The sequence below is a fragment of the Hesperophylax consimilis genome, chromosome 1 (assembly GCF_061612785.1).
Source record: "Hesperophylax consimilis isolate HC1 chromosome 1, BYU_Hcon_1.0, whole genome shotgun sequence".
NCBI classification, from domain to species: domain Eukaryota; kingdom Metazoa; phylum Arthropoda; class Insecta; order Trichoptera; family Limnephilidae; genus Hesperophylax; species Hesperophylax consimilis.
The window spans coordinates 1,226,999-1,515,356 of NC_142836.1; the positions used below are offsets into that span (position 1 = coordinate 1,226,999).

Sequence of the window (288,358 nt, forward strand, 5' to 3'; positions counted from 1 at the left end):
CTCTTTTCTTAATTTCAACCGACTTGTCTAATTCCAAAAGTTCTTGGAAAGTGGTCGTATCGTCATCAAGGGATGACATGTCCAAATTATCCTCATTCTTTTTAGGCTCGTCCAATACGACATCAGTCGCCACCTCATAGAATTTCGACAAGCGTGATATGGTGTGTCTGTGCATTATTGGGATTTGAGTTGTAATTTTCACTATCCAAATGCAAAATGTTATCAAATATGCAAGAAAATATTTAGTTTGAGATTGTGCTGTCAAGCAAATAACAAAAAAATTCGGATTTGGATTGAATAATAGATTTATGTAACAAGTAGGTACTTACATAATGACAAGGGAGTACCTACCTTCCAATTCATCTATTTCATATAATTTGCTTTTACTCGATAGCGGTGCTTTCTTAGCCATTGACTTTGTTGATGGAAATACAAATGATTTATATTTGAAGACTGTCCAAGTTTATAATGTTTAAAGGAGGACAATTTGGGAGGCGGGTATTGGTACCGCCGCCCCGGGAACCATTTATTGGATAACCAACACCCCTGCCATAGGTCACCCCAAGTGGTTCGCTACGTTTGGTGACTTAGCAGGGGTTCCTAGGTTTATGGGGGTGAGGTTTGACTAGGTCTTGTCGGCGGATACGTTTGCCCACCTACTGCGTGGCGGTAGGTGGGCAAGACCGATCTCGATCCAGATCCGGCAGACCTTTTCACCCCTCCAGCCAAACTCTCTCGACCCATCGCCTTGCACTGCAGTGGGAGGGATGGATTCATAAGTCCGTTATTCCTGGATACACTGACCCCCAGATTCCTACACACCCCTAATACCCCTTTCCTTGGCAGAACTTCCTTTACATCAAAAGATACTCCACACAGCATCCCCAAAGGTGACATAGGCCTTGAGGAATTTTTTCCTCAGGGCCTTCTGTGTGGAGCTAATGAAAAAAAGGTTGAAATAATTACATGTGCTGTTGGAAATAAAAGAAGGTATTTTACAAAATATTATTGCTTTATTAATATCAATAAATTCTAGATTGAAACAATTAACAAGATAAACATCAACAAATAAAACAGAATGATAACTTACTTTTCAAATAAATAAACTCTCTGATAAATCGTAGATACGATTGGAATCTTTGGTTATAATATCTTGTTTTCACATTTAATTAATATGTTATGTTTATGATATATTACTTTATTTTAATTAATTGTTATTAAATTACACATCAAGTTATTTATTGTAAAGGGGAAAAATATAAAACTTTATATTTACATCTACTTACAGGATTCAATTAACATTGTTTTTATTAGGAACAAATTGATTCAATATAACATTTTAAAGAAAATAGAGACATCGACACATAAAATATATGTACATATTTACACGAATTTACATATTATTATAATATGTACAAATGTACATATTTCTAAGCTGACACATCAAGATATCACAGTGCATCATGATAGTACGACATATTATATCAAACACAAAACAGAAGAATTGTTTTAACCGACTACTGTAAATTGATTTAAACGTATTCGAATTAATAAATATTTTATATCTTATATTTTAAATTTATTTTCGTGATTAATATTATTTATTTAATAAGTAATACATATTTTTCTTCCTGGGAAATTCTAAGGTTACTACGAGTTATGTATGTACAAGAAATCTAACACTGAACAAAGTTTTGGCACGTTAAACAAACACGTTTTACACCTAATTGAACAAAACATTGGTAGCTAATTATGTTTAGAAGGTAGGTTTCATAAATATTAATAATTGTGATCATTTTAAAGTAGTATCTTTAGTTTATTTAATTTTTTATGGTCCCATAGGACTAGTTAGCATATTGAATTTAATTATATTTATTTTAATTGACAATATTCTAGAATAAAATCTACTAAATGTAAATAATAAGTAAACAGCACACATCAACAGCAGAAAACATTTATCAATTCCTGATTCATTTTTCTAATTCAGTTCACAATCAAAATGGTAAATACATATATAACTTATTAAGATTAATGGTACAATTTAAAAAATCCTCTTCAAAATGTTAAATCGGTTCAAATATTATGCATGTTGTGATGGACCAAGGTCGTTCCCAATGAAGATGGCATAAACCGGCATGGCAGAGACCTCTATCGGAAAAGGCGCGTATGAATTGAAGGGAAATGCATACTTGGTTAATAATTTTCTATCAGGGATTATCAGAGGAATTGAATTGTCCAATCGGAGAAAGATTAAAACATACAAGTGACGACTACTGTATTAGAGTTAGGCGTACTGTAGGGGACGAGAGTAGGCTAGGCGCACGGTTTTATAAGAAAAGTTTTAACAATTCCAATGGTAAAGAGATCACTCACTCTAATTTAAACGAAACTGGATTACCACAAACATATTTATTTATTTATTTATCGTTTCTTTACATTGTATCTTTTTTTTTAAAGTTATAATTTTTAACCTCACTAGGACAAGCCTGTGTTGAGGTTAATAATTTTACAAAATATTAAAAAAATAGTACAAAGATTATAAGAGATTTAAAATAGTACAAATATTAAAAAAAAATAATTCAAATATTAAGATAACAATATTGTTACATTGACGTTTCTGCGAATTGGATACCTACATGGTACCTATCAGCCTATTCATTACAATATAATGCTGTAAACATGTAGGGTGACCATGATATTTAATTGCAATAAAAATGTAACAAACTATTATTTTTTTTAAACAGAGAAGAAAGAAAGAGAGAAAAAAACATTTACATTAAAAAAAGAAAAGGATGAAAAAATTAACTTATTCAAAATATTATGCCACAATTTAAAAGGACAAAGATGAAAGAATATGTTGGAAATCCTCGGATGGCAGAAATAATTTAACATTCTTTTTAAATGTACACAAGGAATTTGACGATTTAATGTGATCTGATATGCATTATATGCATTAATGGCTCGTTCATATAGGGGAAGTCCCCTTCATATGAATTTCAAAACCAAAAAATATAACACAACGCTGAAAAAGAGCATTATTGCGAAAATAACCCTTAAGATCTTGTTACTGTATACTCCATACAGGGATCGAGAGGCTTAGCTAGGGTTTCCTTTTTAAGGTATGCCTCCTAAAGGGCACCACCACTACTAGCTTAGGAAAATCGAAGGACAATGACCAGGGTGCTACAACATTTTACAAATCAGACAGAAGAAATCATCATTAATTTTACATAGGAAGAAAGATAGGATCATCACAATGTAATAATGTGAGAAAAGTAATGCGGCGGAAATATTTTAAATAATTAGAATGGGTTCTTTTTGTAAATTTGAACAATTTTTCAAATTTCAATGTTAATTTTCAAGTTCTGTTATTATTTCAGTTCTGTCAAGCGACTAACCTATAATAATATAATAACAGAACTTGAATAGTACTTTCACAGAACCCGAAAATGAACATGATGAATTGTTAAAATTTTGCGAAACAACCCATCCCTAGAGTCACGTTTAAAATAACTAAAATTAAAATTATGGTAAAGTTTGAAATAATTACAATATTGGCTGTGTGTAAAATAACTGCCAAGTTGGGGATGTAAAAGAACTGCGCTGTTGGCTATGTTTAAAATAACTGCTACATTGGCGACGTTTAAAAAGAACCGCGTTGTTGGCCATGTAAAAGAACTGCCATATTGCTGATGTTTAAAAAAAGAACCCGCATTGTTGGCTATGTGTTAACATAACTACCATATTGGCGACGTTGAAAATAACTATCAAATTGACGACGTTTAAAAAAACCCGCATTGTTGGCCATGTTTAAAATAACTACAATGACGGCGATCTTACAACGGTTGGTATTTCAGTTGATTTTTAAGCTCATCTTAAAGGTATTAATATTGGCTAAGTAGCTATCGGATATGAATCCTGACAACTCAATCCGACACAACATCCCTATGTATACGGAAAAATTATGCGTCATTGCAATGATGGCGATGCTAAATATAACTGCACTGTTGATGTTCAATGGTGGCATTTTGGTGGCAGCTTCAAGATAAGCATTTAATTAATATTGTGTCCAAGCACCACGCCATGCCTATCTTAAATAGGCACCTTTGGAAATCAGTCGATTTATTAAATGCAGTAAGATCATAGTTAGTAGTAAGATGATAGTTTTACTGTTTCCTGTTTAAGCAGTTTTAAGCTAAAGCCCAATCAGCGTAACCTAATATGTACATATATATATTATTTTAAAGGAAAACGATAGAACCATTTGACTACCGCAATAATTATGTTTGTCAGATTACGAGAAATCAATTTAAAAGAATACGTTAGCCGGTTTGTAATGAATTTTCAGAGGGTAAAATATTATGACTGTTATTTCAGGTTCTCGTTTTCTAATCTCTTTATTTCTATTTCGTATTTTGTCTGTTAGGGTGGTATGGAAAAGATTATCACAACATTTGTTTTTTCCTCCTTTTCAGTTCATGTCTGCCAAGTCGTAAAGTGTACAATGCATGGATTTCAATAATTGTATTTGTAGTTGTAATGGTAAATAAAAAAACGTGTAATAAAGTTATCGCTTTTCATATATGTTTTTGACTACTTAACTGACAACCGCAGCGTGTTTGTGACTGTGACCTTCATAAAAAAAGTGGGTGTGTCAAGCCTACGCAAGACAGAAGTGAAACTTCTAGTTTCAGCTGATGCTTGGCGTGGCGCAGTTCGCTGGTGTCTGAGAGAGAGGAAAGAAGAGAAGAGAGAGAACGTTCGTGAGCGGCTCCCCCACCTCAACAAGGTTTCACTTCAAAAATGCCACAGCCGAGAATCGAACCTCGCTTAACTGATTGAAAGCCAACCACGCTGAGCACCAACTGTAAGCAAAGCCGCATAAATTGATTATATTATGTAGGTTCTGAAAATATGAGAGCTTGTTATGTTTTATAATGTTACCTACATCACACCCAAAATATAATATATTTTTAAAAATAATGTACAATGTACAGAAATAGAATCCCACACAAGATCGCGTAGTGCGCTCTAGCGAACGGATATTTTATCAGAGGGAGATAGTTTTAATTTTTTTTTCTGTAAATTATTACATATTATCAAAATAAATAAATTAATTAAATAAATGTAATACAATTATCATAATATACGGATTAGATAATAATTTTAATCCAACACAATAACGCAAAGCGCGCTCTAGCGGAGTAATGTTTTATCACAGTGAGATAAGTGTTTTTATTATTTTGCAATATTATTTTCTTTTAAAAAATGTTCTGACCTACTAAAAAATAAGATATTGAATGAAAAAGGCGTTAAAAACAAAAAAATAATGTGCGATGGCCGAGAATCGAACTCGGATCAACTGCTTGGAAGGCAACTATGCTGACCATTACACCACCAACGCCAGTTGTCGGGATGAGCTAAGAAGCATTTATATGTTACTTCAAAACTTTGACTAGATCAAATGAACTTTAATCGGTGGTGGGGGTACCCGCATTTTCGTTTCGGTCATGAGTCGGTTTTACTCCGGTCCTCGAAATTGCATGACGCGCGTAAAGAAGTTTCACTTCAAAAATGACACAAAGTTTATTTTTATTTTTAATATTTAGCGCAAGCGATTCGGAACTTAATATTCATACAGTTTCTTTGTACATAAATCGTTTTAAAAAAATCATCAAGTTTTCCATGGAGGACAAGTATCACATCCATATAAAAGTCGATTGGTTCGAAAGCAAAATGAAATACACCAATTTTGATTCCAACTAAATATTTTAGAATAGAACAGTGATTACAAACGTTTGGTAAATAATGGACATCAAAATGATATTTTTATAAATCATCGACTGAGCAGCAAAGGAATGTGAATTCTGGTGAACATGTGTCCCGCAACACGAGGGCGCTATCGTCGATGATTGGCCTAAACACGTATCTTAGTGTAGAGCCACTTTTCATAGCAGCAATAATATTTTCATTTTAAAATTGAATTCTCCCTGAAAATGAAATAATCCCATTTTATCGTAGTGCATTGTTTTTACGTGAAAGATTTATTTTTGTGCCTAATGACGAAATAATCTTAATTGGTTATTTAGTTACAGCGCAAATCTCTTAACACGTAGAACTTAGTTAGGACACAGATAAAAATGAGTATTGCTAATTTATTAAGAATCTCGAAACGAAATACCTCCCTTGAGGAATGAATTGACAGGTTTCCTGGTAAACTTTTTGTAAAATACGAATGCACATGTCGGCACACGTCTTCATAAAAACACTAATAATTTTGCATTTTGTAACTATATATTTAAAAAAATGCAGGTGCATGAACACGTGTTCCGATATATTAGGAATTTACTAAAAGTTTATTAGGAAATTCTTACTAAATAAGCAATACTCATTAGCACAGAAAAGTGGATGGTGCCAACCAGTAAATAAAGCTTAAACAAAATTAATTTTCATTTACAACGTACAACCAAGGAAATTGATTTTTAAAAAGCTTCTAGTTTTTTGTAGCTAAAGCGATTTATGTGTGGATTTGATTCCATGGGATTAAATTATTACAATTTATTTCGTTAATGCTGAGAGTTTAAATACTTGCGGCCATTGTGCTTTCTGAATCGGAGTCTCCTTGACACTAACTTGACACTAACTTGACACCAACTTGATTGATGTCAGCCGCACGTAATGACACGAAAAACTTGCTTTAGTTCAAATTCATTCTTTTTTGGTCTCTGAAGGAGCGGCATGATTTTTCAAGAGGATAATATGAAAATTTTATTTCTAAGTTACGAGATAAATTTATTTGTTAGTACCGAGAGATTGGAAAAAGAATTACATACAATTAAAATATGTTGCGTGTACAAAACATTATTAACGTAAATGCATATTTGGTTCGTTTTCTGCATTTATATGAATATCTTGTAATCTTTACTAAGGTAATTACATGTTTTAGAATACTATTTACAGTGCTCATTATTGGAGCTCTTTCGAATTGAATAGATACAAATTTACAGTCTACGTGTACATAAATGTTTCAGAATTGCACGCTTCTCTCAATAAATAATTACAATTGATTTATTTGATAAAATACTATCTACTGAACACTTTGTAATGAAATAACATCGAGACTACTACACAGAGGTGGTGATTTGTTCAATGACTTGAACGTTTCTAATGATGGGTCGCCGGCACGAACTCCTGCAGGAACCACCGCGCGACCACGTGGGCTCGTAGCGAGCCAGACCCTCGGGGACACTCTTGGATGGCCTCAGTCTTCCGTTGTAGTTATTGTGGTGTCTGTAGGGGTACGGCGACCTCCTGCAGTTATAACCTATGCAGTTCTGTTCCTCGTTTAAACAGGTTCCGTAGTGCCCCTCGCGGCAGTCCAAAGGAGCGGCGAACGACAGAGATTTAGGCAGCCCGTTTTGCAGGTGGCCATACGGGTGGATGTGCTGCGGGTGATGGTGATTGTAGAAGTGGTGCGAGTACATGGGAGCGGGCTGATGAGCAAAGTGTCCGTAGTTAGCTCCGCAGTGGCTGAAGTTGTTCGGCGTGAACCTCGGCATCTGAGGCGACACTCCCACTCCCACTCCCGGGCAGATGCAGTCCCCGTTGGTGAGGGTGGCCGCCGTCATGGTGGAGTTGATGGAGTTGTTGGGTTCGGGCCTCTTGGAGAAGCCCACGAAGAAGAGCAAGATGGCGCCGATCATGGTGGTCGCGAAGGAGAAGTAGTAGCCAGCGCGGGGACTCTGCTGGTTGATATAACCGGTCATGGGAACACCGATTATCACAGGGAGGGCTTTGGCACCTTGGACAAATCCTGCGAACAACAAATACCATAAAGAAAACTATTTCGATGTGTTGACCAAGAAATCCCTGGAATGAAAAAGACATAGAACAAGGTTGACAAAAACCTTGCAAAAATTGGTTACCAAAGTTCCCTCACTTTAAAATCCGCTCAGATTCCATTAAAAAAATTCAGCATAAATTTCTAAGATATATTGACTACCAGTGGGCCCGGGCAGACGTTGTCCTGCTACAGACCGCCTTCTATGTAGGAAAGATGAAATTTGTAATTGTGCAATGTGTAATGTGACAATGCACCCGTGTTTTAAAATTAATTATGAAACACGTATGTTATTTGTAAGTCTATACATATTTATTTATTTATTTATTAAACGCCATAAAAGGCTTTTACAGTAATGTGAAACATGGGATTATAAGTACACAGTTCAGGGCTGTCAGAGACTTGACAATTAGAAATAGCATTTTTGATTAAAATAATACATCCACAAGCAGTTTTTATTGATGCTATACATATACATTTCACATATATGTATATATGTGGAATGTATATGTATAGAACACCATATATATGTTACACATAAAGAAGAACACAACAGTCAGTATGATGCAGTACAAACAGACATTTAACATTTCACAAACATATCAATTACATTCATAACCAAGTATTTTTGCCTTGATGCAAGACGGTGAGGTTTTGAAAATATCAAAAAGGTCTGTATACGTGTTGGCAGTGCGGTGAAAATGTAAATATATATGTAAATATATATGTCATTAAGATAGTAGTTATAGGCTTTAGTCGTAAGTCACTAGATATCTCTTAAATGTAAGTCAGTAGTTTTGAGCCTTAGTTGTAAGTAACTAGACATATGTCTTAAATTAAGTCACTAGTTATTATGAATCCTAGACGCAAGCCAACTGTAGTTATTATTTAATAAATACATTTGTACAGCGCCCTTGAGATTATTAAGAACATTTTACTATATAAATTAGCCAAATATTATTGTTACTATTACAATATAAATTAAAAACACTTGACGAAGGAATTATTGAATCTCTCAGATAGAAGACCTGTTTCCGACTTGAATTTTATTTTTAAAATCGTAAATGGAATTATAGACAGCCCTTATTTACTGAGCCTAATCACCTTCAAAACACCGATAAGAATTACTATCGAAAATTCTTTGTAATTGCAACAACAATATCATGACTGAGTAATTTAGATACTAGACTAGATTGTATGCAGTTGGCTATACTTTCGCAGAAATTGTAGATGTGTTCAGCTGCACGGAATATAGTTACAAGGAGGCTATAATAACACACCTCAATAATAATAATAATTAAAGTACGCATAATACTATTCTTCTGCACTATTTACCAGGAAATATGGGTTTCATTAAAATTATAATAGGAAAGCAGTGTTAAAGAAACTTATTTACTTTGTCTATGCGGCATGCACATTTATTTATTTATTTATCTATCAATATAATTGCACATAGCACGCCCCGTGTCACTCCGGATGCAATTAACGGTAAGTATATTTGGTCAGTTAAAACGGCTTTAGTTTCAATCGATCAATTTAGACTGATGTTGTTGACCAGGAACCGTTTCGCCAACTAGTTTCTAGACCGTACATTGAAATTATCTCAACTGCTGTTACTTCGGTTTTACGCAAACCTTAGTCTCTCTGTAAAGCGGAACCTTTCGTGCTATTAACGATTCTACAAATCCGCCACTGATGATATCACCGACCTTTGAAAATAACATGACTGTGGTTAAATACTTCGGTGACATTGGTTGAAGGGTTGCTGCTTGATGGGCATTTAATACTCACCCCAGGCGCGGGTGAAGTGCTTAGCGCGCACCCTCTCCATGGTCAGCATCTTGACGGAGTAGAGGAAGCCCCCGAGACACAGCCCGTACAGCCACACGAACAGCACATAGCCGTGATAGCCTTGCACGCTGCTCAAGGCCAGCAGGGATATTCCTGGAAATGCCCAAAATACCATAATTACAAACAGAACGGAAGAAGAGTCTTTGCTGACAACAATCATGTTGTTGCCTTATTATAGCTCATATATTTTTTGTGAAAAGCAAGAGTTTCTAGGTGGACCTAGTATGCAATGTTTGCAAGATTTGGTGTTCGAAATGCTCGTTGTTTGCTCCCCCTCTTTTGGAAGGACCGTCGAGTACCACTTTAGAATATCAGAAGAAGAAGCAAAAGTTTTGCCCAGCATTTTCACGACGCAAGAGAAGAGGGTGTAGTAGTTTGTTCACCTATTCCCAGCATTTTCACAACGCGAGAGAAGAAGTTGTAATGGTTTGTTTGATCACAAATCACTAGCATTTCCATAACAAAAGGGAAGAAGGTGCAATGGTTTTTGTTTACCTATCCGCAGTATTTTCACAACGGGAGAGAAGAAGATCCAATGGTTTCTTTGCCTATCCTAAGCAGTGGAGGCTTGTGACTTTTGGATGTACTAAGTAGCTGTAGTTGAAAACGATTTTTAATTTTTTTTCGAATATTCGTTTTGTTTTGTATGAAAATTTTAGTCCGCCCTTGCGCCGCACGGATTTTCTGAAAATGTTAATACAAAAAATCGATTTTTCCAAAAAAATAAATCGTTTTCAGCTACAACAACATCGATAATGGCATTTTTTGTAATATTAGCACTCTAGTAACCCAACAGTCACGAGCCGCCACTGATCCTATGCATTTCTACCACACGCGAGAGGGTGTTAAGGTTTGTTTGTTTGCGTATATGGTTATTTGATTAATGTATGTTTGTTTGCTGCATGCTTCCTTATTTGTATGTTTATTTACTTGTGTGTATGTTTGTTTTCTTTGGTTTGTTGTGTGTTTGCATGCTTATATGATTGTTGTCTTTATTTTTGTTTGCTTGTATGTTTGTTTGCTTGTATGTGTGTTTGCTTGTATGTTTGTTTGCTTGTACGTTTGTTTGCTTACCTATCCCGAGCATGGCCGCCTGCGCCAGATACTGCCGAGAGATGAGGCACTGGCTGCTGGGCCGCACGATGACGAGGCCGAATCCCACGCAACCGAGCGCGGTTGCAAAGCCGAGGAAGGTCTGCAGTAGCACCAGCGCGCTGTCCTCTAGCCCCTCCTTGTAGCCCTGCAGTGCCTGCAAATCACAATACACGCAACTTTAAAAAAATGGTCATAATATTGAAAGGTACAAAATATAGATCGCAAGAATTTTTCTTTTACATTTACGATATATGTGTTGTAATTGAATGAGCGTAGCGATGTCCTGTTTAAAAACGACTATTTGGTGTTTCGCCTGTCTCTAAGAATATTATGATTTCTTCGTAAATCGTATTTTGATCATAATTTCTTTAAAATTAGTAATTAACTCTTATATTAGTAAAATTCAATATATATTTGTGATATTTTACATCTTATTTGTGATATTTTTCGTCAGTTTTAGAAAAATAATGTCATGTTGTAAACTTAGTTTTATTTTACAGAGAGGTTATTCCTGACATCTGACATAGAATTTTTTTGAATTAGATTCCATGAAAGTGGTATTTTTTATAACATAAATGCCCTATGCACGTGTGAGTGTATGCAAGAGATTTATGTTTATGATATTAAAACATTGAGTCAAGGTATTTTTGTTGATGAAAACTTGATAAAAGTGACGTGATAGTTTTCTTGCAGATTTCCTAAAATAAAGGAATGTGTGTCTAAATTTCCTATTCTGTAAAATTATTCGACGTTTATAGTAAAAATGTATACATGGAAAGCTTTTTTTTTAATTTATCATATTTGAAATTAAAAAATAACAATGTATATTTCAAATTAAAAATCTGAAAGGCATATTTATTTATTTTATAAAGTGATATTTATTTTTATGACAACTTCAAAAAAAAGAATTGTATATAAGAGCACTTTATAAATATCTTCGAAATTCGATTAGAAGTTTCAACTGCTGAAAATTCAATAGCTGTGTTTATACAATGAATAAATTACCCTCTTTGACTTTATATACAATGTATATCTTTTCATGAATTTTTCATGGTTGTTAAATATCAGTACGTTTATTTTACGTTTATTAGTAAGGTTTTTAAATACACGGTTGCTTAAAAATCGTATAGAATTTAAACCACATTTATAAGTACGACTATTAGTGGTAAAAAAACAAACAATTCTATATAGTGCTTGAGTTTAGTTGATTAAAAGTTAGTACAAAGCTCGGAAATGTGAACTGTTTTATTGCCGACTGAAAGAGCGAACAAAAAAAATCCGTTCGGAAAAGTTCAAATTAGCCGCCGGGAACTTTTTAAAATAAAAGTTCAAGCACGCTGTTAATCTGCCCACTGGGAATCGGGAGTTAATCTATCGAAAAAAAAACGATCGGTCAGCCTGATTCTCCGCATTGAATAATGAATATCTTTCTTGTTTTCTGTTTATAAAAAATACCAAAGTTCAGGATATATGTGTTAAACAACTCATAAAAAGGTGTCCGTACTGTTGGAGCTAAATTGGTTTCACTATCGAAGAAAAACGGAGTAAAACTGTGTATAATTAACCGTTTGTTACGATAGGAGAATCTATCCAACTGATCGCCGTTTCTGCACAGAGGCAAGGTTTTTTCAGGTGTTTTGGGGCTCCATACCAGAGGTGGCTGCCAAATTCAATAGTGGGGCGCACTTGCGATTTGTACAGGATCAGCGGTTGTGTACTATCTGCAGTATCTGCGGGCCCTGTACAGTACCCTCAGCTTCTGAGAGGCTAACTTGACTCTGGCTTCGAAGGAGCCTCCGTGCCTGAGCTGGTCACATAGAGTTACACCAAGCGTACCAATGGAAGGCATGTTGGCAAGATTGTTTGGTTCATTTTTGTCTAATTAATAATTTGAATGTACCACAACCTTTAAAAAAATAAAGGGAGCAATCACTTTGTAGTAAGACAAAAAAAAACATGGACACAGTTTAACTTTTAACGATTTATTTTTAGGTAAATTTTGCAAATGGAACTGACAAATTGAAGGGAATCGTCATTTTCATTTGAATCACTTGAAAATTTAAAAATTTGCCACGTGTTTGTACTGTATGTTTGTACTATCTTCTTAGTATGAAATAAACTTCAAGGCGGGAGTATTCAATAAAAGATTTAGTTCGTCAAATATTACGAGTACTTTATTATCGTAAGATAATTACAATGAATCCCTAGCAGGACATATATCCGTTCTATCAGAGCCAGAGCTACTCTAAAGAGGGACGCAACTGGAACTGAGCTAATTCTGGTGCAATCGACATGCTATCTCTGTCAGATGGTGTAAGTACCGCCATCTATGGAGAACCATTAAAACTACATTCCCTGGATAATAATAACTTAGATCTACACAATCTACCCACATCCGGTAGACGATATCGAAACTACAAACATGTAGAATTTGTATGCAAATTAATACGATATTTGAAGAAAAAAACATCCATGCAACATGTGTAACAATATATTTGTATGTAACTGAAAAATGAAACTGATATTTTAATAAATACATACTTATTGTATTTTCTTTGAATTACGAAATCATATTAATATATACTTACCTAACCCTTTGTTTTTCAACTTGAATAATTTATGTGATTATTTTCAAGAAAACCCAAGTGTTTGTTCAGGCAAATTTTGAAAGAAAACAGATACATTTCACGTTAAGTTTTAATTAATTTTAATTATATCGTTTTGGTTCTGACATTAGTTTAACCCCTAGTTTAATATAACCGCCTGATTCAAATTGAACGCGTAACTCAAAATTGTCACCAGAATAAAATGATATTTGCATTATTTCACTTTTTGTGACCTTTGTTTGTGGAATTTAATTTATTTCAACCCGGCCTCGAAATAAGGCCGTTGTGATCTCATTTGTAAATGTCAGCTTCTGAATAGAACATTCCAATATTAATTATAAAAATAAATTGGATGAAGCTTGGATTAATAATTCTCGCTGAGAAATATCGCATTAAATTAATTGGGGCGCATTAAATAATTATGATTTTTTATGCTTTGCATTATTAATCAAGACGCCCTTTGACAAAACTTTAAGAGAGCAGCTTTAGTGTGGCTTCTGGGAGAATATAGTATGATTATGAATGGCTTTTACATACTTTTTAATGTTACGCTTGAGATGTTATACATAGGTAAAAAGGGCGAACCAATGGTTGATATAACAAGATTAATAAAGTAGTTTTGTTTTGGCCAAACAATTTTTTCGTAAAATCTACTTGTCTGAAAGTAGTTATCAAGGGCTTTAGTAGCAATAACAAAATACGTTTACGTTGTGAAAAAAATTGGGAAACGTTGGCTGAATAAGGAAGAAGTGAAACACGGCGCAATAACCCAAAAATTAATCAGGATCACACCATAAAGAATTACAAAAAATCAATTTGAAGCTAAATTGAACAAATTTATCTCAGTTAATGTAATTTCGTGCTAACTTATGATTTCTTCCAGTCTTTACATCGATCCCTCCAGCAGATTAAAAATATAGAGTTATGTAATATGTCAACTAATCACATATTTATAATTGCCACAGATCAAACTCGAATGAAAATGACGCAAAAAGGGTCGCATATTTTACTGTGACAGATGTATCTTATTATTTACTTACCTAACCCGTCTGAAATATAAATAATAATAGTTACCAATTATTTAAACAATGCTAATACAATTCAAACAAAATGATGATATGTCAAAATGGAAGCGTCATGCTTTGAAAAGATTAAAAAAGATTAAAAAAGATTAAAAATTAAAATAGCCTTGGTTTATTTGATAATTATATGTATACATATTTTTTAATTATGCCTAATAAGAAATTAAAATTTAGATACTACCATCAATTTATGTATCAATTTTAATTTCCCTTTTGTTTTCGATAATGAAGGATTGCAGAATTTGAAGTGGAAATGAGTGAGTGCACTTCCACTTCTGTGAAAATTAACTCACTTGCCGACATCCGATCGAGCTGAAACTCGACAGATATACTCGTTGTCTATGACAGTGCATTCTATTAAATTTTGGTGGATTCTGTTATTTAGGACGATATAAATACATGAAATAAATGTCGGTCCTACACGATCGGCATCTGGCAAGGTCGGTAGCGCTGTTGGCTCCGGCCCCTCAGTGAAATGTATATATTTTTTAATTTTAAAGACGTTTTAAAATAGACGTATAACTTGTGAAGCTCACATGGGTTGTAAAGTAAAATTTGCAGAAGTTACGAATGGAAGAATATAATTCAATAATAATTGTTTTAATTTGTTCCATAAACAATATTAGTTCCGTAAAAGATATAGGTTCAATTTAATACAAAATTTACGGTATAATACGACCCTCTTCGATAACAAACATCAATTGATTAATTTAAACCACCTAAAACATCCCATCCATAAAGTTGGAAGGACAGAACAGTTAGCTAATTTCATGATATCATTATCTATAATATAATGAATGAGAGGAGTTGTTCCGCTCCCTGCTGGAATCCTGGACTTGAATATATCCCTCGTCGCGGGAATATCCCTCGCAGATAATAATATAAGAGAAGTTGGCCATTGATTGGCGCAGGTCTACAGGACGGCTTGGCAGGATGGCAGGATGTCAGGATGGCATGATAGCAGGTAGGTAGGAATGTGAGGCCACCCTCGTCAATCTGAATAATGAAATATTGAAGCGGGCTGACACATGATGACCTAGACAAGAAACTAACTCTGATCGATCAATTTTTTCAAACACAGTTAAATAAAACATATTTTTATTTTTGGAATAACTTAATGAATAATATCTTAAGTTGTAATATTTAATCATTGAAGACAATATTAGCGATTCTCAAACGAAAACTTGAAATAGAAAAATCAGAAAAAGATCGCTTACAGGAATTGAGCCTAGGACCTTACCCTTGCCGGGACGCTGCTCCACCACTGAGCTAATCCGATATTTATTCGTATCCTAACTTCGACTAAGAATTTGAGGTTTTACTCATTAAGTTATTTCAAAAATAAAAATATCATCCTAGACTTGCAGAAAAGTCAACAGATGTCGCACATTAAAAAAAACGAATATATTTATCGGAGCCACTATCTACAATGTTTGTAGTTCAGGAAGAATCTTGCGACTATTTTTTATTTTTATTTTTTATGTGAAGCAAGAGTGAGACTGGCATCCCCAATTGGGGTATGTTGTGAGGCTGAAGGTAAAGGGGAGGGAAAGGAGACAGGGAAGAGGAAGGTGGGGAAGTACCTTTCTATTAAGATCTGGTCACGAAATACGACCAAAGCCATTTAAAGCAACGCTTCAATTTTGGACGATTTTTTTTCTTCTGAATGGTGGTCTTACACCAGGGCAATATTGAGAGTATCTCCCACTCTGGATAATAACATTCTGGAATACATAAAGATTGCAGCAAATAAAAATTTTCGTTGAGAAAATGAAGATAATGTTAGTAGTTCATAGTAGAAGTATTATACGGTTAAATGTAACCGACAAAGTAGGGTCGGATTAGCTCAGTGGTAAAGCAGCACCCCGGCAAGGCTAAGGTCCTGGGTTCAATTCCTAGATTCTACCGTATCTTTTACTGTTTAAATGAATCGCTAATATTGTATTCAATACCTATATTTTATACATAGCTACTACATTAATTATATAAAAAAATGACGCAAATCACCTTTAAAAAATTTTTTTTTTCTTAAAATGACGAAAGCGGTAATTATACCCACAATTTAATCAACAAAACTTGATCCATTCGTTATCAATAACTACCGAACAATTTCACTCTCGACCGCCCTGGCAAGAATATTTGAAAATTTTTTATCGACGGTCGTAACAGACTATCTAAAAACAGAGAATAACCAGTTCGGATTTAAATTTGCACTGTCAATATCTATGGAAATATATTCATTAAAAGAAACCATCAGCTATTATAAACAAAGGAAAACGCCAATCTATTCCTGCTTTCTAGATCTAAGCAAAGCGTTTGATCGTGTTTGTCACAATAAACTCTGGGAAAAACTCAGGAAAAGAGCAGTTTCGGAAGATATAATAGCGATTCTTTCAATTTGGCACACGCAGTAAGAAAATGTGGTGAAATGGTCCGGCGAGTTTTCCAACCCATTTTATTTGAAAAGTGGCGTAAGGCAAGGAGGAAGCATGTCTCCAGCACTTTTCAATATATATACTGATGAACTAATTTAAAGACTTAATAACAGTAAGATAGGTTGCCATGTTCAAGGAGTATGTGTAAACAATATTAACTACGCATATGATATGATTCTTCTAGCACCTTCTATCCAGCCTTCATATATTTTTCCTTCTCAGAACTTTTTGACGACCTCCGTGGTCGAGGGGTAAGAGGCTCTCGGATAGCAATCCGAAGGTTGTGGTTTGTAATCCCGACGTGCGCAAGTAAATTTTATTTGATGAATTTGTGTTTTCGCATTTATTAATTAAAAATATTATAATGTATACTTGTGGCACGTTCCAGAGTAGAAAATAGTATTCCCCTGGTGTAGGACCGATATTCAGAATTGTAATGTTGCTTGAAATGGCTTTAGCTGTGTTTGGTGACCAGATCTGAATAGCCAGGTACTCCCTATGCTCTTCACTACCTTCAGTATCATAACACACCCAATTGGGGTTGCCATAGTCTCACTGGAGTACTTAATTTTATCTCTATTTATCTGACTGTCATGACATGTCAGGGGCGATCGATTCCCTCAATACACTTATACTTTTATTGGTATCACAATAGATATTTCTTGTATTTGGTGAAATAAAATAAAAACACTTATATATACAATAGAGCATTATTATGCCATTTCTTATTATAACAAAATAAGAGCAAATCAGAAAATAACAGAAGAGGAGAATTCCTTTATATGTTCTAACAAAGGAAGTATTTTATTTCACTTTCACAAAGCGTACATTGAAAAGCCGGCCTTCTTGTTAGGAAGACGGGCAAGTGGGAGGTATTGTCGATGGGTGGTGGGTGGTGCCATTGGACCCAACCCGCTTAGCCTCCGAAGCCTGATTTTAATCATCGTTAACCCGCTGTTTTACGACAGTATGCCGAATATTATTTAATAATACGGAAGAAGTAAAACTTGGTGTATTATGTACTTGTTCGATATGCGAAAGCTCGAAGGGGATAACTATAGATCGGTTGGTATAGCTCTTAAATAATCATATCCGGTTTTTAGGGGTCGTAAAGTTATACTGACAAAACTCCGTGAACTTGTTTACCCCTTGGAACCTTGTTTGCTCATTTTTTTTAAAACTATTATTGACTATCTGTAAATTTGTTTTGTGTGTTCCGGGTTCGGTCAGCCCTATCAATATGGTAGCTGTGTGTGATAGCACTTTTTTATTCCGGAATCATATAGGAATAATCAACTTCGCAACAAGTCTACTGTTATTATTGCTTTTCATTTTAAATGTGACCTAGAATCAGTTCCTGTCCAAAAAATTATAACGGCTTATGACTTCTGTCTTGCCGGGACAACGTCTCTAATCACTTGGAAATTGGAACCTTATTATACGTCATTTTTTTGTCGACATCATATTTGAAATTCAAAATTAACAACATTATCTTACAACTAATTTTCCCATATTTGGCAACTATCATTTGATTGCAAAGTTGTAAAGAATTGGTTTGTAATCTAGATATTATTATGTTATGTCTAATAAATACATCCGATTTTTATCAATATACTATTTACCAATCACATTGATATAATAACGGGTAAAGCAATGAAAATTCTGGGCTTCATTGTAAGAATTTGTAAAGATTTTAAAAATATCCAAACATTTAAAATACTATATACAACTCTGGTTAGGAGTCATTTAGAATACAATTCCCCCATATGGAACCCTTTCTACAAAAGCCATGCAAACTCCATTGAAAGAATCCAACGCAAATTTCTCAGATCAATTAATTTCAAATTAGGTATTCCCGCGGTTGACATAAACTATGAATCTTTATTACAAAAAATGAGACTCTTATCGTTAAAAGATAGAAGAATACTCAATGATCTTATTTTTTTATTTAAAATAAACAATAACTGGTTTGACTCCCCTGAATTGGTCTCATTAATAAATTACCATGTACCTAGTAGACCGACTCGACTCAAAACACCTTTCCACTGTGACAATACTATGACGAACGCAGAACAAAACTCAACCATAAATTGCTTGCATATTTTAGGCAATGAATATGCTAATATTGATCACGCTGCCGGTAATCTGTCTTCATACAAAAGATGCGTTAAACTAAATTTGTTTACTAGTACCACGTAAATACATCATGTAAACATAATATGCCTACCAGTACTTCTAAAACTATTAATGCACTTGAAATCATAAGTACTTGTAAAATTTATCATATCGGTTAACATAATCCAGGATTTATTACTTTTTATATTTAAATCATTGTCGGTACCTTGAGATAGGTATCTTATTGGTACATTTTATTGTTTTATTTCAATCTTTAAATTTTTATTTTTATTTTTACTTTTTCCTAATAAATTATGGTTTGTACTTTAATACTTTATATTTTAAACTATTCACTTTACAATTTACTTTTATACATTATAGTTTTTATACACTACTTATTACCTTACTTTTTACCTATTTTCTTAAATTTTACTAACATTTATACTGTTATTCTTCATGTTGTTGTACTATTATAAGTATGTCAATTATGTTAATGGCACGTGTTGTGCCGTATATGTGTAAATAAATAAATAAATAAATAAATATGGTATTGCAATTTAATTTTACTAAAAGCATAAATGAATATTCAATTTTTATTGGGATAACTTTATTTTTTAATAACTTTTCGATGTATATCATTGAAGAAATATTTTAATATTTACCATATGATTTTTTTACAATAAATATACAAATTATTTTTACATGTCACACAGTGTAATAAATAATAATGGCTTTATCTCACGATAAAGAGACGCAGCCGATTTTACTTTTACGATTCTAATGATGAACACTGTGTTTACATGATCTTTTTATTTTGATTGGTACCATGTCTCCTGTAAATTTACCCACTCATAATGATGTTGTGTTTACTATCTGAAATATCAACAGGAAGCGCTTTTACTTGTAAATGCACAACATAAAGCTCGCATACTTAAACTGAGCCGGGTAAAACAGGTTGCTTTGTTGTGTGTACTTAGTTAGTTGGATGGGTATTTTGTTTGGTAAAAGATGCGAGACTGTACTCGTAGTACGGCGGCGATAGAATGAGGTCGGGGTCTGTCTGTTCTCTCTGTTCTGCGGCAAATAGAGACGCAAACTAGCTACCAACGAGCCTATTCTCTACTGTGACCTAGCTAAAACGTTTTTTACCACAACCATGGCTCTACATAATTAAATATTCATTATATCTATTCTTCAGCTAAAAATGGAAAATTACGTTTGTTCAATTCTGAATTATGAATGGATTCATTTTATTAAAACGGGGTATATGGTAATAATTCGTTAAGCCTATTTTAAAAACTCTTGAAACCAAATAAAAAAGTAACGTTATTAAAATACGTCAATTAATTGACTGTCACTAAAAGACAAGCATCGTCGTGTTGATGACTCACCGCAGGAATTATTACTTATTGTCACTGGAAGACACTCATCTTCGTGTTGGTGACTCACCGCAGGAATTATTACTTATTGTCACTGGAAGACACTCATCTTCGTGTTGGTGACTCACCGCAGGAATTATTACTTATTGTCACTGGAAGGCACTCATCTTCGTGTTGGTGACTCACCGCAGGAATTATTACTTATTGTAACTGGAAGACACTCATCTTCGTGTTGGTGACTCACCGCAGGAATTATTACTTATTGTCACTGGAAGACACTCATCTTCGTGTTGGTGACTCACTGCAGGAATTATTACTTATTGTCACTGGAAGACACTCATCTTCGTGTTGGTGACTCACCGCAGGAATTATTACTTATTGTCACTGGAAGACACTCATCTTCGTGTTGGTGACTCACCGCAGGAATTATTACTTATTGTCACTGGAAGACATTCATCGTCGTGTTAATGACTCACCGCAGGGATTCTTACGAAGCATAATTCGGTTTATTTTGATTTTTAAAGGATAGTATTCTACTCTCACAGAAAATGTTTAAAAAATCAACTAGTCCTTCTATTTTAAAAAGTTTAAATTAAAGTTTGACTGAGGAATGACCCTTCCAACCCAGGATCTGGAGTTGAAAATTCTACCAACCTCGCCAAATGCCTATCGGATAGGACCGACATTTACATCGTATATTAACTGCTGCAATGTCATTGGATTTCAGAGAAATGCGTATATGTCAAAATATGTGTGTGCAAAAATGAAAAGTTGATAGAATGCAGAAAACAAAAAAGATATTGAAATAGATGTATATAATACTTATAAATCATTTAATTATAATGTTGCTGTAGACATTTAATTATACTGTTGTTGTATACTTTTAGTGTGATTTCCGTTCCATTTCGACATATGTCGACAAAACAATACTCAATCAAAAACAATAAATTATTGAATTGGAATTTAACATTCATGTTATTAGTTCTTATCAGACGTCACAATGGTTCACGGAAGAGAATAAGCCCTCAAAAGCAACAAAGTAGGCAACAGGGGGTACCTACCCCTTGAAACTGGTTGGTACCTGGCTAGCCACACTTGAACACTCTGTGTAATTGAGAAAGAAACACATTCTCTTTTTACAAAGAGGAAAACAAACCAATATTTTGTGTAGAAATTCAGCGTTTCTAGAACTAATAATTCAACCTTCTTATCTGTGTTGGTATGGGAGTTTCATTTATATATCAACTCCCAACTGCTCCTAACCGTCAGGAGCCAGTGAATCTATGGCATCCCCGATTGTGATATGTTGTCAGTTGTATAGCCGGAAGGTCGAGGGGAGGGAAAGGAGATGGGAAGAGGAAGGAGGGGAAGTACCTGGCTATTCAGATCTGGTCACCAAACACGGCTAAAGCAATTTCAAGCTATGTTTGAATTCTTGATGGTGGTATTTCACCAGGGCGATACTGAGAGTATCTTCGACTCTGGAACGTGCCGCAAATATACTACATATATATTATTTTAAATGAGTATTTTGTGAAAGAACACAAATTAATCAAATAGAATAGAGCAAGACATAGAAAATAAAAATATAACGGTCTCAACTGGAAATGGAACCCAGGATCTCTGTCTCAACTGGAAATGGAACCCAGGATCTCTGTCTCAACTGGAAATGGAACCCAGGATCTCTGTCTCAACTGGAAATTGAACCCAGGATCTCTGTCTCAACTGGAAATGGAACCCAAGATCTCTGTCTCAACTGGAAATGGAACCCAGGATCTCTGTCTCAAGTGGAAATGGAACCCAGGATCTCTGTTACTCTGTTATTACGTTACCTGGGAAACGTCTCGTACCATTCGGTCATTGGGACTTATTATTTTACGTCGATCTAATATTTCAAATTCAGAATTAACAATATTATCTTCAAGTAATTTTTCCATTTTTTTAGGTTCTATATTTTTTGAATGTTACAAAGTTTTCAAGAATTTAATTGTAACCTAGATAGTGTCTCGGATAAATATAACCGATTTTTATTTATATTAGATATATATTAAATTGATGAGTACAATTTTCATAAGTTGTTAAAAATAAATTATTCCAATAAAATTGAATATAATGTATTACTGTTTTATGAAAATAACCTCGTCTACAATGATTGATGAGGAAAGTACGTAAGAAAATAATATTATCAAACTATGATTGCTTAAGTTCTGTAGTTTTGTGAGATGTGTGGAGCGGAGAGGGGTGACAGGCAGAAACAAAATAAGAAATGGTTCTGGAGTTGCAGGTCATTGCGGCGATAATTATTATAATTATAGCATTATCAATCATCAAGCATTATAATTTCGGTTGTCAGACTTATAGGACGCACAGTCCTGCGTAATTCTGGTTCAATGAATTGAAATTTTCTTTGAATAAAAGTTTAATTTTCAAAATTGAAACTGATTGCGTCAAGAATCCGAACAATGTAATATTGTATTTTAACAGAAAATTATTTTTACTGTTGTTTTCAAAATTGGAACTGATTTTTCAAAAATATCTAGTGATTTTTCACGTTTACACATTTGTAGATAAACTACATTCCTACATGGAATCTGAAGTATTAAGCGCCCGCATACTCAATTTCTACCGATTTATAACAAGTTTCTCGTTAAATCCTTAAGATTTCAATTCCAATAAAAAAAGTGTTCTTTTGAAGATAATATCCATCCGTTTGTTATGCCAAAATGTTAATTATATGAAATTCCCTATTTTAAAGGAATGCTGAAAACTTTTACCAGTTAAAATAAATTAGAACCGCTGGTATTCTGCAGTTCTTGAATATTGCATTGAATAGTCAGATGAAAGTGTGACTCTGGATCAATTCAATTTCTGCAATGGCGTCGCTTGATCCTCTCTCAGCTCCTCTTCTTAGTAAAAGCTGGGAGATTTTCTATTTCTCGAACGCGGCCAAGCACCGTCTTTTATCAAAGTTTTCTTTTATCTCCTCTCTTTGGCTGCATCTTAAAGTAAAATACTTTATTCATTTCGCACGAGAGGTCGTGTTCAAATCTATGTTACGTCCTTGACTATGTTTTGGATATGCCGGTTCAAGGGCAGGTCAAAATGTCATCGCCCCATGCGCATATCTGAAGCGACCCAAATAAACGACAAAACGGCAGTAAATAAATTGAACAAATAGAAAAGCAATAAAAATGTTTATGAGATCAAGATTGATCTGCAAGAAATCGAATAAATCAGCCATTGAACTTTATAAATGTAATTCAGTATCAGATTTAATATTATTATATACGAGACGAACCACTGCTGGTTTCGAAATTACGGTTCCGTTTGCGAAATTCAAGATGTTAATATTTTGCCGGGTTTTGACTTGTTTTGGAACATTGGCAATTTTATCAGTGAACCCACAGAGTTACAAGAATGCGAGTCTAAAAGCATCGCAAGATTCCTGCAGATATGGAAGTATTTCCAGACCATAAGACAACAAATATTGTATAATTTTCTTCTTGAGATAAGATATACGCAACATTGTTGATAAAAAAACCGTAAAAATTGTGTCCTAAGCTTTGTGCCATTGTATTATCAGGTATGGCATACTAAGCTGGGGCGGGGCAGCCAAAAATATACTAGATCCGGTAGCCAAGGCACAAAAAGCTGTAATAAGAGTGATGGATAAAAAACCTTATATGTATCCGTTGACACCCTTATTTAAGGTAACAACATGATTAGACGTAAGATAGATTTATATACATGCAATCATAATGTACTATACGAATAGTCCCAAGCTTCATAGTCTGGTAGATCACAATTACACGACAAGACTAAGATCAGAACAAAGAATGATAGTACCAACAATGAACACTTCGTTTGGACAACGTTTCCATGTATTCCTCTCTCCTAAGGTGAAAATGGGTTCAAGCAGCAATGCAGTAAGGTTAAAACAGGCCCTCTTCAAAAGGAAATTACCGTATGGCTAATAGAAAGTGGCAGAACGAAATCGGAAAGCTTCCTGAAAGAAATTATTGCCTGACTGAAGACTATTAAGTTAATTGATTCCGACTTTATCCCTATATTTATTATTTTTGTTTTCGTATTAGCATTTGTATAGCGATACGTATTATTGTTTTAAAATTTTCTTTTATATGTTTTTTATATTTTTTTATTCATGCTACCACCATAATAATGCCTAGTTTGGGGTATGAATAAAAAAAAATCAAGTGGGTACACAGTAAAATAAATCTATAGGCATATCGAAGAATGGGTTGACGGGAAAAAGATTGGCGCAGGAAAGGCTTAAGGACTGTATAAGAAATGCATGTTTTCGTAACAGTACATGTAAAGTTTGGCCATTCTTGTAAATTATGTAATTTATTACATTGCCTTGGTTAAAACTATTTCAGGTTTTTAAAATTCTAAGAATCCATTACAATTCATTCATGTTTTTATTAATGCTTCTAATATTTAATTACTTACGAGTTTGTGAAATTTTTACACACACGGTTGCCTTGATTCATATTCATTAATCTCTATTATAATTTATCGTAAGTCTTATGTAAAGTAAACAAAAGAATTCATTACATACTTGTAATATCTTATAATAATAATATTGTATGTAATAATATGAACATTTCCAATCTCAGTTAATATTGATGATGATGGAGAACAGAAATCAAAAGGTAGTTACCAAGTAGAAGACGGGCGTGTAGAGGCCGAAGGCAGCGGTGCCCGAGGCCAACAGCAGCATCTGCACGGTGCGGCTCTTCAGGGGCGTGAAGTCGAAGAACGGCGGCTTGGGCACGCGGATGTGCGTCTTCTTCTCCTTCACCTGCAGTAAACAAGCAATGTCGCAACGGAGGAGATTAACTCTTCATGTATTCAGTTAAGTATGATATGGGTCTGTTATGTTGTGGTCTGTTAGGACAACCTCTGTCCTAATCTTCTATTATTGATTATTATTGATCTCTGTAATTTTAGTTAGAATGAAATCTCCACTACAGTAACTAATGAGTTACTTTATGTTTTGTTGATGTTATAATAAGAACGGTTCATTATGTTTAAACCAATCTTCGAAAAGTTCGTCATCGATCAACTCGATCCGCAAATATCTGGAAATGTAATGAACCCCGAATAAACTCCGATTACAAGTGCGAAAATAAGGGGTGTGTGGGGAGACGATGTACGATATATTATTGCATGAAGGGATTTACCTTTTTCCGTTGATTTTTGAGATGAAGAATGGCCCGCCTCTGTGGGTGGTACAGCGAGGCACTGCGATACACCATGCCCAGGAAGAAGCTCAGCACCAGCAGGCAGGTCACCGCCTGCAGACCCAGTCGCCACCCTAGTTTGCTGAGAACAAAATCAATCAATTAATAAATCAATAAATTAATAAATCAATTAATGAATAAATCAAATGAATAAATCAATATTTCAATAAATCAATCAATCAATTAATCAATCAATCAATCAATCAATCAATCAATTAATCAATCGATCGATCGATCGATCGATCAATCAATCAATAAATCAAACAATTAATTGATCAAACAATCGTTTAAAAAATCGATCAATCAATGAAACAAACAATTAATCACACACTTGTTATTTTGTAATATACATTCAACGTACTCAAGTAATATAAACAAAAAATAATACCCAATATTCCATTTTAACTTAAAAGAATGTCATCTCACTCCACTGACATCAATTCATTACTCTGTGCTTCACTCCAACTTCAGTTTTCAAAAATTACTTACAGAGAGAGGGTTTGTACAAAAACTCGTTCGCTCAAAAGTATTTCGAAATCAACCGATGACCAGAGACCGGACGGTGGCTGAGTTGACATCGTGTTTGAGGCTCACCCAGGCGTAGTGTGTTTCTCGGCTGGCTAAGACCTCCATCACAACACAAGCATTTTCCGCTTTCTGTGGTGGTAATAGGAGTTTTTTAAATATTGTCAGATTATTCGTAACCCGGAGATGTTTGTGTTTCATTAAAAAAAATAATACGGTGCTATTCAATTTTCCTTCAAACTTTTTAACATTAAAAATAACATTGCGGTTAACACATAACGAGCTTTAAGGTACCTATAATTTTCCACGGGAACGAATTTACAATTTCATATTATTTAAATTTTGAAATATGCAAATTAAAAAAGTAAAGCGTTCTCTAACGGTGATTATACAAATTAGTTATTTAAATAACAATCACGGTTTTCATTTATTTAAAAACAATGATAACTGTGCCGCTTGCGCGTTACGGACGTTAAATAATTCACGGCTTACATTATTTGAAATATGTATCAGCTATTAATATTGTCCTGTTACTGCTAAAATAGACAGCGGGTGATTTGGAGGTATCGTAAATGATGGAAGTGAATAATCTGGTCGACTAATCACCTCTCCCCGAGTCTAATTGAAGACCGAACCAGTCAAAACTTTGATGGGAACTAGTTAGAGAATGCTAAGTAATCAGGAACCAAGTTATTAGGGAAGTAAGAGAAAAAGAAATAGTGATATTATTGATTACAGCGCGGACACGTGAATATGATGATTCTAGTTTGTGCATTTGAAAGTATTGATAAAGAAAAATATTTGACTTAGGACTGAAGAAATTTACCTGTTTACCTATCTACTTTAAATTTATACGATGAGAATGCCAACATTTTTATAAATCCCAACTAGGAATTATTAGATTCCTTGTCAAATAAAATTTTACACGCAAAACACTTCAATTATCTCAACCAAACGTACGTCGACAATTTTTCGTCAAACAAATGGTTGAGTATTGGAGAGTTGAGCGCAGAAATAGAAGGAATTATGCTTGCCATTCAGGATAGAGACATTAATACTAAAAATTATAGGAAGCATATAATCAAAGATACAAATCAAATTGATGATTTGTGTAGAAAATGTTTGGCTTTTCCGGAAACTATAGTACATATTATATCGGAATGTTCTATATTAGCACCGTCCGAGTATACATTTAGGCACAATCGAGTTTTAAAAATAATTCACCAAAGTTTGGTAATTAAACATAACTTGATTGACTGCCGTAATATAGTACCATATTATGAATACGAACCAAATTCATTTTTAGAAAACGAATTTAATAAAATATATTATGATTAAACTATACTAACAGACCGAACGATTAGTCATAATAGACCCGATATAGTTTTACATGACAAAATTAAAAAAAATAACTTTTATCATCGATGTCACTATTCTAAATTCCCGTAAAATTAAAAAATCTGCTGATGAAAAAATAAGAAAATACACAGATTTAGGAAATGAAATAAAAAGGATTTGGCATTCTCAGACTATAAAAATATTACCATTCGTTATTTCGGCTACTGGCATTATACCTAGCTCTCTCATTAATAATTTTATATAATGCACTTGCATAGTGTTGACTGACTAGATGATCATTTGTGGAAAAGTGAGTGGAAGGGTTTAGTTTTTCCTATGGGGAAGATTTAACCCGGACATAAAATCGGAAGTAGAAAAAAAAGATAGAAACTAGAACAATTATACATATGAGACAAATCACTAAAACCACATTACCAACGCTACTATAATTTATAGGATTCAACAAAGTGCTGTGTCTAATAATTGGTTGTGTATGTATTGGAAAATAATGTTACATTTAGTCTCGTGTTCCCACTCGGCATATGGAATTTAATAGTGGCAATGTTGGCAGGGCTGTCAATTAAATTGTTAACGACCCTGTTAGTAAATAAAAAGAAAAATTGAATGTTAGTAAACTTGATAAATTGCGACGTCTATCCAATGACATTATAAAAATACGAGACATGTATTCATACTAATCGAACTAAAAATTTGCACTGCTTATAAAAAGGTTAACCATTTAAATAATATGTACATGAAAGGGCCGCTAAAGTATGTCCGCTGGACGAAACCACGCGCGTTGTCTCATTTACGCATTTTAGTTCTATTAATGCAGGTAAGCATCTGCCAAGCATTTAAATAAAACAAATGTAAATTTTGAATAAAGTATTATATATTACAAAAAAAAAATTTGGTATCTACTTTATTGCTTGTCTGATATGGTGAGATGTTACAATTTGGATGTAAATGTTCATTGAACTTGAATAGTGTTTCGCATTACGCAGGAATATTTCACAATATTTACTTTACCATGCACCAAAAAACGAAATTAGTATGTTTGATAAGTAAGATTGTAACGTCGCAAGTAGATGGAAGTAGTCAAAAACGCCCCAATAGGATATGACGTGAGCAAGTCATACTAATAAGAGTAGTGTTATATCAAGAGTCGCAATTGCAGAAGAGTATGTATGACTATGTATGAAGCAGGCTATATGTGCACGAAAACCGAATTATGAGACGCTCTAACACGTTCACTCTGCCTCCCCCTGCGGTGATATGGCTTGATGGTCAGTTAGATCGTAGTGAGAGTTAGTCCTCGGCGATTAGGGCTCCGAATTAGTCCCTGGGGGTATTAATAGATTATCAGGTCTAAGATACATAAGACAAGAATAATAAATTTAGGTCGGTATTATGGGTCAGTATTTTGAAGACACCGATTAAGGACCTTGGTGGAATAACGATATAATTGCCAACGTCAAGTTCTAAGATAAACCGTCTTACTAATTAGATTTTTACACGCCCGTTCAACGTTATTGTGGTAAAGCCGGCCTTGAGCCTGGACGACCTTCGCGGCTGATACGGTGTTTAAATTTACGAACTTCTTAATTCTGTGATTGATTCATATTTTATTTACAGATGGTAAAAATATTTTATTTTTTGTAACAGAACAAAGACGGTTAAAGATGTCAAATAAACAAAAAATTTCAACCAATCCAAATGAACAGTATTCAATTTTTTTCTCTTAGGACGGGTTGTTTCGGAGAATTTGAATAATTCATCAAATTTCAAAGCTCATTTTTGGGTTCTGTGAAAGTCTTATTCAAGTCTGTTATTATATCATTATGGGCCAGTTGCTTGACAGAACTGAAATAATAACAGAACTTGAAAACATCTTTCACAGAACTTGAAAATTAACTTTGAAATTTGAAGAATTATTCAAATTTTCCGAAACAACCCGTCCTTAGATGTCAAACTTACTAACTTCAGTTGTATGTGCGTTAGTCTGGTTCAATGAACTCAAATTTGCTTTGAATTTGATTGATTGATGAAAATTGGAACTGATTGTGTGAAGAATTCAGACAAGGGATAAAGTAGTAGACCGATTATATAATATTTTAGCAGAAAATTGTTTTAATTGTCTTTTTCAAAATATTGGTAATAATAAAAAAAATCGATGAAAGACTTAAAATAACCATAAAATTAATATTATTTCCGGACATAATGAATAATAGTGATGATTTTTTTGAGAAGTGTTAACGATATGCATCTGGGTAACAGAATACAAATTATATTAATTTAAAAAAAGTCGTATTAACGACACCTCTCGATTTGAGAGGTAGATATGGGTACCGCCGCCCCGGGAACCATATATTGGATAACCAACACCTCTACCATAAGTCACCCCGAGTGATTCGCTACGGTTGGAGAGTTAGCAGGGCTGTCCGAGATCATGGGGTGAGGTTTGTCTGGGTCTTGGCGGCGGATGTGTCTGCCCAGCTACTGCTTGGCGGGCCAGATCGGAGACAATGGTTATTGGTCCCTATCGACCCATCGCCCTGATGGAGGGATGGATTCATACGTCCATCATTCCTGAACACATTGACCCCATATTCCCCCCCACCCCTCAAACATTTTTCCTTCCCAGAACTTCCTCTCCTTACTTTCCCTAAAAGGACCCCCACACAGCATTCCCAAAGATGAAAGGAGGCCCTGAGGGAAAACATCCCTCAGGGCCTCCTTTGCGGAGCAAATGTAAAAATAAAACGCTTTTCCGGAACTTTTTGTAAATTCCTAACATATCGGAACACGTGTTCATGCACCTGCATTTAGCTTGAAAATAAACAATGACGAAATGCGGAAATATTAGCATTTATATGAACACGTGTTCCGACATCGTGATAATAATTTCGTATTTTACTTATTAGAAACGAATTAATTCGTGAATAAATTAGCAATATTCAATATTAGTAATTTTTTTGTGCATGATGCATATAAGAGTTTAGTTATTTCTACCAAATATCTCTTTGCCCCACGAGCTCTAAATTTAAAATTAAACAAAACTATTCAGCATTTGGGCAGTGGAGTGCATTAAATCCTCACTGAATAAAATAGGATAAATAATAGCGACTAGTGGTCTAGAGAGAACCCTGGCTTAGATTTATTCCAGTCCCTACCTAACCATAAGAATGTTATTTATGCACACCGCCTTTTACCGAGAACTAAATAATTATTCAACGGCTCCGGCTGGGACTAAAAGCTATGGCGGTCTATTGATACTCGGAAAATATATTTAAATGAGAGTCCGACCCTTGCTAAATTATTAAAATACACATAAACGGAATTTTGGAGCAATTGAAAGTATCAGAATAATTTAGTATAAGAAAGGCTGAAGGTATTTTCAAAATGTATTAGGCATTTATCCCACAAGGGATACTAATTGGAAGTGTCAATGTTTTGTTTCGAAATGAGAATATGCTTAGTTCCTACCGAGATGTCATTTATCCAGTTCCTACCTCTCCCTAACCTTGCTGGAAAAGTATTTGGAATTTGGAACAATGACAAGAAAATAATGCAAATTCGAGTGCATTTGTTTTTAAAACAGTAAAAGGATAAGGACTACCTTGGAAGCAAGTTGTTGGTGTTTTTCGTGTACATAATCTCGTTTAAAAGTAAAAAGAAGCATGTTGACAATATCGTTCTAAGTAGTCATTCGTTTTGTTGTGGCGATATTTAACATTTATTCGTTTTGTTGTGGCGATAATTACCTCGAGGTATCGAGGTGGAACTCACTATATTGTGATTGTGTGGTAATGTGGTGATTGGTTATCCCGTTTTCCTTCCTTCCATTTCTTGTTCTATCCTACGCATAGAGTCACGTGGGGTAACCGTACGCGGAGTGTAAGTGTTCGCAGTGATGTTTCCGACAAGATTGTGCCTGTTAAGCGCCCGCGCGTTCCTTAATTCAGTAGCCTTCTGGATCGCGCCGAAGCAGGACATGTGTACAGTGGATACTGATTTGTCAATAAAAACTGGTAGGTAAATTACTTTTTTTCGTGCTTTTCTTAAAATTTTCATCTCTGTTACCGATGTGTGCTATTGTGTAACCAGATGTGTCAGAGTGACGTGGTCTATGATAATTATTAGTGAAATATTGTTAGTTAGATGGGTGCAAAGTGATACTTCTAATAAAGATAACCACTAATCTGATTTTTAAAGTTTATTGAATTTTGGTGTGATGTGGTAAGTGTGCTGGGGTAAGCGTTCGCAGTTGGACGAGTGCGAACACTTATCCCGATAGATAAAATTGATTTTATAGCATAATATTTCAACTCTCGTTATTTTTTTACAGTGAAATGTGCCACGTGTGTACGTGAGAAAGCACCCGGAGAGGTCGGCTTGCACTCAAGAGCAAAAAGAAACTGCAAAAAGGCTTATGAAAGAGGGGAAGAGTCAGCGGGCTGCTGCAGATATTGTTGGGATCAGTGAGGCCACTCTGCGTAAACGCCTAAAACTAAAATTAATAGCAACTTCAATGGGGAGATATCGTCCGACATTTACACCAGATAAAGAAGTAGATTTTTAGATAAATAGATACTCAATTTATCGTGCATATGTCATTTTTTTGTGAAACTATTGATCTAATAATTATTCATTTATTTTCAAGCCGAAATCGTTGGGGATTTTATTTAATTTTATTTTTCAATAAAATGGGGGCCTCAGCACGGGTAAACAACCCAGTGAGACCAACATTACTGAATTAAAATATGAAATACTGTAAAATAATGTATCAATAATAAAAAAAATTGTAAACAAACTGACGTAATGTTCTACGGCCTGACTATGCAGACAATGAGAAAAATTGTTTACGAGTATGCTGAAATCAACAAGATCGAGAACAGATTTGACAACATTACAAAAACGGCTGGCAAGGATTGGGTGTATGGATTTCTAAAACGTAACCCTGTTTTAGCTATAAGACAGACTACTCCCACAAGTATTTCGAGAGCTATTGGGTTTAACGTTGTTCAAGTTCGGCGGTTTTACGCAAACTGAAAAATGCTTGCAAGTCTGAAATAATTATCTCTAGTCCCTATAAAAAAAACTTCAGCAGAAGCAGACAGATGCAGATGCAAAAATCGTCCGAAAACCAATATTTAAAACTATGGAAACCGGACGACCACCTCCTTTCAAGAAAGTCACACCACAAAGCGTAATGCGGGAATTTCCAGCGTGCATAACTGTTTAAAGAGCGCACAAAAACAGGCTTCTAAGGACTATTTTTGCCCACAATGCAAGGAGAAATATCGAGATCCACCAACAGAAGATTGGATAGAATGTACCTATTGTGTAAAGCATGGTGGCATGAGAACTGCACAGACTACGATAAGGGGCAATTTAAGTGTGATAATTGCAATGGGGGGTTACTCTTCGCGGTGCGAACACTTACCCTACGGTATGCGTATACTTACCCCGCACACAGGGTAAGTATACGCAATCGACATGCATGTAAACTTTTTTATATAACTGTTTGATTTATGAACCATATGAGGTTTTTATGGTTGTTTGAGATGCCTTAACAATCGATCATATTAATAAACAAAAAAATTGAGTAAAATACCTAAAGCTTTTTAATACAAAAATCCCAATGTAAAAATTGCGCACGGTTACCCCACGTGACTCTACAATCGCCCAATTCATTTCGTTTCGTTTAAACTATTTACAGTCCATTTTTATGTTCAACTGAAGCAGTAATTTGTAAGCAGTTTCGGATGCAACAGTCATACTAGCAGGTTAAAACCCGCTTCCTAAATAAATGATAATTACAAAAGAAATTTTTTCATTTTGGAGGTGAAGAAACTTGTGGGGAATTTGAAAATCTTTTCGTCTCTTGTAGTTATTTTAAAACATATGCATTAGCAACTCTGGTCCACATTCAAATTTGAATCGATGAAAATATTTTTAAACATTACACCGGTAAATTTTTCAGGTGCTCTCATGGGTGCATTTTCACAGTTTGATTGAATACCACAACGTTAGTGACGAGATGCTAACATTTTACAGTGTTCTTCGATGACAAAACAGGTAATCTTAAGAATAAAAAACGTCTTGACTTCCAAAAAACATAAAATTTTTTTAAATTAGTTAAATAAAAAAACTAGGCTTTTTGACTAGTGATGTCATTGGTCACTTCCAGAGATTTGATGCGTTTTTGGGAGACCCTAAAAATTTAACCTTTGCATTTTTTTAACTATTAAAACTAACTATGACAATAAAAAAATACATATATGTATTAAGTTAGAAGTCATAGGTACTTGGTAAAAAAATAATTACCAAAATTGACTGCAGTTCCTTATTGCATAATGATACATTTTAGTTAAAAAATCTTCGAACGATTATTGTTTTTTTTGTTTGTCTTTTATTTATTCAATAATACCATTATTCAATTTACAAAAAAAGTTTTATTTCTAAGCAAGTTCTATTGTGTAATTAAAATAGGTTCTAGAAATTAAACTTGTTAAAAATAAACAGTCATTACTAGGAATCAGAGATTTTTTAATGTCTCACTGAAGAAATAGGCCAACGAAATGTGGTATTTCTCGGCCCAATTGTCAGTATTTAACTTGTCTCAATACAAATAACAAGAAGTCGATGTTGCGGTACTAATAAACCTATTTCTGCTATTGGTATCAACATACATAAAACTATAAATGTGTCTCCATCAATCATTGGCTTGCCGAGACACCAAATCTCCCGAGGGATTCAATGGAGGGCGAACACTCATTAGATCGATTTAGTTCCCGTCCTCTGCAAATACTACCCTCTACCCACTACCTAGTCTGGAAGGTGCAACTTTCCCTCCCAAGAGACAGCATCAAGGATACAAGGAAATAAGATAATAATAATATTAGAGAAGACATTCATTTTATTGACATAGCGTAGCGATGTATTGTTTTAACTCGGCCATTTTGAATTTCTTCTGTCGGTAAATTTATTTGTACGTTCCGTTTCCGTTTTAGTCGTGTTGGATACTGTCTTATTAACCCGCCTGAGCTCGCACGTGCGTTGTTTCTCCTACGAGCTGTCAATTCGGAATAATCAATATTATGGTTCCCACATGCCCGAAAAAAGTTTGAAAAGATAATTCTCACTAATTTAGTGACGTCTATTTTAAATTGTATACTTCCTTTTTGAAATTTGTAAAACGCTACATAAAATATATTACCTACTTACAAATTTCATGTTTTAAGAGGGAATTTTGGTTTTGATTTATTAAATAAATGGATATTAGAAACATACTTTTTTGACGCTCAATACTACTAGTTAGTCGTAAATCAATATACATTCAATAACATGTCTTTAATGAATTTTTCGTCTTAAAGATTGTCTTGCAATTTTTACGGTAATGTGACTCTTTTCAACTTGGTACTTGGTATTATGGTTCCCATTCCGATGATGATCTTCCAAAGTTTTAATTGAAAACACTCTCTTAATATGTACATTCATAGGTACGAAAAAAAGAACCTCATTAAAAAAATCCAAATTGACTAATTGGACTTTTCAAAAACATATTAAACGTTTATTCGGTCGCTATTTTGTTGTCACTGCTTATTCCAAAACATGAACTTCCTAGTCGCATTTAAGAGTACCTAGTCGACACACTAGGCATAAGGACCTATTTCAATGTTACCATTCACAAACAAATTACGTGGCAAAATTGCCAATTACTCGCCAACATAGTTAAGTAAATGAATATACCAATTATATTTGACATTTTGAATGTAACTAATTCGATGTTTAAAACATACTTAACATTTTTTTAATACCAATATATTATTTATGATATAATAGTTTTTTTAACCAACAATTGTAAACTACTGTAATTGGAATAAATATTTTTGAAACAATTGTTTATAACCCGTATGTACAAAATTGTCAACATTTCAATGTACGTAATGTAAAAGCCTCACGGGCGTACAAAAGTGTAAATATATACACAAATGAATATCGCAATAAACGATTGAACAAAATTACAATCTATCCCACACAACCTACTGATTGGCAACATGCCAAATATTATGCTATTTTCAAATGAATAGCTTAAATTAAATTACTTCTGTAGAATATATTCTCAATTTCATTTAAACCTAGATGAGGGTCGACACTATATCGCGAGCCCGTCGATTCTTGATTAGTTGAAAAACGAAAAAACAATTACCGGATTGTCTCGCTTTACAAGGAACTTTATGTGTGTCGGATTACGAAGTTCAGTTAATTGGCCGATGATATAATTAACCCTAGTTGTCTAATAAAAGTGTAGCTTTAATGATAATATACAACGCTGTAAACATAAATCGTCTACAGAGAATTCCAATCTGCGGGCCGTGGGTCGATTTAAGACGAGGCCGCCAAAAGTATAAGAACCTACAGGATTTAAGAGACACCTGCTTGCCCTCGGTGTCTCGATGAATAAAAAATATTTTTTTTTGAAAGAAAACTGAAAAAATATATAAATGAAACGTGAAAATAACGGAGTCTAAATTTAAATGGAATTGGTCAGTCATTTTTTTGGAATTTGCGTTGTTAAATTAATTCACTTTTAAATATGAAAATATTTTAATATTGTTTAAAAAATGAACTACCAAATTTATGCGCAGTTTTTTTTTAACGAAATAAAATAAAATACAAATAAACCCAATAGGTATGTATAATATCTATTACTAATATAGATTTTTTTTTAAAACAAGTTTTGTTTTCCCGCTGCGAACCGGAGACCTCTGATTTGAGATGCTTACTGTTTTGCCATCGCACCGAGTCGTGATAGTTTCTTGTTCTCACATTTACCACATGCGGTTCGTGATGATTTAAAATTTGAGAACTTCTCCATTAGCTAGGTACATTATAGAGTAAACTCTTCAGCTCGTTCTTATCTTTCGTGCTAAATACCTACACGAAGGCTTTACTATTAGTAATTATCTTTATCAGTTCCCCTTGGCGCGCCGTTGTTCACATGAATCAAGAAGTTAGGCCGCAAAGCGATTACATTGATTTATAGATTCCTCTCATTCCACACCACACTCACTTGGCAGATGTTCACTGCGCGCCGGTGTGGAACCTCTGCTTAACTTGATTCTGATCTCAGGTGTTCCCTATTATCTCGGTATCGGAGTAATTACCACTAAATGTACCCGTATCTTCACCTTTTCATTACAAATTGCTGGATTGTCGAAATCAGTACGTGGCTTTCCGACTACTGATAAAGCCTCTTGTGGTACATGTTCCCAATTCATTATGTTATTGAGCTGAATTATAGCTCACAATAATTAATAGATTCATTGGATAAAAACTATTGTGTTATTAATGTTGGTTAAGTTATAGTGACGGGGATTATATGCTTCCCTTTTGAAGGCAACATTAGACTCTAACAACGGGGGTTTGCTCGTCGCTCACATTTTACTTATTTCTGATGAACGTATTACTAAATCTCAAATGTATCTAGAGAATGCATGCAAGTTATTTGTATTCGAGATTAATAAAAACAGGACCTTACTATTGCATTATTTTTTTTAAAACGGTTTGAAAATTTTACAAAACGTTTTTCATCTATAAAATTAGAGGTAAGCTCTAGATTTTATTTTTCTAGATGAATTAGTAACTTCCCGAGGAATCCCTCTAAAAACGTTTGAGATTTTAGTAATAGGTTCATCAGAAATAATTAATATACACCCCACGGAAGGCAAATTCAACCGCAGGTCCGTCATAAGGCGGAGTTTCTGGATAGTTAATTACCAAGGCAAATCTGGAAGAATGTTTAACTGTGGAACGAAGCACACACATAATTTGTCACACGACAATGTTCTTACTTTTTACACATGTTTAGTACGTATTTTTATACAGCCATCACATTTTTGTATCAAACTTAAAGATTACAGACGATGCATATTTTTGCTATGCCATAAAATAACTGAGTGCTAATTCAAGGACTAAGGTTATATTTAAAGGCGAATTAAAATAAAGCAGTGGGTACATACCGAATTCTGAACAAAATAATTATACTTTTGACTACGAGTACAATCAACGAATGAGATGATTTACAATAGAATAATTTAAATCAATACTTATATTGATTAGTATTTACTTATTTTTATAGTTTTACATGACAAAATTAAAAAAATAACTTATATCATTGATGTTGCTATTCCAAATTCCTGTAATATTCAAAAATCTGTTAGTGAAAAAATAAGAAAATACACAGATTTAGGAAATGAAATAAAAAGAATTTGGCATTCTCAGACTATAAAAATATTACCATTCGTTATTTCGGCTACTGGCATTATACCTAGCTCTCTAATTAAAAATTTAGGCGTATTAGATCTATCAAAAAATTTATATATAAAGATGCAAAAGTCGGTCATTTTGAATACATGTAGGATAACAAAAGATTTTTTAAATATTTATGTTGAGGGATCAGTAGGATTTATAGGCCCTGTTAGTAGTTCTACCGAGCCGAACCCTCTGATATGAAAATATCTGGAGACGGTGAATTTTTTTTCCCATTTGATATCTGGTGATTTGACGTGTTGTTGTTCTTGTATTGTTTTGTATTTATTTTACTTATATAATGCACTTACATAGTGTTGATTGACTAGCTGATCATTTGTGGAAAAGTGAGTGGAAGGGTTAAGTTTTTCCTTTGGGGAAGACTTAACCCGGACAACTAAATCGGAAGTTTATATAAAAAAAAAAGAAAATATAGCATTTGATATGACACAAAATTTTAAAGATATTCTAGAACAGATTTATCCCACACAAAAAAGTGTGTTGGGTAGTTTTCGCCACATGTTAAAAAAATGATTGGTATTTAGTATTATTAAATTTGAAATTTCCGTTCCGGCGCGTCACGCGACTTAATGATCGTATTTTTCCGATAAAAACTTTGAAATAACAAAATGATACTTGAAATTATTTTACTTATTATTATCATTTTTCTAAAGAAAAGTCCAATTTTTCCAAAGAAACCTCACTATTTCAATGACATTTATTTATTCTAATTGTCTTCAGGCAGGTATGTAGGTACCATAATCTTTCAAAAATGCGAATGTCGAAAACGGCCACCATTTGAAACGGAACGGAAACAAATGAAATGCAAAACGGTCGAGTTAAAACAGTAGGTACTTCGTTACGCTCTGTAAATAATTAATAAATAAACAAAAAGGCGCTACTCCACAATTCAAACACGAGAATTAATTTCTCAATAATTGAGTTGGGCAGTTTTGTTTGAAGAAAAACCTGCTTTTATAATTAGCCTTGAATTCATGTATTGTATTGTATTGTATTTTAAAATATTGTATTTGTATTTTAAAATATATTATAAATAATAGCAATTATATAAAATAAATAAAAGATAATGCAAGTTGACAATTGCAAGTCCTTTTACAAACCGGAAAAGACCACTTTGCCTTAGGGGAGGGATTATTACCAGTGAGGAGGGGTAAGAGGGAGGAGTTACTGAAAGCGGATTTCAGCAAAGTTCCATTGTTTTGCCATAATTAAGCGTCTTTATTGAAGCAGGAGGGTGTAATATAAACTTTACTTTGCTTAGCTTAAGCGAATGCGGATAAACGATCAAAAGATAATTTTTCAATTATCTCTTCTTCAACTCGTTAACAATTTATTATAATAAGCCCCTTCCGGCAGAGACAGAAATATTAAATTCATTAAATATAATAATATGTTGTCTCATTAAATACTAACGGCGAATCCTTCCCTTTTCTCTTCCTTTATCAGAAGTTATGAGACCGTAAACATATAATAACTTTAATAAACCCGATGAAAGCAATTTAGATATATCAAAAACTAAATTTATGACTTTTTGGGAATATTTAGCTTTATTTAATAGTGTTACGTCGGTTGTGAAAAGGCACATTGGAACAACCAAAAAAAAAATATTTTAACAGATATGAAAAATGATACCAATAAAATTTTAATTTATGTTTAAAATTTTATGTGGTGATAAGCAAATAAATGTCGAAAAAAAAATTATTTCTCCTCTCTGATAGCTTGACAGTTTACGGCTTTACGAAAAATGCGGCTTTTTCATTCCGCCTTTCAGTAAAAAAATGGTGTCTGGTTGACTGAGCGTAGCAAGGTTCTGTTTTAACTCGACCGTTTGGAATTTAATCTGTCTGTAAATTTATTTATACGTTCCGTTTACAGTTTAGAAAATCTGCTGCTTCCACTTTATTATTTAAGCAAGCCTTACTTTGACTAGATGGCTGTCTTTAATTAGATGGCTAACTTTAACTAAGTTTTTCAATATTACGGTACCTAACTGTCTGAAGAAAGTTTGAAAACGATTTGTCATTGGGCTAGTGACAATTCTTTGGATAATTTATATAATTACATATTTAAAATTTTCAAAAATTCTAAATAAAATTTTAATGATTTATAATTAAGTATTTAACCGTTTGAGTGCCAAAAAATTCATACAGTTGCTTGTAAAATGCCACCAAAAAACATTATTTTTTATGAAACCATATATTTTTTTAAAACCCCATAAATTCTTTTAATTTTCAAGGATTTAGATGATTTTTTCGGTGTTTTATTAAAGAATATTGGTTTAGAATCACGCGGAGGAGGATCCCGAAGTCCAGGCGTTTCAAAAAAATGAGAATTTTACGTACAGACGTACGCGCGAATCAGAACACGACTGACGCAATCGACGGAAATCGACGATCGGCAATCTTCGCTAAGATACGAATCGATGAAAATCGACGATTGGCACTCAAATGGTTAAGCACTTACTTATAAATCTAATGATTTCAAGGAAAATTTTAGTTGTACGTACTTTTTTGGGATTGTCGTATCATAAAAAAGGTTAATCAAAGTCGCCCCATTCCGGAGGGCGACATTCATCACTATATTTATATTTTTATTTTTCGACTATCTAGGACACATACGCAGCTAAAAATATATATTTCAACAGTTTAAACGCGTTCAATAAATACATGTTTCGAAAAAAATTTTCGTAAAAAGTTATTTGGTTCCAAAGTTGAAAATTGATTAAAGTCACCCCATTTCATGTTGCCACCTCTTCTATTTATTCCTACTCTAGATCGTCTCATATTTTTCTCAGGCGTTTGCGACTTTTTTACCATAGTGATTCAATGGAACCCAATCCCCAAAATATGGTTCAAGAACTTAGGCTTATTCCATTTTATCATGACCTGTATTTTGCTAAAAAGGATGTAAAAGCAATTTACGCAAAATTTTGGGTTATTCCCTTTTCCTTTTAGAGTCAATTGGAATAATGTTTGCTGCCATTAATAATGTTGGAATATTAAAATCTTTACTCAGCATATAAACAACAATAACCATTTATTTTAAATTCAGTAATGAGAATCGATCCGTTTTTCATTATTCTAGGAAAATGTAATTTTCATTTCGATTATATTAGGAATTTGCTGCCCCAAAGTATAAAGCGGGAAAATAATGGTTGTTGGAAACTAACGTTATTTTGCGTGAACCAATTAAATGAATGGTCGATGATTTGTGTTTAATGGTCTACGGTTTAATGATTACCTTCAATAATGACTTGCGATGATTAGAAACGATCAAATAATTGAATTTACATTCGGAGCCAAATTACGTCTGGCTCTGATAAAGGTTTTTGGCAAGATTATAATACAATCGGCACGATTGATAGCAGAATGCCTTCAAATTATGTTTTTAAAATTCTTTAAGATTAATGTAGCAGGCAAACTTGTTGAAGCGTATTAACAAAGTGTACAAAATCACTGAATCACCCTTTTACTCGAGTAAAAGAAAACAAATGTGTTAAGGACACATTATAAACTTCGATAAAGCCTCATGTCAATATGATATTGAAGATATCCGTCATCCATGGTTGAATTAGCGATATTTGCGAGCACGGTTAGAATATGATTCCGACAGTTGGTAAATAAAAAGCCGCTACTTTTAGTGCACCTCCAAGACGTCGGATAAGCTGTCAATATGCAAAAATTTTCAACACAAAATAACCGGGTTGTCAAAGAATGGGAGGTGAACTAACTAAGCTCTTAGAACTAAAAGAAATCGTATACACCATCCATAGATTTATCATGTTTATCTAAGACGAACGCAATTGATTACGTTCCAACTCGCAGAAATATAAAAGTTGTCAGTTATGCGTAATAACCTCATGAACTGATTAACTCCCTTTTTACCGTCAAAAAGTATATGCGGACTGCCAATGTGTATAGAAGTTAATATTTCAATTTGAAATTGTCAATTTATTAGTATTTTTTAACTTTTTGTTAAAATTTGTAATATCAATACCATTGTCAATTTATTAGTCAGATGCGTCAGTGTTGACAGCGTATATAAATTTACAATATCAATATTGATCTGGGTATCAACAGAATGCTCGGGAAATCGGTATAAAATCTTCAGTTGTTACGCTTATCGATCCGATATTGTAAAGTTATCGATTTCACTGTGCTAGACCGAATGGAAGAATCTAAAAGAACATATGCCGAAGTAAATAAAAAAATTGTCGAAATTCTTACCCGACAGCCTCTTTGTAGAAGACGCTGAACAGCGCGATGCCCACTCCTGCCCCAGCCTGTGCCACCATCTCCACGAACTCCCTCCGTCGTCGGAAGTAGTGGCCCAACATCAGTGAGGACGTCTCCCGTACCATGCCGCACCCCACCCCTAGGAATATACCTGAAACCCAACGAAAAATTAATAACTTTTTCCAGATTTCAAACATTAATGAAAATAGTAGTCGTTCGGTAAGGTGGAAGGTGTGCCACAAGTCACCATCCTTATGCTTCTCTTTTTCTAGTTATTTCTGGTATCGAATGTTCAATTTTTGCTGATGATACTGCTGTTTTGATATTTGAATATGATGAAGACGTTTATAACTTCAATAAACAAGTCAACGAGACTTATCAATAAATAGCAGACTGACACTACTAACGTAAAAATCAACACTATAAGCTGATAAAACAAAAGGTTCCAATATAATATAAATTTTGTACTGTAAAACTTACTCCTATAAACGCTTACATAGATACATTTAATAATAGAAAAATATTTAATCTTCGTGTATCTCTACGCTTACCATGTGTTCAATTTTGTGTTTAGTATAGTTTATTTTGCATGGTTTCTATATTAGGGTAGCTTTAAGGAATTTGGCAAATCTTAAAAATTAAAACCTTTGTAATTTTTGTACAACAGCGCGTTATGAATTTTAAATTGTAGTAAAAAGAATTGCTAATTTTTCGGGTTAATTGCGCCGATTCGATTATCACACAAAAGTAGAACCAGAATGCTTTCGGACCATTCTCAAGTAAAACGAAAGTTCAGAAGAAAGGAACTAAAAATAAATCTCTTTTCAAGTACTTAACTGTTTAATTAAGTTGTTTAACGAATTAGTTTTAGTAACATCTTATAAGACTAAGTAGTTCTCGTCTGAGTGAATAGATTAAAGGCTTGATGCTTCGTTTAAAATTTTAATACCATCGCAAATTTGCTGTAGTTTTATTAGTCTGATGATCACATCAATAAAAGTTAACTTTAAACGAGCTAAATATAGTAACATAACAATGGAGATTAAGATGAGTAAGAGGCGATTACTGAACTTTTAAAACATTTCTTAAATTCACAACGTAGGAGAGACTTTGATCTCAATTACATCGTCAATATGATTAATCACATTATTGAATCATCTTCTTTGTTGTCAATCATTTAGTGCAACATCTTTGCAGTAAACTGCGAAATATTTTATAGCTTTTCCTCGATCAATACTAAACTAATTAAGGGTACCATTTTCCGCTGTCCAGAATGTTGAGAGCAAAGATATTAGAAGAACGAGATGTGCTATGAGCAGTTCATACTGTGTGGAATTGTTTTGCCCAGTGTCGCCGGTTTTGTTCACCAATACTACTGCACACCTTCGCTTACGCTAAGGTATCCGCACTAATACATAGAACAGATTTCTGTGCGTACACGTCCCGATACCGTTCAAAGTACCCTAATTAGGTAGTATTCCGGCTACGGTCCGGCGGCCAACATAGCATATCTCGTTCTTCTAATATCTTTGGTTGAGAGTCATCCGGTGCCTTGAAATTTTTGGTGTCAGTCTAAATGATTTTTGTCGGTCTTTACGGAAATAATTAGATTTGTAAGTATGCTATTAAATACCTGCACACTTAACTATAAACCATATGTTTCACGTAAAAAATTCCATATAAGCAATTATACAACTGATCCAGAGAAAAATTACTACTTCTATGAAAATTATTTTTTCAAACTTTCTTCGGGCAGGTAGGTACCATAATATTGAAAAAATGAGAAGAATTCATTTAAAATAAATAATATTTAACATTTAAAAAAAGAATCTTCACTGAACTATTCAAACGATCACCGAAATGCAGACGAAATGCAATTCGGTTGAAACAGAATTGTGCTACGCGCAGTGAATTAAGTATGATGTACTGTTGCTTTCTTTCTTATTTTTTTTGAATTAGTATTATAAGTTTTGTATAATTGGAGAATTAATAGTTAGTATAAAGTAAATAATGAGAGGAAATTTATCTGTGACAAATCACCTAAAGTAATTCAGGCCCGATGGGAGAGGGATGCTTACCATAGCTGATGACGGCCTGGTGCAGTTGCACGGCGAAGGAGGTGAAGAGGCAGGCGAGAGCTAAGAGCAGTCCACCCAGCACGGCCGTGAGACGCGTGGACTTGCGGCGGCAGATGGCCACCACCAGCGGGGCCACGGACAGCGATACGCCCACGCTTAGACCACCCATGCATGCTGTGGAAAAAAGAAAACACACTCATCAATTTTACAGTTTGTGTATATGGGAAGTATGTTCTAGAAAGATGGAAAGGCTGATATTGAAAGAAAAGTAAATGCAGGAAACTTCGTCAATGGAGGACTGAACGTGGTTGGCGTTAGCAAAAAATTGTTTAAAGAATCGAAGTTAGCAGTCTACAATAGAGTGCTGGTATCTATGTACCCTGATGTGTGGCAGTGAGGTATGGAACTGACAGATGAAAGTAGATTGAATGCTGTTTAAAATGTGGAGATATGATAATAATGTAAGATTGATGTAAGCAAAATGAGTAACTTAATTAACATATTAAACATTGGAGAAACTTAATGCTAAATCACTATTTTGATTAATCTTTATAACGAATCGGTATACATTATGAAAACCAAAAAATATGCTTTAGATAAATTGAAGGTTTTCCTATCGTTTCGCTTGAGTAGAATACAAATAAAAAAAATAAATTACTTAATAAAAAACATAAATGTACACTGATAAATTTTTTTTCAATAGAAATGTATGAACGCGTAAAGGAAACAACTTTAAAAAATACAGTATTATAGCTAAGATTATCTGTGACAGTTTCACTTGTTAACTTTTTTGCTTTCTTATAAAATTATTTACAAAATGAATAAAAACCAGTTTTGTGCTTGAAATCGAACGTTTCTGGACTCCGTTTGTCAAGCAATTTCAATGCCTATTACCCTCAATATAAGGTATACCAAGAATATACACATTTTTGGCTTGTAGCTTCCTCTTAATGGTTAGCACCTCATGCATAGAAAGGTGTGGCAATACAAAAAGGGAGGGGAGTAGAATGTAACGGTTAGATAGTAGGTACCTAGCCGTGATATTTTCAATTTGTAATTTCCATTAATCTCACTCCATCTCTGGAGAAAACGACTTACATAGAAGTACGTGAGGGTTAGAATTATTGGGGCATATACATCTACTCCACATTCGACTTGTTTATAGGCCACCCGTAGAAATGCCCTCAATATTCATTTATGTATGTGTATATGGGCAACTAGGGAATAGGAATAGTGATCATTTTCCAAAAGTACGGATTAAAGTCGTCTTTAATTTCTGACCAACCTATACTATAATATTTAAATGTATAATAATAAATACTTTAATTAATTGGTTGATTAAAAATACATTTACAATTATTTTAAACGACTTTTATTTTGCTTTTACCACGAATTACGTCCCTTTGGCTTGGTTTAGTCGAAGTAAACGAAGAATCCTTTTTTACGAATATATCGCTTTCATAAGAGCATGTTGTTAGTTTTCGGGAAATACCGAATGTAAGTTGCCATAATGTTGATATTTGCGGCCGGACAAAGAGCTAATGACTTCTTATTGATACTCGGCGGTACAGCAGCACTGCCATTCGAATAATCTATTGTACTGAATCGTGTCTCGTATGACGTCACAAGACACCTTTGCTCACGTTTTATCCAAGTTCACTTCGAAATCTAGTTGTTACTACAGTTCTACAAAGGAAGAACATTACATTTTTTTACATTAGTTCCACAATAATAATTTCCCTCAGGGCTTGCACTGCAGTGGGAGAGATGAACTCAATGTCCGTCTCTCCTGAACACGCTAAATCCCAGATTTCTACTCGCCCTTCACACCTTTTCCTTTTCAGTTCTTCCTCGCCTTCCATTCCTAAAAAACCCTCTACACTGTATCTCCACGACATAGGCACTGACGGAAATTATTTTCCTCGGGGTCGATAGAGTCCTGCTGGAGAGTTCGACCGGTCTCTGACAATCCTCATCCCATGAACTTGGGCACCCCTGCTAAATCACCAAACACAGTGAACCACTTGGGAGGACCTGTGTCGGTGGTGTTGGTTATCCAATGAATGGTTCCCGGGGCGGTGGTATCACCTCCGTGTATGAAGCCTGTGATGAAAGGCTTTAAATCACAGTGAAAGAAAAAACAGATAAACCATAGCTGCAAGAAAATATGCAAATTATTTATGAAAACGGACATGCTAACGACATCTGGCGGAGAAAGAATTGATCCAGCTTGTTTGCAGTAGACTCCTGTAATAGTTGAAATTATATCGAGGTTCTAAGACGAAAGCAGAGAGGTCGTAAAATCGTCTAGGACGACTGGTACTTCCCCTTTTCCTAGGCCTATAAATAAATATTGAATTTTGTCAACCAATAGATCTGAACAAAGAGCTATAAAATTTTGAGTAACCAATCAGTGAGCGGAGGGAGGTGTGTCTACGACGGACAAAGGAATAAACTTTGGATCGGGCAATAAAAAAAAGATAATTAATGGCTTCTTCTTTCCCACAGAAATTAGAGGTGAACGCACTTTAGGGTCAACGTCGACTTTCAAGGTGACAAACTCCTGGAAATGTTTACAATAACTGAGGCATTTAGGTGATGGCGAACCATTGAAATCGAGTGCTTTGAAGATTTTACAAGTTGAAAAACACACACACGAAAATGCAATGGAAAAACTATAAACGTAAAAAAGGACGGGAAAAGCGAAGGAAAATCACTGGCAGAATTTTCAACTGTAGTACAATTATTTATGATAGAAGGAGGGTGTCATGTTCGATAAAAATCGTACTAAAGAGAGGTGAGAGTTTTGGAAACAATGGAAATTAATCGTTATCAATTTAAGATGAAACGGACATATTGGTAAATCAATCTTGGATGAAAATCTCGCAAAAAAAATACACATTTTAGAAAAGTGCGGCGATCGAATGGAAGGTTAATACAGATATTTTGGACTGCTACGAAGGTTCTAGGAAAATGAAAATTGAGTATTAGAAGAAGACAGTAAAATTAAACATATATCGATAGATTAGATTCAGGAAAAGTAGACATTTTCATGATTATTAGGTTAGATATATATTAGAGTTACCCAATATTACGGAGGGGTCGAAACAAGATAAAAGGTTGGCGGTCTCATGTATATTTTGAAGGATAAACAATCGGAATTTGAACATGATTTTTATTTACGTTAAGGTAATAAACGATTAGAAAAGCGATTAACTTTAACGTGGACCTTATGGAAGTATTTAGATTAGACAAAAGAGATAAAAATTAATAGGTTTGAAATTAAACTAAATTTACGAGTCTAGTACCAAAATTTTAAACATAAACAGATGTCAATGCATATGTTTTATGTGAATCCTGGTATGAGAAAGATAGAAAATTGGGCGGAGATTGGGTCAGGCAATAAAAATGACAGATATCCCAGAGTCTAATTAGGTATATCTCCCATGGAAGTGTGGAAAACTATATATTAATTAATAATAAATGAAGTATGAAATTTCCCAGCAGACTACACACATCGGGAAAAGTGGAGAAAAGATAAAAGGAAGGGTAAAGAACGGAGATAAAGAATAATCCAAGTGGAAAAAAGTGATACAATTCGAATTTATCCGTGAAATTAATAAATACGACTTGGAAAATGAGTAATTATAAGAGTTATGAGAAATGACATAAGAATCAAGAAGAATTTGTGCAAGAAAACGTCGCGGATAAAAATAAAATTCAAAGATAAAGGAAAAACTCAAATCTGCGTCATGGAGATAGAAAGTACGAGTGGAAATGGAAAAGCTCATATAAGTAACAATAAAATTAAGTAGAATTTAAACAAATCGAAATTCAAAAATGCGTAGTAAAGATTTCAGCATGGATTTAAACAATTTCGCACGAGATGCATAAAATTGAGATCTATATATATGTTATTGAGGACGGACCTATCGCGGATTGAGAAAAAAAAGGAACGCAAAATCATGAGATTTTAACTACATTTTTGTATGAACAGAGGACAAAGGGAGCTTGGGCGATTAACGCAGACTTACCTGATTCGGACCCTATCGATTTAGAATTGTGAGATGGAAACTGAACACCGCCTTGAGCCGGAAAACAGAAGATCGTATGTAGGAACGATCGATATTGATGGAAGGGGTGTTTGGATTTACGAGTTGATAGGAGATAGAATTAAGCATCAAGAGAAATTCAGATACGTCTTTTGGAACCTGAGAGGGGTATAAAGTGACGGTACACACCAGTTTTGGGGCAGTCGCGCCGAGGGTTTGAAAAGTTGTTACATGGCAGTACTACGTCTATTGGTAAAATTCTAGTGAAATAATCTAAGTGTTAAATTCTGAACAAGTACCTGGACTTAGAAAGTTTTGTAAGAAGTCTTAAATTCAGTTTCTAAATTCTGAAAACCCCACCAGTGAAGTTTTGTTAAATCAGTTTAATTTGGTTAAACAGTGGAAATAAATATAATTTAAACTCAGTGCTTAAAAGTGTTAAGTGAAGTGCAAAAAGTGAATTGTGAATTAATTAAAAATTTAAAAATAATTATTTCATTCAAAGTGAAAACATTCAAATTAAATTTAAGAGTTTGTTATCGTTAATCTAAAGTGAACGTGATCGCGTATTGATATTTAAAAATAGATTATAATTTTGTGTAAAAATAATAATAGTAATAAATATTTACGTCTTAGTTTAAAATAAACACAATCTAGACAGTTCGAAAAGAAATAATAACAAATGCTCAAACCTTTGTTCTAAAATTAACAGTTCGGAAAAGAAATTAATTTTAAGAATCGAGATAATTAAAAGTCTGCGCAATTCGAAAAAATTTTCTTTTAAAAATATATAAAAAGAAATTTAGAATTAATAAATTGTTCAATTAAAATCCATCGTGCGTATAGCGACAGTGTTAAAAGTGTTTGTCGTTCTAACCGGAATTTTAATCATCAGTCTATCATTTCGAAAAAGAATTTGAAACAGCTATCACTCAAAAAGCCTAAACTGGAAAGGTGTTATTAAATCAACGGGTTTTCTGGATTAGGATTTCGTTCGGAAGAAAAATTAAATATCAGCTAATTTATACGATTCAAGCGAGAATAAAATATTAAATAGGAATAAATAGTCGAAAAGATTTATTTTGAAATTAGTTGAAAAATACAATTAATTAGGTAGGATTTCTTCATCAAGGTTGTTGTGTACTACCCGACCGGAAATACCTTGACGTGGGTGAGTTTTCCTTTTATAAATAATTTTCAGGTCCCAGGAGACACAGAAGGGCTGTGAAGTGGAAGTATATCAATTGAATATTAAATTAAAACAACAAAACAAAGAATTATACATTAATATATGTATATTGTATATTTGTATATATATTTATAGATATAAAATAAAATATTGTATATAAAGAATATATATATGAGTAATGTAATTATATATATGTATTTTATTTATTAATCGAAACATCGAAATGGTAGCGATTTTTAATACCTACCCGAGAACATATCTATATTATTGATAAAGAAAATATGTATTTATTAATATTCAAGACCATGTAGAATCATATACCTTATATTTATTTATTAATATATGTAATCTTATTTAACGTATTTTGACAATCGAGATATGTGTACATATATATATATATATTTATATTATTTTCACCTAACTTCTAGTAAATTTACTAAATTCGGGAAATGAAAAATAGTTTAACTTCAATAAAGGATTTAAAAATATTTTAATAAATAGTGCGCAATAAAAGTAAAGAGGCACAAATGACTTCTAAGGAATTTTAAAATAAACAAATCTCACATTTAGGTTAGTGTGTCAGGAGATGTTTATATTATTTGTTTACAAATAAAGAGCTCACTGGAGAATTGGGTCAACCGCATAGTTTGGAAACGACCTTGGCCATAATTAGTTAGTCACAAAGGATTTTATTAATTACCCGAAACAGCTGGAAGATGCGTGTTCTCAAATACTTATCAATCACAAACGACAATTGAAAAATCACGGGTTAGCCAGATTTACATCAAAAAATTACATAAAACATTTAAATACCATTGATTAGATAATCGCACAGTTTTATTGGTTACCTGAAACAGCTGGAAGCTGCGTGCTTACAAATACTTATCATTCACAATCGACAATTGAAAAATCACGGGTTAGCCAGATTTATATCGAATAATTATACGAAACATTTGAATTTTATTGATTGGGTGCTCATACAAAACCCCATCAGTTGCCTGAGATATTTGAGGGTCGAGTACTCTCTAATGTGGCAATCAACCACTTGAAACAATTGGAAAATCACGGGATAGGATGAACAAAAATTAATGTTGAACCCTGGAGGTAAAATTTAAAACAAATACAGTTCATCAATAGGAGGCAGTGGTCGCTCCTACAACAAGACCATTAACCAAACCAAATAGAGATGACGATTCTCTTAAATAAAAACGTCAAAACCAAACAAACAAAAGCTTGGAGTTCGATAGCTCTCCAAAACAAACTATCAAATATGACCTTATCCTACTAGTATTTATTAGTATCACCTTATTAGTACGTATATATTCGGTTACCAGACCTAGAGCTTCGCAGAGTTTTTGGCGCGAGATCCGAGCTCGGGATGCGAGGTAGATAGCCTCGTATTGCGAGTTATAAACCTTTCCCAAACTGTATGTATACATATATTTATTCGTATGTACTGTTTACTGGAGAATGCGGACCTGCATACAGCTTGCATTTTAGGTCTTATAGACCACCCTCGCATTTTCTCTTAAACGTGGAATGAGGATTCACGACCCGTAAGTCCACACCAACCGTGAGTATATGATTGTATATAGGACGAAACCGGTTCGCCCTAAGTAAATTGTAGTCCAAGGAGGGGTCGGAATTTGGGGGTATCGGGACCCGGGGGGAAACTTGAATGCAGTACATGATGACGTGGAAGGCTTCTTGGGACACGATAACTTAGGTATCAATCAAGGAGCCGTGTCAAAGGATTGTGCAAATTTCTAGTCCACTCCCGATCATCTCGTTTACTTGATGGAGGATTGGAGCCAAATTATGCCAGCAAATGGGCTATTCCGAGTTCGTCAAATATGCAATTAACTAATTACATTAACCTACTAAATCAATCTTTACATGTACCTTATAGCAGCAGAATCATAAAGGAGTGGTGCCACACGGACACAAAAGTTCACCAAAATCAAATTTACTAACAATTAACCATTTGAGTTATATTAAATTACCTGTCCAAATAAACATGTATAATATCTTTTATCAGCGTTTAACTACGATTTTGTTAGGGTGCAGGGAATCAGAATAATTACAATAGGAAAGTTAGCTCATTCAGAAAATTCATTTAAGTCTAGGTTTGCAATAGAAAGACTAATTCAACTTTGAACTCAACACCTCGATCAGAACCAAGAGGGTTACCACAAAAATGAAAGTAATTAAAATCCTATATCATAAATCAAAAAAATTACACAACGTTTGATGGAATTTAATTACAATATAAATACGGGTATATTTGCGTTCAAGATCGTAAATAACGTATTAATTAGTTAAGTACATATGTCTATAAAGATATATAGTACAAGAGAGCTTTAAGTAGCTTTCTGTAGATATCAAAGAAGAGGGTCCAATTTTCATGGAGGCTTATGTGTTGTAGGGGAGGAATTTTCCATCCCTGCGAACACATATGCAAAGCCTTAGAAAAAAAAAATTAAACATCGGTCATAGCCCAGAGAGAAGAAAATTCTATATTGTTTGAAACAAAATAAAAGAATGGCGAAAAGGCGAAAACATTACAAGCCTCAAGTCTTCATCTCCCGAGTTTTTTCTTTTCGCCGAACTTAATAAAAATCGAAGAAATCGAGAAAACCTAATTTGTGAGAATATTTATACACGTGTTCCCCCACAGCCCGTTATTCATTTACTTATTAAAAAGGTTTCCGATATTTCCGAAAGAAAAGCAATTCCGCGTGAAATCGAAAAAGTTTTTTATATCCCTGCAGTTGATATTCGCAGTTAGGCTAATAAAAGTGTCTTCGTTTTAATAAAAATGGTTTTTATATTGTGAACAGATTTGCAGTCAATAACTGTCCAGTCAATAAAGTCCACGGCTCAGCACCACTATTCGTATTTAGGTGTAAGATGGTACAATATATTGTGGTCCAAAAATAAAATTAGTGTAACCGAAACTGTGAATTATGAACAATTCAAAAAGTTAATTAAGTCCCTAAAATTGGATACTGATATATTGTACCCCTAATTTTCTTACACTTACTCAATTTGTATAAAAATATTTATATATTAATTTAATTGTCTTTAAAAAAACTATTTTTTTAATTTGTTTACCTGATATATTGTACCCTTAATTTCCTCACGCTTACTTAATCTGTAAGAAGATATATTATTTTAATTATCTTTAAAAACACACTTTTCTAATTTGTGTACCAATGTTAATATTATGTTTGTATTTATATCAAAAGTTTTTGATTATTGTTTAAAAAATCATTAGAACTAATTGTAAATACTCCTCCCATAAACACGAGCTCCTGGAGCTCAACTTATGGAGTAGTAGAATAAAAAATAACGAAAAAATTATATATGAATATTGTTATCATTTATAATGTTAAATAATTTACAAGTAATAAATAAATAAAAAAAATAAAAAGAAAACTGTGTTAGAAATTTCACAAACAACGCTGCACCCTTATACATATTATAATATAGTTTTAATAAGCAATTGTCTTGTGGAAATCAATTTGACAATGACATCCAAAAGACTACTTTCGTTACACGACAAGATCTCGTTTTACTCTAAATAAAATCGTTCTGAACTCCGACATTCAAATAATCTAAATTTACCTAATCTAACGACTAACAATACATAATCAATAAATTTTTATCTCTATATTATGTGCTTCTCATTCAAACCATGGGTTGCATTCCCCAATACAACGTTTACATAGTCTTGGTAACAAATACTTAAACGAAATAGATGTATGTATTTGACAAGAGCTCGACTTATAAGTATGGTTTTTAAGAGTACCTACTCATCACACCAGGCATAAGGACCCATTTAAATGTCACCATTCACAAACAAATTATGTATCAAACTCGTCAATTCCTCGTCAACATAGTTAAGCACATGAATGTATCAATGCTATCAACGTTTTTAATGTAACAAATTCGATGTAAAACAAACTTAAATATTTTTTTAAAACATGATATTATTTCTGATAAATTTCAGTTTAAAAGAATTATTTTAAATTATATTTTTATTTTATCCAACTGTAAACAACTGTAAAGTAAGAAATTTTTTATAACCCTTCTGTACAAGATTTTAAACATCTCAATGTACCTACCCAATTTAAAAACCCCATGGGTATATAAAAAGAGTAAAAAATAAAAAAAATATAGCGTGATATATTACCACCTAGTTTATAAATCATTATCGTTATTTTTTATTAATATTAGCGTTGGTTTGGTGGAAATTGGCAGATTACCTCTTGCATATGTTTATTTCTCATTGTATTTTTTCTAAAAGATTTACTACAAAATATGTAAAAGCCCTCCGTACGCTTAAATAATAAAAAAATAATGAAAAAAAAAACAAAATAAAGAAAACAAAGTTTTGGGTATTCCTTCTGCCAAAATTTAAATAGCCCACTATAAGATATGAAGAAAACATATTTTTTACAAATGTTATTATTAATTTTGGCACATTTTTTGTGATCAAAAGAGATTTTGATGTAATGAGAAATGTGGGTAATTAATGAGAAGAGGAACACTTAACACCGAAAGATATTCTCTTCCTGCTTTCTGAGTATAAATAACGGTGTGTAACATTCATAATCACGGAGATGGCGAAAGGGTTGAAATTCCCGTTTAACACCGGCGACCAACTTTTATACATCGCCGAGATGCATGTTTTATATTATTTAGTGAAGTTCAGGCCCAAACAATCTAAAGAATTTAACTAGCCACATTACACAATGAAACTATAACAATAGCATTTTTTCATAGGACTGATCCTTTATTTATTTCTAGGCTTATAAAAAAATCGATTATAGCAAAGATGTTGTATTCTACTCGCATTATTTAATTGAAGCGATCAAAATTTTTACACCAAAAACACAAGATTTTGTATTATTTCGCTTTGCATAATACATTTTTTCGTAGAATATAAAAAAAAAAAAAAAAAAAAAACTGTTCGTATTTTCTATCTGGATTGTGATAAGCCCCGACCGTTTAAAATGTAACTAGGTAAGTTATCGTGCAAATAATTATTTGATTTCCACCTCTGAAATATATACCTGAAAGCTGAAACTGGCGTTAAAATGCACAGCCGTCAAGGGGTGTAATGACGTACGTGTTCTGTCCGCGTTCAGCGCCTCTTGCAGCGCGCCTGAAACAAGAAACAATGCCTCCCGCTCTAGCGCCAAGCGCCCAGCGCCCAGCGCCCAGCGCAAAGCGCCAAGCGAACGGCGCACGGTGGTCTGCGCTTTCCGTGCGGTGATTGACGGCACACTCTCTCCTCTCTCGAGCGCCGAGATATAATGCAATACGACTTGCATTCACATTGCCAGTGAAATCTTCCGCCCAGATGAAATTGAATAGCCCCTTGTTGTCAGAATGTAACATTATATAATAATGTGTTTGTACTGGAAGCTGGGAGGCACCGGCACCTCTAACTCACCACTTTCAGAACAAACTGAAATAACTACAATGAACTGAAAATAGTTACTAAGAAAGATCCGGATTTCTATTTTATCATCTTTATCACGACAAATATTATATCTCAGTTTCGTCCGAGTTTCAACGCTAATATTTAAAACCTGTATAAATAATTAGCTCCAGGCCGCGCTGCATTTTTGCCTGTGTATTTTTATTGTGCAATGCAAATATTTGTACGATGGCTGTTCGTTTAATTGAAGAAATATAAAAATTTGGTTTTATTGTCCCATAGAATAGGCTCCTCAGAGAATCCCATATTAACTAAAAACATAGTTATGTATCGTACGCTAAAATATGTCTAAACGATCAAATAAATTGAAAAAATGTTTGATAGGAATGCTTTCCTAAACTTCCACATACCTGTGAAGTGATATTCCTGCCATTATTTTTATTAAAAATACTTTTGTACTCGTTGGCTGAAGACTTGAAGCCTTCTTGAACGTTTATTCATTACTCCTTATATTATATGTAAGCTAATATTTTATAATTAGCCGACTGACAGTTCGAAAGAAATAGACTATCAGACTGGACAGACGATTGGAAATTGACAATGTAGTTTTAAAAAGAACGTAGATGATGAAATTTATTCTAGTCTTTGTCTATAAAAGAGTGCAAGTATGCTATGCTAATAAGTAATGCTATTTGTTTTATCCCCCTCTCTGTATTATAAATGCTCTTTATTCTCTATTCAATGGTTTCTTTAGCATACCGATATTTTGGTATTTTTGAATCACATTGATAAGAACGTTTAATCAAACAATTACATTTGAAATTATTATAGCTAAGCTTAGACATATTCTCAAAAACAATAGAAACCTCGGTGGCACCTTCGGACACGGGTGTTCATTGTCTACTGACAGTTGTTGAGCGCAACTTGAATCCTCATAACTTTGTGATAAAAGTAGTCTCTTGGCGAGGCAGAAAAACCAACGTCTGGATTATAAGCAAAACAAAGGTAACTGATATTTTTCTGTCACCGTCTCCTATCAAGAGGGACTACTCTGGGACATGACACGGTTAATGGATGACCACTGTGATTAAAGAATCACATTTAACGACGTCATTGGGTTAGAAAGAAAAAACAAAGTTCATCCACAAATGAGACATGCGACGGGCCGACAATTCGGTCACTAAAATTACCTACTAGTTGCAGTTAGGTGAAAGTTCCATACATTATATGAGGCAAACATTCAAAATTGAGTATCAGAAGGATGAAGAAGAGCAATTCATCATCGTGATTAATTTTTGGGTTATTATGCCGTGTTGCGCTTCCATCTTCATTAGTCAACGTTTCTGACAGCGTTAAAGTGTTCATCATCATGGCAGACGTGGCTTGTGATTGTGGTAGTAGATTGTGGCGAAGTGTGTGTTTATTACTGTTTATGTATGTATCAGTGATATCGTATTGTGCGCGTTAAGCCTGGTACACACGCAAAGCTCACATCAAAAGTTAATGTACAGCGCATCATTTTTTCTACCGACACACGACGCTATCAAATATTTCTTCCTATGGTAGGAGAGGGGGTCAGTTGAATTCGAGAGCGGCCGAGGAACATAATTTCATCTGTCAAAGTGACAACTTTACTTACTGACAGCTTGAGCACGTCTTTTATGTTTCTAAATTTACTAGCACACATGACGATATGAGCTAACATAATAAATAAGAAATGCATTATTAGGCTGCTTATGTCATGGCTGTCAAAGGGAACACGGAACATAGTTGGTAGCTCCGTAATTAAAATGACCCCCTCTCCTTTTTACGGCGGAGAGGGGGACGCATAACTTTTCAAATATCGCGTCGGGAGCGGTTACGTAAAATAAATTCGGTTAGCGAAGTTCAGAACCACACTTATAGCGCGTTATCTTTTTACGTGTGTCGGGTCCAAAGATATTAGAAGAACGAGATGTGCTACGCGCAGCTCGTACTGAGTGGAATTGTTTTGCCGAGTGTCGCCGGTTTTGTTCACCAATACTACTGCACACCTTCGCTTGCGCTAAGGTATCCGCACTAATACATAGAACAGATTTCTGTGCGTACACGTCCCGATACCGTTCAAAGTACCCTAATTAGGTAGTACTCCGGCTACGGTCCGGCGGCCAACATAGCATATCTCGTTCTTCTAATATCTTTGGTCGGGTCTGTATGGGATTGTATGGCGAGCGCTATTGTGCTTTATATTATCTGTTGATGTGAGCTTTGCGTGTGTACCAGGCTTAAATCCTTTTAAGGCCGGTAATTCAGATAACAAATAATTATAAGCAATAATTAGTCGCCTGAAATATCCATAGGGGTTCCCGTTGGCGGCATTTATTTTTACTCGGGAGATATTTTCAATTTGTATTGATATTTCAGGTGACTAATTATTGCTCGTAATTATTTGTTATCCTTTATGCTATGCATAAAACCTTGTCTTATAAACGTTAGTTTATCATTAAAAATAACCGGTATTTCAGTATACTTACTTACTTTTATTTCAAAAGACATTTTTTTAGCTAACACACGGAGAAAAATGAGTATTGCTAATCAAAATCTCATGAAATCATTGGTAATCCAATTAAAAACGGGATTGAAGGCCGTTTCGTAGTAAAATAATTGTAAAATCTTAGCATATCAGTAGACGTGTTCATGCACGAATTTTCCTTGTTACTACAAAATGACAAAATGGTGAAATATTAAGATTTTTATGAACACGTGTCCCGATATCGTGATAATACGTTATTTTTTTGCTAACCGTTTATTAAGAAATTTATCATTCGTTAAAGGCCTACCATTCTGATTTTAACCGGATTACGAATACGTACCGGAATTTTATAATTGTGCTTTTAAAGATAGAAAAATACTAACATTGCTAGTAGCGGTCGGGTAAAGAAATCGGGAATCTGGAAATTGCTAATTGTTAGCGTTCAAAACTACAAACTTTGCCTAAAAATATAACGTTTTTTCTCTCTATTGATATTATTTTACAATATTCACAAATTTTCTTACAAATAGTATTGTAATTTATTTATCATTAGAATTTATTTCCGGAAATGATAATATGAACTTATTTTCTGGCAAGACTAATTTGTTTATTTATCGCTCGCACGTTTTCAAACATAAATTTTGCATAAAAAGCAGGGGATGATAAGTTCCTCAAATATAAGGCAGGGGCTCAAAACTTTAAAGCCTTTGAAGTGTTAAAATGTGACCGGCCGCAGCGCTCTTTACTTGCGCCCCCCCCCCCGCCACCATCATACCATCGCCGTGTTAAATTGGGTCACCCGCAAAAAGCGTAATTTATCATATTTTAAAATTAATACATCTATTTTTCAAACAAACTCACTGAAATGTCGTTTGTCTACGAGCCCTGAGGCGGCATAATTTATTGTGCATAAATTAGATAAAAAATGAAAAGGATTTTATGAATGGAGTCTCTTCCAAAATAATGAAGTCAAAAATAATATGCCTAGCTCTTCTTGTTAGCGGCTGCGTAGGTACTGGAAGAAGATTTATGGGGATACCTAAATAAGTGGCTGAAATATATAGGTATGACAAGATGGTTATTAAAGCATTGAAATATTGTAAGAAGGTGCTAGCACTGCTAACATGTGTTGGTATATTTGGAAACTTGTAGTGTTGGTATGTTTGGAAAAAAATGTAAAAAGTCATTTTATTTTTATTGCATTCAGTCTAAAGCGTTCTACAGTCGTTTCTGCATTCAGTCTAATTCGTTCTACAGTCGTTTCTGCATTCAGTCTAAAATGCGTATTTCAATTCTATAAAATGGTTGCTTAACGTTCCTTGAACCTTTATGTTTAAATATGAGGAGCTGGCAGGATATGAATATTATTAAGTTCAATTTTCATAAACATGTTATTAATTAAAATTATTGTCTAACATTTACTGCAGAGTAAAAGCTTCACTGGCATTTTGGCACTTTTAATTATAATTTCCTTGAAAAGCTTTCCAGCTTGCAAAATTTTTGATTTCGGAATATTATAACTTCATCCCGTGTTATTGTTGACTAGTAAAGTGTGGGCAAAAATCGTCTCTCTAATAAAAAAAATCATTATCTTGCACAAGACTTGCATTCATGTTAACAAAGTATCTATTGAATTTCCAAATTAATCCACGTAAACTTGTATTACAGTGAAACATTGAAGTGAATTATATTTTTTAATTTCTTGTTACAGAACACTGGTGAGATAAATTATTCCTATAGTAAAGGGGAAATAAGAAATAAACTAAGGGGAAATAATAATACTGTCCTGTGATAATTTAACCCACTCTCGAAAGTGTTTATAACAAATTGCCACCTCATTGGGGGCGTATGTTTGAATAGAATTGCCTCAGGGGCTAAAATAACTCCCACTGGTTCAGAATTTCTGCACGCGCTGTGTACCTTTAATATACATACAATGTCACCATATTTATGGAAGTAGTTCTGTTGATCAAATGTTCAGCTTTGCGGAGAAAATTGTGCTAACTGAACTATTCCATGTTTACGAAGTTCTGCCAGAAGACATTATTTAGCTATAATTCTTATTTGTGGTCCAACTTTAACAAAGAGCAAATTTTCGAGGCTTTACCTATGCCAAATAGTTCTGTACTGTACATTGTATATGGGAGGCACTATTTTACGGTTCGACGTCGTGGCGCGTTTAGTTTTCAGTGATATGAACATTCAACATTCCCACCGTGTTTTTAGACAGGCTTTTGTTTGTGTTCAGCGAAGTTTATGCGAATATAAATTTCTCGTATGCACAAAAAATATTATTTTAAACTTAAGTAGGTGTTTATATTTATGGAGGGTGGGGGGGACTTCTGTTTTCCTGCAAATGACGAGACTCTGGTTCTCTCCTATCTTTTCAAAGAACACGAAAAAGCCCTCCTAGGAAAATGAGAGCCTCCTGTCTGGAGTAAAATAACAAAATTAAATTAAACGATATAGAGTCATCACACACATCTTCCGAGCTTGTTGCATATTACAGTACACATAGATTGTTAAAAAAATGAGAAAATTTTTGAAGCATTCATAACAAAGAAAAATTTAATGCTTAGAATCATAACCACTTTATCGTAAGACTCACAGAAAAAGAAAATGTAAACATAGGTGTAGGTACGTATGAATACAACGTAGATATCTAATATTTACATACGCGAAAAGCCTTAATCTGCATCGCATATACAAATGGCCATAGCGTTAACATGGAGGGAAGTATTCTGACAGGAACACTTCCTCTCAGCAGTGTGATAATGTCTGAACATTTTACCCATGTGTTTTTCTACGAGTTTGTCGGTTTGTACCAACTCTAGGTTTTGCTATGTACGTATTTATTACTGATTAAAATAATAATAACAAGAATTTAGAATTGTGTCTAAATATTACAAAGGTGTAGATTGATGATCATGACAATAATATTTTGTGGTTGGCTTATTATAGATTTTTTTAAGCGTCCTTTCTACGGATACAGGTACATTTATGATACAAATATTCATAAAATTGTTTACTTATTTTATTTACATATTTATTGAAACCGCACAAAAGTGTCAACAGCTCCCAGTTGAGGTATGTCGTGAGGCTGAAGGTAGTAGGGAGGGGAAGGCGATGGAGATGAGGAAGGTGGGGAAGTACCTGAATATTCAGATCTGGCCATCAAACACGGCCAAAGCCATTTCAAACAACGTTTCAGTTCTGAATGGTGTATAATATCAAGGTAAAATATGAGTAGGTACATTAGATAATAATATATTACAAAAATAATGGTAGAAACATAACATTACAAATAAAGAAAACTTGCTGATATAAATATTCCTAATTTATTAAAAATCCCTTCAAATTCTTCGCAGTACGGTTAAAAACGGGACTGCAGGCCTTTAAATAATAAATTGAGAGGTTTCCTAGTAAACTTTCAGTAAAACACTAATGTGTTATCGCGACTTCGGAACACAGGTTCATGAAAGTTAAAATATAGTAATATTTCGTCATTGTATACAAAGTGATTTTAGAAGTAAAAAAAGATAAATGACTTATTTTCCAAATTCCAATGTTTTAAGGCAATTTTAACTTTAAAAAGTTGAATTGTTGGTATGGGAAAATAAATATTCTGTAATGGAAAAATATTTCTGTGTGGGAAAATAAACATTCGAATTCCGAAAAAAGTTAGTTGTCTTTTTTACTTCTACCATCATGTAGAATCACCTCCCGAAGTTAGCGCACTTTAACCCCGGCCACCCTGCATAATCAGGACAAAAGCAGATGTAAGAAAATGTGTTCCGATATATTATGAATGTACAAAAGTTTATTAGGAAACTGCCTGCACTCCCGTTTTTAACATGATTTAACAAATCAGCAATACTAATTTTTCTTCGTGCAGAAATATACGTACAGAAATATTTTTTTTCGTTTTCATGCAGGACGGAGGGGTTTTAAATACATTGAAAGGTCTTAATAATTTTTTTTATTAGTAAAAAAAGATACACAAATTACATAATATAACAATTACATAATATAATTACACAATATAGTACAGTTATTAATTACATAATATTAGTATTTGATGTACCCCCATAAATAAGCAGGGCTTGTGTGTATGGGGGTGTTGTTATATTGGTTTATACTTGGTACGATTCAGTTCAACTGTTCGGAATACTTTTTAAGGTGGCTTTTGAATTCGTTTATATTTGCATTAATGTTTCTAATTTTTTCTGGTAATGAGTTAAAAAATTTAACTCCGAGATATTCATGGTTGAACTGTCCTATTGTTTTTTTACATTAAGGAGTAGGAAGTATTGACGTTATCTATGTGTAAGTTCAATATAATTAAGGTCTTTAGTAAAGTTTTTATCACCATTTTTTTAATTTGCGCTTGGTCGAACTTTGAATCCCCAACTTTTTTGCCCCAGAGTTAAATCTTTTACTGAATTGCCATATTTCATTTTTTTAATAAGTGTTTTAATTATGTCTGACAACGCCAAAAGAACTAGTAACCAGAGTCTCTCCTCTGCCATGTAAAGTGAATTGTTACCAAGTAGGTTAAATTTCAGCCCTTTGCTTGGCACATTAGTTTGTTTCATATTGTAGTGATGGGGGGCTTTCGAAACAAGTTGATAATCAATACATTTCATCACTCGAGAACATTGCCTCGATTTGTTCGATGTCTTCCATGGATGTTGACGTCCCTGGACATTGACGACTGACATAATTTATTGGTCATCTTCCCACTAATGTCATCGTCAGTCTAGGAGGAAGAGAGTTTTGAGAGTATCCAGGGAGAACAGTCAAAAGTAACAAGATCCTTAAAGGAACGCCGATTATTTATTCTATATTTTGTCAATCGTAACAAGCAAAGTCAGATTTTGTGATTTTTCAAGGATCTGAGATTTTTTTTTATCGAATTTACAATTATTAGTCCTACTAATAATAATAATATTTGGATGGTTTGTATAGCGCCGTTTTTTAGCAAAATCGTCTCAAGGGCGCTGAGCGGTCAGATTATATTTCTGAAATAATAATAATATCCCATAGTTTTTTGTAAAATATCTATTCAATAATATTATTATTCAATCTAAAATTCTAAATAAATCGAATTAAAAATAAGTTTTACAAATTAAACTTGATAACAATAAATAATACCCCCTGATTTTTCGCGTATCTGCACTGGTATCAAACATAACATACATTAAATTAATTATCATTTCAACGATTGTTTATGCTTCGATTATATTTGAATCGACTATTTTGAAATGTCTCGATTATGCGGATTATGCCCTTCGCCAGGGCACATGCCCTAATATTAATAATATGTCTGTGTTCTCCGTTCCTGTTATGAATTCATGGCATTCAGTTTCCCATACCGAGAAACCGCACAATATGATGTTATTATTGTTTGTTCGAAAATCCTTTGAGTGAAACTTGCGAGGTTCCAGATATCTTGGAAAACAGCAATAAAGGTCGTCGCTCATGATGTGGGTATTGTGCAAGAGTAATTGTGTCATTAATCTTCTTTATCTGGGCAATAGATACCCTGACCTCCGGAGAATTGTTACTTCTTGTCCCTGTGTAGTAGAGATGGTTGATACGTGAAATGAGTTGCCACTGCGGTTCCAATTACCGCAGAAGTGAAACCGGTTTTTCATCCAGTTTCCTTTAGAACTGGTATGTCAAAAAATATGGGGAGGGGGTCTCTAATAAGATTTTCAGAGAAATTTTCAAACACTTTTTCATTTTTGATAAATATTCTAAAAGGAGCCAGTTCCAAAAATGACCGGCGCGTCGAAGAAATATTTTGACAGTTCCAGTGACAGAAAAGGACCGATTCTTTGTAATCTGGACAGGAATATCGACCATCTCCACTTTGTAGAGCATTTCGTGGTTTTTCCATGAACTCCTAGAAAAAAGGGCGTGCGTTCGGGTAGATTACCAATTAAGGACAGTTAATTAAGTTATTCAAAAGCGCGTTTACGCTCGTAGGTACCGCAAAGTTTTAGGGGACTTTTAATTACCAAAAGTTTGTTCAAAATATAAAACACAATATGAAAACATTTTTTGTGTACGGTTGATAAATTGTTCGTATAAACATCCCTCGCCTTGTCATAGTTTGCGATCGTGAGCTAATATGATGACCCCGCGTAACTTTGACTGTAACCGTTACCTTAGTAAGTAAAAATAAACATAAATAATACGTAATATTTATTGCTCCGTTTGGAAATCTTGGTTATTATATTTTTAAATTACATCAATAATCACTTCCTAACGGTTCTCGGTATAAGCATGAAGCACCTTATGGAAATATAATATATTGTCTTTATCGTACAAAGTTCATTAAATCATTATGATCTCGGGTCCGACAGCGACATGCAATATAGCAACTTTTCCTGCTCACACAACATGCGATAATCTCTGAAAATAATGGCGACTTATCATAATATATAATATTCCCAGATATAATACCTTAAACCCGTGAACCCTTTACTAGAAGAATATGATTTATGGTTTAGGCTACACGTTTTCAGAGATTAATGAAAATTCAGGATATTTCGTCCGGTCAGTGACTCAGTTGGCATCGCGTCCGAGTCCCGTACAGGCGTAGTGTGTTCAATTCCTCGGTTGGATAAGTCCTCTGTCACGACACAAGCAACATTTTCCGCTTACTGTGATGGTAGTAAGAGATTTTCAAATATTGTCAAGTTATTCGTAACCTTCAAATGTTTGTCATTCTTTAAAAAAAATCGTACTTATCTACTTGTTTATTACTTACTGGAAAACGTTTTACAGAATCACTTAGGTATTTATTAATACATGTGCGGCTTTACAGTTTCACTTTTACCTTATAAGAAGGCACGATATAGTGCGGTTAGTCCACAAACGTAAATAAATTCTGTGGCTTGCTTCTAAAAGGCCTAACGTCAGTTTTCAAATTTCACCAGGCCTATGTAGAGTATAGTATTTTTTAAGAAAGTTTTGATTTAAAAAAAAAAAAATTTTCTAGCGTAACAGAAACCCTCAAAATCGAAAAATCCATTCTCGAAACCGAAAGATTCTTTTAGAATTCCGATGATTACCCAATTTCGAGGCAAAATTGCAAAAAAAATATATATGACACTGGCCTCTTAAGAAGCAAGCCATAGAATTAATGAATGGTACAAAGCGATTGTTATATTCCGTTATGGCACGCTCCTGGAAAACTATGTATCTAATTATGCCCAGAATTCACACACGGATCTGCTCGACGGATCGGCTCGCCGAGCATGACCACATACGTAGTCGATGAGCATGTAGTTATTGTCATATGCCCAAAAACTTTTTTACCTAGAATTCTGAATGAGTTTGTATGAGGCAAAGTTCGCACAATTCCCCGAATATTTCAGAGTTTCCCAACATGGGCTTGAGAATTTTGACTATAAAAACAAAATTTAATAATTTCACTAGATTACATATGTGCTTTCCCTTTCCCTAAAAAGTTTTATATTTAGATCTAGGGAAATTATCCTTGACATACCATCACTGTAATATGAGATGCTCGTCGCTCGAATGTCGGAATGTCCGGATGTCCGCGTGTGTGTGTTGGCGTCGGACAAATCCGCCGAGCAGATCCGTGTGTGAATTCTGAGCATAACTACTTCCGCACATTTTGCAAAAGTAGTTGTTTATATAAATGGCAGTTGGAATTTAGTTAGTATTAAATAAAATAAGAAATAAATAACGTAGTTTAATGTGTTGTGTGTTGGGTGAGGGTGATGAGGCCAGGACGGTTAGGAAGCCATCAGCCATTGGCCATCAACGTGATTTATCGTGGTCTGTAATCTATTCTTAATGCCTCCGACGCAAACAGGGCCGGACCAATCTATTACATCTTTTATTACCCGAGTTATAACACGATCTTTCATATTGTACGGTATATAATTGATAAACACGAAACAAATAAAATTTAGTTGAGAGTTTAATGCATTTTAAAAGGTTTACAGCTGTTGATGCGAGTTGAAAACATTAGCAATTAATTAATTCGTGACAAGAAAACTGCGCAAAATTTAACTCCACAGTTTGAGAGTTTTGCTGCCATATGAAATAATTTTTTATTACATATTATAAGTACAAAGCATTGCAGGGAGTGATGAAGATTGAGTCAATGAGAAGAGATTTTTATAATAATCTAAACTTGAATCTATTATAATTGGTCTAAAATATGCAAATTACAAAGTGATTCAATTCAGCAACATCATTCCTCTCCACGCCAACAGAACGTACAGATTCGATATAAAATGGTAATAAATGGATTCTAACAATCTCAGGTTATTAAAAATTGCACAAAATTTCAGTTTCCGATAACGTCCTTTTCGCATCAATTAACGCGGATGATCTTGCACATCACTTGTAAATTTGACCAATGATCTTTTATTTAAGATTAGCGACATTTTTCCGTAAACTTTAGTATCTTTTAATTTTACGCTACAACCTCCCAATAAAAAACTTGCTAAAAAAGCCTTGACTGACGATTCATTATTTTTTCTTAAAAAAAACTTAATTATCCTCAAAATTATTATCAAAGTCAAAATGAAGCCAAGTTAAATGTTTGAACTGTTGTGACTTTATTCTGCCTTACATATCCGTTTGTTCAGCCATCGTAATACTATTGCTATCGGGTTGTAAGCACCGAGCGGAGTTTCAGAAGAGAATAAACATTGCTGTTTGTAGCCAATTAATGCGAACATGTAAACACATTTATTTAAGATATTTACACACCGATTGTATAATATTCATATATTTTGATATATTTTGTTTGACGCTTTAATGTTAATATTTTGATTGTGTTTCTATTTTTTTATGTGAAACCGTACACAAGACCCAACTGCTCCTAACCCACTGGAGCCATATGATAGTATGTTGTGTGGCTGAAGAGGGGAAGGAGATGAGTAAGATTAAGGCGGGTAAGTACACGGCTATTCAGATCTGGTCACCAAACAAGGCCAAAGCATTAACCCCACACAAGAGGCTCTGACGAAAATAATTTTTGTTTTTTTTTGGGATATGTCATCTTTAGGGATGCTGTGTGGTGATCGACGGACGTCTGAATACGAGTAGATCCCTCCCGCTTCTGTGCAAGGCAATGGGTCGAGATACCAGTTGGGGAGGTACCCCTGTTAACTAGCAAACCACTTGAGGTGACCTATGGCAGAGGTGTAGGTTATCCAATAAATATTTCCAACGGTACCCAAACCCACATAACATTTACATGCGCACGCCGGGATTCGAACCCGCGACTGCAATCAGCTTGCTAGTCGAGAGCCTAGGTAATAAATGTGTCTTTAAAATTATATACAGAATTCCCGAAAGAATTATCTACCGCGCCCCGTTCCTGTGTTTCACTGACAGTTGTCGTCTAGCCCGGTCCTGTCCACCCGACTTGGCCCGCGGCCAGAGCTGGAAGCCACACAGGAAAACGCCTGACAGATCACTTCTCCCCCAACTCCTGTTGGGGCGATATTGCATGAGCGATGAAGCAATGATATCGCGCACTTGATTAGAGAAAACACACTTGATAAATTAAGACATAAATAACACGCAATAACAAGACAACAGCCTGTGCCTGTGCCTGGGCCTGGGCCTGGGCCGATTCCCAGCGAACGAGCCTATTATTTATGAGGCGCCGTAAGCGGATTCTCTAAATGCTCCGACATTATTTAAGTGACATCAAAGACAAATTTATTAACTCTTAAAAGATCGCGTTCATTTCCATGTTTTATTAAAGCTAATATCTTCGAAGTTTATCGAACATTAACGATACATTATTGCGTTTATTTTTATCGAAATGGGTCAACTATTAAAGTTTGATGCTATTTTCTCAAAACATCTGAAATTTTCTATTTCTTGAAATAAACATGGCGCATCACTTTTGGAAATGTGTTGAAATCTCAATTTCACCGCTGAAAAAATAAATATTAAATACTGCTGAAGCGTTTACCGGAAAGTGTATTCTAGAAGTACATTTGAAAAAAAAAAGCTTGGGGAATGGTTCAAACAACATAAAGCATTGATTAGTGTAGCACTTTAGTGTCTTTTTGCTGGCACTTCTTCTTTTGATAATTATTGAGTATCATAAATGATGGTTAGACTAATAATAACAGAGTTTAGGTATACTATGTAAACTGTTTATTATCGCACGGTTGTACAAGTTACTTGGAGGAAGGTTACTAGTAAAAATACGCAATAACAAAGCAGACATACCCTTTTATACTTCGGCATAATCATGCCACCTCTTTCATTCCCGAATGTATCTTTCATACATTTAGACATAAGTTCATTACAATTAGGAAGGATTACATTTTCGTTAGAGTGCTAAAATAAAATATGATATTTTTCAGTGTTGCGGAAAGAAATCGCATAGGAAACAGAAATGGAAGACGAAAGCTCTCATGAAGGTACTTGGTATAAACATTGACAGGGAAATTATTTCACTCAGAACCTTCTGTGTTGAGTTAATATATAAATTATTTCACTCTGGGTCTTCTGTGTTGAGTTAATAAAGAAGTTATTTCACTCAAGGCCTTCTGTGTTGAATTAATATAGAAATGCTTGAAATAATTCGACTACTATTTATGTTTTCCACAGCAACTGTTGCTTTTTACGAGCTAAATTTTCGAACAGGATTGAAGTGTTTTCGCATTTCACGATTTTTTCAACTATTAAATTAGCGTTCTATCTATAAAAGGAAAATCATTCAAATGTGAAAATAACACTATGTCTCACGCGATATTACAAATAATGACTTTACGGCTGGACTGAAGCGCAAATATTAATTAAACTGGTGAATGTTTAAAAATACCCACGGGTCATAACTGTCAACTAACAACTCACTATAAAATATGTTTTGGCTGCAGGTGGTTTGCGAACTTATCACGGAGATCTTTATTAGTTCCCGATGGCAAATCATAAATTGTAATTATTCATTTTAAAAGAAGATGTACTGAATTGAAACCAGATTCAAATATATAAAAAAACTGTATTAATTAGCGGCCTCTACGTTGGGAGATCTCCAAATGAATGATGCCCAGCGGCTAATAATGTTGTTGGAAAGACTAAAAAATATGATTGAAGAAGAAGATAATACTAATAAATCTAAACGAAACATGAAACAGAACAAGACACAGAAAAAAATGGGTGTCAACTGGGAATCGAACCCAGGATCTCTGTCTTACCCGGACAACGTCTTTAACCACCGGACCATTGGAATTTAATTATTATTATTATACATCTTTTTTGTCGATCTCATTTTTCAAATTCAGAATTCACAATATTATCTTGCAACTATTTTTTCCCAGTTTACAAAGTTCTATAGTATTGGTTTGTAACTTATAAAGTGTCTCGGATAAACATATCCAATTTTTATTTATATGGGATACCTATTGATTTTTTCTAAAAGTTTCAATGAATATTCAGTTATTATAAGAACAACTTTTCTTTAGAAGGTTTTAGATTTTGAGGTCCAATGGATTTATTAGTATTATCTTCGTTTTCAATGATATTTTACAGTGATGGTTATGACCTACAAAAAGTAATTAAATAAAATACACAGCAATTTTACAGATGACACGGGATAAAGGCCTCCTGTGAGAAGAAAATATATTAAAGAAACTAAAATATTCAGACCGAAAGAAACCCACGCAGAAGTTTTTCTCTTTAATAAGAATCGTACGCACTACCAAAACTTACTATCTCATTGATGATGAGTATCATTATCTTAATGACTATAGTTAAGAATTTTTGTAAACGGAAGTGGAACCCTCTGTTATTTAAAAAAAAAACCGTTGAAATTTCAATATTGAATATATTTATTGTCATTTTGATGAATCAATTGCATCTAATAACATCTGCCAGGAGAATTGTGTGAGAACTGGTTGTATTACACAGATAATTGACAGCCCTGCCATCGTTTCCACTATTAAATACCATGTGCCGACTAGGAACACAAGACGAAATGAAGAATTCTTCTGCAATACATACACAACCAACTATCAGACACACTCACTAACCAATAGGATGCATGATCCTGGCAACAAGTTTGGGGGTACTATTTACATATTTATTGACTCCTTTTATAGAATTAGTAGTTTTAGTGATTAGTCTGATATGCAGTATGGTTCTAGCTTCTATATTATTTTATGTTACTGTTACATGTTTTACTAATATTGTTTCATGTTCAGTTTATCGGCTTACTGTTATTTCATAATTAAAAATTGTATAATTTTCGATGGCTTACTAGATACATTCTGTTCAAATCCATGTAAAAGCCCGGCTTAGTCGATTTCTGGTAGGCCATGAAGGCTTTTGATAAAGGCTGTTAGTTATAATTGAATGATAAGTCTAATGATTTTTAATAAAATAGCTTCCAGCAATTACTGCGTATTGAAATCGAAGTATGATAAACTGATTATTATTACCAATTGCGTAATGTTTTCACTGTGGATGTGTATTGTGTACCTGTACGTGAGCGTGTTCGTGTGTATGTGCAGTCTAGTCGGGCAGACACGTCTAGTTTCTATGGGGCTTAATTTCAGAGATCATTTACGTGGAGTATAGCTACTGAATGCTGTCTACCATCCATTTAACTTACATACAAGTACAGTTCACAGTGGGTAGAGAATACAGTGTATTGGTCTATACACCTCTTGAATACAACTCAATACAAGTGGACAGAACAAAGATGGATTTTCTTGAAAATAATAGGTGGTAGGTATTTACATTGAAGGAACAAAGGTACAATTTTTTTAGCACGATGATAACAAAACTAGACCTAAGAACCGGTTTCGACCGGTCAGTGGCTGAGTTGGCATCATACCCAGACATCATTAGAATACGGAATAATTGGATGGGGAAGTGCAAATAACGCTACTTTAAATCCCCTAATTATAAAGCAAAAAACCATATTGAAAATACTACTCAAAGTACCTATCAGAACTTGCTCTGACCATATTTTTAATAATCTAAAGATCATGTCACAAACAACTTAATGCCAAAACTATACTTCATCCACTTACGAACATACCTCAAAAATATATCCAACAAGCAAAAACAAAGACATCGTTTGGACAGAGAAATTTCATTTAGTACGGCAAAAATTTTTACAACAGATTACCACTCTCAAAAACTTACAAATGTCAATATATATTCAGAACATTCATAAAAAATGGATCTGAGAAACAGAGAGACAAGAAATTGAAAGAATATTGCAACCAAACACAGACTGATTGAAGTGAGACAACCTGTGTAATATCCATGTGATGTAAGTATTAAAACAATCTATATTAGCTTTTAGATCGTTATTGTAAACTGTTAAGTTTTACGAAAAACAAAAAATTGTAGCGCACATTCTAACTAGTATAATGGGTATTAGATTATATTGAAATGTATATTGAAAAGTAAATAAAATACGGAAAATGTGAAATGTCTTCCCCAGCACGGGAAATCACAGTGGGGAAAACATTATAACATCTAATTATGAAATACAAATCTTGGTAAATAAATAAATCATGAGTTCCTTGGCTGGTTAAGTCCTCCATCGCGTTATAAGGCACATTTTCCGCTTACTGTGATGGCAGTAGTAGATTTTAAAATTGTTTTCTTGTTGTTCGTAAGCGTAACCCGGAAATGTTTAGCTATACTTAAAACATAAAAAAAAGAGGAGGCTACTTTTAATTAATTATTTGTATTCGTACATTCACCCAATGCAATTTCAGACTCTTACAAACTGCGGCTCCAATGCAAAGAAATAGTAATTGTTGCACTAATCTACACTAATTTATCTACAGTAATGGCGCGGTGTACATTTAGTCATCTAGTGTAATTTGCTCCAATGGTATCCGAGAGCAGAATGAACACGAACAATAATGGTAATCAGTTACGTTGTGGACAAAGGCGGACCCGTGTAATACGGGCGCTGGTAATGCGGATTCAGGTGCGATTAAAAATGTAAGCGGGTGCACGTTCATTTTATATATTTATCTGTTTTATTTATTACACACTACAGATGAGGTTTCCTGACTGTGATGTGTAAATGTGTATAGCCATGGGAAGTATGTATGTGCCCGCTATGCCATACATCACGTATTTACGGTGCTGTCACCGTATTTTTCGCTTCCGCCCCTAATTTATTTTCATCCCGTTTTTACCATTTGTTTTTTTACATACTGCAATTTTCCGAACATAGATACATATATATACGATTTGCAAAAGCGCTATCTCACAAACACTTCGACCTCCAGAGCGAAGCATTTTACAACTACGGCCTCCGTAGTCGAGGGGTGAGGCTCTCGACTAGTAATCCAAATTTGTGTTTTTTCACAATTTAAAATAATATAAAGTATACTTTCGGCAAGTTTCAGAGTGGAAGATACTCTTAGTATTGCCCTGGTGTAACGCCAGGTTAGGTTTGGTGACCAGATACGAATAGCCTGGTACTTCACCACCTACCTCTTTCCCATCTCCTTCTCATTCCCACTACCTTCAGCTTCACAACATAACCCAATTGGGGATGCATAGTCTAACTTTTTCCAGAGGGTTGGGACCAGTTGGGACTCTTGTGCGATTTGACATAATTTAAAAAAAGGAAACTAGACTAGCACCCCACAACGGAGATCTAAATCTGGCCCGGATATCAGATGTTGGAATGCTAGAGGAAGGACGATACAAATTATTTTAAAAATAGAAGAAATATGATCTCTTGAGACTCACCTGCGCGTACTAAAAGAATGGAAGACCGATGTACACTTTATAAATAAGATTAAAAAGGTGACGCGTATATTTTTGCGAAATGTAAAATAGATTAAAAAATAAATAAAACACTATGACACATTGATAAAAGTAGAATTCGGGGACATCTCAGGCAAACGTAGCATGCTCTAGGGACATGTTTTATCAAGAGTGAGAATAATATAAAACAAAATGTATGATATATAGAAAAATGGTTTTTGGATGATGCTAGTGTATGCTGGAGATTGTGGTATTCCAATCCCATCCCATATTTCTTAACCTCTGGGAAAATTCAAGCCTATTTCTTCAATTTATTCAGCTCCATATCCATGCATAGGTTATATTTTATGAAAGCAATAAGCGAGTACAGCTTCTGACGCGTTAATAAATTTCACGAATAAATTTTTGTTCTTATTGCTCGAACTTCCTTTAAAGAAAACGCCACATTTTCGTATATTATAGTAGTAACCAAGAAAGAATATAAAATAGAAAACACACATGAACCGTAACTTAATATGTGGCTTGATGTAATGTTCGCAGAACAAACTCGGGTGAATAAACAAAACGCTGTGGCTACAATGGCTAAGCCCGGTTAAGGAATAACAAATGTCCCAAAGAACGTGTTAACAAAAATTATCTCATCGTTGTCGTTCTAACAAAATACGGTAAGTCCCCTTTTTCGAGAATTCGTCATGACGATAGTTGAGAATACCCCCAGAGGAACAAATACTTTTGAATTATTGTGACGGGAACTGGGACAACGTAAACTACTGGGTATTTGGCGGCGTGCTGGGACCTTGGTTCCTTGTCATGTCATGACCAATGAAGGGGTAAAAACAAGTTTTTCAACAAAATCAACGAAAAATATTTCTTTCGACTTATTTGAGAAAAACAAAACTTTAGCTTTTAGCAGTGTTGGAATAATATGAACCGTGTTTTATTTTATTTTTACTCCACACTCCTGTGTTGGTTTTATTCTTATTTATTTTTGTATTTTCCCTGTCACAGTGTCAGATGCAGTGTGAAGGGTTTTTTGAGGAGAGTAAAGATTGAACATGGGTCTTGAAGAGAGACTCAATCAACTGACCTCAGTCGTCAAAACGACCCGTTTTCATGTGACATATATCAACTGTGGACAAATGTTTCCCGGCGTGGCGTGTTTTTGGGCTATGTACCGGTGGTGTAAAGATCCATATTGCTAGTTCCTCGGAGCATCTAATATTGAAATACTGGTAGAATTATGACAGCATTTGCACCTGACTCCTGTGCTCTTAGGATTGCTCTTCGTTTTTTAAAAATGAAGGTGAATCTATCAGTATGTACCCATTTATGTACAGAAATAAGGATTTTCATAAAGTATTTAGGGGCTTCAGACTAGAAGTGGTTACCTAATTTATATATTTCTGTACTATTAAAGTATCTGCAAGCTATGTACAGTGCCTGAAAGTCAACTAACCTATATTTAAAAAAATATTTGTATTATTTAATTTACAAAATTTTTGTAACATAGAGATTTGGGGTCTAAGTAGTTATAACTGTACTGTTTAAACAATGTATTTGCAGAGTCAAAAACCTTGTAAGTGCGTTTTAACCTTTTGATCAACGGCATTTAAGAAGTAAGTGGCTCTTCCCACGGGTGAGTTCATGAACAAATTGGTGTGGCTTGCTCTATAGTAAAATAGGTGATATGTAACCGTTTAGTAAAAGAATAGGTCATTTTTAATCAGAGCAATACCTCTACGTGTCTCTAAGGAGAGGTAATTGGTCATTCCCAGGATGTAAACAGAGGTAATATCCGTAGAGACGAGTTTTATTGACTCTTTCAATGCACAAAATGTACGTTGGTTCATGTGGGACCCAGATTATTGAATTTGACTCCAATACACTTACGACTGGTGTGTAAATAGCTCAAGTCCCCAGCGTTGCCCGGACATTACACAGAGTCTTCGAAATCAAACTTAGACAGTGACCTTCCCCTTGTTTTGAAGGTCAATTGTTCAAAATTTCATCAACTTCGGAATAAAGCCGTAGATTTGTATAAAAATAAAACAAACGCCGCCCGCCCGATGTCCGCCACGCGGCTGCCTGCCTGCCACAGTTATTCTCTTTTTATATGAATAGAATAGATAGATATTACTCTGAGAATCGCATCAAGGAATTTCCTCCTTAAACTTTCAAAAACGATATTCTCTGAAACATGATTTAGGAGTTACATTTTTCTGTCAGAACGGCCAAGTTCTTTTCATCTCTAGGAAAACAAAGACTTATTGTGAGGTGTGTGGGGACTACAAAGACAATAAATAAACTGCTGTCACCTATCGTCATATATTAGAACCAACCTAATAATGATTTGTGAAAGTCAGAATACACATTTGGTGAAAGAAAGAAAAACCTTTGGTGAATATAAAGAAAGTGAAATTCTATTGGAAGGTGTGAGGATGAAAAAAGGCCACAAGCTTAACTTAAATGCTAAGTTTGCACTGGTGAAAATGATTTTATTTTACTTCTATTGAGAAACTTCTCAAAGAGAATGTTTTAATTTAATGTTTACTTGACTTTAGCACAGCATTAAATGATGTCAGTACACTGCAAACGACGTGGAATTAAGTCGAAGCGTTTCGCAAATAACGATCGTTATCAAACAGCAATATCTAAAAAAATTATCTACTTTGATGAAAATAAAAAAAGCAAGCCATTTTTTGTCTCCAACTGGTTGCTAAAAATATTTTGAACAAATTTGTGAAAAAAATTATCGCTGTGCGGCAATTAGAGATAATTTAAACAATCATGATCGAATATGATTTAAGATTTATAACGGCCAAAGGTACTATCGTGATTAATTTTTGGGTTATTTGGATTATAGTTCTTGTATATGGCACTTGACAGCTACACCAAAACTATATGCTGAAAACCACATTAATATAATTAATCATTATATATTTGAACTGATGATGGACACTGTAACACTGCCCAAAACGTTGGACAAAGAAGGAGAATCGCAGCATGTCGTAATAATCCAAAAAATAATCATGAAAATAAAGATCAATTTTTATGAAATCGTTAGGAGTGAGAAGCTCATAGAATGCTCTGTTTAATAATAATTAATGACTGAAAACTACAGCCGTAGTCAACGCAATGACCTGTTAAAGATGCCACAGGGAAAACAGATGTTCTGGTGCACAGTAACTGATTAAACAGATTCGCTTATAATAATGATGCTCAGACGTAGCCGCGCGTCAATGGTCTCAGGGTTATTTGCAGTGGAATACAACGTTCGAGGTATTAATGCAATATTCGTAAAACATAAATCTATATATTATGCATTTAGCTTTTCAGTATAGGTATTGTGACTGTCATACTCACTGTCACCTCTGCCTGGGCAGCGTGACATGTTTGGTTCGCTCAAATCTGCAATAGAAAACAAGGGGGAATCCACCTGGGGAGGTCTTCATTCAGCAAATTGAGATAATATAATAACCGTGTGGTCTTGGTGCAGTAATTCTAGATAAAAATCAAATGTAAATTAAAAAAATAAGTGGTTAATATATTGTGAACTTAAGTACTTTTGTTGCTAGCGATGTTGGCAAAGTGTTGTGTAAGAATAAGCTAATATTATACAGGTAATGTTGGTAATTATGGCCACGGGCTGCGCGATTCTCATTTCAGTAAGTAGAAGCTTACACTGGAACTGTTTGAATATCAAAAATATGCTAATTAGAAGACAACGAACTGTGAATAGCACTGACATAGAGTACACTAGATGTAATCCTCCAGAACCTAGAAATAAGAAGGCAACGAAACTGTAGATAGCACTGACATAGAGTGCACTAGATGGAGTCCTCCAGAACCTAGAAATAAGAAGGCAACGAAACTGTAGATAGCACTGACATAGAGTGCACTAGATGGAGTCCTCCAGAACCTAGAAATTAGAAGGCAACGAAACTGTAGATAGCACTGACATAGAGTGCACTAGATGGAGTCCTCCAGAACCTAGAAATTAGAAGGCAACGAAACTGTAGATAGCACTGACATAGAGTGCACTAGATGGAGTCCTCCAGAACCTAGAAATTAGAAGGCAACGAAACTGTAGATAGCACTCCAGAACCTCGAAATTTTAGGATTCGTTTATTTATCTTCTGTGTTTTGTGCCTACTCCAAAACATAATCTTAAAGTAAATTAACTTTTATTTATTGTTATTAAGTTTAATTTGTAGAACTCCATTTTATTTTTATTTTTTATATATTCAATAATATTGTTATTGGGTTTATAAAAACAGTTTATTTTTAAAAAAGTTCTGCTGTGTAATTATTATTACGCGTGACAGCTGTTTCGCCCTCTGAAGGCATTATCAAACTGTGGGTAGCCCACTTACAGACGATACATTTATATTATTTCTAGGTAGGTATTTTAATTTCAATTACTGATTTCTTAATTGATTTTTGAGTAAAATATTAGAAATTATTAATGGTTATTACCCCAGCAAAGTTTCCCCAATTAGTGTAATGTTTAAATTTGACTGAATGTCTTAATGTTAGTTATTCCCAAACGATGACTCATAGGGTTATTTTAATAGCATAATTAAGTACTTCATAGTGTACTCATATTTGCCCTAGGTTTGAAGATATCTAGTAGGGGTGAACGAATTATATTTGTTTGTTCATTAATTAGAATAGCTTTCGGATTATTAGAGTTTTTGTTAATTTCTAACTGTTCTAAAAGATTCAGTTTACGGCCTTTATTTTGTACGTGTAGCGGAGTTGGTTTATTATTATCATTAAGTGAGTGATTTGCCAAACTTGAGCCAAATTTGAGTGATTTGCCAAACATCTCCTAGATGAAAATCACTCACTTAATGATAATAATAAACCAACTCCGCTACACGTACAAAATAAAGGCCGTAAACTGAATCTTTTAGAACAGTTAGAAATTAACAAAAACTCTAATAATCCGAAAGCTATTCTAATTAATGAACAAACAAATATAATTCGTTCACCCCTACTAGATATCTTCAAACCTAGGGCAAATATGAGTACACTATGAAGTACTTAATTATGCTATTAAAATAACCCTATGAGTCATCGTTTGGGAATAACTAACATTAAGACATTCAGTCAAATTTAAACATTACACTAATTGGGGAAACTTTGCTGGGGTAATAACCATTAATAATTTCTAATATTTTACTCAAAAATCAATTAAGAAATCAGTAATTGAAATTAAAATACCTACCTAGAAATAATATAAATGTATCGTCTGTAAGTGGGCTACCCACAGTTTGATAATGCCTTCAGAGGGCGAAACAGCTGTCACGCGTAATAATAATTACACAGCAGAACTTGTTTAAAAATAAACTGTTTTTATAAACCCAATAACAATATTATTGAATATATAAAAAAAAAAAAAAAAAAAAAAAAAAAAAAAAAAAAAAAAAAAAAAAAAAAAAGTAAATTAACGTTTTGTAGGAACCGCACAACAAACGTTTGGGATATTTCGACAGCAGTTATTTACTTTCTTTTTCAAAGCGACATTTTTTAAATAAAAAATAAACCTACTTTTGATTGTTTTTCTACAGTCGAATTTGCTAACGAAACATTTCGAATTTAAAAACTTATTTAGTTATACATAGGTATAAGTAGGAGTAACCCACGAGTTAACAGTGAATTGGTACGAGTAATTAGTATTGAATTTTTTTTACGTAATATATCATTTAAAAAGAAGATAAAACTAATAAATCTAAACGAAACATGAAACAGAAAAAATATCTCAATTGGGAATCGAACCCAGGATCTCTGTTTTACCAGGGTGACGACATTAATCACTCGACCATTGGTACCAAATTATTTTACGTCATTCTTATCGATTTCATATTTAAAATATTAGATATTATCTAGATTACAAACGAATTATTTAGAACTTTGTAATCATTTAAAAAGATGGAAAAAATTATTTGCATGATAATATTGTTAATTCTGAATTGAACGAAATCGGCAGGAAAGGGTAAAATTATCTATAATTATGTGTAAATGCTATATACTTGTGGTGTTCTAATAAAATATGATACGGTTTTTAGTATTGATAAATAGTTGTAGTTTCAATAAAGCTTAACAGATGTCGTTAGAGTATAGATTTGAGTTATCGATATTTAATTTATGAAGCTTTTAGAAATATGTATCGACAGAGACATCATGTCGGCCATACCCGAATGGTTATGAGTACTGCCGATGCTAGCCGATCTCAGGCGAGCATCTCTGTACGAATTCACTCCCCCAACAGAATAACTTAGAGCCTCCTATAGAACGGATGTAGGTACCTACTGATAAATTTGAATTATTATCTGACGATAAACTAAACTCGTACTCTCAGAAGAACCGAAGTAATCATTGAAAACCCAAGTGTAAGTAATTAAGAAGAGAATTAACAGTAAACTACACAGTTATTGCCAACCTCGCAAAATATATGTCAATATTGGTAAGCACTCCATCAATTCTACCCTAATATAATATACCCTTATTTAGAACATAAGATATAAAGCCACGTCTACACTCGCACCTTCTTCCTTCAGGTTCAAAAGCAACCCTCATTAGTAATAGGAAATGTGTGCAGGTATTGGTGAGGTCTGCCATTGTCATTTTGAAATATGAGGTATGTTATTTTTATTCACACATCCACAAGACATGTACAACCATTATATTTATTTATTTTCCTTCTCTCCCGCGTATCTTTTTTCTTCTCCATATTTCCTTCGTTCATTTCTGATATTGTATTTTAATAATAAAATAATGTTTTATACATTCCAAGCTTTTGTGAAGTAGGTACTTAAGAATCTTTAAAAGTTTCAACATAAATTTGTAAAAAGTAAAAGTAATGACAGCAACAAATCGACGTCTTTAAAGAATATTCTACTTCTCAGTTCCGCCATTTTTTGCAGTAAATCTAAACTCTTTCGTTTTAACTTTCCAAAAGATTTACCAGAATGTTTATTCCAACAAAATTGTAAAATATTTCTGGAATTCCTTCAGCATAACTCTTAGGAAAAAGTTTTTACTAGCGGGATTTTTCATTTATTAATATTTTGTCCACATTTTGGAGCCATTTTTGCAGACTAATTTCGACTTGGATGCTGTTTACTGTATTTAAAAAAGTCAAAACGTTATTTTTTTGGCTTTGGTGGGAATTGAATTTTTAATGGTCGTGCGTTAATAATAAATATTTATGTATTATTAATGTTATTAACGTTCACGGAGAAAAATGAGTAGGTATTACCGATTTATTAAAAATCTCTTCAAATTATTAGTAATTCGTTTAAAAATGGGACTACAGGCTGCTTCCTGATAAACTTTCAGTAAATTCTTACTAATATCGCAACATGTGTTCATGCACCTGCGTTTTACTAATATATAATGATGAAATGCGAACATGTTCGGATTTTTCTGATCACGTGTTCTGACATCGTGACAAAGCATTGGTATTTTACTAAAAGTTTTTAAGGATACCTATCAATATATTCGTTAATGGCCTGCAATCCCTTTTTTAACCGAATTACCAATAATTTATTAGAGATTCGTAATAAATTAGCAATGCTTTTTATCAAGAAAGTTTTCTCCGTGTGTTAATGTATTATTATCGAAAGTGGTATAACTTAACACAATTTAGAGGCGAGGCGTTCCTATGTCGTGTAATATTTTAAATCGAGCCGCTATCAATAACACCCCTTACGTAGATGGCGATAAGGTTTAAATTCCCGCTTGACACCATCCGCTTGTTTTGATTTATGCAAGAAAAAAACATGACCAAAAAGTGCCTTTTATTTTATTTTGTAAACCCGTCAAACGCGCACCCAACATTTGCACTAGTTAGAATTTGTCAATTCAGAACGGGTTGTTTCTATCTATGACTCACAAACTATAACTCTAACTCATAACAGTTCAACAGCTCGGAAGTGGAATGATTTTCCGGCTTCCGTGTTTCCTCTGTAGGATGAATCTATGATGGTGATAAAATAAAACGGAATTAAAAACACATAACTACTTATTGGATTACTTGAGAATGCAGAATATATTTTCCATCAGATACACTTTTTTACAAAAAAAATCATATTTTTTAGTTACCTTTTCTTTATTTGGATCCTGTGTTTACGAAAAGGGTGCCGAAAATCTTTTTCTTTTCAAAACGAAAATTTATGTTGCTTTGCTACTCGACAAAGGTTGTAAAAAATATATCAGATTTTTACGTGTCGCCATACCTTTGATAGTTTCACGGCAGCCGAAATAAAAACCTTCGAGATTTTTCATGTAGATGACGTAAATGTGCAAGCGTTTGTAATTTATCAGAGGGCGAAATTTTCTAATGTACGGCCTAAAAACGTTACGCTACAAAAGAAGTATGTGTTTTTAACGAAGAATCATGTCATATAGAATTTCAAGCAAAACTAGATTAGATGACTGTGACTTTTTATATTGTTGAACAAAAGCGTTGTACTTCAAAAACAATGATTTTTATGAACAATAAGTTAACTGTGAAATTCCTGTAAAAGGACTTACACACCTCCCTGCAATCGGAGGGAATATCGGGGCAGTGGTGGGAGCACTCTAGATCGCTTCCTTGATAACAGCGTGAATAGACAAATCAGCCCTAACTCCGAAAACGGACCGAAGGGCGAGCGTGTACGACGCCAAATGTACCCCCTCCACCACTCTACCCAAATCGCTACCGATTGCAGGGAGGTGTGTAAGGCATTTTAGAGTACCTAAACCCGAAACAATATTTTCCATGGTGGAACGAGTTAAATATTTAAAAAATGTGAAAATATGATTGAAATCTTTTGTTTTGGAAAATCTTAAGAAATATAAAACGCGACTGGTGGTGTTTATACAAGTGAATATGTGAAATAACTAACAACCACGATATTTAAAAAAAAATTAATGCGTATATTTAGCTTCAGACTGCAAACAATCAAGCTGTAGGTACCTATCGCAATTTGCAAATTCAATGAAGGCAGCGCCTGAAGCCATGAATTCTACTGAATAGTTATCTCTAGCCATTATTTAAGATAAGGCTGATAATCTCGCTAAGATTTAGATCACAGGCATTACATGTGAGCTTCAGATATAAACCACTGAGATCTGTACTAAGATGTGTTGAGTATTTGGTACAATTTAAAAGGTAGGAAGACATCAATTATTAACACTTCAACATTTTAAAACATTCCATTAGAGGAATTGTTTCCGACTTATACTGAGGAAATCCATACATCTCTAATCAATAGTCCTGGAAAATACTAAATAGATAAAACAGAATATAATATGACCTGTTCATGGATAATACAAAGCTGTGCGAAACGTTGTCAAAAAAGAGGAGGATATCATTGCTTGTGATAAATTAATATACACCCAGATAAATTTTTCAAATTATAATTATTGTCGCATCAAGAAATACAGTTAAATATGACCCGAAGGGACAGGCTTGGATTAGTGGTAGAGCAAAGCTCCGGCAAGGCTGAGGTCCTGGGTTCAATTCCTAGATGCGTCCGAATCTTCTGGTGTCACATTTTTCGTTTGCGAATTGCTAATATTAACTTCAAAAATTAAATATTATAATTTTACTCAATAAGTTATTTCACCGCTAAAATAATTTATTATGATAAACGAGTTATTTAATTGAATTGTTAACGATTTTTGTAAGTGCCCATAACTTTATTCAATTTGGGAGACGCTAATGGGTACCGCCGCCCCGGTAACCATTCATTGGATAACCAACACCTTTGCCATTTAAAATAATTCTAATTTTTTTTTTGTTAATTACCACAATATTTTTAAATTTGGAAGGTGGGTTTGGGTACCGCCGCCCCGGTAACCGTTCATTGGATGACCAACAACTCCACCATAGGACACCCCAAGTGGTTAGCTACTTTTCGTGACTAAGCAGGGGTACCCGGGGCTGCGTGTATCCGCAGGAATGCGTCTGCTCACCAACTGCGCGGTGGACCGCATCGGTTGAGGGAGACCTCTCCAGCCGGACTCTCTCGGCCCATCGTCTTGCACCGCAGTGGGAAGGACGCCAGTCACTCCTAGACACATTAACCCTTAGATCCCTACCCACCCTTTACTTTAAAATACCCTTCACACAACATCCCCAAAGATGACATAGGCCTTGAAGGAAAAATATTTTCCTCAGGGCCTCCTGTGTGATATCAATATAAATAAAATATATAGGTGAATAACCTATGTACCTCTTGTGAGTTAAAGTCTAGGATAAGCCGTGTGTAACGTATGCAATTTTAGGTAGGTACATTCCAATGTTTAAAAGGAAACGGTAGAGCAGAGATCTCATCTCATGATTGTGGGATTAATTTCCTGTCAAGTCAGTTGGGTAATCATAAATAATAAGAATGAATTCTTAATGGAAAATATATTGAAACAACAAGAGTTACAACAAAGCAGTACAGATGATAAACATTGTAACCATAGAAATAAATATAGGCACATACCCGATGGACTCCTGAATCAAACTAAACTAACTTAACGTGAAACGAAAGAACGACAACAGATGGCGAACGAAGACTTGCTCTCGGCAGCGGGGAACGGACCCGAGTCGAAAGCCAGGACATCCTTCCCTTGGTGGAAGCAGGAGGACGCAACTCCTTCAATGGACGCCTGCAGGGGCATCAGGCCTGCAGCACGTGGTAGTCGACCAGACTCTTCAACGGAGCCAAGACAGCAATCCGTATTCTTAGTGGCAGCGGGAGAACGCAGCTCCTTCAATGGACGCCTGCAGGGGCATCAGGCCTGCAGCACGTGGTAGTCGACCAGACTCTTCAACGGAGCCAAGACAGCAATCCGTTCTCTTGCGACACGGGGACACTCCGCCAAGAACAACCAGCCACAGCTAGGACCAAACCAATCTCAGTTTCAAGTCCGAAACACGAGCACTCCTACATGACCATCGGCCAACACTCAATAAAAGCGGGATTCCATATTCCCCACTAAAATAATAACAAACACGAACTGTTCGTGAATGGATAAACACCCCGCGCCTTTTTTAAAAGAAATAATAACTCCTATTCACATGATTAACTCAGATTGAAGCCCCTTTAAAGGAGAGTGACTGGATCCACCGGTCAGCAGCCTTGGCTGACCGGGGAGGAAGTGACCATGAACAAAACTGTACTTCCTTCCTTCAAAATATTGCCAGAGTTCGAGAAAAAACACCATAGACAAAATAACCCCAATTAAGCAAGAACTAAACTTGTCACAAAATATTTATGTGACAATTCCCCCCTTCCCACAAAATGTTTGCCCTCAAACATGAACAACTAAGACCACTAATAAACTAAACTATGAGTCCAACAGGTGTCTAGAAAAATGAAAACATAAACAATAATTAGTAGTTATAATAACAACTTAGAATTAAGTTTCTTAAAAACTAAATTTCTTAAAAATAAATTTCTTAATAATAAAGAAAAAAAACAAGATCACTTTTCCTTGCACAGGAAATCAAGGCCAATTTGGCTTCACTTTAGGGTGGTTAAACAGCCCTCACTTACACTGAATTTACGCTATAATTAAATAGCAAAATGAGAAACCTATCTAACTAAGTCCATCCGGTTTAACAGTCTTATGACAAAAATCTTATGACAACATTCTTATGACAAAACTTAAAATTAAACAATACTTAAAATTAAACAATCATAGATAATGAAAATATCTTTATAGATATACATTTTTTCAATTCAGAACAATGAAGTTCAAAGTAGGCAAAATTAGTACACAAGAAAATACTGTTCTGTGTTATTAGTAGTATAGAATCAGTTTACAAACTGTCTATTAGACGTGACCAGAGTAGGGGTTTGTATTGGATTATTTATCCATCATTTTTTTTCTTATCGTTCGTTATTGAACCAGGATTTACAATTCCGAAGAAATACCAATAAGTAACAGAGTCGTCAAACAAGAATAATATTCAAATTATTCTTTTTGCGAAAGTCAAATCAGGTCAGGTTTATAAAACTATAAATACCTGCCAATCAAGGTGGACAGAATAGGATTTACATAACACAATACCTATCTATTTATCAATCAGTTCATGACCAAAGTCAATTGGTACTAAAAAGCAAAACAGAAACTAGTAAGTTAAGCTCATACCTTAGGATATACAAAAATCCATATAACAATCTGCAGCAAACACTCAACAGAGTGACATTGTTTGTAAAAAAAAATGAGACCAAGGCAATACCCAAGCTGGCATTCCTTAAAAAAAACACTCCAAGTGTAGACAAAACGTCAGCATTTCTTGTACAAACAAAACAAAATTGTGTGATCAACTATGGCTTTCAGTGAGTTGACACTATTCGAGGGGTGATCAATCCAAAATTTAATGAATGACACTAGTAATACTTAATTTATAGTCTAATACTGGTATTAACAGTAAGACTCTAATGTTTATCACATTTAGACTTAAAAACTAAACAGAAACACATTTTCCTGTATTAGAGGCAAAGTGATAATTCCAAAAGAATTAATTACTTGTTAAGCACGCCAAAGCAGTACTAACTTTGTTAGAGACAAAACAACTTTCTTATGAACTAAGACTTATTTAAAGAACTTTTTTAGGAAAGCTATACCATACTTAAAGTTTATGAAATACAAACTAACAATAATAGACTTAACAGAACTTTTGTGCATCAGAAAGTAGCTCAAGTCTCTGAAACACAAAATTCCAAGATATACATTCTGAAGTTCCCTGGAGGTTCAATGGGCCAATAAAAGGACCTCCAGTGGACTAAAGAAAGAAGGGCATAAACTTAAACATAAAAGCATTACAACAAAATCCGTTATACAGACGGAACCAAGAAATAAATCAATGTGAGTGCACGTAAGTAACTAAGTGTATCATAACCAATATAATCAAATATTTGAGACTAAAATCCCAAAACCAAAATCCCGAATCTAGTGTATGTTATTAATAACAAGAAAAACATAGTAACGAAGAAAGAAAGACTTATCTAACAAAATTTGGGCGCCAGTGACCACAAGGATCACGTTCCAGTTTACCGAGGGTAAATAAACGGTTTATCGTCGATAAACTAGATTTTAGTGTCCGTACTGAGCACAAGAAATGAAGGTACCAAACTCCAAATCATGAGAACAGAACAGTCACAAAAGAAACAAATGCCATAATGTGAAGGGTTGGTAGGCCTACACACTAAAACATTAGCCTCCTTAAAAAAAACAAAACTAATCTACCTGAAGAAAAAACAAATTCTTAATTTTAATATTAACAAGTGGTCTAATAACTTGTCCACAATGAGATAGCGACACACATGCGTCCATGTTGTTTGTTGTAAACTTATATTTAATACTAGTAACCGCTGACGAGCTCTTGTCATCCTTGTGCACAGAACGCAAAAGATCGTTGGCTAGTTTTTGAATTATACTTAACAATAACTTAATTTAACTGGGGAAAATGATAATTAGAATTTAAATAATTATTCTTTAATAAGAATAATAACTTAAATGTAATAATGAGATATAAATAATAATTTATTTATAACACATCAATTACCAAACCCCCTGTACAAGTCAACTCGACAAGTATAAATTGTATACATTAACACGAGACACAACAGTACCGTCAAAGTATCCTCCTAATATTTCAGTGCTCACCAGGCGACGGTATACAAGTACGATTATATACTAGAACGCCAAGTACAATTACGAATCAAGGACATTTACTTTATTGTAATTTAATCAAAAAAAAAAAAAACAATTATCCAAATTGTTATAATAATTGATAAAGAAAACAATTAACCAAATTGTTATGATAATTGATGTAGATGATGATGATGCTCTTTATTAAAAAATTACACGTCGTTATTTTCGAATAAATAAACCGCAAAAAAAAATAACGAAGTCTTGTGCAGACATTGACAGTTATCCATGTTTGTAAACAATGTAGTATTTACTAGTGCCTAATGTCAGATGACACCACAAAAACATATTCAATAATGACAGAAGTGCGCTGTCATTGAAAAATAACCATGAAAAGTCTCGTTACCATTTTTGTATATGAAATGGTAATATCATATAAAAGATTCTTTGAAAAAGGTATTTCATTATAAAATAACAATATTGAACATTATTTGCATGTTTATGTTTCATCATGATAGATGACAAATGTCAATGTACACATTTTGACAGATAGTATTTTTAAAATGTAAACAAGGTATATGTTTTGACAGTATTTGCGATAATAATAAGGTAGGTAATTTATTTTTCACAAAGTCGTAATTTAAATGTGTACTGGATTCATAAAAAAAACTTGAATAATACTGTGCAAATATATTTAAAAAGTTTATATTGTACGTATGTTTGTACCTTGTATGCATTGTAATTACAAATAAATTGAATTTTAATATCACAGTTGTTTGTATTGATATGAAAAATGAACCTCCGTATTGAACATAAAACACAAAGATTTTAACAAATGCATGTTAATTTTTAATTTGATTCGGTATTATTATTCACCATTCATAAAAATACAATAGCTTTTGATTGCTGTAATCATTTGAAAGTGTAAAAATACAACACTCGTTTTGACGTTTAACCTTTGTTTATTTTGACAACTAATCTTGTTCATAGATCAACAAACAAAAAAAAAATCATAGACAATCGATATTATAATTTAAAGAAAATAATTACTTATTTACTCAAACTTTCGAAAACTTTAACAGTAATAAATTGTCTATGCTCAAACAATGACATTTGAAAATGAAAACAACATAATTATTATAGGTTATGTATGAGAATACATGAACATAACATTGAATAACATTAATATTAAAGGTTATAATGTTAGAAATTAGATATTCTCGAGCAAGAAAAACAATAGTAGACAATAGAATATGTAAATGTAAGTATATAAATGTAAAGTACACACACATCGATTTAATTTTAATATTATCAACTAGTATTAATGAAAATCCAACCTGACATGACAGAAAAAAGTATACGGCACCGAAAATGAAATATTTTAAACGTTGAGCGCCAAATGTAACGTATGCAATTTTAGGTAGGTACATTCCAATGTTTAAAAGGAAACGGTAGAGCAGAGATCTCATCTCATGATTGTGGGATTAATTTCCTGTCAAGTCAGTTGGGTAATCATAAATAATAAGAATGAATTCTTAATGGAAAATATATTGAAACAACAAGAGTTACAACAAAGCAGTACAGATGATAAACATTGTAACCATAGAAATAAATATAGGCACATACCCGATGGACTCCTGAATCAAACTAAACTAACTTAACGTGAAACGAAAGAACGACAACAGATGGCGAACGAAGACTTGCTCTCGGCAGCGGGGAACGGACCCGAGTCGAAAGCCAGGACATCCTTCCCTTGGTGGAAGCAGGAGGACGCAACTCCTTCAATGGACGCCTGCAGGGGCATCAGGCCTGCAGCACGTGGTAGTCGACCAGACTCTTCAACGGAGCCAAGACAGCAATCCGTATTCTTAGTGGCAGCGGGAGAACGCAGCTCCTTCAATGGACGCCTGCAGGGGCATCAGGCCTGCAGCACGTGGTAGTCGACCAGACTCTTCAACGGAGCCAAGACAGCAATCCGTTCTCTTGCGACACGGGGACACTCCGCCAAGAACAACCAGCCACAGCTAGGACCAAACCAATCTCAGTTTCAAGTCCGAAACACGAGCACTCCTACATGACCATCGGCCAACACTCAATAAAAGCGGGATTCCATATTCCCCACTAAAATAATAACAAACACGAACTGTTCGTGAATGGATAAACACCCCGCGCCTTTTTTAAAAGAAATAATAACTCCTATTCACATGATTAACTCAGATTGAAGCCCCTTTAAAGGAGAGTGACTGGATCCACCGGTCAGCAGCCTTGGCTGACCGGGGAGGAAGTGACCATGAACAAAACTGTACTTCCTTCCTTCAAAATATTGCCAGAGTTCGAGAAAAAACACCATAGACAAAATAACCCCAATTAAGCAAGAACTAAACTTGTCACAAAATATTTATGTGACACGTGCCTTAAGCCAAAAAAACATTAAAAAGTCGTCAGAAATTTAATAAAAGCTAAATTGGATGTAAAAAAGTTGTGTAAGCTCCAATTTTTTTCATTTATCTTTAAAACTAATGAGTTCTGTCAGCTCCATAACAACATGACCGAAACTAAATCCCACTAATGGCTTATTCGCTCTGCTCGGTACCAGTACAATACCTACTCGAGTTTGTTCCGTCATCACTTGTAAATATTACACTGCGGACGGTTGAAATATATCGCCGTAATGCCAAAATATTTTTTCAGGAGATTCATAAATTTTCTCGTATGTCATATACATTGTCTTAGTTTTATTTATTTATATTCATTTTTACACGTTTATATTTTATCAGTTTGTATATATGTAGTAAAGCTAAAATTATAATAAAATAATGTCCTCCTCTTTACTGTACCTTTAATAATAAAAAAATGAAAGTTTTAAGAAAATTATATAAAAACAAAGAAATTGCCAGCAAAAAACAGTTTTGTTATTATGTTATTGTAATTATCGCACAGCCTGTTCAAGCAAGAATTTTTGATAAAAGAGCGTGTAGAGCGCGCAGGAATATTAAATTGAATGTTATTTAGCAAATTTGGGCATTGAATGTTATTGTATCGTGCATTCAAATTTCTTATCTTATCCAAAATGGACAATCTGTTTTATAATTCTTGAATGTATTGATATTTCAAATGATTTGCATTTTAAAATTACTTTAAATTATTTGATTATATTTATTATTTTACATTTCGATTCATAAAAGGTTATAATTAATAATGAAAATATTGAAATTTTTGTATACTTTGTTATCACTAAATTTCAATAAACGATATATTTCGCACTCCCATCAGGGCAGACGGTGGACGAAGGACGTGAAGATGTAGGACACAATACATCAATGGCACTGCAATGCTGTACAAAACGTTGGCTAAGAAGGAAGAAGCGCAACACGGCATAATAACCCAAATATGAATCACAACATATTTTTTTGGCCGTGAAAATCTCAAATCATATCCATTCAAATTGTAATACCAACATGTTTGTACAGAAAAACTCGACCGTTGCTTATAATAAATTCATATTTTATTTTATTATTTCACTAAGGAAATTTGTTTGTTTTATGTAACAATTGATTCAGTAAAAATATTATGAAATGTATTTATGACACATTTCAGAGTGGAAGATACTCGTGGCACTGGTATTCCTCTTGTGAAAGACAACCATTCATAATTGAAACGTGGCTTGAAATGGCTTTAGCCGCGTTTGATATCCGGATCTTAATAACCATTCTCTCTCCCATATCCTTCCAGTTCCCAGTATGGAGGTGCCATAGTCTCACTGGCTCCAGACGGTGAAAAATAAAGACTCCAAAATAAAAAGTGAATTATCCCAGTTTCACATAACATTTAGACTTACAGCCGCGTAGTTGGGACGAGCGATTTAATAACTAAACAATAAAACTCGACAAGTATATTAGTTTCACGCAAAATATTATGTTTTATTTGTGCAGGCGGAAAATGTTTTAAACAAAAAATGTACAGAATGAACGAAATTCGATTTTCTATTGAAATCCATAAAAGCGAGTGTTCACCGGGTGCCGCTCGGGCGGAATTGTTTATTCGTCGACGATATACGAAAACAAACTCATAAAAATGCGAAATTCCTTTGTATCAACGTGAGTAGTACATAACGTGAATTTATTAAAACATAAAAACGGTTCTTATTAGCTTCCCGAACATCACTTTAGGTCGGGGAAATTGTGTAAAATTTTGAGCATGGAGCGCCTTGCGTACAATTCTTTCACATCGCCGGAGACTGCCAGTTACGCTGTCTTGCGCTTACACTTATATCTGGATAAACATGGTTTAAACGATACTTAAAAATAATTCAAAGCCAGTTCTGTTTTTAAAGTGAAAATGGAATTTTCGTGATATGGAATTGCACTACAAAATTAAAAGCTTATTTTTTGATATCTTTTTTAATTTTTTTATGTGACACCTCACAAGAGCTCCCCTGTCTGTACAGTGTAAAAGCAAAGGAGCTATGTCACCACCCGGTTCGGCAGCGTTATGAGGCGGGTAAGTTAGGGGCTGTAGAAGGGGATTTATTAATGCGGGTCTTAAGTGACGAAACACGCTGTCTCCAGCACACGGTGGGCTGATGCGAACCATACAAAGTAAATTTTAACAACGTTTCAATTAAGACCATTTTTATTATGAAATCTCATCCCTTTAGCATACAGTAGATGACCCACAACATCTATATTACAAGAATCATATTTAAACTTGAAATAGTCATGAGCGCAGTAGTAAACATTTAGTCGAAGTGAATAATTAATTTATTCATATACTGGTGTATAATATAAAGAGATGTGGGCCCAGCAAAGACCCCTGTGGTAAACCACGACGGGATTTCAGAAGATCTCTTACCGCATCTATAATGCAATGCGATCCTTTGAACTATGTCATTAATTTAACTGAAACACAAATAATTTCTTAATCTACGAAAGCTCTTATACCTGATTACGAAACGCTTGTAAATAATTAATTTGTGCAAAAACCCTATTCAATATCCAAAGGCATCAGGTGGTGTCCCAATTAAAATGGTAGTGCTCCTAAAATCAATAAATTGACAAACCTGTAGTAGTTCATTAGGTGTTATTTCTGTTTGATCAGCAAATTAGTTTTAATTAGAATATAGTTTGACGTTATTACCAAAAGATCGTCCTTTGAAGCACGTCTTACAACTTATAAACCACTTTGGGACATGTGGCCTTAATACCCACCCTATAATGGTCCCTAATGGGGAGAGATAGTCAGTGAATGTCGTTTCAAACCATTGACATAGAAAACTATATAACCATGTGGGTTTAAATTAGATAAAAGCGATGTTTCAATAATTAATCTAAATCAGTTGAGTTCATGGATCGAGTTTATACGATTGATATTAATTTATCATTTTTTTAAACAAAATCACAGATTCAAGTTAATCAATACCAGTAATTATTTTGTGCTGCAATAATTATGATATGTAATGGCGAATGATGATTAGTGAAATCAATAAGTAAAGCCTATTGATATCACTGATCACTGAACGTGAACCGCATGAGGTTCGAATTTGAGTAAAATCAACTTTGGAGAAATCCAATTTATTATTCATCTACGTACTATATACAATCATGAAAATATCATGAATTTTAAAATCTTACTAATTAACTAGATTACTATTTTTGGCACAACCACCACCTTTATCAGGAATATGAAGATTTTAATATTAATTAAAAGGTTTTCTACACACTATTATTGGATTTCATTTAATAAGGGAGAGTGGGGGGAACTCCGGATGGCGGATAATGTTGAACAATTACGTGACTCACAGATGACATGTCTTCAAACAGACGTTCCTACGCAAGGAAAGCCGTCCCGCTTGCATTAAGCAGTGTATTATGCTCGCTTGCCCTTATAGTATTGCAAAAATTCAAGTTTTTTTTTGGAAATTCATTAAACATTTGAAACTCGCAACACTTTGTATACGATTAAATGTAAATTTAAAACATTCATTTTTAATTATCATTAATACTATTATTCGATCTTTACTTTATTGCAAATGCTTGTGTATTATCTGGTATCCACTTAGTTCATGCTCATATTGTTATACTATGTTCAATGAAAATATTTCTTTCATTAACCAAAAAAAAAATAATCATCTTAGGTGTTCGAAGTTCCCTCATTCTCCCCAAACTGTACCACCAATAATTTCCAAGTCCTCTAATCTTGAAACTTTGAAATAAATGTAAAAAATTGAGGTGTCGCTGTTGGTATGACAGGGGCCAATCCCATATAATCAACACCAGCGGGTAGGCTAATCCTGGCACTGTAAGATGAACTTAAGCTGACGTGACTCATTTGGCGCGAATGCCTTCGAAATTGGCCGCCTTCTCCAATGCGAAGTTATGAGGACTGTTCGGGTTTTACTTGGTTACTCTACCACGATATCTTGCTGAGCTGAGTGACGGCGTTTTTTACCTCAGTCTTCAGTTGTTGAGGCTATGTCCTGACCATCATGAGCTCGTGGGACTCTATGTGTTCTTGGCATCAATTACCTTATGATTAGGAAATCAAAAACAGGTATGACATTTTCCTCTCGGCGAGCAATGTATTGTACTGGTAGGACAACTAATTATAGTCTATTTTGGATGCTTTTCAGCTTATCCATAATAGATCCAATTTGGGAGGCGGGTTTGAGTACCGCCGCCCTAGTAATAATTTATTGATTAACCAAAACCTTAGAAGCCATAGGTCACCCCAAGTGGTTCGCCATGTCTCGACTCTTTGACCTCTCTAACTGGTCTCTTTTGACCCATTGCCATGCGCCGCAGCGGGAGGGATAGATCATTCGTTTGTCACTCCCGAAAACACAGATTTCTACCCATCCCTCATACCTTTTATCAACACTGTTTAAAATAAAGTTTTCACTTATATATTATCATTTGTTCTAGAAAATATTTTTTTTTTTTTTTTTTATAAATCATGGTAGTTGAGAAAAACACCAAAATCTTTAAAAAAAAAAAAATTCAGAACTTCCTCTCCTTTCTATCCTTAAAAAGACCCTCCACACAGCATCGCCAAGGTTATTTTATTATTTTCCTCAGAGCCTCCTGTGTGAGGTTAATTTAGAAAAAAATATGGAAGTTATTTTTATGGATGAAGCTACACCAATGATTATAAAAAAACGTTACATATTAAAAAACATAATAATTTCGGTTGTGGCTCTGTCTATGAGTATTGTAACTGTAGTTCAATTAACTTGGATTTTTGCAATTTTCAAATTGTGTCAAGTATTCAGATAAAGCACCTACATATTATACAATATTTTAAGAGAAAATGATTTTAATTGTCATTTTATGTAATGTGTCTGACCTGAATATAATATTTTTTGTGTCCGACCAGCATAAAAATATTATATGGCAGGTCATACACATTACACATCAATTAGATCTGACGTGTAATGTGTCTGACCTGCAATATAATATTTTCATAAGAAAATTATTAATAGAATTCTGTATATGAAATGTATATTTGTATTTTTTAGGGTTTAATCTTAACAAGCAGAGTCAGATTGAACATGCATTTATCAATCCCACAAGTACAATTATAACGTCCCATGTTTATTCACGGGTCTGCACTAGTTTTAAAAATTACTATCTGTCTAGATGTGCTATTAATTCCACAATTAAAACTTACAATCTTGTCGAGGCAGTGGATATACTATCCAATTATGAAAATTAGAACGACGTTATTAGATTTTCTTTACATTTTACGCAATATGTGTGTAAGTGAGCCTCAGACTTTTGTAGGGAAACAATTTTATTAAGGCCAGCTGCCTGTGATTGAAGTTAATTGTAATGCTTGCTGTCAGGACAAGCTTCATAAAACCTGAATGGGATATTGGAAAACGTGGACTTTTAGAATCGTTCCGATGAGGATGGCTTGAAATTGATAGGGGTGGTTCCGTAATATAACGGATATGATCTGTTATCATAGCTAAGCTTCAGTAACTTACTTATATCGCAACACAATGTAAATACATAGTGTATAATGATACTTAAGCTGTGCATGATATTTTTAAGTGGACTGTTGACATCTACGCTTTTTGCAACGCTTATCTAATGACTTTTTCATGTTAATAATCTGTAAACAATACATAAATAAATAAATATACGATCTACAACAGATATTCTCAATTCATGATGTGAAGTTTTTTAAAATTATTATATAAATGATACGACAATGTTAAAAACATGCCTACCTATTCTTCCTAGTGGCATTTGCCTGAAGACCTATTTCATTGTCACAGTTCACAAACGAATCATTTAGCAAACACGATTCCTCGCTTATATAGTTTAGAAAACATCACTAAACATAGCTGGGGTTTGCGGGTCCAAATCTGAGCGTCCACAAATTAATTTTATTTGATTATTAAATATTATTTTTAAAGAATAACTTAATAACGAATAAGGCACGTTCCAGAGTGGAAAATATTCTCAGTATCGCTTTGGTGATACTGAGAAATGGCTTAGGCCGTGTTTGGTGACCAGATCTGAATATCCAGTTACTTCCCAACCTTCCTATGCCCCATCTCCTTCCCCTCCCCAATACATGTAGCCTCACAACATACTTCAATTGGGGATGCCATAGTCACACTGGCTCTAGACGGTTGGGACTCTAAAGCGGTTTCACATAAAAAAACACTTTTTAATGTGAAAATACTAGTTCTGAATATATTTTTATATTATTATAAATAAATATTTTTTTTATTTTAAGAAATTGTAAACCACACGATATCATTATTAACCCTGGTAAAAAAATTGTAACCATTTGCATCCAATGTAAAAGTCTCATCGGTGTATAAAAAAGTCAATAAAATTTCAGGTATTAAAACGATATTTTGGTAAATTTAGATTATAATAGATAACTTTTCTTTCTCTCTCAAATTTTAAACCATTATAATGTAAGTGATGCCTAAGAAATAGTTGATTTTATTATTGACACTTATGGAAAAAAAGTTACCATTTCATGTTACAATATACGATTGGTGTGTGATAGATTTATTTTTGGTTGTCTTTAATTGGTAAAAATATCATCTGACGGCAAAAAACGTCTTCATTTTTTACTCCAAATAGACTCAAGCATCAAGCTGGTTAAAATCCTTTTGGTACCCTGTACGTGTGAGCAAGCACGGGTTAAGTTTATTATCTAGTGTGCCCGCGGTGACAATTAGATATTTCTCTCTAATCAAGATCTTAATCATGGTTATAAAATGGATTACAACCAAGTTTAGGGGCCACTGATCTGCATGTATAGTATACATTCGACGATATTGATATTGACTAACAGATATTACACTGGTCGAAGCTATGAGAGTATGTGTTCAAAAATAAAATAATCAAATGCGTGTTTATTTTGCATCGTTTTAGGCTTATATCAAAATTAATAGGCTTCCTGGTGAGTTCAAACATAAATATTGCGTGAAATTGCTTAAACTATGTTCAGTAACCAGATGTTATCCAATGGTCTCATACTTTTCATTTTCCGATTCCTTTCGCCTGATGACTCAATTCATAAAGTACCCCTAATCGGGAGCGCCTTAGTTCTACAACCCCTTTTAGGGGCTGCGCCGCTGTCTGGAGCCAGTGAGACTATGGTATCCCCAATTGGGGTATGTTGCATGTGGAGGGAGAAGGGGAGTGGAAGGTATACATTCCAGCTATTAAAATCTGGTAACTAAACACGGTTACAGCCGTTCAAGCAACGTTTCGATTCAGAATGGTGATCTTTTACCAGGGCAATACTGAAAGTATCTACCACTCTGTAACGTGCCGCAAGTATCACAAATTAATATATTGCGCACGACCGGATTTGAACCTGCACATTCAGGATTTGTAGCTGAGGTCGGTAATTACTTAACCGTGGTGTTTTCAAAAATGATATCCGCAAAAAGAAAGTAACTTTGTAAGTTCACAAAATTTACTTAATACTATATAAAAATTGATATATGAAATTGAAGGATTAAAAGAAATGAAATTTTACTCGAGGAAAGCCAAATTTGAAAGTAATTTCATTTAAAATACAGATGGCTAAATTATAAAATATTAATATAAGATTTTAAAATATCAGTTAAATATTATACATATATTTTTTGTAGAAATTCGTAGACAAATATATGTTCGATTGCTCCTTTCTATCTAAAATATAACAATGAATCATTTGTAGAACAAAAGTTCCATAATCAATAGCCGTGGGCCTTTTAAAGTGATTTATTTATATAAGTTTTCACTGGGCCCAGGATGTAGATAAATATATTCAGGTTGTAAATATCTTTAGAGAATAAAAAGCAATACACGCTCAGTACTTTAATTTAACAATCTGGTGAGGGGTATAAATAATTATTTCCTCGGGGTAAATAGAGCTATTCTTATGACGCTGTCATAACCAAAAGGTTACACATTATTTGAATTTTCTGTAATTAAAACTTCATTCCATACTTCGGGTTAATATTTTGCTATTTTGGATTCAAAGAAAATGAAAATCTGTAAAGTATTTCAATTTCATTTTAATTAATTTTGAGTAAAAATGATTTTTAGCCAGGAAAAAGTTTGTGTTTGTCGCTTACATACTCGTAGTAAAAAAAATTACAAACTTTCCCAAACAACTTTTCATTTGAGTCACACTTTAAGACATCAATGGTTATATATGAACAGGTAGAGTACCTATCAAGTAGTGTTGCAATTGAAACACCTGGTAGGAAGTCTCCAACTTTCATGGTGTGGCACTATATGAAAATAATTGCGCTCGAATACATCGGCGTCTGTTTCCTGCACGATAGGTACTCTACCTGTTAAATATGAACAGGTAGAGTAACTTTCAAGTAGTGTTACAATTGAAGCACCTGGTAGAAATTCTCCAACTTCCATGGTGTCGCACTATACACCGGCAACTAATAAGATCTGATGCGTTCTCGCCTACAGTGAACTGTGGCCTTTTTCAGTATAAAAAGCCAACAAATCATATCATAATAATACAGCTGCCGGGAATGAGGGAAAGATTATTCAACTTTTTATTATATAAGTCGAGAATGTGGTAGTCTCCTACAACGAAATTTGATGTTATTTACTCATGAATCATATTAATTAGAGTACGCAGGAGACAGCAGGAGATTTTTTTGGAAATATCGAACAGTACCAAAGATGTAAGCCTTCAATATTTTCATATTTGGCCGGTCAAAAATATGGTTACGTACGCGGCGGTACTGCAGTACGAATTACCAATTGTACTGAATCGTGTCGCGTGTGACGTCACGAGATACATTTGCGTACATTTCACCCAAAAAACCTCATTACTTAATTATACGTAATTTTTGTAGATATCATACCCCCACCCCTCCCCTCCCCCAAAATTTAAGGAATAATTGTATCAGTAGTGGTTATAATAAACTGAATCCGGTAAAGTAAACAAATCATATAAGTACACATTTTTTTAAAATCGTTTCAAATTTCATGCGTTCCTTCGGAAGTTTGAGAACTTTACCCCCGGACACCCTGTATATAATTAGGAGACAACCTCGTTGAAAGTTGTATAATGAACTGCTATTAGCTGTAAAATTCAATAAGGTTTTAGAATAAGACGCGAATCTGAATAAATCTTTAAGCTTGCGCTTTAATTTATTTGCTATCAGCTAATTGCAAACTTGTAGCGAAACTCGAAACGGAATTTAATATGGAACGTGGGGAAGAAATTCTACAGAACGTATCGAGGCTACACCAGAGATTGAGTGAAGCCGGAAGAATCTTCTGAAGTGATTTGGCACTCTATCTCTATAGGCATGTCGTATACTTTCATATACGTGGATACGTGTATTGTGTAACAAGTCTAAACCTCAAAGCCACGCAACCCCTTTATCCACTAGTCTAAGGTTTAATTATTTGCATACAATTCGTTGAATAACAAATATGTATGTGTGGTGTTATCCACAAAATTTAATGAAATACGATATGACATGATATAACAGATTTTCAAAAAAGCATTTCAATAAGGGAAAATCATTTGAATTTTTTTTGATAAATTCTTAATTTGATAGAATAATCTTAATGCTTAAAGCCTCAGGCTAATTTGTTCGATTTTCGGAACAAACAGCTGTTACCCGTAGAGCCATTTTGTTCGCTTTTCGGAACAGCTCGTATGATCTTATAGAAGTCGTTGTGTCTCCCTTATCGTCATAGTTGGATATATGAAGTAAACGGTGTTAGAAAATACCAAGCTTTATATAATAAAAGTTAGCCAGAATAATTAAAAAGTACACCTCTATGAACCCAAATGTTCCGACCGCAATTTGAGAAAAAAATATTAAATCTTATGATCTTTTTACTAATTATTTTTATATGAAAAGAGAAAAAAGTGAGATAAAGTAATGTTTATAATTGAATTTTCCTAAATAAACTATGTATATTTTGTCAGTAATTTTAGTTCAGTGTTTAGACGTAAAAAGGTATGGTGATCAATTTTATTTTTTCGTTTGTTTCTTAATTTTTTAATATTTAAAAATTGATACGTTTAAAACAGTTTTTTGTTTTCGCTTTCGTTCAGAAATGTTTCATTTATTTGGGTTTTATTGAGAAGCGGAAACACACACAAAATCTCCGTCTTTCTGACAGTATCTTTAAGAAATATAGTGGTCAATATGCCGGAAGCCTGAAGGGGTTAATAGTAGGCAACGGATAATAGGTAAAATATGTCATTTTTATAATTATCTTTCATTAAAAACAGAAACTAAAATCCTTCCAGAAAGGTAATCTCCGAACAGCTCTAGTCATAAAAATAATCTTTTTCCGAGCTTAAAAAAATCGATTCCGAAAACTTTTCGTTTTAAAAATTAATGGAAAATTCCAAGAACAGGTTTTTAATTTTCAGCAACCTCTAGACCAAGGCTGCCCAACCTTTTTAACAGTTGGGCAAAATTGACGATTTAAAAGTCACTGGCGGGCCACTGCGACTACTGACGGTTCCTATTTTTGTTACTCTAAGCTTTTTAATGTCTTGTTTAATGCAAAAACAAATAAACATATTGAAATTTTATTGTCGTTTATTGAAATAATAAAATAAATATCATCTACTGCCAAATAACGAAACAACATTTTATGTAACAAAAATCTAAATCCAAGTAATTTGTACAATCAATATGATTTTTGACATAGTTTTTGTTTTAGTAATTCTCCTATGTTAGGAGTCAGTAGCAACAAATCAGACATATGTTGCTCAGTTAGAGATGTGCGGTATTTATTTTTTACAAAATTAAGATTAGAAAAAAACTTTTCACCTACATACGTTGATCCAAAACTACTTCGAAATTGAAATGACAGTCTTCCTTTGGCACCAATTTCCAGAAATCTCCAAATTCTTCTGAAGAAGTTTGTAACTTTGAAAATATTTTTCCTGCAAAAAGGTTTTCAGTGCAGAATGATTTTGCAGTTCAGTAAGTTCCAACTGGATGTTGGCAGGATACCTAATTATTTCAGTCAAACTGATTGTGAAAGGATTAAAAAAAAAATTAAAATTTTATTTTGTAAGTCCTGGAATCTGCTTTCAAACGACTGTAACAAGCATCTAATTTTAGCTTCGTACTTAGTACAGTTTATGGTGGCAATATTGAGCTTCTATTTTAAATCTTTGAGTATGGGAAGAAGGTCAATATGTTCACTGGTTAAACATAGTCGGAAGTGAACAATCTTTGCCTTGTAATTTGAGATTTAAAATATTGAGATAATTGATGATGTCAACAAGAAATGCAAGATCACTCAACCAGTACTTATTCTTGAGTAAATCGCTTCCCAAAGGTAACGCCCCCTTTTCTTCTAAACATTACAAAACCTGCTCTCTCAAGATGAAGAAATGTTTTAACATGTTGCCCCTCGAAAGCCATCGCATAGCGCAATACAGTTCTAACTCTCCAAATTCGCTGATTTCTTCTTCAAATAAAACTCTGAATTGACGTCTGTGAAGAGATTTTGAACGTATGTAATTTATGCAGCGTACTACCGGCTCCATTATATCATTCAACTTTATGTCCTTTGCACACAACGCCTCCTGGTGGATGATGCAATGATTCGAAAATATTTTTCGATCCAAGTAATTTTCAAATTGGCGGGTATTTTGAAAATGGTTCACGCGGGCCACTTATAATTCGTTCACGGGCCACAGTGTGGCCCGCGGGCCTGGGGTTGGGCAGCCTTGCTCTAGACCAAAGTTATAGTAAGAAACCTTGCCTTTAGACTAGTCGGACAACCTACTTTGATTTTTACCGAAATCAATATATTTGTATAAAGTTTACTTTCAACGCCATTTCCATAGAAATAGTGTTCAGAATTAATTTTGAGTTTTTGAGAACAAATAGAAGCTGTGATGAGAAAATATGAACCTTTCAGAATATAATTAAAATCTAGCTCTGCCCGGGGAGTCTCGTTATAATAAACTTTTGATATAAGGATACAAGCGAGGACAAAGGGCTATCTAATATTAAAATATCGACGAAAGAAGAAGGAAAACTTTTTCATTTTAATATAATTTTAAGGTGTCATATTCAGGTCTGAAACTTTATTTGAGATTTTTTGTATAATAATTTATAGTGCATGAGCTTGCCCATAGATGGCATAAGTTAATCTATTAGGTTATCCATAAATGGCGTCAGCGTCGTGTAGTGACCGAGTAGATAATAAATAAGGTGGGATCCTCTAGGTCGGGGTTCATATTATTCCAACCGCCTGCTAATTCAGATATCAGAGCCCGTTAGCAATCTATCACATTAAATGTGTTTTTTTCAAGCCGGAGTTTTATTTAATAAGAGAGTTTTGTGAGAAACCCCAGAAACACAACAATACCTGTGCTTGTTAGCATCATATTTTTTTTCATTAGATCCACACAGTAGGCCCGGAGGAGAATATTTCCTCAGGGATGCTATGTAGAGGGTTTTTTAAGGAAATGAAGGAGAAGAAGGAGAGGATGATCTGGGGAAGGAAAAAGGTAAGGCGGTGGGTAGGAATCTGAAGCTCAGTGTGTCCAGTGTCTCCCACTGTGGTGCTAGGCGATGGGTCAAGAGTTTGCCCATTTTCCTCCCAAATTGTGATTACATTTATTTTGTAAATATCTCAACACTTTCGGCAAGACACTTTTTCAGAGTCGAGATTAAGTAGACACATAGAGAGGACGTCATAGACGAAAAACTTCCTTCTCGCACGTCTTGTGTGAAAACGAAAGAACACAGAAGATACTGGAAATATGACCTCACATACGACATCTCTTTGGGACTACTATAAATAGTCTTAAAATCTTTACCCCAACCGAATATTTAAGACCAAGTCCGCTTCAGAAAATATGGTGATATAACGTGTTGATATTTAGCATGTAAAACAAACCAATAAAATTATCTTTTTTGGACTTCTACTGGTTTTGAAGCTTTCTTGACCATGTAAGAAGGAGGTGGTAATCAATTTTTTTATTGGCAAATTTTAAATGCAGAATTCATATTTTTAATTAATTAATTGTCTTTTCTGAGATTATCACCACGACGACAATCCATCACGTCACAGTTGAGTGACACCGGTGACAGTGACACGCACCATCGTAAATTACAGCAGAGATCAGCGACAATAATTGATATCGGACGACTTCCTCACCTTAGGCGAGACCATGGCGAGACAGCGACAAGCAGTGCTTTAGTGCGGGTGACCGGTGCGTGGTAATCGGTGCCTGCCGGGTAACCGGTGACCACGATCGCTAACGAGCAGCCGCAGCGGCCTTTACCAAATCGGCAGTGACAAGTCACCGCTCAGCAATGATTGGCTTTGATTGTGGCTAGGCGCAATTAGAGAACACAGGTCTGACAGTGGCGCGGTGCCACCTCATTTATTCACACAAAAAATATTGAATTAGGTTAATTAATAATCTGAAAACCATGTTACGGGAACCAAGTCTCTGAATGTGTGTTCCAAAGAAACACAGTGTTAGACACAAAAACTTCAAAAAGAATACAAAAAACATTAAAAAAATCGCCGTACAAGAGGCCAAGATTATTTTAAATATTATAAGATGTCACAAACATTGGGGAGGCAAAAGGGGACTCTTGTTAAAGAGTGGAAAAAGTGAACCTTGCGTTAGAGTCTTATATAGTAGGGAGGAAAATTTCCATTGCTAGATGAAGGTCTTTATCAACAGGGATTGAAGGCACTTATGCTTACTTGTGTAACTTAACTATCTTTGAGTTTTGAAAGTCCTTGAGGCCTTGTACTGTATGAATGATTTAATATTTGATTGCGATTGTCAAACGATTATGTCGGTTACTTTTGCTTGCTCCACTATCAAATTGTTTATTTCCATGTTTAAAAAATAAATATATTTAATACACAGTGCATAGGTTTATTTACAGTTCTCCTCATTAGCCTCATCATCCCAGGGCCTCGATTATCGACGAAGTTATTCCACTCGAACAACGAGTGGTTCGACCCACTCGTTGTTCGAATAGAATGAGTGGTTCGATCCACTCATTGTTCGAGTGGAATGGCTTTTGACGTTTAGCGTATGTAAGTATGTACCCTCGACGAGACTCAAGAATAAGAATGTCGACGAATGTATGTACTTTCGACGGCGATTGCGAGCGGCCTGGATTGGTAAATTGATTCCCTATTCCGAGAAGGACTTTAGGAAGTTGTGTTACTGTTACGTCATAATTTCATCATTTTCATGTTTGTTGATCACTCCATCTTCATGTTTGTTGACTATTTTGCGTTAGTACTTTAAGATATATAAACCATTTAAAAAATATTGTGTATAAATTTCATAAAGATCAAAGAGTCCTATTTACTATTTTTTTGAGTTTATTTGAAGGCGCTCTCCGGCGTGCTTTTACTCGAGCGAGCAGTCATTCATTAGCCTAGCTGCTCTGCCTCTTCTCAAGACTTTCTCCGTAAGACAGTCAGAACGAGCTGGCATCCTGTATGGTGCTGGCATCACTGCCTTACTGATTTTTAAGTAAAAAAAAATTAAACGCTTCGTTCTCGAAAAGCATTTTCAAAACAATCCGAAGAAAATTTAATCAAAACTTCCTCCATTTATGAATATTTCCTGTCGGAGAAAATATAATCGCTTACTTGGTCCTGCTACATACACATACCGCCAACGATATTATATCTTGAGTAAATTAAACTATTCACACGAAGAACATAAAATTTAAAACTTTTATTAAAATTAATGTTAATAAGGGAAATTGTTTTTCAAATCTTGGATATTTTATATTATAAAAAAAGTATCTGCACGCCCATGGTACCGAGCCTTAGGCAAACGAGCGTAACATGTGGCACTGCATCACTCTGCATGCCCCCGCGGTCATACTGCGTTGCGGTACATGTTCTTGTGTATTTCACGTTTGAATTTTTACGGAACGTGAAAATCGACTTTGAAATTTGTAAAATACTTTTTCCAGCTTCATGTCAAATGCTTCCTTTGTCAAATTTAAAAGCGAAATTTGGAACAGGAGTGAAAGAGGTCTTAAATTTCTTTGTATTACGAAATAATTTGATAAGCAAACTTTTGGTTATGGACACCACCTAACACTCAAAAGGAAATTAAGTTAACTGAAATTATAAGACACTCGTATAAATAATAGGGTGGAAGTAACCATAGGATTAACATAAATTATATTTTCCTTGGCTTACATTAATAAAGATGTTCAACCACTTTTGTAGCACGAAAATAAAGAAAAAATGCGAAGCATTAGTAATCCTAGGACAAGAAGAAAAAGTGAGTTACCAGCAAGTTGGTCGGAACCGCCAAGTTAATTTGTGTGAAGTGTCGTCAGGAGTAACCGAAACTGCACTTTGTTTTAATCCGGACTACAAATTGAGTGAAGTTGTTCAAAATAAAGCCAGCCAACAAGATTATTAATTCAATACGAACACTTCTTATAAATATTATGTTCACCGCAGTGAAAAGTTTGTTGGAATTAGCTATATTCTGCAGAATGAAAGTATCTTAAATACATACTAATATGTATTTTCTTCTTTCTTTGATGCTGTCTTCTGTTGAAGGTTGGCTACCATAGGGTTGGGATATGCTACGTCCTGCAGACTTAAGTTCGGAACAACTCACCAGTTTGTGAGTTGCGGCGTTTTCCTCTACTAATAAACAATAAGCAAATAATATGAAGCGATGTTAATTAGGAATCGACTTGTAAGGTCGAATGACCCGAGGTTTGCTTTGCAACATGATTTGAATAGTCAGGTATAGGCAAATCATTTTAAAAACCGCACTGAATTTATATTTGTGCACACCGATATTTTTTTGATTTATTTATTTAACGCCCAGAGGACTTATACATGTAGGTAATACAATTTTGATCAATTAAAAAATACAGCGATTTGACTAGTTTACAAAAGTAAAACTTCTATTTAGGAATAGTGTTGGAATCATAGACTAATAGTATACTACATCAATGGTTGGAAGAAATCTTTTACGTGATCCACAAAATTCGCAAAGTTAACATTAAATATATCGACATCACCTAAGTATTGGTTTCCCATAGTGTGAAACCGTTGTATTGGGAAGTACGCAATGTAATTGCGCTTATGTGTGCTGCAGTGGAATAGTGTATTTTGTCGCGTTGTTATTGTAGGCATTCGTAAGTTTATGAGTTGCAGAAGTTCGCAAGAGTCGATTTATAGTTTAGAATTTTGAATAAGTTAAGTCGTTTATTTTACGCCTGTCTTCCAGTGTGTGTATTTTTAGAGTATTTAATAAGAAATAATATAAAGTCTTTTAGTGGGATATTTAATTTTAAATTTATAAAACGTAGAATTTTTTTTTTTTTCGCTCAATGTTATTAATGTGCATTTTGTAATAGTGGTTCAAATTGGTTACCTGTTACCCCTCAGTAGTCTCATGATACTGTCAACCACCAAGTTTTCTAAGTGTTCCAGCAGTTTCGTTGAACTACAACATTCTTTTAAATGTTCTGAATATGCTCACATAAATTGTCATACAGAAGAATTTTCACTGATTTCTATACGAAAATTCTAAATAATGCATTTAATAGTCCAGAATTGCTTACATTGGTAAGTTTGTCGGGATTTATTCCAATGCAGATATTCTGGGACTTGCTCCCACATAATGTATTTCTCATTGCCCAGAATACTTATGGAGGGAAATAATTATACCGAGTCACTGAACATCTTTAATTCATCATTTGATAAACACACGAGATTGACACTGAGGAATTTTAGTTGTGTATAATAAATACTGAATAATTTTTACTATTCAAATGTAAATGCCCCTAAAAAGGGCGTTAAAAATGCATTGATAGGTATCCTGATAAAATTTTAGTAAAATACCAATGTTCGTCACGATGTCGAAACACGTGTTCATAAAAATCATTATATATTATTAATACAAACGCATGTGCTTGAACTCATGTCCCGATGTTAATACGAATTCAATAAAAGTTTATCTTATGTATATGCAGCCCGCTTCCTTTTATATTAAAAATAATTTCGATTTTAACCGGATTACCAATAATTTGAAGAGATTTTTATAAATCAGCAATATTTTTTTTTGTAGAACTATTAGTAGTATCTGTATAGAATCTACTATATATTTGTTTAGGTCTTGTGTGGGCTAGATTTATTCTGCAGAACGACGGGCAATTGCCGCTTTTCGTTATTTCAGTTTATGAACATGGTCGTTATAGTCTTTTTAGATTCAACAAATGTTCTAGACGTGACAAGTTCCCGTACTTTTTCTCGTTTCTAGACTGAAGAAGTCAAAGGCCTGGTTCATTTTTCATCTCTTTTTAGTCGCGGAGTGAGATTGAGCTGGAGAAGTGTTTGAAATTCCTCCGGAGCTGTGAGTGATTCGGACACGCTGGAGTTTAAGTCAAAGTGATTTTTACGGATTATTTACGTGACTACGCGAGATGAAAGATTAAGAAAAAACTTGAAAAATGTTATCGGAACAATTTATCCGAATTCTGTAAATTTTCGAGTTTATTGGAATGGCACGAGTCGCGTACGAATTGTTAGAAACATCTCTAGTACTCAGTAGGTACTTATTCATGCTGATCACATCCCCCGCCTTCCTCTACCTCAAATCCTTTCTCTCCTCATGACCTTCAGACCCACAACATATTCCAATTGAGGATGTCACATTCCCACTGAACTAAGATATAAGAAGAAAGCAAAGATTGTTAGTTTATACGTAATTCTAATGATGATTCATATCAGACAGTTCCTACAATAATGAATTATGTATTTAACCTACGGCAGACATCATCCACGAAACTGAGCTACAGCTGTGAAAAAGATTGGTTAAAACGCGCAATTTCGATGCCACCATTGAAGCTAAGGTAATATTATAATAGTTTTTAAAATGGTCACACAATAAAAATAATGTGGGTACGCAATATTACGGCAACATTGTATTTGCGGCCAGATACATTACCACACCGTCATCATTATGATGGTATCAATAAGTAGGTATATTTCACCGCAATCATTATAATAATTTATGAAATCAATATGTGCATACCTACGACATACGTATGTATGAGCAATGCAAACACTCGATAATCACATAACGTTAAGGAATTGCTACTGACGAAGATTCATTACCAGTAATTATTTTTACATAACTGTAGGCATCTATGGGTCACCGCTACCGTACAGAAATTTCAATTCCATATTTGGTATTCAATCATCATTAGCTTTTCATTTAGAACTCACACAAAAAATAAACGATTTAGCGCTGTAAATACTTGAAGGTAGTACCGATGGATCATGACTCATTTTATTAAGAGCGGGAGCCACGGTATCAGCTCAATATTTAGTAGGGCTCAAAGAGTCGACTCAATTGAACGACGGCTTAATTGAACGGGAACCGTGAGCACAGAGCGTACACAGAGAAAAACGAGTATTGTGAATCCGGTTAAAAATGGGATTGTAGGCCGTTTCATGATAAACTTTTAGTAAATTCCTAATATATCGGAACACCTGTTCATGCACGTGCATTTGCTTTGATAATATTGCGAACTCCCCAATACACACTATGGGAAACCAACACTTAGGTGATGTCGATATATTTAATATTAACTTTGCGAATTTTGTGGATAACGTAAAAGATTTATTCCATTACAATTCCTATAGAAATAGTAGTTGTAAATTTGTAAACCAGTCAAATCGCTGTATTTTTTCTTGTTTTTTATTTTTATTTTTGCTTTTTAATGTAATTTTATTTTTACTATTTCTTTTTTATGTTTCAAAATTGTCTGTTATCAAAATTGTGGTATCTACATGTAAAAGCCCTCTGGGCGATAAATAAATAAATAAATATAATGATGAAATGCGAAAAATTGGGTTATTTATGTGTTCCAACATCGTGATAAAAGTTTTACTGGAAATCTTTTAATTCTTTCATTACGGCCTGCAATCCTGTTCTTAGTCGGATAACCAATAATTTGAAGAGATATCAATAAATTAGCAGTATTCATTTTTTAAGTGCAAGCAATGAGAATACTGTGCTCGCTCGATACGACTCGCTCGGTGCGACTCGCCCGATACGGCTCCCCCGATACGGCTCCCATATCCCAGTGTAAGCATACGAACTATCGTACGACTCATGGTACCGGTACGTCGCCTCGTAGTATGAGAAAAATAAGATGCTAGGTAAGTTAGTAGGTGTAGGTACATATGTCCAAGTCCAGATGTCGGACTGTCAGACGTCTTTCACGTCTTTGAGTATGTAATAACTTTTAATAATACTTGGATAATTTTAATGGAGCTATTTTTCTTAAATATCTTCTGAATAAAAAGAGAAACCGTTTAGTGAGCCGTGATACGGTTTACCAAGAGTCGTACGAATACGGTTCATCAAACAGAGCTAGCTCATTTGTTCATGAACGACTCATTGCTAGAATGTAGCACTTAATGGTGTAATTTTTTTTGCGTGACAGATGACGTGTATAAATCTGGGTTTATCGGAGGTTATAGGAAGAAGGAAGTGTGGGGGTGGGGTCTAAATTAGAGAACTTTACGAGAGATCGTAAATAGTTCTCCATAAAACTTCAGAGGCAAATGAGTCTGATTGTAAATCAGGCCTGCCGGTCACCGCCAATGGAGAGAAATAATCGGCTTCTATCGACCGGGACCTAACGTTCATTTGATTGAAATGTCAAGCAGCAAGTTGATTGACCGGAGGCTCCATAGAAGGCCTTGGATTTTATGGTGTGTGGTTTAAAAGTAATCTGTAAACGATTAAATTGATACTTCTATGTCGTATGAACTGGACACATGATTAGAGTTCCATTCATGACTAATATTTTAAATTACCCTTAATAATTGCGTTCTTCATCATTCTACTTTGATGAAAGTGGAACTATTAAATTAACTGTGTAATTTTTTGTGTATGTGTTTGTTTTATATATGTATATTTTTATCATAAAGCGGAGACGGTATGGGGATAGTTCTAGTGAGAACTCAGACTATGGGTTCATTGGAGCTATTGTCCTATCGTCCATTTTATTTCATTCCTTTAACCAGTGACCTGCCGATGGGTCTCCGGAGAACATGCGAGCATTCTGTCATTCATGTGATTCATTCATGTGATCCTTATTAGAATAACTTGCGATGCGATTTTGACCGTAATGCCTCGAAAAATGTATGAAAAACAAAATCAGCTTCGTTTGGGCTAATCAAACGTTAGGTTCCACTAATATTTTTCTGTTTTATGCTCCGACCTTCAACAGGTTAACAGCAACCCGTCTCTTACAAGTAACAGTTCTTTTTTAACATTAGCTGCACACAGGAGGCCACACGGGGATTCAAAATGTCATCTTTGTGGATGCTGTGTGGAAGGTCTTTTTAGGGAAAGGCAAAAAAGGTAGTGGATAGAAATCTGGGGGTCAGTAGTGACAGACGTATGTGGGGTGTTAGAAAACAAATAATAAGTTGCCAGGGCGGCAGTTCCCGCACCCCCCTCGCAAATCGGTTGTTATTGGACATGTGTCTGGCTCCTGGTTCCACAATGTGTCTTACCAGGTATCTGAGAACTGATCCCATCAGGGAAAGAATTGGCACCATTGATGAATAATTAGAGTCTTTTCATCTTCCTGCATCCATTGGTGTTTCCCACTCCCAACAGCTGCATTTATCTCCTGACATGGCATTGTCGCATTAGTAGTCCTACCAGTTCCCTCGGCGAGTTTCTGTCCATGTTAAGTAGTTGGTCTAATGTTTTGTGTCTATTTTCTACAAGTTTTATATAAATTAACAGATAGTTTTAAGTTCTGCTTCTAGATACATTTATTTATGTACAAAGCATTATGAACTGTTACATAAACCCAACAAACCAAACGAACATCGTTTTTTAAACTCAAAAAGAGAATGGATATTAACGTAGCTCATAAAAACCTCACTTCAATTCTACTTAGTTCTGATACCATATTCATAATTCACGAATCAATTTCAATGTATTCAGCATCCAAACTCTTTCAAATAATCAAAGTGAAACATCGATGATGATATTAAATATTCAATCAAAACAAGTATTTTTATGGGAGTCGACGAGATTAGCTTCATCATCTAATGGAGTCATCTGAGCATAGAGACTGACCTATTCACCAAAACTTGCAATCAACTGTGTCATAAAATATTGTTATGGTTTTTTTATAATTTTTAATATAATCTTAATGACCGGAGTAATCATAAAATGAATGCAAACCACATAATGGCCGCAGCCAAATATAATACATTTGTAATGATAAAGTGACTCAAACTTTCTAAAACGTATCTAATGATCCGATGACTTTTTCTTTGCCGCTAATTATGTTTTGGATTTATTGATGACTTTTTATGGTTTTAATATTTCTAAGACTCTCTTAGAGATGTTTATTACGTTCTATATTTGTAGGATGAGATAAACGTATTCGTAAAGCAAAAAATATAATATCGGCTGAAGGGAAACATTCACCGTTCGAGAACACCTTTCTAGTTTTATTACATTACTGGCCCAGATACGTCAACAATTACGGGATATTATAATTTGTAGGGTTTGTGAAACTGAAAATATTTACAAGAATAAAAATTCGTTTCAGGATCATTGCCTTTAAAAATAAAAATTAACTATTTTAAACACGATCAGAAGTTTACCATTCGAATGAACCCCGTTAGTAAACATTGACAAAAATTTAAATAAACAATTATAATAAAGATTTATTAGTTAATCAATCAAAATAAAATGATGTCGGTAGATACCTATTTAATCGCTTGTCTGAATTGTTTCGACAATCATTTCCAATTTCAGTTTTATAGTTCATGATCCAAAACTATAGATGAACGCACGACCAAAATTCGTATTTTTGATGATGTTTGGCAAAGGAACATAAACTGATAAAACAAAGCTATTGTTCTGATTCCAAACAAAAGTTTTATTGTAGATGTTAAAATATATTAAAACCACTTTGTTTTCAGCACACGATTGTAGTTAATAAAGACTTACTTTTGACCGGAAAAAAATATAAAAACTAAAATTCTTTTAAACGTGTCTCTGAGGGAAAATTGTTGACAGTGAAATTGTGTTGAGGTGCGTTTTAAATTAGTGTTTTTTCATTAATTTTGTGTCGCAGAATCTCAAATAAGTATGATTCGTCTTAAATTAAATAACAGATTAACTATTTGCTGAACGATAAAGAGCTCGCCAAATTGGAGGCTGGTAAGAGTTTCAGCAAAACAAAAATACCCTTATTTCAATAACTGCGAACCGTCACGAGTTTGCAACAAATCTTTCTATGAAAACGCGAATGCAGATGAATTTAACAAGCTCTCTCATTACTATAAAGCAAACATAATTACATTTTATATAAACATAGATATGGCGTATTAAAATCTGGAATCAATATTACATTTCATATGAAATGTTGTATTATATGTTGGCATTTTGTTTCATAACAGTTAATTTAGCACTATTTACATTCGCACTTGATGTCCTGAGGCTATTGGAAAACACAATCATTCCACTCTGTGGTTACAACCTTCTGGGTGTTTGCCTTCAACACAATTATTATATTATGAATCCCGTTCTGAACATGGAAAAATGTCGAGCACGTAGACATATTCTTACCAAAGCAAAACTATTAAGTTTTATTGATTGAAACGTAACAAGCGTAATAGTAGTAGATCCGTAAACAGTAGACTCCGCGTCCAAATAGTATGTTTCTAATTATCTCTTATTTAATAAATTAAAACTAAAATTTCCTTGAAATCATAATATGATTCGCCTAAGCAATAATAATATATAAAAAAAGATAATCTTTACTAAAAAATAGTCAGTAGTAAAAGAATAATCTTTACTGTCAATTATAAAAAAAATAAAAACCTTTACCGAACCGTATTAAACAATAAAAAATATTTACTGAACCATAGTTAATATTAAAAAAATCTGTACTTAACCATAGTCAACAATAAAAAATAAAAATCTTTACCGAACCATTGTCAGTAAAAAAATGTGTTTACTGAACCATAGTCAATAATAAAAAATAACATTTCATTGATTATAGTAAAAAATTAAAAAATAATCTTTACTCAACCATGACCAATACTAAAAAAAAATCAATTCTGAACCAAAAATATATTTTGACGTCCTCGGTGTTCGAGGGGTAATTCTCTCAACTAAAGACTTTTATTGGATTAATTTGTGTTATTTCACAAATCACTCATTTAAAAAATATATATTTGTGGCACTTTCCTGTGTGGAAGATACTTCCAGTATCGTCCTAGTGTAAGACAAGCACTCAGAATTGAAAAAATTGCTTGAAATGGCTTTGGCCGTGTTTGGTGACCAGATAAGAATAGCCAGGTACTTCCCCACCTTCCTCTCTCTCATCTCCTTCCTCTACCCACTACCTTCAGCCTCACAACATACCCCATTTGGGGTTGACATAGTCTTACTGGCTCCAGACGGTTGGGAGCAGTCGTGACTCGTGTGCGGTTTCACATTAAAATATAAAAAAAATAATTATCAATAGGAAAACGATAATCTGTACTAAACCAAAGTCTTATTTGTTATAATGATAAACTATTCTTTATAATACAATGTTGTTTTATGCATAGCACAAAGGATAACAAATTATTATAAGCAATAATTAGTCGCCTGAAATATCCATACAAATTGAAAATATCTCCCGAGTAAAAATAAAATTATTTCAGATATTGCAGGCTACTAATTATTGCTTATTTGTAAACCATAGTCATTGGCCACCTAGTCACGTTTGCCACTTAGTTAAAATAAGGTTTGATTGAATAATGAAGTGGATACAACAGATTTTCGTAAACAGAACACGCAAACAAATTTACAGGCAGATAAAATTCCAAATGGTCGAATTCAAATAGGACTTCGCTACGCTCATTCAATGATATTGTATTTTAAATGAATGACTGGAAGTTTGATTTTTTTCAACCGTTCACTCAAATGTTTTGTATTGAAAGCTGATAAAAACATACAAATTCCCTTTATAATTCATTCAGCTCAACAAGCTGAAACAAGATCTCCTCAAGTTGCTTCCACTATTCTCGACTCCAAGCTTTAGGCTAAACTCGCTTTTCTTGTCGATCCAGCGAGGATTATCGGACGTTCTTGAGACATCTTGTTTTACCTTAAGCACTTCACAATAACCGGCTTTGTCCATCGATTGTTCTTCCAATAAATGACAGAAAATGTTCACTTTTTAGTCGATTTCTGCATATAATGTTCTGTTTTTTACCTACAAAAACCTGAATGGGTGTCACTTTCTCAGATAGGGAACAGGTTCAGGACCGACTACGGAGAAAGGAAGGGAGAGGAGGTGCTAGTAGGTCATTTCCTACGAGAACAGAAGCCTGAGGTGCAGAGGGTAATTTTTTAATTTTTATTTATTTGTCAATATAAAGTTTTTTACATAAATTTTTCGACATCTGTCTCACTAGGGTAAACCTGTGTCGAGACAGAAAATAGAAGAGATTTAAAATTGACATGCCCGTACATTTGCCAAATGTTATTTAAATTAGAAACAGATAAAAAATATTAAAACATGAATTAATTAAAACGTTAAATAAAACTGATTATGAACAACAAACGTAATAAACAAATATACACGTATACTAAATAATAAAATGCGTTTTAATGTTTATTTGATTTATGTAAATGTGGCGAGAGGATGCAATCGGAATTAAAAGAAACAGTTAAATCAATATCGCGTATCGACTCTTTGGAATAGCAATGTTCTGACCTCTAAAGTAACTTTAAAGAAACTTCCTTCAAAGCCCATTATCGCATAACATTGCTGTACAAAGGAGGCTGCTACGACAAAACACGTCAAAAACACATGGCAGAAACGCGTGCTATTTAATACAATACAACAACCAGAGATGTGCTTTATTTCAAATAAATCCATTTCAAATGCTTTTTTCAATGCATTTTCCATTTTAAATGCTTTTTTGCAACATTCTTCCTACTATATCCACTCATCTTTTTTTCATAAGCCCCAAATATCAGTCGGTCCTCAACCTCGCTATGAGAGATAATTTACATTTGTCAAGTTGCTCCCTGGTAGGAGCCTTGGCAATTGAGTGATACCATTACAAAAACTACTGATTCAAATAGGTACTGAACATGGGGCCATGACGCTGTAATATTAAATGTTAGAAAGCAGTTTCTATGTTTTTACGTTGGAAACATTGGTCCCGCGCAATTTTTTTGTGGTTTCATAATCTGTAGTCGTGGTGTTTTTGGATTTACCATCAAGTAATATGTTTGTTCTACATTGATGTCCATTATTAAATGACAAAATTGTTTAAAAATTCTATAATAAAATTTAATTGTTTGACCTGAGAAACCATTTTGCATTTTCAATGCATTTTGAAAATAGGTATTTTGCAATTTGCATTTAAAATGCTTTTCAAAAACCCATTTTGCATTTTCAAATGGAAAAGTTTTGACCCATTTCCATTTTGCATTTCAAATGGTTTTGGGTATTTTTTGGCCCATTTTGCACATCTCTGAAAACAACAATAAAAATAATTTCACGTGAAAAGTAATGCCATCCCTAGTTTTTAACAATCTTCCTTATGGTTTTTACAAAATTTTATACTGTATTTGTTACAATAGCATTGTATAGCCTGTGAGGGAACAGTCTAAGCACGCCAAGCGGCTAAATCATTATGATCAAACTACGCCCAATTGAGCTCGGTTGAGTATCTTCGATGTGATGTGCCCAGTTGCCCTAGATCCATTTCCTCTCCCTTCTTTTTTTTCCGTGGGACCGACGTATGTGTACAGAGCAATAATTGCGTTAATGAATCGAATTAAGAAAAAAACAACTGAAAAAAAGCTTAAATGCACAAACCGGTGTTATTACTCTAATGAGATGATGATGAGCTTAATAAATGGTCGCTAATTCTGAAATGCATATTCTAGTCACTAATGTCGCTGTAATGTATTATGCCGTCAATGGTAATCTGTAAACAACATCTAGATATTTGTGTGTAGGTACCTACTCATCTTGCTTCGAAACGTTGGCTTGAATTATTTTCCCGCGAATCTGATTTATTAATCTTATTTTTGATATATCTCTACAACCGTATATGCCCTTATAAGGGACAAGTGCCCTGGGACATTATTTTGAACAATAATTTACGTTCAATATGAATACCGCGGAAGACATTATTCACATTCCCGAGGCAATACTCCCCACCGACACGCTGACTCGGATGTAAAATAAATCTATTCATTTATGCTTTTCTTTTAGTCAAGTAAAGATATTCTTATACTTACGAGTACAGATGGGCAACTTCCCCCGAGGGATAAGTATAAAGGGTTAGAACACTACACAATTCTGTACCGATACACGTCCCTTGCATTGTGTTTAATACATTTTATCCTGCCATGACAGTATTTTTTAAAACGTGACATAAGACAAGATAATTATAGCGTACACATTTTATATGCTACACAGTATTTGCTGCACGTACCGGAGTACTTCTGTGTGGTATTCACAAAAAGAAAGAAATTAAAAAAAAATTCAACTACCGGGGCACGTGGGTTATGTCTATTAAAACAACTTGCGAAAGTAGTGCGGCAAGATGAAGAGAGAGAGCGAAGTAAGTAGATAAAGAGGAAGGATACAAATTACATTCAGATTTTGCACACTGAGCACAGACTTCATACATTGGGGAGAGATTTCATACAGTAATGAGAGATTTCTCACACTAAGGTGAGATTTAACATACCTAGTAGAGATTTATAACACTAAGGAGAGATATCATAAGATAATGAAAGACTTAAGTGTTATACTAATGAAAGATTTCATACATTACGGAGAGATTTCACACACTAATGAGTGATTTCATACAATAATGACAGATTTATATACTAAGGAGATATTTAATACACTAAATAGTGATTTTTTTACACTAAGGAGAGATTTCATAAACTAACGAATGATTTTACACATTAACGAATGATTTCACACACTAACGAATGATTTCACACACTAACGAATGATTTCACACACTTAGGAGAAATTTCTTAATTTGAGGATAGATTTCATACAGTAAGGAGAGATTTTAAATAATTTGTGTGTTTTGTTCGGTGACATGTTTCAATGGCAATACTAAAAGCTGGTAAATATTAGGTATAATGTCGATGATCAACAAATATTGTTTTAGATTTTAACTTTGCACTAATCTAATCTCGTATAATATAAAAACGGGTTAGATTGCCTAGACATTAAAATTTCATCGTTTTCTTAAAAATAAATATTCAAATAGCGACACGATTCATTATAACGTATGAGCATTATTCAAAATATAAATGTAAAGCTTAAATTTTATTCATACTCAGAATTTGTTCGCCGACTAAACGAATCAGTTACCCTTTTCAAATTTACCCCACAACGTTACATAACGTTGAACATAAAGCATTCATATAATAAATGTTCCTGTGTTTTTTAGTGAAAATGTACCCGCTATAAAATTTAACGATGAATAGAAATTTGTACGTTATTGAGTAGGGGTTAAATTCAGTCCGTATAAGCTACTTAAAATCTCATTCGCGTTAGAAAAGGAATTGTGCTCACTGAATTGAATATTAAGGTTTGTACATCAAAGAGTTGAACGTCAAAGGCTAAAGAACGAGTTATTCGATAGAATATCGTTTTCTACGGAATCATTATTTACAAGTCACTTGAACCTAAAAAAGTTATCCCGATAATAAAGAGCGAATATAGAACTTTCATAAACGATGATCAAATCCCTCAGGAGCGATATGATCGAGATTGTTCTGCCACAGGGCCGGACTTCGACCGGTAAAGAGCACAATTTTCAAAATTTCTAGAACACTTTGAATGCTAGATCAAATAATGACAACAAAATAACCTTTATCACAAAACTAGAGCAGATCTGTGAAACACAAATCCTTTTAATTGTAGGGTTGATAATTGTATGTTAACTAACAAACGTAGACCCTTGATAAATCACGAAATCTATCATTAGTTGTCAAGATTAACCCTAAGAAATTCAAACAAAAAATAGATATTTCAAATACAGAATCAAAATAATTTTCCGGTAAAAAAAATATGTACATATATATATATTTTTAAAATTTTTATTGAAACATATAAAGAAGGTTACAATTTTATAACAATATAAACACCAATATTTCAATCACTCTCCTAATAAAGCAGCTGCTTGTGTTTAGGAGAGGACAACAAAATATTTTTACATTTGTTTAAATTAAACAAAAAATATTAGTAATTTAACAAAAAATAATACTTTATATTACTATTACTTGTCTGAACTCTTGGCAATTTTGATAATGTTACTTAAATTCAAAACAAATCCGAATTAGATGCGAAAGCAGAGTTAAAATCGCTCACAAAGTGAGTGAAAAACATTTTTGTATCTAGTATAAACCTTTAGAATTACTTGCATGTAAAACTTATTTCTATGACATTTAGGCACACTTTTCTCTGCGTCGTCTTGTTCTTTATAGAATTTAGGCATAACCCACGAAAAGCTGCAAAGCTTTTAGTTTCTTTAACATCTGTCGGTAGTTCATTGAATAGGTCATTATGATATATTTCCGTGTTTTCCTATTGGTAGATGAAATAAAAATAATATCACACGATTGAAGCATTGCCTTCATAGTTCATAGATAGCAATGATAAACAAAGAGATTTTAGGAACTACGCTTTTCCTTTGAAAGAAAAAGACGGTCGGTTTTAGATCCTATAATCTATTACCTTTTCCCTCCCTGGTTACATGTTCCATCTGCACTTCCGGCAGATTCGGCACTGGTTAGAGTTAGAAGTTCACAGAATTTCTGGTTGAATAAACCTTGTATGAGCAGGAACCACGATCTTTACTTTAAGGCGTTCTTTTCCGAGATGGTCAAATAAAATCAGTGGATTCATGTTCAATAAACTGGTGTAGGCCGAACAGCCTTTTTGGTGAAAAACAATTTGTTACCAAAATGTAATATGGGCAGTGAGTGGGAAATCATTCCGTTTGAAACTAAAATGTTTTTTAATTATCATCGCTTCGAGCTATACAGATTCTCAGATGACGTGGTTTTGTATATTTACTAGAGAAAATATTTTACTGTGAATTGGTAGATACTAATAAATAAATGAAAAACAAGTTTTTGGTTGTTTTAATTAATTTTATTTGACAAAACAAATATTCGGAAGAGAAAAAGTCTTGGAACTTGATGTAGTGCTTGTAAACTTTTACTAATATTGTTTTTTACTTGTCAATATTAGTGTGCATATATCCAATGTACATGTATCATTATTTGGCCTAATATGTAATTTATTAATAAATATTCAGTTTACTGTTATATCATGCATTATTTTTTTTTAATAATTTTCGATAGTTCACTAAGTACCTATATTCTGTTTTTTCTGTAAAATAAAATAAAATACACGTAAATATATATATGAGGTTGCAATGTCTCTCAACAGATGTCGTTAGGATCTATAGTTATAAGGTGACTCCATAGGTGTAAGTAGTAGTACCACATGAGAAAGACAACTATCGGAAGTTTAGGTCTAATACCCGAATAGTTACGAAGATGGCCGATGCTAGCCGACCTACAGGCGAGCATCTTCGAGTGATTCGCCCGCTTCAGAATAATTTAGAGCATCTTACAAAACGGACGTGAGTCCAGTTAGATATTCATTGTAAACTAGCAGTTAAAAACCCGCTCCGCGGGTTTTTTTCTGCTAGGCCCTACGGGCGGCACTTGGTTGGGCTTCGCACAGTTAAAGTGATACTAACAACAGTTACATTTAATAGGTAGATATTAGGTCATTCACAGAGAGAGGGTGAGTATATATTGTTAAAACACGGAACAGGAAGGAGTTTAGGCATAATAAGTATGACAGTTGTTCGGGTAAAACTTTACCTTTCCCGAATAATTGCCTAAATGGCTAAAGGTAAATTAATATAAGTAAATATTCGGAATCGCTGGACACGGAAAATACGAAATATTTTTGAATAATACCTTTTGATTTACCTTAATTTCTATAAAAGGAATCGAACAGCATTTGGGAAAATTTCAATTTTAGCTTTTTAATTTTTAATTACGTAAAATGAAAATTCACTTTCGCTGTATGGGATGACAGCCTGAATAATATCTGTTGATAACATTGTCTTTTGTCGGTATTCCTGAAATGAGCGGCTAGAGACAATTGAAAAACGTAAATTAAAAAAATATAATGTAATACAATATTCCGGCAAAATAGTGCCTACTTAAAAAGCACAAATGATAGACATATATGATTTAAGATTTTCACGGCCAAAAGTATTTTTGTTATTTGTTTTTGGGGTGTTCATCTGCCACACATCTGCCCTGATGATGGACACTGCAATGCTGTCCGAAACGTTGGCTAAAGAAGGAGTTAGCGCAACACGGCATAACACCCTATTATTATCATTATTATTTTATTTAACCTCACCTATAATAACCTAACCTAACCTATAATAATCCAGTCTAACCTATAATAATCCAACCTAACCTATGTCCTAACCTAACCTAAAATAATCCAACCTAACCTATATCCTATCCTAACCTATAATAATCTAACCTGACCTAAGCTTACCTCACCTATAATAATCCAACCTAACCTAACCTATATCCTAACCTAACCTATAATAATCCAATCTAACCTAACCCAACCTAACCTAACCGAACCAATCCTAACCTAACCTATCCTAACCTAACCTAACCTATACAAATCCAACCTAACCTATAATAACCCAACCTAACCTAACCCATAATAACCCAAACTAACGTTACCTAACCTAACATAACCTAACTTATCCTAACGTATAATAATCCAACTTAATCTAACCTAACCTATAAACTAACTAGAACTATACTAATCCAACCCAATTTTTTAATTTGGGAGGTGGTCAATGGGTACCGCCGCCCCGGGAACCATACTCTGGGTTACCAACACCTCTGCCACAGGTTACCTGAAGTGGTTCGCTACGTTTGGTGACTTAGCAGGGGTGCCCGGGCTCATGGAGGGTTGTGCGTTCTGGATCACACTGATGAATGGGTCGGCCTACTTACTGCGGGGCGGGCCGGGCTGGGAGAGGCCGGTTGAGGGAGATCCAGTAAACCGGTTATCGCTGTCCGGGCCGCTGGATAGTACAGGGGCCCGACCCTTGGGCTCACGACCAAGGGTGGGCTGCCCCATCAGCCAGCGAAAAAACCCTGCCGCTGATGTTGTGCCGGTTCGTGACCGGTGAGGACCCAGCATCCAGCGTTTGGGGCGCACTGGGCGACCTCCACAGCCGGACTCTCCTGCCCATTGCCTGGAACCGCAGTCAGAAGAACATACCTTACATTTGGTGTATCCAGTTGCTCCACTCTCCAACTCCCCACCCAACCTTTTTAACCTAATCCTTCCCAACCCATCCTAAATCCCACAAACAAACTTAAAAACTATGAACTCACAACAAATTAATATAAACTCAGCGACAGCGAACAGTAGGAGTCCTCAGTGTGGACCGAAGATGAAGGTGAATTTCGCTAACATTCGCGGTCTGCACACCAACCTAACTCCCATCCACCACCACCTTCTCTCACAAAATCCCCATCTCCTCTTCCTTACGGAAACACAGATTGCCGAGCCCCCAGATACCTCCTATCTGAACTGCCCAGGATATCATCTGGAAAGCCTTTTCAGGCCAAAAGGAGGTGTCTGCCTTTACAGCCGTGCTGACATCAGCTGCGCTCGTCTCGCAAATATCGAGAGCGCAAAACACGAAGTGTTATGGGTACGTGTGGATCTCACCGGTATGATGAGAATTTATGCGTGCCTATATCGCTCACCAAACCTTGCCGAATCAGACACTGTTGAGTTGTTTAAATACTTGAGTGACACTGTAGATATTCTCTTGCCCCGTTATCCATCGGCCGAGTTTGTAATCCTGGGGGACTTCAATGTTCATAATGAACAATGGCTGAAGTTCTCGGGCCCAACAAACTCTGCCGGTAGATCAGCGGAATCCTTTGCTCTTATCCATGGACTAAGCCAACTCGTAGAATCTCCGACCAGAATACCAGACATCCCATCACATCGAGCCAACCTACTCGATTTGTTTCTCACTAGTGAGCCACTCGGGTACAGAGTGAAGGTGACAGCGCCCTTAGGATCCTCTGACCACTGCCTGATTACCACCTCTATCCCATCCTCCATGAACCGTCAACCCGAAAAACATGTAAAGAGGAAGGTATGGCACTACAGGGCAGCAAAATGGGACGGCATGCGGTCTTTCTTCGGCGCCTTTCCTTGGAGTACTGTATGCTTTAGCTCCGAGGACCCATCAATTTGTGCACGTGAGGTAGGAGAAGTAATCACATCAGCAATGGATTGCTACATTCCCTTCTCCGTCAAATCTTCTGGAGCAGGCACAAAACCTTGGTTTGACCATCGCTGTGCTGAAGCTGTCAGACTCAAAAGTACGGCTTTTAATACACTCCGAAAGATTAGCTCTATGAATAACCTTTCGGAATACCGAAAACGGGCAAGGGATTGTAAGAGAGTTCTAAATAGAGCTAAGAGCGATCACGACCAGAGAATTGCGAAAAAGCTGGCCGACTGCCCCACTGGTAGCCGTGCTTTCTGGTCACTCTCTAGCTCGATCGGAAGAAATTTCTGCAGAACCACTTTCCCACCTCTGACCAAGCCTGATGGTCGGCTGGCTAACTCAGCCCGCGAGAAAGCTGAATTATTAGGCAAAATTTTCGCGGAAAACTCAACTCTTCAAGATAACGGAGAGACTCCCCCTTCCATTCCACACTGCGGTTTTCAAATGGAGGAACCGAAGATCCGGAACAGAGAGGTTCTCCGAGTCTTGAACGAGCTGAAAGTCGACAAAGCCTGTGGGCCGGACGGAATACCTGCCTTGGTCCTCAAGAGGTGTTCTGCAGAAATGACTCCAGTGCTCGCGAAATTATTTAGGCTCTCTCTCAAAGGTGGAAAGGTGCCAGATCTTTGGAAAAAGGCAATCGTCCACCCAATCCCAAAAAAGGGGGACCGCTCCAACCCTTCTAACTACCGCCCCATAGCCATCACTTCCATACTCTCGAAGGTATTAGAAAGGGTGGTTAACAACAAATTGCTCACATATCTCGAGAATAACAATATCCTAAGCGACCGGCAATATGAATTTCGTCGAAATCGATCGTGTGGCGATCTACTCGGATATACATATCCGACAGGCCCCCTTCCACCTATGATGTCCGAACAGCTCGGGAAGTTTTGAAGCGAAAAATTGACCACCACCTAGAGATGGTTCGTGCCTGGGGTAAGGCCAACTTGGTCAGTTTCAACGTCTCAAAAACCCAAGCGTGTCTGATTTCGACAAAGAGGGAGATCAATGACTGTCTGGTGCAATTTGATGGGAGCACTCTCCCCAATAAAGACTCCATTGAAATGCTTGGAGTTACTATATCAGACCAGCTCAAGTATCGGGGATCCATAGAAACCCGAGTAAATCAGGCCTCCAAAAAGTTGGGCGTCTTGTACAGGGCTAGGAGATTCTTCAACAGTGACCAGCTGCTGACCCTGTACAAGTCTCAAGTCCGCCCAACTATTGAATTTGGGAGCCACCTTTGGGCTGGTGCCCCAAAATACTTGATAAACCTGCTTGAGTCTGTGCAAAGGAGAGCGATCCGTCTGATTGACAATCCGTTGTTAACAGACCGATTGCCTTCTCTAATGCATAGACGCAATGTAGGCATGCTGTGTCTGTTCTACAGGTATTTCAATGGAGCCTGCTCCAAGGAGCTAGCAGCATTGATCCCTGATGCACCGGTGCACGTGCGCGAAACTCGACGGACACGAACTAAACACTCGTTCACGGTTGACGTTGGCTTTATGAGAACGGGCCGTTTTTACGACTCGCTTTTGTGTAAGTCGGCTCGTATGTGGAACGAGCTACCGGCGTCTGTTTTTCCTCCCTCCTATAATCCGAGTCTCTTCAAGGCCCGCATTAACAAATCCCTTCCTACAGCCCCTACCTTACTCCGCCTCACAACGCCGCCCAACCGGGTGGTGATATAGTTCCCCTGTCTGCGCACTGCACAGGCAGGGACACTCTTGTGAGGTGTCACATAAAAAATAAAAAAAAACTAACCTAACCTAGCATAACCCAACCTAACCTATCCTAACTTATAATAACCTTTTTTTAAATATTTCCTTACTTGTAAAAGAAACCAAAATACCAAAATAAAATTTGCATAAAGTAAATGGTAAAAATTCTAGCCACTCATATCAGGAATACCAAAAAAAGAAAATGTCATCAATAGAAATTATTCAGGCTGTCATCCAATACAACGAAAGCGATTTTTACGTAATTAAAAATTAAAATGAAAAATTAGAATGCATTCAGATTCCTTCTATATTAATTAAGGTAAATCCGAAGGTTTATTTAAAAATATTTCGTATTATCCTTGTCCAGCGTTTCCGAATAATACCTTAATATATATTATATAAATATTTATACCTGGCAAAATGATTGTTTTATTATACATATGAGTACATGTCAGATTAGAGATTTGTTGGCTAATTTTACAATCAACGAAGCGTTTCTATCTTCCGATTGTCTTTCATGTTATTTTATTGGGTTGGCAGTGCCTATACTTCCGCGTATATCATATCGGTGTTCTGTCAAAATAATGCGAAATTATTATTTACGTAAATAATATTAAAAATCAATATTTTTCAAAATCGTACATGCAAAGAGTTGTTGTTTATTGTAGTTAAGTTGAATCAAATGTTTGTTTTATTTGTAAATGCGTATTAAAACGGTAGTTTCACGTAAATAATTACCGTTGTTTGAATAAATGAAATTGCACGAATTTGTATATCGCTCTTATGCGCTCTGTCGGCCAATAGGGAAACTACTCCAGCGGCCGGTAAAGGAGGGATTGGCATTTTTAAGGAACCTTGGAATGTTTGATTCTTGGCAGACGTCAAATATATAAAACGTAACTGTGGATAATTTTTACAGTGATGTAATTAATCCAATGGATTGTGAACTTTCTAAAACATATTTTCTTCGATATTATCCAAAAATTATATGAGCAGAAACGATGCTTTTGAAGAAATCTGGTGATCCTATTTTAGTATGAAATTGGGTCTTAATTTTCAAGTTAGCGCAATTTAACCAAAACAAATTATTTGAATTCGACCAATCAGAGGGCCCAGACCGTCCAGACGATCACATAATAATATTATAGATGCCATTGCAAAGTTTAAATAAACTTCCAGAAGAAATCTTTTTATAAAACGCTTGTTAATGGTCAAGTAATTTTGCATATTTAAATATTCGCGCCAGCCACTTGGTTAGTTCTTACACCGCCAGAGGAGCGCTCTTTCGGCAATCTATTGACGCGGTGCGTATCGGCCATATTGAATGAACGCGTGCGTTTTTCGTCAAACGTCAAACGTAATCACGTAATTGTGGATAATTTTCACTGTAAAGTAATTAATCCAATGGATTATGAACTTTCTAAAACATATTTTCTTCAGAATTTATCCGAATCACACAATTTCAATTTGACCAATCAGAGGGCCTACATCGTCCAGACGCTAGGACAATAATACTATCAGAAACGACATGATTATTAACAGACCCATAATCTCAGAACGAATAGAAGTGTTATTGAAAACTCCCGATCATCCAAGTGTATGACTAATAACTCTATGCAGCACATTAAATAAGTTTTCCATGATTTTTATTATTCTTTATTATGCAGCAAGTCAAAAGGTATTTATTGTTTTGGTGTTTAATTCGTAGAACTCCATTGAATTTTTTAAATACATTTAAAATAAATCAAATTTAATAATGTTACTATAATTATTAAGTTCTGCAAGTATTTCTGTTATTTTTACAGTTTTTTAATGTGACAGCTGTTTCGGCTTTTGAGGCCATTATCAAACTGTCATTATCAAACAGTTTGATAATGGCCTCAAAAGCCGAAACAGCTGTCACATTAAAAAAACTGTAAAAATAACAGAAATACTTGCAGAACTTAATAATTATAATAACATTATTAAATTTGATTTATTTTAAATTTAAAAAAAAAAAAAAATAAATAAAAAAAGTCAAAAGGTTTTAGCCGCCAGAAGTTTACTTACAAGTGATATTTATCTTAAATTTTTGTTTCCTATTTCGTCGTTATATCGCTTTTAGATTTTTCTCTTTGTTTTTTAATACTCGCTATCATTCGATTTTTAGTGGGATAACTTATCTTTTAATACATTTTAAGGTTATACCCATACATATAATGTATCATTGAAGAAGAAGATAATACTAACAAATCTAAACGAATAATGAAACAGAAAAATATACAGAAAAAAGGTAAAGGTCTCAACTAAGAATCAAACCCAGGATCTCTGTCTTACCGGGACAACGCCTCTAACCACTCGGCTATTGGGACCTAATTATTATACGTCATTTATGTCCATATCATATTTACACTTCTTTATGGTAAGACAAAAAAATTAACCAAATGGCTTCCAGATATATTGTTTATGGTCTGTGTGGGTTGCAAAGTAGCGTATTTCTCTCATAGTTTTGACGATGTTTGTGCAATTGAAATCAAAGCAAAGACCTCTCTAGAGACCGGACTCTAACTTCACAAAGAAAATATCGTAAATTAGACTTTATAGATTAATTTTAATTTTTGGAAAATGCCATTTAATATTTTTAGAACATGGCGTGGTTTTACATTTTAATTTTTAAATATAATTGAAAGTTCGCTCCTGCAAAGATTCATATTTACTCAGGTAGACTTTACAAGGATCATGTTGATATTAACATGCAGTATGTGGTATGTAGCAAGTACTGGAACCCGAGAACATGATATATCACCTCCATGGACAGACCATATCCTCAGGCAAAGTGCACGAGAACGTTGGCTAAGCTTACCTCCAGTGGCGGACTGAGTAATACTGGGGCTTTGTCATACATCTCCAACTTTCCATACTATGGAAAATTTATCTCAAGCTAGTTTCACGATACTTATTTCATATAGAAACCATATCGGGACCCTTTTGGAAAATCTTTGGTTTGCTAAGCTTTTGTACAGATTTGCAGACATAATTGCAATTAAAGAAAAAATAATATTTGGGACTGTACGTAATCGTCAAAAGATGGTAACATCTTCAACATAACCATGTATCATATTTATAAGAAAGTAACAAATCTGTTACAAGATGTCGAAAGTATACACGAAATTCAAAACATCGAACACAAGAAGAAAAATTAATATTGCTAATTTATTAAAAATCTCTTCAAATTATTCTTAATACGGCTAAACAAGCGATAGCATGTCCTCAACGAATGAATTGTTTGGTTTCCTGATAAACTTTTAGTTTAGTAAAAATGTTCTATCACGATGTCGTAACACGTGTTCATAAAAATTCTAATATTTTCGGGTCAGTATATATTATTGAGGAAAATGCAGGTGGATAAACACGTCTTCCGATGTATTAAGAATTTACTAAAAGTTTATCAGGAAATGTTCTGAAATTTCACGTTGAACAGGATTACAAATAATTTGAAGAGATTATTAATAAATTGGCAATACAAATTTTACGCATTCACAATCAGTTATAAAAAGTTTAGTCTACATACCGATAATATTAATGATCAAAAATTTTAATATGTCTTGTAGTAATCATTTCCACACAATACGTAAAAATAATTCTTACGCAAAACAATGACGGTTGTCAAATATTGCGTACTAAACTGGACAAAAATCTATAAATAAAAAATTAAACAATTTCCCTACTGAATGCATATAAAAAAACGACCCACATGAAACTGAATAAAAAAAATTATTGTGTAAAATGCCAATAAGGTAGCACCCAACTATCTCGACGAATACTTGAAAAGACTGCCATTTCGTTAGCTAATTTAATGAGTGACCTGGCAACTTGAATTGCTTACAGAAAAGGAGAATATTTCAACTAACTCTCTGTCTGGCCTATAATAGTGAAGACAGTGCTGATATTTTTCAATCTTGTTGGTACCTTGCGCCCGAGTGCAGCGCACCACCAACGTATGAAAATAATTCTGCCTATCTCCACCTCTGCTTATGCTCTTATTTTAGGAGATTATTGGAAGCGAGGTTGAGATAATACTTTCACGAGAAATTAACAGATTTAGTGGATTAAGAGCATGTGCTTATTAAAACATATTATTTATGACCTTTGTCGTATAGACCCTACAGATATTACAACTAATTATGGAGTATCATTATTATTCCAATAAATTTCATATAAATAATATTAACTAAGATGATAACAACCAATTATTTATGAGGACATCCTAAAGTAAAAAAATTCAATTACATTTTTGACGTTCAATGATAGATGGAAAAAAATAAATTGAATCGTGTCGCTGATTCAAAGAGGATGAATAAAATGAAAAGTGTTTTGAAAGGTTTTTGTGCTTCGTCGGTTGATTCTGTAATTCACATAGCTCATGTGAAACCTAATACCTTCTTGATAGATATTGTTTTGTCAATTTCAATGGAGGAACTAAAATATTAAAAAATTTAACCCGACAAAAGACCTGCAGCAATTTTGGATGTAGTTAAATATCTGGATGCGATATTAAAATTAATAACGTATTTTATTTTAAGCTTAAACCCTAAACGGCGGTGAATCTCATTTCGAGTTCTTTAAATCCTGGCAGGGTTGTTTTCATTTTGATATAAATTTGAGTGATAATCAACAGGTTTGTACTAGCATCCGCAGGTTGCAGTACGCAGTACCTTGCATCTGGAAAGCTCTGGTAAAAGCTCTGGTTACAATGGAGCACTCGTGCCTTAACTAGTGATTTAAGGTCATTCCGAGTCAAAGGAAGACAAATGTAAGCCGATGAAAATAATACTTAGATAAATGTAATTTTTAAAAGCAATTTAGAATGTGGATACCACAGTCTTGTTGATCATAACAAATGTCTGGATTAAAGATTTCTCTCTCGTGTCAGAATAAATTTAATAATAGCTATCTTAGGCCTGGTACATCAGTTGCTTGGTATCGACGGTCTTCGTGGTTTAGGAGTAAGGCTCTCGAATAGCAAGCTGGAGGTCGCGGGTTCAAATCCCGGCTTGTGCAAGTAAATTTTATTTGATTAATTTGTATTATTTCGCAAAGCACTCATTTAAAATAACATATGGTAGGTACTTTCAGTATAGTTCTGGTATAAGACCACCATTTAGAATTTAAATGTTGCTTGAAGTGGCTTTACTTGTGTTTGGTGACCAGATCGTAATAGCCTGGTACTCCCCCACCTTCCTCTCTCTCATCTCTTTTCCATACCCACTACCTTCAGCCTCACATCATACTCTAATTGGGGATGCCTTAATATCACTGGCTCCAGACGATTGGGAGCAGTTGGGACTGCGGTTTCACATAAAAAAATCCTCGCTAAGTACGAGATTCCTCGCTCGATGAGCCGCAAAGTAGTTATTTTTTTAGATGTCGAGGCGTTAGCAGTGATATATGTCAATACTCATCAATTACAATTTAAAGGCGGATTTGTTTACCGCCGCCCCGGAAACCATTTTTCTGTAAATAATAATTGAACGACGGAGTCCTTGAACCATTTAGAACCTTTCATGATTTGCGAATCATTTAGTACCTATAGCATTTCATTTAAAGTTGACGTAATGTACTTTTTTAATAGTAACAATATGGTATACAGTAGTGAATGGTTGATAAAGTAGGGGACGCCCGATGAAGACTTGGCACGATCAAATAAATTAAATACTTATGTATGGTAAAATGTGGCACATGTGATGAAGATGAGTTAATAAAGGTGCTTAATTAGAATGTATCACGTGGAGGTGAATGGTAGAAGAGGCCAAGGACGCTCGTAAATTATTTAAATTTTTAGAATACTTAATATTATTTCCACCATAAAAAAATACATCCAGTTTTCAGGTACACTTGAATTCACAACTTCAAAACATTATTACAAACCATTCATAACCCCAAGCAACCTAGTATTAAATAGTTTCGATATTTCTACTACTAAAATGTATCGATTGTGCCACTAATCATCACTAATCTGATGCAGGATCCTCCGGGATGTTTTATAATTGCGCCTGGTTGCGGCACCAATGCAGAGGCTAATATTTTAATAGATGTATTATCCCGCAGAGGTGATGGGTTAAGCGGTCAACTGTGTGACGGAATGAGCTCGACGCTAAATAATAAACGACGATTTAGCGGATCACTTCAAGCGCGATCATTTCATCTGCGAATGGGTAGCCATTCCATACTCTACCAAATATTATACGAATAAGCAGGTATTTGCGGAGAGAATTATTTTTCACAAACATATTCATTTTCTTAATGCATATTTTTATAACGAAACATGAAATAGAGAGTAAGACACAAAGGGTAAGTGTCCGGATCGAAATAGAAGTATCAGCTAATAGAGAAATAAATATTCTGAAAACCTGGTTCGATATACATCTGTTATCGCTAAATACCGAAAAAACTTATGATATAATATCAATACTGATTTTAAATTTCATAATAGAAATTGTCTACTGTTACGATTCAAATTATATTTACTTATGTAATAAATAAAATAAATAGATAATATTGATTAGAAACCTCAAATAAATTCTACTGTAGATAAAAAGAGATATATAATTTCTATATACTTAGACTTAGAAATACTATATCACAGTATTAATAAAAAATATTTATTTTGCATTAGCCCATTTATTATTACAATACAAGGTCATTGGCTAGGAGTAGGTTCTTATAAATCATAATTATTAACCATAAAGCAATCAAGTACAATCAAATAAACTTCTCAGTTCCACCGCTGTCAAAAAATTTAAAGAATATTAAGCTTATTCGAAGAATTTCAACATTCATTTACAAAAAGGAAAGTAGTAATATTTAACTGAAAACCGTACTCGTCTTAAATTCTATCTATTTTCCATGTTCAAAATTAAATACTTCATTTGCACAATATTATTATACTTACCAAGGAATAATTTTTTTCAATCGACTACCGGAAGAAATTAGAAGCATAAATGACCAAATTCAAACTTTGAACACTGTGAAAAAAAACTGCTTTAAAGACAATTATATATTAATAAAATTATTTCCACATAAATTGAAATTAAAAATAACCCAAATCTCATTCATTTTCCATAAGTGACAATTCCTTCTCCAAATATATTCATTATATCATCACTTTTTTACATCGTCTTTATCACTTTTTACATTATTTTAGATACGTTTTAGCTACCTACATTTAACGAACAAGTAATACTCGTACAATTCTTTTTTATTTTCTCACAGCAATGTACTTGTACAATGCACTACATCTCGAAATACATGTACCTATTATTTTATTAATTACTTTTAAATAACTACAATAATGTACTGTACACTCTTCTTCCAACCACAAGCTAACGCTTTCAGGAAGATTAGTATTCAAATCACAAAATATAAAATTCTATTTTACACGTACTTACGTTACTTCTTCAATAAATATTATATAGTTTTACTCAGTAACAATTTGTGTTCAGAAATAAATACTAATAACACAATAGGAAGATTAACGTTTTCACGGTTACGCACAACAGCACCCCAACATCATTTTGTAAACATTTTTTTTTTTAATGATTTATTATAATTCCTTAGTTGAAATATAAAAAAAATGCACAGAAATATGGTTTACGATTAAATTTATTACATTTATATATACATACTTACAGATCTTATGATTGTAGAGGAAAATTTGTTTTCGATTTATTAAATAAGAGAAAACCAGAAGTGTAATTTTTTAGACGCGAGGTCTACTAAATATTCACAGAAGGACTATTTTTTTTACAGAAAAAGAAAAAAAATCAGCATTTAAAAATTTCAAATAAAATATTCAAAAAGAATGTTTCTATAAAAAAATCCCGTTCCATTGTGTTGACCGATTTTCTGAGATTTTACAGATTTCTGTTGTACATACAAAGCGGCAATACTCTACATCAGGGAACTATAATAAATTTCGCGAAGCCAATTAAAAAGCCGCCTGCAGGGCCTAGCAGCAGAAATCGTTATATTTTCCAACAAGTAAAAACCTTCAGTGTGCAAACAGTAATACACGTAGATGTAAAATATTTTTATTTGGCCCCAATTCAATGCATATCATGTAACACCAAGGCGTTCAGATAACTGATAAATAATAATCATGATTAGGTGCAGAGTTGCACGACGCACGACTAATTACTATTTATATGTGGCTGCAAATTAGATTGCATAATGCATAGCACCTGCACGACTAATAAGCATTGCTATTTAATATACGGCTGACACCTGCCCGGTATGACGTGATGTGTGGTGAACTAGAATACGCATCTTTACATTATTTTTTGTGTTATCTCACACAAAAAAAAATGTAAAAAGTTATGAGACGTTTCGCGTGAATGTTAGATAATATTCTGAAAATGGATTTTAGAGATAAAAGATGAAAAGGCTGATAGATAAATTGAAAAAAGTATAAACGTAGGAAACTGAATGCGGCTGGCGCTAACATTAATGGAGGACAGAATGCGGTTGGCGCTAACATTAATGGAGGACAATATGCGGCTGGCGCTAACAATGGAGGACAGAATGCGGCTGGCGCTAACATTAATGGAGGACTGGATGCGGATGACGCTACGAAAAATGTCCAAAGAAGCGAAGCTAGCAGACCACAATGCTGTAATACGGGCATGAGCCTAGTATGGTGGTTGTAGACAACAAAATAATTGTAATCATTTAAATTTTTATGAATAAAAAAATACAAAAAAAAGTGACACCACCTACTCTGATATATGGCAGTGAGGCATGGAACTGGCAGAAGAAAGACAAAAGCAGATGAATATTGTAGAAATGAGATCCCGAGGCATATGTGTGGTAAACCCATGTACGATCGTTTCAGAAAGGTGAATATTCCCAAGACGATGTATGAATGTAAAGGAGGCAAGTAGTGTGTGCTAGGTCCGAGTTGTTTTGTGGTCCGTCCTGTATGTCTACCCCCACTGAGAAACGGCGTGATGGTTAGTTAGTTAAGATTGTCGAAAACACTTTGCTAGAGTAGGTAATAATTTTTTTCCTGAATACCTTGTTTTCCGACAGATGAACAAAGAACTGTTTCATAATTTAAAAAATCATGCAAAAAAATATTTCGTTATCAAAATTCATTCCTAATTTTGTTTATGGTATTAATTGTGTTTAAATAATATTTTCTTTTTATGGGTACAAAATATTGGTATAAAAAATGCACCCTTTTTACAATTTCTTAAAAGTCATAAATAATGATACGGATTATATTTTGGAAGCAGATATTTGGTGTTAAAAATGTAAACAGCAAAATATGGTAACTGTATTTGTAAGTATTTTCAAATGTGTCTATTTTTAAAATCTGAGCGAAAGAGGAAATGACAGAAAAATGATAATTTCAATAGAATTTTGTTTCATTTTAGAAGTGAAGGAACTTGTAGGGATTTTGTGGGAAATTTATCAATAGAATTTTGTTTCATTTTGGAAGTAAAGGAACTTGTAGGGATTTTGTGGGAAATTTACTCTTGTGGGTATTTTACAACATATGCATGGTCCACATTCACCTTTGAACCAATGGAAATCTTTTGATGCAGGTTTTTAAACACCGGTAAATTGCTGTAATAGATTTATGCACTTGTATTGTAATTCAAAACGATAACATTAGTGACAAGATGGTAAAATTTTACCTAATGTTCGATGCTAAAAGGGGGTAATTTTAAGAATAAAAACGTCTCGACTCTCATACAAAATACACCGATCGGAAAAAAAACGTAGGCTTTTTGGTCATCTGTGACGTCACGGGTCACGTCCACAGATTACATGCTTTTTCGGAAAACCCGAAAAATTAAAACTTTGTATTTTTGTAGCTGCATATATACACCAGCGCCCTTTTAAGTCATATAATAATAAATATACCTACTAGGTTTAAGATGTCAGCGTAAACATATTATGACAGTTGGTTATCCCACAGAGATTGTAAATGAATACGCGTGTAGTGTGCAATGCAGACATAAAATAGTTAGCAAGGAAGCTTATCTATTCTGAGAGGAAATATTTCAATTTGTTATACAGGTGAGAAGTGAGACGGGGCCCAAAGCCACCGAGGAGAGGCAAATCTCCTCAGAGCTATCACCATTCTCCCTCGCTCTCCTTTCAGAATCCAGCCGCCTCGTCTACCTGTCTCTTCTGTGAGAAATTTATTAAAATGTGTGTGGCAGAAATGTTAGTCGAGAAACTTCGCTTCCAATATGATTTTATTAAATGGCGAATTTCAAAGGATCCGCCGACAGGAGGTGTGAGGGGGTTAGGGTGGGGCTGCACCGCGTGTGCACGATATGATTAGTTTCCGGGAATTCCCTGACACGAAATCACGTGAGTATATAATACTCCCGTATCAACGTGATTACCTTGTCTGTGGAACATCTCACGTACAGTTCGACACACTAAGCTTTGAAGTTGGTGACGTAATTTGGGAGACGGGAATGGGTACCGGCGCCCCGGGAACCTTCCATTGGATAATCAACACTTCTGCCATAGGTCGCCTCAAGTGGTTCGCTGCGTTTGGTGATTTAGCAGGGGTGCCCGGGTTCATAGATGAAGTTTTTCAAGGTCTTTGTGGCGGATCGGGAGAGATTGGTCGACGGAGATCATTTGACTTCAACAGCGGGACTCTCTCGCCCCCAGTGACAATGACCCCCAGATTCCTACCCACCCACTATACCTTTTTCCTCCCTGAAGTTCCTTGCCTTTCTTTCCTCCACACAGGATACTCAAAATGTGGGGAAATATATTTCCTCCAGGCCTATTTTGAGGACAACTTAGTTAAATAAATCCTTGGGTTTATTAATCGCTTTCCTTTAATCAGTCTTATTGAAATATTAATATATTGTTTAAACTTGTTAATTATTCATTGAATATCATTAAAAAACACTAATTTCGATTGCGCGTCGTTCCTGCGTATCTCTGAAACTCGAATGTGCTTTGAATTTAAGTGTCATTTTCAAAATTGGAACCAATTCTGAAACTGGAAATATAATATACCGTGTTTTATATCAGCGCTAGTTGTTTAATACATTTTAAAAGATAAACACAAGGAGAAAAACGAGTACGGATGATTTGATTCAACAAAATACTGTTAAAAATGTGATTACATGCCATTTCCGAAAAAAAGATCAGTCTTTTGGGATATATCGTTCTTGTCCTAAGAAATATAATGGACGAAATGCGAAAACTTTATAATTTTTAAGAAAGTAAATAATATATTCGTGCTTTTCTGATAGTTTGTTGTGAAATCTGTGAATTAATTCGTTAAAGGACCGCAGTCTCGTTTTTCACAGGACAACGAATGATTTGAGCAGATTATTAATAAATTAACAATATTTTATGTCAGCAAGTTTTCTCTGTACATGTGTATAAACCCAACAAGTAGGTATTAGCAAATCGTGCATCACTAAGGTTTAAATTTTATAGCGAATAATTTTTATGTGTATATTTATTTTATGATATTTTTTTTACAGTAATGCCTCGTCACGTCTTGTCTCCATAACATTAATCTCCATTACATCTAGCAACATTCTACCCTGATTACTCCATAATGTCAACCGCTTATTCAGTCTTGTTTTTATTTGTTAATTGCAAATCATTTTTTCCTTACAACCACATAAATACGATGTTATTCATGTGTGTACTTGTTTACTAGAAAACACGTTTTGCTGTTTGTGTATTTTCTGCGAAAAACCAGAACGCGTTAAGTAAAAGGCAATTTAGGTAAGTAGTTGGCGGCCTGTGGCCGAGGGGTAAGGTTCTCGACTAGCAAGCCAAAGGTCGCGGGTTCAAATCCTGGCCTGCGCCAAGCCCACGCAAATCCAATTTCTACTGATTTATAACAAGTTTCTCCCTAACCCTTTAAGTTTTAAAGTTCCAAAAAAATATATTTTACTTTTGAAGATAATATCTATACATTTTTTTTTGCCGAATCGTTAATTATATGAAATTCCTTCGGTAGAAAGAAAATCGCAAAGTAATCGAATATTATTAAAAATATGTTTTTTTCTGTTATTTAGTATGTTATAGGCATGGAAAAATTCACAGTGTATCTTTAAATGCAAATAAAGCATTTGTCGAGAGATTTTTGCTCTATTTCAAACGAGTCGTGTTTTATTAAATATTTTCACCATCGTTTTTTTTTTAAATATTAGTGCGCTCTCTCTAACATTTCTTATTCATATTCTTTCAAACCATCTTTGAACGGTTACTACGGGGCCTAAATCTTATTTCACAGTTTATTCATTAAAAATAATATATAGTATAATTGCGGCACGTTCCAGTGTGAAAGATACTTTCAGTATAGCCCTGGTGTAAGACCAAAAATTCAGAATTGAAACGTTGCTTAAAATGGCTTCAGTGGTGTTTGGTGACCAGATCTGAATAGCCAGGTACTAACAAACCTTCCTCTAACCCATCTCCTTCCTCTATCCACTACCTTCAGCCTCACACCATACTCTAATTGGGGATGCCGTAGTCTCACTGGCTCCAGACGGTTGGGAGCAGTCGGGTCTCTTTTGCGGTATTCACAAAAAAAAGTTAATTACATTATTTGGATTAACCATCAGGGGACCGAATAAAATATTTGTTCATTTTTATGTCAGATCAAAGGAATCAACGTACCTATTACGTTTGTTCAGGAAATTCAATTACCGTCTGAGGGATGAATGCGGTAGTCCCTAATAAATTGTCAAAGGAACCGAGGTTAGTAGACCATAATACAAATTTTTAAAAATATGGCAGCGTGGCATGGAACTAACTGGCAGATGATAGTAGATAGAATGCAGTAAAAATGATATTAGGAATGGCATGTGTGTTATAATGCGTAACCATGTAGGTACGATCCAATTTGGGGATTTAAAAAGAATCTTCTCGGGTTACGAATAGCTTTACAATATTTTAAGTCTCCCTGTACCCAACATTAAAAGCTGAATTTCTTTCGAATTCACTATTGTACGAAGGTTTAGTTTGCAGGAATTATTATTAATAATAATTATTATTTCATTCCACGCTACATGCTGGAATGTGCGATGTACAAAATATTGATTAAAGTTCACCAAATACTGATCCGCATAAAATATTGCGATCACAGGTACAACAAAAATATAAATTAAAATTACAGAAGGAATAATGAACAAAAAATTTTATTTTGATATTCTGTCACATTGCGTAGTGAGTTTTTGACGCATCCGTTTTATGATATTGGGGCGTTTAAACAATCGATTGCGACTTTAATAACAGCATATTGTGAAATGAATAGCTTACATTGGAAGTTGGCTGCTTTATGCCTTGTTGCATAAACACAATTTACAATACCTGATGTAAACATTTCGCTAGTACTGCAAGACTTCGGTAACCGAAGCAATTGTCTATAAGCGTTCTAGTATTGAACTCTTATGGCATTCCATTGTGCTTGGGTATAGTGGATCCGCGAATCTGCAGTATGAAGGTTTGTACCAGTTTGTATAGATTGCGTGGGGCATTCACTTCATAGGGCTGGTGCATTTGTGGGACTTCCTCTCTTCTCTTCTCTTCTCTTGTTTGGCCTATTGTTGATATCCGCGGTGTGACCCAATTATGCCGCTTTGGATACATCTTCCAGCATTAAAGACACGACAAACCAAAGACTTTGACTTTGGTTTAATATTTTAACTACATTGATATATGGTGTTTGAAAGAGAGAGTACCAAAACATCTGCCAGATAGTTGTGAATGATGACTACTAATGATGGAGCGGGTGGATAAGTTTGTGTAGGTATTTGAGAAGTATGTTTACGAAAGATGGGAAGAACGATAGAGATATTGAAAGAAAGGTAAATGCAGGTAAATCCATCAATGAAGGACTGAACGCGGTTGGCGCTAGCAAAAAAAAACTGTACTTAGAAGTGAAGCTAGCAGTCCACAATGAAGTGCTGGCACCTACCCTGATATATGGTAGTGAGGCATGGAACTGGTAGATGTAGGGTGAAAGTAGACTGAATGCTGTAGAAATGAGATCCTTGAGGAATATGTGTAGTGAAACTATGTATGATCGTGTGAGAAATGTGGAGATCCGCAAATAATGCAAGTCTGATGTAAGCACATGAGTAAGATTAATAAAAAAAAGCTGAGATGGTTTGGGCTTGTAGAGCGAATGAACGAAGAAAGGAGCGTAATAAATGTAAATGGTAGAAGAATTAAAGTGACGAAAGTGGAAGACAAGTGAATCAGACACATGAGTATTAGTCCATGTCAAGAGTGAGAATAATAGAGGATTATGTATGAGACGACGTATGAATGTGAATGAGGCAAAGTGTACGTGTGCCAAGACAAAGATTTTCTGGCTACCCCTTCCCGAAAACGGCGTTATGGTTAGTTAACTAGGATGCAAATGAACACTTCAGTAACCTAGATATTGATCGATCCAACATTTTAGTTTCGACAACTTCTTGGACAGGCAAACCCAGTTTAAAGAACTGCGTCAATTAGTTTTGTTTTAATATTGATACGATTTAATCTTTATGAAAACACTCGGCTCTAAAATGGCAAACAATGTAGTAAGTCGAATCCATTAAGTATATACGGCTTTTGGAAAGTGGTTCGATCAATCTATTATGAATCTAATTATCGACATCATGGGATTAGTGTCTCGTGGTGACTAAGTCTCGGTACATCAACCTGGGAGGTGGTGGAGTTGGTGTAAATCCAGGCAGATTCTAACACGCTAATACCTCCAATACCTGGCGTTATAACTATTAACTATAAAGCCAGGCAGATCGCAGGTACGTAATGACTATGATGACACATCTACGTAAATAGGCTACGAAGCAAATTCTAATTACATAATTGTGATTAAATTCTCCGCGGTTGGATGATAAGGGGGTCTTGATTCAGGTTCGACTCCAGTTATTTTAAATAATTAGTAAATTACTAAAAAAAATAGATAATACTTTAGAAAAATTGGTAGTGCAATTGTCGGAAATACACAGTTTAGTCTTTAAATAGGAACATTTACAAATTATTATCTCAAGCCCTATCTGAGCCCAATATTGCTATCTCTCTCCGCGGTTTTATAAACCACATGTAAGTGAAAACCTGGCAGCTCTGCCGTTTTGCCAAAAACGACCGCCCAAGACGGATGGTAACAAGAGAAGAACGATTAAAAATCCGTGGCAATACGAAATTGCCCCGGCAATCGCCAACACAAAATAAATGTTGCCACACCCATTAGGGTGACAAGCACCAATATTAAGATTTCAGTACCTGAAATCTTAACAGACGTGTTGAACACCCGTTCAGAGTAGTTGATGTTGGCTTCATGAGAACGGGTCGTTTCATTGACCTTTTTTCTGTAAATCGGCTTGTATGTGAAACGGGCTACCGGCATCTGTATTATTTACAAGTACGCACAGGAAAAGACCGCTCTTGTGAGGTGTAACATAAAAATACATATTTTAACAATAAGGAAGAACTTTGATATTATTTTCAAGCCCAAAAGTTTTATCGTGATTAATTTTTGGGTTACAATGTCGTATTGCTCTTCCTCCTTCTTTGTTCTTTCTTTAGGGAAATGGACAGATAATGGACACTGTGACACTTTCCGAAACGTTAGCTACAGAAGTAGGAAGTACGGTATAACAACTCAAAAAATCATCGCGATAAAAGAAGAACTTGGTTATTGCAGATATGGATTATGTTTTATATTATTCCTTTGTATGACCATACCAATAATTGTAGCGATTTCATTCGATAACACAGATACTCACGTTCTAAATAATGAGTCTCAATAATTACCTGTACATGGTTTTGCGCTCGTATAAAACTACTTGAGTAAAAACAACTGGTTTCAAATTTATTGCTGACATTCTCAACAGGCTAGACGTCGTCGGTGAAGTAGTAATAAAATCAGCAAGTATATTAGTACTAGGGTTGCCAGCTCCCGTTTTATGAATTAGAGGATTTGATACGATTAAATAAAGGACATACGATGAAAATAAAGGACATCAATGTTTTTTTAATAAAATGCTGTTATGGTATCAGTAGTTGCATTTATTAATAAAAAAAACAATGTTAATACACAATGTTAATCGAAGCCAAGTAGGTAGTACGACCTTAATTATTCATTTTGCATTTAAAATAATAAATAAAGTTGATACTTGGTATTAATTTTGGCTGCTCTAAGAGCTTCTACGTTTGCCATAATGAAATTATAATTTTTTTTGAATTTCATGTTCAAGTTCGACTTTATTTGTAGTTCTGCTTTTACAGTATCAATATTTAACTTATTTCGGTTTTTGGTCCACGTATTCGTACACAAGGAAACAATCCTTTCGGATTAAGCATTAGAAACGGGGATGGAAAATACGTATTGTATTATTTTTAGCAGATTCTTGTTTTCATCCGTAGATTTGAGAATCTGAATCCAAATTTCAAGAATATTTTCACATTTCTTATCGTCTATAATTTTCGTCAGGAGAGGCTTTAATATACAGAACTCTTCATACAATGCATCAATTTACGCTGATTCATTTATTTTTGCCAAATTAAACGATAACGCATTGTCCTCTATTGAAGATTTTAAATTAGAGGACAAGATCAATTTTTGGGTCAGAAATAGAGGACGTCCTTTAAAATAAAGGACGTCTGGCAACCCTAATTAGTACCCACTTGGCCACTTGGAACTGTATTATGTTAGTTGTCATGGCTTATATATATTTCTTAATTATTATCCGCTCAATAAAAATTACTGACTTCATCACACTTATATTCGCGTTTTAGTACATTTTATTTGAAGGTTTTAAGTTTAAATTTAACTTAATTATTTTGATATATTATGCTATCTATCGAGCGGGAAATATTTTCGCACTAAATTTGATTTAAAATTTTATTTTTTATTTTAATGTGCATAATAGTCCTAACCGATCCCAACCGTCTGAAGCCAGTGAGATCTTGGCACACCCAATTGAAGTAAGTTGTAAGGCTGAAGGTTTTAGCGAGGAGAAGAAGATGGAGAAGAGGAAGGTGGGGTAGATTATTTCAGTATTCAGATCTGGTCACTAAACACGGCCAAACCCATTTCAAGCAAAGTTTCAATAGTGATATTAAACAAGGGCGATACTGGGAGTATCTTACAGTTGAAACGTTCCGCAAATTTAATAAATATTATTTTTATTGAATAATTTGTGAAATAACACAAATTAATGAAAAAAATTTACTTGCGCGCTAGGATTTAAAACCGCGACCTCCAGCTTGCTAGTCGAGAGATTTACCAGTCGAACACGGAGAATGTCAAAATTCCAGATAAATTCGCTGTTTTTGAACAATTTCAAAATAAAATATTGTTTTCAAATTTATTTATTTTTTATTTTTTTATTTAATATTCGAAAAAAATATTTTTTTACATAGATAAGTAAACAGAATATAAACAAGATATAAAACAATGGAAATTAAAGTAGCCTTTCCTCATCATAAAGAGACAATGCTCTTGTGTTTGGAGAGGGAATTCTAGTTAAATTATAAATATGTTTGTATTAAAGTAAATAAATTATTAAGAAACAACACAAGATTTAAACAATATTACTTTTAGATGTAAGTAGTGAACGTATTTTGGACTTATAATTGTTTATGGTAATTTTTTAATTTAAGGTGAAATTCCTGAATATTTTCGATATTTTTTAAATTTAATGGAAGGTTATTAAAATAAATTATGCCTAGATAAAGATAGGTATTTTGAATGAGCTTAGTGTTAAATTTTGGGATTTAGATAGTTTTCTGGTATCTTGCTGATGTATTGAATTGCAAGTTATGAGTATTTGACTGTATTTCTTTGTAAATTTGAAGTATTGAATATTTTAATGTAATGCAGATGTATTTTTTCATATATTTAGTATTACAAATCGACGTACCTACGATATTAAAAATATTAACATAATGTTGTATGCGAATACAGATAAAGGTTTTAATCATTGAAACCGATATTAATGACACTCAAACGAAAGATGTCAAACAGAAAAGACAGAAAAAGATTCATTCGCATCTAGGAATTGATCCCAGGACCTCTCCCTTGCCTAGTTTTTATCTTGCAAACTGTGATTACCACTTTACACGAAACTAAAAAAACGTTTTAAATTAGAAAAACGTATTAAAAAGTTATTGTTACTTAACTTTTATCCGTTTTGTATATAAATATTTATATAATTCTCTCTTTCTTACACTTTTTAAATCATATATCTCATCATAAAACGAAAGCATGAACTTTAAGTCCGTTTCAAGGTGGGAGAAATATCTATAGATCTAGGGGTTAAAAGGGCATATTGTGTTATTATAAAATAAATATATTTTGCGTGCGACGAGTGAGGACACATTTTCAAGTGACGGGCCTTTAATTTTTTATTGGTTGGAATCAGTTTTATCTACAGAACTAGTTAATCTATTTTGCTCTCGTTTATTATGATTGAGTACCTCGGATGTTGTTAAGTTGTTTAATTGCGTGTAATATCCCCTTGAGCATGTACGAAAACAGGTTAATTAGTTCACATTTTTATTAAGCTAATAACTTCCATACCTTACACTCACTTTAACAAATTTACTTTATGAGGCCACACTTTGATAAAACAGGATATTCTCATAGAGAATAATTTTGATTCAGTAATTATGTTTGTGGAAATCAGGAGCAACTGGAAGATAATATTCACAAAATCATTTGATACTAATTTGAAAAACGACTACGTGATACTGCCGAATTGATTTAGCGACATTTTAAAACACTGAATTATTAAAGAACTATAAATAATACTGATAGCTTTAGGGGTTTTATCTCTTTGTTTATTAGGGTTCCCATTAGCATTTAATTGAATTTCTTCAAATTTATTAGTCCTATCCGATACGGAAATAATCATTCAAGGTTTAATCGACACTCAAAGCAGTCATTATCCTTTCATAAGAACGATGTCGTTAATTTTATTGACGGCTGGAAGAACATCAAAGATTATACAATTTTGGCGCATTTTTAAGACATTGTGGAAATAATCTCTGAGATAATGTGCACCGAAGACGTATCAGAAAATATATAAAACATGAAGTTTTGGGCTAATACTGACTTTGATATGATATCTACAGATCAATCAATCTGTTAATTATAAATCTCAAAAAAATTAATTTCCCTGAAACAAATTCTTGTGGTATTGAATTACATAAATTTATAATGTCGACAAGAATTAAAATAATAATAAATTGTTTTTCAACTCAACATAAAAACACATTAAGTATATTCAAATTATAAATCTACAAGGGCATGTTTATATTTTTAATTTTCACTCTGGGCTTTTTACAAGAGCAAATTTAATTAGCAATAGTCCGTAGGAAATTTGATATTGTTTATAGAGTTGAAGCAAATACCTTATAATTTAATAACACGTCCAACTAAAATAAAATATTGGCAATATCAACAACGATGGCCGCCAGTGTAGCATATTAGCGTTGACATTCCCATCAATGGCCACAAATTGAATTTATTTAGTGCTTGGTGGCGGTGTTATGCGATTTCTAATTTGTATTTTGATCAATATTGATAAAACAATATTCCAAAAAGTAGGTTCCTTAATAATCACAAACAGCAAAAACACTCCTAAGTGTTAAGGATAATTCGAGGCCCTCTTAGTACCATGTAGTTTGTGTTCCGGCTGAAGTTATAAATCATTGTCAATATATTAAATGCATTGATTTATAACATTAAAATATCTAACATGTATTTTTTATTTATTAATATTATTAAACACACTGAAATATTTTTGTTAAATTTCTCACAATTATTCCAGAATTTTATTACCTGTTTAAACCCTAAAAAACATCAGCAAAGCAGTAAGATCGTATGTGGTTATCTACCTTTTTTTTGTCGATATCTATAATTTATTAAATAAAATAAATTATATAATTCGATTAAAATCCTTAGAGAAAACAAAGGCACACAACTCATTTCGCTAGGAGGCGCAGGTGTAGTATGTTGCCATCGGAATGTATGGAAAATCTCAGAAGTTGAAGGTATTATTAATATTATAGGGAATTTGGTCGTAGTCACAATCATGCCTTAAAGAGAAATTCAATAAACACGGAGTACATACGTACCTTGTTCACATTATTATCAGTGTAACTTGTTTCCGTTGCAAACTTGTTGATATAGATTAAAGAACTTGCAGTAGATAATTACGAGTATTTTATAAATTGCATATATACCTAACATTCGTGTGTTTTTATAGACATGCACATTCATAGGTGTCAGGTGAGCAGGTTACTAACCTTTGCCGTGATTACGTTCTTATCTGGGTTACCATCGACTGAATTATACTATGTTCTCCGGTCAGCGGGACGGCCTAAATAGCTTAGTGGTTTACGCACTTGACTTTCAGTCCGGAGGTTGCAGGCTGGATACTTTGATATCGATATTATCCATGGTAATCATTACACAAATCATTAAAGCAATTACAACGACAAAGCTGCATTTTATGCATTACCAGACCTGCAATGGCAGAGTGTTAACTTAATAGTTTCTATGTCCACATTTAAGGAGGGCTTGAAGCGTTATATTTAAGAGCTAACCCAGAAAGTGATAAATCACGGGATATTATAATTATTGTTGGATTTGAAAGGCTGAAAGTATTTATAAAATATTTCCATGTTTTTGAGAGCAAAAATTTTTTATTTTATTTATTTTTTGTTGACCAATTAGAGGGACGATCAGAAATTTACCTTTCGAATCTAATTATTTACCTTGGTTACACAGTCTTAATAGTAATAGTATCTTTATTTAAGAAATTTGCAACTATAACTAAGAATACATGTTAAAAAATAGATAAATAGATAAAGGTTTGTCATAACCTGCCTCACTAGACTAGTGGCTAGCCTGTGTTTTGGCAGTCATTTTAAAAGTTAATTTAATATGAGTACCTATATCTACACTTAAATGATTATATAATTGCTCAATATTTTTGTAAGATCAATAATTTTGAATTTGGGTGAATAACCCTTTTTGAGAATGGAAAAAGCAAAATCCTTGAAAAATCATAAAATCAAAAGAAATACACAATTTAACGTAGAATTTTTTTTAAAAAAACAGACAGTATTGTAGGAACACTTGTCTGAATTCTTCATACAATCAGTTACAATTTTGGAAATAACACTTTTTAAATTTAAAAAAAAATTGGAGTTCAATGAACCAGAGATATGCAGGACACACAGACAATCGAAATCAGTAATTTTGATGATTGAATTAACTTTATATACACTTATAAATCAAAATAATTAGCTCAAATTCCACCTAGGTTTCAATTTCTCTCCAGACACTATTATTTATATAAAATTTAAATCAAAAACACGAAATTATTACGAATTCAGTACCTTCAACCTTCAACCTTTTACAGACGTACAAATTACTTTAACATAATAATGGTTAAAAAACCCAAAAAGCGCTACCAATCTATACACGAATCCATTACTTTTAGAAAGGTTAAGAATGCGTCCTGCAGATCCATGCACATCAGTATGCACATCACTCTCCAATTCCATTCGCAAATAATGGCTAGATGCTTCATTTCCTGGATTCCCGATATTTAGAGAAGAAGCCTGGAGCCTGGAGCCTGACCAAATAACAGAGAATAAATATAAAGCCTTTGAATACCGAGTAAAAAGTCGCCTGCTGAGATTTCCCTGGACAAACTCCCAGGATCAGGAGGTCTAAAGACAGGACAACACAATCAAAAAGTCAACACAATCAAAAAGCGTAAACTACATTACTTTGAGAAAAGTAAATGGGAAAATGAAACACTTCAGACGGACTACTATAGTGAAAGGGAAGTATCGCGTCACCAATTGGATTATAGTGCTGGTGTTTTATGATTATTCCATATCCCAGATCCTACCCAAATTGTCCTTTAGCTTGTTTTTTTCTATTCTAAAAGTCTTATCTTAGAAGCGAGTAGAATTGAATAAAGAATACCGACGCCAGTGCCATTTGTTTTAAGATTCGAATTTTCGTTGTCTTGTTATATTCGCTCCTCGTATAGATAATCTCGTGAAAAGTCAGTTAAATAGTACGTATAATTCCCAAGTTCATTATTGTCGTTTGTCAAATTGTAAAGAGTGTTCGTATAGTGAAAATCTCTAACGTTAATTACGTTTATGAGATGTACATCCATTAACAATAAGTAACCCACAGAATATTCCAGAAACCAGCGAAACCATCAACAGGCTTGCTTTTCTCATTCCTAGTATTCATTGTGATAATAAACGCGATCGTTTGAGCGTTTTTTCTCGTTAAAATACAGTAAATTTCAAATACCAATCGGGTATAAAACAGCAAGGGTAGGCGCGTATTACCGAGGAATATCGGGGAAGGGTGGCAGCGGGCGGGTAATAGTAATCGCCTATTATATATACTAACATTGTAAAGGTATTTATTTAATTTGATATCATTCGGTGAGTCTGACGTAGGCGAAGTCTACGCGAATGCGAGGCGGTGCGACGTGAAAATATCAAATGGTCACCGCCGCTTGTAATTGTTTTACGTGACAAATAACACGGACAAACAGTGAGACGACGCGCGGGACTTCAGCGACGCAATCAGTTCGTTAGATATTTTCGTTTGTGGACTTGGCGGAGAGTGGAAAAATACTATTATTGTCTGTTGAACACGAAGAAAAATGACTATTGCAAATATATTAAGAATCTCTTCAAATTAATAGTAATAATTTGGTTATTCCAGTTAGAAGCAGGGCTCATCAATGAATTAACATAATACCTGATAAAATTACAGTAAATTATCATGATGTCAGAACACGTGTTCATGAAAATCTGAATATTTTTAGTTAACAACCAAATTTTTTTTGTATCCATGATAGGCAAATCACATTCTTAAATTAATGTTTTCTTAATAAGGCCTATTAATTTATCGTGAGGGAAAAATCGATTTCTCTCCGTGTAGGATATTGAGGGCCTTACTAAGAAACGTGTTTTTACACAACCGATAAACAATTGTTTACCAAACAAAAATTTTTGTTTATCAGTTGTCTAAAATATAAAACACGTTTTTAGTAAGGGGATAGGCATTTGTTTGCAAATGTTTTAAACGTTATGATTATTTTTAATTTAACAAAACATAATGCATTTTGTGGTAATTTCATGCCTCAAAATCACCATCAATATTTATTAAAAAGGAACAGGTTGCTGAAAATTGCGAAGCAAGAGCTAGCGATGGGCACAGCGTTGCCGTTTCGCATCGCTTTTGCTTTACATCGCCTCAAGCTGCGTTTGCATCGACTTCGAATACGAAGACGCAGAGTAACCAAAAAAATCCACCTTTCCTTAGGATCGGGAATCCGTCTGTTTGTCAGAAGCAGTCGAACCTGTCGAACGTTGAGTTCTGACTTATTTGCAGAGCGTCTGAAATATCATTTCAAATTTAACAACAGCTTATATCCATCATTATTATTATATGAAATAATTAGCCCCCCTAAAAATTGTTTTATATTTTAACAATCGTTATCTCGGGCGAAGTTTGGTAGTAAAGCTAGTCTGTTGTAAAAGTGATTACGTGCACCCCAATCGGGATCACTTTAGAAATGTTCAACACGCGGAAAATCAATCATTTGTGGCATTGATCCCGGAAATTACATTCTTACCAACAGATCTAACGTGTTCGCATTTCCGCCCATTGTGCCTTAAGTCTACCCAGAGGAGACTAGAATAGAAGGAAGATGTTTGGGAGAGATGAGAAGTGAAAAGTAGTGGTGCTAGATAATTAATTAGATGTTCTGATAAGAAGAGAGTGGATACACGATAAGCTCATAGCCGTAGTATCCAGGACTATTTTTAGACCTTCGGAGGCCAAATGAACCCTTATTTTCAGTCTGAAATGTTTGTGAGCTAGTTTAGTACGCACGTCTTCCGAATGTAAGCGTACGAATATATTCAGAATCTATATATCCACTTTAGAAACGATTTCAAAAGGAGAAAGATGCTTCTAGAAAATGAAAGTTTTAATATTTGAGAATTTTCATTTTTTTTTTTTTTATAATATTTTAAATTAATATTATACAGTATTAGGAAATTTTAAGTCATTGAGTAATAAAATAATGATATTCAAAATTAAGACCAAATAAAAAAAATAAAAAAAAGTAACAATATAATATAAACTACTTAAAGGTACAAATCAAATGGATCTCAATAATAACAATGAAAAGAGACAAATGCTTTCAATTAAAAATGCTGTTATTCAATCAAATTTTATTCAATTTAAACTGAAAGCAAAACAGGAAAAAAGCAGGAAAAGTGATGAAAATAATATTTTTTCTTAAATATTTAATTGAATTTTATTTTATTAAGAACGTTATGAATTTAGTAAAATTCGTGTTAGATAAATATATGCCTGTGTATAATCTATTAAAAGTGCTACAACTTATTTTTATAAATATACTGGTGGGCACGGGCAGACGTTGTCCTGCCACAGACAGTCTTCTATGTATTGACATCTATATTACGCATATAAAGAATATACCAGACTCAAATAACGTTTCATTTTCAGGGAAACGTTTAAATCAGCACTGAAAATCAGTGGTATTTTCTCTATATGCGTAATACAGATGTCAATAAATTTGTTCACACCGCCATCTATTGAAAGCTTACAAACACTTTTACATACATAGTGTAAAATTAACTGTGAACATTTTTACTACAAAAATCCATAAAATCGCACTAAAACATTGAAAAGAAAGAGTGTAGGGAAGTTAAAATGTGTGGTTTGTTTTTTGGATGAGAAAAAAAACAAACAAACAAAAAATACAGCGCCACCTATACAGTCAAAGAATATCCTATATTTCAAGCTGGAACCAACCATACATATTCACAAAACTTCATTGAAATTGGTTGGGCTGCTTTGAAGATTAACGTTTACGATCACAGCGATACGTGTTTTATATTAAGATTTTCAAGATACTTAGTATTGCTCTGAAGAATATAAAATGTGTCCTGAGATCGAGTAACTCTTAACGGACATCTGAAATTTATATTTTTAATAGGTACAGACTTTCAATAAATTAATGAATTATCTTATAAAGCATTACTAGACCTCTAATATTTCGGCGTTGATCAAGGTTTAAGGTTCATGGAGACAAAGCTTTATTTCTCATGCCGTAAGGTTTTCGATAAACCTTAATTATCTATTAAAAATATGTATGAACTTATTTTTGTCATTCAAATGTTTGTCCAGTGATGCAAAGTAATAGTGTTTTCTTATTTTTTTCCGTTTTATATAGGTTTTGTCTTAAATTGAAATTTGTCTGGTTCCAAGAAGGTTTCTTGTAATTTGGCTTATAGCATTCCTGCCGCGATCATTTTTATTTTATCTCAATTTTTCACTGGAACGATCAATGATAATTATTATTAATACTTCTTCTACAGAATTTTTTTTAAGTCGACTGAGATATATTTTTTTTAGTTCAAAATGAAAAGAAAGGCTGCCACACTTTTACCGAGTTAACGATCTTGTGATAAATGGTTTTATTTTCTCACATATTGTCACAATTTTGATGGGCGAAGTGTTTCCATGTTTCGTCGGTGTTGTACGGCGCAGAAATACATTTTAAGCCTCCGCTGAAAGAACCTTAGCGGAATATACATTATGTATGTAGCGCGATCAAAGTTGAGAGCTTTCCTGGAGTCCATTTATAATCCCGCAACTCTCGGCAACCCTTTTTCTTATTGACGGCCAGGGAAACCACAGGCAGGGGTGGGTGTACCGGTCCAGCAGCGCCGTGTTGGCAGAATGGGGAGGGGGAGGGGGAGGGCCGCGTATCGGGTTTTGCATAATACACGGACTTAGGCAGAAAAGACACTGACGAGGGTAATAAGCATCGTGAATCACTGCTCTCCGATAATACACCCCAAGAACCGGCCAACGGGGGTTGTGAAGATTGTCCTAACGAGGATGTGTTCGCTGTGAGACATATTTCTTGCTTTCCATCTGCTCTTATCAAATCCCCCGACCAATTTTCTTAGTTGTATAAGATAAGTCCAATCTAGGATCTAGACTTAAATGGGCGGATATAAAATTCAAGCTTGGGATAATATTAGGCCGTCCACTTCTACTTGAAAAAAAAAACTTTACCATGCTGGGACTTGAGTCTCTATTTTTTAACGTATTCTACCTTGAACATTAACCGCATGTTTCATTAAATTATTAAGTTCTTCATTAAAAAAAATACCAACCACAGTCGGAAAAATGATTTAAAAAAGAGGTTTTTTCAAAATTAAAATTTACAAAAAACCCGTTCAGGAAATTTTGAGGTTTCTAAAAAGACATTTGGCTAAAATTTTGACTTCTTTTAAATATATATAAATCAATTATAAGAAAGCTTACGATCACCATAATGTTGCCCGTTTACTAAATTTAGGTTAACTATTATGAGCGTGCTTTGATTTGATCGGTACTTTAAAACTATAAACGTTTTAATTGGTTCTCCAAAACTTTTTACAAAAAATGGAAGATAATGGTGTTGTTTCACGAAATGGTCGGAACCGAAGCTTCCGCTCTCTGAAATAAACGCGCCATAACTTCAAAACGTCGTACAAATAATGATCACGGTCTCTGGGAGTTTTTCACAACTAATAAATTGAAATTAATTGCATTTGCTAAGTTTCCTTTCACGTTAATTAAATCTTCAGTTTTACCTTTATCACAGTTTTCACTTTGAGTTGAATTTGACTCCCTTTTAAGTGTTATTTGATTATTTCAACTGAGGGCAGCGATGTTATAACACTTAAGGATGATTTACACGTCAAAGTTTAATTAAACTACGGATTGTGTCAAGATTTTCACGAAATTGGAAAATAATTTGTGAAATTCTTCCAGTATCTCACTCGCAGTTCAAACTATTAGCTTTTCAGAATGCTGCGAATACAAAAATATACAATGATTTTCATTGAAGCAGAAGATAATCCTAATGCAGTGTTGGGCAAAAATTATCAACCGATGTTCTTTTGCTGTAGTTTTGTAATAATTTATTTAATTAGGCATAATATTCCATACTTCTATCAGAGTCTCAAAATTCTTTAAGTGAAATTAATTCTGTGGTACAAAATTATATTTCAGCACATAAGTAACCCCTTATATATATAAACAGGCTAGAAAAAAAATCATAATCCTACTCGTTTTAACTTTAATGAAAGACTTATTGTACCTAAGCATACAAATAAATATGAACAAAGAACGTTAAACTATATGATTTCCAGTTGTTTTAGTATGTTACCTGTAGACGGCCGGTATAGTCCACGACGGCCGGTATATTCCAGTGGTAACGCATTGGACTGCCATTCCGAAGGTCGCGGGTTCGAACCCGGCGTGCGCAAATAAATTTTATTTGATTAATTTGTGTTATTTCACAATTAATTAATTAAAATAATATATAGTATATTTGCGGCACGTTTCAGAGTGGAAGATACTACCAGTATCGCCCTGGTGTAAGACCACCATTCAGAATTGAAACGTTGCTCCAAATGGCTTTAGCCGTGTTTAGTGACTAGATCTGAATAGCCAGGTACTTCCCCACTTACCTTCAGCCTCACAACATCCCCCAATTGGGGATGCCATAGTCTCACTGGCTCCAGACGGGAGCAGTTGGGACTCTTGTGAGGTAATCACTATAAAAAAAAAAAAAAAATTAAAAACTCTGCCCAAAACAAACAATTGGTGAACTTACTGAAGACTTGGCTTACTGAAAGAATTTTTTTTTTAGCTTACAATGATATATTATGCTAAGGACTTTTAAAATTGTTATTTATGTTTTTCATAATTTATCTTTTGCTATATTTCTGTAAAATTTTAAATTTTTTGTTTAATACATATAATTGTAAAAATGTAACTGTAAACTCACTACAATAAAATTTACAATGTAAATAAACCGTTAGACAAACTGCTAAAAAGTAGTTTATCGGGACTTTTTTGCCTTATATTTGTAAAGGTTATAATGTGTAATAAAAAAGGAAAAAAATATATAATGAAAACAATTATTCCGCGTTCTTGCGGAGTAAACTAGTTCATGTCTTGTCGATTTGTATTCTGCGTTTGTTTACTACACAATGTCAACCGAATTGAAATTTGGCGCCATTTGAAAAAGTTATAGCGCTTTCCAATAGGGTGATTACTTTTGCCCCACACTGTATATCTTAACGAAACATGAATCAAAAGACACCGAAAAAGAAGATAACGTTCTCACCTGGGAATTGAACTCAGGATCTCTGTCTCACCGGGACATCGTCTTTAACCATTCTATTATTGGGATCTAATAATTATAAGTCATGTTTGTCGATCTCATACTTCAATTTCAGAATTAACAATACTAACTTGCAACTAATATTTTCCATTTTTTTGGCAGCTATCTTATTGAATGATTACAATTTTCTAAAGAGTTTATAATGAGGGGAAGATGATAGTACTAATAAATCTAAACAAAACGTAAAAAACGACAAGATGCAGAAAAATAAAATAGATAACGGTCTCAACTGGGAATATGATTTTCGTTCTGACGATTGTGATTAAACGCTCAATAATTTAAGACGATCGCATAAATGAATAGATTTTACAAACATGATTAAGGACTAGATAACTCAGCACCTTGAAGCACGTTTTTTCAATATATGCTCAGTAAGTTCCCATTCGCTTTTAGAGCACAAACATACACTCCATTAATAACGTTGTGTCAAAAATGACAACCATACAAAAGCTCCTTTTGGGTGCTTCTCTTAGCGAGACAGAAAAAGTAACGAGTGGATTAGAAGCATGACAAAGATAACTGACATTACTGTCCCAATCTCCACACCCAAATGGAACAAAGATAACTAAGCTGGGTATACGACAGGTTGAAATCAAATATTATTCTGTGGTTCCAAAGAGAAACAGAAGATAAAATGGCTGACGATTTAATGAAATCCGTGGAGTTCCGACGGTAAGAACCGCCAAGAATTGATAAACTGGAAATCTTTGAGGAAGAATTACGCTCTAAGCTATCTACATACATATGCTGAAGAAGAGCAAATAATATGTGCCATCTTGAGATTTTTTTTGACAGTTAAACAATGAAAACAAATGCGGTTTGACTCAAATTAAGTCAATTTTGCAGTTTAATAAAGTTAGAATGCATTTTTATAATTTGGTCTGAACTAATTGTTTATCGACTTTGTTACTAAAGCAAGAATGAAGAAGAGATTATGCATAACGAAGAATTATAAACTTAATTCTTATCCTTACCCAAACATTGAAAAATAAGACGCAATAGTTAGAATAGTTTTGTCAATTTTTTTTGTCTAAAAAATTTATTGGAGGAAACTAAGATTCATTTCCAAGAATTTTTTGAAATGTTTTTTTTTTAATAAAACCACACAGGAAGCCATGAAAAAAGTATATTTTCTTAGGGCCTATGTCATATTTGGGGGTGCTGTGTGAGTTTTTTTTTAGGATAGGAAGGAGAGGATGTTCTGTAAAGGTAAAAGGTATAGGAAGGAGAGGATGTTCTGTAAAGGTAAAAGGTATAGGAAGGAGAGGATGTTCTGTAAAGGTAAAAGGTATAGGAAGGAGAGGATGTTCTGTAAAGGTAAAAGGTATAGGAAGGAGAGGATGATCTGTAAAGAAAAAGGTATAGGAAGGAGATGATGTTCTGTAAAGGTAAAAGGTATAGGAAGGAGAGGATGTTCTGTAAAGGTAAAAGGTATAGGAAGGAGAGGATGTTCTGTAAAGGTAAAAGGTATAGGAAGGAGAGGATGTTCTGTAAAGGTAAAAGTTATAGGAAGGAGAGGATGTTCTGTAAAGGTAAAATGTATAGGAAGGAGAGGATGTTCTGTAAAGGTAAAAGGTATAGGAAGGAGAGGATGTTCTGTAAAGGTAAAAGTTATAGGAAGGAGAGGATGTTCTGTAAAGGTAAAATGTATAGGAAGGAGAGGATGTTCTGTAAAGGTAAAAGGTATGGGAAGGAGAGGATGTTCTGTAAAGGTAAAAGGTATAGGAAGGAGAGGATGTTCTGTAAAGGTAAAATGTATAGGAAGGAGAGGATGTTCTGTAAAGGTAAAAGGTATAGGAAGGAGAGGATGTTCTGTAAAGGTAAAAGGTATAGGAAGGAGAGGATGTTCTGTAAAGGTAAAAGGTATAGGAAGGAGAGGATGTTCTGTAAAGGTAAAAGGTATAGGAAGGATAGGATGATCTGTAAAGAAAAAGGTATAGGAAGGAGATGATGTTCTGTAAAGGTAAAAGGTATAGGAAGGAGAGGATGTTCTGTAAAGGTAAAAGGTATAGGAAGGAGAGGATGTTCTGTAAAGGTAAAAGGTATAGGAAGGAGAGGATGTTCTGTAAAGGTAAAAGTTATAGGAAGGAGAGGATGTTCTGTAAAGGTAAAATGTATAGGAAGGAGAGGATGTTCTGTAAAGGTAAAAGGTATAGGAAGGAGAGGATGTTCTGTAAAGGTAAAAGTTATAGGAAGGAGAGGATGTTCTGTAAAGGTAAAATGTATAGGAAGGAGAGGATGTTCTGTAAAGGTAAAAGGTATGGGAAGGAGAGGATGTTCTGTAAAGGTAAAAGGTATAGGAAGGAGAGGATGTTCTGTAAAGGTAAAATGTATAGGAAGGAGAGGATGTTCTGTAAAGGTAAAAGGTATAGGAAGGAGAGGATGTTCTGTAAAGGTAAAAGGTATAGGAAGGAGAGGATGTTCTGTAAAGGTAAAAGGTATGGGAAGGAGAGGATGTTCTGTAAAGGTAAAAGGTATAGGAAGGAGAGGATGTTCTGTAAAGGTAAAATGTATAGGAAGGAGAGGATGTTCTGTAAAGGTAAAAGGTATAGGAAGGAGAGGATGTTCTGTAAAGGTAAAAGGTATAGGAAGGAGAGGATGTTCTGTAAAGGTAAAAGGTATAAGGGTTGGGTAGGAATCTAGAGATCAGTGTTTACAGGAGTTTTTTTATTTTATTTTTTTATATTAACTCCACACAGGAGGCCCTGAAGAAAATAATTTCCCTCAGGGCCTATGTCATCTTTGGGGATGCTATGTGGAGGGTCTTTTTGTGGAGAAGAAGGAGTGAACATGGGTCTTGAAGAGTCCCATATTGTAGGAGGGAGGAAACACAGAGGCCGGCAGTTCGTTCCACAGCCGAGCTGTTGAACATAAGAACGAATCGTAGAAGCGACCCGTTCTCATGTGACGAATGTCAACCGTGTACAAATGTTGGGCGCGCGTTTGGCGTGTATCCCGACTACGGACCGGTGCCGAAGGGATCAATGTCGCTAGTTCCTCAGAGCATCTTCCATTGTAATACCGATAGAACAAGGACAGCATACCTACCTGACGCCTGTGCTATGTGAGTGACGGACATTTGCGATCCACTGCAGCGCAAGGCGATGGGTTGAGAGACCAGTTGGAAAGGTTAAAGGGTCTTCCCAAACCAGCCTCTCTCGATCTGGCACTCCACGTAGCTGGTGGGCAGGCGCATCGCAGGCGCAGGCCTGCTCAATCATAGTGAACCACTTGAGGTGTCCGCCTGCAGGGATGTTGGTTATTCAATAATTGGTTCCCGGGGCGGCGGTACCTAAATAAGCTTCCCCAATTAAGAATAGTTACATTCGGCCATAAAAATATGAAAAGTTTAAAGTCATTAGTTATTAATCTTCGTTATAAGCCACTAGGTATAAATTGAACTTAGTAATCTAAGTAATAGGATATAAGTTAAATGTATAAATTAAATTGTTAAGCGCCATTGTGTTTTTTTCTCATGAAAACGGCGCTATAGAAATGATCCAAACATTATTTTTATTCCCTATGTAAATAATATTAAAGATTTAGGTCATATTTAAAGATACAGTAATAAGAAAAACGTTGAACTTGTAAATACTTCAATTAAATACCTTAGCATTACTGTGGACCAATGCCTGAAATGGTTACCCCCACATAACCGTTCTCAAAAACAGAGTACGAATGTTGACCTATATCTTTAACTGTTTGAGATATTTTATAAATAGAGAACCACTAAGAATGACCTACTTTGTTTTATGTCAATCCATAATTCAACATGGTATATTAGGATGGGGTGGCACTTATAAGTGAAATAAATATAATAAAAATAGTTTTATTAAACTTACACACGTGTCTTTACACTGCGCAAGAACTAATAATTGAAAATGTTTTTAAAGATATTGTTGTATACTCTACAGAACTCATATTTAAAGTCGGAGAATTAAATACTCTATTCCTATATCACTTATAAAAGTATAAAGAGGATATTCTAAATAAAGCCGCATTATTTATAAACACGAAAAATCTTAGGCCAAAATATAAGCTATCAAAAATGCAAAAATGGGTAAAAGAAATATCTACGGACAAAATTCTTTAATAAATTACCAAGAAATATAAAACTCCGAAAAACAGCTTTATAAAATTCAAAACACAACTAAAAATATACCGAAAACTAATACTCATTAAAATTTAAAATTTTCCTTGAAAATGAAAACTTAAATACGAAAAAGTAATAAAAATCTTTTTAATAACTAAATTAATAACACCTACTCTCCCATACACAAAGGCATAGATTTTTATGGGGATACATCTTTAAATATATGGGAGTCGGGGATGGGTACCGCCGCCTCGGGAACCATTTATTGGATAACCAACACCCCTGCCATAGGTCACCCCGAGTGGTTCGTTATGTTTGGTGACTTAGCAGGGTGAGTTTATGGGGTGAGGTTTATCTAGGTCAGAACTTCCTCTCCTTCCTTTCCCTAAAAAGACCCACCACACAGCATTCCCAAAGATGACATATGAAATTTTTTCCTCCTGTGTAATACTTATGTAACAAAATATAGTTTCATAATTTTGAACCATATATTGTATTATTATACACATTTAATTAAATTATCATTTATGTTTATACTTTCGTATATATACATTTTAAAAATATGTATAAGCATAATAAGCGCTTTCACCACACAATTATATCCTCTGGAGATTAAATCAGCAAATTTTCCCTGCAAACCAGCAAATTAAAATTTTCCAGCAGCTGTCTACATTCCTGCTGACTGTTAGCGTTTTTGTGGAATGTTAACAATACAAAACACACGATTACAAAACCATAGTCAGTTATTTAAATTGGTGTCTACTAACATCATAAAAATCAATAATTCACTTCCTGGCTTCGTTTTAATTTAACGAAAATAATAGCAAATACATTTTCAAAAAATTCAAAAGTTCAGGTTTTTATGAGACGTGCTTATTATAAAAATAGTTATTTTTTGAAAAACATACCGATCGTTTCCACATAACAAATAATTTCGTTAGAAATTGGAAAAATTAAATTTGATTTTAGCTTTTTTCGTAAAGACTCTTATACCATTGTTATATAATATATAAAACATCAAACCATCAATTAGCTAAAAATTATCAGCTTTTCATACCATCCGTAGATGAGTGAATTTTCCCTTTTCTTTAATTATTTGAACCTAGATTTAAATACCACTAAAAAAATTGTAATAAGTAACGGTAATAGTACAAAAATCATACATAAATCAGACAATAAAAGAAAAAAGTACATTTCACGTCATGTTTATCCTACCATAATTGACAATGTAAAGAAGTGGAGAACAATTGTATTTTAAAATAACCGTACTTCAAATTTAGTAATAAAAAACATTCCAAAACTACCCAACCAGCTTTATAGACGAATAATAAATGAAAAAAATAACGAGTAAAAACATAGGATAAGGATAATATTTTAAACAAATCAGGGGTCTTTCAATTAATTTGTAATCTTTTTTTATGTTGGTAAGACTTCGAGAAATTTTAATATTAGGTTTAAGAAGAACCTAAAGTATTTGAATAATAATAATAATTCTTAATTTGCCAACAAAATTTTTGATTTATAAAAATGCCAACATTTTTATAAATCCCAACCAGGAATTATTAGATTCCTGGTCAAATAAAATTTTACACGCAAAACACTTCAATTATCTCAACCAAACGTATGTTGACAAAATTTCGTCAAACAAATGGTTGAGTATTGGAGAGTTGAGCGCAGAAATAGAAGGATTTATGCTTGCCATTCAGGATAGAGTCATTAATAGAGTCATTAATACATTCAGGATAGAGGTAGAAAATGTTTGGCTTTTTCGGAAACTATAGAACATATTAAATTGGGATGTTCTATATTAGCACCGTCCGAGTATACATTTAGGCACAATCAAGTTTTAAAAATAATTCACCAAAATTTGGTAATTAAACATAACTTGATTGACTGCCGTAATGTAGTACCATATTATGAATACGAACCAAATTCATTTTTAGAAAACGAATTTTTTAAAATATATTATGATAAAACTATACTAACAGACCGTGCGATTAGTCATAATAGACCCGATATAGTTTTACATGACAAAATTAAAAAAAAAACTTATATCATTGATGTCGCTATACCAAATTCCTGTAATATTCAAAAATCTGTTAGCGAAAAAATAAGAAAATACACAGATTTAGGAAATGAAATAAAAAGAATTTGGCATTCTCAGACTATAAAAATATTACCATTCGTTATTTCGGCTACTGGCATTATACCTAGCTCTCTAATTAAAAATTTAGGCGTATTAGATCTATCAAAAAAATTATATATAAAGATGCAAAAGTCGGTCATTTTGAATACATGTAGGATAACAAAAGATTTTTTTAAATATTTATGTTGAGGGATCAGTAGGATTTATAGGCCCTTTTAGAAGTTCTACCGAGCCGAACCCTCTGATATGAAAATATCTGGAGTCGGTGAATTATTTTCCCATTTGATCTCTGGTGAGTTGACGTGTTGTTCTTGTATTGTTTTGTATTTATTTTGCTTATATAATGCACTTACATAATGTTGATTGACTAGATGATCATTTGTGGAAAAGTGAGTGGAAGGGTTAAGTTTTTCCTTTGGGGAAGATTTAACCCGGACAACTAAATCGGAAGTTAAAAAAAAGAAACAAATCATTCTTTTAATATAAATAAAGAGATCCAATTTTTACATATAATGGATTTACAATTAATTTTTAAATATTCATTTCTTTAGTTTTTTTTTCACATTAATACCATTATTCACGGTGATTCAATTTACTTTTAATATTTTTTTTTATTATTTACATTATATTAATTAATAAATTTTATAAAACCATATTTATTTATAAAAAAATATTATTTTGTATGATTATTTTTTGTAACAAAAACTGACGTAACGCTTGTAATTTTTTTTGTTTATACGTACTTGTTTGTCGATTCTCGGTATTTTTTTTTACTCTGACGAAGAAACCATTTGTTTCGAAACATTATTTTGATTAATATCGGTGTACAAAGTGATTTATTTTCATAAAAAAAGATTTATAATTGTTATTTATATAAGTAAATGCAGGTTTCTATCCAAAGCTGGACGCTAGAAGGCAAATAAAGACGAATAATATTAAAGTCCAAAAAATACGAAATATATCTTTTTTATTTGGATTTAAAAAATCATTTAATATTTTTGTTCTTTCCTTTCTAAAATTAAAACAGAAAAAAAATTAACGACTTAATAGAATAAAAACTTTTTTAGACTATTAGTACACTAATGAGGCGTGTTGAAACAGCAAGACAGCAATCTCCACTTCTTTTCATTTTGAGTAAAATGCAATAAATGTTTTTTTTTGTATTTTTCCAATACCTTATGTATCACACCCAGGCTGTTCACACTTTGTATGGGGTGGCGGTTTTAAATATCATATTTCTGGGTCTCTGATTGGCTCAAACAAAAACTGCTGTTTTTGTTCCGTAACCTGAAGGAAATCGCCATGTTTGTTGTGGAACTAAATATTAAAATTCAAAAATGTATGGAATATTGTCGTTTATGCTCCGAAACCTTTGCAGCAGTCGATAGTATTTTTGATTCTCTATCCATCGCCATATCTAACTCATTTTACACCAATGGTGGAGATTGCTGTCTTTGTTTCAACACGCCTCACTTGTATGGGTATACCCGTCCATAAAACATCCCTAATATGACACATTTGAAAGATAAATAACTAACATAACTCCCAATTATTTTAAGGTAACACCAGGTTTGTTTTCAGAGATCAATTTTATTTATTTAATGTTGTTAATAACTTTAGTCGAGTCAAACCACAAGAGATATGTGTTGTTGCAGTTGACGTCAACTTTCTGCGACACACTTGTACTAGACTTGAGCCTTGTGTTGGCAACTCAGAGAGCTCTTATAACTTTGTCAGCAAAAGAAAAAAGGAAACGCTCTTTTAAGAAATTCGAAATCGATTGAGCGCACTCACCTTTGTATGGGGGCGATAAAAGAAAACAGGACAGCGATTCTGGAATCTCTATCATGAATGTCTCGCGACATGCTGTTATAGTCCATTTTCACGCAATTTAGTCAATGGGCAAAAGGGGTAAACCCAAATCGGCAGACGAATTGATAAATTGGAAAGGGTAATCTAAAACACGTTGATTTTGAATCTACCAAATTATATCCACTTTTGAGCGATATGTGCCCACGATATTCAAGGGCAATATTGTTAATTGTTCCCCGATATTTAATGATTCCCCATGGACGGGAGACCTGTCGGTCTTCAGCCCCTTATGTAGCGATATAATCTGTAGTCGGAGTCCTACTTATTTCGGGTGCCGCATCGTTCAAAGCCCTACTTACACACGCAGTAATATTAGCGTGATGGCGACATCGCGAACAATGCGGCGGACACAACCTTCAAAACCGGAAATGTCCATCTCGTGTCTGCCTCGTAAACTCTGGTCCGCAACCAATAGGATAAGGTCCTTCCACAGCCGCTTTGCCCACATGATGCACAGGTGGGGCCTCAAAGAGTCGGCGATGTGTGAATGCGGTGTAGTGGAGACTAACGAACATATGGTCAACGAATACCCGCTGCATTCATTCCCCGGCGGGATTGATGAGGTTCACAAAGCGACGACAGACTTCATAGACTGGTTCACTGACCTAGATGTTCCCCTGTGACCCCCAACCATACGAAAGAATAAGAAATATATTTTAAAAATTAAACATGTTATTGTATTAACGATTAGCTATTGACATAATATGGTATAACAGCTGCCAAGAGTTGGTATGGCACTCAGAAAGTTATAATAAAAACGCAGACAATTCGAAATACGTAGAGGTAAGTCATTTAAATCATCTAATATATAAATCTTAAGATTTTAGTGAGGACATTTCATTCCTATTCCGCATTTATCCATATAAAGATGTTCCTCGCGCCCTGGAATCAAGCCGCGCGACTTTGGGGAATCGAGTCCCAGAGCAAACAGAACAGAACAGAACAGCATAACATCGCTTGAATGCTTCCACCGCGCATTGTGGGAACTTTTCACCGTGCAATGGCAGAATCGACGGTTTTTTATTACTCCGGGAGAACTTTAAAAGCCATTTCGCTCCACGTAACTTCCGCACAAGCAATCCGGTCCTTCTGCTCTTCTAGTGAATGCTGCTCACTTTTAAACTCGTTATAACCCAACTTTTAAACGAAACAATAAAGCGTATTTTATATTTATATTATTTTCACGACTTGGGCGGCAACTTTTACGTTTTATCATTTTAATTGGTTGACACTATGTAAAATATCATTCCTCAGATGATTGGTATTAATTTAATATAAGGATTTTACAACAACACTAATTAAAATTGACAAGCATTGCCTGCATATAATACTTACAAGGAATGCTGTCCTATTCTACTGGTATTTCAATGAAAGATGCTCCGAGGAACTAGCGTATTGATCTCTTCGGCACCGTTGCATGGTCGGAACCAGGCCAAACGCGCGCCCAGCATTTGTCATATAAAGGGTTGTTCTTGAGTTCAACAGCTCTGCTGTGGTAGAATTTTCCAGCTTTGTAAATGTGAAATCGCAGAAGAACTGCTCCAAAACCTCTGGAGCCAGTGAGACTATGGCATCCCTCAGTGGGGAATGTTTTGAGGCTGAAGGTTGTGGGTAGGGGAAGGAGATAGGGAAGATGAAGGTGAGGAAGTACCTAGCTATTCAGATCTGGTCACCAAACATGGCCAAAGCCATTTCAGGAGGAAACACAGAAGCTGACGACCTCCGTGGTCGAGGAGCTGAATGTGTTATTTAACAATTTACTCACTAAACATAAGTTCCAGAGCGGAAGATACTTTCAGTAGCGCCCTGGTGAACGACCACCATTCAGAATCGATACGTAGAGCATAACAGCCATGTTTGATAAACATATCTGAAAAGCAAGGTACCACCTAACCTTCCTCCTCTCCATCTCTTCCCCCCCCCACAACACTACCTACAGCCTCACAACATACCCCTATTGGGAATGCCATAGTCTAACTTGGGACTTTGTACGGTACTCACATAAAAAATAATAATCAGGTAGAACCTACACAGCAAAATAGAAACCGGATTTTACCTCAACCGTATTTAAAGTTTACATAAAACATTAACGGCCTATTTACGAGAACAACATACGCACCATTTTATAAAACTCTTCACGTGGAAAGACAGTTTTATATCTGCAACAGAATAATTTGAATCAAATGAATAAAAGATTTTCTAAAAAAATATATCACCCTAGAATAAAATACTTTATCTCAGATCGTCATCCATCATAACGACGTTTAGTTTTTGCGATATTTTTCTACTTCCTACATTTATTTTATTTCTTTCATCTGATTATGCTGCGCATAACTATCATTTATCTTCATCCTTGAATAAATATGTAAATTGTGCTGTCACGTCAAATGCATAGTTTAGTAATAGGCTTGTGTTTGGTGATCCAATCCCGGACCAAAACTGTAATCCCGGGATTAAAATTTCAATATACCGGATTTTGTTGCTCATTCAAAACATTTAAAAAATGGGTAGTGTTCGGAAGTATAGCCGATTGTTATCTTTAAGATATAGTTTACTCCTTACTCACCCCCCATGCCCATCCTAATCATCTTTGTCACCAGGAGGCAGGAAGTACCAAAACAGTACCTTTTCTAACGCGCAACCACTGGCTACTAGTTCAATTCCGGGTTACGTGCAATTCGCCGTGGAGTTTCTATGCTTCAGTGTGAGGGAATACCGAGGACATTAAATACAAGGTAGGGCTTTAAATATTTTGGTGGCATCCTCTAGAGTTCAATTCCGTTCCCCTTTCTATTATTTCGTCCACAAGAAGCTCGCGGCCCGAGACAAATATTCCAAAAGCTATCGAAACAGGTAGTTTTGAGAATTTTGAGTTTTTTTTAGTTAACATAATTAAGCTTTCTTCCAGAAACTTGCCACCATGTCACTTAGAAAGCATGGAACCTCATTTTCAGAAGGTTCATCTTGTCGTTGCTGAAGCGCGCTTGGGTCTTCTGTGAGAATTTGAGACATCTATCTTCTACCTTCCGATATTGCAGCTTTTCCATAAAAAAATCCATAAGCCCTGCTTCGGTAAACCTTATGAACCTCAACTTCATGCATGGATTACTCAACCTTCGCGGCTGACACGTTGGAAAATTACTGTTTTCCGCTTCGTTGTTCATCGCAAATTTCAGTAAGACCAGCTGCAAAATCCCTACAACACTTGCGAATGCTTTTAACATCCATGCAACATTTGCCGTACATTTCTACCAATCGACGATGGATTTCAATCGGTTTAACATATTTTGTGTTCAAGAACCGATTAACTGCGCGAATTTCGCACATGGCAGTAACACAGAGCAGGAGCTCCATTGTAGACGATTGCCAAGCCAAGACTCAGAGTCGCTTGTTTGGGAGTGGGGGAAGCATCAGACCTAACAGTGTTGCCAATAGCGACTTGAAAAGTTTCTCCATGTCCCCTGCCATTTGGAAACTTTTCTTTAGTGACTATCCTCCTGTATGAGATAGGTGTATAGAAGTAGTTTTTAACGGAGTTATTGGAGCTTCTAGAACGATGGACCCATTAAGTCTGTAATAAATAAACATATTGTTGTTATAAATATGGTAAATACATATATTGCCATAATGGAAAACGCAAATAACTTGACGCTGCATTGTAAGCATTCAATAAGAAGAATAAGATGGTTTAAATGGTAGTTTTATCTAAAACGATTATACGTAATAGACGTAAGCGATTTTCTTGAAAATATATAATAAACAGATACAGTAATAATAAAATTTAAATAGATACTGTTCATTGTGTGTTCATACGTTAAAATAACAGAACCAAGTGTGTATTTTTTAAAAATTCTCGGACAATTCTTCATCAAGTGAAATTCATAAAATTACTTTTTCAACTCGGCATCTAAATAGAGATTATCGTAAAAAAAATAATGTAATATTTATTTTTAAGAGCTTAACACTTTGTGTATATGTTGTTTGAAGTCTGTAAACAATTCGGAATGCGTGCTCTTAAAAAGCATTCATAGTCAAGACTAACAAACTCTTCTAATAATGAAGAAGTAAATATCACTCTACATATTCAATTACCCTTCATATGATGTTTTTATGCTTCATATAAAAGTAATGATTGACCTTTTAACAATCAACTAGTATGGTTGTAGTTAACCCACTTTAATAAGTGCGGAATAAATAAGGTATTTTCAGTGTTCTTTTACTTTCGAAAAAAATACGATAGTGAAGGTATTTTTATTTTGTTTTGATGTTGACGGTTTGAAATATGCCACTTTCGATTTGCCGCCAAAACATCTTGAATTTGGAACTTTTTTCGAACTAGAAATCGTGAATTTGGCGGCGTTGTCGTCACGCCGAGTGACGCTAGTGACAGCCGTCTTACCAAACATTTTCGTTTTCTATGTCATAATGACGTTGTAGTCAATTGGAACCGTATCGGAATGTGTGGTTATAAATATAAATTTTTTTTATTATGAATGAAAATATTAAAACCACATAGTTTTAGTACGATAATCATAATTAGGAACACAAACTTTAAATCTTCCGCTTTAATTTTTTATTCTTACCTCACTTTTCATTTTTATGATTAACTTAAAATCAAATACTACTTATACATAGTTGATAAGTAGTAGTCTTTTTGCGTGATATGAATCAATTTAAAAATACTTACACGTAATTTTTCATTTAAATTTTATTAATAGTTAATTACAATCCAATAAATTTTGATTTTAAAATTTCTCAACATACTCTTCCTATTTATTATTTTCTTGTCATGATTACTAATACGTACATTCATTAGTTTAGGATTTAAAACTATTTTCATCGAGGCGAAATTACCAAGATATTGTAGATATGGACATACGAAATAAGTACTTTAACTATTTAAAATTTAGTATACCCACCTTATCACTTGTATAACATGTACTGCGTATGTCTAAATATATAAAATAAATAAATTAATAAAAATTAATATTTTTATCGGTAGTAAAAAGTACTGTTAATTTGACCGGGATCCCGGTTTTGAAAACCCTAAATTGCTCGATAAGCTGAACTAATATTGAAACAATTATTATCCAAATTACATGCTACCATTTCTCGGCTAGTTATGTGAGGTAGTTGCTAGTTGTGTGCATTAACATTAAAGTGTATTGAAGAGGGTACTTACCCGCCATAAGACTCGCAGCGTCTCCGAGATGTTTGAGGGCGTAAATATAAAGAAGCCCGAAGGCTAACTGCAGGCCGCTACTCAACAAGTTAACCAAGAATGCAGCTCCACAGATAATCCACCTGGAAAAAACGTAAAAACTTAATAAGACTGCACAGTAGTTATGTAATAAAGGCTTCTGGATGCTAATTATATATTCCAATGGATTTCAATTGATTATTTGCCATGTGGAGTATCGATGATAGCCTGTTTATTATATTTTCTGTGAGGGTATTCAGTAATAATTGGAGAGATAATTATTTTTCAAAATCATGAGCCATGATTAGTTTTTGTTATTATAATACCTAATAATTCAAAATTATGTGGACCTCACTATGCTCGACAGCGCTGAGGGCTTGATTTCGTTGAGTAATATTATTACTAGTAATTATATGAACGGAAGACCTCGCGTCCAAAAAATAATTTTTTAAATTTTCTCTTATCTAATAATTCAAAATTTCCTCTAAAGTCTTAAAATTTGTAAATAGGTATTTTAATAATTTTTCATAAATGTGAAATAAAATAGAGTAATGTCACAATACAGGATAATTTAAAAAAAATCTGCAGTGACAAAAATAGGGCACATAAACAGTAAAGATAATATGAAGTCAAGACAAAAACAAGGTTTTGATGGAGTTCACGACATTTGACACATCAATATAAAATATTATTTGCGTAATGACTGACAATTCATCATTCAATCAATCATTAAGGCTTACACTAACAAATTCAAGGTCCTCTCTTGAGTTGACAAGTCTTGCACTTCTGGACATTGGTAAATGGTATCCAAAATTTGTGTTGTTTTGAGTGTTGATTGAGGAAAAGCATATCATTATTTCTGGTCTACGAGAAAAGGATATTGAAGGTGATGAGTTGCGGCAGAGTAGGTGAGTCAATCATACTGTTAATAATTTTGAAAAGGCAGATGAGATCAAAGTCCTTACTACGTTTTTCTAAAGAAGAAAGATTTAATTTTACTTCAAGTTCATCGTATGAGTAGTCGCCTCTTTCCAGCCTTAACCTCCAAGCAATTCCCCTTAAGAAGATATGCTGTACGGATTCAATATAATTAATGTGAACATCATAGAATGGGTGTTATAATATCAATAACCCTTAATATAAATATGAAACAGACAAAGACACAGAAAATAAAATGATAATGATCACAACTTGGACTGTTTTTCATATTATCTTCTTTAATTATTAAACGGAAAAGTCAGTTAAATACTTTAAAACCTTCCACTAATACTTTCATAGCCTATTCTAATTATGTTTTACATTTGAAGATGCCTTCCCAAGGCTACGGGCCATGGGACTTTAGTTAAATAAAAGTAGAAAGTGCCCAAAAAAAAATAATAAACCTAGTGATATTTTAGTTCGTTAGGTTGTTCGAGGATGCTGGCTTGTAAAGTAAATAACGAACCCCTGATAATGAGAGAACACGTCGGGCGGCGTTAATTTTATAATAAACGTCCTTCGTCGATCGCTTCGTAAGGCCCCTTAATGAAAGCTTTATCAATCGCCTCACGTGTTTTGTTAAATTTCCAGCGGGTACCGGGTCCGGGAAAAGCTACGTGTTGGTGTTGACATCGCGCTGTTTCACTGTGCCTTGGCGGGCTTTCAAGTGATTTATTTACGGGACATGATATTATATTGGCAAACAGGTTTTTCGCGACATTCGACAATCGATTTTTGTATTCCTGGTGTGTATGGATAAAGTTGCAGCAAAGACTGGAGGAATTCATAATCGAATATACGAATTTATTAGGAGAAAATTATTGACTCTTCAAACATAAAATTTTGTAGTCAAATTGACATGCAATTTTAAAATTGTTTGTTAACATATACCCTAATCCTACCTACTATGTTGAGAAAAACCCAAGGCCATATAAAAGACGGCAAAATCGGCCAAGACGATTTTTTTTATTGGTTGATTTAATGAAAATTGCCAATATTAAAGCAAATCATTCGTATTGATGATAAATTCATAAAGTTTTACAGAAATTTGTAGATACCAAACAACATAGTAGATAGGATTAGGGTATATGTTAACAAACAATTTTAAAATTGCATGTCAATTTGACTACAAAATTTTATGTTTGAAGAGTCAGTAATTTTCTCCTAATAAATTCGTATATTCGATTATGAATTCCTCCCTTCTTTGCTGCAACTTTATCCTTTGTCCTGATAGAATGGTTTTTCCATAGCCAGTCAACGACGTGAACATATTTGGTGATTATAATAATAAAAAAGAATTAAACAAAATAGTCATACAAAAACTAAAAAAGTGTTGCAATTTAACGTCTACTAAAAAAATGGTTTACTCAACTTATTGACCAAACTTCACTACGAGGACAAAAACCACAAATTTTCTTCATCAAAAATTCACATTCCAGCCAGAAAAAAAAAATTTCCACGTAACAAAATTATCAACATCAAAATATGGCTATCGTGAAATCATAAAGAAATATGACGTAACACCAACATAACAACCTATATTCGACAAATATAATGAGGAAATCAACAAATATAAAGATGAGGTCTACAAATATGAAGACGGTGAAATCATAAAAACATACAGTAATACCAACACAACAATCTACAGTCGGTGAACACGATGAGGAAATCAACAAACATTAAGACGAGATCTACAACTATGAAGATGATGAATCGGCAAACGTGATGAGGAAATTAACAAACATAAAGATGAGTTCTACAAACATAATGATGAGGAAATCATAAAACTTATGAATTAACTCCAACACCAAAATCAAAATTATAATTTTTTTATTGTCACATTATAATTATAACTGCATTTTTCGAACATTTGTCTATTAATTACCGCACTAATGAGGTGCCTCTAGTAGCTAATATCATATCACGGTGTACGTGAACTGTAAAGTGTAAATGAACACATCTTAATCCACTCGAACAAATTTACTCTTATTTGCTCTACAGATATATCCTCCTCATGTAAATAGTAATGGGTTTATTGTAAGTTAGTCAATGTTAAATATTTGTCTGTGTGCAGAAATAAAGCACTCTTCAAACATTAATTACATTTCATATTTACCTGAAGCGACTGTCTGCGTCTAGCTACTTCTCTTCAAAGAAATCGGGTTTTTACCGGGCTCCACGGTAACGAATGAAATAAAAGCAAATTGCGAAGTCAACTGCGGTAGAATTTCAGTCAATTTCAAAAAAAGCAAACCATTGCATTGTTTCTATAGCTCTGACGTAGTAAGATTACAAGTAGAGCTTCAGTTGCTCTTAGCCATGGGTTATGGGAGATAAAAGTATGTTTTGTTTATTGTTTAATGAATTCACTCCAAAAGCGCTTTGCGTTCCACTTGCTCAGAGGCAGTGAAAGTATGGGTTTGTCATTTGTTGTTAATGGTTGTGATGTTGAATAAAGTGGGAAAGAAAAGAGGTAGAAGCAGGTGTGAAGCACCTGGATATTTAGAGCTGTTCACAAAACGTAGCTAAAGCCATTTCAGATAATATTTCCGTTGCGTCGAAATAATATTTCAACAAAACAATTGGACTTTTATTGTGATATATCGACGATGGCTATCGTATCTTAATTAGCAGGCGGTTCGAAAAATCTGGACCCCGACCTGGTTCTCACCTTATTTATTATCGTATTATTCTAGACAGCTCCAGGTAACCCTGTAGACTAACCCAGTGCCATTTATGGGCGAGCTCATACACTAATATCAAGGATATTACAATTTCGATTCTGAATGGTGGGGCACCAGGGATGATGGCACCAGAAAGATGTGCAAATTGCATATTGGGTATTAGAAACAACCGACACTTAAAATCGTATTTTATTTCGTCATGTCCGATGTTAAACCAGCGAGTTCTCCAGAGTTCAGAGCCAAGGAACTTAACGCCCTACCACGGTGGTTGTCAATATAATGATTTAAGTTTAACTATTGAGTTTTATTAGGTCAACTACCACATTACTGACCGCAGCCAGAGGGAATTTGCATTTCTATGTGAGAATAGAATTCAATATTATATTCAATAGACAATTCAATTCAAAATATCTAGCAGCGGAGGGATAGTTCATTCGTTCGTCCCTTCTGAACACCCTGATCCCTAGATTCCTACCCACCCCTCATACGTTTTTCTCTCATTCTCTCCACACAGCATCCCAAAAGATGACACAGGCCCCGATGGAAATTGTTTTCCTAAGAGCTTTCAGTGTGGGGTTAATATAAACAAAATTACCACCATCATTTTATTTTACTTTTTCATAATTTTTTCTCTTTAAATGCATCTCATGTAAGATGAGAGACTGGAATTGCACAACACTCTCAGTCCTGTGGAATTGAAATATAGAGGAGCATATTAAAAAAAATTACCAATACAGATACCTCAAAAATTGTACCTGTCTGTAACTCTCATAAATAAAAAAAAAAACGGAAAAAGTGTCAAAATGTTTTAATAAATTAAGAAATAATTTTAATAATAAAAAATTGTACTATTATTTATTTGGTTGCGTGATTTTTTGATGATTACGGTACCCACGAAATATTATTCATGTTTTTTTTGTAAAAGTCTACTAAAAATAAGTTAACATATTTTATTTCAAATTATTTGGGGCAGACATAATGATTTAATATTGGATAATTATTTTTGATGGAATTGCAAACAACTCTAATAAATTAGTGGTGAATAATTAATTTTACCGAAAAACGCACAGATTGAAACACTAACCGTTTTAATTATCTCTGGAAAATAATATATAGTTGACACTATGCGGGTATATCGGTTAAATAATCAAATACACTATGAGCTTTTGAAATTGTTTTAAACATAAAAATAATACTAACAGAAAAATAAAATCACCTGCAATATTCGATGATGAAATATTTGTTCTAAAAAATAATTCAATTAATTGAATAAATAGAAATTGTGTACATTAGTGATGGCCGATAAGTATACAAAAATTCAAATTTTATAAAATAAATAGTGCATGCATTTTCATACGAATTTGATACTTTGTGATATGACATTATAATTTAAAAATAACTTTGTAAGCATCTGTTATTTAAAATGTGTTTGTTTCATTTTACTATTTAATTTAATTTTCGGCACTGAATCCATAGCAAAGAGTTGCATCTGAAGCTGCTTACGAATTACAGCATATGATTAACATGAAAAGTGGACAATAAAAAAATAAAGATGATGATGATGAAAAACACAATCGCAATATAGTGAGTTCCACCGCGATACTTCAAAGTAATTATCACCACAACAAAATGAATGAGAATTTAATGCGATATTATGCACTTCCAATTAAGTAAAATTCCTTCTTTTTACTTTTCTACAAGATTATGTACACGAAACACACTCACGATTTGCTTTCAAGGTAGTCTAAATCCTTCTGCTTTTCAAACAAATGCACTCGAATTCGCACTATGTTCTTGCCATTGTTCCAAAGTTCAAATACTTTTCCAGCAAGGTGATAGGGATGGATAGGAACTAGATAAAATATCTGAATAAATAAAATCCTTGTAGGAACTACGCATATGGATTGTAAAAAAAAAAACAAATCATCAAATATACCAATTTTGATATTTCTATTTTTGAGACCGATAATTCGTGGTGGAATTCCATTATAATATATTATAATAAAACAAATAAAAAAATTTATTCCACTTAATTTTATTTTGACCGTAACCGGTTTCAGCTCGTCAAAGCCATCTTCAGACTGGTACACAAAATTCTTAGTCTACGGTTTATATACACAACATATGGGGGAGGGGGGAGAGGGGTAGTTTATAGGGTTTTAATCAATTTTATTTGTTACTAAGTCGTTTAAGATTGTTGAATTTCTAAATATTTGGTAATTCCAGTAAGCTAATTACCTTGGGTTTGTAGCTTATTTCAATATTTATTAGGGAAAAAACCTCACAGGTAATGTGCATTATTAATGACCTAATTTTATTGTCAAATCATTATTTATGATGGGATTATATTTGCTTTTTGAAAAGATACATGTTTACATTTGAGAAATTATTATAAGAATTAAGAAAGTAGGGACTTAGCAACTGATACAAATAGCTTATTAATTACAAAGTTACTTATTGAAGGGGTACATGTTTACATTGAAATAGGGATGGTCTAACCTAACTACTTATTTTAATGTCGAAATTATTATGAAAATTACAATGGATACAAGAGCGGAGACTTGGCAAATGATTCTAATTGTTTATTCATTACAAAGTTAGGGTCTATTTTATTAATTAAGCGAGTAATTTCTAAAGATTCTAGTCTATCAAGTTTGTGGCCTTTATTGCAAGTATGGAGGACTTTAACATCTCTGTCTTTATCAAACGAGTGTTTGTTTTCTAATAAATGTGATGCTACATTTGACAATTCGCCTTTATTATTTACCCAATTTGTAAAATGCTCTTTAATACGGGTTTTGAAAGATCTCCCTGTTTGACCAACGTAATATGCTGGGCAGTTAGCGCAGTTCACTTGGTAAACGCCCGAGTTCTCGAGTTTATCTCTCTTATCTTTGTTGTTAATTAAAATTCTACCTAGAGAGTTTACATTATAAAAAGCTGTTTTGCATTTATCATTATTGGTTAATCTAGATATTTTTGTTGATATTTCACCAATATAAGGGATTTTAACCCATTGTTTATTACTATCTTTTTCATTTTTATTTTCAAGGCCTTGTGAAATGATTGTTAATGTAAGTTTTTTATCCTTTTTCTCTATTAGCCTATCAATAGTTTCGCTTTTGTATCCGTTGTTATTGGCGATAGTTTTAATAATATTTAATTCATTATTATAATTTATATAATTCAAAGGCACGTGTAAAAGTCTGTGAATGAGTGAATAAAATACTGATAATTTATGTGAAATGTGGTGTCTAGATGTATTGTATATTATATTATCACTATATGTAGGTTTTCTATAAATTGAAAATTCTAATTTATTGTTAATGATTTCGATACCTATGTCGAGAAAGTTAATCTTATTACCCCCCATTTCCATTGTGAACTGGATTGATTTGTTAATTTTATTGATTTCTTTTAGAAAAATATCTAATTGTCTGTTTGTTCCTGTCCAGATAATCAGAATGTCATCTACATATCTACGGTAGAAGGCGACTTTATTAAACGATTTTAGTTTTTCGATGGATTCTTCGATATAATCCATGAAGAATTCAGCTAAGACCGGTGAAATCGGGCTCCCCATAGCTAACCCATTAGATTGGATGTAATAGTTATTATTAAATCTAAAGAAATTTTGTTCTATGCATGTATTTAGTAATCTTGTTATTTCGTTACGTTTTATTAAATAAATGTTTATTTTTTCCATGTAATTATTAATAATTATTTTTAATTCGTTTGTTGGTATGTTTGAGAACAAACTAACAACATCAAATGAAACTAAGGTGGCATTATTGGGAACTTTGATGTCTTTAATGAGGTCTATAAGTTGTAGGGAATTTATTATTCCGTATTTTGGTTTAAAATTAAGAGTATTTTTTATAATATTATTTCCAAATTTTGCTAATTTATAGGCAGGAGCTGAATTATATGACACTACTGGCCTTACTGGCATATTATTTTTGTGTACTTTTGGCTGTCCATATAGACGTGGGCATTGGGGGTTCATAACAGAAAGGCTATTTTTATGGTATTTATTTTTAATCAAGGTTTGGCATGAATTTAGAATTGTGTTTACGTCTGCTGCAAATTTAGGAGTGGGGTCCTTTTTCAATAAGGTTACATTACTGGTGTCCAGCACATCTTGGACTTTTTCTAAATAATCTGATTTATTTAAGATAACTGTACTGTTACCTTTATCTGCTTTTGAGATAATCAGATTATTTTGTTTGATTTTATTTTTTATTGATTTTACGATACGTGCTTCGCTAGAAAATTTCCCCTCAGTCGTTGCGTTTTTTATTATTTTAGTACATAGGTATTTTTTACCGTAATCTGACGTTGCAATATCAGTATCTATCGCGAGATTCTCGAGATCTTTTAAGTTAAGTGGTAAGTTTGGACAGTATTTTAATCCTTTATTAAGCATTGTTATTTCAGTATCATTAAATTCTACATTAGTGTTGTTTACTACTTGATCGTAAAAGGATGGTATGGTTGAATTAACAGTTTTATCCCTTGTCGTTGATTTTAAGTGTTTTTGTGTCCAGTGTGTTAGTTTTTTAAGTTGTTTTTGGTAAGTGATATGAATTTTATTGTTAACCATAAGGGTGGTGTCATTATAAAGGCAATCAAATTCTACGGGGTGTAGTTGTGATGTGAGTAAAGTGTGTACATAAAATAAATAGTTATTTACATTATCCCGAATGTTGTACCATTTCTTCATCTCCTGTGTGGTCCATGTTCTGCGGGCTGCGGTAACTGCTAGTGTAGCTGCTTTGCTGTTCGTGTTCGTCCTGATGTTGATGTAGTTGGGTATAAGGCCCCGTTTTTTGCACTCTCGATTGAACCACAAATGTTGTGACGCCATCCGTCGTTTAAGAATGAGTTTTTTGTAGAGTCTCTTCAGTGTTGCTGTGTTTGCACTTTTTAATATTTCTATTTTTGAGACCGATAATTCGTGGTGGAATTCCATTATAATATATTATAATAAAACAAATAAAAAACTTTATTCCACTTAATTTTATTTTGACCGTAACCGGTTTCAGCTCGTCAAAGCCATCTTCAGACTGAAGACAGAACACATTTATTAGATAACTCATTCTTAAACGACGGATGGCGTCACAACATTTGTGGTTCAATCGAGAGTGCAAAAAACGGGGCCTTATACCCAACTACATCAACATCAGGACGAACACGAACAGCAAAGCAGCTACACTAGCAGTTACCGCAGCCCGCAGAACATGGACCACACAGGAGATGAAGAAATGGTACAACATTCGGGATAATGTAAATAACTATTTATTTTATGTACACACTTTACTCACATCACAACTACACCCCGTAAAATTTGATTGCCTTTATAATGACACCACCCTTATGGTTAACAATAAAATTCATATCACTTACCAAAAACAACTTAAAAAACTAACACACTGGACACAAAAACACTTAAAATCAACGACAAGGGATAAAACTGTTAATTCAACCATACCATCCTTTTACGATCAAGTAGTAAACAACACTAATGTAGAATTTAATGATACTGAAATAACAATGCTTAATAAAGGATTAAAATACTGTCCAAACTTACCACTTAACTTAAAAGATCTCGAGAATCTCGCGATAGATACTGATATTGCAACGTCAGATTACGGTAAAAAATACCTATGTACTAAAATAATAAAAAACGCAACGACTGAGGGGAAATTTTCTAGCGAAGCACGTATCGTAAAATCAATAAAAAATAAAATCAAACAAAATAATCTGATTATCTCAAAAGCAGATAAAGGTAACAGTACAGTTATCTTAAATAAATCAGATTATTTAGAAAAAGTCCAAGATGTGCTGGACACCAGTAATGTAACCTTATTGAAAAAGGACCCCACTCCTAAATTTGCAGCAGACGTAAACACAATTCTAAATTCATGCCAAACCTTGATTAAAAATAAATACCATAAAAATAGCCTTTCTGTTATGAACCCCCAATGCCCACGTCTATATGGACAGCCAAAAGTACACAAAAATAATATGCCAGTAAGGCCAGTAGTGTCATATAATTCAGCTCCTGCCTATAAATTAGCAAAATTTGGAAATAATATTATAAAAAATACTCTTAATTTTAAACCAAAATACGGAATAATAAATTCCCTACAACTTATAGACCTCATTAAAGACATCAAAGTTCCCAATAATGCCACCTTAGTTTCATTTGATGTTGTTAGTTTGTTCTCAAACATACCAACAAACGAATTAAAAATAATTATTAATAATTACATGGAAAAAATAAACATTTATTTAATAAAACGTAACGAAATAACAAGATTACTAAATACATGCATAGAACAAAATTTCTTTAGATTTAATAATAACTATTACATCCAATCTAATGGGTTAGCTATGGGGAGCCCGATTTCACCGGTCTTAGCTGAATTCTTCATGGATTATATCGAAGAATCCATCGAAAAACTAAAATCGTTTAATAAAGTCGCCTTCTACCGTAGATATGTAGATGACATTCTGATTATCTGGACAGGAACAAACAGACAATTAGATATTTTTCTAAAAGAAATCAATAAAATTAACAAATCAATCCAGTTCACAATGGAAATGGGGGGTAATAAGATTAACTTTCTCGACATAGGTATCGAAATCATTAACAATAAATTAGAATTTTCAATTTATAGAAAACCTACATATAGTGATAATATAATATACAATACATCTAGACACCACATTTCACATAAATTATCAGTATTTTATTCACTCATTCACAGACTTTTACACGTGCCTTTGAATTATATAAATTATAATAATGAATTAAATATTATTAAAACTATCGCCAATAACAACGGATACAAAAGCGAAACTATTGATAGGCTAATAGAGAAAAAGGATAAAAAACTTACATTAACAATCATTTCACAAGGCCTTGAAAATAAAAATGAAAAAGATAGTAATAAACAATGGGTTAAAATCCCTTATATTGGTGAAATATCAACAAAAATATCTAGATTAACCAATAATGATAAATGCAAAACAGCTTTTTATAATGTAAACTCTCTAGGTAGAATTTTAATTAACAACAAAGATAAGAGAGATAAACTCGAGAACTCGGGCGTTTACCAAGTGAACTGCGCTAACTGCCCAGCATATTACGTTGGTCAAACAGGGAGATCTTTCAAAACCCGTATTAAAGAGCATTTTACAAATTGGGTAAATAATAAAGGCGAATTGTCAAATGTAGCATCACATTTATTAGAAAACAAACACTCGTTTGATAAAGACAGAGATGTTAAAGTCCTCCATACTTGCAATAAAGGCCACAAACTTGATAGACTAGAATCTTTAGAAATTACTCGCTTAATTAATAAAATAGACCCTAACTTTGTAATGAATAAACAATTAGAATCATTTGCCAAGTCTCCGCTCTTGTATCCATTGTAATTTTCATAATAATTTCGACATTAAAATAAGTAGTTAGGTTAGACCATCCCTATTTCAATGTAAACATGTACCCCTTCAATAAGTAACTTTGTAATTAATAAGCTATTTGTATCAGTTGCTAAGTCCCTACTTTCTTAATTCTTATAATAATTTCTCAAATGTAAACATGTATCTTTTCAAAAAGCAAATATAATCCCATCATAAATAATGATTTGACAATAAAATTAGGTCATTAATAATGCACATTACCTGTGAGGTTTTTTCCCTAATAAATATTGAAATAAGCTACAAACCCAAGGTAATTAGCTTACTGGAATTACCAAATATTTAGAAATTCAACAATCTTAAACGACTTAGTAACAAATAAAATTGATTAAAACCCTATAAACTACCCCTCTCCCCCCTCCCCCATATGTTGTGTATATAAACCGTAGACTAAGAATTTTGTGTACCAGTCTGAAGATGGCTTTGACGAGCTGAAACCGGTTACGGTCAAAATAAAATTAAGTGGAATAAAGTTTTTTATTTGTTTTATTATAATATATTAATACCAATTTTGGTTGTCTGTGGTGTGCGTTATTCCCGCGTCAAATTTTTCACGTGCAATGAACTCAAATTTGCTTTGATTTTGGTGCAGTTTTCAAAATTGAAACAGATTGTGAGAAGGATAATTCCCACGAGTTATAAAGTAGGTACCTACCTATAACATATTATTTTAACAGGAAATTATTGTTCCACATCTTCACCACTGATATATCTTTTTTTAATTTTTTTTTTTTATATTTGTATAAAAATTACATACAATATTATTTAAACCCGCTAAGCTACTTGCAAGTAGCTTGTCAGCAGGAGATTAGTTGCACCTATAATAATAGTATAGTACATAAAATTAAATAATCATTAACGCTTTAGCGTAGTAATACATACATATCTACAAAAAACCAACAAAATAAATAAAAAATCATGGAACATATTAAACGATATAGCTATGACTTGAAATAATGTGACAAATTTATAAATTATTTAACGCCCAGCATGTTGTTTCATGTAGGTAGTACAACTTTAAGATGTGAGATAATTTTAAAACATAAGAAGATATAAATAAAACAGAATTACAATATAAAAAAAACAACGAACCAAAATAAAAATACAGTGATCAAATAGATATACAAAAATACAACACAAGGTTTAAGAATGGTGTTGGAATACATATTTTATGTGATCCACAAAATTTGTCTGCCTACATTATGTACATCCATTAAGTACGAATAGACATTTGCGGGTACGAAGAAAATGGAATCATAATCATATGATAATGTTTGATTTAGCAAATACGTATTTATCTAAAGCCGGCTAAGATTTAACAAAGCTAACCTTCAAGAAGTGATCCTTCGCTTAAACTAGTCAATCTTTCATTAGGCCGGGTATTATTGTAATTAAGGTATGTGCGGGCGTAATAATATAGCAAAGGAAATATTATTTTATATTGAAACTAATACAAGTTAGCGAGATCTTCGGAGGAGAGAAATAACAGGGATGAAAGTTATGAGATGGATTCAAACTCGATTAAGTGCAAATAAAAATTTGACATGATTCAGATTTTTTTAACAATACAATTTCTTTGGATTTTTTGAGAGAAAAATGAAACATTTCATTAATAGTCTTCGAGTTGCAAACTAATGAAGTTTTGTAAGCATTGCCACAATGTCAAAGTAATTTACAAGCAAAATATTTCATAATAATTTTTTACAAAATGCATGTTCACTTGGCGAGATATGCAAAACACAATAATGAAAAACTCAATCCTAGAACGACCCAAAGCATGCAATCGTTATGATGATAATAATCCGGTAGAAATTAGTAAGACAAATAATATAAGGTACGGGATTTGAAAAATTCAGAAAATGTTTTAGTTTAATGAAAATAAATTACTTTGTATTTAAAATATAATATTTTTATAGTGGCGTATACAAAGTGATTTAATTTCATCAAATTAAAATAACACTATCAATGAACATACAAATTATGTGCCGTATTAAGCGAATTTGCAATTATTGAAAAAAAAAACTTTTTAAAATTAATTTATGAAAATATAAGTTTGCGTATTTTAATCACACACTCATTGTGTTATTAAAAATATGATAGGTAAATATTTTTTTTTGTGAAAATATTACGGATGGAAAACATTACTAATGAAGAAGTATAACTTCGTATGCAACATGAAAGGGAGGGACGAAAAGTGAAATATATCGGTCACATTCTCAGAAATAAATAAAACCAAGTCAATGAAAGGAATGAAAACGGGGGATCGGAAGGCAATTATTTTCACGGCTGAAGGACTTTGGGAACTGGACCGGAGTCATTCTGTCATTCGCGCTGCAGAAGACTGAGATAATTGGTGTCACGTGGTGTAAGGAACAAACATAATGTAGCCTTTCAAAGTAGACAACCTTTCCACCCGGTGAGATCCCAAGTCTTACGCTATTTCAGAAACAAATTCTAAAGAGTTTGCAACTTTCAAATACAAATAGAAATGTACAACTTTATATTTCCCTTTTTTATCCATTAGCCAGAGTGGAAGGTACACTCAGTATCGCCTTCTTTTTATGTGAATACCGCAAAAGGGCCCCATCTGCTCACAACCGCCTGGAGCCAGTGGGACTATGGTATTTCCAATCGGGGTATGTTGTGAGGCTTAAAAATAGGTTACACATCACTTTAGCTGATATTTCTAAAGAAATTGACCTTACTAATCACTCTACTATGTATCAGTTTCCTTTTTGAAATGTGCCCACGAGGACACAAAAAGCTGGGTTTCTTCAAGGGTAATGTTATTCAAATTTATTCTATTAAATTTTCAGACTGGAAAGGTAAGACAAAATATCAAGTTTAATCGTATTTCTACGGAAGTCGACAATTCACTCAAATTTATTATTTCGCTATACATTTCTTTGCTCTGTAAATTACATCCACGTAAAAAAACAATATAAATAAAGTTTGCGTGGAGATTAAAACTATTTTAGATTATTTTTTTAAATGTGCTTCACTTAATATTGTTGAAAAATAGCAAATATTAAATGGTCAAAAGATAAAAATAAAATTGACAACTCAGAAATAAACACAAAGTAAGGGATAATAAGTTGTAAAAAAGATAATTCTAGTTAAAATTGTAAACGAATTACTTATTCGAAGCTCTGGTTTTGAAATGAAAATCGGCTAAACTCCTACCGGGATGTCATTTATTCAGTTCCTACCTATCCCTAACCATCACTTTGCTGGAAAAGTATGTGAAGTTTGGAACAATTTTAAGAACATAGTGCGAATTCGAGGACATTTGTTTTGAAAACAGAAGACGGATTGGGACTACCTTGGAAGCAAGTTGTTTGTGTTTTTCATGTACGTAATCTCGTTGAAAAATAAGGAGAAGGATGTTGACTATCTTGGAAGTGCCTAATATCGTTTGTTTTAGATACTCATTCGTTTTGTCGTGGCGATAATTACCGCGAGAAATCGCAGAAATCGTAAGTTCCACTCACTATATTTTGATAGCATTGTATCTCCTTTGCAGAGATACAATGGTAAGTGATTGGGCACCCCGTTTTATTTCCATACCCTGTTCATTAATCAAAGTAAAGAAAAACGTGTTGCAATAAAGATATTATTGGTTAAAAATTGTAACCGAATTACTTATTCTAAACTGTGATGTTGGAGCCGTGGTCGTAATTTGCAATGTATCGCAATTAGGCGATCGTGTACTGGAAACGCTAAAAATAACAAACAGCGTCCAGCGGTTTTGGGGTTAAACGAGCTTAATTTTAAGGGTTGAAATTACGACATAACGTAGTACAGTACGTTTGCCGCCGTAATGGAAAATGCCACGTATATTTGTGGGCTCGCTGTGAGATAGCACTAAATGGTTTCCGTACGTGCTAAATATACATAATTCACCATACATTTCTAATTTTCTTTGCTAATGGACTGTGTTTTTGCTTAACTCGGCTTCCGCTGCATTAAGCGTCCCGCATTTGCCCGGAATTCACACTTTCCATCTTCAAGACTCTTATATACTCCATAATAACTAACACGAGGCATGAGGGCATTTGGTATGGGAGAGGAAGAGATGGTCTCGGAGGAAGGTTCATGATAAATACGCAGAGGTTTAAAAAGGAATGCTTTGAACCGACAAAATTGTTGAGCGATTAATCAAATTGTTTGGGCTGTGATGCGAAGCGTATCGCAAATGTTGTAATTGTATTGAGATAAATTTATTGAATAACATCATATGGAATCATTTTTAAAATAATTAATCACGATTACTTGAAAAGAATATTGAAAACTCAAAAATAAAATATTCTTACTAGGTATGCAAAACTCGAATTACATTTCCCATGTTCAGGATTAAATCGATATATCTTTTTTTAATGTAAGTACCGCACAAGAGTTCCAATTGCTCCCAATCGTCAATAGGGGTATGTTGTGAGACTGAAAGTATTAGTGAGGGGAAGGAGACGGGGGGAGGAAAGTACCGACTATTCAGATCTGGTCGTCACACATGGCTAAAGCCATTTTATGCAACGTTTCGATTCTGAATGTTGGTCTTTAATCAGGGCGGAACTGAAAGTATCTACCACTCCGGAATGTGCCGCAAATATACCATTGATTATTTTGTATTAATAAATTATGAAATGAGATAAATTAATCAAATAAAATTTACTTGCGCAAGCCGGAAGTTGAACCCATGACCTCCGGATTCGTAACCGCTAATCAACGTAGATAAACTTACTATTTAGGTAATATAATACAAATACGACACAACTTTAGCTATATACGGGGTGTAATATCAAGTACCCGAAAGATTTTAATCAGCGATACCTGAGCATATTTGAAGTTAAAAATGTAGACGTCAGTTTGACGTCCAATGATATATTTTTTCAATTAAAAAAAAACAAAATAATTTATATATAATTTTTCGAAGAAAACTTCTTCTAACTGCTTTTCACTTTGTGATGGCATTATTTATTTTTTATTAAAACACAAATAACTTAGTTTACATCACTTTATTTCGATACAAAATCTCAACATGTTTCGTGAACCAAGTTCACATCATCAGGAGCACAAGTATACTAAAGTTATAATTAAAATTAGGTCTAGAAAGAAGAGGTAGAAGGAGTACTCTTACCCCTCCCTACTCCTTCTACCTCTTCTTTCTAGACCTAATTTTAATTATAACTTTAGTATACTTGTGCTCCTGATGATGTGAACTTGGTTCACGAAACATGTTGAGATTTTGTATCGAAATAAAGTTATAATTATAATACTAAAGTTATAATTAAAATTAGGTCTAGAAAGAAGAGGTAGAAGGAGTACTCTTACCCCTCCCTACTCCTTCTACCTCTTCTTTCTAGACCTAATTTTAATTATAACTTTAGTATTCTTGTGCTCCTGATGATGTGAACTTGGTTCACGAAACATGTTGAGATTTTGTATCGAAATAAAGTGATGTAAACTAAGTTATTTGTGTTTTAATAAAAAAATTATATATCACGCGTCGCCACTGATCACACTGCCACACGACGTGATTGATCACGTGGTACGCGTTCTGTCTCGTTTGTTACCGTGATGCTGGAACGAGAAGGAGTGCATAACACGTGACCCGCTAGGCTGTACCCAGCTACGCACTGGCGAGGTGTAATGGTTTTTTTTATTTTTTAAAACATTAATCTGACAAGAAAGCGACACTGACGTTTTTAACTCCAAATTTGTTCGGGAATTGCTGGTTGAGATGCTTTGGGTACGTGCTGTCACTATTTATAAACCTTGTCAGATTTCTCTTCAAAAGAAATGTGATCCCACATAACCAAGCAAAAGCGTAAAAAATTGTTCATCTCTCCAAAATTTAGGTAATATGGGCTTCATATTTTTCAAGCCCTCTTTGATTTATCTAATCACAACCACTAAAACATCCTGATCCGACTTTCAGGTTTTGTTTGCGAAAGGTTTCAACGTGGTTTACGACATTTTGAAGTTTTAAATGTTAATACTTTAAGACCACAGCCAACCAAACGCAGCTTAGTATAGGATTTGTAAACCAAAAGGTAAATAATCTACATTGTCCTATATTTAAATGTCTTTATTTTAAGAAATTATTTGTGATATTAACTAAACTTGCTGAAGTCCCCGGCATTAGTTTTTCGAAATCGTGAACGTGGACAGTAATAATTGTGCTCTTATTTTTAACGTAGTTGTGCAGAATTTAATTAAGAAGTGTACAAATTTTAAGGGGTAGAATAAGGAATAGGGGGCCGTTTGAAATATTATTTAGACAATGATCTTTCTCTTGTTTTGAAGGTAAAATACTGGCATACACTTTTTTAATATTTCATGTGTATTCACTTTATATATGGAATATTATTTGTCATAACGACAGCCGTAAAAATAGGCTCCAGGGATCCGTCAAGCAGAAAAAAGTACAATTAAGTTATAACAATACCTTTTGAATTTTCTGCGAATGTTTGTAATTTTAAGCTTTGCGTTTTGTTGACTTGGGTTAAAATTTCCATGGTGATAAAATATTTACTCGATACGGAAGGGTTGCAGCTGGTACATAAGGGTGTAGACGTAGACTGTTGTAGATCTATAGGGGTGTACATTAGAGAGAGTTAGCCTACACCCTACGCTGTACATCCTACATTGTGTGCTCCACACTCGTACAGAGCTACGTTTGTTAGTCCAGAATTTAATCTCTCTGCGAGCTCTCAACTGAGTTATTCTAATTGCCTTTAACATCAAGTGCCGAGTTTTTTAAAGCCTCTGAAGGAAATTTTTGATGTTTTTCGGATGAGGGCTTTAGAAGAGTTAGCGTAAATAATTATATCTTTTTTGAAAAACACTGCTGAGTGTACCGTTAACAATCCCCTGCGTATTCGAATTCAATAAGCCTCGTTCTCGATGGAGTATTTGGTGCATAGCTTTTGGTGTGGGATCTGGCACTTGGCCAATCGAATTAAATGCTCAGCATTTCTTTCTACAAGGGCTTTGACTAATCTTATGATGGTAAAGTGTAATATTTAAGGTAAAAAACTAAAACAGAAAACTTGGTTATAGTTTCACATATTTTGAACATTTCACGATGCTAACGTGTTTCCCATGGAGTTCATTTCTCCTTTAGCCTTATTATTTCAATTGATGCGAATTTGTAGATTAGCAGCCTTACCAAAGAAAAACCTTCGTGAAACGCTGTTTTTGTTATACAGTGTTTAAATAATGTGATCGTTGAGATTAGTGTTGGTAGCAATAAAAAAATATGTTTGAATTAATTTTTTAAACTTGGCAACAATGTTTTTGTGACTTCACGCATGCGCATTAAAATATTCTTCAAGTGCCAAAGCCGCGGCAAAGATTGTGCTTTGTTCATTAGATGATAATTTTACTACATGTTATTCAACATATTTACAACTTATCTATTCTATTATTTGTCAGTTTGAGAAAAGTAATTGTATGATAATAGCATTTGTAAAATCTACTTTCATGTTACTTTATAAAGTTAGGTTAAAAAGGTTTTGCCATTACTCAAATTAAATTTTATGGTCTACATTTGACAAGAACTTCTTTAAAATTATGTTTTTAAAAACACAAATGCCTAATACATGCGTTAGTTACAATGTTAAAACATGCAAGCAATCGTTAAACATTTCAGTTTTTTTATATTGTTTTCAGGAAAATAAAACCAAGTTCAATTTAAAAAAATATATTTGTTACAAAGGAGATGAAAAGTGACCTGACAGTTTTCTTGCAAACTCCATAAATAAAACGATTTGGTTTGTTGAATTTTTATTTCTCTGAAATTTTATGACGTTTTGATCAAACATGTTTGTGGTAAGCTTTTTTTCGACTTTTTAATTTTTTTTATTTAATATATTGCACTTTTTAAGTACTAAACTAAAATTTCGAATTTAAAATCTAATAGGTAATATTATAAAGTTTCTAAAATAGTATCCGTTTTTACGACAACTTCAAAATAAAGAAATACATTTTTAATACCTTGAAAACTTGACGAAATTTTTTTATTATTTGAAGTTTACACAATAGATAAACTACTCCCTCTGACTGGATAAGCAATGTAAACCTATATCTTATATATCTTTCAATTCACTATTTTATATCAGTTTTTATATTACGTTTTCAATTAGGAAGATTTTTTACGTACACGTTTTTTAATTGAATAAAATTTTAACCATGTTGTTTAGTGAGACCGACAATATTTTATATGCATTTATACGGTGTTCTTTTCGTCTAAGTTCCATATGGGTTGTCTATTCAAATGTATTCGGGATGAAAAAATGCATGCTCCGTTTTATAATCGATTTTCGCACAGTTTAAAATGGCGGACTTTGACTATAAAATAACAGAGCAAGGTTCGTTGAAAATATAAGCGCCCCTAAGGTGATATCTCACAAAAGCGGCGCTATACAAATTATCCAATAAAAAATCTTATTATTACAAGTTAAATATCTTTTTTGCGAACCCTGATAACAGGGTATTTTATTTAGTGATTGGTTTTACGTAACTAAATTATGCGGAAATGTTACAAATTTATTTAGTTTCATAAAAAAAAAGTTTATAACTAATATGCGTTTATTTACTGATTGTGAACATTATTATACTATTTGGTATTGTGATTTAGTACCCTCCAAAAATATTATTTTTTCTCTTATTAGAACTGTCTGTGTGAAATCTAAAGCATGTAAATAATTTACTGTACGTTATTTGATTTGTGGAACTCAATTATATATATTTTTAAATATTTATTAATTTTTTTATTTATAAAATTGTATTTAATTTATAAACAAGTGTTTACCAAACAAATTGTTTATAAATAGTATAAAATTTTATCACACATACAAAGAAACCATAAAAAAAGTTATTATGTAAATTTTCATTTGGGACTCGATGTAGTTTCCACACGGGATCAGTATGAAAAAAGCATCGTATAAGGCGCCCATTAGAATACAGTAAAGTGTTTGGTCTAATAAGCAGGGTAATGTGTCATTGTCTCTGACTATGTGGCCAGCTAATTATTTTAATTTCTCAGGCAAATTTATTTGGTTTTGGAAACAAAAATCTATTACGCATTGAGCCAATTTGTTCACATTTCGGAATAGCTTATATGGCTCATAGAAATTGTTGTGTCTTCTTAACCGTCATAACTAGAAATATGAAGTAAGCGGTATTAGAAAGAAAAAACACCAGGCTTTATTCAAATAAAGAAGTTAACTAACTAACTAACTAACTAACCATCACGCCGTTTCCCCGCAGGGGTAGGCAGAGAGGACGGACCGCCAAACAACTCGGTCTTGGCACACACTCCTTGCCTCATTCACATTCATACATCGTCTCATACATACTCTTCTATTATTCTGACTCTTGACATGGCCCGACTCGAGTATCTGATTCACTTGATCGTGCCATGTCTTCCTCGGGCGTCCCCGACTTCTGCTACCATTCACATTTGCATCATATATCCTCCTTACACTCCTATCTTCGCTCATTCGCTCTACATGCCCAAACCATCTAAGCATCCCTTTCTTAATCTTACTCATTATGCTTACATCAGCCTTGCACTCTTTGCGGATCTCCACATTCCTCACACGATCAAACATGGTTTTACCACACATACGCCTCAGGGATCTCATTTCAACAGCATTTAATCTACTTTCATCCTTTCTTTGCCAGTTCCATGCCTCACTTCCATACATCAAGGTAGGTACCAGCACTCCGTTGTGGACTGCTAACTTCGCTTCTTTGGACAATTTTTTGTTAGCGCCTACGGCGTTTAGTCCTCCATTAACGGAATTACCTGCATTTACCCTTCTTTCGATATCTCTGTCAGCCTTCCCATCTCTCGTAAACATACTTCCTAAATACACAAACTCATCCACCTGCTCCAAGTATTCCCCATTCACAATTATATTGCACACTGTTTTCGTACTCTCTCTTTCAAACACCATTACTTTAGACTTACTTACATTCATCATTAACTCATTCTTCATGCATACTTCGTTCATCCTAGACACGAGAGACTGTAGATCATCTATACTATTAGCAATCAGCACCGCATCATCAGCATACAACAGGCAACATACTTTCAAATTATTCAAATTCGCGCCCAATCCCACCTCTTTCAATTCTTGCATACAATTATCCATGTATAGATTGAATAACCACGGTGACATTACGCAGCCTTGTTTAACACCTTTTGTGATATCAAACCACCCCGTAAAACCACCGTTTACCCTAACACATGCAACGCTTCCCTCATACAGAGACGCAATTGCCTGAGTCAGATTCGTATTCACTCCATACTTGGACAACACCTTCCATAGCTTTTTCCTGTCGACTCGGTCGTATGCTTTTTGTAAATCTACAAAGGCACAGAAAAGTTTCTGGTTTTTTGCCAGAAACTTCTCAGTGAGCATACGCAATGAGAAGATCTGGTCCATGCACCCCCTTCCACTCATAAAAGCACCTTGCACATCCCATATTTTATCCTTTGTTTCCTTTCTTACTCTTTCAATCAAAATTCTACCATACAGCTTGCCAACTGAACTAAGCAGGCTAATAGCCCTATGATTCCCACATTCCATACGTGACCCTTTACCTTTGTATAATGGCATGATCACAGCCCTTCTCCAATCTAAAGGCGTGTAACCTTCCTTTAAACATTGGTTAAAAAGATTGCACAACCATGTGAGAATTACACGGCTACCTCCTTTAAAATATTCAGCAGCAATATTGTCAAACCCAACAGCCTTACCATTCTTCATACATTTAATCGAGCTTTCTATCTCATCCATGCTAATTTCGGTAACATTCACTCCATCGTCATTCATATCTGATTCGCCGCTGGAATCACTGTCACTCACTTCGCTTTCGAAGACTTCCTCGAAATAATTCATCCATCTCTCTTTTATTTTTTCCTCATTCGTCAACATTTTTCCATCTTTTGATTTTATCACTTTCATGCTTCCGTTTTCTGGGCCACTCCGGGACCTTTTGACTTCTTTCCAAAACAACTTAATGTTTTCTTGGAAATGGTTTGTCATTTTCATTCCTTCTTCCTCTTCCAGGCGTTTCTTTCGTTCTTTCACTCCAGGAGAAGTTAACAAAGAATAAGAAATTAATAAAGAAGTTAACTACAGAATAATCAAAATGTACACCTATATGAAACCAAAGGTTGAAACCGCAGAAGGAGAAAAATTCAATATTTTTATAACTACAAAAATTGAGGTAGCGATAATGTTTGTGATTATGACATTGTCTAATAAAAAAGTGTTTTTTTTTGGTAACCGGCTTTTTAAGTTCAATGTTCAGATGAAAAAAACGTTAAATGAGTCATTGTAAAAACTTTTTTTTTGTCTGATTTAAAATTGAATTTTATCACCTTTCAAAAACAGTTTTTGGTTTTCGGATACGTTCAGAAATGTGCAATTTATTTTAATTTTACTGAGAAGCGGAAATACACCCAAATTCTCCGACTATGTAATCTTTAAGAAATATGACTGTCAATATGCCAGAGGCCTGATGAGTTAACGTTTGATCGTCTTTGAGGCAATGTCTGTGTAGTGCAAAAGTATCTAAACCATACAAAGGTTCTGTGATCTCATAAGGGCACTCCTAATACTTCTACCAATTTCCTCACCTCTCTTTGAACGACTTATATTTTTGATAGTGCTCCCGGAAAAACTCCAGAATGTTTCACCATAAATATTTGTTCAAATTAGAGAATTAGTGTTATCATAAACACGTGTTGGGCGGTTTTCGAAAGGATTAGCGGGAATACCAATACATATAATTCGCAATAGTGTTTGCCTAACAAGTAATTTATGTACATTATTTAAGGACACTATGTAAATTTGGTTTAACCCAATGTGATATAAATTAGCAACCATTAGTAGTGTTAGAAGCTACTCGCTGATTCGAAATAATTCCATATTATAATACCTTTCAATTATTTGAATAATACATAATTATGATAAATAATATTGTTTATTGATGTTCTAAAATATAAACTGTTTAGAGTTGGCACTTTAATTGATAAGTTACATAGACTGTTTTTTTGTTACATTCAAACTTTAATGACATATAATTACTTTAATGTCATGAATGTCTAACGCTCGGGGTTATGAATGGTTTGGAGTAATGTTTCGAGATTGTGAATTCCAGTGTACCTGAAAACTGTTTATATTTTATAGTGGAAATAATATTATTCTAAAAAATTGAAAAGTTTAGTTTTTATAAGTTTTTGTTTCACTTGATTGTGCCCGACTTCCACCATTCGCTGCTTTATACCACATTGTTACTATCTAAACAAAATACATCATTTCGATTCTTATTATACTCCGTTTCTCATTCCAAAGCAAAGATAGTGCGCTAAATCTTCCTCGGGCGTTCCCGACTTCTTTTATCATTCAAACCACTCTTTAAACACTCCTGACACTAATAAGAACAATTTTTTATTTTCAGCAAAATCAGTCAGTAGTTTTTAAGTCTTTTTTTGAGTTTTCATTTTTATAATTTTAGATTTGGAGAACATTGATTTTTTTCTTAAGAAGCAATTTAATCCTAGTCGGCATGCTTTGCACCAAATTTTTTAAATTGTTTTTTATTTTAATTTCTTCGTTGTGATGTGATTCTTGAATGAGTTCCTAAATATAAAAAAAAACTAAATATATATAATTAAATAAAAAAAAACAATTAGATACACAAATTAAAAACAGGTGTAAAAATTATCACTAAGATGACAAACACGTGAATTTGTGTTTGTGGAAATACTTCGCTAATCAATATTACTGTATAAAAATAAATCCATTGGAGAAATATTACATAATTATTAATTATCGACGGCACTGAACTGAACAGATAAGGGTAGCTTAAACATCAAAACTTATTAGCTGTCATGGATACTTTATGTTAACTAATAAAAGCGCTTCCAAGAATATATTTTTTTAAATGAATCCTCTATGGTAAAGTCACTGACTACCATCAAAAAGTTTTATCTTCCCAAGGAGGTTGTATATTATATTATTTATCCAAATATCTTCCCACATAGAAATAGATGCAAAGCTATAAAGTTTATAACAAAATTAACAGCAAAAAATAATGTTTAACATTTTACAGTTACTTTTGTACCAAGCATTTAGAAATTGAGCATTTTGAAATTCTCAAATTGTGATAGAATATCTTTCAAAGAATAGTAAGTGTGTTACTTTTTATCAAAAGATATTACTCGTAGGGGAAATAAGCTCAAGTCCAAACTTTAGACGTTAATTCCGACTTTTGTGATGGGTAGAGGGCAAAGTTAACTACACTAGTTAACTTTTATCATTTACCGATAGTTAACCCTAAAGCCAGATGGATCCAAACAAAAAACACTCGGATCTGGTGGGTCATATATGACCAAATGTGGAATAGTGATTATGAAGAAATTCCGGTTATGTGATGGGTAGAGGGGAAAGATAACTACACTAGTTAACTTTTATCAACAGTTAACCCTATAGCCAAATTAATCCAATAACCAGATGGATCCAAACAGGAAATGCTCGGAGATGGTGAGTCATATCCGACAAAATGTGAAAAAGTGATTATAAAGCTATTCTGGCTTTGGTAATGGGCAAAGGAGAAACTTAACTTTTATCATTTACCATCCAAATCCAAATAGAAAACTCTCGAAGTTGGTGGGACGTATCTGACCAAACACGAAGTAGTGATTGTGATTATGAAGAGATTTTCATAGGTAACTTATACATATTTATTACAATTTAGTGATTCTTTCGAATATAATTTAGAGCAATGCCACAAGCTTACCGTAAGAAATTTCAAGATCGTTTTGAAAAGGACAATAATACGTAGACTGCATTGACTGCTTCGTTGCGTTTCTATTAAAACTTTATTACTTATTATTTAAAATAGAAAGAAACGGTACACTGGTTACAGTGATTAAGCAATTTACAGCCTTACATATGGTATGTATAGGTATGTGTGTGTGTGTGGGTGTGTGTGTGTGTGAGGGTGAGGGTGTGTGTGTGTGTGAGGGTGTGTGTGTGTGTATTAATGCGCATTGAACAGTTTATATCATTGACATGATGCTCTTTTTAAATTTGGGCAGTGAATCCGAAAGAAATATCGATGTTGGAGTTTGGAAATATTATATTATTGAATGTATGAAGAGCATGCTTGATTTCCGATTAAGCGATGTTTTTGTTTTGTAATTAAGCCAGTGGAATAGTGTTGCATGTCGTTTACACCAGATGTTAGATATTAAAACTCTTGTTTAAAAAAAAATAAGAAAAATTTAATTTTGAAGACACCACTTTATTCGATTTCGCATAAAGTCGCACGGTTTTCACGGCAGCGCACGGAGTAACAGTTAAACAACAAAATAAATAAGAAAGTAAATAATTGATATAAAAAGTATTGTAAGTTTATGTAGTTATCTAGTACCCACTTTTCGTAATGTACTAAATTATGAAATCACCATTTGAGCCGGGTCAGATATGACCCATCGCCTCAGGCGGAAGGTTAATGCTTTACGAGATCAACACTTCTCACCCGAAGTTTAATACCCTGTAGAAAGTAACTCGCTACTCCCTTTACTCCCGCTAGTTACAAGCCAGCTGAAGTTTGCTAGTTAAATAATAATATTTTTTATTGCACGTAAGGTTTAACACCCCCGGAAAGTTTAGTGGGGGTGAACTGTTTTTATTTTGAAAGGTTATAAAGGGAACGGGTGAGGGGTACATTAACACTTGACCTTGTGGGTATTGAGAGATTTCTTTGGCTAGAGACCACTTAAGGTGCATCCGTTAACAGAAGTCATAAACAGCGGACTTCCATAATAGAAATGTACATTCAATAAAAATTAACAAGACATTTTATCTGAGGACTTTTCTAAGAAGTGTACAGGCGCCCACTATTAACCAAATTTATATAAATGAGGATACTGTGCGGAGGGTGTTTATATTACTCTGTATAATTGAGCATATTGCACGGAGGGTGTTTATATTACTATGTATAATTCAGCATATTGTACGGAGGGTGTTTATATTACTCTGTATAATTGAGCATATTGTACGGAGGGTGTTTATATTACTCTGTATAATTGAGCATATTGTACGGAGGGTATTTATATTACTCTCTTTAATTTAGGATACTGTACGGAGGGTATTTATTTAACTCTGTATAATTAAGGAAGGTACGCAAGGTATTTATATTACTCTGTATAATTGAAGATATTGTACGGAGTGTATTTATATTATTCGGTATTGTAATGTTTTCAAACGTTCTACCCTCACCTCTTTAACGAATTAATATTTTGTTACGTTTGATTTGCAACTTCTCGCGGTTTATCAACCCTTCAATCTTAACGAATTAATATGTCACGTTGTGTCATTTTTTGATTTGACAGTGATTAATTCATTGAAGGATCCTTCTAATTGGTTGTGGTAACTTTGGTTCTTTTTAGATGAGGCGTGTTACATATTATATGGTTTGAAAATGAGACAATGACCGACTACCCTGATTTTAACTACCCTTTCCTACCTTGTTTGCTCGCCCAAACGTTTCCGGTTGCTGCAGTCGATAATGTGCTAATATAATGAGACAATTAATTACAAGTACATGAAATTCGCTATAGACAATTCAATTCAAGATGCACAAAATTCTAAGTTAATGATTTGACTATGGATTGTTAGTTTTGTGAGTTATTTCTATGAGTAGGTATTTTCGGGAATAGCTAGAGACAAAACATGTGTTGCTTTCGATTGGTCTCCGTCCAAATCCCATCCATCAACGTGACCAGCTCGAGAGCAGCCAAATTGATGGTCCAATCCCAACACCTCCAGAAATTAATTGAATATCGCTCAGCGACAGATGAAATAATGACATGTTTTGCCTCCTGCCGGAGGGTGATGAAGGTGGGATGTGGGTCCTTGTGGGTAAATGATGATGTTGATGATGATGATGATTTAAGAAGATTCATCTTATACCGTTAGGTACAAGGAGCTGCTCCGGTCCGGTGGCATGATGACCATTTGGGTCACGTGGGTAGCGCGAGGTTTAGGTCGCGTCAACCTCCCCCAAATCGATGATGAGTTAAGCTTCGCCAGTATGCCGAAAGTTAGGAGTCCACTCTACTAACCTCAAACATAAACATATACTGAAGTGGTTTGTATCAGCAACCTCAGGAGTTCGGGAGTCCCGTGAACACCCCTCTGGTTTGCGCTTGTAAAAATAAGTTAGATCCAGCTTCAGTTTGTTCGTCTTCGCCTCTGCAGTCACGTTACTCCAAATAGCTCCTGGCTCCAGTCCATACAGCTTCTCGTTCCAGTAGAGGTAATGACACATATTTATCATATGTACAATACAGAACATACTTCAAGTCTTTCGTCCACACTCAAAATAGTCATTTCAATATTTAATTTGAATGAAGGCGTCCATCCGACATAACGAATGTTTCCGAGACGGGAGATTTTACCCCACTTCAAAGTCATGGTCATTCGCTCTATCGTTTGTTACCCTTCGTTCGCTTCAAATATCAAAGAATGGTAGAAAATGATATCCTCGACTTCCGGCGCTAAGGATCAGGGATACTGGAATCATCAGGTCGTGAATCTGAAATCATCCGATCTCCGTCAGCTCAAACGGTTTCAGTCGGAGTCAATTTCCAACCTAATTCTGGATGACTTCTCCTCCTATAGTGGGGTAAGTACTTATTGAATTTGACAGGAAGGACGTCAGAAATCGCCGAAACAACTTCATATTCGTCACGATCCCTTCGTTCTGTCAGCGAGAAAATCCTCCCCATACGCCAGACAAGAATAGCATAGCCCTTATCCGCTTTGTTCCTTCGTCTACCAGCTAACTCAAGTAGGAAAGCCCATTAGCAATCTTCGTTCCCTTCGATTGGAACTCCGTGAAAGCGTCCTCTCACCAGCTGAAAATACTCGAAACAGGGGTCTATCCAGGGTAACTATCTCAGGCTGGCCCTCCAACACCTTCGACAGAAACCGGTGCTTTTAAGGGAATAACTCAACCACACCTGAGCAGGGGAAAAGCCGACGCTGCTCTACTGAAATAGACGTTATTTCGGTACCCAGGGTTATCGACTTTGCTAACACAAAAGTCCCTATTAGGCAAGCCAATCACAAATTTCGTTCCCTTCGCTTTTGTCGCTTTGATAAGATAGGACAGCCTACGGAAAATTCGTACACTTTGTCCCCGCCAAACTTATGAAAAATGAAAATCTCACTTGACAGAATAGGAATGCCAGACAGATGCGTTCTCTCGGCGGCTAGCTTCAATCCGCTGCGTTATCCCGATTCAAAAATGAATGAAAATTATATGCTAACAGAGAAACCCCTGTAATAACTACAATACACCGTAGCCTTCACAAAGTTCGTAAAACGGACTTGGAAGTAGGTATTAGTGGTACGTAGGTATACGCACATGGCTCTAATAGTTGAAATAATGGTGCGCTCGCGGCACACGGCTAAGTGAGAGTGATCTTTGAATAAGTTATATTTAATTAAATATATTTTATGAATTCCGTATAACCTAATAGTTAAATATTATTACTGGAGAATTATTAAATCATTTTAAATTGCAGAAAAAATTGTCTAACTCATAACCCAAAATAATGCGCATTGTTCGATAATCTAAAGTTAAAACTAACCCAGTGCCCAGGCGGCCTTAACACAATAGGTGATTTATGGCCTCTCTTGCTAAAAAGGTCCGAACTCTATTCTTCTGTTGAAGATTTTAACATAATTACCTATAGTATTCAAGTTAAATACTCTTACTTCAAAATACAATTGAATTATTTGGTTTACATTAGGGAAATAAGTGTTAATAATTAGATTATAATAGACTTACCGATACATCTTAGTGTCAACAATCCAAATAATTATAAGAAACAAACATAGTCACATGCAGCAAAATACCCATGCTGTTAGAAAAATCACTCCTTCTACACTGAATGACTTTAGCCGTGTTTGCGTCCCGACGATTAGTTCTTGTTGACGCGCTTCCTAGTTTTTACTGACTCGACTATCTTAAAACGCTGACCGATCCTGATTATTCCTGACCGTCTCCCAGACCTTGACCGTCTCTTAGCTCTCCCCAATCTAGACTCTCTTCCCCCGCTTTTCCAGGCTGACTGTCCGCCCGCGCTCCTTAACCACGACTATCTCGACCGTCTCCCCGCGCTTTCAAATCCAGACTCCCTTCACAAACCAACCCCCCCTTTCGCCATATGCGATATCTAATTTATGTCTTTTTGAATTCTCAAAATTTCGTGTATTCAAGGACAGAAACGCACTAAAAGACCCCATCAATTATGAGCTCTAGAACCCGTCACATTAATTTAAATCGCTTCAAAACCAATAAATTGTTACTTCTCCAGTAAACTGTCCAATTCTTTTCAAAAGAATGAAACACGACTCCCCCCAGTCCAGTGGCGTGAGGGCCCACCAGCATTTTAGCTCGGCTTACAATTATCAACACGGTCTAGGATGTATTAAATATCTTCTATTTATAAGTTTTATTTTTAAATCTTCTTGCAGGATTTTAATTTAACTAAGCAACTTCCAAACTCGTCCTGTTAAAATGTTATTTTCCTCGCTATTCATAATTATAATTCGTCTAAATCCTTAGAAAAAGTACGTAACTATATTTAATGGCGTATTTCCTACTTAGAAAGTCACTTAGTAGCATTGCTCAACCTAGTTGAATTGTTTCTTATTGATCTTGTTAGGGGTTTTTTTCTATCCGCCCCCTATACTGGCAAATCTGCTACTGCACTGGACTAAATCTGAGAATTTTAGCACCACCCCGGAGGTCTCTGACGATACAGTGCATGTTCCTATTTTTTTCTCTAGTACCATAATAAATCTAAGCACTTGTTTTAAAATCAGTTGTCCAACATCTGGTAATTCCCTATGTCGTGAGACCAACTGAAAATTTCTTTCCCACCATAATAAATCAATAATAAAAAAAATTTATCCCAGGGCAAGTTCATCACAGTATACTTGAAGATTCTGTACGGAGGGTATTTACATTACTCTGTATAATTGAGGATACTGTACAGAGGGTATTTATATTACTCTGTATAATAGAAGATATTGTATTGAGAGTATTTATATATCTCTGTATAATTGAAGATATTGTACGGAGTGTATTTATATTACTCGGTATAATTGAAGATACTGTACGGAGGGTATTTATATTACTCTGTATGATTTAGGATACTGTACGGAAGGTATTAAAGATACTGATGTCATATGCACAAATACATAAGCCGCAACTCGTTCCATGAGGTAAGCAGTGATCATCATTCTTTAAAGAACCTAAAGAACTGGTAGAGAAACATAGATATCTCACTTTAAAGTACCTAAAATTGCGGTCGAGGAACATAGATTTCTCACTTTTGTCGTTTGGGTTCCAAAGAGTGTAATTATTTATTCAATAAGTTAATCCATCAGCCAAAAATTCAAGGGTTTTTCCAGGTATCGGTCCAGAGCAGAGGTCTTGTTCATTCTTAACAATGTAAGCAACTTCCAGAAATGTATTTTTTTTACTGCAAGCATATTGTTATATCCACATAATCAAATTGAAGTCATTATTTTTTTTAATCCTATAATATTTTTCAATCAGATTAATTTTTCCATTGATTAAAAAGCAATTTCGCAAATGTCAAAATATGTTTAATCAAAAGCAACAGTTGTTTGTTGAGTAATCATTTTATAAAACTTTTATTGATATCCACACCGTGATGGATTTTTAAAGGCGTGATATATGAGAATCTAATGGCTTGCAGCTGTCCGCAAAATCAATTCACATATTTCAATTTTATAACCGACAAATACATCGATATATTCGTAAAAAATTAGGAAGGTTTGTCAATGAGATGATGAATTGTCGCCATTTCTGTAGAAAATTATCCTCGAAATCCATTGATGAGATTAGTACAGAGTCTATAGGTAGGGTGGAAGAGATATATCATTTCCAACAGTATGAAAATATTATTTCAGTGGGTAGGCACGAGTACCTATCTAGGTACCGTGGCCTTATCGCGTTGCCGCATGCGGGGGATTGCAGAGAATAAGTCCACATAGGGCTGCCCAAAGTTTAAAACAACCTTAAAGTATTTTGTATCTTAATTTATCGTTTATTTGCTATTATTTATTTGACTGTTCAGGATTGAAAAAAAGTCATAATAATGTGTAGGTTGATTCAGACAAAGGCAACCGTTGATTGTTCAGACAGAAATTTTTCCATTACCAGCATGTTTTGAACATATATTCATATTTATTTTATTTGTCATGTGCACTTACAGAGTTACATTATAGAAACCAATATTGGTACGCATGACTTCATTATTAAATTTTTTTACTGAACAATGTTCACGTGGAAAATGTCAACATCCTGTCAAATGTCATGTAAGTTCATTTGAAAGCACGGTTATTTTTACGAGGGGTATTAGAGGGTTATTAGAGGGGTATTAGAGGGGTGTCAATTACAAGATAATATTAAAGATATTACAAGAATCTTTTTTCTAAGATATCTGGATTGCTAATGTGAAGCATATTTAAATACAAACTAGCAGATGAAAACCCGCTGTCGCGGTTTGAAAACTTCAACGGTTCTTTTTGAAAATAACAGAGGGCGCCACTTCCGTTTGCAACAAACCAAAACTGTACATTCACTAAGGTAATAATACTTATGATGATTATGATCGCATATGTAAATACGGAGGTAAAATATTGCATCTGGTCAGCGGATGTTTTTAACACATTACATTTAAGATTGCTTAATTTGGTCAATAAAGTCGATGTATGGTGTTTACACGTACCTATGAGTTGAATAAAAATTAACTATGGTTTTCTGTGTAAAAATGAATGTATTTCGAACTGATTTGTGATTCATTATTATTATTACAGGAAAAAAACTGGAATTTATAAATAATTAAAACATCAGAATATATTTTGGTAACCCTAAATCCACATTCATGTATTTTTAAAGCAGAAAAATGGCTAGGTAATGTTTTCACCGGTGAAATATAGGAAAACATTTTTCTTCGCTCTGAGGTTTATTATCAAGTGCATTTTTTAGGCATTATTATCAGAGCAACTGTTGAAAAATCAAGCTCTTCGGAATACAAGAGATCATATAACACTAGGCGTAAATTATTATATAGTATAACATATATCAGGGATTAGTCCGTCCTAAAATACAGTCAAAACCAAAAGTTATTTTTACGTACATCATCCATAGCCTTAAAAGAATCCAATAATATAAAAAATGCAGATAGGTAATAATTAAGTCGACAACATTGAAAGGGTGAAGAGAAAGCACACCGTTTGGTTGGTACGAATGAATCTGCTAATTATGACATCACAACCAGTCTATATGAGCGATATATTTATGGTCTACAATGTATTAATCTTTCGTAGTAATGCAGGTTTTTAAACACCGGTAAATTGTTTATCTGGTGCGATCATGGATGTTTTTTTGCCCTTTGGTTTAATACAATAACATAAGTGACGAGATGTTAACATTTTACTTAGGACGGGTTGTTTCGGAGAATTTGAACAATTCATCAAATTTCAACGTTCATTTTCGGGTTCTGTGAAAGACTTATTCAAGTTCTGTTTTTATATCATTGTAGGCTAGTTGCTTGACAAAACTGAAATAAAAACAGAACTTGAAAAAATCGATCAGACAAGAAAAATTTAAAAAAATATTTTAAACATTAAATCAGTATAATAACAGTAAAAAAATTGTATTTAAGTTAGAAGATCATTAGAAGATGAATGACTGTAGTTCCTTATTTCAAGAGTCGGAATAATGGAAGTGTAGGTGTTTATGAATGTTGATAAAGCAAGGAGTGTGTGCAGATAAAAGTTGAGTTTCATCCGTTCTTTCTATCCCATATGAGGAATGGCGGGATTGTGAGATGGTTACTGACAAATTGTATTGTACTTAATTAAGTCATACAGTTGGCACTGTAGCATCTGGCTCGTAAATCTAAGTTAAGATTATCACATCAAATAATCTGCGCACGAAATGGATTATCTTAATTGAGTCTTGTCAGGGAACAGAATTGCGGCGTCGTTAATAGGTGAACGATTATCCCAAGCAAACAGACAAAGATTTCTAAATTGAAATGAACAGATAATATTATAGAAAGATTGATGAGAGACGTATACGTCGCCCATCATGGTTTCTGGGGTCTAGCACAGTGTAATCGCAATAAATATCGGATCGATAGACGTATCTACCGATGATTTTATACCGATTTAGCGAGCACGGTTGCACTGTTGATATCCATACCGATGTTGATAACTGAAGAAATCAGAATTCGATATACGCTGGCAACCGGGCGAATCACTCTATGAATTTACTTTCTTAATAGTCAGACGGCTACGAAAAAGTTAAAAATACAAACAGGTTTACAATGTGGAATTGAAATATTAACTTTAATATTCTTTGGCAAGGACTTTTAAAAAATTTAAGGGAGTTACTTTAATAATTACTCATCAGTAACAACTTTTGTTTCTCGATGCTAGAACGGAATCCATTGATCACATCTTAGAATAATTAATTAAGTCTATGGATCGTGTATATGATTTTTTTCAATTCTGAGATAGTAATAATAATAATAATACTTGGATGAATTGTATAGCGCCGTTTTTGTGCAAAAACACCTCAAGGGCGCTGTACAAACTTATAAAACATTTCTACAGTGATCTATGTTATAACTCTATTTATGGAGAAAATATACAGTACAATACTTTCCTGGTAGGTCACTTGAGATTAACACTTAATTAACATTATCTAATTGTTTATTGGCGAAATTTAGATACAGGATTTAGGACTTAATTGAAAAATTGAATATAACTGGACTTTCTCTTAGGACGGGTTGTTTCGGAGAATTTGAACAATTATTCAAATTTCAACGTTCATTTTCGGGTTCTGTGAAAGTCATATTCAAAGTTCTGTTATTATATGATTATAGGCTAGTTGCATGACAGAACTGGAATAAAAACAGAACTTAAAAAAATCTTTCACAGAACCTGAAAATGAACGTTGAAATTTGATGAATTGTTCAAATTCTCCGACACAACCCGTCCTTAGGATTGGTATATTTAATTTAAGGGTACGACAGCTTAAAAGGGTAAGTTTTTAGTTTAGACCTGAAGCTTAGTTAGATCACCCCTTAATTAAATAGTCAGTTATTTTGCACAAAGAATGACACCATAAAAATTGTTGTACATATTGACAGCTTGAGGACCGCGCTAAAAGTAATTCGCGAATTTTGTCTACCGACTGTGGCAATGATATTCTGACTGATTTCGTCAATATAGTATTGACCTAGGTTCAATATTGTTTTTGTACGTCCGTGCTAGACCAACAGAACCAATATATATGACTGGTACGTGTTGTTCCTAGCCGAAGCTTACCGGATCATCATCAAAAGTTAACCAAACACTGACGGGCGAGAATCGGCGTTTAACGGGACTGTATTTGAATTGAAAAACATAAAATAATTTATTTATTTGATGTTGTCTAATTTATGGAACTCGATTTAATTAAAAGATATAAAAAACACATGATTAAGTTCTGTAAGTATTTTAATTTTAATTATTTCAAGAAACCGAAACAACAAACCTAACGAGGTTTCCCTTACAACGAAATTTCATATATTAAACATGTTAATTAAACATGTTAATTAGGGTATGCAAAGGACAGAACTTTTTGAATTTTTATAAAGTTCCGAAGATATATGTAAGTCGTCATAACGTTGATATCTGCGGCCGGCTGAAAAGTGTGTGACATCAGGGTACATTAGCGGTACACTGCCATTCGTATTATGAATTTTACAGAGGCGTGCCTCATGCGACGTAATGAGACTAATTACCATATGTTTTCACTTTAAAAACTAATAGCTTTGTCATTTTTTGATATATTGAAAAACTATTTTTATAAGCGTTATTAACTCATTGTAGTAAAAGTTAGTAGACAAACTCATTCCTTGAAATAATTCTTTTTTTTTATTTTTTTTTTTTTATATTTACTCCACACAGGAGGCCCTGAAGAAAATAATTTCCCTCAGGGCCTATGTCATCTTTGGGGATGCTGTGTGGAGGGTCTTTTTGTGGAGAGGAAGGAGTGAACATGGGTCTTGAAGAGTCCCATGTTGTAGGAGGGAGGAAACACAGAGGCCGGCAGTTCGTTCCACAGCCGAGCTGTTGAACTTAAGAACGAATCGTAGAAGCGACCCGTTCTCATGTGACAAGTGTCAACTGTGTACAAATGTTGGGCGCGCGTTTGGCGTGTATCCCGACTACGCACCGGTGCCGAAGGGATCAATGACGCTAGTTCCTCAGAGCATTTTCCATTGTAATACCGATAGAACAAGGACAGCATACCTACCTGACGCCTGTGCTCTAAAGCAGTGCTCCGCAACCGGTGTGCCGTGGCACACTGGTGTGCCATGAGCCGGTCACAGGTGTGCCGCGGTAAAATTTAATGTATTTGACATTTTACAATATTTCATTATGTATTTAATACACAATGACAAATAGTTTTGCATAATATTGTCTATTTTTCAAAATGTAGTATAGAATAATTATTATAACTAAATATTTTTTTAATGTTCCTCCAGCGCCTGGTGCCAATTGTTGAAAACTGCGCAGTGTGCTTTGTACACACCATGGCCGCACCAATTTATTCGTACACAAAGAAAAATGCGACGAACAAAATAACAAAAAAAAACAGAAGAAATTTATGAAATCGGCCGTTATAGTTTCTGAAAAGGCTTTAGAAGCTAGCTACCATGTTGAAAAATTAATTGCATGTCAAATAAAATCACATACTATTGGGGAAACACTTATTTAACCAGAATGCATGGAAATTGTTCGACTTATGCTTGGGCCCAATGAATTTAAGGAAGTGAATAAAGTTTCTTTGTCTGCCGATACTGTTTAACGGCGTATTCACTATATGTCAAGCGATATATTAGGAACCCTGATTAGAAAACTGTTTTTGGCTGAAAAAAGATCTACGAAACAACCGATATTAAAAATAAAGCACACCTGATAGCTATTGTACGTTTCGTTGACGAGGACTTTATTAAAGAACATTATTTATTTTGTAAGGAGGTTCCAGAGCGAACTACCGGTGAAGAAATTTTTAAGAAAGTAACCGATGATATTTCAAAATGTTTAATATTCAATGGAGCAATTGCATTGCTGTTTGAACGCGGATGGCGCTGCGGCAATAACTGGTAGTAAAAAGAGTTTTGTTTCTTGTGTAAAACAAAAAATCCGATGTTACAATTTACACACTGCTGCATACATCGAGAAACATTGATGGTCAAAAATTTGCCGGAGGAACTTTTGAACACGATGAATGAATGCATTAAAATCGTAAACATAATTAAATCAAGAGCCCTAAACTCACGATTCTTTGGAATATTCTGTGCAGAAATAGGAGCCGAATATGAATCCTACATACTGAAATTCGTTGGCTATCCCGAGGCAAAGTTTTGGCTAGATTGTTTGAGTTTCATCACGAGGTGCGTGAGTTTTTTAAAAATCAAAATATGCCCGAACTTATATCAGCACCTCGACGATGATACTGGATAGCCAAACTTGCATACATGGCTGATATATTCAAGCATTTGAATGAACTTAATAAAAAATGCAAGGTCCAAATGAGAATAAATTGACGAGCTCCGATAAATTACAAGGTTTAAAAAAAACTTCAACTTTGGCAGAAAGGGTTGCAAAAAGGATGTTTGGAATGAACCAAAGGACCAACCATAGTACAATTGAAAACAAACAATTAATTGTGAATCTGGCCCAACAAAATTTAAGTATGCTTTAGCAGAAATTTGATCCGTATTTTTATTCCACTAATACGGAACAATACGATTGGATTCGAAATCCTTTTGCAACCAATGCAATAAATTCAACGGAAGCACTGCCTCTGCAAATTCGAGAGGAATTTACAGATTTAAATAATGACATGACTTTAAAACTTCACTTTTCCAAAGTTCTATTAGATGTTTTCTGGATTTACCTTAAAAAATAATATCCTCGCATTTCCAACAAAGCAATCTAAACACTACTTCCATTTTCAACGACATATTTAAGTGAGCAAAGTTTTTCAACGCTTGCATAATAAGCGGTAATGCTTAAAAAGTTATTGATCAAGACCTTCGGGTTGCGCTGTTAAAAATCGAGCCGAATATAAAACCTTTGTGTTCATTGAAACAAGCGCAGGTATCACATTAATGTATTATTATTTTATAATAATTATAAAGATTGAGTAAAAATAAATATGTTATAGTTATATGTATGTATACTTTTCATATAATTTTTTTTTTTAGCTTTTGGTGTGCCGCGGAATTCTAGGAAAATTTTTGATGTGTCGTAGGTGAGAAAAGGTTGCGGAGCACTGCTCTAAAGATTGCAGTCCGTTTGTTAAGATTGGGGAATCTATCAAACGGACCGCCCGTTTCTGCACAGAGTCAAGGGTTTTTTTCAGGTATTTTGGGGCTCCAGACCAGAGATGGCTGCCAAATTCGACAGTAGGGCGCACTTGCGATTTGTACAGGGTGAGCAGTTGTGTACTATTAAAGTATCTGCGGGCCCTGTACAGTACGCCCAGCTTCTGAGAGGCCAACTTTACTCTAGCTTCGATGGAGCCCCCGTACCTGAGCTGGTCACTTATAGTTACACCAAGCATATCAATGGAAGGCCTGTTCGGAAGATTGCTTCCGTTGAAGGAGACTAGATTATCATTTGGATCCCTTTTAGACGTAATCAGACAGGATTGGGTCTTTGAAACATTAAATTCGACGAGATTATTTTTACCCCAGGAGGAAATACTCTCGAGATAACCGTCCATTCTCTGCTTCAAAGCCCTCCGAGCCGTTGGAGTTTGCGATGTACCGAAAGTCTTATTTTAACGGGTAATAACTAATGGCTATTGGCTGAAATAGAATTCACGTCACCATAAAACAATTATGATAAATCTCGAAAAGGAGTAAAACCAAAATTTTAATGGACGTGCTTCATACAATTGATTTTCTAAGTAAATCGGCTGGAATTGATAATGATGCCAAAGGCCATAGGTAAGCGCTTTAATGCTAGTATCAATATTCCATAGTCATTTCAAAAATAGGTTAGCTTGGAACACGTCAACAAGAAAAATGATTGTAAATCTAAATTGTAAAACAAAAATTGGTTTGTGTACAACTGAAATATAAATAGTACGATCTGATTTAAAGAAGTGTTTAAATTATGCAACATGCGAGTAGCGTAGAAAACCACCGCCTGCTTACCAAAACACAAGAGTTTAAATAGCTCCATCGCTTTTGCCGAAAATATCAAAAGATCACTTTGAACATCGTAAAAAAACATCAATGGGAATTAACCACAGTTTGATAATGGTACTAAACACAACAATGGTATTAAACACAAAACAGCTGTGACAAAAAAAAACTAAAATACTTGCATACCTCAATTGACAGATCCTGTTTTTACCTCGACTACTTTGGATTATGTCTATTTGTAAATTTGTTTACATTTTTCGTTTCTGCTTTAAGAGCAGTACCTAAAGATTATTTTTTCAAATGTGAAGTTGTCGTGTTTATTAAATTTTTTTCAATATTATGGTATCCTCTACGCGAAGAAAGTTTGAAAAAAGAATTGCAATTGATGTAGTGATTTTTCTTTTGACAAATTATTTATATAGTATTTGGCACAAAACATATGTATACCTAAAATGTATGGTTTATAATTGTTTAGGTAGGTATTTAAGAACCTACTAGCAAATTTTATTATTTCAGATAATGTTGTTTTTGATTGATTTAATAAGTTACAATCATAAGAATAAAATGCTTCTTTGGGCAAGAGGTTCACTGTTCACAAATTAAAAGTAATAGTATTATTAAATTTGCTTTTCTATTTGATAAAAAGTAAAAAAAAGTTGCTGCTTTCCGATTATGATGATGACGTCGAATGTGTCAGGATTTCAAACAACCAGGGTTGTTTTTCAGAAGGAAGAAGTGTTGGGGTAGGTACTCACCCCCAGCCGCCCTCGGGGTAGAAGTGCTGCCTGATGGCCAGCGTGTCCAGATCGCGCCGGCGCAGGGCGGGCACGCTGCGGTGCAGAGCGCGCAGCTCGCGCTCGCACAGCCCTGCGCCGCCCCACACGGACTCTTCTTCCTGGGCGGGGATCTCCTGTCTTGCCGGCATCTCTCTTGGTGGCACCTCTGCAAACAAACAACATACAATCAGTATAAATTCAACCTTAAATCAATGTTTCATATATTCATGATTAATTTATGAAATTTGTACAAGTTTGAATAGTGTCGAGGCTTAATATATTGATTTCATAACAGGGTTATGCCTAACTCCGTAGCATTTTCAATTATTAACAGGTTAGATTGCGTCCATTTACTATAGACATGAATAGTAACTGTATAAAAGTCAACAATATAGGAAAGTTCTTCCGTTCAATACACAAACGCATGAAATGTATTAAGAGATATTATTAAATAATGTCTCTTAAAGCCTTTAAGGTTTACGTCGAAGATATTGAGCGATGTTTTTTAGCAGCACCGTACCTTATGAGCCGAGCTTTGGATGAGGCATTTGCTAGTTATTATATTATATTGTTTTATCCAACTAGAACTTTGATAATGTGTTAAATGGTGAATAAATAACATGGAGTGTCAGGTACAAAAACAAAAATCCAGAAATATCCCTTTAACGGTGACTAAAACCATTTAGGGCATTACAGGATGAACTGTTAACAAAAACGATATTGATCTCGAATCGGATTTTCTTCTTTCCCGCTTTCTGGAACAGATAGCAGCCAACTGCTGATCGGAGGGGCGCCCAATTGTTGAATTTGGCATTCATATTTGGTCTGGGGACCGAAAATAATTGAAAGAACCATTGACTGTGTGCAGAAATGGGCCGTCCGATTGCTAGATTCCCCTACCTTAACGAAGAGATTGCAATATTTAGAACAAAAGCGTCAGGTAGGAATGTTGTCTTTGTTCTAACGGTATTTCAACGGAAGATGCTCTGAGGAACTAGCGTCATTGATCCCGTCGATACCGGAGCAAAGTCGGGAAACACGTGAAATGTGCTTCCAACATACGCTCACGATTGACATTCGTAACAAGAAAACGGGTCAATTCTCATCAAAGAATCGTTCTTGAGTTCAACAGCTCAGCTGTAGTTTGATATGCCAACCTTAGGAATATAGGTATCTTCAATACCCATGTTCACGTCTTCCTCTCATCAATAAACCTCAACACAGTATCTCCAAAGATGACATAGGCCTGGAGGGAAATTATTTGCCCCAGTCACTCCGGTGTGGAATTAATGTAAAAAAATACTGAACAATCATATCTTTTAATAATTGTGAAATAATATGGTGTTATTGTAAATAATATTGTACAGAAAACCGTAATTACTTTTAATCTTTCATAGTTTTGATATTCATGTATTTATTTACGCCCGTTGGGTAGGGGGAGGGGGGGAGGTGCAAGGAGGGAGAGAGACGGGGGATAGGTCAGGGATTTTATTTTTATTAGTTATGTGAATACCGCACAAGAGTCCTAACTGCTCCCAAACGTCTGGAGTCAGTTGAGGGACTCGACACTACTCATACCGTAGTAACACATACATTTGTATGAAGTGACTGCATTCATAGGTAGTATGAGATGTTTGACGCTTAGATTTTAGATGAATTTACTTCGTGTATGTTATGTAGGGTTGTTTTTAGCGCTCGATGCCTGCCAATAACAATCATATTTTTTCTGAAATAACCTCAACTCCCCATTTAAGTATTTTAGTACCTCATACAAACTTATTCCGATATGGTGTCCTACCCAACAGTAGAATTTTTGCGCATCAAGAACATTTTCACCAAATAAATCAGCTCTATTAGATGGAAAAAACTGTATTACATTGCAATATTGATGAACTAAATGTATTAACAATATCAGAATTGAATTCGTCTCAGGCATATAATATAACGACGTTGACGATGATAGGTACTGTCTTGTAACTGTCTTGTAATTGTCTTGTTACTGTCTTGCCAGAAACATGGAATAATGTATGTCCGTGACATGAGCTTAAATCCGAAACAATGCTGGATTACATTATTTTGTAGCATGCAATGAAGCTTTCTTGTAACAAGTTTATTACCATTAGTAGGTACCTAATGCTAAATAGACATTGCTTTAAACCTGCGGATGAATCCATCTGGTAATGCGCATAAATAATCCAAAATGTAATTTAAAGTGTTATGCGAAAGACTTATAAAGAAATCCGTCGAAAGCTTAGTAAAATACAAAATGAATTTAATATTTCCCCGAAGTGTAGAGTAAAAGGATTCCCATGTTAAAGCGACGACGGGTCCCGATGTGGAATCCAATAAATCACTCCAAACTCCGCGGTTCACGAAATGAAAATATTTACTTAGCGATACTCGGCGAGTTGTGCGCTTTCGGTAAACTGCATTTTGATTGTGATTATCTTGGAGAATTCCCAAGGGGAGCGTCCACAAATCGCGTTAGCAGGCATTATCCGCTAAGAACCGTGCAACGCCGGGCACAATAAGGACAGTGAGATCTGGAAGTGGATATAGAATACAAAAGATTGGCTCGTTCAGTTTTAAAGATAAACATTCATTTTGCATTGTTAGCATTTCGAACTAATTTTAATTTCAAAGAATGAAAACACAAACAACATTTCTTTAACACAAATTGTATGTATTTTTAACTTTTCTTAATATTTTTACTGCGATAAAAATCAGCAAATTAGGTCGCGTGGTATTAGGGAAAAATTACTGTAAAAAAAGTTTCCCACGAAAATGAAATGTTTTCCGGGATAAAAAGTATTCTATGTCACTTCGAAGTCCTCCAACTATCGGTAAGCAGAAAATCACGTCGGTCGGTCGCTCCGTTGCGACGCAAAAGAAAAACAAACAAACACACTTCCGGATTTATAAAATAATAATATTGTATTTCATATTTATTTTCTTGGGATTAATTTAACTTTTTTTACATGTTACATTTAATTCTATTTCTCTCGACTGCTAAATTGTAGATTACTATTCGACTGCGGTTACGACTGCGCTAATATTAATTAGCGATTTGTGAGAGGAGTAACTTAGACACTTCTGTTCCTCTCTAAATGTACTTTATTTGATACTGCAACAAGTATGGTGGAATGATGTCTAACTTGAATGAGGGTCTACTATGAGAGAGATCGCGCTACTCTATATGATGTATCATCTATAATTGTCGTCTCACTCTAAAATTACGTCAAACAACTTAGCGTCTCTAAATTCCCACAAGTACCGCCACCAAACTAGGAACATACCTGTATTATGACGGTCGAATTACGTTATCGGTACTTTTGTATTGAATTAGATATAAGAATATCTGAAGGTAATGTTATGATATGGTGTATGTACATAAATAAATAATGTGACGAGCTTAAAAATAAATAAAATGATAATTTTATTTATTTTTATTATTATTTATTTAATGTAGAGTAGGAACCTGCGAAATCGACAAAACAAGACGCAATAAATTGTGCACAGTTTTTTCCTTCTGGAATTTATCGGTAACAGCAAGTTTCACCCAGTTCGAAGCGTAATTTATTGATATATCATTAAAAATTCTCTTTTTTGTAAATGTGATGTGGCGACAAAATAGTGTTGAAATTTACTGAGACATCTCAAGCTCAAATTTGATCAATTGATTATTCAATCGCTTTGGTTACGTTGCTTCACATAGTCACGGCAAATCTCGCTTTTCAAACTCTCCGAAGTCGGATAGTAACTTGTATATAAAAGAAAATTAAAAACTCATTGGGTTCTCCTCTAATGAAGTCTACTTCAATGGGAACAAAGGTGGCAATATCGTAATACGGGGAGACTTTTGAATCGAGTGGCGACTTCAATCATCGCGGATATCTGCATAATTCCCTTTTCAATTTGCTTCCATTCGCTGAAAATAAAACGCTTCGAAAATAAGTGTCAAATTAGTTGGTTTCTAGTTTTATTTATTCAAACACATTTGAGTTGATTGTAAATCTGTTTATTTTTTAAGTAATATCAGACAGAGAGAAATGTAAAAAACATTTTATGCATTTCACGATGATTATTATAGTTTGGTTTAATTTATATTGAAAAGTATATCAGTTTATATCGATATACAATAAAACTACATGAATATTCAAACTAGCATTATTGTATTAAGCTTATTAAAAGTGGTATATCAAAGTCGCTGAAAAATCTCTGGTCCTAAAGGGCCCTGAATTCTACAGTATTTAAAAATAAATATGACCTTTTTCCACCAATCTTCTAATAAATGTAATATCAATTGGCATAAAAAAGAGAGTAAAAAAACAAACGCAAAATCATGTAATGTCCAGTGTTCTCTGACCGCAAAATTTTTAATACAACTATGTTTATATGAAGTGACCTGCCAGGTAAATTTTATTTCTGAAAATTTTTATAAATAATAAAATGAGAAATGATTGAGCTTATGAGTTCATAATAAATTGTACAGCGCCCTTGAGGTAAATTTTGACAAAAAACGGCGATACACAAATTATCCAATTATTATTTTACAAAATTTAAAAATATGCTTTTCGATGGTTTAAATTATGTGCAATAAATATGAAACATAATTTACGAACACAAATATTTTTATTTTGTTTGAAAGTTGAAAATTGACTTAGTTACCCCATTTTGCGTTATGTACGTATTACGTACGATTGTGTTAGGTAGGTTAGTACACAGATGCAGGTTGTTTCAAATTTGGATCGTGCCGAGAAAACAAATGCAGCCGAAGTCATTCGATACGCTCGCGGATTGGCTGGCGGCCAAATCAAGCTGGAGCGTTTCAACAGCCAACGTAGTGCCGTAGTACCAAGTCACGCCGTACTACGTGGGGGGTAACAGGTCTTTTCAAATTATCTTCCTGCTATTATACTGCATCGTGAAATGTATTGAAGAAAATTTGTATTGGGATGCTCGGTGCATTGAATCCATAACAAATTATTTTGTTTCGAAATTTATCAATTTGTTAAAAATAAAGTAATTTTTTTTTGCCAATAAAAACCATTCATGGATTTTTTTTGTATTTAATTATAATAATGTAAAAATGACGAAAAACTGCAATTTATTTGATGTTTTTATTTAGATTTAGATTTTATTTATTAGCGTTATAAACATTATTTAGAAACTCGTTTTTATAACGGAGCTTAAACGAAAGAAAAATCAGGTATGTTCACTAGACATAGTCCAGTGTAAACTATCTTCCTTTTGTTAACTATCTTACTTTTCTTGTGTGAAAACTTTGTCCTAAATGTAATGTATGGACCGAACCTTCCTTACAGTGAAGCTATCTTTGGGCTATAATACCTACTGGTACCCGATAAATAAATTCTACGAAATTCAAATAACTAGGTTCTTCTTGCACTCATTGCTGTGCACGTAATCACAGAAATTAAACAGCAATCATGAACGCCAGAACGGTCTCAAACAAAACAAAGAAATTTGGTTTCGAGCAGAAAATGCTTTGGTACCTATCCCAAGATCTTTTGTATTCCTACCTCTCTTTACTTCACACCTTCTTAATGTTTTGTTTGTGCATGTTGAACTGGAATGCGGGCACAGGTACAGGTACAGATACAGGTACAGGTATAGGCACATGTACAGGTACAGGCACATGTCACACGGGGTGTTGTGAGTAAAGGCCAGAGGCATTTTGTATGAAATAAGACCTCGACGTGACTAACTTACGTGAACACACAATTTTGCAAACGTTTTGTCAATAATTTATTTTCAAAATTGAAAATTGGAACACGTTTCGATTTCAATATGAGCCTTCGGTTTCTTTGACTATGTTAGTTATCACAGGAGGTAAAAGTTAAATTTACACATAAATTTATTTTTTAGGTTCTATGGAGACATGCAAATATCATTATTTATATAGCGTATTTCAATACGCTATATAAATAATGATATTAATAATATAATTACGCTATATATTAGGGTGTCCCAAAAAAATTAAAGTTGTTATTTTTGAACGCATACCCTCTAATTTTGTTTTAATAATGACAAAACACTTATAAAAAAAATTTCGTTTACTTTGGACAACTGCAACCCGTGCCGACTTGCATCGAAAGATGTCAGTACTTGTACATTAAGACGCCAGCGAGCAAACGTGTTGATGAGCTTGTAGAAACCAGCTTTTTTGTTAGTAAACGAAAATCACTCGTTCAGGCAAGATGTTGTTAGATTTACGCACTTCTAAAAAGAGTATATTTTTAATAGGAGTCGTAAAACACCAAATATCGGGTTCTAAACTGCCATCGAATGGACAAGTTCTTGAAGTTTTGTTCTACAATATCGGAATAGTGAATTTAACTGTCAATATATACCAAATATAGCCATAGGTGGTATTAAAAGCTGTGTTTGAAGTAAAAATCAGTCAAGTGACTACAAGCCCTGACATACCACTCTTCAAAAAGTTTTGAGATAACTGTAAAAATGTTGATCCCGATAAAATTCAGTGCTACAGAGAAAATCTCACATTGCACCTAACCGCTTCCGAAATCGATGATTTGCTTGACTTTTACCGTACTGCACTGACAACAAAAGTACTTGGAGATGACTATTGAGAGTTTTTAGAGCTCTGTGTGATAGTTTTAGGAGAAGATACAGCGAGAAAATTTAAGATTCGGCCTCCAGGTGCTCGATGGATGGCAAAGGCGCTTTATTCCTTGAAAATATCATTAATTTGTGCGCAATTTAAAATTACCGGTAAGGATAAGGCGGCACTTTTAGATGTTTGCCTGTTCATAGTAACATCCTATGTCAAACCATGGCTACAATGTATTATAGCAGTTAAAGCACCTAACCAGGACTTGTGCTTTTTGAAATCGATGAAGGCTTAAGAAAAAAATGATGAAAACATCTCAATGGCAGCTTTATTTCTGTTCAGTAAGCAGTTATGGTATTTGACCGATGAAGGATCTATTTTATCGCTGTTTGACGACGCTGTGGATCAAACAACTAAAATAAAAATGCTCGAAATATCAAAAATAATTTATCAACCCATGACAAACGTTACATCCCATCGAAGGAAGATCTTGATGATAAATTGTAGGGTAAGTTTATTAAGTAGTTTAAATTATGTTTTGTATTGAGGATTTTCTTCATATGATAATTTAGTGACTTTTGTTTCAGAGAAAATATTTACGACTTCATTTCAGTCAAGAGCAAGTATTTGTTTGATCGTCTGAAAACAGATTTCTTAACGAATTCCCTACGATGTGGTCAAATATTGCTTCGTATCAAGAAGTCAGAAAGAATGTGTCGCCGCTGAGGGTAGTGAATGATACAGCTGAAAGAACTGTTAAGTTAATGCAAGATTTTCATGGCTTAATCTCACGGTCGAAGAGGAACAAAAATAATTTTTGTTACGATGCGTTCAGGAACACCGGAAGATTTATCCTGACTGTAAAAAACAAACTATGAAGAAAAAATTTTATCAATAAACCATTTTAAAATATAAAATACTACATAATTGAACATTTGTGCATTTTTAAATTTTATTTATCCGACAAAAATGAAAGTTGAAAATCCTTCCATATTTACTCTGTACCATATGTTTGGCATCAAGTCGGCACGGGTTGCCGGTGTTTAATCAAAATAATATTTATTATATGAGTTATTGGGATCAAATGAAATAAAATAAGAGGGTATGCATATTTAAATTCATGAAAAAAAATTCTTCCTTATGTTCTGGGACACCCTACTATATATATAATAAATTATGTGCGTTCTTCAGAACGCACATCATTTATTATCATCTTGTTGTATAAATTTCTAGTACGGTAATATCTGGTACGGATTTATTTATTTGTATTTTAAATTATTACAGTCCATTAAAAAATTACATTATTCATGATTTTAGAGACAACTCTGATAATTATTTGTGAGTTAACGTTGATTATTTAAAATATATAATTTTGTTCTATTTACAAACTTACACGATGAAATATAAAATGGAAAATAAGTTACATAAAAACATTTAATGGCCGTAAATTTAAATTACAAAGACCGATTAATGCTGGAACACAAATTAGTGGTGTTAAATTAAATTTTCTACCAAAAAACGCCTATTTATTGCGATGTTTTTCTTTTTTCATTGTATTCAAGCAGTCGGTAGGGGAAGTTTTTTAAATAATAATTAACTTACAGCCGTTCCTCTTAAAAGTTATTTTTTTCAATATTTTACAGGACTGGAGGGCATACATGTGTTTATTAAAACTAGACTATAGTTGAGCATTCGTAAGAAAACAACACGTATAGTTTTGTTCTGTAGTATTCATAATCTACCTATTAGAAGTTTCCTTCTGCCTAAACACTCGACATATTTAAATTTCATGAATAAGTGTTCATTTTAAACACGTTAAATTCCCATTAATTCAAAAAGGGATTTCGTAAAACTTCCCTCTGAGAGTAATGAAATCTTCTTGGTGACTAGCACGTGGAAATGACTTGTAAAGCAAATGCTTTATTCATGTTTTTAAGTTTCCACTGCCGAGTTATTGTGTCTAGTAACTAGGACGGGTAACTGAGACTTGAATGTCGGAGTTGTTTCTACAACAGAGGAATTAATTAACCCGCATAGAAAAGGATCCTTACAAGTGAAAAAATAAGGAGAAGTCAGAATGGAATGTTAATGCATTACAGTATTAGAATTAGTTGATTCTTAGGATCTTATCCTTTAAATAAGAAAGCGCGTATAAATTAGTTGAACTGTTTTTATTATGTAACAAAATCAACGTGGTTGATGTACTATGTAACACTAAAGATTAAAATTTAAACAATAAAAACATTCAATGGAGATTGTCCAAATGTTTGCGGTGTGGTGATTGTCCAAACTTGGGGAGTAGCATTACGCTTGTGATGAGATATGTAGGTAATGAGTTTTTATTATTTTTTTATCTTAATATAGAGTCCCAACAGCTCCTAACCGCCTGGAGCCAGAGAGTTTATTGCAATTATTAGGGTAAGTTGTTAGGCTGAATGTGGTGGAGAGGGGAAAGAGACGGAGAAAGGAAGAAGAAAGGAGAAGGAAAAGGAAAGTACCTGGATAGTCAGAGCTGGTCAACAAACATGGCCAAAGCCATTTCAAGCAAAGTTTCTCAAATGATTTGTGGTCTTACACCAGGGCAATACTGAGATTATCTCCGACTCCAAACAAACGAACAACAATAAACGAACGTGCTGCAAATACATTTTGTGTAATTTTAACCCTCCAGCGGGCGCGTTGAGAAATTTCCCTTGAGCGGGCGCTTGTCGTAAATTTTACGTCATCAAGTTTTCTCCATGTAAGTGGTGTTTTCTTTATACAAACGTTAGGGAATTTCTTTAAGGATATGAAAAATCGTAATAGGCAGTACTTAAAAAAAATATTTGACTTTCTTAAAAAAAACGAAGCAACACTCTAAACATGTTAATATTTCAAAACAAAATATTTTATCGACCTATTTAGACAGAATCGATATTCTCATCCTTACAATTGTTATAAACCACCACAACTGAAGAATGGTTCTCGCATGTAAAGGACTGGCAACGGCAACACTTCATTGATGCTGAGGATCTTTTCTTATTTAGTGCACATAACTGACAAAAACCGCATTTTGGAAAGCTTCTATTTTCTTCTTCTGTTATCGGTTCAAATGCCCTACCGTAATTCACTTTGTGAAAAGCATTTATATCTTGCGGTAAATGTTTGACATTTGATTTGACTCTAGCTCATAGCTCGAAGCTCGATGCTTACAACTAAGTCGCAAGAGTGGGAGAAGCGATAAGGCGCGTTTGTCGTAAATTTTACGACAGCGCGCCCGCTGGAAGGTTAAAAGGTAAAATTTTGAAATAACAAAAAATAAATTTATGTTTTAAGACAATGTTAGTGATTTTTGAAAAAAAATTGAAACAAAAAATAAGAAAAAGATACCGAGATACTCGCAATCTTCGGATAGCAAGTCGAGAGCCTTACCACTCAAGCACGGAGCCCGTCAAAGAGTTAAAATCCTATAATAGATTACCAAGGTGAAAATGACTTACTGTTAAAATTTCATAACGATAGAAATAGTGACCTTCAAAATGTTCGTTTTTAAGGCTTTTTATTTTCCTCTGATAATTTGTTTATTTCCATATTAATTCGTTTTTTACGATCCTCCGAGCATATTCTACATCAGTTCTACATTTCTTTTAGTATTTAGACATGTTATTTTAAATTAAGTATCCATATTTGGGATACCAAGTTGGATCTCATATTATTCTCCTTAAAATCCCTTTCTTCGACTTTCATTGAACGCAGCTCGAGATACAGATATCGGATGTTTTGCGTCCATTGAGGGATGCATAACAGCAGCGAGGAATGTTCATTTTCCCAAGCGAGATAGAAATAAATGGAGAATTATGACTGAGAGCCTGAAAACTAAAGAAACCGAGATGTAGAGGTTCAGGTAAAGTGAGGGGGTGGAAGGAGCTAGGAGAAGGGGAGGAAGAAGGAGCATGCTTTCATAATAATAATTATAAAAGAAAACAGAAGATAGCTCTGCCCCGGTTTCAATGGAATAATGTTGCATTGTACTGGGGAAATTGTTGTTTTTTATGCCACTCTCTTTATGTTTCCTTAGCAATTCACAATGAAAAATTTGTGGAGCAAGAAATTCGTCTTGTTTTCATTAGTAAAAACTGTAGATTCAAATTATTTACATTTGCGGTTAATTTAAAAGCAATGTACACACAATTATTGTATTCCATTTAATATATTTATTACCTCAATAAATAAGCTCATTTTTGAAAAAGAAAATTGAAATAATTTTCTATTAAAAAATATTTTTACTTTAGGTAGGTTACCTTGTCGCTTGTCAGAATTCTTCACTCAATGAATTCCAATTTTGAAAACAAAATTTAAATTAAAAAAAAATCTGAGTTCATCGAACCAGAGTTACACAGCAGACAGACCGATTTAGTATTTTTGATGATTCGAAGATAAATATTAACAAATGATAATTGTTTAAATCCACTTTATTTGAGTTATACACGTCGACCGGTTTCGGTTGATCTCTCCCTTCATCAGGACAGTTAACATATTAACTTAATTATTATATAGAGGAAGATTATAAAGTAAACAAAGGAGAAAGCAAGCATATAAGAGAGGGAGAGGGCATCAGATATAGTCTGGTAGAGGAGTAAGGGAAGGGTGGGGTAACATAGGCAAAAAGGTTGTAACTTTAAAATCGGACTGTCGGTTTATTCTAACAGAAATTTGGAAATATTTCTAACACTTTCTGAATTCCTATTTTATTTTTGTGTATTCGTTGGATTCCTAACCAGATGGTTAGCATGAATTAAAAGTTCAGGATATTTTTAAAAACTTTCTTTTACTCTAATATTCAAGTGACGCGCGGTTTTACCTATATAGATTGCCGGGCAATCGTTGCAATTAAATTAATAGATGTCAGAGTTGCCTTATGTATCTTTTTTGTATTTAAAATTAATTAAAAGTTTGGCTAGTATAGAAGACCGGCCTTTTTTCTGATAGAAGTTTAGATATGCGAAGGGAAGAGTACTTGTGTACAAAGTTTAGCGCCATCGGGTAGATAAATTATTATTATTCGTTTAGGTACATATTAAGTTAAGCGTTACTGTCGAATGAATGGCCAAACTGTCAATAGTATTATATTTAAGGCGACATTGTCGGGTAGGATGCTATTTTGGGGATGATTTTTTACGATTAAATAATTTAAAAGACATTGAAAGAGCCGTAATTCCACATTCTCTGAGCGGCTGAAAAACTTTTAGGATGATCCTAAAAATATAAATATTTACGAGTACAATTTCCATGCCGGAAAAAAGAAGAGAGCTAATCGTATTTTCTGTGAACAGGTTGGTTCGCCAGGATGTGAGACCGCAAACCCGAGATCAAAACTACTGGACAATCTAGCGGCCGAGACGGTAATTTAGAGGCAGATTTTACACTGCGAAGGACTTAGTCGAAGAAGAGGAACGCTTGAAAAAGTGTTTTTGATGCTGTATTTCACTGAACTAAAGCGCTGATTACAAAGTTTGTCGCTTGGAAGAAAGCATTTGCGGAACTTGACTCGAATAGTAATAGCCTTTTTTAGTAAACGCGAGGTTTTCCCTTACAAAAAATTAAATATGACAAGTTTATTATACTGAAAAATAAGACGAGAAAGGGAGAAGAAAAAAATAGCGACTCGAGTCAAACTGAATAGTAAAAAGACATCAACAAAAATACCTTCGAATTTGCCAATAGCAGTAAAATGTTTAAGGACTTCCTGGCATCTCCCCTCTCCTTTCTCGGGAACGGGAAACCCAATCCTTAGAGAATTCACCCACAGTTCGGTTATATTCGTGTCGATTTACTAGCTCTTGGTTTGCAATCCATCTTAACTTAACTCATTTTTTGTTATGCATATAAACTTCACACAAGAATGCTCTTAGGATTTCACATATTTTTTTCTACGTTCTCAGCATTAACGTCTTCTTTTAATACGAAAATTTAACGAAATTTTGCGAAAAAATTATATTTTAGAGTAGAAAACGTGAGGATGAGATCCATGTTGTAGGCAGGAAGAAACATAAAAGCTGATAAGTCATTCTATAGCAAACTATTAAGACCACGGACTAGTGGTTTATATTATTTTATGTTTCTTCGATTATCGCTTTTTTCTACAAATATCTCTTAGTCAGCCTTAGTGCCTAATCAAATGTTAATATTAAAAAACATTGTCCTGTATTTATACCTTCGCTCCACGTAAATCTCTCTCGTCCGATGCTCTCTAGGGAACCCGCTTGCAAAGCGCGGGTATAACTGTGCGCCCTAAAGTTTAAGTTTAGACTTCAATATTTCGATTGGGTGAAAGCACTATGATACAATACATGATTTGCAATATTTATTTTTAGAGTACCTACATGTTAACAATATTAGTAGTTCTGTAAATAGTAGTACCTAGACCACGCGTCCAAAAACGTGCGTTTCTAATTTTCACTTATTTAGTACGTCAAAACCCAAAAATCCGTTAAAACTATAAGATTTGTAGGTAGGTACCAATTTAAACACCTAACTTCAAATTAAAAACAAAATATTTTAAGTAACATTTTTTTGTTTCAAACAAGGAATTACATAACTTGTCCAAAGAAAGGTCACTACCTCAATGAAAATTAATTTTATAAAGTTTCTTTAAGAAGTTAGGTATCGCAATATTGAAAAAATGCTGGTAAGAAAGTCCAAAGAAACACGACGATTTCACCTTTGAAAAAAAAACTATCTTGAAACGGAAACTGAACGTACACACAAATTTACAGACACACGAAGTGCTAAAGATTTAAAGCATTTTGATTCCAGTAAACTTATTGGTCAAACCTCTTTATAATAATAATTATGTTCTTACAATGAATACGGTTTTTATGGTTTGACAAATATTAATATTAACAACAAGCTATATGTTGCATGTGCTACGCTGATTAAAGCTAGTTCTTACGCGCTTAATTATGCCAATAAAATCATTACAAATACAGTATCTCTTCCAATTAACAATATAGGTGATGCGATACTAGAATATTCCCACTGGCGTCATAACCATGTCTCAAGATAGGCTAATAAGGACATTGATGGAAGGATGAACAGAGGTAATTCTATTAACAAGGACTGCAGAAATCATCAATTGAAGATTATCAAAGGAAGCGAAGCTAGAATTCCTTTAAGGAGTTCCAATGTATGATAATGACCGTATTGAGGTATGGGATTGTAAGAGAAATTACCTAAGTAGACTGCGCAGAAAATAAAATAAATTGAAATCCCTAAGAAAATATGTATAAAAATAAGTATGACCAAACAACGTATGAAAATATCCGACAGTAAAGCTAGGTTGATATATGGTAAACTTATTAATTTTTCAGAGAAAAAAAATGTTTAGTTATTTTGAACGTGTAAGTACATGGAATGAACGAAGAGACGAGTAGGTTTGTGAGAAAACATGAAAAGTAGGATGAAGAAGTTGAGATTTTCTGCTTACTCCGAAATTAATCAAGGATAAAAAAGGCTAAAAGCTTACTTTTCTCAACTTTTAGCCCGTTAATGGGATAGTTTAACTCTGCAGAGTGCAAATGGCTCATTCTAAGGTCTTCACAATATATTTTAATCGTTTTTTGACCTACTTTTAACTAGAGGGCGTCCTGGGTATCGATTCTCAAATCCAGGCCACTCGAAATCGCCGTCGAAAGTACGTACATTGCTCGACATTCCTATTCTTGGGTCTCGTTGAAGGTAGATACTTTCATAGGCCAAACGTCAAAAGTCGTTCAAATTGAACAACGAGTGGTTCGAACAACTCAGTGTTCGAGTGGAATGACTTCGTCGAGAATCGAGGCGCTGGCGGTATTAGAGCGGGAGCACACAGAAAACGGTCAGGAGTTCCGAGTTCCGCGTTCGGCGTTCATTAGAATGTACTTATACTATCACAACAACGCACACAGCGGGCAGTCAGACCGCGGCGGTCAAAACGGAACGTCGCGTTCTAAGAGTTCTTTTCCCGCCGAGGCAGAGAACGCCAGAACGCCGCGATGTCTGAGGTTACAAACACGGAAAAGTTAATTGAATTGGTTAGGGAAAGGAGTTTATTATACGATTTAAGTGATGTAAATTATTTATTCGTATATTTTCTTATTATTTCTAAATATTCTAATGTTTTTTCTTATCCTTAATAAATAAATACATACCTTAAAAATACAGCCAGCCTTTCTTTTGATGAAACACAGTTCCTCTAGTTAGTATTTTGTTTTTCGATATCGGGTTGTATGATGTTATACAATTCATTAAAACTATTAATCGACATTTGAAAATAAAGGAAATCGTTGTTCATCTTTAAGTAAATCCTGAAAAATACTAGTAAATTCGCCTTGTTCTTCTCGCGTTGTGTTGATTGGGTGCACCCAATACTTCCTTTTCTTTTTAGAAGCTGCTAAGCTCCACAAGAGCAATAATTGTTCATCGGATGATGAACTTTCTAGTGACATATTGCATATGCAAAGACCCAAACGAAACTAGAACGCGAGAATTTGAACGCCGCTTGTGTGCTTTGGAACTCTTGAGCGGTCAACGGTCACTAGAACGCAGAACTCTGACCGCTCTCTGTGTGCTCCCGCTCTTAATGAGAATATATAAACATGTAATATGGAATTCGATATGAATACAATGATTCGGTTTTTACATTTTATTATTTTTAAGAAGGAAGCTCCACTGCGAATATGATCAAGGTGGGAACAAACGTGCTTCTCTCAAGGAAGTGTTCCAATCTATTCTCAAGGATTTCGTTTGCCCTATTTCTCTAGCAGGGTTGGTTCAATAACAGCTTCTGCTAGTCCAATAGAAGTGCAAGCGTATGCAAAATTGAACGCATTTAAGGTCTCTTGAGAAATTTATGAAATTTTAAATGAAAATCACATGAAATGCACAAAAATTCCCTTTTTAATTTGATTTTCATATAGAGAAAAGTCCTAAAAAGAAAAAAACGAAACGTTATAGTAAAGAGAAAAAAACAAAATTAAGAAAAAAAAAATCCTTTTTTCAAATGTGAATACCGCACAAGAGTCCCAACTCCCAACCGTCTGGAGCCAGTGAGACTATGGCATCACCGATTGAGGTATGCTGTGAGGCTGAAGGTAGTGGAGAGATGAAGGATATAGGGAAGAGGAAGGTGGGGGAAGTACTTGGCTATTCAGATCTGGTCATCAAACACGGCTAAAGCCATTTTAAGCAAGTTTTCTATTCTGAATTGTGGTCTTACACCAGTTTGTTTATAAGAATACTGATGATAGCGGGAAACAGCATTAACATTTAATATGAGTTACAATAATACTTTTCAACATCAAAAATCTGAAAACCACAAATCTATCATGAATTGACATTCCCTGTTTTTCCTCTGTGGCCGACTAATATATTTATCATTAATAATTATAATTATTAAGTTTCGTTGTTTACGGATATTTCATGTTGAACGTTTTACACTGCAACTACAAACTTTTCCTTTCCACTCTGAACACTTTAAATATACTTTACCAGAGTTCGTGCATGTTATATGTACCTACAAGGAAAATAATTCAATGAATAATCAGCAGATGCGTATTTCTAAGCCGTTTCTTAGCTCTTAGCATAAAATACCTATATAACTTTATTATAATTTAGTCAAAATATCTTTGCGGCTTATAAATTAAATCCTTGTTTGACTGCTTTTTGTGTAATCGCAGTTTGATTACGTATTCTTGTTGCGCGCTTGAAACTGTACAGTCGGTAAACATATTGTGTGAAAACATAAATTAATGATTGAGTTTTAGATAACTTTATCTGTCCGGAGTAAGGTTGTGGTGATGAACAGCTTTTGTGATAAATTGTTTTCGTTTTGCAGAGCTTAAACTGAACGCACGTCCCCCAAACTCCCGGCATGAACGCGAGGGTTAGACGTGAGATTATTTATAAGTGTGTTCAATTTATTTCAGTTAAGGGAATAAAGGAATAATTATTATAAAGTAGGGGGAACGGTAAATAAACCTGAAGAGTCAATGCTGTATATTTTGTGAATGAAAATCACTTCTTAACCAAATAAATTACCTTACGTTGGAAACCACCCTATGCACAAACCAATAAAGCAGATTAAAGTCAAGTAAGCCTCTCAGAAGCTGGATTTACTGTACAGGACCGGCACATTCTTTAATAATAACAACTGCTGACTCTGTACAAATTTGCAAGTGCACCCCACTGTTGAATTTGGCAGCCACCTCTGGTCTATAGCTCCAAAATACCTTTAAAAACCCTACACATTGCAGAACCGGGAGGTACGTTTGATAGATTCCCCACTCTTAATAAACAGATTGTAATCTTTAGAGCACAGGCGTCAGGTGGTATGCTTTCCTTGTTCTACCAGTATTTCAATGGAAGCTGCCCTTCGGCACCGGTGCATAATGGAGAATAACGCCAAACGTACGTCCAATAGATATTTGTCACATGAGAACGGGCTACGACTCGTTCTTTAGTTCAACAGCTCGGCTGTCGCCTCAAAAAATCCTCCACACAGCATCCCCAAAGAGATTTAATATGACGTTATTAAAAAGGTTAATATAACGTTATTTTTATAAAGAATATTTGGCTTTATATTATGTTATTATAACACGTAACAGCTGTTTCAACGATGCCTTTGGAAGAAAAAAACTGCTGTGACGTGTTGTTCGTCAGAAGCTTAATCGCCCATACAGTTACACGGAGAAAAATTGCTTTTCAAATTATTCGTCATCCGGTTAAAACGGGATTGCAGGCCCTTCAATAATGAATTGATAGGTTTCCTGATATATATTTTTTGTAAAATTAGGATGTATTATCAAGATGTCGGAATACACGAAAATCCTAATATCTTCGTATTTCGTCATTATATTATCAATTATGTTATACTATCAATTCTAGCCAAGGTGCTTTTTTTAAAAAAATATATTTTTTATTTTATTTATTTTTTTTTTCGTAGGAAGCAATCACTTTGTGGTTAGACATTATATATTAAATCAAATAAAACACTTTGGATTGCCAATAAATTGAAGAGATTTTTAATAAATTAACAATACTCATTTTTGTCAGTAAGGTATCTTCTTTACCGCTTGTTTGATTTCTTCTTTTACCTAAAATATGCACCTCACCACAGAATCGTCTAGTGAGGTGTTCACAAAACACGACTACTAACTAATATTCATAAAATAATGGAGACTTATTATATAGGAAAGTAGAAATGAATAAAACAATAATAATAAATCCAAAATTCAAAAATCAAACTAAAAACATAATGTTTTATGTTTTTAGCTGTATATAGTCAAACATAGCTAAAAAATAAAACATAAAACTAAAAACATAACTCTAAACATTATTTATTTCAAATTCGAAATAGGAGTTGGGTTCACGGGACATTATTGAAAAATGTGAACGAAAAACAGACAAAACAACTAAAAAAATATTTTTTTTAATTTTTGGAAAAACTTAATGAGTGGAATCCCAAATTGCAATATTTAATCATTGAAGACAATATTAGCGAATCCTAAACAATAAAGACACGGTCACATCTAGGACTCGAACTCAGGACCCTTTCCTTGCCGGGGCACTGCTCTACCAACATAGCTAATGGGACTCCTCCTTAGGTCATACTTAACTGTATCATACTTCGAAGAAGAACTACAGACATTGCCTTCATTTTTCTCACCGCACATTTTTATTGACTGCTGTCTTTATGTATGATCGCAAGATTCAACTCGAACTAAATTAAATCTAGACAATGTCTTAGATAAATATATCTAATTTTAATTTGAATGTGCGACATCTATTGACTTTATCTGCAGGTCTAGGATGAATATTTTATATGAATATATTATTCAATTGATAAATAAAGATACCAGATAGTATATTTTCGTTTGTAGTAAACCAAGGTTTTTCATTTTGGTTGAATATTCAATAGGTTATAAATATAATTTTGCAGTTCGAGAGAATTGGTGAAAGTTGCGCCATTTCGGTAGAACGCTCATTTGCGAAGTATTCCAGGTTCTGTTAGGACTTATAATGATGGGAGAATATCATATCTTAAATGATATACAAAACAGCAGAATGCTTTCCACGCTACGGACGTTCAATTTCCTCCGCTGCAGCCGAACAAAAGTTTTAAAAGCTCTCTGCCTCTATTTTAAATGATCAGCAAAAAGCAGAGGACTCTAACGGGAATATGTCTGGGGACTGGGACTTTGAATATAGGGCGGTACAGTGGGCGTACAGTGGGAGATGTGCGGGCGAAGTGGACTTGTGTAACCGGTGCAGTGGACTGCTGGCCGCTTCATTAGGAACACGCGCCACAGCACGAAGCCTCGTTCAGAAAAAGTCTTTTAACGCGATTCAGTTTTTAATTAAAAAAATATGTTTCGTACAACCTTATAAATAAATAAAATAAATTGGATTTCACTAAATAAAAATAAAAAACTTAAAATAAATACGATGAAATTTTATTTATCCGTAATTAATTATATTATATTTTATACGCAACCGAAATTTTAGATAGGTATTTTAAGTACACAGAACCGAAAATTGATTCTAACAAATGAAAAGGATGTTAACCAAATAGAGTTGTACCTTTGCTGTACAGTTTGTTATGTATTCACTACCAAAATTTTAAATACTTTTAACTACACGCTACGAAAATTTGTACAAGTTTGTAGTAAAAACTACCCAACACCAACTCATACCCCCACGCCAAACATTAAACTCTCTTGTGAATGAGGCTTTGTGGTGAAAATTTAAATATTAACAGTGGGATTCGTGTGAATACTTTATTTAATGCAGTGACATGGTATAATGCATTCACTGACGGTATGATTGAAAAATGCATTTTAAAACAATATTTTGACAATTTTATAATCGCAATAATTATAATAACGCTAAAAAGAACATATTTAAATATATTTTAAGTGGAATCTGGTGAAAAATGCAGCACATATTACTAGCAATAGGTGGTATAACCTAAATGAAAACATTTTGGTGTTCAATAGAAATATTCGTTTAAAAAAAAACTTTATTTTTATGTGAATAGTCCCAACTGCCCCCAACCGTTTGGAATCATTGAGACTATGGAATCCCCAATTGGGGTATGATGAGAGAAAAGTAGTGTGGAGATGGATGAGATGAAGAGGAAGATCGGGAAGTGCCTGACTATTCAGATTTGGTCACTAAACACGACTAAAGCGATTTCAAATAACGATTCAATTCTGATTATCATTCTTACACCAGGGCGAAACTGAGAGAATCTTCCACTCTGGAACTTACCCCATGAATCTCTATCCACTTCCTTTGTAGTTACCTTCGTATAATCCGTCTCACACAACTTTACTATTTAGATTTACGAGATTAGCCATTTAGCGTAATGATCGACACATTAAATTAATAGACGTTCTTAGTTCGGGTGTTATGATGTTAATAATTAATGTCAAGATTGATGTTTTTTACATTAATGACAATAATATCCCTAATAACCACTGCATCATTTTTTACATGTCCGTTTCTGTTGGTAAGATTTTTATATACAAGATTGTATAAAATTTATACCACTTTTATTAGTAAGCTATTAATAAACTGATATGTATAAAATCAGATTATTTAAAAGGTACATATCTTCATTGAATATAAATAAAAAACGGAATTTCATGAAACAAATAATTTATTAAAGTATTCGGCTTAAGATATAAAAATATAGCAGAAATATTTAAATACCTTAAAAGCTGAATTTAGCAGTCTTAAAACTTTAGGAATTCGCGACCCGATATGAATTCTTTCGTTTCAAAAATTCATACGGAAATGCTTTGTTAAGCATTATTAAGATTCTTATAGAAATGTACCCGGATTTAGTTTCCAGGACACCCCGTCCGCGAATTTACAAAGCCTAACCATTTGAGCCATCATAATAATACGTTTGCTTTGTTTGTTTGAACCTAATCAAACCAATATTAATCTATTGCAAATTTGCCCTCATGACGGGCACTGTAACGCTGTCCGAACTGTTGAATTTCGAAGGAAGTAGCGCAATACGACAGAGTACCCCAAAAATAAATCACGATGCTCGTGATAATCAAACCTATGGTATTATACAAAAGGGGATGAGGATGATACTCAAATGCAATATTTATTATATGTAATATTTGTTTCATGTCTTCCTCGGGTGATCTCTATTTCTTCTACCGTTTAGTCCCACAACATACATTCTTCATACACACCTTTCTTAGTTTGTCACATACGCCGTAATTTACCACACATAATTATTTGATTCACTTGATCGAGCCATATCTTCTTCGGGCGTGCTTAACATTTTCTACCACACACTTACACTTCATAATTCGATATCCTTTATCAGCTAAACGGACGCTGCAAATCTGCCATCATGCGAAAAAATATGCACAATTACATTTCAAGAAAAATAATTAAATGGGTATTAATAAGATTATATAAAAAAGGGAAACAAATTATATTAAAATTGAATATCAATTTATTTGTGAAAAGCCATATTTATTTCAAAAGAGGTTAAAAACTTAAAAAGAGAAATATCTACGTATTTGAAAATAAAAAAAAAAGTTTTCAATAAAAGAAATATCATTATATTTAAGTTCTACAAAATAATTGTTGTTTTTTATAAAAACAAATTTTATTTCTTCAATTATTGCAATTTATTGATCAAATGCACTGTATATAAAGTTTTGTATTATAGATCAACGAATCGGTGGATGCAATAAGTTGATAATAGTTTGACTGTCTATAGTTAGTAATAAGAAAGATCATTGTAGATATGTACTATATATTTGAACAACGCCCTTGAGGTGATTTTGAATTAAAAACGGCGCCTAAATATCATCCAAATATTATTTTTATATTATAGTGACTGAAACGGTATAGGCTTTGTAAATACGCGCTCCATCCCCCAGACTAGTGGGTTCTGGCTCCTGATTCCATATGTTCGCAGAGACCTCCACTAACTCAGGAGAGTAATTGGAAAAGGCTAACATCGTAATTACGTCGTCGTCAAGCCCAGCAGCCGTCCCTAGCCCCCGCCCCCGCTCCAGCCCCCGCCCTTCGAGCTAAAGAAAACATCGCGCGTCGGCGATACGACGGCCAAATAAAATTCATTAATGTTGAAGTTGAAATGTGTTTAAATACGGCATGGCGGCCCAAAGCAACATTTAGAAGGAAACTTTGTCGGTTTAAAGTTAATATGTTTTATAAATATTACTACAAGCTCGTTTACACCACTCTGTAAACAATTTTGGATGCAGCCGGTCAGTTATAATCTAAAATCAAGTGGTGTAAACAAAATTTAATTTAAATTAAACATTAATGGAAGCCCAAGTTTGCTTGATTTATGTCCTACTTTGACAAACTAACGTGCATTATTCTTAGTAAAGTAAATTATAGATTTGGTATCATAAATAAATGCATATTGTCACCATTAGTTTTTATGTGTTTTCGACACATTAAGACAAAATCATTCCCCTTCAACAATTGAAATGGTGCTTTTGCAATGACAAGTAATTTGGTCACAAACGGTAAAATGTAAACACCAATAAACTGATGTTACTATTTATTAGTGACTAGAAACACGTGATTTTTAAATATTTTTTGCGATTTTTTTCTATCCAGAGAATTGCATGCAATTAATTTTTTAACTCGACATTTTATTTTTAAAAGCTTAAAAACTTCAAGTGTATTTTACTCAGCAAGTAATTTTTATCCCGCAGGACTGGGAGGGTGCCGTGGATGGTGTAATCCCAATCGGCCACATTATATAATATTGGCATAGTTATACAATTATTACAATTCAAGAAAAAAAAAATAAGAAAAGATAAAATGATAAACATAATATTGTTGGTTGGAATTTTTGTAAAATCCATTTTCTTTGAATAATTATATAAATAATTAAATTATGATTTTATCTTCATGACGTTTATATTGAAAGCTGTTCATAAATTGAATAAAGCGTTATGAATATACGATGAATTAAACAAGCACTAAATCCAGAGGGATATGAATATTCAGTGCGCGCGGTTGAGGATATTGCCATTGCCAAGTCCTTTGGACCTTAGACCGCTGAAGTTTGGGGAGTTTGACCCACAAATATCTACGAAGGATGCTAACTTATAATTTATTCAAGGTCTCACGTTGCATTATTCATGCATAACACGATTATTATTTAAGGTTTTGCGATGTTCGGAAAACTCACATTGTGACATTAGTTCAATTAAAACCGCAGTGGAAAATTTAAGCAAACATAAAATAAAACGATTCATTTGGCAAATAAAAAACTAATCTTTTTATAATAACATATTTTTTTGGTTTGACTGAGTATTAAACCATCCTAGCCAGGAACTGAAGTCGAAAACTATACCAACCTCGCCAAATGCCGATCGAGAAGGACTAACTGTAAGATGTAAAGATGTAACTGCTGTAAAGTAATCCGATTTCAGATAAATACGTACGAATCCGCGTGTTTACGTGATTGATGTCAAAAACTGATATAATGCATTGTCGATCATCTGATGTTGATGGGATGTTGAGAAGTGGACTATTTTCCGTTTCCAAGATTAGCAATCATTCATTCCCGAAAACAAAAGTGAAATTTAAAAAAAAATAAGATTGTCAAGTTGGCAGGGCGAAAGTTTTAAATAATTTGCTATGAAAACAAGATCGGTGCTACCAATGCGGATGAAAGTAACTTACTTTTACATTTAAGTGATTGATTGTACGGTTTAAAGTGATTATACCTGTAGCGGTTATGTCACCGCTCCTAGAGTCATCAAAATCATAACCAGACGGCATGTGTTAAAACAGCCGAGACAGCAATTATTCTTTCGAGACTTCAATAGTAATATCTGTACCATCATAAGTAGACTGCTGACTTGCATATAGGATGATGCAAACGCCCAGACAATAAACCGAGTCAGCAGTTCTGCGGGTTCGAAGTCCAGACGCTACTCCAACCCGTGGCAGACGAGAACAAAGAAATCGGCAGCCATATAAGCGGTGGAGGACTTAAGTACATCAGTCAGTCATCATCGGTCTTCATACCACATCACTCCAGTCAACAAGTTCCACGCGACATCATCCTACTCGAGATCTCCGACTCGGCGTAATGGAGGAATCGGCCACCATGGCCGGTTCCCCCCACGTCACGCTTCGATCCTTCTTCACCTCAAGTCAGTAGTCAGTCATTCATTCCACATCGTTCCAGTCATCAATCTGCCACCAACGATTTACTAATCTCACGAGTGACAACTGGGGGGCCCCATGCCCCTCCACGAAGGACATATACCCGGCTTCGCCCGTACCATCATGGACTCTACCGGGACATCAACCTAGCGCCTTGTCCGGATCGTCGTCCCTGGCAAGCGCTACTGGGATTACAAGCGCCCTGGTCCCAGCGTCTCTGACCAGCGCTTCTTCCACGCATCATGACCACCACGAGGACACGCAGCATCCTCACTGGTCACACCGCGCCCGTTCAACCGCCTACAAGGTCCACCGCACCTTTGGCCGTCTCGTCAGCACTGGAGTGCCTGAAGACCTACGTTCTTCGCCAGTGCCTGATCTTCATCGAGTCCCGGTCACCAGCGCCCGGCGTCGACTCACTGACCCGCGCTTGACCACCACATCATCGCAGCAACCGGAGTATTCAACGTCTGTCCTACATCATCTCCTCGTCACGGCAACTGACTCAATAAATGTATTATCCTGACTCTTAATAAACACTACAACAACAACATCCATATCTTACATTGTCTCACTACCAATTCCCAAATACCTGACTTGGTTGGCCGCACTACCAGCGGAGTGAAAATACTAGAAAAGGGTAAACATTTTTGGTTTACGCTTAGCCTTATCACTATATTAAATATTATATTTTCGGTGATGTTTTTTGTGTAACTCCGGTTCAATGACTTGTAGAAGTGGGATTTGCTTTGATTTTCAAAATTAGAATTGATTGTCGGAACGATTCAGAAAAGCGATAAAGGAGGTATCAAATTTATTTTAATAATTAATAATTCTGCATTTGAAATGAGTTTGTATTTCTTTTGTTAATATTTTTGACAAATGTCGTAATTTTCCAAGTTCACTAAAGGTGTTAATTTTTCATTTCTCATCGTCCTTTGAAAGGCAATCTCCTGAGTCGCTTGTCACTTGTTGGATGTTCAGACATTTTGGCATTCGAAACATCATTTCATACAATATTTTATCTTACTACAATAACTACAATTAAGCAGTTTTCAACAGAATGTACATGTTCAGTTACTTTGTAAATATGTCTATGTAATATTATTACTATATATAAATATACATTATTGATACTAATACAAATTATTCAGATTATTATTATTGATATACGTAATATAAAATAACAGTAATAATAACTATTGATTGAAAGTGATGACTATTGTAAAATATATCTACTTATGAGCCATGTTTTCAACATATATCTCGTTCATAAAGCATCGTTCACTCGGGTATCAATAATATTCACTGTGGGATTAGAAAATATAAAAAAATTATAAAATCACAATACCAAACCCCCCCAAGGGTTATTGATCTATTATGTTTAGATGAGACACGAAGCGAAAAAATAGGTTCCGCTTTTTTACCAACAACTGACCTCAAAGCGACCTCCAATTCTCCCAACGCTCTTACTAAAACTATCCAATCCGGTCTATGTGCACAGCTTATCGCGTTCTAATAGTGGAACAAGTTTCGACGAAATATTGCGCCTCTAATTGTAGCTCTTTGGCAGGGGTTGCATTTTGTTCAGCGGCTTTCGTTTTCCGGCCCACCATTGCAACGCGCAACTAGAACGCTGTAAGTTGTGACCGCAGCTCGCCATGATTCACGCCATTAAAACTTTTCAAATAAAGCTTCCCGCGGGCCATAAACCATCGTAATTGTAGACTACCTAGCTACCTAGCTACCTGGCTATCTAGTTACTTGGATACAGGTAAATTATTTTAAAGAGATCCCTTTTGAAATGTAAATATTTGTACTTACTGGCAGTTTTTCGAACTTCTTTGGAACACCCGACTGTAGTCCCCTCTTACTCCGCAAATGCCTAGAAATACTGGGTGCGTATCAACGTTTTGTTATGTGAATACCGTCCACAAGTCCTAAGTACTCCCAACTGCCTGGAGCCAGTGAGACTAAGGTATCTCCAATCAGGGTATGTCGTGAGGCTGAAGGTAGCGGGGAGGGGAAGGAGATGAGAAAGGTAGGAAGTACAAATATTATTATATTTTATAGGTTATTCAGATCTCGTCACCAAATACAGCTAAAGCCATTTCAAGCAACGTTTCAATTCTGAATGTCTTGCACCAGGGCCATACGAGATGCATCCTATTGTTTTAAATGATTTAATTGTGAAAAAACACTATTCAATCATATGAAATTTACTTGCACGCCGGAATTTGAGCCCGCGACCTTTGGATGCTAGTTGAGAGCCTTAACCTTCAACCACAGCAGCCATCAAAATTCTCCTTTTATCAATTCTGTTTAAATTTAGACCTACGTTTCAATATTTAAATGTTTATTATTGTGTCTTTCTTCAGCTTCCGAACAAAAACAAAGTTTGATTTTTTTTATTCATCTAGGTACAAAGGTCCCTTTAGAATGGTTTACCTGTAGCTGGCTACCTAGCTACTCTGGAAATTCCCCTGGCTACCTGTTACTAAAGTATTTGCAAACAGGAAATATTACAGTAGTTGGAATGGTAATTATTTATCTTGCCATGCTGAAGGGGGCATTTTCATTATTGTTGGTTTATTAGATTTTACTGGAATTTTGCAAAAGGACCTAATTAATCAATTAAATAACTTTTCTCGAACAAAACATATTTGACTAATTAAGATTATGTGAAATATGGCCTGTCCTCCGGTAACACTGTATCTGTGAAAGCTGTAAAAATAAATACAGAGAAATTGCGTAATTATTTGCAAATATTTTAGTTCTTTGGCTCTGGGCCCAGAAGAAGTGAGTTCATAACATGGCAAGGACAAATAATGATGAAAAATGGTTTTTGTTAGGAATGATGTATGAAGATAATAATAATGGGCATTTTACAATATAATCTATACTCTCGAATTCGTATTTGTGAGAGACAATCCGTTTACCAAAGTTGCGCCTTGCATAAGATTACTTAAGTTGTGTTGAATAACTCCCTCATACCCCTTTCCTTTACCTCCACTACATACATCAGCGTGACAATGTTTCACATTTGCAAATGCCATAATCTCATCAGCACCGAAAAGATTGTGTTATTTTCCGATCAATTAAATAAATATTTATATAGCGCCCTTGAGATTTCTCACGAAAACGGCGCTTTATAAATTAGCCAAATATCTATATACAATTATACATATATAACCCTTGAATACTAAAAATTAATGTTATTACGAATGAACTTCATAATTTTAGATATGATAACATACAACACAAACACGACAAAAGAACCCAAAATAAATTCCAAAGATATTCCTAGAGAATTCATAGAACACGGCTATCTTATTTAAATATAAATTTATTTAAATTATCATAACCAAGTTTTTTTGTTTAAAATTATTAATTCTATGTTGAAAACTCCTGAATTGCTGTATACACTTTTTTCCATGTTCCTGGCAGGATAGTAACAAGACAAAACTAACATTTTATTGTAACATTCTTCTTTACTGCTGAAATATTATATCTACTTCTATGTGATGAATTCAAAATTTGGGAAACAAATACTCTGATGTCGTAGATATATTAAGTTATCGATATTAAAAAATAAGCTGACTTAATTACTCTTAATTATCTAGTAGAGGTGATTTAAAATTAAATACCACGAATACGTTATTTCACACAAAGTAAGCTTTATACTTATAGTTAAACCCACATTAAATAGTATATTTACTTAGACACGTTTAAGGGCTGACTTTTCTCTTGAAATAGCTCCAACAGCTGTGTAATTACCATAACATGTATGGCCATTAATGGGTTGTCAACCAAAGAGAAACACATATGTATTAAAGTTTAACTAGAATTATTCCGACCCTAATTATAGATTGAAATAGGCAATTACTAAATACAAAATAAGCGCTATTCACACCAGGTAGTTGGCCAGTCACACCAGTTGAGTGCTGTTTATAATTAACGTACTCAGCTTTCAGTTTTATAGAAAGGTCTGACAACGAAATATTACCACAAATATAACACGCTGGATTAAATAACTGTTAAGTTTGGATGAAGTTTGATTAAATTTGATTTGAAGGCCTCAGCATGGGCAAGCCACCCAGTGAGGCCTACATTACTGGAAAACTTAAAATGTAAAAAATGTTATACAAAATAAAAAAAAAATAAAATAGATATAGATCCATTATAATATTTATTCGTTAGTTTGACCACAAAAAGCAGAATGCATCAATATTTAAGTGTACTATAATTGATGTAACACGTCAGGTTCATTGTTTCGGGAACAATTCATATGGTATCACAGAAATTGTTTTGTCTTCCTTACTTTTATGGTGAGAAATATAATATAAACGATGCTAAAAAAAGAAAGCACCACACTTTTATTCAAATTGAGTTATTAACCATAGAATAATTAAAATGTGTGCCTTTATGAAACCAAATGTTCTGACCGCAATTCAAAAAAACTTGAGAATTTTGATATGAAACTACAAAAAAGTGAATTCACAATAACGTGTGTAGTATATTTGTCTAGTAAAATAAGTAAATTTTATACCTTTTTTCACTATCAGTAATGTTAGTAACAAAAAAAGTAAAATGGATTTTTTCTTTTATGTACGCATTTAAAATTTTTATATTTCAAAAAATATATGTTTATTTCTAATAATAAAATATGTGAGCGTATTTCATCACCTTTCAAAATTAATTTTTATTTTTCGGATACGTTCAGTAATATTCCATTTATTTGAATTTTATTACAAAGCGTAAATACTCCGACGAGGCCTGAGGAGTTCTTCAACTGTGCGTACTGAATCAAGTAACCATCCAAAGATATCCACCAGGGGAAATCTCCAAAATGGGGAAAATTAACAATCTATATAATAACCCCAATTGAGGTATGTCGTGGGGCTGAAGGTAGTTAAGAGGAGAAGGAGATGGAAGAGATGAAGATGAGGAAGTACCTGGCCATTCAGATCTGGTCACCAAACACGGCCAAAGCCATTTCAACCAAGGTTTAAATTATGAATGATAGTCTTACACCATTGCGAAACTGAGAGTATCTTCCACTCTAGAACGTGCCGCAAATATACTATATATTATTTTAAAAGAGTAAATTGTGAAAAAATACAAATTGATCAGATAAAAAAATGCGCACGTTTAGATTTGAACACGCGACCTCCAGCTTGATAGTCGAGAACCTTTTCTCACGACAATGGAGGACGGAAAAATTGTACATATATATTTTTTTATTGTATTCCTTAAAATACCTTATTTTATTGCTTCATATAAAAAATTAACCATCGTTAAGAACGTTTTAGGCCTGTAATTTAATATTAAAAATTAATTAAACGTGTCAAATACGATCATACAAAAGGCGAGTGGTGTGAGTAGGCTCTATCCGAGGCACCGGTTGGTTGTGCCACAAAAGCCTCGCTGCGATTTTAATGGAAGGTTACCCAACCAAGAAAAAGGCGTCGTAAATTATGGAACCAAAGAGAAAAAATACAAATTTGAAAATTTGCCAGCGTCGTTTATTGCAGTGGCTTGGAAATAACTGAAAATCAGGGAGACTTTAGTGCCAAATAAAATATAAGTGGAGGCGACTTCTCCTCTCTACTGCTTCAGATTCATTTGGGAAAATTTAGTGATATATCTGAAAACTCAACACTCGATTAAGGCGTTGTTAATAAACGCATAAAACGATATGAAAACCTCTCACAACTTTAGTAGGTATACTTACTAATGGTTTTATACATTTCAGGTAACCTTGAAAAGCTTCTAACACTCTTAGCAGTTACGTTAGCTACCCAATAAACAAATACTTTGTGAAATCTGCAGTTCCATTTTCATAATATACAGGTAAGCTTAAATTTTCAATTCAGGAGGCGGGTTTAGGTACCGCCGCCCCGGGAAATATTTATTGGATGACCAATACCGCTATAGGTTACCCCAAGTGGGTACCTGGGTGGTTTGAGGAGACCTTTTGACCTCTTAAACTGGTCTCTTGACATTCCCAGAACTTCCTATCCTTCATTTCCTTGAAACCCCTCCACACAGCAACCCAAAAGATGATATAGGCTCTGAGGGAAATTTTTTCCTCAGGGTTTCCTGTGGTATGTCCATCAGTTAAGTTATCTTCAGGTTAGTTATAAAAACCCTTAGCACAATCTGCAGAGTCAATTATTTATTTATTATAATTTTTTTCCTCCACTGCTCATCTCACTAGGGAAATTTCTGTGCCGAGATGAGCAGTTATGGTACATACTAATCTGCAGGATTAATTAGTTACGTTATCTATCTAATAAACAAATACTTATTAGGAAGATACTGATAAGGAGCCAATATTTAATAGGAGGAATTTGTGGTATGAAATTGTTAAACATTCCAAAATTTGACACAACAATTTGTGATTCCAAAGGCAAAAGTTCCAACTCTCTAAAAATCATGAGCACTTTTATTGCGATTCCGATTTTAAAAGTTGTTATTTATACTCGAATAGAATTAACAATTATTGACAGATATTAAACAGCTCTCAGATTCTAATATTAATGTTTACATTTCAACTATTTATTTATTTTCAATTTCATAACGATCTGATAGACATTTTGTAAGTACAGAAATTTATGATTAAAAACAGTATTTTTTCTATTCGGCGGAGCATAATGAATCAACAGCAAAAATGTTAGATTAAAACAAAGGTTTTGCGTAAAAAAGTAGAATTTTATTAAAAGGTTAAAAGTTTAGTATAATAACTCGGATGGGAAATTTTTCGTTAAAGGTTTGGAACGAAAAATGAACGGAAAATATTGCTCACAATTTCGCCCACTATTTAAAAAAGTACCCCTTTTTTGTTTACCAAGGGATTTAATTTGCAAAGGGAAATGATTTTTCGGTACAAATGTGTCTTGAACCGGGGTAAATTACATAAATTGGGGTAAAATTAATAATTTTAGGGTCGAAAATTGAGGCAGGTTAACACATAAACCTATTTTGTTAAGGAAAAAAACATTCAAAAGCACTTTGATTATTAAAATATTTTTTATGTTTCCATCATTTTAGCTTTTTATTTTCATATTCTTCGTGCACGTTGATTTACTCTAATTTATTTCATGCTTTTTGTTGTTTGGGGATTCTGTGAAATATAAATCTGGCAAATCATTTTAAAAGATTCTTGCTCATGTAGTGATGTAATGGATGGATATAACAATGATTATTAACTTTTTATAGCGTGACATTTGAATGCAAAATCAAATTTTAAAATGCATATTTTGTTAATTTTTTTTTTGCAAATTATATAGTATAAATGTTATAGATTCCAAGTCATATTCAATTAGTATTGCTAATTTATTATGAATCTCTTTAAATTATTTGTATTCCGGTTAAAAACGGAATTGTAGAACTTAACGAATAAATTAATCGGTTTCTTGATAAACTTTTATTAAATGACAAATATATTATCACGATGTCGGAACACGTATTCATGAAAATCTTAATATTTTCGCATTTCGTTACTATATATTATCATGTCATAAGTAGATGCATGAACACGTGTTCAGATTTATTAGGAATTAACTAAAAGATTATCAGGAAACGACCTGCGATCCCGTTTTTAACTGGATGACCAATAATTTGAGGAGTTTCGCAATGCTTATTTTACCCCGTGCATCTATGTGGTTACTTCATCTACACTTATGTGGTTTGAAGTAGCGTTCAAAAGAGTTCTGTAAACGTTACTCTGAACTATAAGATGCATGTTTCTACCAAGTAGGTATTTCATCCCTTTCATGTTATTCCGTCGCCCTACGATAATTCACCGTTGTTTGCTGCTCCACGGGAATTCCTTCCTCTGAAAAGTGAGCATTGTTATATTCACTCAAACCCCGCTACAACTTGAAAAGTATCGATAGGAAGACATTTCTCAAGGCGTTTGAACACGAGCTGCAAATTCAAAAGATCAGTAAGCGTTTTCGATGCTTCAAACTCCAGCGTTTGAATCAGAATCCTGTATACTTCAGAGCCGGATTCACCATAGGTGCATATAAAATGTTAACCAGGGCGGATCATCTTAAATTATTTTCTCTGTAAAGGAGCATAAACTTGCGCATTTTGAAAATAAAAATAATTAAAAAAAATAACCTTTTGAAAGTTAATCGCAAACATGTATCGTGTAGAAGACTTGAAGGCATATCACTGTTGAAATTATTGTAGCTCATATTTTTACATTACAATCAACTGCTCTCAATTGATGATGGTTTCTGCATAAATAATTGATTGGATAAAAATATTAAAATCAAGTTAATTGACATGTCAAAAAACCACTTTGTTGATGAAAGTTGACTGTAAATATAAGGTTTTTAGCAGTAACGGTTCTTGAATTTTGGGTGTACTAAAGTGATAATATTTCAAAAATTGCATTACTGATGTTGTTGTAGCTGAATAGGATTTTTTTATTATTTTTTGAAAATTAGATTTTTTGTATGAAGATTTTCAGGAAATCCTTACGGCGAAACTGAAATATTCTGAAAATCTTTACACAAAAATTGAATTTTTGAAAAAAAAATCGTTTTCAACTACAACAACATCAATAGTGCCATTTTTCGTAATATCTAGTACACCCAAAAGTCACGAGCCGCCACTGGTTTTTAGAGTTTCATTTCAAGTATTTATTGCAGGTTGCTGCTTTTCCATAGATACAAAATTTAGTAAGTTCGGTCCTAGTCAAGTATAGCTTGGCGACACAAGTATTGTCTCGCATACTGTAATCCTGTATTATTCGCACTGAGACGTCTCCCGGACCATCAATCATAGAAAAACTGTCACCAGAATGATACATGTTGTTTTAACGACATTATTGTAAGGAGTTAACTCAGATGCATGCTAATGCGAACTATACAATGTGATATATGTATAGTACACATATTCACGTTACAATTATTTATTTCGAGTGTGCCTTTCTTATTGTGTTTTCAAACAACGACATTTTTTATTTTAGCCTCATCAAAATACACGGAGAAAAATGACTATTGCTAAATTATTGACTATTACAAATTATTGATGAATACAAAAACGGGATTGCAAGCCTTAAGAATGAATTAACAGGTTTCCTGATAAAATTTTAATAATTAATTCATGATGTCGGAATACATGTTCATGAAAATTCTTATTGAAAAATTAAATTACAACGATTTTTTTTCAATCGTATTATATACGAGTAATATTTTATTGAGGCAAATCGATAAAACATTCTTATATTAATGTTTTATTGATAACGCCTTTTCATTTATCATAAAAAATCGGGCAAAAATCAATTTCTCTCCGTGTGTTTTCACGATTTGTCTGTAAATTCTAAGATTCCTACATTTACCAGTTACTTTTTAAAATTAAATAAAATAATAACTTAGTAAACCCAACATTTATTTTTTATAGTGAATGCCGACCGCGTTTCCCTACAATCGTAGCTTCATCAGGGCTGTATTATACAGTCTGTGTTTACTAAGTTATTGTTTTATTTTAAATTATAATGTCACATCATAAAGTATGTTCTTCATACGATTAACTCTTTTTTAATGTTACATCATAATAGATTTCCATTTGTGTTTAATATTAAATGAACTATGATCGTTTTCACTGCGATAAATTCTTATATTTCGGATGAGGTCGTTAAATCTTCGGCATTTTAAAGGCCATTACGTTTTTAACCTCACTGGAAATTCCACATGAAAACAAAGAAAAACCACCAAAAATATATCCGATTTCAAATATTTGCCGATCACATACGACGAGGGAAACGGGTTTGGCGATAACGGCCTATAAAACTTCACGGGTAAGTTTCCGCAAAGTCGCTTAGTAAATATCAGACTCGGATATAAAAGTTTCGAACCCAAAAGTGAACCATTATCTTGAGTGTTTTACATTGTGAAGCACTTTCTACTCATGGCGCTGCTGCTGTCTGTTGGAAAAAAAATAATGATCAGGTATTTTTGGGTTTTCAGTTCAACCTTTTGTATACGCCGCCGTCGGGAATACATGGTTTTATTTTATGATTGATATCACTTCTCATGATGCATGGTAGGGGAAAGCATAGATTTGTCAAGTTTTGGAAAATCTTAAGAATTTTTATTTCGCAGAAAAATGGAATACAACCAATGATTTTCTGCATTCTACATCATACACAGAAAATTTACCGATGTAAAATATTGCTACTATGCTAAAAATCTGGCCAAATTATTCGTATTCCTGTTAAAACGAGACTGCGTGTATTTAACGAATTGATTGACAGATTTCCTAACAAAATATCAGTAAAACACGACCGTTTTATGAGGATGTAGGAACACGTGTTTATAAAATTTTTAAAAACGTCACATTTATGGAACTCAAAAATAATAAAACCAGCCTTCTCTTAGCGGCAAGAGAAATAAACAAAACAAACATTCTAAGGAGAGAAATAAATTAACAATGAATTTTAGCATGATGCCTTCAGAATGCTACTTTGGTGGCAATAGAAGTAACATTCAGAAGGCATTATGGTAATATTAAGCCTGTACGTGTACATGTCATCCTTCCGAAAATTTTACCACACTGATTCCATAAACCTACACAGGGGGATATGTTGGATACTACGGGTATAAGCGTAAAACATATTCTACTGCATGTTGGAAACTGCTTATGATGTTCGCTTTTATGCACAGTCCTCGTTATGGTACATCAATGGCGCTCGACAGTGTCGTAGGATGTCAATATTATCGAATGTGTCAGCTGTTCATATTTTTAAATAGGATAATATTTTGAGGACATAACAACGTAGTGTGTTCAAATTATAATATAGCGATGAACAATATTAAAAAAGGGCGAAAAGATCAATTGAACAAGAATGCCGATGGAGTCTCAAGATGAATATTGAAGACAAATCAGTTGCGGACGTTTCAAAAATCATGACGCTATCAAACGAATGACGACTTCAAAAAATGATGGCATACCTCACAAGAGAGCACCACTGTCTGTATACAGTTTGAATACAGGAGAACATATCACACGAAAACGAAAAGGAGAAGCGATGGACAGCGTTGTATTTTTATTTTATTTTTTTCCCGATTATAATTTTTTGTTGTTGTTTTAATTTGAATACCGCACAAGAGTCACAACGAATGACGACTTCAAAAATGATGGCATACCTCACAAGAGCACCACTGTCTGTATACAGTTTAAATACAGGAGAACATATCACACGAGAACGAATAGGAGAAGTGATGGACAGCTTTATGTGGCTTGAACAAACGTTCAGCTCATGTCCGTTCAGATTCTTGGTGTAGTTACACTGGCGTATAGGGGAACAATGCTGCTAGCTCCTACGAGCACTCTTTATTTAAATACTCATAGAACAGACTCAGCATGCCTATATTACGTACGTGCATGGACCGTTCTTTTGGCACATATCCAAGTAGGTTTATCAGGTATTTTGGGGCTCTACCCAGAGGTGGCTCCCAAAAGACTGAAGCAGTCTTGTGCTGTTTTTGGATGTGAATGAAGCAAGGGTTGCGTGCAAGACAGAAATGTGTAGAGTTTCACTCTCTTTGCCTAACCACGCGGAAAAGGTCACAGTTAATTAATTGGTTATCAAATTCGGGCATTTTATTTTTGCCCGATTAGAATTTATTGGTTTATTTTTGTTTGAATGTGAATACCGCACAAGAGTCACAACTAATCCCAACCGTCTGAAGCCAGTGAGACTATGGCATCCCCAATTGAGGTATGTTGTGAGGCTGAAGGTAGTAGGGAGGGGCAGGAGACGGGGAAGGAGAAGGTGGAGTAGTACCTAGCGATTCAGATATTGTCACCAAACACGGCTAAAGCCATTTCAAGCAAAATTTCGATGATGAATAATAATGTTACACCAGTGTTATACTGGGAGTATCTTCCACTCTGGAAAGTGCCGCGAGAATTTTTTAAATTAATAAATTGTGAAATTAGACAAATTATTTAAATAAAATTTACTTGCGCATGCCTGGATTTGAACCCGCAAACTTCGAATTGCTAGTCGTTAGTCCTCGGCCACGGAGGCCGTCAAGATAATTATAAATGCGAGTAAATTGCGAACATCACATCACTAGTGAAAGGTAAACTCAACACAATAGGTATCTTGTTATAATACGACGTGTGAAGGGGGTTACTTTGAGTCGGGTTTACACACAATACAGCTTACGGCAATTATCTAATGGGCCTGATCCTTCAGGCAGGTAATTCCCCACTAGGCGTTAGCTGAACATCAGGAGCTGAAAGTAAAGCTCTCTTAAGTAACCACTACTTGTTGTGATTAGAATTAATTTCAAAACAAAGCTGATTAATGAAATTTGATGCAATAAAGTTCCTTTATTTTATGCACACTGTTTTCTACCGTTCGATCAACTTTTCCCTACATATTAATTTCTAACTAGCTGTACCCCACCATGCGTTGCTGTGGCTCAGTCTGTCTGTGCAGATCGAGAAACAATAGCAAGTTACATATGGAGCTGATTTAAAAAACGTGTTTTTACCTATCACATGTAACATCTATATAATAAAGGTATATAAAAACACGTATTAAAATGCAAAATTGTGTCAAAATATCAAGGCAATCGGTGAAGAATTAACATTTACATTTTTATCTATAAATAAAAGATTGAAAACTTTCACCTCAGCTGTATATGGTGTAATGTTTGCCAAATGTAGCTGGTGCCAATGTGGTTAAGAGGCTGGAGTATTGTTGTAGAAGGGTGTAGGTCGTACAGAATAATGATACGTGATCTTGTACTGATATTTATCGGGGAGCTGCTTATTACAAAAGAGGCACAAAACTAACGTGCATCGCCTTTTAAAAGATCTTGCAAGCATTCCATTTCGTTTGCACTCGTCCACATTCGTACACATTAGGTGAAGTGATTTTTCAATGGTTCTCATCCCACTACACAAAATTAACCCTACAATAAGTTAATGCTGTGCTAAATGTGAGCTCGAACTCTATGTGTCAACCAAGTAGTTTCGGCCTGTGCCTCTATTCTCCTTAGCTGCCATTCGTTCTCCAATTTAACACAGTACAACGAAATTTCTAAAACTCACGGACGAATTTTAGATACTAGATGCGTTGTAATGCTGCAGTTATCGTCTCCGCTGCCGTCTCTCCATTATAATTGATTTACAACATGATATATCCTTTTTTTTGTCTGTTAATTGTTTCATAAATGTAACTAATGTACCCGTTGTTTATATATCATATCAAATAAAATAAAGTAAATTATTATAACCAATTTTAATCTTTATTTGAATTATTATAAATTTTTACACTGACTCCATACAAAAGGTACTGAAGAAAAAAATTCTATCTTAAATTTTTATCTTTGTATATGCTGTGTGGAGGGTATTTTTAATGAAAGGAAAAAGCTCCCACAGCCGTGCAAAGCGATGGGTCGAAAGAGTTCTGATGAAGAGATAAAAGATCTCCTTCAACCAGTCTCTTAAAATCTGGCCTGCTGACGCACACGCCCCCAAGACCGAGATAATTCTCAACCCAAGAACACGGGCACCCCTGCTAAGTGACCTAACGTAGCGAACCACAAGGGGTGACCTATGGCAGGGATGTTGGTAATCCAATGAATGGCGACCGGGGCGGTAGTACACATACCATGCAAAAATACAATAAGTTATATGAAAAATTAAAGTTTAAGTTTGTAGGGTAAATTCCCTATAATAATATAAAGTTTATTTAAAAACAAAAAAAATTTCAAAAATATGTCGTGTTTTGTATTAAACCTTTTAAATAGTTTTATATTAAATAAATAATCACAGAAAATAATTAAAAAGAAAAAACCTGTTTTTTCATTGAAACTTTATTTATCTATTTTTAAACTAAACTATTTTTACGTTTATCTTTTCATCAGCAGCAAAACCTTTTGAAAAGTTTTAGTTCCTAGTTTCCTAGTCTTCCCTTTGCGAACTTTAATTGAACAGACAAATACAAAGAGGAAGACAAACTTTCACATGTTAATCCGTATCAGGAAGTGGTAGAAGATAACTATTGATCAACATTGCAAATAATGTATAGAAGTACATCATTTCCATAGTTCCATCAGCATTGTGAGCTTTAGCAGACGTGGCAAATACTAATTATCTTAATAGCACCCTTCTGTAGGCGGCAGACACGCCACTGAACTATGCAAACTATCAAGGATTTCGGATTTGAGGCATTTGTGTAAAACACTCTGGGTTAGAACACGTAGATAATACTGGTAAATAACATTAGTCCCCGAGTTTAAACTTCCGCTTGTTAAAAAATAGAATATATAATGTATAACACGCTAGCCATATTTATTACTATCTCAGAGATCTCAAATTTGGGCATTCTCTCAAGGAACCATCAAAATGAAAACACTTTATACAGTTATACTGCTATACCATTTATTTGCCAACAACGGTATGCATATTATTACTAAATTATCTTAAAACTATTAACATGGAACAATTGTACGCTGGAAGTTACTGGCTCTGTTTCATTACGTTGGTTAGAGATACCATATATTTAAAAGCGCTCACTGCAGTGCACTGATGTGGGACGTTTGGGTTGCTGTAGTTGCGGTCGTGTCTATTGCGCGGTTCAATCCTCCAGATTAAATCTGCATTCGGCCTCGCCGCTATGTGTAAGTGACTCATAACTGCAGTCCACGGCTCTCTGTCGTGAAGTGAGGAGTTCTCCATACTCATGTGCAGTTCCGCTATGTGTTCCCGCTTCTCCTCCTGTTTCATCTCTCCCACTCTTATTTCCGCCTCGTCCGTAGTTAATCATTCGTTTTATGGGCATAATTTTTGCGTTAGCGCTTGCTGCTGTTTATCGTCGATCACCACATAAGGTGATCCTTCTAATTTCACGTGACCTGTTTTACATTATATTGCTACCTGATAGATGTGATGGTGTATCCTCCATGATTTGTAGTCGTAGGGATGCTTGATTAATGGAGGATATGGGCAATTCATAACACTCATTATAGAGATACGTATACCGTGGGAAAAAAATAATTCGAAACAGAGAAATGTGATGCAAAAATATGCTTTAAAGCAGCTTTTGACGCATCAATACGTATCTCAATATAACATATATTTCTGCATTGCTCAATTATCTATCCCTGACTGACAGTGTGGAGTAACTACATCACTGAAAATTGCAACAATTTATTATACATCGACTAGTCTGTTAAGAAAACCGGTACCTTGTTCTATCGGTATTACAATGGAAGATGCTCTGAAGAACTAGCGTCATTGATCCCTTCGGCACCGGTGCGTAGTCGGGATACACGCCAAACGCGCGCCCAACATTTGTAGACGGTTGACATTTGTCACATGAGAACGGGTCGCTTCTACGATTCGTTCTTAAGTTCAACAGCTCGGCTGTGGAACGAACTGCCGTCCTCTGTGTTTCCTCCCTGCTACAACATGGGACTCTTCAAGACCCATGTTCACTCCTTCCTCTCCACAAAAAGACCCTCCACACAGCATCCCCAAAGATGACATAGGCCTTGAGGGAAATTATTTTCTTCAGAGCCTCCTGTGTGGAGTTAATATAAAAAAAAAATATATGAACATCCCTTCAGTTCATTTATGTTGAATCAGTGATGACCACGCAGTATCCCTCAAGTTCATAATATCGATCTAAAAGAACAAGGGTATGTCAGAATCCTTTCCGATTCTAACTGTTAACCACAGCTACCCCAATAGTTATGTCCAATATTGATTACAGTCCAAAATAATACCATAAATTGATTCGCATGCAATATTGCGACTAGTGCAGCAAATTATTTAATGATGCTGAGCTCCAAAAGTGCATAGGTTATGAAGATTGAGGTAAAAAAGTCACTACATTCCCACCTCTGTCACCTATAATCTAATGGTTATAGTCCATTCGATGTGAAATAAGAACATCTCAGACAGAGCACCTATTTTCTTAGATGTAGGAATTTAGGAATTTGTCAATTTCAGATATTTAGGGTTTTCTAGGCCAAAGTTAAACAAATTTATTGTAAATAATAGTGATAACTCGCGATTAGTAAATAATTTGCTATTATTATTTGAGTTAACTTTGTACACTGATCAGAACTTCCAAAAGGCTGACGCTTATCTAGCTTGCGTGGAGTTCCCGTTCAAGTCTTTCACATAGATTAGAAAACAATTTTAAAAAAGCCTGTCATGCTTTCGTTTTGGTGAAACTACGTTTTATGTGAATTTTTGTTACAGGCCCTTGTGTGTTATATTTCAGATAAAACATTGCAAATATACCGTAATGAAAGTTAGTCTAAGCTCGAATGATTTAACGCCAAGATTAATTTTGCCTAACCCAACATTTGAAAACATGCTGACAAAATGTCTGCGGGTCCTCTAAAAAAACAAGAAGAAAAAATACAATATTTACAAAACTTGTCAACCGTGAGTGAAAACTTAATGAATGTAAAAATCGTAAATTTATGTCAATTCCAGTAACCGTTACAGAATAAATTTATTTTTCACAAAAGAGTAGTTAAGTAATTGATTTAATTTTTCGGTAGGCTTTATTTACGGCCTTTGGACGAACATGTAAAAAGGGTAAAATGTGTACGCCTTTGGGACGATCCTCAAATATTTGAGTTACAAATCGAAATCATGAATCTTTTAACGAGAAACACTTTTTACTTGTCTCTAAAAAGGCTAGCATATTCGAGTTTTTACAGAATAGCAGTTGCGTACAAACCACGATACTCAAATTTTGAGAAGGTCGTAAAGGGATATAAAAATGGTTTAAATGTATTAACAAGTTAAGGAAATTTGTCGAAGTAGTTTCATATACTAATTAATTAATTAATTTAACTAATTAATTGAAGATTTATTATTTTTTGCATTCATTATTAAAAATGGTTTGAAACCGCTGAAACGTTTCATGTACTTTAGGATCGCTTCATTATTTGTAAAGAAAAATATTGTAACAATATTTTTTTCACTCTAGTATTATTTATTAGCCGGAGTTCAAACAAGAATCTACTTAGAATGCTGAAGAATAATTTGAACCACTTCTATATTAATTATTTTTCTTTTTATACTTATTTAACTTTAAATTCTTTACTTTATATTATGTCTTATAATGTATACTTTTTTAAATTCTCTGATTTTTCAATCTTCTGTTGAATGTATTTTCGAATTATTTTAATGTATTTCACATAAACACAACTTGCGCATATAAAATATCAACATTAAATTTTTTTCTCACTAGTGCATTTATTTCTTAAATTGAATTTATGTGTTTATACATACATTTAATTGTTTATTTCGTATATTATCTTAACCTATTTACTCCTTATTTTCTATTAAATTAAGTACATACTTTTTATAATTTTTTTAATTTCATACCTGATTTATCATTTGAATGTACTGTATGTATAATAAACCACCACATCACGAACATTTTCCTAGTTTGGTGGTCTTAACACACTCAAAAATTGTAAAAAACCAAAAAACACTAAATAAAGATAAATTTAAACAAAATTGGATATTAGGTATTGGAATTGTTCCTTATTTACTGTGAAGACACAAAACGCACCGAGCACGCAAAAATACAGACGAAATTGAATTCCACAAAAACTCCATTAATATCAATAGGGACAGCGGGGCTGTGTTTAATATTAGATAGCATCACCAAAACTAATCGCCGAAAACCGCAAAATTTTTGCTAATTATTTTACTGAAATACCGGCCCTAAGAGGATTAATGCTTACTATGCGGTATCAATTCCATATAAATTACCACATTCTTCACAGTAATCTACTCATCTGCCCTGATGATGGACACTTTAAACGCTAAAGAAGGAAGAAGCGCAACTCTACATATTTTCCCAAAAATTAATCAAGTTATTTTGGCCGAGAAAATCTCAAAGCAAACGTTTTTGTCGCTATTTAAAATAATCCCCTTTACTCTGCTAAATCTCTTAAAAACCTTTATTTAAAAATGTGTTCACAACAAAAAATATATATTGTAAGACCTTTTTACCCTTTGATGTTTTTAATATCAGTGGTGAAAATGCATAAGAGAAAAAATATTAAAAAAAGGAGAAAAATCATGTTTTGTTATCAACTACACTGCCTATTTATTACTGATAATCTGACAAATAAAGGCAGGGTTTTCCATTGGCTGGCATGATGTACTTCAGTGTTGGGGATTTATCTTCTATGTATGGTGTAAAACAAAAGGAACGTACTTGACATACTTTAACCAGTGATTCCTGATGTTATTTGGAGTACAAAATTTAAATGAACATTTGGTCACCGGTGACTTTTTTAATGTTTTTTTTACAAAAACATAGAAAATAGTAGGAATTGGATAGCTAGGGTACATGTGAGTGACCAGTGTCGACACGTGGAAGAATTAAAAAATAAATATTTTTGAAAAAAAAACCATTAAAAAGTCACCGGAGACAAAATTCCATTTTTTACTCGAAATAATCTCAGAAATGAACTGTTGTGTAAGTAAAGTACGTCCCTTAACACCTGTATATTAGTAGATGACTCGTAAATACAGAAAAATGCTCTTTGCTCTCTTTCCTGAGCAAATCTGAGTTTTAATTCCATAATATGTGAACGGGACAGTGGTGCATTGGTTGAAGCAACGTTTCAAGTGCCAGAAAGATATTCAGGTATTTTTTATTCAGGTACATCAGTTGTTTAGTTAGCACTTTGTACAAACATTTATTTATCAATTTGTTCAAGGAGATTTATTCCTAATGATAATAGTTTGGTTTCTTGATTGCTTGATTGCTTGATTGCTTATTCAACATCATATTCATTTTTAAAAAAATCATAAATTGAAGTTTATCATTGATAGTTGAGATGTTGAAGTACTGACTGTCGACTGAGGATCATCGAAGTCAGATATCAACATAATGCCACCAACAAAGCGTCGATTGTTAAGTCATTCACAATTTATTAAGACCTCTGTTCACCCGGTCAATATAAGAACGTTGATAAATTTTTAAAACAAATCTTTTGGACACATTAGAAAAAATACAAGAACATATAATTATTGGCAAGAAGTTTTTCAGCGTGCTAATCAGTCATACCCGAATTAAAACGGAGAGTAATAAAATATATGCGATTTTTGACCTTGCAGAATTGTAAGATGTTTGAGTATTTATTTTATTTTATTAATTCTGTCGAAGTTTTCGCTTCCTTCATTCGAAAAAACATCAATCAGGTCTCTTTTTTTGTAATTTTATTATGCTGTACAATGTCATCATTTTATATCTAATGTACGTCTATTATATAACTACTATAATAATATTCTATTAGATCCGTACATAAATAAGGAGTTCACAATATTAAGTCATATCCCACCGACAACTGCAAGACTATTAGCTTCCTGAACATTTAAAGGAAGAGAAACATTAAAAAATCTATATAAAAAATATTGTTTTGTGTTAGAAAGCCTAAAATCGTTTTAATCTTCTAGTAGGATATCCATGTGAATTGTACTATTAAAACAACACTTTTTAACATATTATCTTGTAAAATTCTATTTTTTAAGTTATAAATAAATACTAGGGTATTACAGACTAAACGTTGCCACACACTTAAAATATTGAGTTGGGGTTGCATTGTTTTTATCACAGTTTATCAGCTACAGCACAATATAGACCTCATGCCTCCAAGGGCGTATTTCACTTAAAATTACAGAAAAAAAAGATTTTATCCACCCATGAAGAAAGGACGAATGAAAACTAGCTTTTGTCCTATAAAATCTTCTCGCCTACGGTCGAACGCATAATATAGAATTTAAACCGATCCAACGGAAATTTCATTATTTCGTGGAGTAAATTATCTCTTAATAACTGGAGTCCTTATAAATATGACACTAATAACACCAGTTATTAATCAGTTTTTTTTTTGTTTTCAATCCGACGCCGACGCTGGTCTGAATTTATCTCCACATCTGAATGCATCTTTAAATAGCGAACTAGAATCTAAATTGTTTTAAGGATGACGAAATCTTTCATTTTCGATCTTATTATTATTATTTACCAATACATCTTCGTCTGAAATTCTTGAATTTATCGAGATCGTAAATAAACGTCAGTAAACATCCGTTGAATTTAGGCCACGATCGCACTGTTTTAATATAAATCATTATTTATAGTTAACGGTTTGGTACTAAAATGGTGGGAAATTATTTTTCCGCATGCAAGTTTGATGTTAAACGATTGTTAATTAATTTATTGAAACTTAAGCAAAAATATTTAAAGGGCTTATTGACAATAATAGCTTAATAATATAACTAATGGTACAACCTTTTTAAGTGTTTAAATTGGTCATTAAAACAGTGTATGGTGTTACTTGTAGAACAGACTCAAAATGTCAATCTGTCAGTTAATAAAAAAACTGACCTTGTTTACAACAGAAGCAATTAAGTTTATTAGGTATTTTGGGTCTAAATTTTCAATCTCCATTTTGATTTGTACAGGGTTAGCAGCAGGTTACTATTGAAGAATCTGACAGCCCCAAAAAGACGCACATTTGCTACTTTTTTTTAAACTTTAACCCTAGACAGGAAGCCCTAAAGCAAATAATTTTCCTTATGGCAAATCTCATCATTGGGGATGCTCTGTAGTGGGTACATTTAGGGAAAGAAAGGAGAGAAAGTTCTGGGAATGAAAACGTATGAGGGGTTGGTAGTAATCTAAGTTTCAGTATCTGGACATACTGAACCTGAGTGACGGACGAATGATCTATCCCTACCACTGCGGTGCGAGGTGACGGGTCAATAGAGACCAGCTAGAAAGGTCAAAGGGTCTCCCAAAACCAACCTCTCCCGATCCGGCACATCCTGAACAACCCAAACCCGTCTGCCAAATTGAAATTATATATTGAGAAAAAAAATGCTGTTTGGTTGGTTGTTTCTTATTCGCTGAAGGTAGGTACTGTGCTTGATCTGGTCCAGTAAATAAATAAATTTAAAAAATGATTTCTTTATTTCTAATGCAGTTTTTAGTTTTCGGATATGTTTAGAAATATTCAATTTATTTGTATTTTATTGATTAGCGGAAATAAACAAAAATTCTTCCACTTTCTGACAGCATTTATAAGTAATACAACGGTCAATATGCCAGAGGCCTGAAGAGATAAACTTACAAATTGTTTTTCTTCTTACATAACAGTATTCTCAAACATTGTACTTTTGAGATGTTCGGTTCCTTGTAATAGTGGGTGCAAGCATAGAGTTACCATTCTTGTTTGTAGCATACATTCATTATACAGCACGCAAGACACCCGCCCTCGGGACCTAATTGGTCCCAGGGCAGCACCCGTTACCGGAGCCGTCGTAAGTCGAACCCACATTTTGCACGAGATTAGTGTAAACTGGGATACCGTTCTAGAAATCACGTCGTTAAGTGCACAACTGAACAATAAATCGAAAAAAAATCATTAAAAGAATTTTTTGAACATCTGTGAATTCATTGTACGCCGTAAGCGATATAAGTGGCATAAAAAATCTTCTCACTTGCGCCGAAAAAAAACCTCTGAAATTGCGATGTAATTCGAAGCAATGCTGGGGAGGTTTGTACTTCCTTACCAACAATGTTTTGGAAGAACGTTTGCTTTATCATTGTGATTATTTTATGTATGATGGTACCCATAAAGCCAAGGCCATGAAAAAATTTCTCAATCACCATAAAATTAATGTTTTAAAGTGGCCAGGTAATTCTCCTGATCTTTATTCCATCGAAATCGAAAACTCCTGGAATTTCATGAAAAACAAGGTTCAAAAGACACGCCTCATCACCGTCAACTTACTAAAGAAGGAACTAATTTGGCAAACGGTGAAAAAGATGCTGACCTTAAACGCGATGATATTTATACATAAAATAATAAATAACCTATTATAAAAATACTCTTAAAAGGGAATTATATACAACAAGGACATTCACAGACATAACACAAGAACGTTAAATACAATTAGGCTAACAAAAAAGGACAAAGTCAATACACTAAATGGTTCACCATACGAAGGAATACAATAATCTAGTGCGCTGCCGGAAGCCATAAAATTTGCACCAATCGATACATTCAAGCTGGATTTTAGGAGCCATATTAATCAAAAGAAAATGCATTAAGCAATAAAAAAATATTAAAGTGTTTGTTTGTAATTGATAATAAATTAGACATTTATAAAATTGTACGTATAAAAGGCTAAAATGAAATTTATCAATAAAAAAAACGTAATGCAGATAGTGATAAAATGTAAGGGAGATATGACAAAATGCTCTTTATAACAAAATTGGTATACCCCACAGTATTGCCAGTAAAGACTTTTTGGCCCTCAATGCGTATTTATGATTAACTCAAACATGAATGCAGCACTCTATTGAATAAACACGTTAAAAAGCAATTTTAAGTTGGACTCGAATCAGAACCTGAGACACATTAAAAAATATTATTAATATGTCTTACAATCGAAGTTTTTAAAAGGCTTACATTTTTTATTTATTTTTATTCTGTATTAGAGTTTGGGTTTTATGTATTTTGCAACCACTAGTGGAAGGTTGTAGTGGAAGGTGTAAGTATGTTAGCTGTAAGTTTCTACAAATGTAAATATATATGTCATTAAGACAGTAGTCATAGGCCTTAGTTGTAAGTTACTAGATAAAAGACTTAGATGTAAGTCACTAGTATTAAGTCAGTAGTTTTAGTATTTATTATTTAATACATATATTTGTAAAGCGCCCTTGAGATGGTTTCTCACTAAAACGACGCTATATAAATAAACCAAATATTATTATTAGGTTTATCAGCAAATAGACTCATTATTCTTGTTAGATGTTTTGAAGGGTTCAACGGTATTGAAACGTGTGAAAAATATTTCTTAAAGACGTTCATAAACTACACTCGCAATCTGCAGACTTGTCAGACGTGACAGTCAGCTGAAAATGCACATTCACTTAGTGTTGTAATTGTCGTAATCGTATTTTTATCTTTGAATGGTGCTAAAAACGAAGGTTAGTCTTAGTCAAAGTCGAGTGGTCGTGATTCAGAGGATCGCTGTACCTTTTTATACTGGTAGGTACTTGGTAAAAACTCCATAACCTTTTTTTTCCAGCCGTGTTGTCAAAAATGTTTACTTTTCCACATGAGTAACCCTTTCTTCTCGATTTATAATAAAATGTTTTCTGTTTAATCTATTGTACAAATATGGGCTGTCATATATTTCAATTATTCACTCTTGGCAGTTTATCCTAAAAACAGTTATCCAGCACGACAATCTGCGACATCTCAAAACATGTTAAATTTGTTTATTTTATGGCGCCTCGTTGAAATCCATTAGCGAAAAAGTTATATAAAAGAAAGTAATATATAGTACTGTATTTTTGAAATTTAATAGCAATTTCTAAAAAAATCAAAATCAATACATTAATACTTACAACATTGGTAATGACAATCTATGTAGGCACCTACAGGTAAACGTATATATATATATATATTTAAATGTATATATATCTGGAGAGATTAAAGTATTTTCACACTTCTACTTCAAGTGTGTGGAGTACTTTAATTGTGATTTATTATGTAGAATATAACTACAGTCAATTATTTTTATTCATTGTTACATAAAGAATTTGTAACAAGGAACTTTCTGGTTACCGCTGCCGAATCCTGCATGCTACGTAATATAATTATTACTTAAGCACACCTCTTTTTACCAGACAGATTAACCTAGGATGCAATTGTTATTTAATATAAATTTAAAAAATCATAACTCTTCCCTTCTGTTATAAAAAACCTCATCAGTTTCAGAGCATTAGATGAGTATTTTACAAAACAATTTATTCAATGTGTTGCCATCTAGTCAAAGCTTTTATATTTCGTTATTATGAACATTAATAACAATTAGGCATTTTTCTTTGAACAAAAATGATTCTACAAAATATTATTGCACGTGGACTGACATTACGTGGCAGCTCACAAGCCAAATAAATTTTATTTGATTAATATGTGTTATTTCACAAATTACTCGTTTAAAATAATATATAGTAAATTGGCGGCATTTTCCAGAATGGAAGATACTCTCAGTGTTGCCCTGGTGTAAGACCATGGTTCAGAATTGAAACGTTGCTTGAAGTGGCTTGTGACCAGATATGAATAGCCAAGTACTCCCAGATTCTTCTGCGATTTCACACAAAAAAAAAATGAAGCAACGAACACCAATAAAATATTTTTAGAGGACGCAAATGGAAGAAATGTTAAGTGAATAATTCTATTAGGCTGTTCGGCTGCCCTGGGGAATATGTATTTGCGACAGTCATAACTTCGGAGCTCGAGATCTCGAGCGGGTGTGTCATCTATGTTATGTATTCCATCGAAAGGATTTGTCTCCCAAAAAGTGAAATCGAATTTCACAAAAGAACCTTAGAGTAATGTAAGTATCATTCGCATTGAATTTAAGCATACATGCGTAGGGTATGTGTATATATTTTAAGAAATCAATGATGTTGGAGTCATTTTGCAAAAAATACGAATTTATATAGTGGTACGGAAAAAACTTGTTTTCAGTAGAAAATATTTTTAACATACTAGCAGCATAACGGATTGATTGCTAACGTTGAGTAAAAAATCATCCGAAATTGGTGGAAATGCTGTGTCTATTATAAGGGTATATTAATAAAAGTCTTTCCTTTTGAGAGGCAACTGATTTGAATCGATTTTACGACACTATCTTATGATTAACAGCTCGGACCCAGGAACGACCATCGAATTTTGTTTACTTCCTTCTATAAGGTTGACCACTCAAGGGTCCACGTTCACTCCCTTTTCTTTGTCAAGGTTTCACCGTACAGCATTTCCAGAGATGACATAACAATATTGCATATTCATAATTCCGTCTGTCTGGTAGCTAGTTTTTCTCCAGATATAAAATTCTGTTATCAAATTATCGAAGAAAGTGAACACTTTGTGGCTTGATATAATGTAATTTTTGTTTAAACTTTGTTTTAAACCACTTTATTTCAGTTATATACCTATATCGACCGGTTTCGGTTGAATACGTCAGAGAATAAAAATATATGTATTTAAATTAGAGCACTTATTTGGTGGTGATATTTATAATGAAAAGTTATGCTATCGCGTAATAGAGAAAATGAAAATGGAATTTTCATATCAATGAAGGAACACAGATAAAGGAAGTATAACCCGATATACCAAATACGGTTTAGAAGTAAGTCGTGGTTAAGATTATTTAAATCAAAACAGAACTCAGGATTTTAATAAGTACAAAAAACTATTGTTCATTTTGTCAAGAATAGAGTGCTGGATGACATTGAATAATATTGCACGTTGGTAAAATAGAATAAATAATATTCTTGAAGACTTCTTACAACTATTAACGTGGGCTTCTAGGCTGCTGGCATTTCCATTTTTGTATTTATTTAAGTATTTAAAAATAATAATATCGTAATTTCTAAAATTTACAATTAAAGATAAGATTTATAGATATTTCGAACGCATTTTGGCTATGAACAAGAAGAAAAGTAAAAAAAAATAATGGTAACTTATAAATAATTTTCAACATTAGGGAAGGTTGTGTAACAATAAATTCTTCCCTTTGTATATGTACATTTTTCTCTTTTTCGAGTATAATTAACTAAAAAAAGTAGTTGGTCTTGACAGGCAGATTAATTTAAGAGGGTGAGCTCAGAGTTCTGTATAAATCTGTGTTTTCTACAAAAAAAAATCTGAGATAAATTTTAAGGTTTATGATTTTTTCATCCCAAAATATATAATCTCCCAGGTATGCTGATTTGAAGTTCCCTATGATAAAAAAAACATATATCGCCTTTCAGGTATGCTCCTTTGAAATTCCCTATGGTAAAAACATATATCCCCTCTCAGGTATGCTCCATTAAAGTTCCCTAAAAACATATATCTCCTCTCAACCGTATGTTCCTTTGAAGTTCCCTAAGGTAAAAACATATATCTCCTCTCAACCGTGTGTTCCATTGAAGTTCCTTAAGGTAAAAACATATATCTCCTCTCAACCGTATGTTCCTTAGAAGTTCCCTAAGGTAAAAACATATATCGCCTCTCAGGTATGCTCCTTTGAAATTCCCTATGGTTAAAACATTTAGATTTGGTTACTTTACCAAGCGAAGTACTTATTTTTATAATTTGTTTGGCATTTTTAACCTTGTTACTGAAACAATAAATAAAATGTGAATTTTGACAATGGAACCAGTTGAATTCTTTAAGAATTAAAATTTTTTATTGAAACCTTTTTTCATAGGTAAATAATATCGCATAACATGTATTAATTATATGTCACAGGAATGCGCAGGCAATCTTATTGTATATTTTCTATCAACAACTTAAATTTTTATTTTTGTATCTTAGATGCCCTAAGACGAAGCTATCAGCGAATCACAATTAAATTTATCTTTACCACGAATTGGTTGACATTATGCATATCAAAATATGTTTTGGATAAATTGTAGCTTTTCCTGCAGTTTCGCTTCAGTATAATTAAAATAAAATTGTAATCTTATAAAAATATAAACGTTGAAACATTTTTTCTGTAAATTTTAAAGTTTATGAACGCTTTTAAGAAACAACTCAAAAATTACTATTTATGGCTCAGATTATGTGTGACAGTTTTTCTCGATAAACTTTTGCTTTTAAAATTATAAACAAACGAAAAAAAGTCGAAAAAAAAAAGATTGTTAAACGTCTATTACCTATATTTGTGGTGGTATAAAACACATAACCTTAGTAAAAAACCTGCTGAAAATTTTATAAATAAATAATAAAATAAAATACTTTTTGTTTTAAAACCACGGGTTTTTAATATTTTTTAGAACCGACCAGTTTCGCTTTACTCAAGCATCTTCAGGGTACAAATTGAGTAAAGCGAAAAATAAAAATTATTAAAAACTCGTGGTTTTAAAACAAAAAGTATTTTATTTTATTAAATATGTCAAACAACAAAAAGATTGCTTTCTACAATAATAAAATTTTATCCAATTTATAAACGACCGAATATGTGAAAACTTTACTAATTTTAATGTAAAATAGAACTGACATAAAATAGTTCATTGAAAGATGTATACATTGCTTATCCAGTCAAAAGGGATTGTTTTATCTGTTGTATAACTTGAAATAATTGTTGTCAAAATGGTAATTGTTTAACATGACGTCAAACAAATACCATTTTAAGAATCAAGATAAAATTACCTTTTAGATACTTGTATTTGAAATAGACTTTAATATTTATAAATTAGATTATTTTAATTTTATGCATGAAAAAAGTCTACAAATTGCGAGTTTGTGAAATTTATAAACATATTCCTTTGATTTAGGGAATCTGCAAGAAAACTGCCACCTCGCTTTTAATTTCGTTTAAAAATATAATAATTATTCATGGAGAATAGCAACAACATAAATTAGATTTTCATTTCATTGTTAGCGTAATATAAAAGTTAATTTCTATGATTTATATTTATCCACATATACATAGAAAATTTGTGTTTAAAAATTCAATTAAATAATAATGTGTCCGAAATATCTAACTTTTTCAAGATTAAATTTAACGTGTCAGTCTGCGGAAAAGCCAACATTGCCGGTTCTTTCTGTGCCCAGTTAAATATTTTTACTAGGACCAACTATGTACCGAGTAAGGCTGTTAGTGTTCAATAACACAAAACATTTAAAATGAGTAATTATTTCCTTTTTATCCCCTTCCATACACAAACAAATGCTTTCAATGGAAGAGTAGTAAAAAAACCCAAGATTTAAAATGAATTATGTACCATGTAAACATATTATTAAAAATAAAAAATAATTATAAAAAAAAAAAATAATTTATGCGAAAATTCATTAATTTCCAAAAATAAATTGAGTTTCCCAAACCAACAGAATATATTTGGGTTTCGGATAGTTTAAAACTCCCTCCCTGAAGAATACCTTCGTCCTACATAGTTTAAGAGATTTTAGCCATATTCCCGGAGCAAATATGAGCGGCAATTCACCGTGCGACAAAGAATACCAGTGGCCCTACACCTCTACAGCCCCACAGCCCTACATGCTCTATCTTTGTAAGAGCATCCTCGCTACCCTTAAAAGCGTGGAGCCCCCCTAGCACGAGCTGTGAGCACCTACTCGCCTTACATTGCGTACGCCGACACTTGTGTACTTAACACGTGTTTATCCCCTTACTCATTTTCTCTTCCGACAAAGGAAAATTCATTTATTCAGATTAAGAGAGCAGGGACTTTGAAGTGCGAATGAAGATTGAATAGACACGTTCTTCATTTTTTGCCAAACGATTTAAAGTACTGGATGATGTTTAATTTTAAAGGTTTGAACAAAATAATAATTATAATATGTAGATTTGCTTAATAATACCAGCAACTAATAATGTCAATAGATGTCTCTTCAGCTTTAATTAATCAATCGAATGCAGTTGATAAAAACAGTAGATTCCTCTTTTACCATTGTAACCAGTATCTTTTATCTGTCAATAGAGCGCAACAGTAGATTCCTATTTTACCATAGGCAACCATTGTTCTTTTGTTCTCAAAATAACTCAACAAATAACAGTTTGTGTTTTTATAAAAAAAATGGATAATACATGTGATTGTCATACCAAATAGTGCCTTGAATAGACGTACCAAAAATACTTATTCAGAAAATTAATATAACAAGTGAGAAAGGAAGTAGTGTTGTTACCGAAAAGATATTTGAGATTAATACTTCTCTTAAGTGTGGTAAATTATTAAAAACATACTAATTTCGTTTGTCGGTGCATGTGTGCGTGAATTGTTTCAAGTTCAATGAAATTTAAATTTAAAAAATTGGAACTGATAAGTATAAATCATATCAGACTAGAGAAAGTAGGTATGTACCAAATTATTTGGATTAATAAATATTTTTTTTAATTTTTAATGCGCATTTCTATTGTTTAAATTTTTGACAGATGTTTAGATAATTTGCTGCAGTGAATTCAAGAAGACGAAAATGTGCGTGATTCTTCTGAACTAGGTCCAGTGGACATACATAAGCGTGCCGTTAATACAGCTATTTTATTCGAACACTCTGAATATTATTGGATATATGTCATAATTTTTCCTGTTTACTAATATTTGAAAGGCATTTTTTTTTTTAAATTTTTGATCCGGAAGCAAATATATTTTTAGTGAATATTTTCAGATACTCAAATACTAAAATTATAATATCTAGTGATTTCTCACGGGTCTTCGCTAGTCTTGTTTATATAAGGAAAATCTTCCAATTTAATACTCGTAGTAACAGGGACGGAAAACGCGCAAAGCAAAAATGTGTAAGTACTGGTGTTAGCAAAAACAAAAATATTTTTGATGTTTTTATATCATGTCCATCAGTACCGGGGTGGACCACGCTTTCCACCCTGTCGCGATTTGCATGAGAGGTATCGTCACGTCCACACATGGAATAATGTTCAATGTTCAGCAGGCAACGATATCGCCCGCACTTTGTAATACTCGCATTTCGATGTAAATTGTCTCGACCCGGACCACGGTTAGCAATCATTATGCATGAATATCTCCCCAGCCACCGCCCCTCCCCCCTGTATCGCTCTCTGCCATTCTCCACCACTTCTGGCTGGGATTCTTCTGACGAGGAAGTAGAAAATTCAAGGTATTAATTCACCTCGAAATCTGAATATCTCGCTCGTGTAAATTCAATCTACAAAAGTGGGCCACTTAATAACCAAGGACGTTTATTTAAAAATGAAACCGGAACAGGGCCGTTTACAGGCCTTTGTGGGCCCTAGACGATTTTTATTTCTATACATTCACCCAGAATATTATAAGTCTTTATGCTAATTTTGTCTACTTGAAACGCTGGCTGTATCGAACTCAAGAAGCTAAAAATCCACTGATACGCTATTTTATAGAATACAACGGGTTGAAGACTGACATCAGCCTGTCGAAGAAGCGTTCGAGTTCAACAGATGGCGTTAAAAGGCTGGAACTTAGAATAAATTCTATTTCTGCTGGTATAGTTTTGGGTTTCAATGGAGGACAACCTCATCAGCTATAGAGCGAGACAGTGCATTTTGTATGGACCGTCTTACTTATAAAAAAATCACTTCACAACCGTCAAATGGCGTTTTTGTTTCGTATTGTACAAAGACTGTTCAATTTCTATTTCGAATTATTACTAGTAAAAATGTATCTAACTGCGCTGCGAAGAACTGAAAACATTGCATTTTGGCAGACTTATGCGCATGCGCCATTTTTGATTTGTTATTTGTGATGTGTAGTTCAAAACGATGTTTTTGTTTATAATTTCTATTATTTTGATCAATTCACTATTACATTAGTAAAAGTCAATATTGGTTTCGTACAGCATTTCAGTATCCATCATCAGGGCAGATGTGTAATTTGATTATAAATAAATTACACATCTGTCCTGATGATGGACACTGCAATGCTGTCCGAAACGTTAGCTAAAGAAGGAGGTAGCGCAACACAGCATAATACCCCAAAAACAAATCACTATAACTACCAAAATATGTTTACACTAGACTTGAACTCAAAATAACTGTTACTCCATTGGTCACAATGAAACAGGCAGCTGCCTAGAATGGTGCTCTAATGTATCTTCTCTAAATAAATGTATTAATCATGTAACATGTATCGATTAGAAATAATAATTTATTGTATAAAAATAATAACTTCGAGATATTCCGATAGTATCCAGGTATTCAGACTGTGATTGATGATAAATTATTATTACAAAATTTACTGTCCTCCTTTTTAGGGAATAAAATGTCACCATCGTCCATTTCCGAATTATTAAGTTGAGTTTTCGTTTATTGTTTAATACGGCAGGACCAGTAAAAATTTACGACTAGGTAATAAGATGAATAATTAAGATTTAACTTTCCGTGACGATCGAAAACCTTTGATTGTACAGAATGTTCGAACAATTAATATTTTAATGTTTGCTCATATAAAGGCAATATTTCACGCGTTTGTAAGGTGGTGATAACTTGTAAGGTGGTGATAACTGATATCAACTTCTTACAAACTACAAAAAAAAGAAGAAAAAAAAGTTTTATTTTATCACAGCGGCTGTCACGCATTTAAAATAAAGTTTCATTATTTCATCACAACAGCTGTCACGCAATACAATATAGTTTCATTATTTTATCACAACAGCTGTCACGCATTTAAATAAAGTTTCATTATTTTATCACAACGGCTGTCACGCAATATAATAAAGTTTCATTATTTTATCACAACGGCTGTCACGCATTTTATCTAAAGTTTCATTATTTCATCACAACGGCTGTCACGCATTTAAATAAAGTTTCATTATTTCATCACAACGGCTGTCAAGCAAAACAACAAAGTTTCATTATTTTATCACATTAGCTGTCACGCATTAAAATAGTATTAACTAAACAATAATAAATAATAGGTACCTACAAGACAAAAATACCGAAAATCACTTTTAAAAGATAAGTTTGACTTCTAAATTAAGAAATTTGTTTATAGTTTTCTGTACTTACGATAATCAAAACTAATAATTTTGGTTGTGGGTGTGTGCTGCGTTACTCTGGTTCAATGAACTCAAATTTGATTTGAAATAAGGTGTCATTTTCAAAATTGTAACTGATTGTGTGAAAAATTCAGAAAAGCTCTGTTGGATATGATTCGAGTTTTTCACGGTCAAAATTATTATCGTGATTTGTTTTTGCGGTATTTTGTCGTGTTACGCTTCTTCCTTCTTTTGCGAACGTGTAGGGCAATGTTACAGCGTCCATCGTTAGGGCAGATATGTAGATCCCTACCCGTTATGTAATGTTTTTAACAGAAAACATTTTTAATTTCATTTTAAAAATTGGAACTGATTTTGTAAGAACTATCAGTGACTAAGAAATAATTTATTTTTCACGGGTCTGTGATAGTTTTTAATAAAAATGTAATTAATTGGAAAAATTTTTTGGTGAAAGAAAAACTTAAGGGCGTTTCTGTTAATTTTGTTTACGGTTCGATTTTAAATAAATTTTAAATCGGTGTATCATACGATTTAAATTAATATTAATATAATATAATTAATATAATACCTATATTTAATTGTTACAATTTTGCTTAGGTTTTTGTAATTTTTTTTTAAATTTGGTTTGTTTTTTAATGTATCAAAGACACTCCTTTCATAATAATATTTCACAAATATATATTACTTTCTAGTTACTTTTTTTATTATTTTAGTCTATTTCAACTATTTGTTTATACTTTCACAATTTCTCATTTTCTGTAGTTTTATGTGTCCTTAATTTATAATTTCTATAATATATTGGTGGACATCTTTTTTATGGAGAATATGAAAAATATATAACCGAAAAATGTATATAACCGTAAAAAAATTATGTGATTTATTGGGTTTTTTAATTTGTATTCTGAAAATAATCATCTGTGCCTTAATAAATAATAATTTGCCGCAGTGACAGTAAATAAATAAACTCCAAGTACCTTAGAGTTATTAATTGAAAATTATTTCCCTAAACGAGTCAGTTGAGCCAAACTTTCCGAAATTTAGTCTCGGGAATGGCAGAAGTTTTCTAATGCAATTTTAAGCAACTGCTGAACTAAGCACTCTCTGTTAGAGGCGCCGAGAAGAAGCTTTCTGAGCAGGAATAGCTTTGGGAGTAAAGCTTTTGGGAAGAAATTGCATGAAGGGCATGATAAAAGTTGGATAACATTTGCATATAGAAAAAATTCGAACTTCTCCCAACCGGAAAGAAAACAATCGTGTTCGTTTTAGGCTTTTATTTTTATCTTTCCTTCGGATTAAAGGAAGCTCACATGTATACAGAAGAAAACTTTTCATAGCCAATTACCGAGGGAGGTAGAAAGAAAATTTTTATTTTATAAAGGAGTTATTTTTTCAATCAAAGGGTAGCTCAGAGCGGATGTTAGCTTCTTTATATGATCCTTGTAAAGAGTAAATTGGAAACCTTTTTATGGAATAATTCTATGTTTTGTAAAATAAATATACGTGTGAACCCGCCATATGTAAAATTAAAAAGGTTTCTTCAGAATCTATTAGTCGATAAAAGATACTAATAAGTCTTTTATTCTCAATAATCACAATTCTTGTAACACACGTAACAATACACCAACAAGTCTAGTGTTGACGTATTTCTATGTCTACATAAAATTATTAAAAATTACCTAACAAAACAATAGTAAACTAAGTTTAAAGTGCTCTTTTCTTCTAAATCGTAGACCGCGCGTTTAACCAGCTAATTCTTATTACGTGGAGTGGCTTGTTTTAGTGTTTTTTTTTACCTACTTTCCAAAACTGCCACGAAGTGTCAAACTCTACCTACTGGAAAAAAAAAATCAACATTATTTTTCTCTTATTCCGCTTCACGTGACGCAATAGTGATTACCGATTACTATCTTATCCACTTAAAAATAACTCTTTGTACGTAAAGCTCGCATAAAATAACAATCATGAATACAAAGTGCATTGTATGCGAAAAAAACATTGACACTCCGTCAGACTTTATATGCTGTAGTGTCTGTGAAATGAACTACCATCTTGGCTGTGCGGATATTACTGAAACCACACGCCGTAGTGCAAGAAGTTTACAATGGAAATGCAAGAAATGTAATAGTAAAAATGCTAAAAATACCAAACCAAAACAGACTAATAACGACATATTTTTGAACAACGAGCAAGAACCGCCATCTATCATCAAACAAGCAAAACAGTCTACTCAACTGCCGAAATCTGCAAACCAACCAAACGACACGGACAACTTAACAACCACAAATATAGATGGCGCTAATGGTCCTTTAACTTCTCAACTGTTTATTAAAGAGCTGACTGATTTCAAAACATCCATAATGAAATTCGTGGAAGACAAATTTGATTCATATGTACACAAATATGAAGCTCTCATCTCACAAAATAACGAAATAATAAAATCTATCCAATTTATGTCAGATCAGCAAGATGACCTAAGAAAACGTATAAATGTTATCGAAAAAACTCAAGAAATAGCCAATGAGGAATTAATTACACAAAAAAATCATAATAATATGCTACTAAGTACTATCTCTAAACAAGATGAAAAAATCGACAAATTGGAGTATTTAAGCCAAATCTGTAATATCGAGATAAGAGGTGTTCCGGAGTCCGACAATGAAAATAATGCAGAAGTACTCAAAAAAATTTCTAAAATTATCAACTACGAAAATACCGGCGTGCATTCTGTATTTACAAAAATCTATAGGCTGGGACCGAAGTTCTCCGACAAAAATCCAAGACCTATCGTAGCGACGTTCAACACCACAACATCGCGGGATGACTTCCTATCCAAATTCAAAACTTACAAAAAATCCACAACCACTATGACAAATAAAATAAATACAAGGGATCTAGGATTATCACAAGCCGCCAAACACATCTATGTATCCGATCAATTAACTCAAAAAGGAAAATTTTTGCTATCTCAAACAAAAAAATTTGCCAGAGACAATAATTACAAACACTCTTGGTCCACCGGAGGGCGCATTCTTTTGAGACAAACGGATACTTCCAAGATAATTTCTATAAATAATATTGCTGATCTAGACCGTGTTAAACGTCAATTACTGTGACTGACGATACAAGCTACTATGCTGCTATATCACTCCATTATACCAGACATTCATGATTGTATTATAAAATGCTTCTACCCGATATTCTATTATACTCAATGTGTATTCTTACTTTCCCTAATGGCTATTAGTATGTTTTCTAATATTATATTACATTGCTTTCGAACATATATATATATCTCATCTATTGCGAAAAAACATAAAGACATTGCAATAGCATTTAAAACTCATAAACAATCTTATTGCAAAATCATATGCATCTTTTCATTCGCATTGTGGTATGTTTCGCTTGTTAATTTAGTTGCATCCTCGATGATAAATTATTTTCCTCACCAAACTAGGTCCAACAAAAACAAAAATATTTACCTTACTGTTATTCAGTATATTGTTTATATATATATTTTAATATTGTTAATTCTGTAAACATAACTTTTTTCTCTGATTCTTTCATGAGCCATACCACGAATTTCGACAAACTAACACATTCTCAAAATAGTGTACTCTCCTTCTTCTTAGTATTATTATTATTTAAATCGATTGTTTTTTGTTTTTATTTTATGAATCACACCACCACCAGGATACCATACATGAGATATAATGTATTTTTCTTTAATCTATCAAGATCATCCATTTTTAACACAATTAGTGAGTTTATATTATGTAATCCCATTCTTACAGTAAAACTATATCTAACCAATATAAAACATATTATCATCCAGCTTACTTATGTTGTAATTAGTATATATAACATCACTAGTGCTCTACTTATCACAGATATTTTTTTTTTTTTGTAACTTTTAACAAAAAGAAATTGAAGTATATTTACTTTAAATATTTCCATCAATATACTAACTATTCTAATTATTGCTCTCCTAGCTCTATCATAAAAACAACTAAAATATGTATTAAATATCTTATCTTACAGCTAAACCATTCTGAAACACACACAATTACTACCATCCTTATTCCAATCTCAAGTCTTTTAATATCTTTTGAGAATCAAGTATATAATCTAATTATCACTACTTTCCTGGCAACTTTTTATATGAGTCATAGCAATAATAATTATATGTGCACTCAATATAAATTCTTACACTCCGAACTAGATTCCTCTGCTTCTATCATAATAACCTTAAAAAATGTCTTATTTCATATTGTACTGCTCAATATAATCACCATACAAAAAAATAAGAAAACAATTTTTGTCATAAAACATGAGTGATATTAATATACAAATTGAAAACCATGGTAACATAATAACCTCTGAAACCAATGTTGCATCAAATTGTATAGATATATTAAAGCCATATACACGATTAAAATTACTTTCTACAAACATTCGCAGCATAGATAAAAACTTTAATAATCTACTTATAACGCTTGCCGGTTTGAATAATATGTTTGACATAATAATTTTAACTGAATGTTGGATCAAATCAAATTACACTCACAAACAAATTGCAGGATTTACAGTTTCCAATACACTAAATAACAAGACACAGTCGGATGGAGTAATCGTCTATGTTAAAACCGAGTTAGACCCGACTATATCTAAACTATCCATCGAAAATGCCAACTGCCTTAAAATTAAAATAAACCAAACCACCATTCTTGCACTATACAGGTCACCTAAACAACAAAATATTTCAACCTTCCTAAAATCTTTAGACGTGGCCTTATTGAACTGTACATCAAATGAAGAACTAATGGTAATCGGTGACATTAACATAGACTTACTCAAGCCCATGTCAATACAGACACTCGATTATATAAACCTGATGACTCAGCACGGGCTTGTTTCTCACATTAATGCCCCAACTAGAGTAACCGACATGACTAAATCATGTATTGACCACATATTCCTAAGAACAAAAAAAAATGCGAAAGGAATTGTATATCAATCAACCATAACTGACCACTTCTCAATAGTAATTGGCCTCATGAATAAAAAATCAATTTCCATTTCCTCATGTGAAAATATAATAAAGACTAAGATCAATTTCGAGGAATTCACCTCCAAAATTAAATTGGAAAATTGGTTCTCTACCCTTAATTCGTCAGACGTAAATGTTGCATTTAATACATTTTCTGAAACACTATTGAAACATATTGAGGCTGTTACAGTTGAATCCCCTTTGAATAACTTAAATAATAAAAAACTGAAACCATGGATCACAGATGGCCTAATTTTTTGTATTAAAAAACGGGAAAAGCTCCACAAAAATTTACTTAAAAATCCAGATACACAAGCTCAAATATTTTATAAAAATACAGAAACATATGTAACAATCTCATTAAAATCACTAAAGAAAACTACTATAAACAAAAATTGTTCAGAGCCGGCAATAACAATAAAAAAATTTGGCAAATTATTAAAGAAATATCTGACACTAACCAATCAATACCACCAATCAATAAATTAAATATCAACGGACTAGACACCCCCCTAAAAGACGACCCTGACACTGTGACCAATCATATAAATGAATATTTTTGTAATATCGGAAAAAATTTAGCATCACAAATCTTAAATAAAACATCAACCGATGAAAATTCTCTTGCCGACAAAATCAAAAACTCTGCTTGTGAAACAAATAATTCACTCACACTTAACCCCACCAACTCTACTGAAATTACGCAAACTATCAAACAATTAAAGCCCTCCCATTCATGTAATCATGACAAAATATCCTCAAACATACTCAAAATTATTGAACCTTTTATAAATCAACCACTAGTACATATCATTAACCTCAGTCTCAATAAAGGCGTATTTCCGAATAAACTCAAACTTGCTCTGGTTCAACCAATTTTTAAGGCTGGAACTCCAACTGATATTTCAAACTATAGACCTATCTCCATTTTATCATCACTGTCCAAAATTATAGAAAAAATTGTAAAAAAAAGACTTATCGACCATCTTACAAAATACAACATTCTCTCGCCAAACCAGCATGGGTTCAGAGAAGGGCTAAGCACAGACTCAGCTATTCTAGAGTTAACATCACACATAACACAAGCCCTAGATAAAGGTGATAAATGTCTGGCAATATTTAACAAAGTCAATGACAGACGTCAAGTATAATTTTGCTCCGTATAAAATAGTGGAATAAAACGCAAAAACTTTATTTTAAACATTATATAACTTGTGTATCTGTGCATCATAGTGCGGCGGAAATTCTGGAACTAATTTTATGTATGTACTGAACTGCATTCTTAAGAGAAACTCACTTAAAAAAATTTAAAAACTGAGATTTTAACAAATTATTTGGATACACTACCTACATATGGCATATTTATTCTACTAGTCAATAGATGTCAGTAAATACCTACATGCATTAAAATTATAAAATAAACTGAGTTACGCCTATGAATCAATAGATGGCAATGTTTGCACACTTGTGAAGGAAAATATTTTTAATTCAACTATTGCCCAATAGATGGTGATAGTGTTTATAAACATCAAAATAAAATTTTATTTTATTTTTATAAAAAATAGAAATCAAAGTTTTTATTGCACATTGGATCATTTACTAACCTTATGTCCAAACCAACTAAAAACATGGAAACAAGGTCTAACAAAAATACCAAAGATGACCCAATATTCGAATTCATCAACTCAAAATTCGAAGAAATGAAAACAATTATGTTTAAAAAAATAGAAACTGAGCTTCAAGAAATAAAAACGTTTAACAGCTTTATTAACGATAAATATGATGACATCATTCTCAAACTGTCACAAATCATGGATTCACCAAAACAAATAAACAAACTTAAGGAAGAAATGGCAGAAAAGGAGAAAAGATTGGCTGCGATGGAGATTCACCTGGCAGATATTGAACAATCAGGCCTATTAAACAGTATCGAAATAAGCGGCCTTAAATTACAAGAAAACATACCCCCAGCCCATACTGTAACCCAGATTGCTGAGCTCGCAGGAGTCACCATATCACCTGAGGATTCATTTAAAATTACAACTACCAAACCAAATAACCAAAAAAAAATTACAATTAATTTTGCAGACAGCAAAAAAGTTCACATCATGTTAGCAGCGAAACATACTGACCCGATAAAAAAATTCAACGGGAAAGAAGACCAATACGTCTATCTAAATCCGGCATTAACCCAGTATTACAAAAATTTACTTTGGAACACCAAACAAAGAGCCCTAATAAAAGAATATAAATATGTTTGGGTGAAATCGGGAAAAATACTTATAAGAAAAACTAAAGATTCAAAGGTTGTCGAAATAAAACATCTTAACGATATACCTACTAAGATGATTTAAACAAATCAAAAAAAAACCTATAGACACTTCATCTACTCTATATCTTTATAATGGCCTCTTTCACAACGGAAACACTTGAAAAACTGATACCTAACCCAATAATCACCACAAATACCTGCATGTTAAACCGTATAATCCAGGACGAGTTACCGATCCTGAACATAATTCATCAAAACATCCGAAGTATTAACAAAAACTTCGAAGATTTCACTGTGCTGATAAATGAATTATATTTAGAACCTGACTTATTAATCCTTACAGAATGTTGGATAAATTCCTCAACATATGTGCATAAAAACATCAACAACTACAAAGTCTTCAATACTAAACTTCACAAACATCAAAACGATGGAGTAATTGTATATTGTAAAAATAAAATGGAATGCAAAATAGAAGAAATCGAACTACAAGACGCAAACTGTTTGAAAGTAAAACTTGATCAAGATACATGCATCTTCGCTATCTACAGATCCCCTTCATCTACAAATTTGTCACCATTTCTTGAATCACTAGACTCCATTCTACTTCAAGAACGAAACATCAGGAACTTGTTCATCATAGGGGACATCAACATTAACATATTGGATACCGGAAGGCAACATCCACAAACACAGGAATACCAATTACTACTCCTCTCCCACGGGATGACTGCCGCTGTAAGGGAACCAACAAGAGTGGATCACAAAATTAATAAATCAATCCCCTCGCAAACCTGCATTGACCACATAATGACAAAAACAAATAAAAAATACTCCACAATCATACATCAATCCACTATCACTGATCACTACACTTTAATTTTTAACATCCATGCAAAGGAAAATCGACCATCGACTCAAAATTTAACGGGGAATAGACATGTTATAGACTACAACGAACTAAAAAATTCACTAAAAACTGAAACCTGGGAATTAATATATAAAGCTGAAGACCTTGAAGATGCTTGGAAATTATTTATTAAACTATTGCAATTAAAAATACATAACCACACCTCAATAAAAACTTACACATATCCACACAATAAAATTATCAAAAAAGCATGGATCACACCTGGCCTACTAAAATGTATAAGAAAAAGAGACAAGATCCATCAGCAAGTAAAAAACTATCCATACGACCTTTCCTTAAAACTATTTTACAAAAATTATAGAAACATCTGCTCCAATCTTACTAAATCGGCCAAACAAAATTACTACAGATCTAAAATTCATTAATCCAATAATAATCCAAAACTTCTCTGGCAAATAATTAAAGAAATCACCTACACAAATCAAAACAAAGCAAACCCATTGGAAGAAATCAACACAGAGAACGGCACACTCTCGCTCAACAAAAACGTACATCAACTAATTAACTACACAAACAACTTTTTTGCAAACATAGGCTCGAACTTAGCGAATAAAATAACCAAACCCCAACACTATAACCCAAAAATAAACAAACACCCAAATCCACAAAGGTTTAAATTTGCTCTAAAACAAATCACTAAACAAGAACTAATACTAATATTTTCTAAATTCAAACCAACATCTTCATCTGGTAGTGATGAAATCACAATGAAAACATTAAAATTTATACAAGATGAAATTACCGAACCGATACTCTTTCTAATAAACAAATCTATTACGGAAAGCAGATTTCCATCACAACTCAAAATAGGGACTATTACACCAATCTTTAAATCAGGAAATCGTACAGATATCAATAACTACAGACCAATCACAATTCTGAACACATTATCTAAAATCTTAGAAATAACAGTTAAAACTCAACTCATCGATTACCTAGAATCAAATAAACTATTATCACAAAAACAATTTGGTTTCAGAAAAAATCTAGGAACATCCAACGCCATAGCTTTAGTAATTGAATATATTAAAAATTCTCTAGATTCACATAAAAAATGCATTGGAGTATTTCTCGACCTTTCTAAAGCCTTCGACACAATAAATCACCAACATCTTTTTGAAAAACTAGTTAACATAGGGATCACTGATAATGAACTGATATTCTTTAAAAGCTACATGGGAAATAGAAAGCAAACTGTGAAACTTAACAACATAACCAGTGAGTGTATTGATGTCAAATGCGGGGTGCCTCAAGGAAGTATTCTGGGTCCGATTCTGTTCCTAATTTACATTAATGATCTATGCCACATAGAATGTGACGGAGAAATCATAAGTTTTGCGGATGATACTGTTCTCCTTATAAATGGGAATAATTGGACAGAAACATTTAAGAAAGCAGAAGACACACTAAACAGGATTAAAAAATGGCTAGACTACTATTCACTTACACTAAATGCTAATAAAACCAAATTCATCACTTTCAAAATAAAAAATACAAAAAACTCTGAAGAAAACCATAACTTGAAAATTCATAGCCCGCATCACTTAAATGAACATTGTAATTGTCCCTCATTAGAAAATGTTGACCACATAACGTATCTAGGTCTAAAAATAGATGGAAATTTAAAATGGACCAATCACATTAGCTATTTAGATAATAAAATTAAAAAACTAAGTTATTTTTTCAAAACTATCAGGAATGTGCTCATTAAAAAAGACTTAATCAAAATCTACATGGCTCTATGCCAATCACTGTTAGAATACGGTATTATCGGATGGGGCAGTGCAAATAAAAACATACTAAATCCACTTATTAAATCTCAAAAAGCCATAATGAAAATTATACTGAAAGTTCCTGTAAGAACTAGCACTAACGAAATCTTCACCAATCTTAACATCATGTCTATTAAACAACTATATTCTAAAACTATACTCATTTACATTCATAAACACAAAACACAAGAAATAACAACAAACACGTACAATAGAAACACTAGATCTCATGATCAAAAACTTATCCAACAAATAATTACTAATACAACTTTTGGGCAAAAAAGCTTCTTATATCACAGTATTAAACTCTACAACAAAATACCACTCACACTCAAAAACCTCAACACTTTAACATTTAAATCTGAAATAAAAAGCTGGATACTTAACATAGGAAGATCTGAAATAGAAAATTTACTGAAATCAAACACAGACTAAAACAGAATCAACTGAACTATACCAAAAAACAGTACCTTACTTATTTTAAAATTACTTAAAAAATATATATATACTAAATTATACTTTGTTGTAATATTAATTTCTTATAATTAAATTATAATATGTAAATGACATCCTCAGCACGGGAGATCCCAGTGAGGATATCATTATATCTATGTGTTAATAAGAAAAGAAGACAATAAATCATTATTATTATTATTATTATTTCTGGACTTGGCTAAGGCATTTGACACAGTCTCTCGTCCAATCCTTCTAGCTAAACTACAGAAAATCGGAATAAAGAATAAGGCATTTGAATGGTTCAAATCATACCTGACAGACAGAAAGCAATGTATTAAGCTACCATCACAAAAATCGTCTCAACCTACCAGAATTAATTTTGGTGTACCGCAGGGCAGCGTACTCGGTCCTATACTTTTTCTCATATACATTAATGACTTATGTAGATTACAAATTGATGGCAATATAATCACTTTTGCCGATGATACTGCCTTAGTAATAAAAAGTAAAACATGGGAAGAAACTTTTCATAGAGCAGAACTAATCTTGAAAATTACTAAACAATGGCTGGATAATAATTTACTCACATTAAATATAAGTAAAACAAAATATTTAACATTTAGCACAAATAATCCAAATCAACCCTCAATTAATCATGTACTAAAAATACATTCCTGTAGGGATATATCTAGCTGTCTATGCAACGCACTGGAACGAGTAGATTCAATTAGATACTTAGGCGTAATAATCGACAATAAACTTCGATGGGAGGATCATGTAATTAATGCCACGAGCCGTATAAGGAAACTGGCATATATTTTCAGAGCATTGCGAAATATACTAAACAAAAACACACTAAAAACAGTATACTTTTCCCTGTGTCAATCAATTTTATCGTACGGTATAATTGTCTGGGGAGGATGCTCTAAAACTGTACTAGATCCACTAATAAAAGCCCAAAAATTGATAATACGGACTATCTACAAAGCACATTATATACAACCCACGAAGGACTTATTTAAAGACTTTAAAGTTCTTAATATAAAATCCTTATATGTAAAAAATGTTACCTCTTATTTTAAATTCAAATTTACAAAAAAAATATATATCCGATTCAAATTATAACACAAGATACTCGAATCAATGCAACTATATTATTCCGGCAACAAAAACTTCAATGGCACAGTCCCAGTTTAACTTTCTTGCCCCTAAAATATTTAACAATTTATCAATTGAAATAAAGTCAATAACCAAATATCTCACTTTCAAAAAGGCGCTTGATGACTTTTTGATTAATGATTGTGACAGTGTTAATCACTTGTTTCTCATTCTCAGATAGTGGATAAGCAACTATGTACAAGTAGGCATGTGTATATGTGTGTATGTATGTATGCATACATATATATATATGTGTATGTATGTATGTATACATATATATTTGTATAACTTTGTATGAATATGTATGCATCTATAAATATGAATAAGTGTGTGTGTGTGGATGTATGCGTGTACACGCGTATTTACGCGCTCATACATTCATGTACACTTACGCAACCAGAAAAGAGAGTTATGTATTTGATCTTTTCCTGCATAATAGCATGTCTTAGACTTCTAAATTTTATTTTTTTTTGTTTTTCTTTTATTTTTATTTCTTCTTTCTTCTTTTTATTTTTCTTTTTTTTTGTCTTCTGCTTTCTACTTTAACATTTTTATATTTTCTATTTCCATTATAATTCATTCTAATATAATCTTTCATACTTTAAACATGTATAAATATTTAATTCATATGTTAACACTAGACCTCACATACTAACTATATACCATTGGTCGCAACGAGACAGGCAGTCGCCTAGTGTGGTGATTTAATGTATCACATGTAAGAAAATGTATTATTGTATTATCATGTATTCTATAAATAAATAAAAAAAATAAATAAAACATATTGCAACAACGGTATGAAAAATCTTTGTAACATAAAATGAATCAACGGTATGCAAAGTGTTTGTAACATACAATGAATCGACGGTATTCAAAGTGTTTGTAACACATAATGCAACAACGGTATGCAAAGTGTTTATAACACATAAATAATCAACGGTATGCAAAGTGTTTGTAACACACAATGAATCAACGGTATGCAAAGTTTTTGTAACACACAATGAATCAACGTTATACAAATTGTTTGTATCACACAATGCAATAACGGTATGCAAAGTGTTTGGCCGCTACTTTAATTGAAAACATTTCTTAATGTAATTATTTATCAGATTTACAATATGTTGTATGTTAGTTTGGAGTCCCAAAAACCTGAAAAATCCCATGACTCTCATGCAGAAACTGCTGGATTGCAATCTTTAAATCACAGGCGTCAGGTAGGTATGATGTCCTTGTTCAACTGGCATTAATATGGAAGATGCTCCGAGGAAAAATGTATATTAAAAAATATGTTCGGCACCGATGCACAGTCGGGAAACTCGCCTAACGCGTGACCATCATATGTACATGACTCCACTCCCAAGTACGACTTCTGCAGAAAGTGTGCGGATATACAGCTTTAATCTTTTCATTTTGTTTCCATAACTTAATTATATTGCAATTATATGTAAAACACATATGTCCGTGATGAAACTGAATCCCCAAATATGCACCGCTCCCCGTTAATTGCCAATTGCTTCAATTGCCCCAGTAAAGTCAAAACAATATTGTCAATTGGATCAAATATATAAATCGAGATAACTATTGACAGTTGGTATTGTTCGTCTCGATGGATACAGTTGTCTGAAACGTCTAATCAAAGATTATATTACACATATTGTTGTAATATTACAGTTGGTATTGTTCGTCTCGATGGATACAGTTGTCTGAAACGTCTAATCTAAGATTATATTACACATATTGTTGTTATATTACAGTTGGTATTGTTCGTCTCGATGGATACAGTTGTCTGAAACGTCTAATCTAAGATTATATTACACATATTGTTGTTATATTACAGTTGGTATTGTTCGTCTCGATGGATACAGTTGTCTGAAACGTCTAATCTAAGATTATATTACACATATTGTTGTTATATTACAGTTGGTATTGTTCGTCTCGATGGATACAGTTGTCTGAAACGTCTAATCTAAGATTATATTACACATATTGTTGTTATATTACAGTTGGTATTGTTCGTCTCGATGGATACAGTTGTCTGAAATGTCTAATATAAGATTATATTACACATATTGTAATACTACAGAAATTGTTTTTTGATAAAAAATAGGATAAAGGCCTTTATTTAGTTTAATGAAAACAGAAAGGATTCTCTTTGTCGTTTTCAATCCCCAATATGTTTTCCTTAATGTTCTTCCTGGAATCATTTACGGCACGTGTTGTGATGAGAAATTGATAATAATGTTTTTGATACAATTAATTACGTGATCCTTAGAGAGCTTGAAGTGAAGAAATAAGTTATTGTTGGAGCTATTTAATTATACAATAGTGTATCTATATACTCGTAATACATAATTTTATTCACGAGGTATCTATTTATCAGAGGGTATATCGAAAATAGACAATACATGTGCTCCACTCAACTAAATTCATAATATTGCTAATGCTTAACAGTCTAGAAACAAGGTCTATCGTACACTGTACAGTTGGTTATACACTCTCAAAAATGATCCGCGGCATTATCATACAGTCAGGAATACTGGCGAAGAATATATTGTTTATTGAATTTGCTCAATTTAGCTACTACAGAGATCGGTTTTAAAGGAACAGAATATATAATTACACATAGTTTGGTTTGTTTAACACATTCCGTCACTAACGGGGGTTTAAAGGTCGATACATTATTTGATGAAGGATGAGGTAACAAAACAACCCATAAAAAAAAACAAAAACCATTGGCCATGAGTTTCTTGTTTGTTCCAAAAATATGTTTTTTGGCGAGAGAAGGCTACCGTTTGCCATTATTTTTAAAACGGCGTCCTAAGCACTTATAAAACCTAACACGTATTTGGTAATGCAAAAATGGCACAGATTAACCTTTGTTCACATTCCGTCACAAAAAAAGGTTTATCAATAAACAGCCACCTCGGGGCACAGAAGGGGAGATTGATGGGTGACCTTTTTCCACATGAATTGAGATTGAGGAGCCGCGTTGATGGAAGAGGATGTAACGGGAATGGGGCGCAGATGGCCACCCTTTTCACACAAAGACAAAAAATTAACATTTTTTATGCCCTAATTTGAAATTGGGATTTCGTATCACAATATTAACATATTAATTACAAAATAAAGTGCTCTGATTAGACTTTCACATCTCCAATTTGGGAGGCGGGTATTGGTTTTACAGATAACCATCACCTCTGCCATAGGTCACCCCAAGTGGTTGGCTACGTTTGGTTACTTAGCAGGGGAGCCCGGGTTCATGGGGTGAAGTTTGTGTAGGACTTAGCGGCAGATGGGTCTGCTCACTAACTGCGAGGTGGTCCGGATCGGGAGTCACTGGTTGAGGGAGACCCTTTGACCTCTCCAACAGGACTCTATCGACCTATCGCTTTGTACTGCAGTGGGAGAAATGTATTTTTACTTCCGTCACTCCTGGATACATTGACCTCCAGATTCCTACCCATCCCTCATACCCATTTCCTTCCCAGAATATCATCACGTTTATTTCGTTAAAAATACTCAACACAGCATCAGTGCCTTCTGAGGCACTATTTAAGTTACAAAAAAAATCTTTAGAACTTTGTAATTATTCAAAAAGATAGCTGCCAAAAATATGGGAAAAAATAGTTAAGGAAAATATTGTTAATTATGAATTTGAAATATGAGATCGACAAAAATGACGTAAAATAATTAGGTACCAATGGCCAAGTGGTTAGAGGCATTGTCCCGGTAAGACTGTGACTTTTTATTTTTCTTTATCTTATTCTGTTTCATATTTATATGTTTCATATATTTTGATTACATATTACATTTTAGGTTTTATATTAATATTAATAATAATAATAAGTGTATTTTTATTTTCTAATAGTGTTTTTTTATATTTTTGAAATATTTATAATTATATTTTTTGTTCAGATTAGTAGTTTCAGTCTGTATTTGGTGTCAGTATAATATCTATTTCTGATCTCTCTATGTTTTGTATCCAGCTTTTTATTTGAGATTCAAATGTTAAAATATTTTTGTGAGTGTTGAATAAGAGTGAGATTTTATTAAAGGGTATTTTGTACTATAGTAAAGGAAGTTTTTTTGGCCAAATTTTCTACTTGATGTTTGTATTAAAGTTGATCTGAAGGAAAATGACTGAAAATATTATTTAAGGTAACAGATAATAAGTAACGGATATACTCGTAAAGCACTGAAAACGGAAATGTAAAGGTTTTATAACAACATCTATAAAATTGTGTATTAATAATAGAATTATACAAATGAATATAACATTTACGTTACTTTTTGTTATCTGATTATCTTTTCAGGCGCCATCAACAGCCACCAAGGCCTGGGTTTTCAGTAATTTCATTGAAAGCTTTCAAATAGCCGTTTAACCTTCCAAAGCAGAAAGAGGCTTGGAGCTGGGTACACATTACAAACCGCAATTCAGTGACGGTCAACGCAAAACTCCGCATTGTTGAAGAAAGAAGAAAATATTTTAAACGATCCTTTATTATATATAACCATTAAATGTATTTACAATTTTTTTTTGTGATTTGTTTTTGGGGTGTTATGCCGTGTTGCGCTAACTCCTTCTTTAGCCAACGTTTCGGACAGTATTACAGTGTCCATCATGAGGGCAGATGTGTTATTTGAGGTTGTGTTAAAATGTGAGCTTATGTATGAGGTTGTGATACCGTGTTGCCAGCTCCAACCCTCTGAGCTAACATTAACGTATCATTTTATATTAAAAGTGGTTTTCTTCGTTTAGCTCTGGTGTATCCGTCAATTACCGGATACCAAGAACTATTGAGCTTAGCTCCATCGTCTCTATTAATGTTTACGGGATTTTTATGAATTTCAATGGCTTCCGTAATCAGCCAGGATTTCAGGACCAAATCCAAAATAATGCCCGGTGTCAATCAAATGCTCGGCAATTGCCGATTTGTTAGGGTGGCCGAGTTTACAAGCTCTGAAGTGTTCTGAAATCCTTTTGGAGATAGTCCGCTTTGTCTGGCCTACATAGACCTTGTCACATCCGGAACAGCTGAGTTTATACACTCCATCTTGACGATGTTTGCTTCTTACTATGTTAGCTTAAAATGTACTATAGCAAGCAGTGGAAGGTATTATTTCATGTTATTCTTAATCGTAATCTGAGATGCTTGCCGTTATTGAAGTCATTATTGGTGTGATTGAGTTTTTCCAATGAACATAAAAAGAACACAATCTCGACACAGTGATACAAAACGAAAAAAAAAGAAAAATCATAGCGCTTAGCTGAAGTAGGGTTTGTAATTTCTCCTGAATTCAGTAGCGAGCTTCAGGAGGCCCGATGTTGCCAAATAAAGCAACCTTCCTGTGCTAAACGTTGTGTGAGTTTTTTCAGAACAGGGTAAATTCATCTCCATTAGTGACACGACCAGGATGTTAGGGCTTTTTGTGGCAAGCTTTCTCAGCGGAGGTAAGTTTACTTTTTGTAGCCATTGCGATAATACGCTCTGTCCTGGAAAAAGGTTTAGGAAAACATTTGAAAGATAATTGAAAAATGCGAAAGTTACGATTTTTTTTTTTTTTTTTTATAGTGAATATACCTCACAAGAGTCCCAACTGCTCCCGTCTGGAGCCAGTGAGACTATGGCATCCCCAATTGGGGGATGTTGTGAGGCTGAAGGTAAGTGGGGAAGGGAAAGAGGAAGGTGGGGAAGTACCTGGCTATTCAGATCTAGTCACTAAACACGGCTAAAGCCATTTGGAGCAACGTTTCAATTCCGAATGGTGGTCTTACACCAGGGCGATACTGGTAGTATCTTCCACTCTGGAACGTGCCGCAAATATACTATATATTATTTTAATTAATTAATTGTGAAATAACACAAATTAATCAAATAAAATTTATTTGCGCACGCCGGGTTCGAACCCGGGACCTTCGGAATGGCAGTCCAATGCGTTACCACTGGACTATGCCGGCCGTCGATAATTATGATAAATTTCTATTCGATTCTTAATTCGACTTGGTAAATTTTATATTTGAATCCTATTTTATTTATTTTTCAAATCTCATTAATGGGCATCAATCATTGATGTACTAGTAAAGATATGGCAATACATTTTTCTAACGAAGTAAAATAATTTTAGAAACTACTTTGAAAGATAAATCCAAGAAATTTCGATTTGACAAAAATTTGTATACAATATCGATCAAAAATGTTTGTAATGTGTAAAATGATTTCATTAATATAAACAGGATCTGTCGAAGGGTAAGGCTCTCGACTAGCAAGCCGAAGGTTGCGGTTTCAAACCTAGCGGGCACAAGAGAATTTAATTCATCAGTTTGTGTTACTCCACAATTTAATAATTAAAAATAATAAGCACGTTTCATAGTAGAAGATACACTCAGTATGACCCTGGTGTAAGACCATTATTCAGAATTAAAACGTTGCTTGAAATGGCTTTAGAAGTGTTTGGTGACCAGGTCTGAATAGCCTGTTACTCCTCCAAATTCCTCTTCCCAATCTCTTTCCCTTACTCACTTCCTTTAGCCCCAATTGGGGATGCCATAGTCTCACTGGCTCCAGACGGTTGGGAGCAGTTGAGACTTTTGCGCGGTTTTTACATAAAAAAGGAAAATAAAGACTTTCCCAAAAAGCTCGGTTATTCATTTCTGCCCTCTCATAGTCGATAAGCAAAATGAAATTGAAAAGGCTTTAGACCTTAACATGTTTTTTATATAATTTGTTTATGAATACCTCTTTAAGCGGTAATAATTTTGTGTAAGCCAAAAACAATAATTCTTGATATTTTGTTATTTTTCAACCCAATTCGAAATTGTTAGTAGATTTAACGAAAATGGAGGCCCAGGAGACCACGAAGTTAAGCTGATGTTAATGAATATTTCCTTCCCAATATAAAGGGGAATTTAAAATTACAAATATAAAATCTTTAGGAGGACTAATATTAGTAAGCCATTTGTTTATAATCAGGTCGTTTTTTGATTAATCCAGGCCTGGTACTGTCGACTTATGGACATCTTGTTAGCAAAATTAGTTTGTAATGTTTAATATTATTAATTTCGGAAAAATCGATAGCAAAGTAAACACAAAAACAAGGATCTTCCTGGTCCTCCAGTAAAATGCTCCACATAGTGGGTGATGGAGATAATGTTCGCGAATTACTCCAGGCCGATGTTCGACACCCGGGATGGTCAAGATGAACGGTGGTAAATACCCCTGGCCTACACTGTAGGTGGTGGAGATGAACGGTGGTGTATTCAGGAGTTGTAGTTGGTTCTCGACACCGTACGGGCAGAGTCTTAATGATGTAGCCAGACTGTGATGCGCAAGGCCGGAGGTAGCCGATAACTGGCGGAAGATGCGGCATTTATATAGGCGCTACTTTTAGTGGAACGGTCCCGACCGTTCTAGAAACTGTGGAAAAACCGGCACGTTCTCGTCAAAAGTTGTGCTCGCTGCGTGCGGTCTTTATGTGCTGCAAAGAGCATGCCTCTGCAGTTAAATTATTGATACCTAGATTAGTTTATGTGCGTACTTACACAATTATATAAAATAAAGCCTTCTAAACTATTGCAGTTAAATGTAAACATACGACACTGCAATGCTATTTATGTTACGTGTATAAATAAGGTTATATTATGATAAACTTGAGTATTATTTGATTGAACGTTCAGTTTGTAATTACACGCTATACCAAATTCATTTCCGATTAAATTAGTTATTTAAGAGTGAAATCCTCAGCTTTAGAATTTAAATTTAGTCTAAGTCCTCCTCTTGCTGGTATTTGGCCACGCGTAATCAGAACTGAAGTTTACAGGTAAAACAGACAAGTAAGATAGAAAGTATATTATCCTTAAGGCATTTAATTAAAAATCTCCAAATGAATGGCTCACGGAAATTGGAAACGGTAATAGAACGAGATTAACAAAAGAATTCTTAATATTCGGAGGAAGAAGCAAATTGAAAGAGAACTGCGGCTTTAAATTTCCAATCTCTGGTGAAAGGAAAATACGCAGGCTTTAAAAAAATTCAAACGGTGTGAGGTCTTATCTGCTATACCTTACCTACAAATGTTTGTATCCATACACTTGTGTAATACATACGCATGTGAAAAGGCAAAACAAAATACCCCACCTTCTCCGCGAAAAACAATTCTATGTTTTGCAATATTCTTATAGGCAACAGTAAAGAACCCCATTTTGTATGAGAAAAAGGTTTTACTAAATATGAATGAATTTCTTCATAAAAACCCCCTCCTCAAAAGAGTTATTCTTAGTTAGGGCCGCGCCGTATTAATTAACACTTAGAAACATGTATTTAATCTAAGTTTAAAAAAAAGTAAAATTTTATGCAAAAATATGTCATAAATAATTTTTTTCACAATTTAATGATATTATTAACTTCACACAGGAGGCCCTGAGGAAAACAATTTCCCTCAGGGCCTGTGTCATCTTTGGGGATGCTGTGCGGAGGTTCTTTTGTAAAATTTGAAGGAATGAATATGGATGTTGAAGAGATCCACGTTGCAGGAGAGTGGAAACACAGAAGCCGGCAAAATCGTTCCCCGCACTCCCGTGACAAAAGTCAACCGTATACATATGTTGGGCGTGAAATTGGCGTGTTTTTCGACTATGCACCGGTGCCGAAGGGATCAATGACGCTAGTTCCTTGGAGATTGCAATCCGTTTGTTAAGATAGGTGAATTTATCAAGCGGACCGCACATTTTTCCACAGGTCGAGGGATTTTTCAGTGTTTTGGAGCTCTGACCAGATGTGGCCTCCAAATACAACAGTAGGGCGCACTTGCGATTTGTACAGAGTCAACAGTTGTGTACTATTAAAGTATTTGCGGGCCCTGTACATTATGCCCAGCTTCTGAGGGGCTAACTTCTTTAAGGCTTCAATGGAGTTGGTTATCTAGTTATTCTACCAACGGATATAAAACTCTAGCGCAAACCCGTAAAAAATTAAGGGAAAATTAAAAAAAAAGTATTAAAAAATATGAATGGTTTTTAATATTTATGATTTTTAACAACTGGTTATAGCTTATTATAAAGTCTGTGTTGTGTTAAATGAAATGTACAGTAATTAATATCTACAAGACGACAAGTATCTTGCTTATAAAGTAAAACTCGTAAGACGGTAACAATGAAAAGATGTCGATAAACATGCTTACGGTCCTTTTATACCTTCGTTCGCATTGTACATTCATCAGAGACATAAGTTGTCTATTATTCCATATTCTTCGACCTACGTTACATTACACTTATGGTTTCCCCGTTATGTGCTTTTTAACAGCCACTGTCACTGATCAATAATAACAACAAAGTAAGAATTAGATGGTAGCTTGCAACTTTAAATCGCATCCCCATCCCTCAGTGGTCGACGGGTAAAGCCGAAGGTCGCGGGTTCGAATCCCGGCGTGCACAACTAAATTTTAATTGATTAACCTGTGTTATTTCACAATTTATTAATTAAAAATAATGTATAATATACTTGCGGCATGTTCAAGAGTGGAAGGGAATCTCAGTATCACCCTGGTGTAAGACCGCCATTAAAAATTAAAACTCTGCTTGGAATGGCTTTAGCCGTGTTTGGTGACCAGATTCTTCCCCATTTCTATCCCCTCCCCACTACCTTCAGTCTCACAACATACCCTAATTGGGGAAACCATAGTCTCACTAGCTCCAAACGTTGGGAGCAGTTGGGACTCTTGTGCGGTTTCACATTAAAAAAATTTAAATAAATGCCATAGACAAGTAATGATTGACATCCAGTCGTTCAATTACTAGATTTATCGAAATGCAGCGCAGGAAAGAGGACTAATTAATAAGTTAGTGACCTGAGCGACCAGAATATGATGGTGAAACATGATATTATTTTGTTATGCTGGAGGGGTTGATGGAGACATTACACGAATAATCAAATAATTGTACAAAAATCTTTAACCTTTGTCAGATAACGAGAAGTTACAAACACAATATTATGGTCAACTTAATTTATAATTACAAATTTGAATCAAAGAATTATTATTAAACCTAATTTATTAAAATAAATTAATTTTGGTACCTGTTTTATCGCTTATCTGGAATGATTTAATACTTCTCAGTTCCAATTTGAATGTTGAAAGTTAATTGAACTTCAATAAATTTATCAATTGTTTTTTATTACATGTTGACTGTTTAATGAGTTCCTTTTAAGTTCTGTAATCATTGATGAAGACCATGCTTGAAGCTGAATATCGGGAAACACACAAATTATTCAATTAAACGATTTTCAAATAATGCAGAAAAAAACCTTCAATTTTAACAATTTAAAAAAAAATTACTTGCACTAATATAACGTATGTTGATCTAAACAATAAAAAATGGACTTATACCTCCTTATATCTCCTTCCCGATAGCTTAGAAATGGAGAATCGAATAAATGAATTAAAAAAAACTGTTTAATCTTAAGTTAAATGAACAAAACTAAAATGTTTAGTAAGGAATAATTTTTAAGAGAAGTCATTATGTTTTATAGATAAATTTTATGAAATTTTATTTTTATTGAAATGTTATATGGATTTTATTGATAGTTAGAAAGTGTAATATTTATATATTTCTTTAATTATAATAAATAATAAAAGAGATCGGCTCTTTGGAAAGGAGTATGGAAAAGAAGGTGGTATATCGAAGATTTCACGTGGTTATTTATAATTTAGAAAAGAAATTCGACGTTATTTTTGGCACGACGTTCATATAATGTTTATTATTTGAAATATTCTAGGCGTTTCGTATAGTTGTTAAGCAGTGTGAACAGTTAAGGCGATGCCATGCGTAGTAATGGAAAATCATGTGTTTTTGGTTTGAAAATTTGGTCGCCTAGAAATGTTTCAGATGCTTTAATTACTGCGAGTAGAATACCTCTTGGCCTTTGAAATAATCGAGTATTTTTTGGATAAGTCTTTTTATAAGCCCAGAAAAAAATAATGTAAAGACCTATGAAAACTGTTTTACAGTTCAAAATCTCCTACTAACGAACCCATTTTCGGTTATAATTTTATTGTATAATGTGGCAAATTAAGTTATTTATAAAATGATCGAAAAAAAAAATTTATTCCTGAACATCCACAAAATAAAATAAAAGGCACTTTTTGGCCATGTTTTTTTCTTGCATAAATCAAAACAGGCGCATGGTGTTAAGCGGGAATTTAAACCTTATCGCCATCTACGTAAAGGTTGTTATTGATAACGGCTCAATTTAAAATATTACACGACGTAGTTCATCGCCTTAAGAATGCACGTAGACGAAATAAAATAGTTTAAGTGTAAAATTATTTTTATTCAAAAACTAAAAAGAATAACTTAATGAGTAAAACCTAAAATTGTTATATTTAATCATTGGAGACAAGTCTCAAACAAAAAACGAGAAAAAAATTCGGTGGCATCTAGGAGTTGAAAGGAGCAGCTTAGCCTTGCCAGGGCTTTACTGTGCCACTGAGTTAATTCAACCGTACCCCCTGTCATACTTATCGATGCTAGATTAAGAGCTACCAACATTATCTTCATTTTATTTAAGAAATTTTTGTTGGCTGCTATCTTTATTTATGAATGTAAGATTTAAGATACTACCGAATCTTTCTTTAGATTTTCAGTACCAAATTTTTCGTTTGAGATTCTTTTCAATATTGTCTTCCATGATTAAATAGTAAAATAATTTCCCCTTGCCTGGCAACTTTGCTGCTAGAGTTGAGTATATATACGTCACGTTATTGTACTGCCGGGTCACGTTAAATCCCGCTCGTCATCTTGTTTATAGCTTCTTGAAAAATCTAAACTCTCATATTGTCAAGGGGCGGATGATAAATTGACCGGTCAATGGATGACCGCTCCGATCGCTCAATGGAAAACTTTGGTACGTAAAAAGCTTTACAAATAGATATATTCACGAGGATGACCATCTAAAACTCGATTGTTATAAAAACATCGGCTGATTGAAGATGATTTCATCTATTGATTGGTAAGCGCTTTGATGTAATCTCCAATTAAGGAAATTTTTAATCTTCATGGCAGAAGCTTTGTAATAAAGTAGATTGCTGCGCCCGGTTGTATGTTAATTAATTAATTAGTCATAGGTATTTCAAAGACTTACACATTAAAAACCGTTAGCAAAATAGTATTAGGAGGAGGTATTAAAACTTAATTTTTGATTTGAGGCCAAACAAAGAGATTTTTTTTCAATAAAATTTGTGGCAAGTTAGGATGGGAGTTTTTTTAATTATTCATTTGTATTTTAAATTATTATGATATGAAAGCCATTCAGAATTTTAATTTTTTGTGATTTCCAGACAAATTTTTTAATTTTTAGGTTAATAGTACCTACCTATCCAATCAATAATATTGCCTAACCTACTTCGTTAATATAGTGAAATACAGGGTTTTCCAATAAGAGGTGTTATTTTGATACTCAATCGTAAAAGATCAATGGTTTCGTTGCTTGTGTGGCACGTAGCGCCGTTTTGTTGAAAAGAAACGTTGTCCAGAGCAATATCACATAATTCCGGTCGTAAAAAATCATTAATCATCTCTCAATAGCACAATCCATTCACCGTAACTGTTGCTCCAGCCTCATTTTCAAAAAAGTACGGTCCAATGACTCCGCCGGACCATAAACCGCACCAAACAGTTACACGTTGAGGATAAAGAAGCTTTTTAAGTATAACTCTTGGGTTTTCCGAGCTTCAGATGCGACAATTTTGCTTGTCGACGAAGCCACCGAGGTGGAAATGGGCCTCATCACTCAAGATGATTTGCATTTGATTCACTCAAGTGAATTTTAATAATTTCAATGCGTTGTTAAAGCGTTTATCGTTCCATTTATATCAATGGCGTAGTTTCAACTTGTCAAATGTTAAAAAATGACAGCTTTAAAAGTAACATATACCGAAATAGAGGGCTATTCAAAATAACACCTCTTATTGAAAAACCCTTTATTAAAGAAAATATTAGAACATTAAAAAAGGTGATTTTTAATTTGCAGACCTTACGACAAATTTGTGTTCTGACGTAAATCGATCGTTTGTAATTAAAATTTAAGTCTTTAAATATGCTTCTTTCAATCTTTACATTTCATCATAATTACGTGGTAGATAAGGCAAAATTATAATTAATATTTTAAAGACCGTTAAGTCACAAATAATGGCCAAAATTGCCTCAAAAATGAAAAACCGAATTATTCACTAAAATGTACTAATTTATAAGGTAAGAACGTTAACGTTCGTCTGAATTCTTGGCACTTTCAGGTAAAATTTTGAAAATGACCTTTAAATTCAAACAAACCCGAGTTCATTGAACGAGAGTTTCACAGACAGACGAACCCACAGCTTATATAAGTATTTTTGGTACTATATTGACAATTCATTGTTTCAATAATCTTTTAGGTTTTCATGAGGAAATGGTATAGGCTGCTAAAAATCATTACAAAAAAAACAATTCATTCTTTGATATATTACCTTTTGGTTTCAGTAATGTTTTAGTACCGGAAATCCCTGGAAATTATCGGAAATTCAATTATTTAAGCGCATCCCAACAAAGGTTTATTCTATTTTGACTTCCTTCCAGTATTTTGAAAACACGCCACCTCTAGAGAAATAAAATACCTTAAGAGGATCTGTCTTAATGTAGCCTTTGGGAGAAATAAACGTCTATGCCACCATTCTTAACCATTGCGATGGACGATTAGAATACAGTTAACGCGCGCTCACCCGATATTATCATATTATTTAAAAGGTTTTTATACATAACATCAGTTGAGAATAAGTCACTTGGACAATGGGTTTTCAAACGCCATTATTACATGAATTGTTAGTACAGCTTTTGCCGAAGTGAAGAAAAAACAGTGATGAGTTATTTTAGAAAAAAGTTTTTTTTTTCATAAAAGAGGTATTCTTCAACAAAATCCTTGGAAACAACGAGACTACTTAAACTACCAAATCTGTATTCACCACATTGTTTTACTTAAAACTTTATTTTTATTTTTGAATAATGATAAATGTCTAAAAAACGATATTACGTGGTTACTTTATAGACAACAGTATACGTTTTAATAATTATTTTATATTTCAAAGTTCATGATGGTTTTCATAGATATAAAAACTGTGAATATTTCTTAGCACCAGAATTCGCATTTTATTTCATTTTTATGTTACGCCTCACACGAGCGCCCCCGTCTGTCAAATGTAAAATTGTGGGACCTATTTGGCCACTCGGTTGGGCAGCGATGTGAGTCGGGTTAAGGTAGGGATTTTAGGAAGGGTTTTAATAATACAGGTCTTGAAGAGGCGAGGAGGAAAAGCCGGTACCTCCCTCCACACGAGTCGAGTTTACACAAAAACGAGTCCAAAATATGACCCGTTCTCAAGAAGCAAACATCGACTTTGAACGGGTTTACCGCTCGTGTTCCGGTGCACAGGGAATCTTTATATGAAAATTCTAAAAAAGTTTATTATTGTTCTGAAAATAATCTCCTTTTTAATGCCTTTTAAAATGAGAAGATTTGTCGCGCAAATAACTGTCATTAATGTAGCAGGTATTTTCTAATAAAATCAAATATCCATCAAATTGAAACTATTATAACTGTCTTCGCCAGGAGTTGTCGATCTGGCCCAAGGTAATACATCAAGAACATTATGGATGAGAATAGATTCAGAAAAGTTAACGAAGATAATTGTTTAAACTCGATAAATAAAACACTGAATAGTTTACACTTAATATGTGTCTTTCATAAATACACTCGTGCTAGAGCACGGGAATGGGGCAGTAAATTATTAACCGATTGTTATTTCCGATCATTTTGTGACAAAATAATGAAAACCAATTATTATGTGGATGTTATTTACAGGTTGAAATACGAAACCATAGGAAAGTACAAAATATAACTTGCTTTTAAGATAAGTTGTATACATTTTTGGTTGCTTTTTCTAAACTAATGATTTACTGCTATTGGTTAAATAAATTGATTAAAACAGAGAATAACATTGAATGAAACACTAATCATAAAAAACGATATCATTAAAAATATTTCGAAAACCGATTTCGTTTGTACGTGTGATTTAATTTTTGATTTTATGATTTTTGATTTTATGATTTTTGATTTTTCGTCCTGTGATTTGAACTGAATTTCTAAAATTGGAACTGGTTTTGTGTATGATTCATACCAGCAATAATGTGCCTACCAACAATGTAATATTTTAGAAGTTTTTTTATTTATTTTTAAACGGTAATTTTCAAAATTAGAACGGATTTATTAAGAATTCAGAATTGAGTATGCATGAGTACTAATAATAAAAATGGTTATCTTGTTATGATAAACTATACAGTGATATAAAAATAGAGTTTCGTACGTTACAGATGATAAATCACTTCAAAGCTTTAAAGTTCCAAGTGGCAGGCCGCAACTGAAGTCTTTATTAAATATTTTACTGAAGATTCATAGTAAATTCATCGGTGATGGTACTAGAATGGTATTGTAGGAGGATTCTCAGGGAAACGTTTCCGCAGAAAGTAGAAGACAAACCAGTCTTTGGCAGTTTAATTAAAGTTCCCCGCAGTAATTAGCGTCCCACTCCTGCACACGACACGCCGCCGCTGCAACTTTCCCATCCTTTTCAAATTTTCTATGGTATTTTTCTGCCATTAGCAAGACTACAGTTTCTTTATTTACTATGTGAATAATTATTGTGAACTAACTTGGCTTTAACAAGAAATTATGTCTTTAACTTCTTCCCACTGAATAATATTATTTTGTTTTTCATCTGTTCTCATTTGATATTCTAAAATGCGAACAATATTTCTCAGCCCAAAAACTCCCAAACACAACAGTTGGGAATTATAACTTTCACGTTATTTTGTATACAACGTCTCTTGGTAACATTGCTTTATACATCGAACCTTGGAAAAAATATAATGAATATCCGGTCAAGTGACAAAAGTCAAACATTTTAATTTTTCGAAGAATGAATTCTACTTAGTGGTTTGCGTTCAGAGGATATTTTCAATAGTAGTATGTACAAAATGGTTCCATAATAACTCCACACATTTTTAAAAAGTGATATAAAGTCATTAGAAACGATGAAATTTTTTTTTTAACCTAACCTAACCTGCATAACCCAGTTAACAAAGTTTTTGTTTCATCACTTTCCATGACTTTATATAGCTTTTTAACCTTTCCTTATTTGTGGTGTGTATTTACTTCACATTGCTTCTAATAATTTTAATAACTCTATAAATATAATAAATTCTGAGTTCAGATTTTAGGTATTCCACCGTTATAGATTTATGCACCGAATTAAAAAATAATATTTTATATATTTTTCAAATTCAATTAAAAATCAGAGATTTTTGTTAACAATCGGAAACAAATACACCAATACAATCAACCGTGTGATACCGTTACGCGAAGAGTATGCGAGAAAATGACACGCTATTGATGTTTCGCTTTAGTTCGCTACGCGGGAACATTAGAAATCCACACGTCTGCAGTTGTATTTTGATTTAGACCATCGATACCGCACAGCTTTGTGTGTGCCAGCCGTCAGCCGCCAGCCAGTCGGACGCGGACCGTCGTTAGATGTGGACCCCTCGCATGTTTTTTTAGCATTTGCCGAAGGTTTTTTCATGTTTTCAGCAATTAAATTACAATTATTATCAATTTTGATATAAAATATTATAAAAATATGCGATTAGCTATGAATATTTATATTTTTCCGATATTAAATCACTTATTTTGAAATGTGTATTGACTACACAGCACCGGAACGCGTGGATTTTTTTAGCACAGTAAGGGAAAGGTTAAAGATGTGATGAATTATCATTGTGATGATTTATCCGGCTACCGTACAAAATACCTGTACAAAATATATGAGAAAATTAATATAAGTGTTTTATATTATTTTTTGTAAACAATCTCCATTAATTCATATTTAATAGTTCTGATGGTTATTTTATCATTGACCAATAAAATTGAAGGCAATAATAAAAAGAGTGATCAACAATATAATATAAAATAGTAAAACTACAAAAAGTGTAATTATGAAATAGCGTTATGAACAGTTTTTATAAATTCATGTACCCATCAATGTAATATATCTTCGAATGTAATATTATTAATGAAACGAAATATATTTGAAGTCTTGAGAAAATAATTATATAATTTGCCAATTAAATAATGACATCGAAAATTAAATTCTAGTATATAAAATATAAAAATGATGTTTACAAAGTAATTGTTTTAATTTAAACTAGTCGTAGCACCGGGGGTTGTCCGTGCTTTATTCTGCTTTGATGGGTGGGAAAAGGGACGGAGGTGGTTTTTTGGTATCTCAAATCCACAGTGACCTTTCTCGTGTTTTGAAGGTCAAGTGCACAAAATATCACCAGTCTCGGAATAAAACTTCAGATTTGTATAAAAATAAAATCCACTACAAAAAGACAGGTAAATATGAAAAAAGGTAAATTTATAAAGATAAATAAATAGATTTACAAGGTGTCCGTAGGTAAAATGCTCTAACTTTGGGGGGGGGGGGGGGGTAAGTCTACACCTTAGTACAAGAAAAACAGATGCATAATTTTTTTCGAAATTTTAACATTTTAAGGTAGTTTTAAGGTAAAAAGTTATTTTTTTATGAAAAAATAAATATAGGAATTTCGAAAAAAGTTATTTTTTACTTCTACCGTCACGTAGAATCACCACCCGAAGTAAACGCACTTTACCCCCGGACATCCTGTATTGATAGATAGATATTAGATAGATAGATAGACAGGAAGACAGATAGATAGATCATATTTATATTTGGAAATAGTTCTGTTCTACGTATCTACATATAAAAATACCACAGGAATGCGCTGTTTTTAACCATTGTTCAACTTTTTATGAAAAAATAACAACAGGAAGGTGAAAAATAGAACCATCCAAACGATTTAACAGGGTAACATTTTTGCTATCTTGTATCGCCGTCA

At 33.9% G+C, this 288,358-nt stretch overlaps 1 protein-coding gene across 1 annotated transcript; it reads right to left on the reverse strand.

Annotated features, from left to right (window-relative positions):
- Window positions 1-5,663: 5,663 nt before the first annotated feature.
- Window positions 5,664-204,549, reverse strand: LOC149426100 (monocarboxylate transporter 2-like). Its single transcript, XM_089635251.1, is given in 11 exon segments — window positions 5,664-7,813; window positions 9,632-9,784; window positions 10,766-10,940; window positions 25,085-25,225; window positions 25,581-25,749; window positions 42,095-42,254; window positions 44,182-44,355; window positions 133,403-133,411; window positions 164,079-164,188; window positions 203,342-203,528; window positions 204,546-204,549. Coding segments are annotated over 11 exon segments (1,971 nt in total). The 3' UTR covers window positions 5,664-7,124.
- Between the last annotated feature and the right edge of the window lie 83,809 nt (window positions 204,550-288,358).